This window comes from Malaclemys terrapin, chromosome 1, assembly GCF_027887155.1.
Source record: "Malaclemys terrapin pileata isolate rMalTer1 chromosome 1, rMalTer1.hap1, whole genome shotgun sequence".
Taxonomy (NCBI): domain Eukaryota; kingdom Metazoa; phylum Chordata; order Testudines; family Emydidae; genus Malaclemys; species Malaclemys terrapin.
In genome coordinates this window covers 106,810,130-107,020,991 of record NC_071505.1, presented here as the reverse complement: position 1 = coordinate 107,020,991, position 210,862 = coordinate 106,810,130, and the positions used below count along the sequence as shown (strand labels likewise).

The following is a 210,862-nucleotide window of genomic DNA, read 5'->3' as shown; positions in this document are numbered from 1 at the left end:
CTCACCATTGGACATGAGTATTGTTGTTTAAATGGGAACATAAACACGCCCATAAGTGGTATATCATAAGTCAAGAGAAAAAAAAATTGATGGGAGCCCTCCCCCTTAAGTTTCATTCTTGGATATCTTCCTGATACCTGGAAGTTACCTGTTAACAAGGCAGCCTGGGGCCAACATGCAGCTTTGGTCACTAAAAAAATAATCCTGCATAAATGGAAAAGTCAATCCTCACCAAATACTGATGCCTAGCTCAGTATTATGGCTGACCCAGATGCAGGGGTGGCTCTGTGTCTTTTGCCGCCCCAAGCACGGCAGTCAGGCGGCCTTCAGTGGCATGCCTGCGGGCAGTCTGCGGTCACGCGGATATGGCGGTGTTTCTTCAGGTGATCTGCCAGTCCCGCGGCTTCGGCGTACCCGCCGCCAAATTGCCGCTGAAACTGCGGGACCGGCGGACCTCCCGTAGGCACGCCGCCAAAGGCCGCCTCACTGCTGCCCTCACAGCGACCGGCAGGCCGCCCCCCACGGCTTGCCGCCCCAGGCATGCGCTTGCTGCTCTGGTTCCTGGAGCCGCCCCTGCCCAGATGGGCTCTCCACAGAAAGAGAATGCCTGAAACATTCAAAGCAATCTGAACTGACTTTTGAGAGATCTATAATGAATGTAGACCCTGAAGATAGATGTGTTACTTCCCCTTCCCTCCCTTTGTCCTAACTGTCTTCATTTACTTTGGATATTATGATGAATCTGGTAGTTTGGTTATTGTATCTGGACAAATTAATAAAAATGATGATAAACAAATAAATATATAAAAATATCTGGTGGGGTGACCTGCTGGCGTGTGACAAGGTAAGGCCCACTTCTAATACAGACACAGAGAAATCTTTGAGGAATGGCATCAGAAATAAGTGGTGATGGTGGGAGGGAGGCAGTTTGTGGGGAAAGCAGTCTGCCTGGTGAGGAGGATCTGTTTGGGGATGGAAAGGTGGGGAAGGGGATTGGAATCCTTGGGTATGGGAGAGCTCCTCCATTTGCCTGTTCCTGCTGCCTAAAGGGTTTGCTGTCACAGATTGGTCATTATTTCTTCTCACTTGCCCCAGACTTCTTTGAGCTCCCCCAGACAGGGATCTATCTGTTCTCACCAGGTGGTTGGATTACCCGGGCTCTCAATACCCATATCAGGCAGGTTTCACTTGATCTAAGAATTTCCCAATCCAATGGGTGCTAGCGTGTGGGTACAGGCATGTTCATGCATGCTTATTCTGTCTTCTCTAGGGAAGCCAGCACATCAGCAGAGAGAGGAACAGGCAAGTCCAGGAAGCAGAACATAAATCAGGAGGAACGGAAGCCGATGCTATCTCATGAGCCTGCTTCTCAGAACTGCGGGTGGGGGCTTTGCGGAGTTGTAGCCGGGAGGAAGGAGGCAAGTGTCTTTTTGTCTCTTGGTGCAGTAGTGGAGGGGAGGTTTGGAGAGTAGCGGAGTCTGAAAGTTAGCTGACAGCAAATCAAGGGCAGTTGTGTTTACTAGCTGGAGGATCAAAGGTTTTACCTGGGCAGGGTGTGTGCCGTGGCACTGCAGCTGCAGAAACACTGGGCTAGTGGTGCAGGAAAGGAGAGGGGGCCTGAGAGTTTAAGGCAGGGACTGAGAGACTGGCAGTTGCCCGAGTGCATCAGAAAGTTGGGGGTGGGGAAGGCTCCGACGAGGGGTGTGTAGGGCGGGGGAGGGGGCAAGCGGAGCAGCTAGAGGAGAGCCAGAGGCCGCTGCTGAGAAGTTGCTGGCGGAGAGGGAGGAGCTGCAGAGTTTCCAGAGCGGCGCGGCTGCCTCCCAGGGGGAGGGCGCTGAGCGCAGGCAGGACTCACCTGGCAGGTGCAGGAGGAGTTACAAAGCCAGGGTAGTGCTGGTGCAGAGAGGGCCTGGAGTCAAACGGCAGCGGTAGCTGTAGTGCAGGGAGTGGGCGCGCTTTGCTGGGGAGGGTCCCTGCGCCGCTGGCTTCCTTCCAGCCGGGCCTCCGCAGCGCTCCAGGACAGCGGGCTGCTGAGCCCGCAGCTTGGCGGCTCTCCTCTGCGGCGGGGGAGGCGCTGTGGGCACCGAGCCCAGCGCCAGGGCAGCGGCCCCTCTGCGCTAGCCCGAGCGCGGGCAGGTGCGATGCGATCCCTGCTGTGCCCGGGGCGCTGAGCAGCGAGGGCGCGCGAGCTGTTTCCTCCTAGCCCCGGCAGGATGAGCGAAGCGGAGAGCGCTAACTTCAGGCGGATGGCGATCCGGAGGAAATCCAGCCCGACCCTGCACAGCTCGGCCCTGGTCTTTGCTGTCCCCACTGGAGGGGGCAGGTTCTGCCCACCGCCGGGAGAAGGGGCTCGGAAGGAAGCGGCAGGTAACAATCCGCGCGCGCCTCCCCTTTTCTCCCCCAGCGCTGAGCTTGGCCGGCCCGCCCGCCTGGCTCTCTTCTCCTGCCCGGGTTCTCCCTCCGCACTGACTGGCTGAGGTTTGCAATGTCTCACTGATTGCCAGTTGTACCCTTTTATTCTGCTTGTACAGCGCCTAGCACAATAACTAATAAAAATGGAAAAACACAAGCAAAAGCCTCCTTCAGCAAATGGCAAGACTTCAAAATGGCTCTGACATTACAAGGGCTAATGAATTCCTCCTGATGAAGCTGGAATTTTGGCTGTCAGGTCAATAATAACCTAATACAATAATATCTTCAAATGTTTCTATCATGTCATAACCAACACTGTGGGTGTTGATAACTTTTCACTCTGATTTTAGTGATGTTTTGCTCTGTTTATGCAATAAAAGTAGATTAGGTATTTTCTCTCTGGAGGTCTCATTCATTAGCACAGGGATGTTTGTTGGCTTTTAAAATTCTCTTTGGGGTAAAAAGTCTTAGGTGTGTTTGTTTGTTTGTTTTTTTCCAAAAGTGCTTGTTTCTGCAAGAACTAATTTTTGAGATTCAAAATTGAGTTGTCTGAGCCTTTTAATCCCCAGTGTGAGAGACTTGGCAGGTCCGGGTTAGTGGGTCTGTACAGAAGTGTCTGGTTTGAAACTGAGAAAAGACTATGGAAAAAATAGCCCCATCATACTATGTAGATATGCTCAATGTGTGCATTCAGTGTTGTCTCTGACTTTTTAATGACACATTTTTATTGGATTCTCTGTTGGCTCTGCAGAGCCAACATGGTGATAACAAAATGATTTGGGGATTCTGTTTCATCTCAAGCCTATTCAGGAGGCATATTTATTAGTTTTCCATCAGTCACACCTGTGCAGTTAAGGGATGGGGAGGGAAGTGTTACACAGGGGTCATTTAATTAAGCCCGCAGAACCTTTATTACTGGTGGTGATTTGGGGGGATGAAGGGAGCCAATTTGGCTCTGAGAGCCCAGTCTGAATGTGCTCGGCTTGCAGGTTGGAAAAATACTTGTATATTGAGCACATCTGAAATGGAAACTGTAGAAGCAGTAAACATGGGACTCCATCCTTGGTGATACTTTCACTATGTCTTGTGCCTCAGAGCACTACTCCTTATAAGAAAGGAAGAAACTCACCTGTTGTGGATAAGCAACAAACTCTGTATGTTAATTTGCTGTTTGACACAGATTCAGGCTTGAAATGCCAGCTGCCACCCCCTAAATTTAAAGTACAGTGTTAAAGGGAAACTGTCAACTCAGATTTGCCTGAACATGTGAACCTCATACGAACAAACTTTTTATAAAACTCATGATCAGTGACCGTGGCTGCACTGGAATTTTAAGAAGTTGTTTATGAGCAGGTTGATATGATATGCTAGTGCTCTTGCTACTGCTACCAGAGAAGGAGGTTTTTTTTTTGTTTGTTTGTTTTTTTAAGCCTTTAACCCTCCTCTTTTTGTTTACTTGAAGGATTTTGCATAGGGTTTCTGTAGTGGGAGGGGGATTTTCATATATATATATATATATATATATATATATATATATATATATATATATATATATATATATATATATATATGGTAGTGTGTAGGTCAGGGGTGGCCAACCTGGGCCTGAGAAGGAGCCAGAATTTACCAATGTACATTGCCAAAGAGCCACAGTAATACATCAGCAACCCCCTCATCAGCTTCCCTGCCCCGCTCCCAGCACCTCCCGATCAGCTGTTTCGTGGCTTGCAGGAGGCTGGGGGCGGGGGAAGGAGTGAGGGCATGGCAGGCTCAGGAGAGGGGGCGGGAAGGGGTGGGTGCAGGGCTTGCAGCGGAGACAGGGGTTGAGCAGTGAGCACCCCCCGGCACATTGGAAAGTTGGCACCTGTAGCTCCAGCCCCAGAGTCAGTGCCTATACAAGGAACCGCATATTAACTTCTGAAGAACCGCATGTGACTCCGGAGCCACAGATTGGCCACCCCTGATATAGGACTTGGGTAGTAACTCTTCTGTTCCTCCAAACAAGCAGCTAACTCTCAGTCCCAGTGGCTATAGTTTCCTTTGCACTTTCACTAACCCTCTGCAGTTACCCTCTTTCTGACTACACTCTTGGATTAGATCCCATCCTCCCCACCGGTTGTTCCTTACACAACATACATAGTATGAAGGAAACCCATGAACACAGTAATCATGTTGACTGACTATATACGTGCAAGGCCTTGCTACGCATTCACACACCACCGCTCTGGTGTCTTCTGAAACATTAAGGACCATGAGAGCCACTAGGGGGCTCACAAACTGTTTAAGAAATACTGCTTGATTCCTATACATAAAAACTTAACCATTGAACAGGACAAGAAATTTATGGGGATATTTATGCTTAAAGGTGCTGTATGTTACATCTATAGTGTCCAAAGTGTGGTAGGCACTTTACAGACAAATAGTAAAGTCCCTACCAAAAGGAGCTACTCTCCACATAGACATGGAGAAGTCAAGAGATGGGGGATGGGAATCAAGAAAAATATGACAAGCGTTCCTCTTGTAGTTCTGCGGGTCTTTCGTTTTCACTTAACCCACCTCTCCTCGCTGAAATGTTGTAATAAGAGGCCTTGTGTTAGAAGCAAGTTTTTACTGGGAGAAATTTGAAGTAGAAGAGGATAGAGATCAGGTGAATGAGGTCAGAAAGGGAATTGCAGGTGTAGGGAACCATACACCTGCTACTCTAACCTACTGCCTCAATCTGCCCTTAAGAGTGATGCTGTTAAGCTGAATTTATTATAACTTTTCCATGGTGACACCGTTGCAGTCATAGGACATTGTTCACTGCAGCACTGAGTAAATGGAGAAACTAAATAGTGAGCAGGGGCTAACTTTTTTACTTGAGCAAGAACAATATCAAAAGTTTAAGGAGAGAATAATAATGCAACAAATATATAGGACTTCCTAGACATATTACTTCCTAAATGCAGTCCACACAACATCCTTATAGTAAGTACATCTTCATTTACAGGTAGGGAAATGGAGACAGACAGGTTACATTGACATCCCCAAGGCAACAAAGGGTGTTAGGCCCTATCTTGCAGTTAGCCACCTAGGCAACCACACCAATGTAAGCTCCTAGATGAAGTCTGTTCTCCCTGTGCCTGTATCACAAGACCACACCAACTAAATGAGCAGCCAGTTTGATTTCTTTTCATTATCACTTGGGAAATTTTCTTCTTTAGTTTTGCCCAGGGAAAAGTGTGATTCAGACTTGTTCCTATTCTGCAAACATAGACTTTAGCCTTCAGGCACAACGTAATGCATTGTAAAGCTGGGTGTTGGCATGATAGGAAGGGTGCCAGATCTTGTGCAGTCTATATTTTGTAAAATGCTAGCTGGACCTTGAGGAAGCCTCCCTACCTAACTGCACCCTGTCAGGTATTGTGTGCATTGAATCACAGAAATATTGAAATATTTGTCTCATGCCAGGCATTTGAAAAATGCCAGCTACTTAAGTTACTGTAAGGGGCCGGGAGAATTCTCATAACATTCATAGCATCAGAAGTACTGTGTCTGGGTGTCAGACAAATAGAAAAACTACCTGTGTGCCATGGGCTTGTATGGAAGACTATGAAGAGATTAGAGCACATTTTAGACTTTTTTGTATACAGCTGGTATTTAAAAGCTCTTCATAAACTAGTAAGTTTTGTGTATGGCTAGTGAGCAAACTCAGGACCTGGAGTAACCACTGAGCACTCAATGGTTTTTGCACCGACCTGGGCATCAGAATCTGTTCATGTAGGGAACATTGTAGGTTATATCTAGTCTTTGGGAGATATACCATAGACTCTAATGTATATCGACAGGCGGTAAGTATTCCAGTTCATTGTTGTGAATGGAAAAATAGCACATCCTAATAGTCAAGCTCTTCCCCCGCACCCACCCCCGCCCACTTAAGGATTGTACTGCACATCAGCCTTTGGTGTAAGGTGAAATCCAAATGTTCTACTAACTGAGCCACACTAACTCATAGTGATGCGTTCAATGCCAATCTGATTATATTAAAACTAAACTGAAACCTGGTTTAAGTGACTACCCAAAGGACCAGTACAAATTATTTGCCTATTAGAAGTTGACATTTAATTAAAAGCTGAACAAAATTGTACTGGAAACTTAGAGATTTAAAAGGGGTGGCTGCAAATTGCAGGGTGTGTGATCTGCAGCAGTGGTTCTCAACCTTTTTGGGCTCAGAACCCATTTGTAAATGTTGATGGCCCATCAGGACCCAGTTAACAGACCCTGAGGGTGGGGAGTCAGGTCCTGCTTCCAGTATGGTGGCAGGCCCTAGTGGGGTTTGCAGAGCCCACTCTGCACTCGCCCTGCAGTGGTAGCTCCTGTGGTTCCAGTCCCACGTAGCTGGCTGGTCTTGGCCCCCTGCTTTGGGTGTTGTAACCTAGTATGTGGGGTTTGCAGCATCACTCACTCAAATTTGACGCAGCTGGCCCTCTAGAGCCAAGCCAAGCCCAGCCAGCCGCACCGGACTGGAGCCGTGAGACCCTTTGACACATTCTGGGGACCTAATTTTGGGTCATGGCCTATGTGTTGAGAAACCCTGGCCTGTAGGAATCTGGTTAATCCTAGATTACGAAGAGCACAGCTAAGGGTTTGTCTTCACTGCAGAGTTAACTTGAGCTAGAACTCTAGTGTTGCCCCTAACTTGAGTCCCGACCACACAACTAAACCCTTAACTTAAGTGTGGTGGTGCTTTTGATTTGAGTTGGCTGGCCTATCAGAGGATATAGGCTATGGCTCAAGTTCGCAGAACCATCCGCTTCTAATCCAGTTGCTCTGTGCAGTCTGAGTGCAATATTGCAGTGTGGCTTCTCTCAATCAAGGTAGGTAGGCTAACTCGAGAGGATTCATTTGAGGGTAGATAATGCGAGACATTGCTCAAAGCACATAGACCAGTGATTGTTTACTGTCATAAATGGTTTTTTTTTCAATTTTTAGAGAAGAGTTCATATTTATGTATGACAGGAATGTGTGGGGTTTTGTTTTTTTAAAAAGTCTGGTGGAGAGGGCCAATTATGCGTAGCATGTGCTTATCTTGGTTCTCTTCCTCTGAGTAAAAAATTACTGGATCACCTCTGCCCCACATACCTCCCCATTGTATAGGATTGCCTGCCAGGCTCTTACATGTTAGCAGTGTTAGTTACTGCAGTGTCATGTTATATCCCTGTCTTGCTTTCAGAGAACTGAGGTGACCTGCATTCCGTACAGTATTGCTGCAGCAAGGTATTTGCAAAGTCTAGCAGAAAAGATTGTGATTTTCCTCTACTGCTGCTGTACCTCAGCTCGTCAAATGGATATGATCTCATGGGATTATTCAAATAATACTTTATGGGCTTTTTAAAAAATTTGCTGCTTATTGCTGGGGATGAAATAAAGGAGACTTCAGTAACGTGCTGTGCTGTGCTTTAAGGGATGTCTGTGTTAAAACAGTGAATCTAATAGAGGCTGAGAGCTCTGAACAAAATAAACAGTGCCCTGATTCTCTTTCCTGCCTCTGGAAATGAATAATTACCTTTGGGCATCCGCTCTCCTTGCTCCTGGGTGTGAGTCACCCACCACATTACGGTTGATTGGATTGTAGTGATTGAATATCTGATTGCTATATGATGTGTTCAGGGAAAACCAAAATGAGCATTAGTTAATGCAGACAGCAATTACAGTACCGTATCTAGACACAATGGAGGCCATTGTGACCTAAAGCTTGTCATATATTGGATTTCCCTGGTATACACAAGATTTTTCTTTTTTGATACTGTACTAGGTGAATTGTCCAACAAATTCTGACCGGTGTAATATCTGAAAACAAGCAGGGGAGAACAGCGTGAAGGTCTCTTCAAAATATTTTCTATCTCCAAAAAATTTGAGGAATGTACTAGCAATTATTTTATGGGAAACCATTTTGGAAATTTGTGTTGGCTATACAATTTCCCAGTCTGCAGTTATTTTGCAGATTATTACCACCATGGACTAAATTCTGCTTGCAGGTATACATGCACATACCTTCCATTGAAGCAACTCAGAGTTGTGTGAAAATAACAAAAATGCAGAATTTGGTATCCTGAGTCTTAACGGTCCTGTCAGTACTACAGGCATCCAACTTTACGTAAAACATTGACGCTATTGGAATCACACCCTGACTGAATTTGATACGTAGTCTGTCATTGGTCTATTTGGTACAGATGGCTTTTCTCAAACATTAAGTGTGCATATTTATTTCCTGTTCATTTTTTGTTTTTCAGCATTTAGGACTAAAATGACCAGAAGCTAACCGCAAAACACCCTTTGGTTGATTTTTTTTGTTTGTTTTTTAAAAGGCCAGAAGCGTCCATTATGATCATCTAATCTGACCTACCATTTAACGCAGACTGTAGAATTTCCCCTATCAAACCCATAACACTAACTTCTAGGAGAAAAAGGATTTAGCCCTTAATTAAGTCATCGTCAATAAATCAATGACTGGTTAGTAAGAGAGGGAGGTTTGTGTCCAAACATGTCAAAATAATAAAAATATGCCCATTTAGCCACTTCCTTCAGAATGTTTGGTAGAAGGTGGGAAGTGAAGAGGCAATGGTAGTGGTAGTAGTAGTTCCTGGACTAGCTGCATGCCTACAGTGTTGAAACTGGTTCATGCATGTAAAACACTGTTCCTCTTAACTAATTCAATGTGCAGGCAACATGAGACGTTTGGATATTGCCAAAAATAAGTGTATGGTTTGGAAAAATAAAAAGAACCTGCTCAGGAAGCATGTTGCATTTGTGCTGTTACTACAGCACAAGTTTCCTTTTGCATCAACAGTTTGCCTTTTCCAAATGACCTGGGGAATGACTAATTTGCTCTCTGGTCAGTGTTGTCCTTTTTCACGTGTCTGTCAATGTGGTTTTCAAAACTGGTGGTGTCAAACTTATTCATATTGTGGAACTCTTCTTAATAGTGCCTTGTGGAATGCCTATCTCTCATTCCTGATGATGGACCACCTCCCCTCCTAGCTTCTCAATCAAAATTCCATTTATGATTATCCAACGTTTGTATGACAAATAGGTGCAGGTAAACTTTGGCTGTATCTGTTCCTCTTAATTAACAAGTGTCAGTGTAATCATTAATCACTGGTTGACCATTTTACTCACTGGACTTGCCGTATAACCTAAAACATGCACACAGCTAATGGAGGGATTTGGAGGAGGGAGGGGAAAACACAATTCAGCCAAACTTAAAAACCAAAATCAATGGCTCATTTTCCTTGTTTCAATTTATCTAGAGTTCTAGATACCTTTCAACATTTAAGAATGCTAGAAAATCTGAACAATTGATAGTATAATACTTGCATCAAATTATCAATTAGAAATTTTGCAATTAAGACTTTTCCGTGAAGGACATTAGACTCCCTATTTCACCCACTAGAGGTATGGCCATACTCCCCATGGTGGAAGTCTATGGTCTGTTCTGCAGTATATCTGACTAGATGATCATAAATGGTCCCTTCTGCCCTTTAAAATATATGAATGATTCTTTGTCTCCAAAGGGCACGTGACAGGGATTCTTCTTGATCATATTTGTAGCTGTTCACATCAGTCTAAATTCAAGCACTTATGTGCAAACTGGCATACCTGAAGACAGCAATACTGTTCAGAGTAGGCATTTGTAAAATTACACTTTATCAGTAGTTCTAGGGAAATAGAGATAACAGGTGAGTAAGCAGAAGAAATTCAAAGACACTGTTAAATGTCCTCTTGAACTAGCTGTAGGCAAATGGTGTCTGTCTGAGGGCCTCTCTGTATGGAGAGTTAGTGTTTGGCAATCTGGGGGTGTAAATCCACAGTGCTGTAGCATGCTGCATATTAACTGGCCATGTGGACCCTGCTACTATGCAGAAAATAGTATGTCAAAGCATGCTATGGAACTTTTAGTGCGTGGTAGCAAGGACTACACAGCCAGCTAGTGTACAGCAGGCTAAAGTGCTATCAATTTACACGTCAGCTTGCCACTCACTAACTCTCTGTGCAGACATGCCCTATCTGAGGAAGTGGCATATTAAACAGTAGGTGGCTTTGGCAGCATAAATTGCTGTTCTGTTACTGTACAATACCTAGCGCAACAGGGTCTTCATGCTAGGACACCTGATCAAGGATCAGGACCCCATTGTGTATATTGTACAACCAAGCAGCAAATAAGACTGTTTCTTATTTGCTGGCTGGCTGAATGTGTACAGTCTAGGAGTTCGGATGCAACTGACGGACAAAATTGACAAAGGGAGCAGGAGTGGGGGTGGGGCTGAGGTAATAAAACAAACCAGTGTAGCTTAGAGGCAGGAGATCTCTATTGTTCTGGGGAGAGACAAAAGCTCAGGGGCTCATTGGAGGGAAGTTGGAGTTGAGCAGACACAAGCAAATGAAGGACAGTTGAGAGAAACTGACAATGGAACAATAGCTCTCAAAACCAGGCATCTAAAGACAGGACTTCAAATGAGCTTCAAAGCAGTTTGTCTTGGTTCTGATTGCACTGGAGGAAGTAAAATGGATTAAAATTGGAGGCAAGAGCTGTAGAGTGGGGGCAGGGCAATAAAGTGGTGGTGTACTAAGAATTACTGCGAAGTGTGTCACGGATGTTCATGTTCGTGCTTCGAGTTCGAAGATGATCATGACATCACTGATTGGTTTCTGTGAACACATGAGTGGCGGCTGAGGCAAATTTGAGCTTTGAACTTTCTGTGATACACTGAACAAGAGATGTCGCTATGGGTTACTTGGTTAACAGCAGACATGCTGCTGTTGTGACATTTACGCTGCTGGCGCTTCTGCTCTGCCTCAGTAGTTCTCCTCTATTCATAGACTATAGCTCCAGTATGGGTGAGTTTTCACCAGGCAGAATGAGCAAGATCTTCTCAAAACTCTGGGACAATGTTGAAATGCCTCAAGGATAACGGAGGAGGAGGAAGAGTGGAATGGATCTAAAACATAATCAGGTCTCAGAGTTGTGGTGGATTAAAGACAAAGGGTGAAAGCCCTGGCCCACTGAATTAAATTCTAGGGTTCAACTTCCAAGTCTCTTGCATGAAAATGCACCAAATTCACAGGTCTAGCCTTTCCTCAATATGTACTTGGGCACCTCCTGTTGATATCAATGGAAATTACACATAAATATTGGCAAGAATAATATAAAATAACTTTGTGTCTGTGACATGAATAGAGGTTGGATTTCCCCTTAGTCTCTTTAATTTTGTTCCCCTATAGTTGCATCCTTTGTGCATTGCCGAGGCTTTATTGGGTTTTGTTTGTTGTAGCCCTGACAGATCCCCTTTGTGGATGGTCCTCAGGCTGTTATAATTGGACCCAATCCTTGGATCCGACTTGCTTGCAAGCCAAATGGGTCTAAGCAATGTCCAGATGCTATCTCTAGATTTAGCCTCTAGGCACACTCCCGGGTGTAGAGTTTGTCTGGCACCTCCTCCTAGGAGGGTGGGACCCTGCAGTCCAACTGCCCTAAGCCTCAAGATCAGTGCTGAAGCCCTCCTCCAACAGTTTATGCACAGCCCCCGCCCCCCAGCGTCAACCTTGTGTGCACTTCAGTGCACAATTTTTTACTCCTTGGGGACCATGTGACCATTAAACTGAGGAAGATAGCTTTTGTAAAGGCTTAAACACATACTTTATGCTTAGGGTATGTCTAGCCTTTGAGCTAGAGGTGTGCGTTCGAGGAGATATAGCTGCGCTAGCTCTGATTGAGCTAGTGTGCTAAAAGTAATGTGTTGCCTCTGTGGTACAGCCCCACCTACCAACCACTAGTTCATTCAGAGCTAGCACTGGTGTCTCTCCTCAAGCTGGAATTTACATCTCTAGCTCAAAGTCTAGACATACACAGATTTAGGCAAAGCAACAGAAACCTGAATTTAAACCCCTCTCTCCACTATCCTCACCCCTCTAGTCTTTTGGGTTTTGGTCAGTGTGTGTATGTGTGTGTGGGGGGAGGGAGGGCAGGTCCCTCTGACCCTCACTCCAGAACCAAAAGACTGAGCAAGAGGTTTGCCCCCCCTCTTGCTGGGTAGGGTCTGACACCTCTTCTTTCTTTCCTCCTCCACTAGGGATTTCCCATTCTCCAACCCCTACGGAAGGACTGCTGACAGTTAATAGTTCTGATAGTAGCACCTCAGTGTTCCACTAGGGCCAGGCTATTCACTTGTTGATGGCCCTATTTCAGGTACTCTGACCTGGTCTGCCTTCTGCTATAAAATGGGTGTTTTAAGGCCACCCAAAAGTTACAGTCAAAAATAGAGTTCATAAAACCAAATGGAATTAATACATTTTTATATACACAGATTGCCCAAGAGTCAGTTTGTTAAAACAAAAACTACTTGGAAGCAAGTTTTAGCTTAAAAACAAAGTCTGGCTTCATGTTGCATGACAAGAGCACATTATGATGTTTCTGTGATTGAATAATCTTCTAATCTTTTGTCTGTGCTTAAAATGCCACAGTTTTCTGTAGAGTATGTGACACTTCAGCAGGACTCGAGTAAATGACTATGAAGCCCAAAATAGTCCATCAAAGATTGGTTTAATGTGAGTAGGAAATGGGTAAATGTGGCTAATGACATTAGCGTAACTGGCATTTGTGGGCCAGTAAGCCACTGTTATAGACTTAAACAAAAGTTCTCTTGAGGTTTAGGGGTAAGTTGTCTCCCCTCCCTTCCCCCCCCTTGACATTTTTCAGTTGGGTCCATCTATACCACTTTTATTTTCAAATGGATGCGCTTTACATTTCTTTTAGTGTTTCATAGTACAGCTCACCACAGGGGTATTTCAGTTCCATCTAGAAGTGCAGAATCCTTTTCAGCTCTAACCTGTCTGCCACAGGGCCAGTGGTATTGCTGCCTTCAAACATCATGAGTGGGACACCAAAATACCATGAGACTCCATTAAAAAGTTAAGTGTGGGATTCTTTGTATTTGCCTCATCCCGTCTGAGCTTCTAGGATTCACATTTTCCAGACCTTCTCTGCAGCCATGAGGGCTAGAAGTGATCACTTTTTTAAAATAAATAACTGAGATTTTCATGTAATAACCATGATTCCATGAGCTGGAGCTTTAAAAGAAACACCAAAGAGCATGAGACTGGCAATAAAACCATGAGTTGACACCAGTGGGTGAGATCATTCCAAGTTTGAATTTTAGTTATGATGCCTATTAATTTAAATATGCAACTACGTTAACGTTATTAAAAATTCATTTTGACTTTCTGACTTAATTGCAGCCTTACCTACTTGTATAACACTAATCAGTGTTGTTATAAGGTGAAAATAAGTCTCCACTTAGCAGGTGATAACTAGCAGCCATTAATACAAGAATATTTTAATAAAAAAAAGAGTTTACAAAATCTTACCAGTGGTTTGAATCAACTGTTAGCCTTGTAATTATTCTTGCTCCCACCTACTCCAGACTTGTAAGGGATAATGCAATAACCATTGTTCCCTAGAATTTGATTCCATTCAGAGTACTGCCTATGTACTCAGGCTCCAGTCCTGCAAACACATGCATATTTAATTTTGAAGTTAATGGAACTGCACACAAGAGTAAAGTTAAACACATGTAGATGTTTGCAGGATCAGGACTGGTGTATGGAAAAAGTGTATAAGGAAAGAGTCCAGTGCTAATGTGGCAGCCTGTGTACACTGGTGCTTTGTACAAATAAATAGTGTCCACTGATATTTGCCACTATTAGGGGCTGAATTGTTACTATTTCTGCAAGAATAGCTCTAATTCTAAATTTTCTAAAAGATGAACCCTGTCTCATACCAAACATGGGTGGTATCTTTAGACTAAAACTGCAGGAACACTTTTTTTTAAATCTGCCTCTCGGCGTATTTTGTTGGCTCTTTTGGCACAAATAAGAGCTGAAGGGCCCAATTTTTCCCTTAATTTGCATCTGTGTAACTAAAGATAGTCACTTGTGTATGACTGGATCGGAAAGTGGCCCTAAACTTAAAGCTTCTCAATGGCAATGTAATGAAAGTACTTCCCTGGGCTTTTCTCAAGGCTGACATTGTAACCTGATGTATGGGAAATGTTGAAAGGTAGCCTATTGTTCATGGAGCTGAGAAAAATTGTGTGTGTATCTGAGAGAGAGAGAGAGAAGGAAAGAATCTGGAAATAACTTCCAAACCAAACGAGCTCTTTTGAAGGTTCTCTAGTTAGCTGCCCATTTCTGAGGATTTTTTTTTCTCTGCTAAAATTATCTATTGTAACTTGTCTTGCTCAGATTTCTGCTCCCCTTCCCCTAAATAGTTATGGAGATCTACATTGTTCCTGGTTTAACAGCTGGGGCAAATCTATCAGCAGGTGATTTTGACAGTAATAACTAAATTGTTGCCGCTTTTCTTAATTACCCTCTATTGTGTAACTAATTAGTCCATTGTGGGTTTTTCCTTATCTCTTGTATGATTTGTAGCCAGAAATCCTAGCATAAACCTAGCAATTATTTCAAGTCTGAGCCTCGGCTAAAGGCTGAGCTGCTACGTTTGGCAGCTACACATAGCAAATGAATCATATAGTCATGAATATTTTACTTCTTCAGTATTTCCTGTTTGCCATTAAACAATCTCACTGAAGCTGGGTTCTGATTAGTTTCAACCACTTTTTAAAATAAGTCTGGAACTACAAAATACAGAAGATTTAAATGATACAGCAAGGTTTTCAGGTCTTGAATATCACTGACTTTAAAACTTATTTTCCAAAAGAAGTAAATCTAGAAAACACCAAGTGAAAGAAGCTGTAAAGGGAAACCTCCTTAGACAACATCCTCTTCTAAGAGAGTGTCTCAAATGTTCCAAAAGCAATTCTACTTTCTCTTTATTAAGCCAACTCTGTTAAACAGCCTTTTGCCGATCCCTCTCCTCATTGCTCTAATATAGGTCTCGCCAGATCAGGTTTTTAACAATACAGATAAAACACTTGGTCTTCAGCATACATATAGAGCAACATGCAGTACATGACAACGGAGAGAAGGAGCATTGATCCTCTTTTTAAAGATGGTGTTTTTTTTTTTTTTTTTTTTTTTTTTTTTAAATGCCTCATACAATCTTTCAGAATTTCTTTGGCAAAATAATCCAGGAGCATGTTCAGTTATGTATGAATATCGAAATAGACCTATTTCTATTTGAGGTACTTGTATGGCCACCATTGTTGTAATATTTGAGCACCTTGGAATTTTTAGTGTATTTATCTTCACAGCACATCTGTGAGGTAGAAGTGCTATTATCCCCATTTTATAGATGAGGAACTGAGGCACAGAGAGGTCACAAGATTGCCCATGGTCACACAGGAAGTCTTCAGTAAGCAGGACTTGAACCCAGGGCTTCCCAGTCCTAGCCCAACTGTTGGAACATTCTTCCAATAAAGCAGAATGAAAAGTGTCTTTTTAAAACTGATTCTCGGAGTATCCCAAGTCACGGGCTTCAGTAGTTTGACATCTGCCATTGCAAGGGCCAGAATATTCATTTATTTTCCCCCCCCATAGTTTACCATCATTTCTTTCAAATGCAATTCAGATTGGAAACAGTGAGAAGGGTTAATCCATTTGACATGGTGCATTTGACAAAATAGGCAAATTATCTTTGAAACATGCTATATTCTAGGATCCTCAAATCCTTCTCAAGGCACAATAGGGTGTGTGAATAGGTACAGTGAAAGCACAATTTGAAAACCGACTGTAAAGAGACAGACATAACAAGTGCCACTGTAAATTCAGATTATGCTGGTCAGTTATGCTGATTAATTGAGTTTTCTCCTCAGGTCTATCGTGCATGCTATAAGCTTTTTCATCACACTTCTTGACTGTTGTCCTTTGTCAGTCTGGACACGTTTAGGTGATACACTACAGATCAGCAGAAGTCAGAGGTGCTCAATTGCAATAGCATTTTACAAAGAATTGGCTGCGGAAGAAAATTCAGTTTTCAACTGTTGTCCTTCAGTGTATGAAATGTAATTGTTTTTGTTGGACCAGCACCAGCAAAACACTTCCCTTGGTGTCCCATCTCTTTCCTTACCTACTCACTAAGGAAGGAGAGCAGAAAACTGGGCAGAAATAATGGCTGCTCTACTTTTTTGCTTGAGTGGGGATAGGCTACCCAATGCATACGTGCATACTTTTGGTAATCCACTATGCTATATACAATGCAATTTGTTCAACTCTGCTTGCTAGTTTAAAAATGCATTTGTGACAGAAGAAAACTAAGGTAGGGGTGTGTGTGTGTGTGTGTGTGTGTGTGTGTGTGTGTGTGTGTAAAATGCTCAAGGGATTCTTCCCCTTCCATTCTCCCCTCCTCCCCTTCCATATACAGCACTTGTCTAGCTTCTTTAGGTAGGGGTGGGAATGAAGGGAACCACAATGTGACTGTGTGTAAATTCCCTTTAAAGACCCAGCTGTTAAAATACATTTAAAAATGATTTAGCTAAAGACTTGGTGTCTGTTTTTAGTTAGATCTGGTGGATTATTAATGCATATATTCAAAGCCCAACTTTGCCACCTTCACTCAGGCTGAACTGAAGTGTCTTACTCTGCCGTGTTTAAATCAGTTGTGCTACTCGTGAAGTAAGGTACCACTCAGTATGAGTAAGTGTAGCAAAACTGGGCCTTGAACAAACAAATCTGTTAAATGTGGAAAAACCTGGAAAATGTATTTGAATAGTTATTGGACCAGCTCTAGTATCAGTACTAGTGTGTGTTGGGGAAGTGAGGGGGAGTGGAGGGGAGTGTTGGTACTGTAGTTTGAACAGACTTCTTTTTGGAAGTGCAGGAGGGCGGTGTGTGTTGAGCCAAAGAAGTTTGAGTTGCGCTATTGTTTGCAATGGCTTGTGTGTGCCTGCCTCTGTAGAGCTAGGATCAGATTTCTGATAAGTGTTCTTGCCAGATAAGGTGAACAGGTGGTGGTTAGAAAAGCAGAAGCAGGTTAATGATTTGAAGTGAGCAGAGGACTGCATTCCGGTTGCTTGATGCCAGAAGAGCTCCTCAACTGGAGGGAGTTTTTCCTAGATACCTCACACAGAAAGGTCTCTCTCTGAGGGGAGGCTGGTGACATCTGAAAGCTGGTAAGTACAGCAGACTCATAAATGTATGTTTTGGAGCTGGTTCATGGCAGATGGTAACAAACTGGCAGTGGTGTGTAGGATACGTGTAGCTACATGCCTGCATGAGAACCAGACTGTGTCCACACTGTAGTGTATAGCTACATATGTCAGTGAAAGGCTCTGGCAAGGGGAGGTAGCAGGGAAAGGCTCTGGTAGCAGGGAGCTGCTGAAGCCTTTCCCCGCTGCCTTCCCTTTTCCAGAGCCTTTCCTTGTTATCAGAGTCTTCCCCTATGGTGGGGAGAGACACCGGGCAGCTCCCTGCAACAGGGAAAGGCTTCAGCACTGGGACACTACACAGCTAAAAATCACAGTATAGACTGGGGATACACAGCTTAGGTGTGTCTTGGGTAGGTTCAGGTGTGTCTTTACTTGCCTAAGCAGTGCCTCACCATCTCTGTTGTTGTTGTTCATACCCATGCTAGGCAGCATGCAAGGTATGTACTTTACATGCTGCTGGAAGTAGTGTGAGTGTAGACTAACTCTAAAACAATAGTGGCTAGGTAGCGCTTATTCTGAGGAACCTCTGTTGCTTTTTATGATCCTGAGCACTATATGCATGTGGTTTTAGTACATGTTGACAAACCATATGTGTGTATCTGACTAGGTGTAGTCCCAACATATATATTAACTTGTATATTTCTTGACTGCACTTTTTTATATGGGGTTTCCTGAGGGCCATCATTAAACAGTAATTCATAGGCTAAGGCAGTGGTTCTCCACTAGGAATGCAGGGCCCTCTAGGGGGCTGCAAGCAGGTTTCAGAAGGTCCACCAAGCAGGGCTGGCATCAGACTTCCTGGAGCTCAGGACAAAAATCCAAAGACCCACTGCATAGGGCTGAAGCCTGGGACTCTGAACCTCACCCCTGGGGATAAAACCGAAGCCTGAGCAATTTAGATTTGCAGGACCCAGACAGTTGCCCTGCTAGCTACCCCCTAATGCTGGTCTCGGCTTTTATATGCAGAAAAACAGTTGTTGTGGCACATGTAGGTCCTGAGGTTTTTATAGTATGTTGGGGGAAGGCCTCAGAAAGAGAGAGGTTGAGAACCCCTGGGCTAAGGTATTTCAGGAGTAATACACTTAACTGAATGAACACAATTATTTTGCTTTGCGAGCTGATAACAAGAGTGTTCTTTGTCATGTAAAGTACCGGTAATACCTGAAGCAAGATTCCTAAAAGAACAGGGGGATTTTGTTTGTTTGCAAATAAGTAATAAAGCTGCTGTGCAACAGTTATCTTAGCAGGAATATACCCCTATAGGTTAAAACAAAAGATTTGTGATTTGGATTCTTAGAAGTGAGTATGAAAAACCTTTGTGTTTTAATTACAATGTTTTGCTACAGTGAATGAGATTTGACCACATATTAGTTTCTTCTAACTATTATGTATATACATTTCTTTGTACACCTCATAAAAGGTTTGGTGCTTTTTCTCCCCACCCTAGAGATTATAGGAGGCTTGCTGAAACTACAATAGAAAATCTCTGTATTTGACAGAAATGAGTCCGTCTCTTTCTCCAGCAGTTGAATTCGAGCACAAAGGAAGTGTACGTTGTACACAGGCTCTCTTCACATGACTGTAACAAGAGATTCACACAGGTTTTGTCTACTGAATGTTCCTGAAAAATAAAGAATCCCTCACCCCTCTTAACAAAAAGTGTGACTAGAGAGTAGATGAATTAGCTATAAATTTGCTGGGTAAACACTTCTATATTAAGATATCAGGCAGCTTCCAGTTTCTCACCACAAAGGCTGCTTAAATGAGTTGCTGTGCTGCAGTTGTGGCAGCAGATGGGAATGACTTCTCAGTGTATTGGCTCTCAGCGGAGGCAATTCAGTTAAGCAGCTTTAGTGGTAATCTAAAAAATTCTTCATGTGTAAAACAACAATGGGTCAAACTAATTGCTTGTGTAACTCCACAGACTGACCCTGACCCAATGTGTTTAGCATTTCAATATGGTTAATACCTTCAGTTGTATAAAATACGATTTATAGACCTTAATCATGGGCTATTGTTCTTCATGTCAACAAATAAAGGTCAAGCACAATGTCTCTTTACCATTACTAACTGGTTTTAAACCTAGATCATTCATGGGTTTTTCAAATAAATATAAAATATTTGTTTTGCAGTGTTGTTATACCTGTATTGGTCCCAGGATATATGAGAGACAAAGTTGATGAGGTAATATCTTTAAACGGACCTAAATAAAGTGTTGTGGTGTTTTGTTTTATTGGACCAACTTCTGTTGATGAGAGACAAGCTTTTGAGCTATGCAGAGCTCTTCTTCGGGGCTGGGAAAGATGCTCAGGGCTTGTCTACAGTACAGGTTGTATTAGTATAACTTATGGTGTGTGAATAAGCCACCACCATGACACCAACCTAAGCACCGGTGTGGACAGCGCTACGTAGTTGGGAAAGCTTCTCCTGCTGACATAGTATCCTCTCTTGGGGAAGGTGGTTTTATTATGCCACCGGGAGAGCTCTCTCCTGTCGGCAGAGAGCATATTCACCAGACACACTACAGTGGTGCTGTGCTGTAGTGCTTCTAGTGTAGACTAGCCCTAAGAGTGTCACAGCTAAATACAAGGTGGAAGAGATCGTTTAGCATAAGTAGTTAACACATAATTGCCCTGTTGTTGATTCCCTCTGAAACATGTGGCAGCAGCCACTGTTGGAAGACAGGAAACTGGGCTAGATGGACCATTGGTCTGACCCAGTATGGCCATTCACGGTGAACTAGCCCATTAACACCTCTGCACCTGTTCTGGCAGGGTCTGGTACCACTTTGAGTTGGTGGGTCCTGGTCTGTGCAGAGTTTGCTTCTGATGATGAGTTTGGTTTGGGTTACCATATGTCCGGTTTTTCCCGGCCATGTCCGGTTTTTCCGAATTGCCAAAAAGCCAGACGTGTCCGGGAAAAGTACCGGCCAGGCACTTCCCCTCCCGGGCTCCAGCTGCTCTGCTCCTCCCCTGACTCTTCGACTCTGTTTAAGAGCCAAGCTACCCGAGCCAGTGCTACCGGCTTCGGGCAGCCCCCGTGCCTCCAGACCCCGAGCCGCTGGCCGGGCACTTCCCCTCCCGGGCTCCAGCTGCTCTGCTCCGGGGGCGCAGGGTCCGGAGGCAAGGGAGCTGCCTGAAGCCCGAGCGCTCGGGCAGCTTGGCTCTTAAACAGAGCCGAAGAGTCAGGGGAGGAGCACAGCAGCCAGAGCCTGGGAGGAGAAGTGCTCGGTCGGGGGCGCAGGGTCCAGAGGCATGGGGGCTGCCCAAAGCCGGAGCGCTACCGGCTTCACGGTTTGCCAGGCAGCCTCCAGACCCTGCGCCCCCGGCTGGGTGCTTCCCCTCCCGGGCTCCAGTTGCACTGGGGAAGCACCAGCTGGGGGCGCAGGGTCTGGAGGCTGCCCGACAAACTGAAGCCGGTAGCGCTTGGGCAGCCCTTTTCGCGTGGCTGGGAGGGAGGAGGGGGAGTTAGGGCGGGGACTTTGGGGAAGGGGGAGAGTTAGGGCAGGAAAGGGGCGGAGTTGGGGCAGGGCTGGGGGTGGGAAAGGGGTGGGGCCAGGGCCCATGGAGTGTCCTTTTTTTTTTTTTTTTTTTTTTTTTTTTTTTTAATATGGTAACCCTAAGTTTGGTGAGGTTGGGAGTTGTTTGAAGGCCAGAAGAGGTCGTTTGGGAAAGATTTCTTTCAGGATGGGGGGAGTCCCATCGAGTATATGTTGTAGTTTAATGATCCCTCATATGGGTTCTTGTGTGTGATGATAGGTGACACCTTAGGGGTGTACAGTCTGAAGGTTTTTCGGTATTGCCAACCCCAAACGTTTAAAAATCATGAGATTGGCTTGAAAATAGTAGATTTGGTGTTCTTTTTATTTGCTTTCTGCTTTTTGATCCTTTGGGGTACACTGGGGTCACATTTTGAAGCTTTCTCCACAGCCAAGAGGGCTAGAAACTTACTTTTTTTTTTTTTTTTTTTTTAAGAATGAAGGCTGAAATCATCAGATATCCACTTGACTCCAGGAGCTGGGGCTTTAAGGAAAACAATAATTATCATGAGACTCATGACAAAATCATGAGAGGTTGCAACACTGTTCTCTCCCCCCCGCCACCTCCCCCCCCCCCGGCATATTGAGGCATGTTCTCTCAGGGGATTTGGGTGGCCCATTCCATGATGAGATCTAGTTCTCTGGTGAAGTGTCCTTGTTTGAGATCGGTTTTAAGTGTGTTTAAGGTGTGTATCCCAGACTTGGTCTCCTGAGCATATTCTGTGGAGCTGAGCGACTGGCTGCAGATCACAGTTCCAGTAACCACCCCAAACACACCAACAAATCTGTTAAAGTAAATCTGGTCATCCATGGTTTTGTTGTATATAGTTGTCTGTAGGTTTCCATTGTTGAAGCTGATCATGGTGTCCAGGAAGTTGATGCTCGTGCAGAAGTGTTCTAGAGAGTTATTTATTTTATTACAACAATCTATAATCCACTAACCTCCCCTTGTTTTGTCCTATCCTGCAGAAGTGTTAACTGGTGGCCACTTCACCTTGAATCGTCTACTTATGCTAAAGAACCTGTTCCACCTTGTTTTTAGCTGGGGCATGCTTGTTACCTTTTCCAGACCTGAGGAAGAGCTCTGGGTAGCTCAAAAGTTGTCTTTCACCAACAGAAGTTGATACAATAAAATAAAATCACACCTTATTTAGGATTATCTACTTCTTGATGTGCCCAAGTAGTAACATAGTCTTTTAATTTTTTTTTCTCCCCTCCCTCCCTCCCCCTTCAGCATTGGCAGTACCACTATGCCTGTGGCAGTGTGAATTGGATTCTGTTCTACTCGCTCATCAATTAATTTATTAGTAAAGTAATGACTTCAGAACTTTTATTGGTGTTGGTATAAAAGGCAGAAAAGTGTCTCGTTCAGATCTCAAAGTGAGTTTTCATTGCTCAGTGTCAACTTTATCATATCAATCTAAACTGAGCAACTTTTGATATGGAAGCTAATGAGAATATAGAGAGAGAGAGAGAGAGATGTTGTTGTTTTTACAGGCAATTTTCTGACTACAACCATTCTCTAATACTCACGGACTAATACACATTTGAAGGAAAATTTCAAAATAAAAACCCTTCTAGTATAACTTAATAGACAGAATGGTATATGGTGTTTGACCTGTATTTTAGCTTTGTTCCTAATTTTTCAGAAAAGTCAGGGAGAGTTTCTTGAGTCTTTTTAAAGTTGAATGATTGAAGAAAAAAATGAAAAATAGAGTAACCAGAACATGCTTAAAAAACAGCACTTTCCTGTAGCGAACAAATGACATGAATAATGATGGTATTTGCCATACCTTATAACTTTGGGCTCCTGCATATATGACTTTTCAGTAGTGAATTCCTTGATCTTGAGCAGCTACCTAGTATAGTGTGAGCAATATAGAAATATTTATATACGAAATAGGTATGTATGGAAGGTTTTCCCATACAATATATCAACAGAAAGATAACTTGCCCTGGATTGGCAATGAGCTCTTAAACTTGCTTTATTTCCTCAATCCATGATTTGATGACTTTTTATAACTGTTTGTCAGATGTCACCCTTCTCTTGTGATGGATTTAGTGAAGAGGAAAACTGGCTTCATACTAATTTTAAAGTAATTTGTTTTTCTGTCTTGATATAGCCATGTCTTTCTTAGGTTTACCTGTGTGAAAGTGGCACTTTGCGATATATAGGCATCATGATGACTGGCTGAGAAGATGCATAATTCTTCTCTAGGTGTAATTCCAAACAAATGGATTGTGTAGGCCTACTAGTATGCAATTCCAGGCTGACTCAATTAATAAACTCTCTAGGAGCTCAAAAGTTGCAGGGAACATTTCTTACTCTCCCTCCCTTCCAGCATAGCCACTCAGCTTTTTAAAACTAGAGTGGTGAAGATCATCACCTAGTTTATTTTTATTTTGGAAATACTTTTCTAGTATTAATCATATTCCTAGAAAACAAGTTAGTGTGCAAAGTGAATCGGAGAAAGTTTAATAAAGTTGGAGAAACTATGCTGATGAACCCCCCTCCCCGCAAATAAAACCCCAACACAACTTTTTTCACCTTGTAAGCACTACAGTGGTGAGAGTTATGATTTCTAGACACTGACTTGTGCTATGCCATTTTCATCAGGTGGACGGAGGGGAGGAATGTCTGTGAAGGCAATACTGAATATTTCCACTAGGCCTAACTACAGTGTTTCTAGCTTGTCATAAAAGTTGATTTATTTTATATTTGTCACTGATTTTTTTTTCTGTGTTCTTTGAGTTCCTGATGTGCAAAAGGCATTTTAGAATGTACTGATTTAGCCATTATTAGGGGAATAAAATTTGTTGGATAAGAAGTTGTTTTAAATAATTATTGAGAGGACTGTTGGCTTTACATATCACAATGAAAAAGGACAGCATTATGATACGTGTGACCATATGAAACAGTACTTGTAACTATGGATGTGTGTATACTTGTTACCTGATCCAAATTTACCTGACCAATATGGTTGCTCCATGTTTTGTACATTCTTAGGAATTTCCTTTATTTCCTCTTCTATTCCCATCTCCTTTTTCAGTGTAGTTTTAATGTATCAAAACAAAAATTGAACACAAAATCACCAGCCACATCTGAGGCTGAAGTTCATATGTTCAAGAACATATACAAATAATTGGTTCCAGAATAATGTTGTTCATAAAATGTAGTTGCACTAAACCTCAGTGTTGATAAATGGTAAATCATTTACAAATCTGTGCCAGACACTGGTGGTTGAAAAGAAATGATACAATTATGTACATGGGCCATGTGATACGGAAGATGATCTAGTTTTGTGCATATCTAAGCATTCCTGTCCTTTCTTTTGTTTCAACTGAACAAAATATGATTGGGGCAGAAAATTGGAGTCTCGTTATAACTGACCTTTCTTTCTCACCCTCAATAAAATTTCTTATGGATAGGAGGTTGATTTAGATTTTATAAGTAAGTTTACAGTTGTCATAAAATAGCTACAGTCGACAGTTATGGTACAAGTTGCTGTCCAGATTTCAAAGCCCTGTCTAGCATTGGCCCCATCTACCTAAGAGTGTCCATCTCTCCCCATGGCCATGTCTGACTGGAATAGGGTTACCATTCGTCCGGATTCCCCCGGACATGTCCGGCTTTTTAAGCTAAAAATAGCGTCCGGGGGGAATTCGTAAATGTCCAGATCCTCCCCGCCTCTCTTCCCCCCCCCCCCCCCCCCCACATGCAGAGCACGTGTGGCTAACAGTGCAGCTGGCCGGATGGTGCCACTTACATGGGGCTCCGACACTCAGCCAGAGAGAGCACGTCCTCCTCCTCCCCCCCTGCAGCAGAAATCACTCCTCCCTCCCTGCATCGCAGATTGGCTCTGGCAATCTGGAGCTCCTCCCCCACTGCTACCCAGCGTCCGACGAGCGGCTCATGCAGTTCCTGAGCAAGTTCACCGAGACATTAGGCGAAGAAAGGCCAACAACAAGGGAGCCAGGGGGTCGGAGAAGGGGCAGGGATGTTTTGGAGGGGGCAGTCAAGAGATGGGGGGGTCGGGAGTTTGGGGGGGCTTTCTGGGGGTGTGTGTGGATAAGGTTTTGGGCAGTCAGGGTACAGGTAGGGGGTAGGGTCCTGGGGGGCAGTTGGGGGGGGTCTTAGGAGGGGGCAGTTAGGGGACAAGGAACAGGGAGGCTTAGGTAGGGGGTGGGGTCCTGGGGGGCAGTTGGGGGGGGGTCTTAGGAGGGGGCAGTTAGGGGACAAGGAACAGGGAGGCTTAGGTAGGGGGTGGGGTCCTGGGGGGCAGTTAGGAGCAGGGGTCCCAGGAGGGGGCAGTCAGGGGACAAGGAGCGGGGGGGTGTTTGGGAGTTTGGGGGGGGCTGTCAGGTGGCAGGGGTGGGGAGAGGGATCGGAGCAGTCAGGGGATAGGGAGCAGAGGGGTTTAGATGGGTCGGGAGTTGGGCTGTCAGGGGGTGGAGAGTGGTTGGATGGGGCGTGGGAGTCCCAGGGGGCTGTCAGGGGGTGGGGGTGTGGATAAGGGTGGGGTAGTCAGGGTACAGGTAGGGGGTAGAGTCCTAGGGGGCCAGTTAGGATGGGGGGAGGGTCTCAGGAGGGGGCAGTCAGGGGACAAGAGGCAGGAAGGGTTGGGGGTTCTGAGGGGGGGAGTGGGAGGGGCAGGGGCACGGCTAGGGCAGGATGGGGCGGGGCTAGGACAGGACAGGGGCGGGGGCTCCTCCTGTCCTCTTTTTTGCTTGCTGGATTATGGTAACCCTAGACTGGAACGATGAAGGTAGGGCAACACTCAAGACTGTGCATGGCAGAACTTTGACCAAGACACTGAAACTTTCTGGTAGAAGAAATAAGAGGTTGACCTCTAACCTCACTGCATTCAGAACTAATGCAAAACTCCTCTCTTCAACCTAGCTTTCCCACAGTAGCCTTCTACACATCCCTGCCCCCCGACCCCCACCAAAATGGGGAAAAACTCCTATATTGTAAGCCAGCAAGATGGGAGATGATGATGTCTCCTTTCTTACTCTTGGCAGTGATAGTCACATAATATGGTGATGGGTACCTATACAGGAATCTAGAGAGAACATGAAATTATTTTGTTTTTAGCTTGAGTCATTAATATCTTTGTCAAAACAGACATTCTTTGACCTAGTCTTCAATATCTTAAGCAGAGGTTACTGAACTCTATGGACCACTGGTGGCTTGCAGAGAATAAACTGATTACGTGGTGTTGGTTCCTCCTCTTCATTTCTGGCTGCTACAGTGCATTCAAAGGAATTATAGTCACTCCTCACTTAACATTGTAGTTATGTTCCTGAAAAATGCGACTTTAAGTAAAACTATGTTAAGCGAATCCAATTTCCCTATAAGAATTAATGTAAATGAGGGGGTTAGGTTCCAGAGCAGCACATGGCAGTGGGGGGAGGGACAGCTGCTGCAGAGGGAACTTAGTCGACCGGGGAGCTGATAGGGGGGTTGCCGGTCCACCCTGGTTCCAAGCCCCCACCAGCTAGCTGCAACGGGCTTCTCTTCCTGCAAGCAGTGGACAAAACAGGTGGCTGCCAAACGACATTAGAAGGGAGCATTACACAACTTTTAAACGAAAATGTTCCCTAATTGATCAGCAATGTAACAAGGAAACCACATTAACCGGGACGACTTTAAGTGAGGAGTTCCTGTACGTATATGTCGCACTTATTTTCTCCATGCTGTAGTTGTAACAGGGATATTTAATTGATCCTGAGTAGAGGGAGAAGTGGTCCAGGGGACATTTCTCTCTATTAAAACATGGGCCATACCATGGGAAATGTTTGAGAACCTCTGGTTCTGAGTTGGGGGGACTGTTACTCAGGGAATAGTAATGGCACTTTTCATGTCATTCTGAGAAGAATGCAGTGGGCAGGGAATGTTTAGGCCCTTAACAACAGGGATCTGAAAGAGCTTTACTCTTCTCTTTACCCTGTTAACTACTGGGTGATACAGCTAGGGTTACCATAATCCAGCAAGCAAAAAAGAGGACGGGAGGAGCCCTAGCCCTGCCCCTGCCCCTCCCACCTCACCCCCCAGAACCCCCAACCCTCCCCCCACTCCTTGTCCCCTGACTGCCCCCTCCTGGGACCTCTTCCCCTAACTGCCCCCCAGGACTCCACCCCCTACCTAAGCCTCCCTGCCTCTTGTCCCCTGACTGCCCCCTCCTGAGACCCTCCCCCCATCCTAACTTGCCCCCTAGGACTCTACCCCCTACCTGTACCCTGATTGCCCCAACCCTTATCCACACTCCCACCCCCAGACAGACCCCTGGGACTCCCACACCCCATCCAACCACTCCCCACCCCTTGACAGCCCCCCCCAGAACTCCCAACCCATCTAAACCCCTCTGCTCCCTATCCCCTGACTGCTCCGATCCCTCTCCCCACTCCTGCCCCCTGACAGCCCCCCCCAGAACTCACACCCCCCCCTTGTCCCCTGACTGCCCCCTCCTGGGACCCCTGTTCCTAACTGCCCTCCAGAACCCCACCCCCTACCTAAGCCGCCCTGCTCCTTGTCCCCTAACTGCCCTCACCTAAGACCCCCCCCAACTGCCCCCCAGGACCCTACCCCCTACCTGTACCCTGATTGCCCAAAACCTTATCCGCCCCCCTGAACTCCTGACCCCCTCCCCGTCTCTTGACTGCCCCCTCCAAAACCTCCCTGCCCCTTCTCTGACCCCCTGGCTCCCTTGTTGTTGGCCTTTCTTCACCTAATGTCTGGTGAACTTGCTCAGGAACTGCCTGAGCTGCTGGGCAGCAGCGGGGGAGGAGCTCCAAGCTGCCGGAGCCGATCTGCGATGCAGGGAGGGAGGGAGGGAGGAGGAGGTGCCCTCTCTGGCTGAGTGTCGGAGCCCCATGTAAGTGACACCGTCCGGCCGGCAGCACTGTTAGCCGCGTGTGCTCTGCATGGGGGGGAAGTCCGGACATTTACAAATTCCCCCCGGACGCTATTTTTAGCATAAAAAGCCGGACATGTCCGAGGGAATCCGGATGAATGGTAACCCTAGATACAGCAGTTTGGTAGATCAGCACTGTGCAGTGTAGACATAGCCTAAGTGGGTTGGATGGAAAATGAAAGTTTTAGTTTAAGTACATGACAAACTAGTGAAGATGAACTTGTCAACCTTGTGAAACAATTGGATGAAACCTCTGCAAAATATGGTATGGAAATCAGTGCGGAGAAAACCAAGGTGATGACAAACAAATATGACGGGATCAGCTCACATCTCACTGTCAGTGGACAAGAGCTGGAGACCGTGAAACAGTTCAATCTTCACTGATGAAGAATCAAAGGCAGAAATTCTAGCAAGAACTGCACAAACAGCAACAGTGGCAAAGCTAAAGCCAGTTTGGAGGAACAAGAACATCTCCCTGGATTCCAAACTGAAACTGCAGCTCGCACAGGTCATCTCCATATTTTTTTTTCTTTTTTTTTTTATACGTGCAGAAGACATGGATCCTTACGGCAGAACTTGAACAGAAAATACAGGTAGTAGAGAGACCCAGAATTTTACGGAAGTATCTCCTACTTCAACCACGTCATTAATGAAGACATCCACAACATTATCACCCAATGCGGTGGGTCATATGAAGACCTCCTGACAATCGTGAAGAAGTGCAAGCTGAAGTGGTACAGCCATGTAACAAGATCATCTGGCTTATCCAAGTTCATCCTTCAAGGGACAGTACAGGGGAAGAGAAGACGAGGTAGACAGAAGAAGAGATGGATTGGTATAATAAGTGTGTACTGGAATGGACTTTGCGGAGACTCAAGCACTGATATACAATTGTCAGGGGTGGAGACGATAGGTTGATTGCTTATCAATGATGGTTCCCCAACGACCAGTGCAGTGATGGGAGTGGTGGTGGTGATGACCTGACAAACTAATCAAAACATGGATTATAGAGCACTTTGAATTTTGAGTCTATATTTAGCTACTTTAGTGAAGCATCACATTATCATTTAAGTACAGTTCCTCTGTTAATTACACTGGTCTACAATTTTTGAGAAGTCGTCCGCTTCAGAGATAAAATGTGCTATTTATTATGTATTTTGATGTGCTGAATTCAAATATGACAATTAAAACAACTGGCTACTGTTTCTAAGATATTTACACAATATACATAGACATAAAATGTAAAAACTTACAGTTTTAATCATAAATTGTAAACCTAGGTCTTTTTTCATGTGTTTATGGTTGCTTTACATGATGATATTTCACCTGTCCTGTTTATGTAACACTTTTTAAAAATCAGCAAAAGGGTTATATAAATAAAATTTATTATGAAACAAAAGGCAAAAAACTATTATAGTCCTATTCAGTGTCTACTCGGCGCTTCTTGGCTTGTCTCTTGTATTCATTAAATGGAGCATCTCTTGTCACTGTCCAGCAATAGTCTGCAAGCATTGATGGGCTCCATTTGCCCTGATATCATTTCTCCATTGTTGCAATGTCCTGATGAAATTGCTCGTCGCTCACTGCTCCGCAGTTTGGTGGAAACAAATCTAGATGAGAGTGCAAAAAATGTATCTTTAGTGACATGTTGCAACCAAGGCTTTTGTATGCCTTGCGGAGGTTTTTCACCAACAACCTGTAGTTGTCTGCCTTGTTGTTTCCGAGAAAATTTATTGCCACTAACTGGAAGGCTTTCCATGCTGTCTTTTCCTTGCCATGCAGTGCATGGTCAAATGCATCATCTCGAAGTTCACGAATCTGAGGACCAACAAAGACACCTTCCTTTATCTTAGCTTCACTTAACCTTGGAAATTTTCCACGGAGGTACTTGAAAGCTGCTTGTGTTTTGTCAATGGCCTTGACAAAGTTCTTCATCAGACCCAGCTTGATGTGTAAAGGTGGTAACAAAATCTCCCTTGATTCAACACGAGGTGGATGCTGAACACTTTTCCTCCCAGGCTCCAATGACTGTCAGAGTGGCCAATCTTTCTTGATGTAGTGGGAATCTCTTGCACGACTATCCCATTCGCAGAGAAAACAGCAGTACTTTGTGTATCCAGTCTGCAGACCAAGCAAGAGAGCAACAACCTTCAAATCGCCACAAAGCTGCCACTGATGTTGGTCATAGTTTATGCACCTCAAAAGTTGTTTCATGTTGTCATAGGTTTCCTTCATATGGACTGCATGACCAACTGGAATTGATGGCAAAACATTGCCATTATGCAGTAAAACAGCTTTAAGACTCGTCTTCGATGAATCAATGAAGAGTCTCCACTCATCTGGATCGTGAACGATGTTGAGGGCTGCCATCACACCATGGATGTTGTTACAGGCTACAAGATCACCTTCCATGAAGAAGAATGGGACAAGATCCTTTTGACAGTCACAGAACATGGAAACCCTAGCATCACCTGCCAGGAGATTCCACTGCTGTAGTCTGCAGCCCAACAGCTCTGTCTTACTCTTGGGTAGTTCCAAATCCCTGTCCAGGTCATTCAGTTCACCTTGTCTTATGAGGTGTGGTTCAGAGGAGGAGGATGGGAGAAAATGTGGGTCCTGTGACATTGATGGTTCAGGACCAGAAGTTTCATCCTCTTCCTCTTCCTTGTATGACTCAAGTGAGAGTGATTCTGGTGCATCAGGAACGGCAGTCCTTCTCCGTAGGGTACTGGGCGTATAGCTGATGGAATGTTTGGATAATGCACAGTCCACTTTTTCTTCTTTGACACACCTTTCCCAACTGGAGGCACCATGCAGAAATAACAATCGCTGGTATGATCTGTTGGCTCTCATCAAATCATTGGCACTGCAAAAGGCATAGATTTCCTTTTCCTGTTCAACCACTGGCGAAGATTTGTTGCACAAGTGTTGCAGCACATATGTGGGGCCCACCTCTTGTCCTGATCTCCAATTTTCCAGCCAAAATAAAGGTGATCGGCTTTCTTAACGATAGTGGTTATACTGCGCTTTTGTGATGCACAAGTCACTTCACCACAAACATAGCAGAAGTTATCTGCACTGTTCACACAAGTACGAGGCATCTCTGCTCATTTTGGCTAAACAGAAATGTGTCCCTTTGCAAAATCAAACACTGACAAATAAGAGAGCACGACACTGTATGATTTCTAGAGCTGATATAGGGCAATTTGTTCAGCAGAGTGATGTAAGCTTCGTTATGATTGCATCATCCATGACTTCTAGGAATAACATGATGCAATTCATATCATGTATGATGCAATACCAGCTTCAGATTGCATCATTCATTGTTTTGCCTAAAAAGCAAGTACTGTCCAAACCAGTCATAGATTTATTCCTAGATCCAGTCAAAGATGTATTTTAGTCATTTCTGGTTTAAATTGAGATCCCTTCCCTTTATAACTCATCCTCTGCCATTCCCAAGTCAAGGGTCGTATATACTGACCCAATAGCATATCTTGAAAACTAGAGCCTATCAACAATTTTAAGCATCATTTTCTTTTTCGGTGACCCAGAATTAGTAAAGTTTGACTACATTTATTTCAGAAGCATTTTGGCTGTAGAGCAGTGTTACCTATAGCTTTGAATTTAGTTAATATTAAGGCTATGTCTAAGCTGAAATTTTAAAACTTTTGTCGCTCAGGATGTGAAAAAAAATCCCCCGAACAACAAAAGTTTTAACGACAAAAAGCACTGGTGTGGAAAGCGCTTTGTCGGTGGGAGAGCTACTGCCCCTCGTTGGGGATGGTTTTATTTTGTTAGGAGAGCTCTCTCCTGCCGACAAAGAGTGGCTACGCTGCATGCTTTACAACGGCAAGGCTTTAGTGGCACAGCTGTGCCACTCTAAGATGTGCAGTGTAGACAAAGCCTAAAGCTTCAGTAAGGAATACTTAAATGATTTCCCTGTCCCAAGTTTGTTCTTTTGCCCAATTTCCTACTCAAATCACTTAGTGGATGGTTGATCCTTCCCAAATCAAACTAAGTAAAAGTTTTGGCTATGGTTGTGTGAACTGGCCAGCAATAAACTCTCTCTCAGTAGTATGGCTCTCATCCCGAAGAGGACTTGGAACTGTTTGTAATGTGCTATGTGATTATAATATTTTTCATGATTTTGAAGAAGGTTCTGGGTTGACAGCTTTTGTAGACTGAAATTCTTTAATCATCGACAGCCGGAGACCGTTGGTGCTTCCTATTCTGGTGATTATAATTAAGACCGGAGATAGTGCAACAGATGGCTTCTCAGATGGACAGATGCTATATGGACTAATAGCAATGTAGTTAGTACAGCAAAGGGCAGACTTCAGTTTCACATATACTGGGAATGTTTCACATACACAGCTATATGAAAGTATCAAATATATGTAAACATGAGTTCATAGGTATGGAATAAGAGTTTGTAACATATAAATATGCACAAAAGTTGTCTCCTATTTTAATAGTATACACTTTCCATGTGCTGCTCTGAAAGCTTGCCACTGAATATGAAAACAAATTACAAAAACCAAAGGGCAGATATTTAATCTTCCTGTACTGGGCTATCTTGATTATCACTTCGGAAGTTTTTTCTCTTACTTAATTGGCTCTCAGAATTGGTAAGACAACTCCCACCTGTTCATGCTCTCTGTATGTGTGTGTATACATATCTCCTCAATATATGTTCCATTCTGTATGCATCCGAAGAAGTGGGCTGTAACCCACAAAAGCTTATGCTCTAATAAATTTGTTAGTCTCTAAGGTGCCACAAGTACTCCTGGTTTTTTTGCAGATACAGACTAACACGGCTGCTACTCTGAAACCTGAAAGGTTAATAGACACCCTTTATTTGTGTCTGACAGTCTTATGGACATGATACATTTGAAGTAGAAAGGATTATTATATTTCCCTATGCAAAGACCAAAATACATACTTTAGATTAAGGAAAACAAAAAACAAACATCTGTTAGTGTGTGTCTGTCTCTCCCGTGCTTTTTTGAATCGCCTTGCAACCCTGCCCTCTAGCAGAGAGTAAGGCACTTGCATTTAAAGACGCAGTACAGTGAAAAGAGAATCAAAGCTATAGATACTATATTAAGTGAAGAGGCTCCCACCCTCTTTTTTGTCTTTACTCAAATGTGTATATTCAAAGGGTTTTATTAGTGTGGTGACTTCTTATGGCAAGACAGTTTCAGTCTTGGTCTTGGAAGCCACAAAGGAAATGAGACTGTAGCCCTGTCAGTATATAGTTGTATGTATGTCCTGCTTTGGGTGTCTCAATATTCATGGTGTGAACAGGAAGTGAGCTTAGCTAAGTTAAAAAAAGAACCATATTTGAGGTTAAACAGCATAAATGAATCCATCTGTTTCTTAGCAAATGTTCTGACTGTCTTCACTGGTAAGTTAATGTTTTGGTTAGATGAAGGTGTTTCAGAATTATAAGAGAACTATTGATCATTTTTCTGAAGGAGTATTTGTCATACTATGGTTCTGCAGATGTTTAATGTAGAAAGTTATAATTTTTTAAGACCATATAAAATAAATGCTATGTGTATTAACCGAAGACTAATACTGAGAGTAATTTACTATAAAGTGATGATTGGAGTGACTGCTTTCAGAGTGCTGTGGCCAGTATTTTCAATTTGAATAGCAAATCAATATTTAGGCCCATAATTAAGTGGCCTGATTTTCAGAGTAGCTGAGTGCTCTGAGCCCTTCCAAAAATCTCTCAGTTCCTCTGATAATCAGGCTATTTAATTATGTGCCTAAATACAGATTTGGGTGTCTAACTTTAGTTCAGACATAGACTATGCTGCGTAGTCTTCATTTGTTAGATGGCTGGCAGTGATCAGATCTTTTAGTCTTATGGTTGCAGATGTATTTGGCCTGTGCTCTAGTTTTCTTCTTCCATCCTGTTTGGAGCATTACTTTTGTATTAAGAAGGGCAAAATCCACTTCAAGGCAGTAACATCTGAAGGCTGAGTTTTATTTTCCAGTGAAATTGGGAGGTAGAGAGGGCTATACTAGAGCAGACATTCAATACCTGTAGGAAAAACCAGTGCTTGTGATCTGTCTTTAAAATGAAAACAAAACAAGACTGCAATTACTGTGATCCCTTTTATTATTGACTCATGACAGCAGCTGCTGTCCAGTTACATAGCTCATCCACCAAGTCACTGGCACACTTGTTATAGGAGTAAATCATTTGTTTTCCAAAAGCACTGGAAATAATCCAAAATAATTGGAAGCCTTCCGTTGCCATAGGGAGTCTTTCATAATACAAGTGCGGCACCCATGTAATTGGAATACAGATCCTGCTTGAAATCAATATCTACATGAGAGATTTTTAACCATATTTAAATAAACTGCATTTAAAAAATTGTGCTGTGTTTATAGGACATGACTACTTTTATATATATATATATATATATATATATATATATATATATATATATATATATATATATATATATAAAAGTGCAGGGGGGACACCCTTAAAATGTTCCTTTTTGAGTCCTCTATTAAATTGAAATCGGGCTTTATACCTGAAGAGAATCTGAGGGAGGAGAGATCTTGATCCCAGTTTGTGCTAGAAAACGAGTATATGCAGAGTGGTTCTTTTAAGGTGTTTCTAAATATTGTTTAAAGCAAGGGCTGTGTAATGCTATTGAGGCCTTTGTGGATGTCATTCCACACATGCATGTTTCTTTAATTGTGGCATTGTTTAAGAATGAGAGAGAATGGTTTGCAAGATATTTAAAAAAAAAAAAAAAAAAAAAAAAGGCTGCTGCTCTGTTTCAGTTCAGAGCATGATTTGGTGAAATGAAAGGACCATGAAAGGAGGAACACCTAAAGCGTATTTGCTATAGCACGTTAAATACATTCTCTCCAAAGCAGGTATATTTTTGTATTGCCGTGAATCAGAAAAACTGGTTCAAAAGGCACTCCTGCCTGCTTAGCACCCTTCCTACATTTATTAGCATAATTGATCTTATCCTCGGATTGTTTTCATGACTCTTAATCATAAGGATACTGTTGGCTCCCTACCTCTGAGTAAGCTGGTCATATTATTGTATTTCCAGAGCAGTTTACTCCTGGGGGAATTCTGTGCCAAAAGAAATTAAAAATTCAGCACATATTTTAAAATTCTGCAAATTTTATTTGTGAAAATAACGTAGTCACTCCAGTTTCAATTATTTTGGTAATTTATTTCAAAATATCTGTCAGCAAGTATGTAACAATGCAGACAACAAAAAAAGATTCCCCCAAGAGTAGAGAGTTAAAGAAATCCCCACAAACCCTTGTTTCTCTGTTTATGCTTTTGTTGGGCATCTCTGTCTGTGTGTGTCACATGTGCCAGCTGGGCACATCTTGGGAGAAAACTCTGCCCCTCCGGTCTTTTATTCTGTTCTAATTTTTTTTGCCCTGCCCCTTTAGGGTTACCGCATAGAAGTTTTCAAATAGCAGAGGAGGAGCTGGAGGTGTGTGTGTGTGTGTGTGTGTGTGTGTGTGTGTGTGTGTGTGTGTCCAGTTGGGGGGTGTAGGGAGGGGGCTGCATGGGGGTACCCCTGCCCAGACAACTGCACCCTCCTCCTGAGCTCAGCCACGGTGCCAGATACCCGCACCCCCACCCCACCCCCAAGCCCAGGGATATAGAGGGAGAAACAGCCTGGTGCTGGTCAGACCAGACTTGTATGGAGTTTCCTGTGGTGATTTCAGTGTTGGGCTGTGCAGGGCTGACACTGCCCAGGGCCTTCATCCCTGCTTGGCGGGGTGCACTGCTCACTGTGAGGCTGCAGCCCACACATCACCTCATTACTTCAGGAAGTACCAGGAACTACAGTTACCCGGAATCCTCTGGCTCTCCCTCTCCCTGCACCTGGCAGTGTCCTCTATTTGTGAGGAAGTTGGGTACTGCTGGGTCCAGCAGCCCCCAGAGGCAGCCAGCAGCCCATTTCTGCAGGGGGAAAATGAAATTCTGCACGGAACATTAATTCTGTGCAAATTCTGCATTGTGCAGTAGCGTAGAATTATCCCAGGAGTAGCAATTGCACTTTTAAAAGAAAAAGATTCAACATCTGCTGGATCCTGGGCCTTTTCATTTGAACCATTACTGACTGTCTCAGCATTTGCGAGCCTAAATTTGTGTTTATTGCTCCAGTTGTCTCTCTTAGAAAAGGCTTTATTTATTTATTGAAACTAAAATCTTACAAGTCAGCACTGTGGACCATTGCCACTACAAATCTTTATATTTTGTTGGAAATGACTTCTGCCATGGCTATGCTGTTTTAGCAGTTGTGAGGTAGGCAGGGCCGGCTCTAACTTTTTTGGTGCCCCAAGCAGCAAAAAAAGCGCCGCTCCCCGCTGAGTGCCCCGCCCAGCACCGCCCCGCCGAGCGCCCCCCCTCCCCGCGGAATGCCACGCCACGCTCCCCCCGCCGCCCCTTACCAGGTGCCGCCCCAAGCATGTGCCTGGAGCCGGCCCTGGAGGTCACCTAGGGTGACCAGATTACCAGTATAAAATATCAGGACGGGGGCAGAGCCAAAAAAGGGGGCGGTGCAAAAAAGGGGGTGGAGCAAAAAGGGGGGCGGAGCAAAAAGAGTTTTAAGGTGCCTGGGGCATTAGCAGGCCCCGCGGGCTGCCCCCTCCCTGCGGAGCCTCCCGCCCCCTGGCCTGCCACGGGCATATGCGGGGCGCAGTGGGTGTGGGCGGGGGCAGCGCGGAGCAGGCAGGAGCCAGGGGGGGTGGCAGGAGCCGAATCCCCGCTGCTGCCAAGGAGCCCCACGCCTCTCCCGCCCGCTCACGGCTGTGGCTCCTTCCCGGCGGGACGCGCCTCCCGCTGCCCTGGGCACATGTGGCTCGTGTCCCCCACGCCTAGTCTCCCTCCCGCCGGGAAGGAGCAGCTGGACGCGCGCTGCATGTGTGCGGGGCAGGCCGGGGGGCGCGTCCCGCCTGGAAGGAGCCTTAGCCACGAGCGGGAGGGAGAGGCGCGGGGCTCCCCAGAAGCAGCGGGGATTCGGCCCACACCCCCGCTCCGCCCACCCAGCCCCTGCCCACTCCGCGCTGCCCCCAACTGGACCCACTGCGCTGCCCCGCGGGCTGCAGGGCTGGAGCAGCCTCCAGGCTGCGCTCCCGGCCACGGGCAGAAGCCCTCTGGCGCGGCGGGGCGGTTCACAGCTGAGCCCCCCTGTCTCCCACCCTTGCCCGCCCCCCTTTGCCCTCCCGGTGCTCGGGTGCTGGAGCTGACTCGCCAGCTCCAGGATCCAGGCACTGCCGCCACGCCCTGCCACCAGGCTTGCACCGCCATGCTGCAAGCCTGGGAGGGAGGAGGAATGCTGGGGAAGAGGCGGGACCAGGGCGGGGATTTGGGGAGGGAGCCAATGGGGGAAGGAGAGGGTGGAGCCGGGGCAGTGGGGGGCCCGAGCGCCAGAGCAAAAGGCAAAATTACTTTTGTCCAGTGTCCCGACCAAACATTGGTCGGGACGTGGGACAAAGAAGCAAATATTGGGACTTTGGTCACCCTAAGGTCACCAAACCTTTTTCAGTGAGTCTTTGGTAGTACCATGGAGATCGTTAGTCTAACCCTGCTAGTCCTTGCCGCTGTGAATACGCTTACCCTTGGGACTCTTCATGTTAAACTCAGCAGTGCTGCTTGTCAGAGCATTTTCAAGATTCAACCCAACAAGAAATAAAAGTATTCTGGGAAATGTAAGAAAAAGAGGAACTACAGAAAAAAAAACCTTCGGGGTTATGCAATTGTCTAATCGCTCATCCCCACCCACTCAGTAGAACAGAATTTCCTGCCAGTATAGGCACCATTCCATTGATTTCTATGCCACCAGAGTAGGAGACATGAAAAAGATGAGATGGGAAGTAATTTGGACTTTCTATCTCTAGGAAGCAATAATAAATTTGTGTTATTTATTATTAGTAGAGAGGAGTCCAATTCTAATCTTGCATCCAAACAGCACTGAACTTTGAGAGAGACTGAATCCCAACCAGAATTGAATTTTGTAGCTCAGAAATAAGGCTCAGACTGTGAAGGTTTAGTGTGAGAACACCAGTTTTGCATGGCTAAAGAATGAGCCAAATAGGATCTGTGTGCTTGTATAATATCTGGCAGATAAAAAGCCTTGTTAAATTTAGATGCTTTCCCTGTGCCCATACAAGTCAGCAGAAGCATTAAAATCTTCTCTTTAGAAATGACTAAATAGGGGTGAAGAAAGGGAAATGACCTTTAAACAAGACACTACACTAAGGCCCTGTCTACATGGGCAAGTTTCTGTGCAGTACAGCAGCTTTCTGCGCTGTAACTCCCGAGGTGTACACACTGCCAAGCCACTTAGTGCACAGTTGCAGTGTGCAGTTGCAGTGCTGTAAAAAAACCACCCCAACAAGAAGCATACAGCTACTGGCTAATTACAGTGCTGCGATTGGCCTCCGGAAGGTGTCCCACAATGCCAGTTCTCCTCTCTGTGATCATCGGTTTCAACTCTACTGCCCTGCCCTCAAGTGACCATCCCCACCCCGTAAATTCCTTTGGAAATTGGAAATTCCCCTTCCTGTTTGCTCGGTGACGCATGCAGTGTTCTCAGCGCATCTTTCTAGGTGGCCATGCCTGCTCCATGCACCAGGCAATCCCCCCGCTTTGAGCAATGCTGTGCTGCTGGACCTCATCAGCATTTGGGAAGAGGAGGCTGTCCAGTCCCAGCTGCACTCCAGCCGTAGGAATCATGATACCTATGGACAGATTTCATGATGCATGACAGAAAGGGGCCATGACCGGGACACGTTGCAGTGCAGGGTCAAAGTGAAGGAGCTGTGGAACGCCTACCACAAGACGCGGGAGGCAAACCGCCACTCTGTTGTGCCCACAAGCTGCTGACCCTACAAAGAGCTGGACGCGATACTCGGCAGCAACCCCACCTGCACTGTGAAGACCACTGTGGATACTTTGGTGGCTCACGTGCCCATCGAGAGTGAACCAAGCCAGGAGGAGGAAATCTTGCACGAGGATGGGGAGGGGAAGGGGTATCCAGGGGCAGAGGATGACTCAGAGGCCAGAGATGCATGCAGCCAGGAGCTCTTTTCTACCCCATAGGAGGCTAGCCACAGCTGTCGGAGATTGGCGAAGCACAAACAGCAGACGAGGCCCCTGGTAAGTGGATCTGATGGGAGCAGGAGGGTTGCAGAAAGCAGGCTTGTCTTCCACCACATGTCTAGTCTGAGAAGCGGAACAGGCTGTTGGTTGACCCCTCACTTCATGGGAATCTCCCTCAGATCTCCAGGAAACACTTGTTGAGATACTTGGTGATCTGCTGCTGCAGATTCTTTCAGAGCTGCTTTGTTTCTTGCCCCATTAACAATAACTTTCCTGCGCCACTGTGCCATCACCGGGGGGGTGGGGACCATTGCTGCACACCGGTGAGCCGCATAGGGGCCAGGGCGGAAGCCACAGGCTTGGAGAAGACCCTCCCTTGATTCCCTGCTCACCCTCTGCAGCGAGATTCCACAGAATGTGATCATTATGGAAGGTAAGTGTGGGAACAGGAATGATTATCAAGCCCACCCTACAGTGCTGGCTCTCTCGAAGAGCCACGTGCCTAGTGTACAGAAGCGTCCAGGAAGAGTAGTGTAGCCTGCCCATGTGACTACTCACCATTTTCGGGGTCTTGTGGCTCATATGTGCTTGCCTGGGGTCAGCCAGTTAGTGACAGATGTGTGAGTACTAGCTGTGTTTTAAGGCACTGAATCAGTGTTGTCTGTGTTGCAAACAGTACTGCTTCTGTAAAATGTTGCGTTTAAACTTCACCGAGATGACCTTGGGATCCTAGCCTCCCTCTTTGTTGTTGGTGGCTGAACGGCTGCGTAGAATTAGAAAGCGGCCAAGAAGAACTAAGGAGGACTTTCTGTGTGATGTTATGATGCTCTCCACGGCCGAGAAACAGGAATTAAAGGAGTGGCAGGACAGCAAGAAGAGGGACTAAAAGGAGAATGCAGCACAACAGAATGAAGCCACAGCGAGGCTCTTAAAGGTTATGGAACACCAAGCAGACACGCTCCAGGTGATACTAGCTCTTCAAACCAAGCAGCTCTGCACCTGCCCTCCCCTGCAGCCGCTGTCGCAAAACTCTTTCCCATACACCACCAACACAATCTTATCAGCCTCCTGGCTCTAGTTTATACCTGCGGCATTCACTCCTCTCACCTCACAGTTCAGCACTGGGGACTCCGACTACCCACTGCAATCAACACCCGTCCCTTTGCAGTTTGGCCCTGCTGAAGTACAGTACCTGCTGCATTGTACTCCAAAGGAGAAGGTTGGATATGATCCCTGGACATACATAAATTTGTAGCCGTCCTGGAACCCCACCTCCTCCTGGGACCTTATCTTCCCCCATCCCCAGCCCTATTGATGGTCTTTACTTTTTGTTTGACTCTCTCCTCTGGTTGTTGTCTTTTAATAAAATAATTGTGTTGGTTTGAAAACCATCTTCATTCTATTAACTGAAAGCAAAAAGAGCCCTGCAAAGCAACATACAATTATGTTAAACCCCCTTATTGCATCATGTGCACCAATCACCTCCTAGCATTACAAGCACTGCAGTCCCAAGCATAGCAACAAATATTAGAGACTTTTGGCTTCAAATTGCTGCCTTAAGGTATCCCTGATCCTTATGGCCCCACATTGCCCATCTAATAGCCCTGGTCTCTGGCTGTTCAAACTCAGCCTCCAGGCACTGAGCCTCTGCAGTCCAGCCCTGAGTGAAACTTTCACCCTTCCCTTCACACACATTATGGACCGTATAGCATGCTGTAAGCATAGGAATATCGTTGCCAGCCAGGTCCAGCTTCCTACAGAGGCAGCACCAGCAGGCCTTGAAATGGCCAAAAGCACACTCAAAAGCCATTCTGCACTTGTTCAGCCTGTTGTTGAACTGCTCCTTGCTGCTGTCAAGGTGCCCTCTGTATGGTTTCATAAGCCACAGCATTAAGGGATAGGTAGGGTCTTACAGGATCACAGTGGGCATTTCGACTTCCCCATGCTGATCTTCTGGTCCAGGAAGAAAGTCCCTGCTTGCATCTTCCTGAACAGGCCAGAGTTCCAAAAAATGCATATGTTATGCACCTTTGTGGACCAGCCTGCGTTAATGTCTGTGAAATGCCCACGGTGATCCACAAGCGACAGGAGAACCATTGAGAAATACCCCTTCCAATTAATGTACTCGGTGCCTAGGTGGTCTGGTGCCAGAATTGAAATATGCATGCCATCTATCGCCCCTCCACAGTTAAGAAAGCCCATTTGTCAAAGCCGTCCACAATGTCACACATGTTGCCCAGAGTCACAGTCCTTTGGAGCAGGATGCTCCCTGCACACTTCCATCAACACAAATCCAATGGTTGACTTTCCCACTCCGAACTGGTTGGTGACCGATCGGTAGCTCTCTGGAGTAGCCAGCTTCCAGTAGTATGGGCTGGATGAATGAACTGTAAGGTGGATAGAAAGCTGACTAGATCATCGGGCTCAACGGGTAGTGATCAATGGCTCCATGTCTAGTTGGCAGCCGGTATCAAGTGGAGTCCCCCAAGGGTAGGTCCAATATCTTTAATGATCTGGAAGATGGTGTGGATTGCACCCTCAGCAAGTTTGCGGATGACCCTAAACTCAGAGGAGTGGTAGATACATTGGAGGGTAGGGATAGGATACAGAGGGACCTAGACAAATTAGAGGATTGGGCCAAAAGAACTTTGAGGTTCAACAAGGACAAGTGCAGAGTCCTACGCTTAGGACAGCAGAATCCCATGCACTGCTACAGACTAGGGACCGAGTGGCTAGGCAGCAGTTCTGCAGAAAAGGACCTAGGGGTTACAGTGGACGAGAAGCTGGATATAAGTCAACGGTGTGCTCTTGTTGCTAAGAAGGCTAACGGCATTTTGAGCTCTGTAAGTAGGGGCATTGCCAGCAGATCGAGGGACGTGATCATTCCCCTGTATTCGGCATTGGTGAGGCCTCATCTGGAGTACTGTGTCCAGTTTTGGGCCCCACGCTACAAGAAGGATGTGGAAAAATTGGAAAGAGTCTAGCGGAGAGCAACAAAAATGATTAGGGGACTGGAGCACATGACTTATGAGGAGAGGCTGAGGGTGTGACGGGTTGGATCACAGAAACCCCCTTGGGAGCTGCCACCCGATGTGCAAAGACTACCCCTGCTTCTGTTTTCCCTGCCAGCTCAGGACTCCAGCACCCTGTCTTGCTGAGCCAGACACTCCCGTCTGGCTCCAGACACAGACCCAGGGTCTGAATCACTTGTCCCAAAGCTGCAAGTTTACCTGAAAACAGCTCGCAGTAGCGTGCTTGTCTTTAGCACTCAGATGCCCAACTCCCAATGGGGTCTAAACCCATATAAATCTGTTTTACCCTGCATAAAGCTTATGCAGGGCAAACTCATAAATTGTTCGCCCTCTATAACACTGATAGAGAGATATGCACAGTTGTTTGCTCCCCCAGGTATTAATACATACTCTGAGTAAATTACTAAATAAAAAGTGATTTTATTAAATACAGACAGTAGGATTTAAGTGGTTCAAAGTAGTAACAGACAGAACAAAGTAAGTCACAAGCAAAACAAAATAAAATGCGCAAATCTATGCCTAATCAAACTAAATACAGATAATTTCCTCACCAGTTCCAGAGTGCTCCCTTTTACAGGCTAAGCTCCTTTTAGCCTGGGTCCAGCAATCACTCACCCCCCCTGTAGTTACTGTCCTTTGTTTCAGTCTCCTTCAAGTGTCCTGGGGGGGGGTGGGGGTGGAGAGGCTCCTTCTTTAGCCAGCTGAAGACAAAATGGAGGGGTCTCCCACAGGTTTAAGTAGACTCTCTCTTGTGGGTGGAGACCTCCCTCCTATGCAAAGCCCAGCTCCAAGATGGAGTTTTGGAGTCACCTGGGCAAGTCACATGCCCCTGCGTGACTCAGACTTTGCAGGCCAATGCCATTGTCCACATGGCATCTTGCATGTCTCCAGGAAGACTTCTCATGTGGATTGGAGCATTCCAAGATGCATTGTTCCCTAAGTGTCTCCTGATCAGGTACTTAACCTGGCAAATTCCTTCCCAAAGAAGCTGACCAAATGCCTCACAAAGCTTACTTAGAAATCAGGCAAGCATACAGCCCATATTCTTAACCTCGAGTAGAAAATGATATATATGTACAAATAGGATGAATAGATATAGTAGACCATAACCCTTACGGAGATATGTTACATGGCACAGGCAGCACAAAACATATTCCAGTTATGTCATACGTACATTTATAAGCACCCCCTCCCCATAAAGCCTTATGGGGTACACTGTCACACCCTCCCCCTGAACTTACTGCCAGAGACTTGGACACTGTCCATGGCGGAGGCAGTACCTGTAAAATTTCTGTTTGTTTCTGGTCACACTTCCTTTCAGTACCTTGAAACCATACGATGTCACTCCTGGGGGTTCTAGCCCGTTTTGGGGTCCCTGGTCCCCAGATGCTTGCAAACAGGGATGTAGTATTGCTAACAGAATGCAGGCAGCAATACTCATTAACGTGGAGGTATCTTGGCATTTAGCCACCAATGCCATGAGGCGGTGTGCCTCAGTTTCCCCTTCTACACAGCAGCATAGGCCTGTTATGCTTTTGCTGCTTTTTACAGGTATGGGCTGTAAAGTAACATGCTGGTGGGGCTGTCCTGTCACCATCCCCAGCATGTATAACCGCTTATTCCACAAATCAAATATGTTCCACCTCTTTAAAGGGTTTACCACTAGTGTGAATTCTTTTGTTTTAACCCATAGGTGAATTAGCAAAAGACACAAGGTTAACAGCAAATCTACAGTGGACAGGCTTCGTTCACTCAATTTGACTTGTTTAGCATCTATTGCATTTTCCCAGTTCTCTGTGCCCTCTGGTAGACCTTCTGATGCAGATGGGGTACACTGTCACAGAGGGAACTGGGATTGTTCATTCTGCAGAAGAGAAGAATGAGGGGGGACATTATAGCTGCTTTCAACTACCTGAAAGTGGGTTCCAAAGAGGATGGATCTAGACTATTCTCAGTGGTACCAGATGATAGAACAAGGAGTAATGGTCTGAAGTTGCAGTGGGGGAGGTTCAGGTTGGATATTAGGAAAAACTTTTTCACTAGGAGGGTGGTGAAGCACTGGAATGGGCTACATAGGGAGGTGGTAGAATCTCCTTTCTTAGAGGTTTTTAAGGTCAGGCTTCACAAAGTTCCTGGCTGGGATGATTTAGTTGGGAATTGGTCCTGCTTTGATCAGGGGTTGGACTAGATGACCTCTTGAGGTCCCTCTAACCCTGATATTCTGATTCTCCAATGACAGGGCAGCTGTCATTCTCATGTCCTTGTGTCGCAGGGCTGAGGCGAGCTCATCACAGTCCCATGGATGTGTCTTGTCTCATGCGAAAGTTCTGCAGCCATTGCTTGTCATCCCAGACATGCATGACTATGTGATCCCACCACTCAGTGCTTGTTTCCCGAGCCCAAAAGCAGCGTTCCACTGTGGTCAGCACCTCTGTGAATGCCACAAGCAATTTCGTTTCATAGATGATCTCGCCACGCGTAGTAATGTCGCACTCCTCTTGCCTTTTTTCAGAGTAACAGCCGTGTTAGTCTGTATCCGCAAAAAGGAGTACTTGTGGCACCTTAGAGACTAACAAATTTATTAGAGCATAAGCTTTCGTGGACTACAGCCCACGTAGTTTAAGGAATAACTCCACTGCCACTCATGACGTGTTAGTCAGAGCAAGCAGCATACTGGTCAACAGTTTGGGATCCATTCCTGCAGCCTGAAGAGGCAGGGCGAGCAGTACACAAACTATTAAAAGATGGCACTAAATGCAGATGGAAGCACAGTGATTTCTGGGATATGAAGCAATGCATCACAGGGCATTGGGACAGGACCCAGGATGCCCCGTGACCACCTCCACTTTCCTACAACTGTTAACAGCAGTCAGGAAGAGATGCTCTGTGGGATAGCTGTCCAGAGTGCACCGCTCCGAATACCGCTGCAAGTGCCGCAAGTATGAACACGCTATTGCGCAGGCAGGTGACAGTGTGAACACACAACAGCGGTTTCCCTTCAGCGCTCTCTGAGCGGTGCTGTAACTTTGCCAGCAAAGCGCAAGATGAGTCAATTCTGAACAGGAAATATCCGTGTGTGGAGGGGGGGTGGGGGCAGGGTTGTTTTGTTTACTGTCTACCCTCCCCCGGAAAAACAATTGCTTAGCAAGAATATACAATGTTTTTGTTCTGCGTACTCCAGTTTCTGCAAACTACGAAGGACAGAGTCAGGCTAAATTTTGTTTCACTTGTGTAAGTACAGAGTTACAGAGAAAAAACTTTAGCTGATTGCAGAGGACATGTTTAATCATTGACTCTACAGAAAATGTTGGCTTATGACACTTATAATGCTTCCCCTCTCCCTCAGCTTCTACTTACATGTCAAATATTAAATGGTTTGGTGCAGTCTGGCTACACAGACATGTTGAAATACCCACACCACTTCTATGCCACATTGATTTACATATCTTTAAAAGTCAGTAGTTAGTTCCTAGTGAAAAGGGCAGCTATTATTTGGGGATTTTGAGGACAGTAGGTGGAAAGAGAAAAATAATCAGAAATACTCAGCTTTTGAATTATTCAGTTGTGACCCAGAAGACACTAATAATCTGGGGTCAAATTGTAAATTAACTGTAGTTCGCAGCATAATGGGTTATTAAAGGGGAATAAAAGGAGAAAGCAGAGTTCTCTGCTAAACGTAGACTGTGAAGGTCCCTGCATCTATAAGAGCCCAGTGGTGCATTCACCACAGTACCATTCAGGGACTGCAATTGGGTGCCTGGTAGGGAAGGGGGAGTGAAAATGAGCGATCTCATGTGCCACTCCCTCTCTCATGAGGAAATGAAAAGGGTAGAATGGGGAAACTCAGATCACTCCACAGGAACCAAGAGAAGAATCTGCTGAGCAAAGACCTTTAAAGGATGCTCTAAGCTTCCTCTCCCCATACTGAAACTTCTTGTAAACCCAGTGGAGCAGAGGTATGGACAAGGGCAGAGAGGTAGGTGTGGGGGAGCAGAATGTGAATTGATGTGTGTACAGGAGATCCAGAGAGTTTGAGGGGAAAGGAGTGTGTGTTTTTTTTTTTGTTTGTTTGTTTTTGTTTTTTTTAAACCAGTCAAATAACACAAGTTTTAAAATGTATGGTTCTGTTGAGAGGGGAGGGCACAATTTGTGCCCTGAAATTCACTTGGGATAGCAAAATGTCTGTCTTGCTTCAACTGGAGTCAATGGAAAGATCCATTTGTAGAGAACTTCCAGGCCCTGACTAGCTCCCATATAGAGTTTGAGTCTAAGTTTCTAGATGCTCTCAGCATAATAAACTGAATAGTAAAAAACCTGAGTAATCTCATGAGTTTTTCCTCTCTAGCTTTCATTTAACAGCACAAAGCCTGCCAGTCTCCAAATTTGGGTAAATTTTTTTTCTTAAACTAGACCTTAATATGATATGTTTTTGCAGCCTATTCCTATTATTCCTCCATACAACACAACCTTCTGTGTGGGGATGAAATCGGAGTTCTTTTGAATTAAGGCGATATTGTCAAGGAGTTAGGGCTAAACATTCACCAGTTTAAATTTAATCTAATTGCATGAAAAATAACACCCTTTTTTATGTGGACCCTGTGACTTAATACAGTTTTTGTGTTCTGTTTTATTTAGCATGTATATTTTTAAATCATCCTGAATTATTTTTAAAGGATTTTTTGTTTTGTTTCCATATGACCCAGCTCCAGCCTAGCTGTGCTCAGTGCTGGACCTGGTCAGGATGAAAGCCACTCTTTTTCACTCCATTGATACTGGGTTTGGTGGGGCCGATACTAGCTCCTAGCATAACTTAGCGCACTCCTCAAATGGCTTTGTGTGCTGGCCCCTCAGGGCTACTCTGCTAGATTGCTTCTCTCTAACTATGCTCCTCAACACACTCCCTACCGACCCAGTAGTGTTCCTATATTTCTCTCCACCCACCCTCCATCACTCCATGCCACAAAGATTCCTTTCAGTCAGGGTAACCACCAGCTGCTATGTTAGGGAGCACTCCATCCTATATTAGCCCTGATCCATCCCCCACAGTCTGCTTCCTCCGTTGCCCCTCTCCAGTCACCCCAAGTAGTCATCAGAGGAGAGAATTTAGTCATTAGCTTTCTTTCTTTTTCTTTGGTGTCTCATTGCACACCAAAAAATAATAAAAAAATGTGCTATGTTGTATCTTCTCTCCCTATTGCTGTCAAATTAAAAGGAGTCTATTGAAGGGATGTGCTATTAAGATTTTTAAAATGTACTAGTTTCTTTAGTATATTTCAAATGTCTTAGGCCAAAATCATCATCTTTTATTAAGCTTGAAAATGCGCAGCAAGCATTTACACTTGCAAGAGAGACCTTCAAACTTGATCTCCTTTTTTTTTTTTTTTGGTTTCTATCAGCCTTGACACATCCCTCTACTTCATAGCTTGTGCATTTGTGCATATGTTGATGTCTTTTATATTTTCGGTAAGTACATATGTGTATAGTAAAGGAAAGAAATGCCTTGTCAACACTTTAAAACAAAAAACAAAACAAAACCCTATACTTACTTTGCACTGTGTGGATGTCAGAGGCTTTGCTAACCACCTCCTAATTTAGTCTGACCACCTAACAGTGCAGAAAATAGTAATTACAAACCTCATTTATTTCTATTTGAGCTCTTCAGAATAGCTTCTTTCATGGCTGCCCCTAGACTTATGCTGTCTCCAAATCATAATTCTTGGGGCTCAAATGAGTTGCATATTCTGCTGTGCTAGGAGTTCAGGTAGATGAAAAAGCAAACCACTAGCAGCTCATTAATTTCAAGAAAGGTTATCTTGGTATCTTTTTCAGAAGAAAGTGTACACAGCCTGTAGGTTTTTGTCTGACCACCAATGAATAGTATCAGCCAGCCTGATTTCTAGAATAGAGTTACGATGAAGTTCTTATGTTTTGATCGTGTCTACTATATTTCTTAATGGCTGAGAGAGGTGCTGTAAAATAATTGTAATAACCATTAACAGCAAAGATCTAGGACCTTGTAGAGGCAGAGTCAAATGGGGATTTAAGTATTTATTTTTTTCAATCACTGATAAAACTTGTTATATAGACCTTAGGATTTCATAGCAACATTTGATGCTAGTGGTCTTGAATTCCTAACGGGGCAAGTGGTGTCATTCAGTGAGATATTTAATAAAAAAATTTTCTGCCGCTTGCTTGCTTGCACGCACACGTGCTAGTGGAAGAGAGAGTTTCCATTCTATCAGGACTACGGAAACTTTCAGAACTATTAACCTATAGAACAGGGATAGGCAACCTATGGAATGTGCGCCAAAGGCAGCACACGAGCTGATTTTCAGTGGGACTCCCACTGCCCGGGTCCTGGCCACCGGTCCGGGGGGCTCTGCATTTTAATTTAATTTTAAATGAACCGTCTTAAACATTTTAAAAACCTTATTTACTTTACATACAACAATAGTTTAGTTATATATTATAGACTTACAGAAAGAGACCTTCTAAAAATGTGAAATGTATTACTGGCAAGCGAAACCTTACATCAGAGTGAATAAATGAAGACTCGGCACACCACTTCTGAAAGTTTGCTGACCCCTGCTATAGACTGTTCAGTTGCTTTTAGTTAAGAGTATAACCAACTGGAATCCTGCTAAAAGTTCATAGACTGTACTAAGTATTTCGTAAACACATTTTAAGGGTTTAAAATAAAGGACAATGTAGCCATTAGTTTCAAGGGTATGACTAGAGGAAATGTTGCCCACTGTATGTGTGGATCTGATGTTCTTCCTTGGTTTCATTATATACTCTTCACCCATAAGATGTTCAAGGCAATCCATTTGAAATTAATTATTGCAGGAATCAGGTGTCAGTCATTTGGTCTTTGATTTTAACGCCTTTAGGTGACTCCTTCTTTCTACACTTTCTGGATGCATATGTCAAGTACTCAGAAATAGTTACTTTTTTGTCTCTCTTTTTTAAAAGCAGCCATATGACTCATAGGCAGAATTTCTGCAATAAATTCCTAAAAGGCAACTTGTGTGTGTGTGTAATCTGCTAATAAACAAATAACTATATTTTATAGGAAATAACTCATTTGCTCTTGCAATTTAGTCTCAAATATAGATTTGACTTGCTGTAGTCCTAAAATGGTACCAGAGCCACCACCTATTGCCAACTCTTCTTTCTTATTATTCACAGTGGGCTGTCCTGTTCTGATTTATGTCTGTGGGGAGCTTGGCTGTTTACTTCAACAGGTGTACTATTAGGCCTTACAAGAGTTGCGGTATGTCTACGCTTAAAATGCTACAGTGGGACAGCTGTATCACTGCAGCACTTGTGTGTAGACATTACCTACGCCACCGGGAAGGATTCTCCTGTCAGTGTAGGGAATCCACCTCCCTGAGAGGCAGTAGGTAAGTTGACAGAAGAATTCTTCTATCAACCTAGCACTGTCTGCACCAGGGTTTAGATTGGTATACCAATATCTGTCAGAGGGGTGGATATTTCACACCCCTGAGCAGGGCCGGCGCAACCCATTAGGCGACATAGGCGGTCGCCTAGGGCACTACAATTTGGGGGGCGGCAACTGCAGCGGTATTTCCGTGGTGGGACCTTCTGCCGCCTCTGTGGGGGGCGGCATTTCGGGGCAGAAAAGCTGGCGGCGCTCCTGCCCCTGGGCGATGTAGGGAAGCCAACTTAATTTTCTGGTGTAGACCAGGCATAGGCCTGTGCTAGACTCCTTTGTTAAAATTTTCCACATTTGCCATCACCAGTGCAGCTCCAATGGTGATATCAATGGAGAGCACTCCAGTTGATAGGTGCTGGCAGATGCTAGTTTGTGAGGAGTTAGATGACACCGTAGTTTAAACATCAGCCACCAGTGTACATTAGAACTATCACCAGCAAACTGTTGCTAACCACTTAAAACTTTTGAACTATTTATAGGGATATGTCTGGGGTTTGGGTATAAGAACTGCAGTAATGTAAAGATTTTTTTCCCCCCCCCCACTCAACTTTTTTTTAGCAGCAAAGACATTGAGTCATATCCTGCTTGCTTTACTTGCTTAAATAGTTCCAATGACTTCTGTTGATTTCAATTGGAATAGGACTGTGAGCCCCTTATGTGTTGCTGTCTGATGCAAAAGCTTTTCAAAGTATGCACAATAAATAACTGTAAATAGTCTGTGACTCATAATAACATAAGAAAGGCCGTACCGGGTCAAACCAAAGGTCCATCTAGCCCAGTATCCCATCTACCGACAGTGGCCAATGCCAGATGCCCCAGAGGGAGTGAACCTAACAGGCAATGATCAAGTGATCTCTCTCCTGCTGTCCATCTCCACCCTCTGACAGACAGAGGCTAGGGACACCATTCCTTACTTGTCCTGGCTAATAGCCATTAATGGACTTAACCACCATGAATTTATCCAGTTCTCTTTTAAACGCTGTTATAGTCCTAGCCTTCACAACCTCCTCAAGTAAGGAGTTCCACAAGTTGACTATGTGCTGCGTGAAGAACTTCCTTGTATTTTTTTTAAACCTGCTGCCTATTAATTTCATTTGATGACCCCTGGTTCTTGTATTATGGGAATAAGTAAATAACTTTTCCTTATTTAGTTTCTCCACATCACTCATGATTTTATATACCTCTATCATATCCCCCCTTAGTCTCCTCTTTTCCAAGCTGAAGAGTCCTAGCCTCTTTAATCTCTCCTCATATGGGACCCGTTCCAAACCCTTAATCATTTTAGTTGCCCTTTTCTGAACCTTTTCTAGTGCCAGTATATCTTTTTTGAGATGAGGAGACCACATCTGTACGCAGTATTCGAGATGAGGGCGTACCATCGATTTATATAAGGGCAATAATCTATTCTCAGTCTTATTCTCTATCCCCTTTTTAATGATTCCTAACATCCTGTTTGCTTTTTTGACCGCCTCTGCACACTGCGCGGACATCTTCAGAGAACTATCCACGATGACTCCAAGATCTTTTTCCTGACTTGTTGTAACTAAATTAGCCCCCATCATATTGTATGTATAAGTTGGGGTTATTTTTTCCAATGTGCATTACTTTACATTTATCCACATTAAATTTCATTTGCCATTTTGTTGCCCAATCACTTAGTTTTGAGAGATCTTTTTGAAGTTCTTCACAGTCTGCTTTGGACTTAACTATCTTTAGCAGTTTAGTATCCTCGGCAAACTTTGCCACCTCACTGTTTACCTCTTTCTCCAGATCATTTATGAATAAGTTGAATAGGATCGGTCCGAGGACTGACCCTTGGGGAACACCACTAGTTACCCCTCTCCATTCTGAGAATTTACCATTAATTCCTACCCTTTGTTCCCTGTCTTTTAACCAGTTCTCAATCCATGAAAGGACCTTCCCTTTTATCCCATGACAGCTTAATTTACATAAGAGCCTTTGGTGAGGGACCTTGTCAAAGGCTTTCAGGAAATCTAAGTACACTATGTCCACTGGATCCCCCTTGTCCACATGTTTGTTGACCCCTTCAAAGAATTACTAATAGATTAGTAGGACATGATTTCCCTTTACAAAAACCATGTTGACTATTGCTCAACATTTTATGTTTTTCTATGTGTCGGACTACTTTATTCTTAACTATTGTTTCGACTAATTTGCCCGGTACAGACGTTGGACTTACTGGTCTGTAATTGCCGGGATCACCTCTTGAGCCCTTTTTAAATATTGGCGTTACATTAGCTAACTTCCAGTCATTGGGTACAGACTCGTGTTTTCAGTTTGTGGTAGGACTTTCAAGATACTGCAGGAGTGAAATTGGATGCATGAGCTGATGTTTAGAGAGTCCATGGTATATGTATTGTTGGAGCCTTCAGATTCATGTTTATGAAACACTCTGCTTTTTTTTGTTAATCTCTGAAAAGTAACTATTGAACTAGAAGAGGAATATTTCAAAGGTCCAGTAGGCCAGTGCAAGTATTTTTGCGCATTATGAAAACATCAAGCTTTTTATGTTCAAGACCGATAATGTATAAAGTACTTAGAAACAATATTGGTCTTCCTACCATGCTAATTGCCTGCCCAGAGAGTAGTAAATCAACTGTTACTGTTGTTTTTGCAATAAATTAATCTGATTTTAATAGGGAAATTTAAAAAGTGCCATCTTTATGGCAGTTTTCAACTTTGCTCAATAGGAATGGGTAGTTTGGGGATGTAGTGGTACAAACTGAAAGGTATCAGTTGATACCATCTCTGTTTTATTATAGTGTGTTTTTATTTATTTTATTTATTTATTTATTTATATATAAAAATAAAGTTAAACACTGAGAGCTAAACCTGGCAAACTTTGGGATGACTTTCAACCAGATGCCTTGTCCTTAATGAAGAGGGAATTCAACCCCCGTCCTTTCTTTACAAGCTCACTTCTGAAACTCCCCTGTCACTTTTCCAGTGTAGTTTTAGAATAGCTGACCCTTTAAATTTGGTGGGGACAAGCAGCTGCAAGCTTAAAGTGGTAATTTGGCAACTGGCAGCTGCTTTCTGCATCTTCCCTCTTCCACCTGCTACTGGTGAGTTATCCTATTATGTTTTCATCTTCTCTTATTATTTAGGAGATGACACGCACACTCTCTTCCTCAGTCAAGAGGAAATAAGCTTCCTCAATCTTTTTATGTATTCTATCCCACAGTAGGATATAAATTTTGTAACTATGTTGATTTTTTTTTTGAGGGGGGGCAGCATATTACTATATTCTGATATGGCTAGTGTTCTAAATACCACCTAGAACATGTGTGTTCTTCTCTTTCTTTATACCTATATGGTTCTCATCACTGCAGCATCTGAGTAACTCACAATTATTAAGGAACCTGTCCTTGCAACACCTCTGTGTGACAGGGAATCATTATCCCCATTTTACAGATTTGGAAATGGGACACACAAAACTAAGTGACTACCCCGAGACCATATAGGAAGTCTGTGGTACAGCCAGGAATTGAACACAGGCCTCCTGAATAGCAGTCTAATAGCTTAACTGCAAGACCACCACCATTATCTTTCATGCAATTAACCTAGGTTAAATCTTCATCCTAGGAAATAACAGCCCTTCAATAGCTCACTTAGTAGTTTGTCATTTCTATTGTGCAATATCTTTGCTCTCTTGGGAAGAGTTTTCTACTCTTTTATACAAGGAAGAGGTTTCAGTCCTTCCAATTCTTGTTCTCCTCCCAATTTAGAAGCATCTGCTAGTCCAGTTTTTGCGAACCATTTATTCTGTTACATTAACAGAAGAACAGGACTTTTTTTTCTTTGAAAGGATTGTTGCATTCTGCACTCCACTAAATTTTTTAACTCCTCTTTAGTGAGGTCCATTAATGGAGTAGCAATTTCAGAGAAATTGGGGATGAACCACCTGAAATACCAAGCTAATCCTATAAAAAAGCCTTCTCTTTGTGGTAGGGACTTGATCTTCTATGATTTCTTTTGTTTAGGTTTCATCTTTCCCATGCCCAAAAAGAATAGAATACGCTCTACCCAAAAGAACATGTATATGGGTTAATAGTTAGACCTGAGGTTAGGAATTTTTGGCTTAGGTGCCCCAGTTTTCCTAACTCTTGATAGAGATCACCATGTCAAGGCATGCAGCACAGTATCTTATGAGATCTTGCAGCAGATAGCCGATCACTTTTGGAAATTTCCAAACTGGTGTCACAAATGCAGTCTTAAATTGCAGTGGTGGATCCCAGAGGATTTGCCAGGAACCTTTGCTTAGGTCAAGGGTTGAGATGCGTTTCGCCCCTGAAACTGGTCCCGCATCTTATCTATTCTTCCATGCTAGCAAATTTAGAGAGAGCATTAGCCACAGCAATCTAACTTCCTTCTTTTTCAGGGTTACCAGTATAGTGTGATGCGGGGAAGCGGTAGACATGTGGTATGTCTTGTTTTTTAGTAAAGCTTTTGACACAGTCCCCATGACATTCTCATAAGCAAACTAGGGAAATGTGATCTAGATGAAAGTATGATAAGATGGGTGCACCGCTGGTTAACATACTGTACTCAGTAGTTATCAATGGTTTGCTATTGAACTGGGAGGCCATATCTATTGGGGTCCCACAGAGTGAGTACTAGATCCAATACTACTCAATGTTTTCATTAATGACTTGGAGAGTGTGCTTATAAAATTTGCAGATGACACCAAGCTGGGAGGACAGCATTAGAATTTAAAACAACGTTAATAAATTGGAGAATTGGTCTGAATTTAACAAGATGAAGTTCAATAAAGATAAGTGTGAAGTCCTTCAAGTAGGAAGGAAACATCAATGCATAGCTACAAAATGGGGAATAACTGGCTAGGTGGTAGTACTGCTGAAAAGAATGTGGGGGTTATAGTGGATCACAAGTAGAATGAGAGTCAACAATGTGATGGATATGTGAAGAAGGCTGCTATTCTGGGGTGTATTAACAGGAATGTCATATGTAAGACATGGGAGATGATTGTGCCGCTCCACTCGGCACTGATGAGGCTTAGAGTATTGTGTCCAATTCTGAGTGCCATGCTTTAGAAAAGATGTGGATAAATTGGAGAGAGTCCAGAGGAGAACAACAAAAATGATAAAAGGTTTGGAAAACGTGGCCTATAAGGAAAGGTTTAAAAAAAAAAAAAAAAAAAAAAAAAAAGGCATATTTAGTCTTCGGAAAGGAAGACTGCAGGGAGACCTAAGAACAGTCTTCATATGTTATAAAGAAGATGGTGCCTAATTGTTCTGTGTCCGCTGAAGGTAGGATAAGAAGTAATTGGCTTAATCTGCAGCAAGGGAGATTTAGGTTAGGTATTAGGAACAAAGTTTCTAACTATAAGAGTAGTTAAGCACTGGAACAGGCTTCCAAGGGAGGTTGTGGAATTCCCGTCATTGGAGGTTTTTAAGAACAGATGGGACAAATACCTGTCAAGAATGGTCTAGGTTTACAGAGGGGGCTGGACGTGATGACCTCTTGATGTCCCTTCCAGCTCTACACGTCTATTAGTTTTTGTTGTCTTTTAACAAAAAACAAACAAAAAATCCTATGCAGAATCTAATTCAGTGTGTGATAATGAATCACTAATTACTGTGGAACACCAGGGACATATGGTGTGTCAATAAGTTATCTTGAATATGTTTTATATTTTTCTCTACTAGAAGTTCCAAACTTTCAGCTGTATACAAAGGCCTCTGCTTCTGTGAGTTCATGACCCTTGTACTGTAGCAGGCCACAAAATTCCTGAATTCTCCTGCACATTAGTAAAACTATTAAACTTTGATACTCTACCTTCTTTTATGTCACCTTTTGAGGAAAATTTTGTAATATTCACTCTCTCGATCTACCTGCTTTCTTCCCTCTTATTCTCCTCAACAAATAAGAAAAAAAAAATAATGCTCTTCCCCCACTGCCAAAAAATCAGGAACTAAGGAAGTTAACACACATTTACAAATAGTCTGGTCTTGACCCTCTGAGAACAATTCTTCCTCTTTTTGCACTTTTTCCCTCAATTCTCCCAGAGACTGTCATACTATTTGTCTACCTTAGATTGTTAGATCATTAGGGCAGGGATGGCATCTTCTGATTTTACTTGTATTTTTGTAAAAGACTTATTAGTATAGAGCAGGGATCGGCAACCTTTGGCACGCGGTCAGTCAGCGAAATCCGCTGGCGGGCCGGGCCAATTTGTTTACCTGCAGCATCCGCAGGTTCAGCCGATCGCAGCTCCCACTGTCTGCGATTCGCCGTTCCAGACCAACTGGGGCTGTGGGAAGCGGCGTGGGCCGAGAGATTTGCTGGCCGCCGCTTCCCACAGCCCCCATTGGCTTGGAATGGCAAAACGTGGCCAGTGGGAGCTCTGATCGGCCGAATCTGCAGACACTGCAGGTAAACAAACCGTCCCGTCCCACCAGCAGATTTCCCTGACAGGCCGCGTGCCAAAGGTTGCTGATCCCTGGTATAGAACAATGATACAGGAAGGATTTGTAATATAGTAGATTCCAAACTGAGATCAAGCTCCCATTGAGACCGTGTCCATCCCAAATTGCTTACAAGTAAAATAGGCCAAACAGATGAAGTAGTAGTATCTCCATTTTACAGATGGGGAATTTGGGCAACTAAAGTCACTCTCTGCCTCAAGTCATGTACGAAGTGTGTCGAAGAGGTGGGAACTGAACTCAAAGCCCAAGTCCCAGTCCTGTCCCTTAACCAGAAGAACTGTCCCTTTCTTCTCTAGGAATGGTGTTCTCTCACAAGTTACTTGACTTGGGAAACAAAGAGATTTCTCTAATTCTATTTCAAGCCCGCATTTCCCAGTCTCCACTTTGGTGTCCGTGCCTCTCAAGCTGGTAACCATAGACGTAATTTTTTCATTCTTGGATAAAGGTTTTTTCTTTTTTTTGTATAATTAAGTATTCAGGTGCCAAATGAAATGCAACATAGTAAAATACTGAAATGCATGTACTGAGGCCAAAATTTACAAAAGCAGGTATCTTTCAATGGAAGCTGCAGGTTCTCACTTCTGGAAATTGAGCCACCGAGGTGCCTAAATAGGGATTTAGTTGCCTAATTTTGGCAACAGAGTGTTACTGCACAGACCATTTTTATTTCTTACAGTTGTGGAAAAGGTTTGATTTTTAAAAAACAAAACAAAACAAAAAAAAAGTCATGCTAGTTGGTGCAAAAAAAAGAAAAGTCCCTCCATCCCCCACTTCAACAATTAAATCTCACTGACAAGTGGTAGACAGATTTAGGAGGCAGCAACACATAAAACAGGTGTTTGAATTCCAAAGAGAATAGAATAAAAAAATTTGGAAATAGGCAAGACTTTTATTTCTGTGACATTTGTAGTTGGTATTTTTTGATGTAGAGTACAAAAGCTTAGTAGTAAACATCGGAGATCTTTTAGATAGGAATAGATTTTTTTAATATTTATTCTCCACATGCAACTTACTTCAAATGAAAGAGTAAGATGCAGTTGTAAACCATAAAATATGTAAAGAGCTGCCAAAAAGGAGAGGAAAAAGTAATGTTTGTACTATAAAATCATGAATCAGAGTCATGAGTGTATGTAGCTGTGAGCATGGCAACAACAGGGCTAGCTGTTCCAGGACTTGCTGTAATGGAAAAAACAGATGACCAAATGGCAGAATTATAATTTCTCTTGCATTGTCCATCCATACCACTCATCAAGGTATAGGATCAGAGTCTAGGTCTGGCTCTACACCCATTGCCATAGTAAGGATTGATTAGAAGCATCAGCCTTTCAGCTAGCAAACTGATACTTTCTGAAATTTTTATATATTGTAACTTAGAAAACAAAATCCTAGTAAAATTTAATGAGTAAAATTTTCAAAAGCACCTGTTATTTAGGTAGGCTCTTCTGAATTTTTTGACGTGTATGTGTTTAGCTAAATAGAAATTTAAATAGGGAACAGGACCTTTGGCCTGGATTGACATTGAACTTGGTTAGTGAAGTGTTATTGTGCATTTTTGGCTCCGTAAGCTATTTTCTTGCTTACAGGGCTGTCAAGACCTTATTAAAAAGTTCTTGGTGTTATATTATTGTTGATTGACTTACTCATTTTTAATGCACTTCCTTGACATTCTTCTTACTGTACAGTAGTGACTATTGGTGTATGTTTTCTAGGTTTCCAGAATTTCCCCTTCGGCAACTATCTCCCCACAACTAGCAGATGATAAATCAAACATTTATTTTTTTAAACTAAGAAGTACAAGTGCTTCAGTTTTTCTGAGCCATCTGTGGTACACTTGTTCTATTAGGGTATCTACACCGCTGCTAGAATGCCACCAGGGCGTGACTGCATGTGGTTGGTAATACAAATGGAAGGGCTTTCTTTAAAATCTCAACTTTAAAACCAAAGTAAGCTTCCTATAGTTAGGTTCTTATCATTGCTCCAGCTTCGACACGTGGATTCATCTTCTTGCTGCTTTGGTCCAGCTTTATCAAAGCTCCACTTTCTTTCTGAACGCTTGCTGTTGTTGCCAGCACAATGGCCCGAGGACAGCAATAGCGGGGTTCGTTGCCCGGTGTGCTTCGCGTCAATAAACATACCGGGGTGGAGAAACAATCAAAGTTTATTTGAGATCTCAAAGTGATGCAAAGAGACAGGCAAGTCTCAAATCAAGCACACCAGCAAAAACAGTTTCTCTCTTCTTATACATTTTACAACTAAGCCCCCCTCTCTCCCCTCTATACCACCCCCCCTCTACTCCCCCTCCCCTCTCTACCGAAAGCATGTTTATACATTTAAGCAATTAAATCATTCTAGGGCTATAAATCTAGCTTGTTAGTAACTTCTCTCTAAACTGTTACCTGGTCTTGTTTACCCTTGGTTTATTACCCCTTCTCCAGCTAGAAACATGCAAACCTCATCATTATTGCTTGGTACCTGGTATGAGCAAGATCGTAATTGCTAACTGCCTGTTTACACATTCTAATTTCTGTCCTTGGCTTTTGAGGTCGATTAGAGTTAAACATGGAAGGACAGAGTTTAAACATGGAAGAACTCTGGCTCAGGCAGGCCTAGTGACCCCAACAGTTCCCTCCTTTGAAAATACTCAACAAGCTTTTGGCTGAGTTTTCTCATATTCTGGAGACAAGATACCCTTGAGTGTCATGGAGCTGGGGTTCTCAATGAGAGAGTATGCTGGGATTTCTGGGGAACGGGGAGCACAAAGCTTACGGAGGAGCATTTTAAAACAAGCAATCAGGAGGAGGGTGACCAGGCACAGTACCACACCTGTGAGGAGGAGATGCACAAGGCTATTTCCCAGTCCTCCCAGGTTGGGCAACCAACTCCAAAGGGAATCAAAAACTGTGGGTTCCCTTTCCTGAGCCTTCCACTGTTCAAAAGCCTGTTCGGCTGACAGGACGTGCTTGTTAATGTCCTGTGAGTTTTCTGGGACATAAGTACAGCATTCACTCCCAATAAGGACACACATCCCGACCTGGGAGGCTAAAACATAATCTAAGGCCTGTCTATTTTGCAGGGACAGCAACCAGAGCTGGTAAAGCTCTGAGTTAAGGCTTTTCTCTATGGCCAAGGTCTCATTGGCATACTTGGTGAGAAACACAGAGAGCCTATGATAAAATTGAGCCAGTCGTCCCACCCCATAGGATGGGAGAAAGATCATACCCAATCTGTCTCCTTCTGTAATGGGCTCTGGGGTGGCGTACAAAGATCTATGCTGCCTGGCACGGCCAGGGGGCAGTTTAGGGAGGACATGAAGGGGAGGGGCAAGATATCCTAGATAGCAGCTTCCATACCACCGATGCAGTAGCCACTTATAGGCAGAGGTACCGCAAATATAAAAGGGGTAGCCATTCCCTACCAAGCCATTATAACCGCTACTCCACCTATTTACTTGTCTGTCATTAAACGATCCAAACCGGGCGGTAGAGTCGGATTTACCGTTAACATAGACAGGGATGGAAGCATCACTGTCGGGGGATAAATAATACTGACAGGTGCTATTCCCAGCAAACCAGATGTGATTGCTGGACTTGAACTGTCGATAGCACACCAACCCAGGGGCTACTGGCCGCAACCTAATAGGGGAAGGGATATACCTTGAGTTGGCCTGCATCAACTGGGTTGGCCTGGGTCGTCCCTTAACGCATACTGGGGACTCAATGGTACAGTTTTGCGACAAGGGGGTACCCGAGGCATTTTTTCCCCCTACTGAACCATCCCCAACAGATATCTGACCAATTCTGGGGAACTACCCTCCAGGGTAACCCTGCAGCATGGTGAGGGATTTGGGAGCATACCCAGAAGTTGGAGAGGTTAAACTCTTGGGCAAAGCAAACCTTCAGGGACTCATATGTGTTTGTCTCTAAGTTAGTAGGGATTCCTTTCCATCCCGCATGTACCTGGGGGGAAACGGGAGTTAACAAGAGGAGTGTCCCTATGGCAAAGAGCACCACTGCGGCAGACCCTGGATCTGAACTCATATTGGGCAGGTGACCCTAGGGCCTAACAATCACAATTCCTCAAATACCCACAAAATAACAGTTACCAATAGCAAGCAGATTAAAAACAAAAGGGACCAGGCCACCAGGTTAGGCCAGTCCTGTGAAAATAAACACAACCAACGCTCAGAGGTCTCTTGGGGAGTGCGCTGTGACTGTCCAAAGAGATCACAGGGCATTCCCAGCAGACACTATTGTCGTCTGAATAACAGCGTAAGTCCCAGATCGTCGCTGGCAGTCTTCTCCGCAGGCTGGACGGTCCACCGTTCAGGAGTAGGCACTGCTTTCAGACGAGAGTGATGAATCCAGTTTTTGTGTCCCTTAGCCTTTGCTGCTGTATGGGAGACTAACAGGACGGTGTGGGGTCCCTTCCACTTCTCTTGGAGAGGCTCGTCCTTCCAAGTCCGAATGAGTATGGAATCGCCTGGCTGCAAGGAGTGGATCAGGGCATCCAGCAGGAGAGGCTGCAAATCTTTGGTATACCTGTGGAGAGAACAGAGAACAGCAGACAGAGAGCACGTGTACTGAGATAAGAAGCCACACCCCATTTCCCACTCCCCTGCCAGAACCGGTGTACCATTCATAGGCCATGCCCTTCCAAACATAATCTCGAAGGGACTGAGCCCTAACCTGCCCTTAGGGAGAGCGCGAATGCGGAGCAGAACAAGGGGCAAAGCATCAGGCCACTTAAGGGAAGCCTCTTGGCAAAGCTTTGAGAGGTGCCGCTTAAGTGTCTGATTTGTACGCTCCACTACCCCACTGGCCTGCGGTCGCCATGGCGTGTGAAGCTTCCAGAGGATCTGTAGGGCATCCGATATCTTTTGAATGACTTGGGATGTGAAGTGTGTTCCATTGTCAGATTCCATCCACTGGGGGAGCAATCTGAGCCTTACTCTGTGCTACTCGATATCCTCGGAGTCCAACAAAGTTCAGGAGGCTCACAGTGGCTTTAAGGCAAGAGGTTAGACCCACTGCAGCAATTAACAAGTCATCCACATATTGCAGGAGGAGGACTTTGTCCTCGTTGTCCCACTCCTCCAAGTCTCTGGCCATGGCCTGGCTGAAAAGGGTGGGGGAATTTTTAAATTCCTGAGCCAGCACTGTCCAGCAAAGCTGCTTTCTAACCCTCCTTTTGTCCTTCCACTCGAAGGAGAAAATCTCCTGAGACTGGGGGTCAACTGGAATCGTGAAGAAAGCATCCTTTAAATCCAGGACTGAAAAATGAGTGTACTGCCCCCCTATAGAGGCCAACTATGTATACGGATTTGGAACAAGGGGGTGTAGAGTCTTAACCCGCTCATTAACCGCTCTCAGGTCCTGGACCAGCCGGTATGTGCCATTGGGCTTTCGTACAGGCAAGATAGGAGTGTTCCAAGCTGACTGGCATTCTCGAAGTACCCCGCACTTTAGGAACTGGTCTATAGTCTCCTGCAGTCCCTCTCTGGCTTCCCTTTTGATCGGATACTGCTTGATTCGCACTGGACCTTTTCCTGGCAAGAGCTGAACAGTAATAAGAGTATAATGGGCTGCCTTTCCTGGGATCCCTGATGCCCATACCAGAGGAAAAACCCGCTTCTCCCACTGACTCCACTCTGGGGCTTGTATGGCTGAGGGCTCAATTGCAAGGGTCATTATCCAGGCCTTCTCTGGAGGTAAGGTGAGGCTTATTTCATCTTGGGTGAAATGCAGGGTGGCCCCTAAGCGACAAAGCAGGTCCAGTCCTAATAGAGGCGTTGGACAATCGGGGAGGTAAACCAGTTTGTGAGAGAGAGTTCTGTTTCCCAAAGCACATTCCACTGGGGCATATACTGGGCACTTAGTTCCTTTCCCTGTGGCTCCCACCACAGTGAGGGAATCTGCCACAGGCAGCTGAAGGGGTTGGTTTACAGCAGTTCGTGCAGCTCCAGAGTCTATTAAAAAGTCTGTCTGAATCTCCCACCCGCATGTTTACTCGGGATTCCGGGGGCAGGATAATCAGTCTCCCCTGACACCCCTATTCTTGATCCTCCACTGCCATCATAGGGGTACCTTCTCTTTCGGAGCACTAATTTTTCCAATATCCCTCCTTTCGGCATATGGCACACTGGTTGCCACCAGACGCCTTTCCTGTGAGCCAGAGCGCCCACGCCCTCTCATTCCCCGGCCCCTTCCACCTTCCTGAAATCTTCCCCTGCCACCAGCCTGTACTGCTACAACCATCATTTTCACTTGCCTCTTTTCCTTTTCTCCCTCCCTAAGGCTGTAAGCCCTGTTTGCAGTTTCCAGAATCTGTGCCATTGTCATGCCCATCAAATCCTCTTTTTCTTCTGCAGTTTCCTTTTAATATCAGGGGCGGCACGGCTGGTAAAGATACCCTTCATAATTGCCTCAGTAGCCTGATCATCAGGGTTTGCATTAGTAGTTTGCCTGAGGGTATCCCGAATATGCTGCAGAAAGGCAACCGGACTCTCTTTTGGCTCCTGTACTAGCTCATACGACTTAGCCCAATTGTTATGTCAGACAGCTGAGTGTCGGAGACCATGTAATAGGAGCTCCTTGTATACAGTGAGACAGGTGAGATCTGCCGGCACGTTGGGATTCCACCGGGGGTCTGCTGTAGGGACCTGAACTGCAGCAACAGGAACGTTTGCTGCGTTTGCCTCATGTCTAAGCTGTGCCTCCTCCCGTGCCTTAGACACAACCTGATTACGCTCCACCTCAGACAGCAGGGGCCGCATAAGGACATTAGTCATCACAATCAGGCTTATGGCTAGCCAGACACCCTTCAAAGACCGAGATAAACATGCCTGGATTCGTAGAGAATTCCCCTGCCTGTGCCTTAAAAACTGCTAAGTCCACTGGGTTAAAAGGCACATGGGTATAAACCTGCATTGTAGTGGCTGGGTGATTTTCTGTTCAAGTATGGGCTATCCGAGTCTCAGTAATCAATGGATAGAATCCCACCGAGGGGGCAATCTCTGGGACCTGAGGCACCCTATCTTTATATGGTGGGGGTGTTGGAGCCGAAGGGGACACCGACTCTGCCATTACAACCGGGGGAGGGTTCTGAGGACTAACAATAGTTACTACCGAACCTGTCGGAGTCAAATTACACCTTTGCAAAAGATCTGATCTCTCTCTTAACAACATAAACAACTGTACATACATATGTTCATTCCATTTACCTGTACACTGACAAAACAAAAGCAATTGAAGGATCGTATTATAATTAAGTGATCCCTCTGGTGGCCACCTTTCCTGGTCCTCTAGCTGATATTGAGGCCAGTCTACTGTACAGAATCTTTTTAATTTACTTTTAATCAACGGATCCGATCCAAACACTTTCCAGTTCACCAGAATGCATTCTAAGGGCGTACACCTTGCCCTGCCTGCAGTACTCTGTCCCTGCCCCATACTCTAGGGAGACACTGGGCATCCCCAGGTCAAAACAGGTAAAGTCCCCACTGGACTGTTCCTACCTTATCCAAGGGTCCGGTTCTGCACTGTCGCCCGCAGCTGCTTCTCCACTAATCGAGCGCGTTGCACTGTTGTACCCTCCAGGGTCGACCAAATCACGTCTCCGCCGAGGCCCCCGATGAAGTCACTGGTGCGCGCTGGGAGTCGATCATCGCCGCAATCCGTCGACCTCTGAGAGGGGTCCGGGCAAGGCTAAATTTCAGCCTCGAGCCCACCCAGGGACGCCAAGACTGTTGCCGACACAGAGGCCCGAGGACAGCAACAGTGGGGTTCATTGCCCGGTGTGCTTCGCGTCAATATCGGGGTGGAGAAACAATCAAAGTTTATTTGAGATCTCAAAGTGGTTCAAGGAGACAGGCAAGTCTCAAATCAAGCACACCAGCAAAAACAGTTTCTCTCTTCTTCTACATTTTACAACTAAGCCCCCTCTCTACTCTCCCTTCCCTCTCTACCGAAGGCATGTTTATACATTTAGGCAATTAAATCATTCTAGAGCTATAAATCTAGCTTGTTAGTAACTTCTCTCTAAACTGTTACCTGGTTTTGTTTACCCTTTGTTTATTACCCCTTCTCCAGCTAGAAACATGCAAACCTCATCATTATTGCTTGGTACCTGGTATGAGCAAGGTCATAATTGCTAACTGGCTGTTTACACATTCCAATTTCTTATCCTTGGCTTTTGAGGTCTATTAGAGTTAAACATGGAAGGACAGAGTTTAAGCATGGAAGAACTCTGGCTCAGGCAGGCCTAGTGACCCCAACACTGTTGCTTTCCTTCCTCTTCACTTGGCTTTTTCACTTCTAGTTGCCCTGTTACAAAGTAGACAATAGGAGTTAAATTTCTGAGCCACTTGTGGTGGATTGGATGCATTTATATTATTTGAAATCTTTTGTGTGTAATCCACTAATACTGTATTCTTACAAGTTCACGTTTCTTTTACCTATGGTGGCTCAAGTTGGATGATGGGGCAGTGGCATGTAACTAAAATTATATATATAAAAGAATGCTGTTTCCTAAAATACACTGAACTCTGGTTCTTAGCATGTACAGTGTAAATAGCAGAAACAATTTGACTCTTTTGGAGAAAAAGCACTTCTACTGTGAAAATGTACAGAAGTCAAATCTCAGAAGTTTACAGGATGGTTTGCAAAGTGGTTTATAAGATAAACCTAAATGTGTGGGTTTTTTCTTCCTTCAAGAGAGAAACTGGAGCATGAGAACCTCTGTCAGTTCCCATTTTTTAATTTCCTTCAACCTTATACTATAGACATTGGTAAATTCTGGCAAAATATGGTCATTTAACATTGTGGAGTGTTTAGTTTTATTAAATATTGCCTTTATTGAAGAGGGAGAAAAGGCAATTGTGTTCATCTCTAGATGTATTGTATCATATGGAAGATTCCCTTCTTCTGCTTCCCCCTCCCCCACCGAAAAAAAACAAACAAACCCAACCAACCAACCACTTAATCTGTCACCTTCTCTAGCCAATGTGCATGAGAGGCTGCTGAAGGAGATAGCAAGGCATTCTGAGTTGTGGTGTCATTGTCTAGGTGATATGCAGCAGCGTTTCATTTTTCATCAGATTGCGTTCATGTTGCCTGACCAAGCCTGGGGTGTCGATGAGAACAAATGGGTTAAAGTTTCCTCCAGAAAAGATTGAGATGATGTGGACTGGAGGAGAGATGCTGATTAAATAGTAGAGGTGGTTCCAGCTGTCAGTATTGAGGAGGTTTCTTCACATTTCATACATTGGGGATGTTTTGAGATCGCAGATGTTTCGAGAAACTGACTGTTCCTGGAAACTCAAGTGGAATCAGTAGCCAGAAATTGTGGCTTACTATTTGTTCTCATGTGCAAATCAAGATGGGGTCTTAGATTTATAAAGGCCTGAATAGCTTGGGACCTGGATACCTGAGGGGCCAGCTCTGTCCTCATGTTCCACTGTGGCAGCTGAGATCGGTTTAGTTGCTTCAACAAAATGATATAGATGTAAATGTCTGTGGGCTGGTGGTGTGGTGTTTGCAGTGCAGTGAAAGCCCAATGGCCCTGTGCCAGCAAGGGAAGCAATTTTCAATCAGTCTTGTATTTAGGGTCTAGTGTTGGGCCTGTCTCTTATCAGACTTTAATTGGAAGGGATGTGGGGAGGTTTTAGGATGGGATTGATTTTTGTTTTGAGCAGGCCTGTTACATTTTTCTTAATTATTAAGTCATATAAAATTCAAAAGGAAATTGTTTATATATGTACCTTACTATTTGTATTGCATTAGCACCTCTGAGTCCCGGTCATGAATCAGAGCCCCATTATGCAAGGTACCCATCTGTTTGTATTAGGTATATTTTATATATGTTCTGGAGAAATACTGGCAAATGGAAACTCTTAGGATGTATTCTAACACTGGTGTGAGTTGAGTTCCCCTGCCCTTTACTGGATGGCATATTGTTTTATAGATTTCTATTCTGGTTCACTTGTTGGACCAAACACATTTGTTAAAAATTTATTTAAAGCGCCAGTCAGGTGCTTTAAATGCTAAAATGTGATCGATTTTTTTTTTTAGTCTTGTCTTTCAGTGCTAGAGATGTCTAGGCACACTGTTGTAGTAATGTTCGTATCCACTTACATGCAAGGCTAAAATCTCAATTCTTGACCTATGTATTGGACCTGTAATACTATGTAAATAATTGCATTTAAAAGTAAAACTTATGTAAATGTTGAATAACCTAGGGTTACCATATTTCAGCGAGCAAAAAAGAGGACGGGAGGAGCCCCGCCCCTGCCCCTCCCACTTCCCGCCCCCCCTGACCTCCCAACCCTCCCCCCGTTCCTTGTCCCCTGACTACCCCCTCCTGGGACCCCTGCCCATAACTGCCCCCCAGGACTATCTAAGCCTCCCTGCCTCTTGTCCCCTGACTGCCCCAACCTTTATCCACACCCCCACCCCCAGACAGACCCCTGGGACTCCCACGCCCCATCCAACCACTCCCCACCCCCTGACAGCCCCCCCCAGAACTCCCAACCCATCTAAACCCCTCTGCTCCCTGTCCCCTGACTGCTCCGATCCCTCTCCGCACTCCTGCCCCCTGACAGCCCCCCCCAGAACTCCCAACCCATCTAAACCCCTCTGCTCCCTGTCCCCTGACTGCTCCAATCCCTCTCCCCACCCCTGCCCCCTGACAGCTCCCCCCCAGAACTCCCAGCCCCCTACCCCCCCCCGCTCCTTGTCCCCTGACTGCCCCCTCCTGGGACCCCTGCTCCTAACTGCCCTCCAGAACCCCACCCCCTACCTAAGACTCCCTGTTCCTTGTCCCCTAACTGCCCCCTCCTAAGACCCCCCCCCAACTGCCCACCAGGACCCTACCCCCTACCTGTACCCTGACTGCCCAAAACTTTCTCCACTCCCCCCAAAAAGCCCCCCCCCCGTTTCTTGACTGCCACCTCCAGAACCTCCCTGCCCCTTCTCCTGCCCCCCCTTACCCTGCTGCTCAGAACAGGGTGTTGGGCTCTGTGCGAGCCGGACACGTGGCTGCGCTCCCCAGCGCAACAAAACCCGGTCCCTGGCCCTGCACAGCAAAACCCGGTCCCTGATCCGGACCGGGTTGCAGGGGAGAGCTGCCCTTGTATCAGCACAAAGTGCTCTCGCTCCCGTTTTGCTACGCTGCATGGCAGAAACCGCTCCCAGTTGCAAAAGGGGAGGGCTGCACTTTGTGATGAGACACTTGCTCAGAATGCAGGGCGGATCCGGCTCCTCTCCAGCTGCTCCGGAGTCCAGCCCGGGACTTTCCTGCAGCCCTCCCAGCCGCTCGCTCTGCTGTGCCGGGGGAGGAGGAAATCCCGGACATTGTGAGTGCTTTACAAATTCCCCCCGGACGCTATTTTTAGCACAAAAAGGAGGACATGTCCGGGTAAATCCGGACGAATGGTAACCCTAGAATAACCTAAAGCAAAAGACTGTCTTGCTTCACAATATGTATTTTGAACTCTGCTATGTTTGAGGTTAAATTTTTGCTTATGTTTTGATGAACATTTTGCATGATGGTGGGGGTCCCTGTTGGTGTCATGAAAGACACTGTATTAAATTCAGCCTGGAAAATGGAGGCCAGAACATTCAAACTTGGGTGCCTTAACTTACTCAACTAAATTAGTCTTACATTTTAAAGATGCTCAACCCTCTCCGTAGGGCTGTGGTGGAGACATACATCCTTGTGGGGAGCTGAGGAGGGGGATTAGTGGCTGTATTGAATCATGTGTGACTGAGGTGTTTTTTAACAGATGGAGGGACGACATGGTAAAAAAGTAACCAAAATTTTATACAGTTCAGTAATGGAAGTGACACAATAAAGGGGAGTGGGCAGGAGGAAATTTGAAAGTGGGAGGGGAGTACATTCCAGATAATGAACACTGAACACTTCATAAAAAATAGGAGAGCAGCAGGATATACTTGCTCCATCTTTCTCTAACTGGTCCCTGGTGTGCAGTCAAGGTATGACCATGAGAATCAGATGAAAATAAAGAGGAAATTAAATAAAAGAAGTTGACCTGGAAGGACAGCAGAAAGTGCTCTTGAACAGTTACAGCCCAGCATTCGATTTAAATCACAGGTGTTGTAGCAGGCAAGTTCTGTTGAACACCCAGCACATGCTGTCTCAGTGCCTCATTTACAAAACAACTGGGACAAAGGACAGGACTGTGGTAACCAGCTTTAATAGGAGGCTAAGGTTGTTAGTCATCACTATGAAAATCTAACTAAAATGAAGCTTCATTGACAATCTTTAAGTATCAAACCTTGAAATACTTCTGCAATGGGTAGCCAACCCTTTCAGTCCCTCCCCGGCCCCCCAAAACCAGTTTTTTGTTTCTTTTTTTGTTTTGTTTTTTTTTTAAGACAAAGTGAAAAGGACTTTTTCCAATTGATTAAGCAATCCTTGTAAAAGGAGATTCCAGATGCAAGAACTTCTTCAACAGAGAAGTGGAAAACACATCTGGGTTAAATAAAAGAAATTATTTCATACCAAATGAAAAGAGGACTCTTCAAAAGTAAGTTGAAGGGGAGTTGGAAGAAGACGAATAAGAGCTGTGGGAATATATAACTGACATAAGAATTGACATATCACCACAGAGAACCTGAAATAGGAAAACAAAGACATTTCTGGTAATCAGTGTGTGAAATGCTTGTCTATATAAATGTTAAAGCTACCGTGGCAGACTAGTTTGTAGAAAAACTGTCTTGATCAAAGTCAATTGTGGACTGGTGGAAGGGATGTCTTTGGTTAAGGTACTGGACTGGGAACCTGGGTCAGTTAACGGCTGTTTCAGGATTCTGTGTGATCTCAGGCAAGTTATTTAATCTCTGCCTCAGTCTTCTCATCTTTAAAATAGAGACAATACTTTTATCTCTTTTGCTTACTTAGATTGTAAGATTTTTAGGACAAGGGACTGCTAGTATAGAAGTGTACAGCACCTAGTACAATTAGGCCCCCATCTTGGCTAGGGCCTACAGTTGCTACCAATACACAGCCCCACTGAAGAATAGATCTCAAATTCTGTTCTACCTAGGTTATATCATGTCAGTCATTGTAGTATGTGAACATCTTAAGACCCAATTAATGTAAATTGGTGCAATGAAAATGGATTAGGGAGGGGGAGCCAAAAATGGATATTGTCTAACAGTACAACCTTAGTTATTTGAATGTCATGGGTGACCTAAAGGAAGCTTGAATATAAAGTGTGCAGTTTGTATAGTAGATGTTGAAGCATTATTTTGTTTCAGATAATTGTGGTATAGCACTGATATGCTCTGTATGCATTCAGATGGAATAACTCCTCCCTGTTTTTGATGTGAGCAATAACAGGGATGAAACCAAATTTAACTCAGACAAAAAGGTGTAACAAAAGTGGGAGGGTTTTAGTGATGTTTTATTATTTATTGTGCCAGACACACTATTGCTCCTTTCATAACATAAAATTACCAGGGTGGGATAAAGAAGAATTTATTGTCCATGCTTTAAAAGGCAAAGGGAAGTTATAGAACTAAAATGTTGCTTTAAAAAGGCATTGTGTACTGTTGCTTTAAATATGTGGCATGATGCCTAGAGAAAAGGGACTGAAGGAGTGTTCTGGATCAAGATTCTACCGTGAAGGGATGAGAGAGAGCAGTTTTGGGGATAATAGTGTTTTGCTTATTCTGACAAATTCCTTGTTGAGTGTTAGAAGTGATTCATTCTTTTATTCTGTACCATTTTCACATGAGATGCTAGCTAGTAGGCGTTGCAGAAAAAAACAGGAATGCTAATAAATGTCATGCAATAGGCATTTTGAGCAAGCAGATTTCTTGGCGAAAACACAGAGAAAAATAATTAGATTGTGAATCCATCGTTGACTGACTGGGTTCTTTAGATATAGTACATATGCTTGTTTCGGCATGATGTGTACATATACAGTAGCATGGTCCAGCTATGCTTTCAGGGACAACTCTTGTTGATCATGGAGTGAGTTCTTGGATTTCAGGAAAGCCTCATGTTTCATAGACCAGTAGCCCAACAGGATTCTGCTTAGTGTTCCCAGATTCTCTCGGCTGTCTTGGTTCCTGGTACTTCCTGTTTCCATTCCTTGAGATGGAGGTAACTATTGGGCATCACCAGATGGAACCACTGCAGGTGGTCTTCCTAGTTCTGTTTATCTGAATGTATAAGCAGTAAGTTCTTGGAGAACTGCTTATCAGCTAGTGTGCAGTTCTTAAAGACACAGTGTTTCATAAAATCTGTTCACTACTTTAATCTCTTGGTCTATCTCAGTATTGCCAATCCAACAAAATAATGTTCGGTCCTAAAAATATAATCTCGAAATTGTTTAAAAATCATGACACTTAAAATCTATTGTGGCTCTATTTTTATTTACTTTTTGATTTTCTGAGGTTTTAGCGGGGTCATGTTCTCAAGTTTTTCTCCAAAACTGAAAAAAATGCATTTTAAATGGAAGCTGAAATTTTCACATAATCACATGGCTCCTGGTATATTATGATCAGTGGAATTGGAGTCAGAGGGTCAGTGTTCCCTGGAATGACTTATTGATGGGATACCAGTGGAATAGATAATGCAGGGAATTAGGCAGGAAGCAACTTAAACATGTGGACAGACTAGTCCAGGGGGTTTTAATAAAGTTTCACTTGTTCAACTTTAAGCTCCATTCAGCTTCGCACTTCGTGAATGAAAAAACAGAAACTGAGGCTTTGAGAAGAATGGCAAACATTATGAGAGTTGGCAACTTTCTGTCTGTTCAACTAGTGCCTTACCTATGGCTGTTACCTGTGTAGGTTGTACTCATGAAAGCAAATGTTAATGTCAATGCTTTACAGTCAGGCTTCAAGGAAAGAGGAGGACTGTGTATGAAAGAAGTAGTATGTTACACTGAGTGTTCACTACAGTATGTTAAGTACAATATACAGCTTGCACATGTAGAAATCTGTTGAAATGGACTTCACTTTCCTTATGTAACATGCCTGAACAAATTCTATAAATTATAGATTTTTAGAGACGTTCTATAGAAAGGATAGTCGTTTAGAAAAATTTCCTTAGAAACCTGTTGGTTTCATCTCCGCATAAGTCTATAGGATTATTCTATAAGGGTTTGCTACTTTGGTGTGTGGGAAGCCTGTGACCTTGAGGGAATGTTGAGTTGAAAGCATGGCTTGCTGTAGGAGCACTTTAGGCCAGCAGATCATAAATCTTTTAAAAACACTGTTGCAATAACAGTACAGCTTTAGTAGAACACTTGGCATTCAAAAGAGGAAAAGAATTGGGAAGTCACATCAGTGACTGATTTGTTTCTGTGTTAGCTTTTTGCAGGAATGAAATACACAATAGAGGATCAAATACTTAATACTATTGATTTAGTACACATTACATAAAAATAAGATGAAACAATTGAAAATATAGGGCTGTCCTATTTACTGGTCTCAGCTAGTTGCTGAAGGGTAATAATTTAGCTTGAGTAGACACTGCACCTCTTCCTTGGATATAAATTCAATATTTAAAATATAATTTAGAGGAAAAACTTTAATGCGAGCCTGCAAATGGAAGTAACCAGAGAATAAGCTAATATCCTAACTCAAGTCATTCAAAGAGCCCAAATTGCTTTATAAACTGAAATACACCTCTACCTCGATATAACACTGTCCTCGGGAGCCAAAAAAATCTTACCGCGTTATAGGTGAAACAGCGTTATGTCGAACTTGCTTTGATCCGTCAGAGTGCGCAGCCCTGCCCTCCCCCCCGCCCACCCGAGCACTGCTTTACTGCGTTATGTCAGAATTCGTGTTATATCAGGTTGCGTTGTATCGGGGTAGAGGTGTACCACTTCTTGTGTATTATATAGTCATTCTTCACAAACAACACTGCATACCAGGTTTTTAAGAAAGGGAAGTATAATCTGCATAGCTGTAATTGGACAGAACTTTTAAGTCAAACAGAATATAGTTACCAAGATAAATTTGCCCAGGAGACAGAGTTGAACTGGTATGAGATCTGTGACCATTAAGTGTTCTTTTGTTTTGTTTTTGTTTTTTTACAAATCCTTAAAGTATAATGATTTTTATATATATATAATAAAATTCTGCTCCAGTTCCCACCCCCCCAGCTGCTCTTACTGTGTTTTGAAATTTGTATTATTGCATATTTCCTGAGTCACATCAGTGTTAGTAACTATTATGAAATTCAGAACTTCCTATTTTTTTTTAAAATGCGTTGTTTGTAAACCTTTTTCTGTTCCCAGTTTATGGACTAAATCTAAGATGTGTAGACTCGTTAACAGGTAAATATTTGCGATTAAGGAGAAGTCCAGTTCACATCGTTGGTTGTTTTTTGATGAAAGGCATGGGAGGCTGTAAGTAAACCATTTTTAATCGAATGTATCTTAAATATAGTATAGTTCCTTTGTTATATTTCGCTAGCTAAATTTATACCATCTGTCGCCATAGTATCTGAGCATCCCCCAAGAATTTGAAATGAGAAATATTTCCTCCTTTCCAACCTTTAGGAAAGGCTTGATTAAGTTATACATCTGATTTTGTGTGAGTGAGGGAATTAAAAAATAATTTGAGGGAAACTTAAGTCAAATAGATATGTTCTATATTTGTTGCTGGACATAAGACCTATGTGGTCATTTTTGCCTTTGCAGAAGTCAGTTTCATATTCTAGGTCCCTCTCCTGTGAGACTTCTGTCTCCCATGCTCACATGTAGCTGTTGAGGAGGGAGAGTTCATCTCTCAGATAAATAAAGCCGCTCCCCCCTCCCTCGTTGAGGGCTTTGAACATCAGGTCAGACACACTGAATTGGACTCTGTGCTCACTGGAGAGTTAGTGGAGTAAGCAGAATGTTGGTGTGTTGTGCAGGTGTGTCTCTTCGTAGAAATGGCAAAATGTTGTTGTTGATCTGCTTTGTGCTCAAGCCTTGTATTAAACTGGTTTCTGCCACCAACATTTGAATTTTCTCTTTCTGCTTCTTCTGTTGCCGATCTGTGTGGATCACAGGATGGGAAATGGTACTCGGTGTTACCGCCTATATCTGTAGTTAGGAGATGGTTGTAGTGCCTCATTAAGTCTTCTGTTTGGTTCCTTAATAGTGAAACCTTGTCTGCACTTAAAAGCGCTGCCATTATAACTATAACGGCAAACCCTCCTACTGCAGATACAGCTAATACTGGCAAAAAAATGCTTTTGCTAATATATCTTATAACTGTTCCCCAAACAAAACAAGCTATATCTGCATAAGCCCCTTTTATGCCAGTATAACTACAGTTGCATTTGGGCTTTTGCTGGTATAGCTAAACTTAAAAATAAAAAAATCACATCCTTAATGGAATAGCTAGGCTGGCAAAACTTTGTATCCCTACCTGGCTTGAGAATATGTGACATAGCAGGTTGTCAGGTGATGGTGGAACTTAAACTTACACTATAGTAACTAAAGCATTTGACAATGTAGCAGATTATACAGCTGCATCCATACAAGATGGGTAAAAATACTTTCAGTATTCCTTTGACTGGGATAGTGCTTCAGTACTGATGTCAAGAGACTATTGACAATGCTGAAAATGTCTGTCTGAAAAATTGTTTCTTACTAGCAAAACAATATTTCTTCAGTTTATGATGCACTTCATTTTGTTCTGTGCAATCACTGGAAATGGAAGTAATGATACTCTTTTATGAATATTTTTTCATGGTCCCCCCCCGCCCCCTGCCATCCGTACATGAAAACTACTACAGGATACTTAATAGGTTAATGGACAAATTATGAAAAATGTAAATTCCCATTTGCCAATTCTGCAAATGCCACCATGCCAATATCTGATTCTTACATGTTTGATGGAAAGAAAGGTATTGATGACCCTCTAGTTCACACTCTATTGTTGCTGAAATACATATTCATAATATTGTAAAGCTCCATGTAAACAACATTTTTGATGTATTCAAATCAGCAGCGAGGGAAACATTCTTTTAAACACACAAAAGTAAATAGAGAGATTATTTTTAATGACCTTGTATCTTTGATGCTATAGTTTCATAAAGCTATTTATAATATCATGGCAGCATCCAGAGACCCCACTCAAGATCAAGAACCCATTGTGTAACCATAACACCTACCGCACATAGAGACAGGCGCTACTAAAATGTCTTGTTGCAATCGGGGAACTGCGTATGGTTCCTTTTTCTATAGTGAGATTGCACAGGGGAATATGGAGCCACCATAGTAACTAAAACTTTGAAATGAGGGAGAAGGTTTTGATTGCCTCTCTAGTAACACACACTCTTTGTTATCACTTTAATACTGTTTGTGCACTCTATTTTACATGGGGGCTCTGAAAGCTAACACTGTAGTGCTGGCAGACCACGTGCTATTTTATGCCAGGGCCCCAGGCCTCAGTGAGCACTGACTAATGCATAGCTGGTCTGGCCAGTCTGGTTTATCTGTGGGTTAGTATAGTTAAAACAGATATAAGAATGTGTCCAGTGTTTAGACTTTATGGAATTGCTTGTAGGATGCTGCATGTATTGAGCCTACCTTATAATATCCGTAGTATAAAGTTATATTCAGTGTTTGCATTGTAAACCTCTGCAATTGTGTAATTGACCAAACAGAAGAAGCATTAATTAAAGTGAAGTGCTCGTCCAGCAAACAAGATAGGGTGATCAGACAGCAAATGTGGAAAAATTGGGACGGGGTGGGGGTTAATAGGAGCCTATATAAGAAAAAGGCCCAAAAATTGGGACTGTCCCTATAAAATCAGGACATCTGGTCACCCTAACACAAGATGACCCATTGAAGGCAAATGAGGCGTTATGTAGCATGAAAGGGGAGGAAACCTTGTTGACTGTATTTCTCACTCCCTCCAGAAGGGGAGGCCTGGGGATGAACTCATCCCATCAGCTTGGATTCTAGGGTGAAGGGGATAAAAATCCCTGAAAAGGAAACAGAGTCTCTTTATGGTGTCTGGACTCTGAAGGGCAAAGATTTGTAAACGTAAGCAAGAGATCCCCTGCGGCTTGGTATGGCTCAGCTCTAAAGGACACATACAGCTGCTTATTATAGACGCTTATATTGACTTTTTTAAATCTACGACTGTAACTCATTGGTGTGTGGATGTTTCCTGTTTTAACTTTGTAAAACTCTCATTTCTTTTGTTCGTTAATAAATCTTTAGTTAGTTTATTACAGGATTGGCTACAGGCATGGTCATTGTTTTGAGATCTGAGTACAGCTGACCTGTAGGAAGTGACTGGTGTTTTGGGACTGGTAGTAACCTGAATATTGTTGTGATTTTTGGGGTGAAGTGACCATCTATCACGTAGTCCAGCCACCCTGTGTAGCAAGATAAACTGGAATGCCCAAGGGGACTTGTCTGTGACTCCTCCATTGTAAGACTGTTGGAGAGCTTTAGGAGCCCACACTTGTTCCTGGTTTGATGAAATCTTTTTATAGAACATACTGTGACGTTGTGCAGGCTATATGGTTTTATAAAAACATGCTAATAAGTGAATATAATGTGACTGGGATATGTTTCATGCAGAAGGTCTCTTGTAGGGTATCATTACAAATAATCTACTTATAATCTACTGAGTGTGATCATCCTATTTGTATAAATGTACCACTCTTGTATCTAAAACTAGAAATATGAAATGTAACTCTGAGGGCCTATTGTAATTATGCAAAGTGTGAGCCATTAATGGTGGTTTGGAATCTTGATGACTCCCATTAACGAGGACCATTGTCTGCAGATGGCTGTGTTTACCTGTGAGTCTTCCTGTATATGTGTGTGCTGGCAAGTGGGTAATGAAGTCTGGCAGTGACATATGATCATGTCACCTGAACTGGAATCCATCTTTAATCTGGTGCTTTTCCAGTGGGGGCGGGGGTGGAAACCCAGAGGGACAAAGGGTTCCCGCCTTATGCAAAAGATATATAAAGGGGTGGAACAGAACAAAGGGAGGAGAGAAGCCATCATGAGGAATCCCCTAGCTACCACCTAAGCTAGAACAAGAGCTGTACCAGGGGAAAGAATTGTGCCCAGGCCTGGAAGGTGTCCAGTCTGAGGAAAAAACTTACTGAAGCATCTCTAAGGGTGAGATTATCTGTATATAGTTTGACTAGACATAGATTTGCGCATTTTATTTTATTTTGCTTGGTGACTTACTTTTTTTATGTCTGTTACTGCTTGGAACCACTTAAATCCTACTTTCTGTATTTAATAAAATCTTTTTCCTTATTAACTCAGAGTATGTATTAGTACCTGGGGGAGCAAACAACTGTGCATATCTCTCTATCAGTGTTATAGAGGGCGAACAATTTGAGTTTACCCTGTACAAGCTTTATACAGGGTAAAATGAATTTATTTGGGTTTAGACCCCATTGGGAGTTGAGCATCTGAGTGCTAAAGACAAGCACACTTCTGTGAGCTGTTTTCAGGTAAACCTGCAGCTTTGGGGCAAGTAATTCAGACCCTGGGTCTGTGTTGGAGCAGACGGGAGTGTCTGGCTCAGCAAGACAGGGTGCTGGAGTCTTGAGTTGGCAGGGAAAACAGGAATAGAAGTAGTCTTGGCACATCGGTTGGCAGCTTCCAAGGGGGTTTCTATGATCCAACCCGTCACACATACAATTAGTTTGGTGTGTCTGCCCTGCTTTTTGACAATCTGTCCTGAGGTTGGCACTCATGGTCGTGAGCCACTCCAGACAGCATGACCAACACAAGTTGTGGCAATTCACACACACACACACACACACACACACACACACACACACACACACACACACACACACACACACACACACACACACACACACACACACACACACAGTATTTTGAGCATTCATTTTGCACAGCTTCTGCTGCTGTTAGCAAAACTTAAGATGTTGCTGTTCTTTGCCACCCCCTGCTCGCTTGGCATTAGAGTCGATAGCTGTGGTCATAGATAGGGCAGACTCTGTAGTCGAATGATTAAATATCAGGACCTGATTTCCTGGATAATGGTAGTGCTAACTAAGCTAGCACCCACTGAAGGAGCTTCAGGCTAGAGAGCAGCAAGCTGACTTGCAAAATAGTCGTGCCAATTTGTCAGAAAATTGCTGTGCAAGACTTTCATACTCTGCAGCAGCGCAAAAAGACTTTGTGCGTGAACATCTAAGAAAGGCAGTTCTAAGGCCTATCAGCTGGTGGCAAAGAATTGCCAGTAGTGCTTTCTGCATCACTTTCCTCCTATGGCAGTTGGAATTTAAGGTGCATCAAACTGTTCTCTTGATACATCAACTAAACAGATGGCAAATACTGTTATAGGGTCTCTTTGACTAATGCATTAGCCGCCTGTACAGGGGTAAAGAGAGGATGCTGACTAATATTACATATAACTCTAATAGCCTGCACCTCAGGCTAAGGGGAGTATATCTCTCTGTTGAAATACAGGCCAGAGCTCTGTCTCTTCAGGACTTAAAAGATATTATACAGGGTTAGGCCATTGTATGGCAGTCTTTCAGGTTTAATGAACAAGGATTTAATATATATATATAAACATACACAACCAGCACTGGAAATACTTATAAATAACTTTGTTATTATGGGATGGTAACTATATTGGGGTTTTCCACATAGGATTCACCATTCTGTTGTAGTTAAATAATGTTTTTATTGTGGGATTTACCTTAGTACAGTGATTTTTCAAGCTCTTTTTCTGTGGAGCCAGTTGAAAATTGTTGATGCCCGTGACTCAACGGAGCTGGGGATGAGGGATTTGGGATGTGGAAGGAGGTCAGGGCTGGGGCAGAGGGTTGGGGTCAGGGCTCTGGGGTGGGGTTGGGGATGAGAGGTTTGGGGTACAGAAAAGGGTTCTGTAGCTCAGGGCTGGGGAAGAAGATTGGGGCACAGAGTTGGGGTTCGGACTTACCTCCAGTGGCTCCCAGTCAGCGGTGCAGCTGGGGTGCAGAGGCTGGCTTCCCACCTGTCCTGCACCGTGGACTGCACTGCGCTCCAGTGTAAGCCAGTGCTCAGGGTGGGGGCAGCGCACAGAGCCCCATTGTCCCCCTGCCTAGAAGCCAGACCCACTGCTGGCCACTTCTGGGGTGTAGCGTGGTGTTGGAGCAGGTAGGCACTAGCCTGGCTTAGCTGGGCAGCACCACCAATAGGACTTTTAACGTCCTGGTCAGCGGTGCTGACCGGAGCCACCCAGTGCCTGACATGCCGCAACCCAGCACTGGGTCACAACAAAAACTTTGAAAAATGCTGCCTTAGTACATACACCTATACATTCCCTCTGTTCTGTTAAGGTGATGACTTCACAGTCTCTCTACAGCAGGGTCACCAACCGGTACATCATGATCAACTGGTTGATCCTAGGGCCTCTGATAGTCCATCATGATCTTCGGCCACTAACAGTCTAGTGGCGCAACAGGGTTAAGGCAGGCTCCCTGCCTGCCCTGGCCCCATGCCGCTCCCGGACATGGAAGTGGCCGGCATATCCTTGTGGTGGCACAGCCCCAGGGGACAGGGGCAGCAGTGGGTCTCTGCACTGCTCCTGTCTGCAAGCAGGGCCGGCTCCGGGGTTTTTGCCGCCCCAAGCGGTGGGGGGGGGGGGGGGAAGCCGCAATCGGCGGCAGCTCCCCCACACCGCTTTCTTCTTCGGCAGCAGATCCTTCCCTCCGAGAGGGACCGATGGACCCGCCGCTGAAGAGCCCGACATGCCGCCTCTTCCCCTTGGCTGCCCCAAGCACTTGCTTGCTGAGCTGGTGCCTGGAGCCGGCCCTGTCTGCAAGCACCGCCCCCGCAGCTCCCATTGGCCAGGAATGGGGAATTGAGGCCAAAGGGAGCTGCAGGGGTGGTGCCTGCAGAGAGGGGCAGCATGTGGAGCAACATGCCCCCACCCCCAAGGGGCCGCAGGGACATGCCAGCCGCTTCCGGGAGCAGCGCAGTGCCGGGGCAGGCAGGGAGCTTGCCTTAGCCCCGCTGCGCTGCTGACCGGGAGCCACCCAAGGTAAGCACCGCCCAGCGGGAGCCCGCACCCCAACCCTCTGCCCCAGCCCTGAGCCCCCTCCCGGAGCTAGTGCCCCATGCTCTCTCCTGCACCCTGGCCCCAGCCCTGAGCCCCCTCCTGCACCCCAGCACTCTGCCCCAGCCTGGAGCCCCCTCCCAGAGCTTGCATCCCATGCCCCCTCCTACACCTCACTCCCTGCCCCACGCTCTGTCTGGAGCCCCCTCCCATATCCAAAACCCCTCAGCCCCAGCCCAGATCCCGCTCCCGAACCCCATCCCCCTGTCCCAGCCTGGTGAAAGCGAGTGAGGGTGGGGGGAGAGCAAGTGACGGAGGGAGGGAGGATGGCATGAGCAGGTTGGGGTAAATCCTGGGTTGCATTTAAATTCAAAAAGTGATCTTGTGTGTAAAAAGTTTGGAGACCACAGCATGGCTCTGCAGCGTGGCATAAAAGTGTGTGTGTGTGAGATTTGAACTCCCTTAGAGCCAGAGAAGAATGGCAGCCCCACAGTTCCCATCCACATTTCACTCTCCTCAGCAAAACACTCCAAAAATCCTCAAGGACAGCAGCAATTCCTATGCGTTTAATCAGCTCTTACCAATCTCCTCAGCTTTCAGTGAGTTAGGGGATCTTTAGCCATTATCCGAGGTGGCACCTGCACTGGGAGTTGGAGTGGAAGGATGGTCTAGTGATTAGGGCACTAGGCTAAGACTTGGGAGATCCGAGTGCAGTTACCTGCTCTGTCATAGACTTCTGTGGGAACTTGGACAAATCACTTAGCCTCTCAGTGCCTCAGTTCCCCATCTGTAAAAGGGCGATGATAGTACCCTACCTCACAGGGGTGTTGTGAGGATAAATACATTAAAGATTGAGGTGTTCAAATAATACAAACCTATATTAGTCTGCCATATCTTCTTCTTCGCCTTTGCTTTGCCCCATTAGTTGGGATCAGCAGTCCTTGTTCATCTCCAAACATTCCTGTCGAGTGAGTCTTCCAAGCTGATGCTGACCTTCTTTGTGTTGTCCTTCAGTGTCTCAAATCACCTTTTTCTGGGTCTTCCTTGTAGTCTTTTTCCTGGGACTACTAGATCTTGTACTCTGACCAACATATCCCACGTCTCAACATCTCATGTTACCCAGCCATTTCAGTCAGTGTTCCCTCACCTTTCTGTGATGGGGGCTGTGAGGGGTTTGGGCCCTTTGGGGTGTCCCCTGATGTGCTGGGGTTTAACTGATCCTCCGCCTACTCAATCAACCTATTCTGCCAGCCTGGGTCCCCTTTACCTGGTCTTGCTGGGTTAGGCTCACAAGCCTCTTCCAGCCAAGCACATAGGCAGGGCCACACCCCGCTGCAGAGATCCATTGAAGTCAGCTCTGTGTGAGAGGGCTCCCCCAGCACTCACATGCCGTATCCCTTTAAGGAGTACAAACACAAAGGTTTTATGAACTTCACCCCCTCCCTCAGTGTGGAGGGAGATATGCACAACTTCTCCCCCTCCCAAGTTAGAAGTTACATAAACTGGGTTATATTATAAACAAGCAATAAGTTTATTAACAACAAAAGGTTAGTTTAAGTGAATATAAGAGATAACACAGAACAAAGCAGATTATTGAACAAATAAAACAAAGTACGCGAGCTAAGCTCCGGGGCCAGCTTTAGGAAGTACGGGGCCCGATTCGAACAGTTTCGACGGGGCCCCGACAGGGATGACTTAAAAAAAAAAAAAAAAAACCACGTGAAAAAACCACATGGGGCTTGTACTCACCAGGTCGCGCTCCTAGTCTTTGGCGGCGGGTCCTTCACTCACTCCGGGTCTTCGGCGGCACTGAAGGACCCACCGCCAAAGTGCCCCCAAAGATCCGGAGCGAGTGAAGGACCTGCTGCCAAAGACCTGGAGCGCCGCTGGGTGAGTAAAAATTAAAAAGGTGCTTCTAGCCAGAGAAGGGATTCTCTGCCACTTGCCCCCCACTCTGGGCAGCCCTGCCACTGGGCGCGGGGCCCTCTTAAGCGCGGGGCCCGATTCGGGGGAATTGGTGGAATTGGCCTAAAGCCGGCCCTGCTAAGCTCAATATACTAAAGAAACAAGTTACAAAATGTAATTTCTTACCCTAAATGTTGTTTTTAGGCAGATTGCAAAGTTTCTGTGCTTCAGAGTTCCAGTTATATTTCTTTTCAGATTGGACCCCCTGTCTCAGTCAGGACCCCCCCACCCCCTTCCCTCCAGGTGGCTTTAGCAGTCTGTCTTCTTGGGCAGACAGGCCATGGAGAGGAATCGTCCAATTTGCCTTCCTCCCCACCCTTAAATAGGATTTACATAAGGCGGGAAATCCTTTGTTTCCCAAACTTGACACCTTCCCCCTCCCCCCCCTTCCCTTCCAGTGGAAAGTTACAAGAAGTCCCAGGTAATGTTTAGTATCAGGCGACAAGACCACCTGACTCCATAGTATCACAGCGTTCATGAGTCAGTGGCAGTATGGCGTGTCCGCAGGAAGGCCAAGCCTTTCACAGTCCATTTTCCTCGCTGATGGGCCATCCGCCCTGTCTGGCTTTTCCATTGTTGTACCTGAAGGGTTGGCAGTGGGTGTCACCCAAAGTAGCATAGTTGAAATACAGATACACAGGAATATTGACTATCTTCAGATACAGAAATGATACAGGCATACAAATTGGATAATTACATTCAATAAATTATAACCTTTCCAATGATATCTTACAAGACCCATCTTGCCTAACGTATATCCGTTATGTCACATGCATATCATCAGCGCCGTATTATTGCCTAGGCCGAGAAATTTTCAGAGGCGGAAGCTCCCCTCCGCGACCCGCCCCCCTGCTCCAGCTCACCTCCGCCTTCTCTGCAAGCGTGCCGCGGTGTCCTGTTTCTCTCCCCTCCCAGCGCTTGCGCCGCGAAACCAGCTGTTTTGCGGGGCAGGGAGGGAGGGAGGAGGGGGAAGGCCACGCGCTGGGGGAAGAAGCGGGGCCGAGGGTGGGGATTTGGGGAAGGGATCCAATAGGGGAAGGGAGGGGGCGGAGTTGGGGCAGGGACTTTGGGGAGAGGGGTTGGAATGGGGACAGGGAAAGGGCAGGGCCAGGGCGGCAATTATTTCCTGGCCTTGGGGCGGCAAAATTATTAATCCGCCACTGCATATCATAAGTATATTTTCATAAAGAATACAGAGTGAAACATCGCAGGGGCTACTTGCATCACAGCTTGTACCATTTCATTGCGTTGCCTGTCAATTCTCCTGTTACCCAGTTCCACCTGAGTGTTCTCATTTTGCGTGTCATGGTTTTGGAATGGGAATGGATAGGAATTTGCAGAGAGAATTGTCTGGGGTCTACACTGACATGAGGGGAAATAGCAGATCTAGTTTTGGGCTTCTGAACCCCAATGTCACTTGTAAAGCATTTCAGACATCAGTTAACATTGCGAGGCAGTGTGGTCTAATGGACAGGATACTGCCTGCATTCTCATCCCAGCTCTGCCACTGATTTACTGTGACACCATGGGTAAGTCACTTAGCCTGCATGTGCCTCTTTCTCCTCCTACCCTTTGTCTATTTTGTCTATTTAGACTGTAATCTCTTTGGGGCAGGGACTCTCTTATTTCATGTTTGTACAGTGGCTACAACAATGGGGCTCCAATCTCTCCAGCAGTCTCTAGGTCAGGGGTTGGCAACGTTTGGCACGCGGCTCGCCAGGGTAAGCACCCTAGCGGGCTGGGCCAATTTATTTACCTGCTGACGTGGCAGGTTCAGCCGATCGCAGCCCCCACTGGCCACGGTTAGCCGTCCCGGGCCAATAGGGGTGGCGGGAAGTGGCGCGGGCGAGGGATGTGCTGGCCACAGCTTCTCACCGCCTCCATTGGCCCGGGACAGTGAACCATGGCCAGTGGGGGCCGCGATTGCCCGAACCTGCTGCGTCAGCAGGTAAATAAACTGGCCCGGCCCGCTAGGGTGCTTACCCTGGCGACCTGCGTGCCAAATGTTGCTGAACCCTGCTCTAGGTGCTACCCTAAAACAAATTATTAGCAATAGTTAGGTTTATTTTAATTTATAACTATAGTTTTTTTTTGTTCTCTTTTATACCAGCTTTGTTCTTTTATATCAACTTATATAGCTCAGTGGTGCAATGAGGATGAAAGGAATTGAGGATCCAGGAATGAAGGGCAGCACTGAGTGGTCTCACGGTGTGCAGCATCATCTGCAGGGAAATCATAAGATTTATCACAGTGGGTTCCAATAGAGGGCTTCTCATTCTCCGTTAGGAATTGCTAATGGGGCTGCAGGATCAGGGCTAGCTAGCAGAATATAAGAGCAGTATTGTTGGGGAAGGAGGGGGAAAGGGTTTTTTTTCTTTTTCTTTCTTTTTTCCATATAGTAAGTCTGTTGATTTGGAAACACCCCATGCTTAGGATGGATCCCAGATACTGGGTGGTTTGGCATCAGTTTAAAAAGTCCTCTTCCATTTTCCAAAGCACTGTAAAGTATGAATGACAGAGTTTTGGAGGGCGAGGCAGTGAAAGGCTGAACTTGTAAACAGATCCCACCCACAAAATATTGGTAAACTGACAGGCATGTTCTATTACTAAATAGGGCTCTTATTATTTTGAATGAGGATGGCATGCAATTAAAGTCTTAATGTATGCCTTCAAGGCTCTGTCTTCTCTGCAGGCAAGACTGCTATCAATTGTTCTTGAAAAAACACTTCCCTGTTCTTTCTGTCCTCTCAAGATAATGTCACTGAGGATTTTGCTAAGACTGCTCCATTGCTACATGTGTCAATGTAGGCGTCTTACTAGATGGGTATGGTCAGGTGAGATGGGTAGCTTCAGTTACTGCACAGTCCAAAGAGCGTTTTTTCCAGACACTCCTCTGCGCTTCATATTCAGATTTCCTGTGGAGAACAGAAAAAAGAACAGGAGTACTTGTGGAACCTTAGAGACTAACAAATTTATTAGAGCATAAGCTTTCGTGGACTACAGCCCACTTCTTTGGAGAACAGGTAGCTTTTGGCTGCTGAATCAGCATTAGTCTCGCTGTATGCAGAGACAGAGAACCCAGCAGAGGCTCTAACAACAAAAGCAAGGAACTGCAATATTCTTGTTGAATAAAACCCTAAATTAGGAGATTAGAACATTTTTAGGTAACGCAAAGCGTAGTAGCTCCAGAAAATGCAGCAAGTGTTCCAACAAAGTAGGTATGAAACCCTTTCCAGTGGAAATAAACCATCCTTTGGAAAATTGTTCTGACAATTATTATTTTTTCCATACTAGCATTGACTTAGTTTACCTAACACTCCTACATTCTTGTATTATTCATAAAACAAGATTTAAATTTTTAACAGCTGTTTTGTTTGCTTGTGAGATAATGTAAATCTCAATCTATCCAGTATGATTTGGAAATTAGTTCATTAGGGAAAGAAAAAACTGAATGAGTGCACTTAACCCTTCTGGAAATTACTAAGGTGAAGAATAAATCTAGAAGATAATTATGTGTGTCCATAACTGTTTGTTGAGAGCTATTTTTAATAGACTTCAAGTTGAACTTTGTGTGATCTTATTCTTCAGCATTAAACCTGCCCAAAATATTAGGCATAGACACCATCAAGGTTAAATCCAGATGAAAGCTTTTTTTGTGGTGCAGTGCCTTGTTTAAATGGCAAAACACCTGCCTAGGCATGCCCAGTGAGTGCTAGAAGCTTATATGTCCCTTCATTAAGGATTTGCAAGGCTGAAGCACAAAGAGTGATTGTTACCCAATAAGTGGTAGTCACACACTCTACCAATAGCCTTAGGAGAGTTGGTTGCCATGGAATCCACCATCTGTTCAGTCCCCGCTGGAATGTGATTATCCTTACTGTGTTGGGGACTGGCAAAAGCAGGGGAGCGTGTGCTGTCTGCAATTATCTGCAATGGAGTGTGTTAATGGAAGCTTTGAATTAGCAAGCTGGAAGAGCACATAAAGGGATTTTACCAAAACTATTAATGATTTCTAGCCAAGAGGAGTAAATGCAGCTTTTATAAGGTTAGTACTAAATGCACCCTATATATACATTTTTGTAATATTGATGCAATATATGGTTTCGTGATCTAGAGATGAATAACTATTAGTCGTTGAGTCTAGCAATTTTTATCAGTAAAGACTGGAAATATTAATGTTCTAAAGATTCTTGTGTCTCATTTTAAGCAGTTGAGTTTTGGATCTCTGAAACAGGAAATGAGAATAATGACTAGCCGAATTGGGGCAATTCATACCTCTTTTCTATGTGAAATACTGTTCCTTGCCCCCATTACACATTGAACTAATTAACTGACTGACTGATTTACACACCTTTTTATGTTAATTTCTTTTTCTTTGAGTAGCTTGTGGTGAGCTTCACGTTTGTTTTGTTTTGGAAGGGGGGATTGGGACCGGGGCGGGGGCATTCAAATAGAGGTACCGGTACAATAGATACATGGTTGGTTTAGATAGTTCATGTAAGTGACTTAGAACATGAAATGGTAGTCGAACGCGAGATCAATTCCCCTTCCCCCCCCTTCACCGCTACCCCGAACTCACTGACAGATCAAACGTTTAGAATCTTTATTTTGTAACAATATACAGTTCAATTGTGCAGTGACTTTGCACGAGTTCTCAGGGTGCTGGTGCTGTGCGTGTGGAAACAACGTGACAGTGCTTTCATGTCAGGGTTTCAGTAAAAGCAAGTGTAAAATTAGGGAGACGCATTTTCATTTGTAAGGCTCCTTTCTTCTGTAGCCATGGAGTCCTTTTAAAACATTTTTGTTGTGCTGTAGGAGGTAGTAGGTATAACAAATGCTTGAGTTAACATTTTTTGTGTACAATTACTGTTGCCTTTATACAAGGGACTTAAAGCACTATTGTGCTAAAAATCATCATTAAGATAGTGTCCCTTCTGCAAGGATTTCTGGCCATGTTTTGGGATTTTCTTTTGAAATAAAGCGCTTATGCTGCATGCATCTTACCAAGACTGCCATTTTTATTTTGTATGGGGGAGGGCAGCACTAATGCCTTTTAATTATACCATGTCAGTCCTCCTCAATCCACTGATCTGCTGTCTGTCTGTGCGCTTAAAATGTCAGTAGGTCAGAGTCTGAGAGGAAAGTTGGAAAATGACATAGTTAATAAGTCAACAGCGTGTGAAATAACAGTTGAAAATGGTAAATTTTTAATCTGGCAGTGTTGTGCATGTTTTTTTAAAAGTCTTGTAGTACTGAACTTTTAGTTCTTATCCCTGGAGCAGTTATGGTGGCAGCACTACAGTATATGGGTTTGTTATGTAGAACGCACAGTAGCATGACTGCATATGCTCTGGAGGTAGGTAGATAGGCTTAAAGTGCTTTTAAATGTGTAAAGGAACAATGCCATGTTTATACATGGTGGAAGTGGGGTAGTAGTTTTGGTAGGGGCTGTACCACCTTTTGTAATAATTAAATGGTTTTGCTTTTGGACAGATCCCTTCCTCCTTCACAATTAAGTGTTCTAAGATTGAACAGTGTCATTTATCTAGAGCTTGTTTTATATTAGACTTAAAGTTGTGGCACACTTGTTCGTGTGTACTACTTGTGTTTGTACTTTTATATTTGGGTACTATTTAAAAGAATTTCAAGGAGCAGACTGGCTCATGGTTGGAAAGAGATTAGACTTTCACCATTAGAACATTACTTTTGACCCAGCTCAAGTCCATAATGATCAAAAGTTATGTCAAGGTTATTTTGTGGCTTATGTGAAATGAGTTGTTGGTCCCAGTTCATTTCCTACTGGACTGGTGTCAGTCACAGAATTCACCATCACAGTTGATACCATTAGGATCTCATTGGCAAGTGTAGGCAGAGAGGCCAACAATGGAATGGACTTAAGTGGCTTCTTGTGTGATTTTTTTTTTTTTTTTTTTTTTTTTTTTTTTGGCTATACAATTGGCGTGGAATTTGTACTGCCACTGCCTGTGTTCTGTTTCCAGAGTAAATGGGGGACTTCACAACTGACATTCTCAGATATATCTCTGAGTTTTAAATGACCGTGATGAACATGGTGTAAATGTCTAAAATAGGCTTTCAACAAAATATTTTTTTTAAATTGGAATTTATATAAGAGGGTGCAAAATCTGAAAAAAAAAATTAACTTTGGTCACTGGATCAGTCTTGATCTGCAGACAGAGGGATTTAAAGGCCAGTCAGTATTTAATCCATTAAAGCATCTGGCCAGTTATAAGTGGGTGGTGTTTGGGGTTTTTTTAATCTTCTGGATGCTACGAATCATGTTAAAATATGTGAACATTGATTCTTATGGAATCAGTTACTTTAATGCATTGTGGACAACAAATGTAAAATGTCCCTGACCTTCGTACCTGATTCAGTGACAAATGAGGGCTACCGCAATGCCTTTGTCCTATGCACTGTTATGAGGGAGACCTATCCTGGAACGCTGCCTGTCTCGGTCAGCAGAGTCAATAGGTTGCGCTGAGCCCCTCTGAGGAGGAGTACCATAAAGAAGGACTCTGTCGCTCCTTGGAATTCCTCCCTAAAAACTATCCCAGAGCAGCACTGCTACCTTTATAAGAGATCTACATGAGGGAAAGATCACCTTCAGTGCATCTTGCCACAACCTCCTTCCCCGCTCCATCCAAAAACAACAAAAACTACTCCAGGATGCATTTAATTAATGAACAAAAAAGACATAACCAACATACTATGGCCAGAAATGTATGTATAGTGTAGGTACTTAATTGAGACATTTCTTAAGTCTCATTTGCAATAGCTCTGTATATTAAACTATAAAGGAAGCCTGGCATTGAATAATGGGTTTGATTCAATGTAAAGGAGTCTAAAGGGCTTGTCAGCAAACTGACCCAATTGTTTCCCACTAACAGACAAGTCTTTCTGCGTTTTCTTTGACACATTATTCTGGAATGCTGTCTGACATGACTTGGATTTATGCATTGCATCCAGGCTGTTAGCTTGCAGGGTTTGTAAACAAGTTTAGTTTTGATACATTTTTCTTCTGCTTACTGATATGTTTTGAATTAAAAAAACAAAATAAGCTTGTGGTTTGCCTCCTTGAGGATGCTCTTTAGTTTCAAGGTTAAAGCTGGCAATCCTCTCTCAACATTCATTGTTTTGGAAAGTCATAGTGTCTGTTTACAAGCCACTCTCTTTGCAACTTGTGTGAGATAATGGAGGTCTAGGGATGTTGGATGTGGGAGGAAAAACCTGCTGACAAGGTTGTTGCTACTGCTTGTCTATTTGTAAGTCCTCTATATGAAATTACTTGTGCCTTCCAGGCCTTTTTTTAATTTAAAAATATTGCTGATGTCTGCATTTTCTCCCCTCTCAAATTAGAAATGGCTATATAAGGATTTAGGAAATTTGTGAAATAGCTTAATTTGGTTGAAAGCAAATCAGTGCTCTTGGTGTCATGAAATTTTGCCTAACTACAGCTAAATATACAAAACTCGGAGAGTGGCAGTGAAGGATTAAAAATACACTTATACATTTATAATAGAATTTTTAGTGTTTTACAAAGGATTTGTATTCAGTAGGGAAGAATATAATACTTTTTTACCCTCCATTACCAACATCTAACAGAAGATTTGGAGGGTCTCAGAATTGCTTTATAAACAGGAATAAATTCTCACAATTTACCTGTGAGGTAAGTAGCCTTATTCTCATTTTGCATATAGGGAAGTAAGTACAGAAGGTAAGTGGGTTGGTAGAAGAGGCAGAAATAAAAGATTAAAGTGAGATTATAAAAATAATGTTGCTTTTTATCATCCAGTTACTCTGGTATATATAATTAACCAGTAATTTAAATGCAAGATGATACTACTTAGAATGCCATGAACATGGAACAAAATAGTGTGTTTATTATTGTATGTAAGAAATGACTGAGCAAACTGGCTATTTGAGTATTTAAATCAAACAGTCCTAAAACCTGACCTTGCAAATGCTTATGCATGATGGTAATGTGAGTAATCCATCTTGAGTTCCGAAAGGCTATTCATGTGAATAAAGTTACTCACATGCTTAGGATCAGACTGCTATTTAGTAAGATGTTTTTAGATTGATTGAGAAACTCATTCACAAGTCGCATGCACATCAAATACTGTTGTTGTCATAGGCGTTTTCGTGCTGGGTCAACAATTTGCATACGTAATGAAAAATAGTTGCCTGGCTTTTGGTTGGAGCTGGTCAAATTACATTCTCTCAACTGAAAATGCAATTTAATTTTTTTTTTTTTTTTTTTAAGAATAGAGACTGATCTCATTAGAACTCTGTATATTTCAGCCAAATTGTTTTTCAGACTGTGGGTCATTTGTGAATGGCTTATGAATATTTCATTTTGACTCATCCCTATTCATGGCATGTATTTAGCTCATGGTACTTCTACTCCCTGATTGGCCAGCTAAAACCTAGCTGAAGACTGCCATGTACATCATCAATTTGTGAAACTTCAGGGATTCATGACCATTTTTATGAATTCCTGATGGATATCTTAATACTTGTAAGTAATAATATGACTCCACAAGTAGCAGCAAAGCTAAATCAAGCTGTTTATTCACAAATCTGTGGTTCATTATTAGACCAGCTTTACTTTTTACACAACTGTCAGGGGAGCTTAACTTGATTACCCAAGGCAAAAACATGCAAGACGGAAATTTTCATTTCAGATACGATGACTGATGCCATCATATTATAAAGCTGCTTTTTAATGACTAGAACCGTGGAAATAATTGAATTGCAGTAATTGCTGTACTGGCTATTTTTGCTTCGTGCTAGGATCCTACAACGTCGTACCACAGAGATCATCCTTTAAATGAAAATATTTTTTCCACACTTGTTTCTATTAAGAGCCTTCGCTGTAATTTTTAACCTGTTCTCAGCCATCTATTTAGAGATGTTTATATACAGTCACTGATGGGCTTTGGACCATGCTTTTTACTGATATCTGTTGTGTTTAAGAAAACAGCACTACACTCTGTTAATGATTTCTTGTAGCAAGTGGACAATCTGTGTTTAAACCGCATTCTGGATTGCCAAATTCGTTTATACTAGTAAGAGTTATGACCAAAATGTTTAAACTTGGATGCTGATTAGGCATCCAAATCCATATTTAATTGCCTAAATGAAAGGCCTGATTTTTTTTTTTAAAGTGGTGCTGAGTACCCACAATGCTCTCTGACTTAGGTGGAAGTTGTGGGTGCACCACAACTCTGATAATCTGGCTCTTCGGGGTCGTAAGTATGGAAATGAATGCTGAGTTTGAAAATGCTGATTGTTGTACTTCTATACAGAACTTTCCATCCACAGCTGTTATACAAACATCAGTTGCAAAACACCCCCATTTGAAGTAGGTCTGCAATCTTTTCTCTGTTACAGAAGGGAAAATAAGTCAGTTTGATTTGCCCAAGGTCATAAGTCTAACAGTCAGCACTAGACCTCAAACACCTGAATCCCAATCCTGTGCTTGAAGCACTGTATCCTCTTCTGTATATTGAGGTTTTTCATTTTGGTTGACTGGCTTGGCTTTTAGCAACATGAAGTCCATGTACTATCAGCTGGAGAACTGTGGGCCATCTTTACTGTTACCAGGCTCTCCATATATTTGTGGGCAGCAGGGTTATCAAAAGAGTTTCTATTACTCATCTGAAGAAAAAGACTAGTCATCTTCCTACAGACTGTTAATGATCACTTTGTAGTAACCTTATCTTCCAGGGCAGTAATTCCAGATTTGGGGTTTCCCATGCTAATGTCCTGCCCCTTTGCACTCTAATTCTAAATGCGCTTAAATTGTGTGATATTCAAAATACCAATCAGGCTTCTGTGCTGGGGGATCTCTTTTTCAGTGGTACTAAACTACATAAGCAGCCTACGCTTACTCTTACTTTCATATGAAAGTGTAAGTCTCATGGTCCTTAACCTGCATTCCAACAATTGTGTACTAAATCTTTTAATAATAGAATAGTAGGCTAGCAGTAAGTTTCCCAGTAGCTCAGACTGTGAGTGTCTCAAGCGAAATACCTTATACTGGCTTTCCTTTTTAATTATTATAATTACTAAATAATTGTGCCTAGTGACCTAAGCTGGGATGGGACCCCATTGTGTTAGGTACCTATACAAACACATAGTGACGGTCCCTTGCCCTGAAGAATTTACAAAGTAGACAAGAAGGAAAAGGGTTTAAGGGGAAAGTGGGCACAGACAGATGAAGTGACTTGCCCAACGTACTTCAGCATGTTAGTGGCAGAAGGAGATTTAGAACCCAAATCTAATTTCTGTCCTGGGTCGATCAGGGCTTTGGAGCGGAGCCCGGAGCTGGAGCGCAGAGCAGCTCCGGAGCAGTGGAGCTGCAGGTTTTTGCCTGGAGCTGGAGCGGAGCTGGAGCACAGCTCCAAAGCCCTGCGTGTCCTACACATGCGGTCTCTTTTATTGTATCTATTACGGTAGAACTTCAGAGTTACGAACACCTCGGGAATGGAGGTTGTCTGTAACTCTCTGAACATTATGGTTGTTTTTTCAAAAGTTTACAACTGAACGTTGACTTAACACAGCTTTGAAACTTTACTATGCAGAAGAAAAATGCTGATTTTAACCATCTTAATTTAAACAAAACAAGCACAGAAAGCTTACTTACCTTGTCAAATCTTTTTTTAAACTTCCCTTTATTTTTTTAGCAGTTTACATTTACATTTCAGTTCGTAACTCTGGTGTTTGTAACTCTGAAGCTCTACTGTATTCCTTCTTTTAATAAAGAAACTTCCGATGCTCCTGAAGATGAATAATAACTCAACAAATTTATATGTATTTATAAGTAAAAATGCTTGGTGATAGCTTCCTGCCTGGTATTTGATGGGATTATAGTATTGGGATTGCCTTGGTTAGGCCTCATATTGGTGAGCTTTCTGAGAGGGGTGTCTTGACAGGATAGTGTGTTCAGTACTATGAATAATACTGAAGTATAGGGGGTTGCTGAGCTATCAAAGGGCTTCATCTGGATGATCTGATACCACCCTCACTATCTCAAAAGTCCTGTTTTATTACTTCAGACTAAAGTAATTGCTACTTGGCAATTGCATGATTTAGGTTCTTATGTGGGTTTTCTGCACCAGTTCTCTTCAATAGCCACTGTATGTGCCATTGCTTGGGGCCATTTTCTGGTGTTATGATTGGACATTTACTATAATCCATGTGACCCATTTTTGCCCTTTGGTCCTGTTGTGACAATTTTCTGCTCTGTCTATAAATTACTAAATTTTAATCTACTGCAGAGAAGCTTATCTCTATAGCTATGAATGGGTGGTGTATTATAAAATGAGTCTGGATAGAGATCTGAGGTTCTCTTAAGAACAGATGTTTGGTAATAACGTGGTGGTCACGTTTAATTCTCTTTTTTGCTACATAAATCCCAACACATGAAAACTGTGGTGTTCTGTTCAGGATAAAACAGTCACTTTCCATAGTAGATGCAGGGATCATTGTCTGTCAGTGCTTACTAACAAAAGAAGTTTGTATTACTGCAGTGCTCTTTCTGCCAGCATCCTGATTTTGCTAAATGCTCTTTTTCACCTGGTTCAGAATACTGTAACTGGCTTCCACATGCTGCAGTGATTCTTGCTTGAGTTTTGATTTTTGCATTAAGCCTTTTGTATAAGATAGCACCAATACCTCAAACATATCTTCAAAGCAGGGGTGGGCAAACTTTTTGGCCTGAGGGTCACATCTGGGTGGGGAAATTGCATGTAGGGCCATGAATGTAGGACTGGGGCAGGGGGTTGAGGTGCGGGAGGGAGTGTGGGAGGGGGTGCAGTGTGCAGGTTGGGGCAGAGGAGGGGTGCGGGGTGTATGAGGGGCTCAGGGAAGGGGTTGGGGTGCAGGAGGGGGTGCACAGTACAGGAGAGGGCTCAGGGTAGTGGTGCAGGGTGGGGTGTGGGTGCAGCAGGGGGCTCAGGGCAGGGAGTTGGGATGCAGGCTACAGCCTGGTGCCGCTTACCTGGAGCAGCTCCGGGGTGGCAGCAGTGTGCACTGGGGCCAGGGCACGCTCCCTGCCTGCCTGCCCTGTTCACAGCCCCATGCTGCTCCAGGAAGCGGGTGGCACCACATCTCTGCGGCCTCTGGGGGTGGGGAGGCAAAGGGCTCCGCATGCTGCCCTTGCCTGTGGATACCTCTGTTGAAGCTCCCATTGGCCGCGGTTCCCCGTTCCCAGCCAATGGGAGCTTTGGGGGAGGTATCCACAGTTAAGAGCAGGACGCGGAGTCCTCTGTTCCCCTTCCCCCAGGGGCCGCAGGGACGTGGTGCTGGCTGCCTCTGGCAGCGGCACGGGGCCCGCGGCGCAACAGGGGTGGCAGTCCCGCGGGCCGCATCCAAAGCCCTGATGGGCCGGATCCAGCCCACAGGCTGTAGTTTGCCCACCCCTGCTTCAAAGCTTGCTGACTTTTTTGTTTTACTTTTAGCCTTGCTGCTAAGCACCAGGCCATTAACTGAATATTTGACATTTTCACAAGTTGCAGGGATGCTTTTTCTCAGTACTTTGTAGGGCTAAAACTTTAGCTAGTAGGCCACTTAATCTTTATTTCCCCTTTGTTTTCTTTTAATTGTAGAATGCCTTCTGATACTTTGGGTGAGTTCTATTCTATGCAAACTGGAAGATGATGTTGCTGCAATCTGCTAATGCTGACTAATGCACTTGCATCTTGAGTATGGATGTTAGAGTAGAGCAATCTATAACCAGTTATGTAGTGGACTGCGATAAAGACAAAGAGGAGAGAGGCATGCAATTTGTGAAAATCCACTTGTATTTATTGAAAAACCTAATTAGATCAATAGTGTGTTTGTCTGCTGATCATGTTTTGGTTTATTCAGATTCTTCCCATATATTTTAATGCAAATATTGCAAAACCAGTTTATTTAAAAACTACCTAGACCGATGTGGTCCAGCTCGGTTTCAGAGAGAATAAAACTTATCTTTGATTATGGTAAGAAAGCAAAAAAATGAAATTTAAATAACCATGTAGCTTATAGGAAACATACTTTGTTTTTCAAATTCCACAGAGCTTCTCAAGTAGATGACAGCAGAGCAAATGTGAGAAAAGATCATTGATTGCTCTTTTGTTAAAATAAATGATGAAAAGCCATTACTGAATGGCTGATGTAGGCTTAGATGTAGACAGTAGTAATTTAAAAGAAATTTCAGAAATTGCTTCAGCAGTAATTACATTGTAAACTTTTTGTGTTTAACTAGCAGTGTAACTTGATTCTTTCCTGTATAAAACAAAAAGCAGGGTGGTCCTGGAAATGTGGTCTTGTACCTTCACCACCACAAGAACTACAAATATAAATGATGTAACAATATTTAGTAGTTAGTTTCACATAAAAGTGTTACTTCTTTCTTTAGATGGATTTTACCCTTGACTGTGTCTTATCTTCCTCTCAACCTTTTTTAACTAGATATTTAAATTCAACTGGGGTAGATGGGATGACAGTTGTAGCAATTGTGTATGTTAGGATGGTGGATGCTAGGACCATGTGTAGAAATGCTGCTGTTTTTGCTTACTGGCTCTGATGCCAGATTATGTGGGTCCTAATACAGCCAAGCCAGAAGAACAAAACAGTTTGTACATCTGAGACAGAAGGCAATAAGGGCATGGACAGACAATAAGTATCTTTAGCTATAAGCCCCCTTAAGAACAGTTGAGCTCAGGAAAAACTTAAGATGAGGATTTTTTATCAGGGAGGATGGGGATGGGAGGCGTGGAGAGCATTGTGCAGGGTGCTAAGGAAATTGATAGGAAGAGAACATCCCTACCACAAGGAGTTTACAGTTTAATTTAAGACAATATTAAAAGTGGGCATAAAATTAGAGGCATGATGTTTACATGGCTAGGAATAGATGTATACTAGCTATTTGTTTTTGAGTTGTTCATACATTATGTTTTGTTGTTGTTTTTGTTTGTTACGTGTAAGCAAACTCCAGACAACAGCTGTATTTGGATCAGACTTAGTGTGTACACCATGTACTCCTGGGTGAATTCTGCGCTACTGTGCAAGCGCAGACTTGATGTCCTCCACAGATATTTTTCTCTTTCCCTGAAAAATAATTGATTCATGTGCCCCTCTTGGGCAGCAGTCCCAAATGGTTGCGTTTGGTTTTGGGTGCCAGGGGAGACGTAGACCTCGGGGGGGCTGGGCTGGGTATGTATGTGAGACTGTCCCTTTTGTTTGCTATTGCGGCACGCCTGGCGCGGAGGGGCAGGGCCCCGGAGTGTCTTTGGTGCAGGTCCGGCCATTGCAGTATGTCAGGGGCTGGGGCGTCCTTACTGCAGAGTCCCTGTCCCAGGGTGGTTGGGGGCAGCAGGGTGATCACCCATCTCTGCGCAGCCAGTGGCCTGTGCTCCCCATTGCCATGCTGGAACCTCATTTCTATTGCCCTTCTAATCTATTGTCTGCAACAATTTAAATCCTAGACCAGTGACTGAGTAGTGGTGTGCCGAGTACTACTTAGCCATGCCGTTCACTAAGGCCCCAGTCTGGCAAAGCATTAGTTTCAATGGGGATACTCAGGTGCTGAACTTTATGCACATATTTAAGTGCTGTGCCAGATCACGGCCTAACTTCACTCCTAAGGATGTGTTCTCTTCAGGGTATGTCTACCCAGCAAAGAAAAACCCGCAGCTGGCCTATGCCAGCCAACTTGGGCTCGTGGTGCTCAGGCTGTGGGGCTGTTTCATTGCTGTGTAGACTTCTGTGGGGCTGGAGCCCAGGTTCTAGGACTCTGCAGGGTGGGAGGGTCCCAGAGCTCCGCCTCTAGTCCAAGCCTGAAAGTTTGTACAGCAATGAAACAGCCCCACAGCCTGAGCCCCCGCAAACCCGAGTCAGCTGGCACGGGCCAGCCGTGGGGTTTTCTTTGCTGTGTAGACATATCCTTAAAAACATCTGTGCTTGACATACATGGAAATATTAGTATTGACATCTGCTCTGTGGAGCCATGTAGATGTGCTAATAAGCGATGGTCACATAAACACCACCCTATACCGAAAACCTACTGACCGCTATACTTACCTACATGACTCCAGCTTTCATCCAGACCACACCACACGATCCAGTGTCTATAGCCAAGCTCTAAAATACAACCGCATTTGCTCCAACCCTTCAGACAGAGACAAACCCCTACAAGATCTCTATCAATTGTTCTTACAACAACAATACTGACCTGCGGAAGTGAAGAAACAGATTGACAGAGACAGAAGAGTACCCAGAAGTCACCTACTACAGGATAGACCCAACAAAGAAAGTAACAGAACGCCATTAGCCGTCACCTTCAGCCCCCAACTAAAACCTCTCCAGCGCATCATCAAAGATCTACAACCTATCCTGAAAGATGATCCCTCACTCTCACAGATCTTGGGAGACAGGCCAGTCGTCGCTTACAGACAGCCCCCCAACCTGAAGCAAATACTCACTAGCAACCACACAATAAAAACACTAACCCAGGAACCTATCCTTGCAACAAAGCCCATTGCCAGCTCTGCCCATATATCTATTCTGGGGACACTATCATAGGACCTAATCACATCAGCCACACTATCAGAGGCTCGTTCACCTGCACATCTACCAATGTGATATATGCCATCATGTGCCAGCAATGCCCTTCTGCCATGTACATTGGCCAAACCGGACAGTCTCTATGCAAAAGGATTAATGGTCACAAATCTGACATCAGGAATCATAATACTCAAAAACCAGTGGGAGAACACTTTAACCTGTCTGGTAACTCAATTACAGACCTAAAAGTCGCAATTCTTCAACAACAAAAACTTCAAAAACAGACTCCAACGAGAAACTGCAGAACTAGAATTAATTTGCAAACTGGACACCATTAAATTAGGCTTGAATAAAGACTGGGAGTGGATGAGTCATTACACAAACTAAAAACTATTTCCCCATGCTAATTTTCCCCCTACTGTTACTCACACCTTCTTGTCAACTATTTGAAATGGGCCATCCTGATTATCACTACAAAAGCTTTTTTTTCCCTCCTGCTGATAATAGCCCATCTTAATCAATTAGTCTCATTAGAGTTGGTATGGCAACACTCATTTTTTCGGGTGTGTGTGTGTGTGTGTGTGTGTGTGTGTGTGTGTGTGTGTTATAATCTTACTGCATGCATCTATTGAAGTGGGCTTTAGCCCACAAAAGCTTATGCTCAAATAAATTTGTTAGTTTCTAAGGTGCCACAAGTACTCCTCGTTCTTTATGCCTAGTGAGGAATCTATTTTTCAAAAAACATTTCCCAAATCTTTTTTGTTGTCTGTATTGTTACAGACATACTTGCTGACAGGTATTTTGACATAAATTACCAAAATAATTGAAAATGGAATGATTATATTGTGTTGTGTTATTTTGACAAAATATGCAGAATTTTGAAACCCCTGGCCTGCCTCTTCCCCCAGAGCCCACCCTCCGTCCCTGCCCTCTCCCCCTTGCTTGCCCCCTCCTCCCAGGAAACTGGTGTGATTGAGCAAGATAGTGCTGATTCATGAGACTTAGGACAGCATGAGAGGTTTAAAAGAAGTTTGTTCTTTTCTACAACAAAATTCTCCACAGAAAAATCATGTAGACAAAACCTCTAGTCTTAGGGCATTCATTAAATGTCTCACCTGTTCTGTAGGTAGGCTTTCCCTACTCACCTTCCCAGGGAACTTTTTTTTATTATTATTATTTTTAAAAAGAGAAAACATTGCACACTCGAAGCAAATCTAATGAGCAGATTCATTGTGGTATTATACAAATACATGGATGCACATTGGGTAAATGTCAGTATTTGCAATTGTGACCCAATACTTAGGGCTCATCTATATTAGAAAAGTTGTACAGTCTTAACTAAATTAATTTGAAATCTGTGTAGTTAAATAGGTGATACCCCCTAATGTACATGCACTTAAACCCATTTAATCCTTGTTTAGCATATATTAGTAAATTACTAAATTAAACTAAACTGATTTCAGTGAGGATTAAACAGGCATAAGTGAATCTACATTAAGTGAGAAGTACCACCACTACCACTAATATCCAAAAACAAAGTTTAAAAATCTTCCTATAACTTGATTTATATTTAATCAATACACACAAGTGCTACTGAAATAGAATGGACAAGCATTGTAAATAATAGCTACCTTTTTGGCAAATCAGAAATAAAAACACATAAGAATGACCATGCTGGATCTAGTCCAGTATCCTATTTTCCATCAGTGGCAATGCCAGGTGCCCCAGAGAGAATGAACAGAACAGTTAATCATCAAATGATCCATCCCCTGTTGCCCATTCCCAGTTTCTGGCAAACAGAGGCGATGAACATCATCCCTGCCCATCCTGGCTAATAGCTATTAATGGACCTATCCTCCATGAATTTATCTAGTTCTTTTTTGAACCCTGTTATAGCCTTAACCTTCACAACATCCTCTAGCAAAGAGTTCCACAGGTTGACTGTGCGTTGTGTGAAGAAATACTTCCTTTTTGTTTGTTTTTAAACCTGCTGCCTATTAATTTAATTGGTGATCCCTATTCTTGTGTTATGAGAAGGTGTAAATAACACTTCCTTACTTACTTTCTCCACACCAGTCATGATTTTATAGACCTCTATCATGTCCCCCCCTTAGTTGTCTCTTTTCCAAGCTGAAAATTCCCAGTCTTATTAATCTCTCCTCATAGGAAAGCTGTTCCATACCCCTAATCATTTTTGTTGTCCTTTTCTGTATCTTTTCCAATTCCAATATATCTTTTTTTGAGATGGGGCGACAAAATCTGAGTGCAGTATTCAAGATGTGGGCATAGCATGGATTTACATAGAGGCAATATGATATTTTCTGTCTTCTGTATCAAAACAGTTCTCACAATTCTCTGAAATTAGAGTTAGGTTAATGAGGAAGCCTAATAAATGTTGAGCTATTAACTTTACATTAGTGGTTTCTCCTTGTTAATAAAGTCTGCAAGTTAGATAACATTTTAAACCCAAGCTGATAAAGGCGAAGTCTGTCTTTGTTGGAGAAAATTAGCAAATGAACCACAAGTTCCCATTTTTTGTAGAGGATGTGAAAATAGCGGAAAACACTTGTTGTAGTAATAATGAAACATGCATAATAAAGGTTGCAGGAATGCTCACTCTGTTTTTTGTGTAACTAAATAAGGAGCCAGTAGGTGATACACAAGAATATGTAGCACAATTGCTGGCTTTTGTAAAATCAGTAAAACTTGCTTTCTTATTTGTACCATAGTAGCGCCAGGAACTCCTGTCATGGACCAGGACTCCATTGTGATAGGCGCTGTATAAATACAGAACAAAAAGACAGCTCTTTGAGGCAGGGACTTTCAGTCTAGGTAAACTGTTGTTGTACATTGCAAATGGTTTTCTCTCTGCAGCACTTAACGAGCTCCATTTGAAAGAAGTTTGAAAGACGTACAAAGTAGCTCCACTCAAAAAAGATAATATTAGCTCAGTAACTCTGATGTAATGATTGCAGATCCAATTTGTATTGTGATTTATTTTTTGTTTTATGTGATTCCTGTGCACTGAACTGCAGCTGAAAAGGCCCCATGTACTTGAATCCAAATTCTTTTTTCTTCCCTTCCACCCCAAAATATACATGGCGTTTGGGATTTAGAGTTGTAGTTTGGACTCATTTCTAATAAGTAGCATGGTTTTATTATATGTGCTAAGTGCTTAGAAATCTGCTTGAGGGGCCATACATGTTCCCATTTGTATAATTTGGATAGGAATGTAGGAATTGTCAGTGTTAATATAGTTGAAAATTTGTTTCAGTAGTGTCCAGTGGTCCATCTAATCCATTATTCAATGGTGGCCAGTACCAGAGGCTTCTGTAAAAAGTTAAAAGAATCCCTGTAAAGGACAGATGTGGAGCAGTCTGCCCTCGGGGAAATGTCTAACAGGTTGGCGGTTGGTGAAAGGGAACTGAAAGAAAAGGTGATGGATCGTTATCTTTTATTGTTTTTGCATTACAGATCATACCGAGGACTCTGATATCAGGGCCCTATGGTACAAAAACAAAGTAAGACTGCCCATGCCCCAATTAGCTTACAATGTAAATAGACAATAAAGATGAAGGAGAGGAAACGGAGGTTGACCAAGGTTACACAGCAGGTCATTGGCAGAGTTGGGAGGAGAGGCTAGGTCTCCCTACTCACACTCCAGTACCCTATCCACTGGGCCACTGTACCTTTTTCACATGTGAATGCGTACCACCAATCCAAATATATTTTTGCTGTTGACTTATTTTAAAATTGCTCACAGCTTTTATCAATATTATGTTTTCATGGGAGTCTGTGGTCAGAATGATGGCGGGGGGGTTGTTTTTGTTTGGTAATTATTGCAGTAAAGTACATTTGGCAGTTACTGAAATCCATTTGTGTGCTCATGTATGCATGTACATAACATAGCCTGATTAGATTTCTTAGATATACTTCATGGAGCCTCGAGTACTCTGCTGTATACTCTATTAAATGCCAATTGCTATATTACACTGCTAGCATAAAATAGTCTTCCTATATTGGGACCATAATCACTTAAAATAGGAGTACTTGTACCCCTAAAATGCTCAAGAGGTGAATTACAATATTGCCGAATGGAGACGTCCTTAAGTTTCATACTGAATCTCATCACTTTCATGGTTCAGCTAAGCAAGAAAGACATCAGGTTTTCAGTGCTATGGGCCTTCCAGGGAGAATGTTATCTTGCTATTGATTGCAGAGTATCCCAAAATTCAACGAAACAATAGTGGCCCATCAGATAAGTTTTTTAACAGGGGCTCAATCCTTAGTCATGGTGGGATGTGGGAGGATGCAAAACAATGCCCCCTGTCTACCTCTCCATCAGATCCCGGGAAGAGCTGGTAGCCAGTTCAGGCACACACTGTGAGTTAGAGCAGCAGTAGGCTTATACCAGTTCCAGAAGGGCCATTTATATCGGTGAAGATTGCAGAAGCACAGTGTGTTCTGGCCGTGCAATGTTCTGCTCCTAGAATGCTCCCTGGCACGCCCCCTGTGCAGTAGGAGGACTAAGAGGAGGCGGCATGGAGCCAGCCATGCCTGCCTTCACCAGTTGGGGGTTCCTCTGTGCAAGGGGAAGCTCTGGATGTCTCTTTTGGGGTCAGTTTTAATCCCCATTAGACCAGTGGAGCAGTGGAAAGGGGACTTAAGAGAGTGGGGTCTATCCCTGGGAAACCAGCACACTAAGTGCAGAGCACTGGTGTGTCCAACACTCAGAACAGCTCACTCCATCAGAGAGACAAGCTGCTGCATTGGCCATCAGCTTGGAGCTACAGTTTGGGTTCGGACCTCTCAAGATCTGTGAAACAAAAGCACTGTCTCGCAGTGGCTTGATAATATGTTGCAGTATCCTATGCAAAACTGTTCACAGTGACAGGTTTCAAAGGGGTAGCCGTGTTAGTTTGTATCAGCAAAAACAACGAGGAGTCCTTGTGGCACCGTAGAGAATAACAAATTTATTTGGGCATAAGCTTTTGTGGGCTAAAACCCACTTCATCAGATGCATGGAGTGGAAAATACAGTAGGAACGAACACACACACACACACACACACACACACACACACACACACACACACACACACACACACACACACACACACACTACATAAAAAGATGGGAGTTGCCTTACCAAGTGTGTGTGGGGGTCAGTTCTAACGAGACAATTCAATTAAAGTGGGCTATTATCAACAGGAGGAAACCACTACAAAAGTGATTTTATCAGGATGGCCCATTTCAAATTGTAGATAAGAAGGTGTGAGTAACAATAGGGGGAAATTAGCATGGGGAAATTAGTTTTTAGTTATTGTAGTGTCCTATCCAGTCCCGGTCTTTATTCAGGCCTAATTTGATGGTGTCCAGTTTGCAAGTTAATTCCAGTTCTGCAGTTTCTCATTGGAATCTGTTTTTGTTGTTGAAGAATTGCCCCTTTTAAGTCTATTGAGTGTCCAGACAGGTTAAAGTGTTCTCCGACTGGTTTTTGAGTGTTATAATTCTTGACATCTGATTTGTGTCCATTTAGTCTTTTGCGTAGAGACTGTCCGGTTTGGCCAATATACATGGCAGGGGGGCACTGCTGGCACACGATGGCATCTATCACATTGGTACATGTGCAGGTGAACGAGCCCCGGATTGTGTGGCTGCTGTGGTTGGGTCCGATGATGGTGTCCCTTGAATAGATATGTGGATAGAGTTGGCAACAAATTTGTTAGTCTCTAAGGTGCCACAAGTACTCCTTGCTGTTTTTGTTCACAGTGAGTGGACATTATAATGTGCTATGTTACAAAGGAATCTGCAATAATTATTCACACTGTAAATGCATAAAGCCTTAGTTCAAGGCAACTGTCAGTTGAACTAATTTGTAGTCGATGGGATTACCCTGGGTGTGCATCAATACAAACTTCAAGTAGCTATTTTATACTTTGTTGTGAAACTTCCATGTAGATTTTGTAATGAACCTCAAAATCATGTGACATATTAACTGCCAGCTTCATCAAAGAGCACCAGTCTGTCAGATCGTTAATTTGGCTTCCTTTGCAATGATCTTAAATCAGATTAATTTTGAATGTGTCCATAATATTTACTTCCGTGTTACTCCCCTTCCCCCCCCCCCCCCCCCGCCCCGGCCGCGCCACACACACTTTGTAACGTAGCATTAATGTTCACTACCCCTGTCTACACTGGCAGTACTTTAACGTGCAGGGCCATCCCTAGCTATTCTAGAGCCCTACGCAGCCTCCGGGTGGGGGCCCCCACGCCTCTGCGGGAGGGAGCGGGGGGGCTGGCCCCAGGTCTCAGGGGTGGGGGACTAGCTTGGGGGGCTGGGGGAACCACTCACCAGTGGTGCAGCTGGGGCCGGGTTGCTGCACTCCTGCCGCCGGTGACTGCAGCCCTGGCCCTACTGCAGAGCTCAGGGGAGTGGGGGCAGGGCTGGGCAGGGGCAGGGAAGGGGCGGGGGCCCTGGGGAAGAGCCCAGGGGCTGGAGCAGCACGCAGCTGTGCAGGACACCAGGAAATTTGGTACCTCGCGCAGCTGCATACTTTGCATATGGGTAAGGATGGCCTTGCTTGTGTGGTCGTGGTGCAGAGCTGGGAGAGAGCTCTCCCAGCGCTCTAAAAAAACCACCTCAACAAGGGGCATAGCTACCAGCACTGGGGGCATTGTTTACACTGGTGCTTTACAGCACTGCAACTTGCTGTGCTCAGAGGGGTGTTTTTTCACCCCCGAGCGAGAAATTTGCAGCGCTGTTAATTGACAGTGTAGACCAGCCTTAGTGTAAAGAGGTTTAGGCGGCACACTGGGTGATTGCAGCACTACTATTTTTGTGGTGCAATGGCTCTGTCTCACACAATGGATTTTGAAAGCTGGCTATTGAAAGCTTCAGTAGATGCAGAGTGTGGCAGCTCATCTCCTGACCAGGGAATCATCATGAACATTGAACGTCCGTTCCACAATGTTTTGTATCTCAGGCATTAGAAAGCTGAAAGCAGAACATGGTTTAATGGTAGAAGATTTGCATTTTCTTCAGTTCATTTAGAGGGTAGAATATATCAACCAGGTTGGCAAGTTTTGCACACCATGCTACATCAGCGATCAAGTCTGTGTATATGGATTCCTTCAAAGTTAAGAACATTTTACATTCGTCTCTCAGCTTATATAAACATGAGAGAACTTTTCCATGGGAAAACCAGCATATTCCTGTGTGCAAAAGTAAATTCAGGTGTTCTGCTCACATTTCCTCTCACAACAGCGAGAAAAGGCAACATTTTAAGGACCGTGATTTTTATTAAGTTCGCTATCTTTACTGCTCCATCTAACACTAAAGAAAGTTCTTCTGGCAGTGTTTTGGCCACAAGAGCTTCACAGTGTAGGAAATAATGGGTCACCAACACAGCTGGGTTTTGTTTACAATCCCTTTCATTTTTGTCAGTCATGGAGGCCGCCCCGTTTGTGCGAACACTAGGACAATTTTTCCAGTGCAGTTCTCCCTCTTCAGGGAAGGTTCTTGTCACCTTTAATATTGTATCTCAAGTTGTGTGACCTGGCAGTTGTTTGCAAAATAAAAAAATATTTATCTTATTCTATTTACATCAATGTACTTGACGTTAGCCAAGAGTTGAGCATGACCACTGAGATCTGTTGATTTATTAAGTTGCAGTGTAAACCTTCTGCTTGATTTGACTTTTTCTTGGAGCAATCTGAATGTCAGCTGACATATCATCAATATGGTGACTTATTGTATTATTTGAAAGGGGAACTTTTGCGATTTCATTGACTGCATTTGCACCTAACGATACTTTCACATTTTCTTGAATGCTGGTAAAATTAACATCTCTGTGATTGTATGCAGCTTTTTGCCTTCACTACAAGCTCAGCAACCAAGTAGCTTGCGTCCAGCACTTAATCAGAAACCGTTACGGTCTTTGGTCATTTGTACTTGTTTATCATTATGGTCCTTCAAACACTTGGAAAAAAAAATGTGCTTGTTGGCAAGGGACAGATGTTTGCTTGTAAGGTGTTTTAACTTATCTGGCCCCATGGCATGGCTTGAGAGTTTCATCCCTCATATGAAACTTTGTGGAAGAGGGCAAGGTGGTTCATCTGTGAATTAAAAATCCAAATAGCAAATAACTCTCCCAGTAGCATAGGCTCACCACTTTGACTTTGCTGTGTTCAGGTTCTGTTTCATCACTGAAAGTAGATGTAGGGAACATAAGAAAGGCCGTACCGGGTCAGACCAAAGGTCCATCTAGCCCAGTATCCTGTCTACCGACAGTGGCCAATGCCAGGTGCCCCAGAGGGAGTGAACCTAACAGGCTAATGATCAAGTGATCTCTCTCCTGCCATCCATCTCCACCCTCTGACAGACAGAGGCTAGGGACTCCATTCCTTACCCGTCCTGGCTAATAGCCATTAATGGACTTAACCACCATGAATTTATCCAGTTCTCTTTTAAACGCTGTTATAGTCCTAGCCTTCACAACCTCCTCAGGTAAGGAGTTCCACAAGTTGACTGTGCGCTGTGTGAAGAAGAACTTCCTTGTATTTGTTTTAAACCTGCTGCCTATTAATTTCATTTGGTGACCCCTAGTTCTTGTTATTTACTTATTCCCATAATACTTTTCCTTATTTAGTTTCTCCACATCACTCATGATTTTATATACCTCTATCCTATCCCCCCTTAGTCTCCTCTTTTCCAAGCTGAAGAGTCCTAGCCTCTTTAATCTCTCCTCATATGGGACCCGTTCCAAACCCTTAATCATTTTAGTTGCCCTTTTCTGAACCTTTTCTAGTGCCAGTATATCTTTTTTGAGATGAGGAGACCACATCTGTACGCAGTATTCGAGATGAGGGCATACCATCGATTTATATAAGGACAATAATATATTCTCAGTCTTATTCTCTATCCCCTTTTTAATGATTCCTAACATCCTGTTTGCTTTTTTGACAGCCTCTGCACACTGCGTGGATATTTTTCAGAGAACTATCCACGATGACTCCAAGATCTTTTTCCTGACTTGTTGTAGCTAAATTAGCCCCCATCATATTGTATGTATAGTTGGGGTTATTCTTTCCAATGTTCATTACTTTACATTTATCCACATTAAATTTCATTTGCCATTTTGTTGCCCAGTCACTTAGTTTTGAGAGATCTTTTTGAAGTTCTTCACAGTTTGCTTTGGACTTAACTATCTTTAGCAGTTTAGTATCATGTGCAAACTTTGCCACCTCACTGTTTACCCCTTTCTCTAGATTATTTATGAATAAGTTGAATAGGATCGGTCCGAGGACTGACCCTTGGGGAACACCACTAGTTACCCCTCTCCATTCTGAGAATTTACCATTAATTCCTACCCTTAATTTACATAAGAGCCTTTGGTGAGGGACCTTGTCAAAGGCTTTCTGGAAATCTAAGTACACTATGTCCACTGGATCCCCCTTGTTCACATGTTTGTTGACCCCTTCAAAGAATTCTAATAGATTAGTAGGACACGATTTCCCTTTACAGAAACCAGGTTGACTATTGGTCAACAGTTTGTTTTTCTATGTGTCGGACTACTTTATTCTTAACTATTGTTTCGACTAATTTACCCGGTACAGACATTAGACTTACCGGTCTATAATTGTCGGGATCACCTCTCAAGCCCTTTTTAAATATTGGCGTTACATTAGCTAACTTCCAGTCATTCGGTACAGAAGCCGATTTAAAGGACAGGTTACAAACCTTAGTTAACAGTTCCGCAACTTCACATTTGAGTTCTTTCAGAACTCTTGGGTGAATGCCATCTGGTCCCGGTGACTTGTTAATGTTTATCAATTAATTCCAAAACCTCCTCTCGTGACACTTCAATCTGTGACAGTTCCTCAGATTTGTCACCTACAAAAGCCAGCTCAGGTTTGGGAATCTCCCTAACATCCTCAGCCGTGCAGACTGAAGCAAAGAATCCATTTAGTTTCTCCGCAATGACTTTGTCGTCTTTAAGCTCTCCTTTTGTATCTCAATCATCAAGGGGCCCCACTGGTTGTTTCGCAGGCTTCCTGCTTCTGATGTACTTAAAAAACATTTTATTACCTTTTGGAGTTTTTGGCTAGTCGTTCTTCAAACTCCTCTTTGGCTTTTCTTATTACATTCTTGCACTAAATTTGGCAGCGTTTATGCTCCTTTCTATGGCTTACTACATAGATATATGGCTTATCATGTGCAGGAGTTCATTCCCATGGGCCAATACCCTGAGTCATTAGCTCATGTTCACACGGGAAGTCTCCAGTGGAACAGATACTGACCCTGGGACGGATGGACAGGGACACTCTCTCTCTCTCCTCCCCCTCCCCGCCTGCCTGCAGGGAAAGGAGTCAAGAGCCCCCAGAGCCAGGACACTGTGGGTTGGGGTGGGCTTGGGCTACATGGACCATTCAGGGGTGAGCAAGAGGCTCTCCTTTCCTCTGTCTCCACCACACCCACACACAGTGGGGAGGGAAAGTGGGACAGACCCACCTTTGGAAAGGTTTTTTTTTTTTTTTTTTTTCCTTGTTGCATGAGAGTCTCTGAAAACAAGGCTGAATGTTTTCCTGTGGGAGGGGCGGAAGGAGGACAGTCAGGCCAAGCAAGGAGTGTGAAGAAGCTGGACACAGGAGGTCGATGGAGGGGTTTTACCTACGTGAAATCGAAAAGAAATTGTATTATATTTACAGCAAATTGGTTTTGGGTTGTGTGTTTTTCTTGCATCTCTTTTTGTCTGCTTGAGGATAGTCTCTTTAGGAGCAAGGACTGTATTCTATTGTGTGTTTGTAGGGCCTAGCACAATGGGCTCCTGACCCTGGCTAGGGCCTTCAGTCACTATTGAAATCCAGATGAATAATATGAAGAAATGAACACAGGTTTCCCAGGCCAAAACCTAACCTGAATGTGGCGCTAAATTTGCAATACATACGTGGTAGTGTTTGAATTACTGCTGGAAATTAAATTGAAAGGTATTGGTCTGTCTGTTTGAGAGGACTTGGGCTTCTCATTCAGAGCCTCAAGGATGGGGAATCACAACTTCTCCTGTTCGCCATTCTTCTCATTTTTAAATTTACCCAGTGTTCATTCCAAGGGTTCATCAATATATTGATATTCTCTTTAAGATATTTGTAATGAGTTCAAAACCTACTAAACTGCCTGGAATGGGTAGAGCTCTGTTTGATAGCATGTCTTTCTATCCTGCTGTCACTTCCACCCCCAGAAAACACAATTGTTGGGGAGGGGCTAATTTCAAAACAAAGAAACAGTGCAATTTAAAATGATTTTTGAAGGAAACATGGACTCCTATTGTTTGCTGAAATTCAGTTTTCCTGCTTGCTCACCTCGGTGAGAGAGTGAGTGAGATCATCCTTAAACATTTTGGATGAGAAGAAAACTAGGATTTGAATGGTGAAACTTCAAGGTTGTATTCCGGTTTCAGATGTATACGCATTGGACTTGCATTTGAGCATTCAAAGTCAAAATATGTGTCAAAGTTTTTAAAATAACAGAAGCAAAATTGTTATAAATTTTACTGTGTGTTTTGACAAAACTCTGCTGATATGACTCAACATCTGTACCAGAAAGGAAATAATTAGTGGCCCAGTTCCAGAGAACTGACTATTCAATGCAAAAATAGTAAACCAATTATTAATAAACTTAATGATAATAGCTTGTTTTGCATATACATATTTAGCACCAAGCAGGGCTGTGGGGAATAAAAGTTTTTAGGTACTTGCTTCCTGAAAATGTTACTTGTTGGGGATTAGTTACTCTTGGGGTTTTTGGATGTTCAAAATACTGTTTTTTGAAGTAGGTTACGTATCCTTTTGGGATCCAATATTGCATCCGTTATGGAGGCAAAACACCACTTGGACTGGCTTTTAAGTGGTTTCCCTACTAAAATTGCCTATGTGTGTTAATTGGAAATGTTTTTTGTAGTGGACCGTGCCTTTAAATACACCTCTACCCCGATATAACGCTGTCCTCGGGAGGCAAAAAAATCTTACCGCATTACAGGTGAAACCGCGTTATATCGAACTTGCTTTGATCCGCCGGAGTGTGCAGTCCAGCCCCCCCAGAGCGCTGCTTTACCATGTTATATCCGAATTTGTGTTATATCGGGTCGCGTTATATCGGGGTAGAGGTGTACTTTCATTACCAAGTAGTCCTATCAATCAAAACTGGAAGGTGATAGACAGAGTGAATGATATGATACGAACTCAGACAAATTTGGATTCAGATTTGGGAAGCGCAGTTCAACCCCACCACCTGCTTCATAACACATCCCAGATGTGAGGAGAAGATGGGGACTAAAACATATTTCAGAGTGTGGAAAGGGAAACTCACACCAGGATGTACAAGTGAGGATAACTAGTCAGTAACAGAGGCACTTAGCTGTTGTAATGCTTCTTCAGGGTTTAGATGCTGGTAAAATTCTTCAGTATGAACTGGGTATTAGATGAATTATGGTGATGGTGGTTTTTTAAACCTCTAACGCTGTATTTGCCATGGTACAAAACACACACCCAGTGCACTGCATGATCCCAAATGGTTCTGTCTTAAAGTATATTAGGATTTCTACGATAGATGAGTAAGAGATTTTATGCAAGTGGCTTTGACTGGTGAGCTCATGGAAGAAAATAATTTTAAGAAAGAATTTGAATGGAGGTGGTGGTACCTTGCACCTTTAGAATGAAAGAGAGTTCCCAGTTACAGCAAGAAAGCGTTAAAGAAAATATAGAAGAAAGCAGGAAGTCAGGAGTGGGATAAGGATACAAAGGGAGTGGTGAAATAAGGGATTTGGACAGAGAATAATAATAAAAAAAAAATGAGAGCAAAGTTGAACATGATGCAAGTCTAAGATGGTATAATTTCTGTGCTCAGGTACTGAAAGAGGAGCTGAGTTAAAGTATGAACTTTAACTAATTTATCTTACAACAGAGGTGCTGGAACAATTTGTATAGTTGGGGTGTTGAGAGCCTTTGAGCCAAACTGTAAACCCATATATGATGGAAACCACTTCAAGTCAGGGGGTGCAGTAACACCCCAGAACCCCTAGTTCCAGCACCTATGACCTATGCTATCCTGTCAGTTGCTTTTCCTGCTATATATAGCTCTTCTGTTCACTTGGTGTGCAAGTTGCACCAATTTATACTCACTTGCACCATCCTACATATCACTTTCCAATCTTCCTGTAGACAGAGGCAGAGTTGTGGCATGTGCAAAAAGTCAGGTCAAAGCAAAGCAAATATATCATCTGAACAGCTATTGAGGAAGATTACTTCAGCGCTGTGAATGAACATGTGCCATGTTCTGGGTCACATCCAAATTTACCAAGAACAGTCAGTCAGGTTTAACCCATTCTGTTCCTCCTGCCCCAGAATGAAATTCATCCAGGGCTTCCCCCCTCTTCCCTCCCCTCCCCCCAGCTCGGGGAGCATTTGTCCCTGTCACACCATCTATTTGGGTGAGGAGGAAACTGGATAAGTTGCATTCATGTATTTTATTTTGCTGACCACTTTGTTAGTCAGGGATACTGTTTGATACGGTCTAAGCAAAATTACACCTGCAACAGGGTAATTGTCCTACAAGGTCAATAGGGCATGAAGGAAAAGGAGTGGGGTTCTTAGCAAACTAGACTTAGGGCTCTTCAGCAGTTTGTATGTAAATAGTAATATTACTCTTTCCAGTTCATCTATCATGTCTGTACTTTTCTAAGATGATTTGCATTTGCACAATACAAAATTGACTCTGATTTATCTCTTTCCTTATATTTACTTGCAAGCAAAGAGTCAGAAGAGAGACGTGGTTGAGACAGAGGAGAGTGAAGAGGAAGGCACAGTAGGCCTCAAGTGCTACCAGTGTACTGGCTTCATCCTCTGACCCTGTGCCTTCCTTCAGTATTTGTGGCAAGGACTGTTCCTCAAAAATTGAGCTTTTTAGCTACTTGCAGTGCTGCAGCATGTCAGTTTTTTGAGATGCCATCAAAATATGTACCAGGGCACCGCCAAGCACAGGGTGTAAGAGCCTTACTATTTTAAAACTGGATTCATTCCACTGACCCCATTCTATTTCCAGTCTACACCAAAAAGGCCAGCATTTTATGAATATATTGTAGAATCTTTTTCGGTTGTACCTCTGCTCTGGAGTTCTAATCTTCACGTTTACTTTAGTTCAAAGAAGCAGTTTAAACACACTCTGTTTGCACAATGAAAAGGATTTTGGAAACAAAAGTCACTTAGTAACAATGGGACTGTAAGTACCAACCAGAGGAAAGGGCTACTGATTTTATCATTTAACCTTGTTTTTTATACAGTGGTGAAATTAAAACAGTTGTAGAAACTTCCAAAATAGCTGAGGCATTAGATGAAAACCACTTACTGTGTTTCCCTGTGCTTTGCTCCTGCGGTTTGAAGGTTACGTAAGTTGATTCCCTTGTTTTTCTATTTAACAGAATAAAACCTCTTCCAACTGACTCTCTCTCCTCTCTTGTTAGTTTTGCTTGCTCGCTCGCTCTCTCTCTCGCTCTCTCTCCTAAGCAAAGCAGGCATGCCGTCAAAGAGGTGGGGCGTATTACATGCTATGTCTTTGAACTGTAAACTTTCAGTATATACCCAGCATCTGATTAGAACTCCTTCTCAATGGTCTACAAAACTTGTAAATGGGGGTATATGTGAACCTGTCATATGATCATTAACATTGTGAAATCGATTACTGGTGCATACAGCAGCATTAGAGTGAATTTGGTATCTCGCATACATGAAAACCATGTCTTTTGATCTAGGTAAGGCTGGCTTGTTTGGATTTTTGAATTGTTTTTGTTGATTGTTAGTCTCTGAATTTGAGTTCTTACCTGCAGAATATTTAATAGTGTTTTAGTCCAAAGACAAATGAAGAGCAAAGTTTTATATCTGGTGCCTTAGAAGTATAAACATATTATAAATTCAGCTGCTTGATTGTGTAATACATTTGGAACATGTTTGTTCTGACTAATCAGTTTGTAGATTTTTTTTTTTTTCTTGGAGTGTTTGCTAAGTTCATCATGCAAAAATACTGTTTCTTTCTGCTCATCTTGCTATTTTCACCTCAACTCTCAAACAATTGAGTTTGCAGATATTTAAGTGCTTTCTATTTCTGGTTTGCTATTGAGCTGACAGCAACAATTCTGTTTACAGTTGAAAGGTCCCTAGACTATGTTGCTATAAATCAGTATTGTGTCTGAAATATTTATTTTCTCAGTGGTTCATGAATTAAGTACACCTGGTTAATTTGGGAGAGACAAGTTTGCTTTGCCAAGTAATTCTTTATATGTGGTCTTGCAATGGCCACTTTCACTTACTCTATGCTTATTTTTCTAACTTGCTTTGCAGTAACGAATAGTGTTAAAAATATAGTTGCATTGTAATTTCAGCCTTGATAAGTGCTTACTGTGCAGGACACACAATGTAAACATTCTCTGACCCTAAGAGCAAACTATAATATTTTTTGAAAATGGAATCTAATCCAAAATTAGAGATGAAATAGATTTGTGAGGAGATACGTTGTAAAGCCCATCACCCCTGGCTGTTCTGAAAAGCACAGAACCAGTTGGCAGGGGTAGGAGAAGAGAGAACTTCTATGTGCTTGGGTTTGGTCTGGGGTTTTGAGAGCAGTCTGCTGCGGAAGCTTGGGGTGAACTATGCAGCTAACTCTGCAGGTCTGTCCACACTCCCAACTTCAGCTTTTGCTGGTGCCAAACTTCTCACAGGTACAAAGTGTGACATGTCACCCATATCAAGCAACTCCATTGGCTCCCTCATTCATTTCATGTACCAATGCACAGGCCCAGACGTTTTTTAAAACCATTCTGATTTTGTGTCTTAGCTCAAAGAACTGGTCTCTTATTCCTCTCCTAACTCCCTCAATTCGTGTACTATCTTCTGTGCACCTTTGCACAATCTCACCATGATGGATGCAAGAATTTTTTTCTTTACATTTTTTCCCCTTCTCTGCTTTTGTATTGTTTTTATTTCAACTTTGTAACACGAACCTGTTTTGGGGACACGGTGTGTGAAAGAATATGCTTCATAAAGTTGTATTGTAAAACATTACTGCAGAAAGGAAATTGGCAGGATGAGCACAGCTTTGCGTTGGAAGTAAATGATAGTATTGCGTATGGTCCTTGTACATAGTATGCATACATTTTTTGCTTTTTGAGGGGAAAAAATTTCTAGGATGGTTATTGTGGTCAAATTCTGTTCACATGGTATTAAGAGCAAAATTCTTTAAGGTTAGTTGCCATCTGAGTGATGTGCGATAGAACAGGAGTTCTCAAAGTGTGGTCCGCAGATAGTTCCCTCTAAGTTGTGCACCTGGATGGCCACACACGAGAGAATGAAGAGCCACCCACCTAATTAGTGGAGCCACGCCTGCCTGGCTCCACTAATTAAGTGCCTGGACCCTGGAGAAGATGCACATGTAAGGTGAGGTGGTGGCATTGGGGGGGGATAGGTGGGAGGGGGCAGCGGGGTGAGAAGAGGGAGTGGGGGGAATTTGGGATGTGAAGGGCCGCGGCAGCCAGAGAGAGGCGACTTTTCCCAGCTCCAGGGCTGCGGCTGCCGGGGAGAGATGGCCTTCCTCCCCAGCCTCATCTCTGTGGTGGGGGAGAGACCCCCCCCCTCTTTCCCAGCCCCAGCTCAGGGGCTGTCGTGACAGGGGAGAGCGGGAGAGACTTCCCCCCTCCTTCCCAGCCCCAGCTCAGGGGCTGCTGTGGCGGGGGGGGGGGGGGGGGGAGAGAGGGCACATCCATCACATTAGAAAGGTACAACTACTGATATTAAAATATGAGTTGTGTGCTTTTATTTGTAGAAGAAAAAAAGTTCAAGATTTTTTTTATGTAGTGCTTTTATCCAAAGCGCTTTATAATAGTTAGCTAACGGTACAAACAACAATTGGAAAGATCATTAAGTGGTCTGCCGAGACCCTCAGCAATTTTCAAGTGGTCTGTGGGGGGGAAAAAAAAGTTTGAGAACCTCTGCAATAGAACAATTGGTGATGGGCAGCGCTTGCCTTTTAGGTTACAGAAACTGATCAATATTAAATAAGTAAACTAGCTGTACTAGCCTGACATTGCTGAGGAGCATGGATTTCTGTGTTGTAGCAGTGCTGCCCCAGCTGCTGTTTATAATCAATCAATGTGTGTGTGTGTGTGTGTGTGTGTGTTTCAGGAGTTTATTACTTGGCCGTTTCAATTCACATTGGGTTAAAATATGAACATACATGCTAACAATCTGGATGCAAACTGGAGGGATGAAGTTTGAGAGTCTTGATCTTGAAACGCCAAATATTAAATGGACTCGTATATTCCACAACGGAATTTAACATGACCTTGCCTGTGTGTTACTAGGAGGCCTCGGTTAATAGCTGACAGTTTTTTTGGGCTTGTGCTGCATTGCAGCTAGGTTGCTTGCGTTGTTGAGGTAAAGCAGAAGACATGAAAGTAGGACATGGACTTCATGCACAAGGGGAGGCCTTACTGTAAAACGCTGTTAAGAGAGATACTACCATATTGTGAGATTCATGTCTGAGTGAACAGGAGAAGCTAAGAGTAGGCTGTTGTTCTTAGCTTCCCTCAGGAGCTAAGAACAGTATGTATGTGGGGGGGAGGGGGAGGAGGTGTAATTAGGCAATTTCACTCAAGTTGTAACCCCTCCAGAAAAGTTCTTCTACTTGCAGAGGCTTGCATATACTAGTTCAAACTGGGTTCTCCAGCAACCAACAGACGGAAAGGACTTCTGGATAAATAGCTTGAGTTTAAACTGACTCTGGGTCTTCTTTCTGATCCAGCAAACGGACAGGGCCTTCTATTCAAGGGGGGTCCCAATCCTTTCAGGGAGGAGTTGGAAGAACTTAATCTAGTGAGGCTGTATAAGACTGATGGGTGACTTCTAGTAAGCTTTTAGCATGCATATATTTACTATTTTTAATGTTTTCTCTGTAATGCTTTTACCTTAAGAATAAATGTGCTTGCTTATAAAGAGCTGTGTGGTAACTTGTGACTGCTAGCAATTACAGCTGCTCATAACCTTCAAGGAGAAAGCAAAGTGCAGGTGCTGGCCTGTTGGAACAGTGTGGCTTGCTGAGGATATAACTATGTAGGCAGGCAGAATTGTGCAGCCTGGAAAAACCCTGGTCGGGAGGGAGAGATGTGGGTCTCTGCCCAAGAGAGGTGATGGCTGAGAAGCTGGGAGCTTAGAATGAGTGCCTTTGAGGGACCGCAGTTACCATGAAATGATGTTGAAGCTTTCAGAAGAACACCAAATATTGTGAGTTGGCAACAATCTGTTGGTTTTAAGTTGCCTTTTTTTACCTAGCCAAAGGTTTAGAAGCTTTAATTTGATAAATCGAAGGTATTTGCAGAAAGAAGGGCTTGGGAGATTGAGGGCCTTTCCCAGACAGGCCACAATGGATGCTGCATAGGCGCTGCCAAACCCCACACAAAGACGCTTGCCTTCATGAAACACTGGTAAATTTACAAGGAGGCTTATTTCAGCATTTATTTTCAGTAGCATGGGATTTTGTGGAAAGTTCCTATTCTTAATTTTAGGAATACTATAAATGCCAGGACAGGAAAGTGATTTAAATTGTCATATGACGCTTCAGCTGTTTTCAGTATGCAGTGCTTCCGATAAGCAATTATCAAAGTCTTTGCATCAAAAATAACTTCAAAGGATTTCCAGTTTGGGAATTAATCAAGTGATGTGTGCTAATACTAGTTGATGATGTATTGAAATAAATACATTTTTTTTGGGTGGGGGCAGGGAGAGGGACAAAGGGTTTGGACAATGTAAAAACATTAAACTGTTGGGCTTGGACTTTCTGGATTTCTATTATTTCTGTCAACCTGATCATTTAGTAACATTTAAGCAGAGTAAATTAGCATTTAATTACCCAGAGTAGTTGAAAGAATTGATGCAAATCTGTTTAACGTTCAGTCTGAAGTGAGTATTTGAACAGGAAAACAATGTTCTCTGGCAGATGAGATTGTTTTAATTTTTCTTTTGAATCCAAGACAATACTTATGTGAATATGACTTACTTCCTTAATAATGGTCATTATGCTCTGGTGATATATGGAGGTCTAAGTCTTCATAGGCAATGTCCACATCAAAACTGTCACCATTGTGGCAAGTATAGTAGAGAAGAATGACAGGAGACTGCAGGAGGGGTTTCAACTGAATGGTTTCACAGGAAGCCCTAAATTTGCTTAAATCAGCCATTTGAGGCTATTCTTATGGTATTTCCAACCAGGTCAAAAGCAGGAAGTACTGGCATTCTTGTGGGGTTTGCAGCTTGAGTTCTTTATATTTCTGAGTTGGTGCTGCAGACGTTCCCAGGGAGCTGCTGTTTGTTCTGTGTTTTGTAGATGTTGGCTATTAATTACTTGGCAGCAAGCTGGGACTACTTAAGTAGCCTGAAAATGGGCTGTGTGCCCCAACAATTAGAAAAAGCATGCTAAACAGAGCAGCTGTAATGCTGCAGATAGGCAATGCTGGTATTACCTATGTCGTTGGCAGCAAGCACAGGACTCACAGCCTGCTTCAGTCTGCTCTAACAAACGGGATGATTTTCTAAGGTATACTTGCCTTTTTACATGATTGGTTGTCTTTCAGCAGTAAATATTAGTGTCTGGCCCTTGTTATGGAGTTAGCCCCAGGGCATGGCATTCTAGAATTAAGGCATTGCTTTTAAATCTTTTTATATTTGAATCCACAGGTCTTAGAGTCGTGATTTTCTTTTCATGCTTGAGTTAGTGGGGCTATAAGTGGTTATGCCATTCACATGTTATCCATTTCTGCAATTGGAAAGAAGAATTTAGAAATAAAAGAGATGGTTTACACTATTATTAATAGTTTGGTTAAAGTGTTGAAATTTCCTTTGAAATTTTCTTTTATGGCTCTTTTGTGTCTCTTCTATATTTCAGGAAGATTTTATACTGAATCTTTACCTCACAGTTTATTTTATGTGGTATAATCGTTAAGATTTGTAAATTTGTATTTAAATTAATCAAAGGAATAGTCAGTTTTAAAACTTCTTTAATTAGTTTGTTTTTCTCTTCTTGGGGCTCTGAGGTATTTTCTTGCAGCATCCTGTTTCTAAAAATATTACCTAGTAGCAGAGAGCCTTCGATCAGTGAAAGATATCTGCGTTCATCTTTTAAAATGTATGTAGCTATTTTTAAAATAAGCAAGTTGCTTAAGAGATGTCTTAACTGCACAGATCAACAGCCAGTCAGAGTGACGGACCAGAAGGTTACAGAAGACATTATACGTATGCATTAAAATGTATTCTAATGCAGCATTTTCATATGATGAGCAATAAAGGAATGAAGGAATTTGAGTTTATATTTAGCTGTTATTCTTTATTAGGAAGCCTGTTGCCCAATGTTTGAAAATCTAAAAATACCATTATTCTATATTAGCTTAAAAAAGGGAATGTAAATACACTAACATTTTCACTGTATTTTAGAACCTCAACTACCACTGTAACTACAGCTGTTTGTATTTGTGACATTAAGAACTCTATCTTTTCTCTATTATTATTATTTTGAACTAGGGCTTCTCCAATAGTATTTGGAATGTTAGATTTTACTCTGTTACAGAGCATAATTCCCTGATAGCTATCTTGTATATTGCTGGTATCTAGGGTTGCCAACTTTCTAATTGTAGAAAACTGAATACCCTTGCCCTGCCCCCCACCCCGCCCCTTCCCTGAAGCCCAACCCCCCATTCACTCCATTCCCTGTCCCTCTGTCGCTTGGTCTCCCCCGCCCTTGCTCACTTGCTCATTTTCACCGAGCCTGGGGCAGGAGGTTGGGGTGCGGAGGGGGTGAGGGCTGGATGTGCGGGAGCTGGGGATGAGGGGTTTGAGGTGCAGGCTGGGGCCAAAGGGTTCAGAGTGTGGGAGGGGACTCTGGGCTGGGGCAGGGAGTTGGGGTACGGGAGGGGGTAAGGGCTCTGGCTGCGGGTGTGAGCTCTGGGATGGGACTGGGGATGACTGGTTTGGGGTGCAGGAGGGGGCTTTAGGCTGGGGCAGGAGTTTGGGGTGCAGGAGGGGGTTCCAAGCTGAGGTATGGGGTTGGGCATGGGAGGAGGTGCAGGGTGCAGGTTCTGGGAGGGAGTTTGAGTGCTGGAATGGGTTCAGAGCTGGGGCAGGGGGTTGTGATGTTGGACAGGGTTCAGGGTGCAGGCTCCGGGTTGTGCTGACCTCAGGTGGCCCTGCCATTTCCCGGGGATGGCAGAAGTCCACGTGGCTTCCAGGAAGTGGTGGCCTGTCCCTCCGGCTCCTAGGCGGAGCAGCCAGGGGCGCCCCATGCGCCTGCAGGTGCTACCCCTGCAGCCCCATTGGCCATGGTTTCCAGCCAATGGGAGCTGGGGAGCTGGTGCTCAGGGTGGCGTCTGTGTTATGCTTATAAGAAGCACAGGGAATCTTTTTAAAGGGGATAAGGCAATACGCTGCGTTTATTGAGGGTACAATTTAAGCACTGAAATCAGCCTATGCTTGTGCACACGCACACACTTCTGCAGCTGGATCTTATAGTTACCGGTCCTTCTTGTTGCTCGGTCAGTTCCAGTGGCCAGCTGAAACTGCACACGAGGGAGGGGAACTGGGCCTCTGTCAAACATGTTCAACGCTCTGATGTTGATGCAGAACGAACCCAAAGTCCCATGGCACTTCTTTTATAGTAATAAATTCCCATACCTTGCTGTGTCACCCCAGAGTTGTTAATCACGAGGTAGTCAAGGTTGTTCTTAATTAGCATTATTTTGAGTTGTTACCGGAAGGATCCACAGCTGTTTCTTATCTGTCCCTTTGGATCAACTCCTTTATCTTGTCCTTGGGCTGTATGCCTTTGCTTTAGGGTCGTCAATCTGCCATCCGGGTGATTGATAATAAAGTTGGTGCCTCTTGGCTCCCCCACTCCCTTCTTGACCATCCGGCCCAGTTGTCCTTTCTCAGTTAATTACCATACATTCTTCACTCACACCAAATAGTAAATAAGGCAATTACAGGCAACTTCTATCCTTCTAGCAACCAATGTTAACACAATCAGCAAAAAATAAACTCAGAACAATTTCTTCTTACAAATTCAAAGGTGGCAAGATAAGCAAAATGGAGTACAATTTTACTTGAGACAATTTCTTCCCATTAGGCTTTTGGCCTACACCTGTAGGTGGAGGCAGTGTGTGGAGCCCCCGGCTACCCCTTCACCTAGGAGCTGGAGGGATATGCTGCTGCTTCCCAGGAGCTAGGCACGGAGCCTGCTTGCACCGCTGCGGCCAAACGGACTTTTAGCGGCCCAGTCAGCTGTGCTGACCAGAGCTGCCAGGGTCCTTTTGAAAACCGGACGCTTGGTAACCCTACTGGTACCCTGAAGAAAATGAACGAAATGAAAGATATTCTTAGAGCCAGATTTTCCAGCCCATATTCATGCAAGTAATCCCACTGAGTGTAACAGCTCTGCTTGTGAGAGTAAGGATTCCCTATGTTAAGGATTGCAGAATTGGACTCTTTAGAAAATGATAAATCAGAACATTTGAGGCCTGACCCAAAGTATATTGAAGTCAATGGAAAGATTCCCCTTGACTTCACTGGGATCCTGGCTATAAGCATTAAGCAGAATGTTTCCAGTGGGGAAAAGTGATCTAGAAAGAAGACATTTGCAGTGTTGTTCACATTCCAGAGTAATGCCATGAGGATAAAGGGAAAAATCCACTGTGTGTCATTACGGAAATGCTTACGGTTAGTGCCTTTCAGCAGAGGTATATTTTACAATTGAAACTTCCATTGATGTAGGGAGAGATTTACAAAAGCAACTGAAACTTGACTGGTTTCCTCTTTTCCCCAGTCACATGTGCAGGAAGCTTTAAAAGCCAACAGAGAGATAGGGAGGAGGAAGAGGAAGAAGAAAATCAGCGCTCAGACACAATACCTGAGTGACTCGCAACCTTTCTGGACTGCTGTACTCCTTTCGGGAGTCTGATATGTCTTGTGTACCCCACTTAAAAACTACTTGCTTACAAAATCAAACCTAAAAATACAAGTGTCTCAGCGCGCTATTACTGAAAAATTGCTTACTTTCTCATTTTTACCATAATATTATTAAATAAATTAATTGGAATATAAACATTGTACTTAGATTTCAGTGTTTAGTATGTAGAGCACTATAAACCAGTGCTGTAACTAAGAGTGAAAATTTGGGTGGGCCCTGACTTTCAGGCGGACAGGCAAGGACAGACTATGCTTGCTCAGCTTCTCCCCTGATGTTGTCATGCCCTCTTCCTAGCCCCCGTATCCCCAGGCACAGGGCTAGAGTGACTGGTTGTCACCTGATCAAAAAGGGACCCTGGTGGCTATGATCAGCACCGCCAACCGGCCATTAAAAGTCAGATCGGCAGTGCTGAGGAGCTAAGGCAGGCTAATCCCTATCTGTCCTGGCTCCGTGCTGTGCCCGGGAAGTGTCCAGCAGGTCTGGCTCATAGGCGGGGGAGCCACAGGGCTCGGCGCGCTGCCCCCGCCCTGAGCGGCGCGCAGAACCGCCTTCCGTACCTCCGACTAGGAGCTGGGGTGCAGCACAGAGTCAGGACGGGCAGGGAGCCTGCCTTAGCCCTCCTGCTGCGCTGCTGATGGGAGCCGCTGGAGGTAAGCCGGAGCCCCTGCCCTAGCCTGGAGCCCCCTCTTGCACCCCAAACCCCTCATCCCCCCCCCCCAGTTACAGCCCTCACCTGCTCCTTCATCCCAGCCCAGTGAAAGTGAGTGAGGGTGAGGGAGAGCAAGCCACTGGGGAGGGGGAATGTAGTGAGCTGGGGCCAGGGCCTCTGGGAAGGGGTGGGGCTAGGGTGTTCAGTTTTGTGCAATAAGAAAGTTTGCAACCCTAAACAGGGCTTCACCTGCCAAGCTGGGCATGCGCATGGGGCGGCTCAGAAAATGGCAAGGCAGAGCTGCCTGAGTGTCGCTTTTTGAAGGGCAGGTGCATAGCTTCATTCTGGATTTCAGGTGCCTGGGTGATGCTCTAGGTCGCTGTGGCAGCACTACACCCCTGCTCAGATTTGGTGGGCCCACTGTGGCTATGCCCCTGGTAATAACAAATCATTGTTTATATGAAATTCAATTTTGCCCTGACTTCTCTAGTGCCTGTTGTAAAACTAGGCAAATGTCTAGATGAGTTGATATACCCCCTGGAAGACCTCTGCATACCCCCAGGGGTCCGGGTATCCCTGGTTGAGAACCACTGCAATACCCAGTGATATAAGACATGGTTAATCCATGATGTCAGTTTTCAATATAGAGGAAGGGATGACAGTAAGTCGTCATAACAGAACTGTCTGCTTATGGAGACGGGGGGGGGGGGGGGGGGGACACACAAAAATACCCCTAAATGTTGGGCTGAACTACTTACACATATACCTACCTACGTTATTTTATAAAAATCCAATGATAAAAAGTCTCCCAAGATAAAGATCATTACTATGTACTCTCTAAATTTTTTTTAAACGTGTTTTGTTTTGGGTATTTTCCCACAGTCTTCGAACCAAAGTCACAAAAGATTTGAGATAAGTTTCTGTCAGACATGAACTAAGCACATGAAAGAAGAGTTCTTGATGGTTTCATAAATGAAAGAGGCAAATCACATAAAGTTAAGCTGAAGGAACATAGTTAAATATGTGATATGAATAACAATGTCATTAATTTCTAGAAAAAAGAACACGAGTACTTGTGGCACTTTAGAGACTAACAAATTTATTTGAGCATAAGCTTTCGTGGGCTACAGCCCACTTCTTCGGATACATAGAATGAACATATATTGAGGATATATATAAACATACACATACAGAGAGCATGAAAAGGTGGGAGTTGTCTTACCAACTCTGAAAGGCCAATTAAGTAAGAGAAAAAACTTTTGAAGTGATAATCAAGATAGTCCAGTACAGACAGTTTGATAAGAAGTGTGAGAATACTTATATGGGGAGATAAATTCAATGTTTGTAATGGCTCAGCCATTCCCAGTCTCTATTCAAGCCTAAGTTGATTGTATCTAGTTTGTATATCAATTCAAGTTCAGCAGTTTCTCGTGGAGTCTGTTTTTGAAGCTTTTCTGTTGCAAAATTGCCACCCTCAGGTCTGTTATTGAGTGACCAGACAGGTTAAAGTGTTCTCCTACTGGTTTTTGAATGTTATGATTCCTGATGTCAGATTTGTGTCCATTTATCCTTTTGAGTAGAGACTGTCCGGTTTGACCAAAGTACATGGCAGAGGGGCATTGCTGGCATATATCGCACTGGTAGATGTGCAGGTAAACGAGCCCCTGATGGCATGGCTGATGTGATTAGGTCCTATGATGATGTCACTTGAATAGATATGTGGACAGAGTTGGCATCGGGCTTAGTTGCAAGGATGGGTTCCTGGGTCAGTGTTTTTGTTCAGCGGTGTGTGGTTGCTGGTGAGTATTTGCTTCAGGTTGGGGGGTTGTCTGTAAGCGAGGACAGGTCTGTCTCCCAAGATCTGTGAGAGTGAGGGATCATCTTTCAGGATAGGTTGTAGATCTTTGATGATGTGCTGGAGAGGTTTTAGTTGGGGCTGAAGGTGACAGCTAGTGGTGTTCTGTTATTTCCTTGGTTGGGCCTGTCTTGTAGGAGGTGACTTCTGGGTACTCGTCTGGCTCAGTCAATCTGTTTTTTCACTTCAGCAGGTGGGTATTGTAGTTTTAAGAATGCTTGATAGAGATCTTGTAGGTGCTTGTCTGACGGATTGGAGCAAATGCGGTTGTATTTTAGAGCTTGGCTATAGACCAGGGGTCAGCAACCTACGGCCTGCATGCCTAGGGTTACCATTCGTCCGGATTCCCCCGGACATGTCCGGCTTTTTTGGGTTAAAAATAGCGTCCGGGGGAATTTGTCAATGTCCGGACTTCCCCTCCTCCCCCCCATGCAGAGCATGCGCGCGGCTTACAGAGCAGCCGGGGCTCCGACAGCCAGAGCCCTTCCTTCACTTCCCCCCTCCTCTCTCCTGAAACTTGACACCACTCCCCTCCTCTCTCTCCCTTCCCTCCCTCCCTGCATTCACAGATCGCCGGCCGTTCGCCGTCTGGAGCTCCGACCCTGCTCCCCTCCCCCGCTGTCGAGCGCGCTGCTCTGCAGCACAGTAAGGGGGCCGGGGGCCAGAGAAGCGGCAGGCAGGTTCGGGGGGGGGGGTAGTCAAGAGACAGGGAGCAGGGGGGAGGGTTGGATGGGTCAGGGAGTTCAGGGTGGGGCTGTCTGGGGGTTGGGGGTGTAAGGTTTTGGGCAGTCAGGGTACAGGTGGGGGGGGTCTCAGGAGGGGGCAGTTAGGGGACAAGGAACAGGGAGGCTTAGGTAGGGGGTGGGGTTCTGGAGGGCATTTAGGAGCAGGGGTCCCAGGAGGGGGCAGTCAGGGGACAAGGAGCGGGGGGGGGAGGGGGTCGGGAGTTTGGGGCAGGCTTTCTGGGGGAGGGTGGATAAGGTTTTGGGCAGTCAGGGTACAGGTAGGAGGTAGGGTCCTGGGGGGCAGTTGGGGGGGGTCTTAGGAAAGGGCAGTTAGGGGATAAGGAACAGGGAGGCTTAGGTAGGGGGTGGGGTTCTGGAGGGCAGTTAGGAGCAGGGGTCCCAGGAGGGGGCAGTCAGGGGACAGGGAGCAGAGGGGTTTAGATGGGTCAGGAGTTCTGGGGGGGGGCTGTCAGGGGGTGGGGGTGTGGATAAGGGTTGGGGCAGTCAGGGGACAGGTAGGGGGTAGGGTCCTAGGGGGCCAGTTAGGATGTGGGGAGGGTCTCAGGAGGGGGCAGTCAGGGGACAAGAGGCAGGGAGGCTTAGGGAGGGGGTGGAGTCCTGGGGGGCAGTCAGGGGACAAGGAGTGGGGGGGGAGGATTGGGGATTCTGAGGGGGCAGGAAGTGGGAGGGAGTGGAAGGGGCAGGGGCAGGGCTAGGACAGGACGGGGGTGGGGCTAGGACAGGGGCGGGGCTAGGCGGGGCTCCTCCCGTCCTCTTTTTTGATTGTTGAAATATGGTAACCCTATGCATGCCGATTCTGAGTGGCACACTGCTGCCCACTGAGGGGAGGAGGAGGAGGCGGAGGGGCCGGAATGCACCACGCTGTGGGAAGAAATGGGGGAGGGAGAAGCTTGGCTGCCGCAGGACCAAGCTTCTGCCTCCCGCCCCCACAGGAGAGAGCGGTGGGGGGGGGTCCCGGCACCCCCCCACACTCAGCCCCCCCCGCCCCCCCACCGCTCTCCCCTGCGGGGGCAGGAGGCAGAAGCTTGGTCCTGCGGCAGCCAAGCTTCCCCCTCCCCCATTTCTTCGCACAACGTGGTGCATTCCGGCCCCTCCTCCGCCTCCTCCCAGAGGAGCAGAGCCAAGCGCAGCGTGGTGGCTGCTCCGTAGAGGACGCAGAGAGAAGTAGGGATGGGTCTGGGGGAAGGGGGTGGAACAGTCATATCACTCCCAGCCCCTTGCCATGAGCTGCTCAGGGCAGGGGGCTGGGAGCACCCCCACGAGCCGAGCACCCCAGCCCTCTGTCCTGCACCTCCCCACCCCAACACACACCCAGCCCTCTGCCCTGCACCCCCAACACACCCTCCAGCCCTCTGCCCTGACCTTGAGTTGCCCCCACATCCAGCCTTCTGCCCTGCATCTCCACACACACCCCAGCCCTCTGCCTTGAACCCCCCCACACCCAGCCTTCTGCCCTGAACCTCCCACCCAGCGGGCTGAGCAGGCTGGCGGCGTAAGATCAGCATTTTAATTTAATTTTAAATGAAGCTTCTTAAACATTTTGAAAACCTTGTTTACTTGCATATACAACAATAGTTTAGTTATATAATATACACTTAGAGAGAGACCCCTTCTAAAAAAACATTAACATGTATTACCGGCATGCGAAACCTTAAATTAAAGTGAATAAATGAAGACTCTGCTCACCACTTCTGAAAGGTTGCCTACCCCTGCTGTAGACAATGGATCGTGTGGTGTGTTCTAGCTCCATGCTATTTCAAGAGCTTTCTTCCGATTTAAAACTAATATTTGTAAGCATAATCTCATGTTCCAGGTTAACTAGTGTAACCGTACAAATGTTATGAATGAATGGCAACTGTACATCTCAAAGGACGATGGTGTAAGTGCCAAAGCCATTCAGTTACCATGTGTTGTGCTACAGCATGATGAGTATCAAAAATGTCCAATTCTCATGTGATAGTTCTTGCCTCAGATAATGCAGGCATAAAGTGCAGGACCAGAAGATAAAGCCAGTGCGCCGTTAGCCTTTGAGACCTGCTGTGCTTTCATTTTTGGTCTCTTCGCTTTCTTCTCTCTCTCACTTTCCTCATATTTCCATTCGTTAGCTTCAGGTAAATCTGCTAATTCCTTAGTAATAGAACTGCCATCATTTACGCTTTGGTCCTCAATTTCTTCTGCACTGGAACGATCGCTATTGCCTAAAGCCTGGTCTATGTTGTTCTGTTTCAGATATTTTTCCCATCAAATTTGCTCCTTGCTGCAAACTAGATTGCAATTGAGCTTTTCGCTTCCTATACTGAGCTCCTGAAGGCTTCTTCATGAGCATCTTTTATCTTCTACAGGGGAAAACCGACCGTATTAGAAAGTCACCAGACATTATGTGTTAAGCATGGCACAAGAAGCAATAGTATTTCTTTTATATTGTTGCATAGATAGGGGTTTGATAGATATCTCTGGTGTCTCATTAAATATGTCTTTTATTAGTTGCTACTTACACTCTTCAAGTCTTAAAACACAAGTACACTTTCACAATTACACAATAAAACAAGGTTCCCTATAGCGCAGCTGGGCTCTCACTTTGTTTTTATATGTGACTGACTGGTGACGCCCCACTCTTTATATAGCAACAAGGACATGGGTGACAACATTCTAGGAGTTCAAGGAAAATGTAGTTCTCAAAAAGTCTGGGAAGTTCCATGAGATTCTACAAAGGTCCAGAACATTCTAGGAAGTTAATGAAAAATGAATCCACAGACAGAATACCTGTAACTTTTTTTTTACTTCAAACATTCTGTTTTCCATTTTGTCACTAACAACAAAAACTGCACCCTGAGCCCGGAGCCTCCCAAGTCCAGCACCCCAGGCAGTCGCCCGAGTCTCCTGCCCGTAAATCCGCCCTGTTGATAACCACTGTCATCAATAGGTCATTATCCTAGTGCACGCAGAATGTTAGTATAGATTACTTCCTCCAGCACTGAAATGTGCCATATGAGACTTGATGTAAAGGTGGTTGCTCATTGTCTTTTTGGTTCAGGCCTTTAGGTTGGAATGCCCATAAATTTTCAGTGATATTCAAAATGCAGAATCATAAGTGACTCTTGGAGAGCAGAATGTAATTCTAGCACTGTCATCGTACCTACTATCATACTTTAAATATGATTGCTTTGCTTTTTGTTTAATTTTATTAAACTATAATAATTAGCAATAGAAGAGCATATATGGCCTGGACTTGCATTTCATTTCAAACATGAAACTGTCTCTTATTGGAAAGACCTTGTACTGGTTGGTAACAGTCAATTTCACGTGTGCTGCATTTTTGTCAGTCTTTTTTTCTCCCTCCCCCCCCCCCCCATTTCCTTTTATCTGACCCCCAAATATTATTTATTATTTGTATTACCTTAGCACTGAGGAGCCTGTTGTGCAAGGTGCTGTACAAATATAGAACAAAAAGATGCCCCCACATATTAACACTGATGTGGAACTGTACTGTAACAAATTAGTGAGTGCTCCCATAATGGAGAATAATTTTACTTTCTGTGAAGAGCACAGATTTCAGTTTCAAGATTTCAAGGGATTGTTTGAAATCTTGTGGTAATGCTTTTATCTTATTGAAACAATACCATGAGGTTTTTTTAAACTACTGTTTTAACCAGAAGTTCAAAAAAAATGTTGAAAGTAATGTATGTAAACCCTATTCTTTGGATCCCTTCATTTTACTTGGGCTCAGAGTGAGCATATAGGTTTGCCTGTGTGGAGCAGCTTATGGGATCAGGGCCAAGTGAGGAGGATCAATACAACACACAAGACTGGATTGATAAATTGACTCTTGGCAAGCTCCTGGATTTTATAAATTGCCCAGTGTCTGTGTAATACTTCTAGTGAATTAGTATTGAATTTCCCCTTTGGTCACTTAGTTTGCATGATGTACAGTACATCAAGATTCCAGGTTGGGATCCAAAAACCTGTTGCTGTAAATCTTGATCATGTTGCTGATGTTCCACTCTATCCTTAAAGCTTCATCCTACAATTCTCAGGGAGGCAAAACTCTTATTGACCTCTCTGAGAATGTGTCTGTGTCAAGACTGAAGGATTACACATGTGATTTTGATTAAGAAAACCTGTTGGTTAAATAAGGACGTAAGCAATTGATAGATATAGAAAAATACTAGAAAGTCCAACTATTTTAAATTCCTCAGATCAACCTCTTTCGGTTTAGGTGTGTGTTAGTATAAAATGAGTTTACTTGGTTTGGCAGTCTTCTTTGTATATTTGGGATGAGTATTGCAGAAGAAATAATCTTCTGCATATATTCACTCAAATTGTTTTAATCAGTTAAATTCCTCCAGGTTTGTGTGGGGTTCAGGGTGGGTTTTTTTGTGGGGGGGTGGGAGGGGAGGGGTGTTTGTATGGGTGTTTTTGTTTGAAGTCCTAAAACTGATTTAAGGCCTTTTAGGGGGGGTTCCTCATGATAAAGAGGATGGAAAATTTTGCCTTCTCCTACATTTATAGAAAAGTCTATAAGAGATTAGTAAGGGTATTTTGTATTAAACTATTCTATAGAATTTAAGAGAACTTTCAGTATTATATAATTTTGTAGAATACTTCAAAAAATAAATAGGATTGACATTTTCTTACCTTTTAAATAAAATTTTAAGGGTAATTTCTGTGAACTTCTATAGCCTTTTTTATAATGAAGGCTGCAAAATCAAGAAGATATTGAAAATTCAACTTGACTAACTGTTATCACAGAGTTGCCACAGATACCTACTATTTGAAGTATGGGACAAAATAGGGCGACGCCCATATGGGGTAACTGTTGGCAAAACTTTACAGTTTAATAGCAACCACTGTACATAAAATCTCTGCATTTCAGCTGTTATCTTCCAGCATGAGTTCTACAACAGGTTGTGTGTGCATACATGCATGTTGCCCTATCTCTTCTACTCCTTTCTGCGTCAAACTTATAAGCAGAAAGGGTAGTGACGATGACTAATCATAAAACACCCTGCCTGATATCAAGAATTGACCATCCTTGAAAAGGAAAGGTTATTCGTGTCTCATTCACACCCATAAGCCAAAGCAATGCTTTGGAATCTAATTTTAGGTTTACTAGCTTTAAGTATGCTATTAAAATCCTATATTCTTGTTTATTCCATCTATATGTTGCACAACCTCTATTAAAACGGAATACTTAGTACCCTTCTGTTGATGTTGTACCAACTGGTCATGCTTGGGTAATTGGGGAAGTACAACACCAGAAAAACATTTCTAGATTAAGTGGGCTGACTTGTATACCCACTTGTTAAATATTTTGCCTCTCCCAGAAAATATTGGGTAGTAAGTATTCAGCATCCAGCTCAGGCTTTGGCTTGAATATTGTTGGTGTGAAATTGAACCTGAGATGAAAACAAAACAATGTTTTTGGAAATACACTATTAACGTTATCAATAAAGACGCTAAACATTGTTAGTAAGGAGAAAACAGTGTAAATGCCTTCTTGTTTCCTCTAAGATGATATATAACAAATCTGGTGAGGATTGATTTATTCCCTGCAGCAAATGGTATACAGCAAAAGAAGAGGGAATTAATGTAGCCCAGAGAACATTAGCAGGATGTATAACATACACTTAACCATTGAAAATAATGGGGGGAGGAGGAGGAAGGTTTGTGGAAGGTTGGGGGGAGGGGATGTGCTTCTACTGTCTACTGCAATATACAAAATCTCTTTGCTTGTGTCTAGAGAATAGCATAGTAAAAATAACCAATTTTCACATATCAGAACTAATATTTACTTAAATTTGCTCTTTGGCATATGTTTTGCCAATAAATATCTGTTCAATGCCTAAATTCAACTCTTCAAACATAATCCCAGATATTTGCCCAGTGGAAACTTACACAACACTTTTAGCAAACTAGGTTTTTGCAGAGAAGCAAAACTAGTTTCCTCTTGAATATTCCACCCACTAGTCCTCTGGTAGAGGGCCTGGTCTATGCTTAAAAATTAGGTCAACCTAGCTATCTTCCTCAGAGCGTTGAAAAATGTCACACCCTGAGCACTGTTGTTTGGTTGATCTCACACCTGGTGTAGACCCAAGTAAATCGATGGAAGAATTCTTGGTCGACGTAGGCACCTCCTCTCAGAGAGGTGGATTACCTGCATCAACAGAGACCCTCCTTCCATCTATGGAGGAACTGTTTACACTACATTGCTACCCCCCCGATAGCTGTGCTGCTGTAGTGTAGACCTACCCAGAGAGTTGCTTTTCTCTTATTAACAGCATCATTGACTGCCTAAAGCATTTAATCACTGGCTTACCACTGCAAGCACCACCTTAAGTTAACCTCAGAACTCTGTGCAGAACAGAGTGAGCAGACTCTCTCTTTAAAGCATTTACAGTTTGTAGCGGACAATTGCTTCAAAATACAAATGTGTAATCAATTGAGGGCAAGTCAGCAGTTCCCCCTCCCACACACTCCCACCCCAGCTGTTGAATGTGTGTAGATTTCCTGCCTCACACCCTGAGTTTTAGTTAGTTTCAGGTTCAATTAAACCTGAAAAAGCCATGTTTGGTTCTAACAATTACTATTCATGAGCTGGGGCTGGCTCTTTCTAGTTTTGTATCAAAGATGCTTGAAACTTCTGGTTTTCCATGTTTCATTCCAAAACCAGTGGAAATCCTGCAGTTTCCTTGAATTGTGTCCTTTCTTGCATGTACAGTTTAGTGAATGCAGCTGATGGGATTTACATGTCTACCTTATTGTGCTAGTACAGGGGTTGGCAACCTTTCAGAAGTGGTGTGCCGAGTCTTCATTTAGTCATTCTAATTTAAGGTTTCACATGCCAATAATACAATTTAATGTTTTTAGAAGGTCTCTTTCTATAAGTTAATATATAACTAAGCTATTGTTGTATGTAAAGTAAATAAGGTTTTTAAAATGTTTAAGTAGGATTACCATATTTAAAAATTAAAAAAAGAGGACACTCCACTGGGCCCTGGCCCCCGCCCCTGAGCGCCCGGCATTCCCCCTCCTCCCTCCTAGCCCGAGCGCTACCGGCTTGACGGTTTGCCGGGCAGCCCCCAGACCCAGCGCAGCCGGAGCCCGGGAGGGGAAGCGCCCAGATGGGGGCGCTGGGTCTGGGGGCTGCCCGGCAAACCTTCAAGCCGGTAGCGCTCGGGCAGCTCGGCTCTTCAGCTGCACAGAGCTGAGGTGTCTGGGGGGAGCAGCAGCAGCTGCCGCTGCGGGGGAATCCGCCGGCAGCTCGCAGCCTGCCGGAGCCGCTCTAAGGTAAGCAGGGGACTAGTATTTTCCCGGACACGTTCAGCTTTTTGGCAATTCCCCCCCGGATGGGGATTTGAGGACCAAAAAGCCGGACATGTCTGGGGAAAATCCGGATGTATGGTAACCCTATGTTTAAGAAGCTTCATTTAAAATTTAAATTAAAATGCAGAGCCCCCAGGACCGGTGGCCAGGGGACCCGGGCAGTGTGAGTGCCACTGAAAATCAGCTCGCGTGCCGCCTTTGGCACACGTGCCATAGGTTGCTTATCCCTGTGCTAGTAAATCAGCGACTATAGTTAGATGTGTAAATTATATCAAGTAAGCCCATGCTTCTTTTTTATTCACAAAACTGCACTTACCAGATGTGAGTCTGAATTGAGGGATCTTCACAAATCAGCCTCATAAAGTTAATTGTATTAAATAGAATAAAATGTTCATACCACTTTTTCATCCATATTTCTCTTACATCGCTTTACAAAGTTGGGTAAGCAATGTTATGTAACTCCATCTGGCAGATCAGATGTTATGCTGAAATTTTCAAAAGTGCCCACTGATTTTTGGGAACTTTGCTTTTGGAGTGTCCACTGTGATACATACATCACTTTTTTTTTTTTTTTTAAGAGGAGCTGAGCAGGTAGACAGGGGTAGAATCCAGGTGTTCTGAGTCCCACTCCCTTTTGGGTCACGTTTTCTTACTTAAAGTATTCAGAATTACTATACGCTCGCATTATGTGCTGTGGCTTGTTCTGGGTTATTGGACTTTCTTACCACATATCTCACTCTACCAAATGATACCTTTGGGGAAAGACTTGTACCTTTATGGAGCAAATCCTTCACCCTTTACTGCAGGCCCTGGCAATCTTAGAACTGGTGTAGTTTTCTTACATAAAGTTAGGGGCAGGATGCTAATGCCTCCCATGTGCTTAATGAGCTCAGCTCTGTGGAAGCTCAGTACATCTGTGTGGATCAGAAATTAATCCACTGGATTTCCTTTTCCATACTTTCTATTTCCAAAAGCAAATCCAGGGTAGCTGGTTGGAAAGCTTTTGCAATATTATCATCTTTTGATAAGCAACCTGCCTTTTTTATTGCAAATGATAGTCATCAAAACTGCAGGAGATCTAAGAAAGCAAGATAGTGGTGTAATAAGAATATTAAACTTTGACAGTAAGTGCTTTGAAAACAATTTGACGAACATCATTTTATTCTAAAATTGTTGGCCTTTCAGGATATCTGCAGTTCATTCTCTTGTTTTATCTGTCGGACTAGCTTTCTCTCAGGTTTCAACCTTACTGAAACTGCTCTGCAAAGCAGAAAAGAATATTTAATTAAGGACTTGGGTAGTCAGATAATTAAATCGTTTTTCTCATTTTGTGAAGTGTCGAAAAAATATTAGTTAAGACTTCTGTGGAATATATCCTTGAATTAGTTTAGCACCACAACAGTGAGAAACTGTATTTGCTGTGGACAGTGTGCATGGGAATGTACGTGTGAATTCAGTAATCATTAATATGACTTTAAAAAAATCTGTACTCTTAAACTGACTTTGAGACTGTAATAGTTCTGCCTCCTGAAAACACTTGACTTTTTCTTTCATTTATGACAGAATAAGTCTATGTATCCCTGTGGCTTAGACCAGAAGGTCTCAACCTTTTTCTTTCAGAGGTCCCCTTTTTCTTTCGGAGGTCCCTCCAGCATGCTATAAAAATTCCATGGCCCACCTGTACCACAATAACTGGTATTTTGCATATAAAAGCCAGGGCCGACGTTAGGGGGTAACAAGTGGGGAAGTTGCTTGGGGCCCCCGTGAAGCTACATTGCTCAGGCTTCAGCCCCGGGCAGCAGGGCTCAGAACCCTGGGCTTCAGCCCCATGCGATGGGCCTTCGGCTTTCTACCCTGGGCCCCAGCGAGTCTAATGCTGGCCCTGCTTGGCGGCCCCCCTAAAACCTGCTTGAGGCCCCATAGGGCCCTAGACCTCTGATTGAGAACCACTGGCTTAGACTACACCCTAAAACATTGCATGCTGTTGGAGATACCTAGGTGTCTTGAACAGGATTGAAAGTAAAAAATCTGACTAATCATCTTGTTTCATCTTCCTATGGCCTTCACTTTCTACAAATGCAAATCAGCCTTTTTTTTGTCGTCACAGTTGTCACTTCTAACTGTGGCAGATGAAATATGACTAGATGTTCCTAATTAAAATTTTCTGGAAAATTAGATACTGCATCTCCCAGCCTAGAACAGATGGAGGATTCCTTCTAACCTCACTGCAGGTGATAGGCAAAAGTGAATAATAAAATACACATCAAATTTATGGTGCCTAACCCTCCTTCCTGGTAGTGAGATACATAGATTTCAGAGTAGCAGCCGTGTTAGCCTGTATCTGCAAAAAGAACAGGAGTACTTGTGGCATCTTAGAGACTAACAAATTTATTAGAGCATAAGCTTTCGTGGGCTACAGCCCACTTCTTCGGATGCATAGAATGGAACATATATATATATATATATATATATATATATATATATATATATACACACACACACATACAGAGAGCATGAACTCCCACCTGTTCATGCTCTCTGTATGTGTATATATATCTCCTCAATATATGTTCCATTCTATGCATCCGAAGAAGTGGGCTGTAGCCCACGAAAGCTTATGCTCTAATAAATAGATTATAGAGATATAAATAAAGATTGGAAAATCCCACCGGGATATGCAACAATGAGTGTATGTGAAATATATCCCAGTGGGATTTTCCAATCTTTTTCTTTCTTTGCCCTCCCCCGATGTATTTAGTTTTACCATCCCCAAAGTTATTAGTGTATTAAGACCGTACAAGTAACTAGCTAGCATTTTATTGGTACGCAACTGAAATTCCAGGAGTTTCATTCAAGATTTGTAAATATTTGATGCAGAGAACAAATTTGCAGGTGTAAACAAGTGTTTCGTTTTTCTCCAGTTGAAAACAAATGCAATACAAACCTATTGCAGTCCAGTAAAATCTGCAGCCTTTTGCAGTGTGTTTTATTTCTTGCATGCCTAATAGGATTGTAAGTAGCACTTCCAAGTTCCGTTGCCTTCCAGGCTAAATTAAGTTTGTTTTAAGACACTGGTTTGAAGCCAAAGCTGACCGTTCCTGGGAATTATTATACACTAGATGTCCCCAGGGTATGACTACTAAACATTGTATAAGGATATCTTACGGCAAGGTTTCCTTGCACTACTTCAGTTTAAGTTCTGGGTACCCTTCATGAAAACTAAGCATAACCTATTAACCATGCCAGAATAAACTACACTTCATAGTAGGCAGTTCATGTGCTTTTGAAGAAAATAGCACCATAAGTTTGAAATATAACTTAAATTTCTAAATAACTTTTAACTCCAACAAATATTGTGTTGTAAATAGGACAAATGTTTCTTTATTTTGAATAAAAGAGTTCATTTGACAGGAATCTCGAACGTAGTCTAGCCCATTCATAAAACCAGCCCCTTGATGGGATGTTGTGTGTGTGTGTGTGTGTGTGTGTGTGTGTGTGTGTGTGTGTTTTAAATCTTAAATAATTTATTAACCATCAACTTTGCAGTGGAAACAATTCTGAAAACCTTTTATGCTAGACTCTATTTTATTATTTTGCAGCTAGGGTTTAAGAAACCATGATCAAAATTTTCAAACATAAAAGCCTATAATTAAGACTCCTAAAGCTGTATTTAGACCACCTGCCGGCCTTTCAAAAATGCTGCACACCTAACAGCTCCTACTGACCTCACTAAAGGCTCTTACTTTTGAAAAATTTGACTCAGGGTCTTAAATATCTGATGATCTTATTTTTCTATTATTAAATTAGTGGAATTGTAGAAGTAGTTGGTCAAGAAATGCTTCCTGAGAATTAAATATTAATTGAATGTGAGATTGAAAAGCGTGAATAGTACTGCTAGCCCATTTGTAATCTCCAATGTGTTTTTGAAAAATGATCTTAACCTCTGGTGTTGCATCAAGCTGTCTTTAGGCAAAGAAGATAACATACCTTTTCGCTTGTTGGCATAAATCACATCTTGCTGGGAGAATCATATCAGATTTCTTTTCAGATGCTTATAATAGAGTGCTTGGAGAATGAAATAACAAATACAGTTAGATGAGATAAAAGGCAATTTTAAGATTCCTTCTTTATGTACGTAACCCATTATCACCAGCGTGGGTGATCGTATAGGAAAGTTGTTACCTTTAGTCAGTCAAATGTCCACTACGGTAGTCTTTATTGAAGTATCTATTTGCCAATCCAGGTAGCTCAGTGTGCATCTTGGCAAAATCCATATAAGAAAAGCAAAAATAGTTGTTCGGTCACTCTATTTGCGTATCTAAATCTGTTCACAAAATATTGCTAGATATGAAAGGATTTGAGAGGTTGTCTTTATGTGGCAACAAATTTTTTAAAACTAGACAATTTTCTTTAATTTTACCAAGAAAGAACACACAGAGAGAGTGATACTATTTATAGACATTTAAATGGAACGGTAACTGGAAATGTGAAACCCAGTACCCAGGGCTGCCACAAATTCATTCATAACTTTCTCTGTGGAAGTGAAATGATAGAACATACTGTGTAGAACAGTGGTCTCCAAACTTTTTTGATCGCGCACCCCTATCAGTACAAAATTTTTGAGCACGCACCCCCTGCCGCGCCGCAGGTCCTGCTCTACCATTTTTGCTGCCCCAAGCACGCAAAAAAAAAAAAAAAGCCGCCCGAATGGCACTGCTCTGGCGGCGCTCCTCCTGCCGCGCACCCCAATGGATCCTCTTGTGCACCCCACTTTGGAGACCACTGGTGTAGAACATTATATCCCTGCTATACTAAGCATTACTCATGCTTGCTTTTTTCCTTTTTTCCCCTCCCTACAGACAGCAGCATCTGTCCAAAGAGTCTCCTAACTAAGTCTTGCTCAGCAAATAGCACAACCTGGCTAGTCAAGCAGAACGTATGCAATGAAGCGGCTCAGGGAATAAATGGAAACGTGCCAGTTAAACAATCCCCACGTTCAGCTTCAAGTCCAAAGCCACAAGGTAAGTACAGATGCAAATGCTCTGTTTACATAAGTCATTCTGTGGGTAATTGATCCTGTTTCAAGAGGCAGGCAGGCTTCCTGGGGGGTGCAGCCTCCATTCCCTTTTGAGATTAAGTGGTTTACCTTACAAGTAAATGTCCTTTTCATTGACTTTGGTTTCACCTTGCTTAATTTACATTGGAGACACAGTCAAGCCAGCAAAACGATAGGTTTAGGGTTTAGGCACAGTATATTACCAGTTTGCATATGACACTTCACACAACACTATTTAGCTACAGATTATGACAAAGGTGAATTGGGGCAATGAGTGGGTCAGGCCGGATGAGTTATGGTTTGGTGTACCCTCTGCCAATTGGCATTGAGGGGCTCCCTGAGTCTCATGCTAGTTTCCAAAAGGAGTCCTACATCCCTGAGTTGGAAGGATATGATCCTATATTTAAGCTAGATGGTGAGCAAAACAGCCCAGCTGAGTAGGAGCAGCAAAGAGTCCTGTGGCACCTTATAGACTAACAGACGTATAGAAGCATGAGCTTTCCTGGGTGAATACCCACATCTTCGGATGCATATAGTGGAAATTTCCAGGGGCAGGTATAAATATGCAAGCAAGAGTGGGTAAGGCTAGAGATAACGAAGTTAGTTCCATCAGCGGGGATGAGGCCCTCTTCTAGCAGTTGAAGTGTGAACACCAAGGGAGGAGAAACTGCTTTTGTAGTTGACTAGCCATTCACAGTCTTTGTTCAATCCTGAGCTGATGGTGTCAAATTTGCAGATGAACTGAAGCTCAGTAGTTTCTCTTTGAAGTCTGGTCCTGAAGTTTTTTTGCTGCAGGATGGCTACCTTTAAATCTGCTATTGTGTGTCCAGGGAGGTTGAAGTGTTCTCCTACAGGTTTTTGTATATTGCCGTTCCTAATATCTGATTTGTGTCCATTTATCCTTTTACGGCGGGACTGTCCAGTTTGGCCGATGTACATAGCAGAGGGGCATTGCTGGCACACGATGGCGTATATTACATTGGTGGACGTGCAGGTGAATGAAACGGTGATGGTGTGGCTGATCTGATTAGGTCCTGTGATGGTGTCGCTGGTGTAGATATGTGGGCAGAGTTGGCATCGAGGTTTGTTGCATGGATTGATTCCTGAGTTAGAGTTTCTATGGTGCGGTGTGTGGTTACTGATGAGAATATGCTTCAGGTTGGCGGGTTGTCTGTGGGCGAGGACTGGTTTGCCACCCAAGGCCTGTGAAAGTGAGGGATCGTTGCCCAGGATGGGTTGTAGATCACTGATGATACGTTGGAGAGGTTTTAGCTGGGGACTGTATGTGATGGCCAGTGGAGTTCTATTGGTTTCTTTCTTGGGCTTGTCTTGCAGTAGGAGGCTTCTGGGTACACGTCTGGCTCTGTTGATCTGTTTCCTTATTTCCTCATGCGGGTATCGTAGTTTTGAGAATGCTTGGTGAAGATTTTGTAGGTGTTGGTCTCTGTCTGAGGGGTTAGAGCAGATAATGGTTGTATCTCAGTGCTTGGCTGTAGACAATGGATCGTGTGGTGTGTCCAGGATGGAAGCTGGAGGCATAAAGGTAGGCATCGCGGTTGGTGGGTTTTCGGAATGGGGTGGTGTTAATGTGACCATCACTTATTTGCACCGTGGTGTCTAGGAAGTGGACCTCCTATGTAGATTGGTCCAAGCTGAGGTTGATGGTGGGGTGGAAGCTGTTGAAATCGTGGTGAAATTTTTCCAGAGTCTCCTTTCCATGGGTCCAGGTGATGAAGATGTCATCAATGTAGCTGAGTAGGAGGCATTAAGGGGGAATTTCAGGTTCTAGCAGAAATGGGAACCCCTTGGTAGTGAGGTGGGTGGTTGGGTGGGAGAAGAACGCTTTATATTGAACGTATTATTCTTTGCTCTTTATTATGCAAATGTGCACATTGAATGGCGGAAGTATATTTCCCTCACTCCCGCCAATGAATTACGTATTCACTTTGATTTGCCTTCTAAAGATTGTAAAATGTTTTCTTGTTACCCTTTAACTAATACACCTCTACCCCGATATAACACAAATTCAGATCTAACACGGTAAAGCAGCGCTCCAGGGGGGCGGGGCTGCGCGCTCCGGCAAATCAAAGCAAGTTCGATATAACGCGGTTTCACCTATAACGCGGTAAGATTTTTTGGCTCCCGAGGACAGCGTTCTATCGGGGTAGAGGTGTATGTGAGAAGCAAGAGGAAGACCAAGGACAGGGTGGGTCCATTACTTAATGAGGAGGGAAAGACAGTAACAGAAAATGCAGCAACAGCTGAAGTGTTAAATGCCTTTTTTTCTTTCATTTTTAGCAGTGATCAGATGACTAGTATAGTGAACATCAGTGTAAATGGGTTAGGATCTGAGGCTTAAAATAGGAGAACAAGTTAAGAATTACTTAGACAAGTCGGCGAGATACTGAAGCAACTGGCTGTGGAGAGTTCTGAGCCATTATCTTTGAGAACTCATGGATGATGGGAGAGGACTGGAAAAGGGTAAATGTAGTACCTATCTATAAAAAAGAGAATAAAGATAACCCAGAGAATTATAGCCCAGTCATAAAGGCAATGGAGCGAATAATGAATCAGTTTGTAAGCATATAGAAAATATAAAAAAGATAAGTAACAGTCAACATGTATTTATCAAGAACAACTCATGTCAAACCAACCTAATATCCTTCTTTGACAGAGTAACAAGCCTTGTGAAGCAGAGGGTGGGGTGGAGAAGCAGTACATATGATATAATCTTGGCTTTAATAAGGCTTTTCATACTGTCTCACATGACATTCTCATAAGCAAACTAGGGGAATGTAGCCTAAACACACCTACAGTAACTCCTCACTTAAAGTCGTCCCGGTTAACGTTGGTACGTTGCTGATCAATTAGGGAACATGCTTGTTTAAAGTTGTGTAATGCTCCCTTCTAGTGTCATTTGGCAGCCGCCTGCTTTGTCCACTTCTTGCCGGAGAGCGCTTGCAGCAGCTGTGGTCTCAGTAAGCTGATCTAATTAACAAGGCAGTGTACTTAAAGGGGAAATGCGCGTATCTCTCTCTCACACATACCGTGTGTGTGTCTGTCTGTCTGCGATATCTCCATTCCTGCTGCCTTGCAGAGTGAGAGAGTTAACCCTTGAGGGTTCAGCCAATTGCTAGTTCATCATTTAGCAGTAAGGGAAATATCCCACCCTCTGACTCTTCCACCTCAACCAAGCTTCACAATCATCATCACTGTGTACCAGTATTAAATTTTGTTTAAAACTTATACTGTGTGTGTGTGTGTGTGTATGTGTAATAGTCTTTTGTCTGGTGAAAAAAATTTCCCTGGAAACTAACCCACTCATTTACATTAATTCTTATGGGGAAATTGGATTCGCTTAACATAAATGCGACTTTAAGCGAAATGTTCAGGAACATAACTGCAATGTTAAGTGAGGAGTTACTGTACTATAAAATGGTACACAACTGATTGATAGCTGTTCTCTGAGTACAGTTTCCCAATGACTCATAGTCAAGCTGGAAGGGCATATCGACTGGGGTCCCTCAGGAATCTGTCTTGGGTACGGTTCTATTCAATATCTCCAGAAATGATTTGGATAATTGCATAGAGAGTACACTTATGAAGTTTGTGGACATTACCAAGCTGGGAGGGCTTGCAAGCACTTTAGAGGACAGGATTAGAGTTTAAAATGATCTTGACAAACTGGAGAAATAGTCTGAAATAATGAAGATGAAATTTAATAAGGACAAATGTAAAGTACTACAATTAAGCAGGAATAATTAATTGCACAAATACAAAATCAGAGATGACTGCCTAGGAAGAAGTATTGCAGAAAAGGCTCTGGGTGTTATAATGGATCACAAGGTAATACTGTGGCGAAAAGGTGAACATCATTCTGGGATGTATTAGCAGGAGTGTTGTAAGCAAGGTGCAAGAAATAATTTTTGCACTCCACCCAGCACTGATAAGACCTTAGTGGGAATACTGTGTCCACGTCTAGACACCACACTTCGGGAAAGATGTGGACAAATTGGAGAAGGTCCAGAGAAGAGCAATAAGAATCATTAAAGGTCTAGAAAACATGACCTGTGAGAGAAAATTGGAAAAAAAATTGAGTTTGTTTAGTCTGCAGAAGAGAAGATGGGGAACATAAGTCTTCAAGTACAAAAAAGGTTGTTATAAAGAGGAGAGTGATCTCAGTGGTTAAGGAGAACAATGAGACAGGCCAAGAAGCAATGGGCTCAAATTGCAGGAAGGGAAATTTAGGTTAGACATTTGAAAAAACTTCCTGTCAAGATAATTAAACACTGGAACAAATTAGCTAGGGAGGTTGTGGAATCTGTGTTTATTGGAGATTTTTAAGCATAGGTTAGACAAACACCTGTTAGGGATGGTCTAGATAATACTTAGTCTTGCCCCAGTGCAGGGGACTGGACTAGATGACCTATCAAGGTCCCATCCAGTCCTACATTTCTATAATTTCATAGCTACAAGTTGAGTTAGAATATATAAAACACAAACTGTGTTTTTGTGTGCAGTATACATTCCTCTGGTTTACAAAAATGTCAGCACTAAGAATGCTGGTAGTGGGATGTAAAACTTTTCACCTTGAAGGTTGATAGTGACTAAAAGTCATTGCAATCTAAAAATTTTGTCCTCTAAGAAATAAAATGATCTCAGTTTACTTCTGAATGGATGAGTCCATGGGTACCAGTTGTGACATCAATTTCTGTGATGATTAGTAACCTTTATCTCAGTCTCCACAGAGAAATGAAGAAGTATGGAGACTGATCCTCTCTTCCTAAGATAATACCCATCCAGGTTAGGTTGAGGCACATTCCTGATGTGGGGGAATTGCTATTGCCTGGACTGTGGATAAATGGGGAGGTCACTCTTTAGTGGTGCCACTCCATCACCTTTCATAAATATCAAATTCATCTCACATTTAAGGGAGGAAAAAATCAGTGGGTGTTGAGGGCAAGTTTTGGTTCAGGAAACATGAGCAAAATAAAGCTGTGCTTTCTGTACATAAAACCCCGGGTAAAAGAACCTTGTTTATAGTGAAGGGCATATATAAACGTTGCTCAGCTTAATAGCCGGTCTGTATTGCCTTACTGTCCTGTTGTACCTTATTCTTTGAAACCAAGCTAAAAAATGTTTGTTTGTTTTTTTAAGTTATTTTCCCCAAGAACAAAAACACACAAAAAATTAATGGATGAAGAGCAGTAGGAAATCCATAAAAATAGACTTTTTTTTTTTTAAACACCAATTTGTAGTAACCTATTATAGATTACAAAGCCACCTGTCTATTGGATAACTGTGAACATGTCTAATTCAGGTAGTTTTGCAGCTCATACTGCTCCCTCCTAGCCATGAGTCCAATGTGTTTATCTCAAAAGAACCTCCTCCAGATAGGGCCACTTCCAGCAATGTTGTTGCAAGATGAGCAGTACAGATTTGCAGCTAAAAATCAATAACGCTATTGCAAATAGTTTTTGGCCTGGTATGTTCGGGGCCTGCTGTGTGTCTCCCTCACTCTGCTCCTCGGAATGCATTCAGGGTATCAAAATTATCTTAAAGCATTTTGTATTGGGCCTGTCTGTTCATAAAAAGCAAGCAGGCAGAAATGAGGGATGGAATGAGGTGTACCCGCGTGAACCAAAACAATCCCAGTGCCTTAAACTGTTTGGGTTGCTCCGTTAAGAAGCTGAATTTTTAACAGAATTGTAGCTTTAGTTTACAGGTACGGCACACTTTTTTTTTTTTTCCCCCCCTCCAATACTTTTTGGGGAGGTTGCTTTAGTCTTGCCAACCTTAAATGTCTGTGATGAAAGGAAGCAAGATCTCAGACCTGAATTTCAATGCCAGTTTCTTTGCTGATAGATTAATCACTTAAGTGACATTCATCTATCCTACCAAAGGTTAGGAGATAGAAATAACAAAAAGTAAAGATAAAGCCAAGTGTGTGTGTGTTTAATTCATAAGCGCTGTTTTGGAAATAAAGTGTAGAATGTCCTACATATTAACCAAGATTCAGATTTGAAATTAACCTTGGACCCTGAACCTGTCTTTGTTCAGTGTAATTACTTGGTGTCTGTCTGAAAAATAACTTAAATCTTTGGAAATAATCCCTCATTACATACCAGTCCTGATGCAGCCAGAGCAAGTGAATAAATTGCTGAACAGAATCCAATATAAAATTCTTTCCCCTCAATTTTGCTTATATTATTTCCTGGCATTTTAAGCAGAACACAAGTTAGTCTGTCTAAGATATCAAAGGTAAAAGGATAGTTCTTGTTCCCTAAGGACTCCTTTCAGCAACAAATAAGCTCAGCAGTTCGTAGATCACAATTCAGTCTTTAATGTTGTTGGGTTTTGATTTATTAATTGCTTTTAAAAAATAGGAAAAAAGCCCTAAATAGGCTTCTGATATTGACTGGAAGCCAGTGAAGGGACTTAAGCATGGTCCTGATGTGCTCACGGCAGCCTCCACCATAAAGGAAGCAGGCAGGCACATTCTGTACCATCTGGAGCCTGCGCATTGTCTTCAAATTCAGCTTAAAATAGAGTGGATTACAATAACCCTGCCTGGTGGTGACACGTGCATGGACCACTGTGGTCCTCAAGGTCCACAAAGTTCTCTAACAATCCAGAGGTGAAACATGATGCTCCAGGTCACTGGGCAGAGTGCTGTAGGTAGTTCGGCATTTGCTCCCATTACAGATATGTCTGAGCTCTAGCTTGGGCCTGGCTTCACCATAATCACACACAATGTTACAAACAGGACAGATTGCCTGCCTGCCTGCCTGCTAGTGTTCCTCCATTTGCATGATGTATCTCACATAAGTTCTTATTTCATACCTGATGAAATTTAAATCCTGTTATGTGGCAAACAAAAAACAAAACGAAACAAAAAGTTGATTTACTGCATCTCTAGTAAGCTGTCTTACAAAGACATGTCTGTACATCTGTAGCTCTGGAGGATGTTCTAACTACAGTTTTTAGTAGTGGTTTTGGATTCCTCGCTGACACTGAGCTCTCACATAGCATCTGTGAGTAATGCTTTCTACCATCTCCATGTGGTGAGGAGACTCTGTTCCACCTTGGTGGCCAAAGTCGTGGCCTCAGTTATACATGCTCTTAGCTGGACTGCAGTATTCTGCAGCATGAAGACTTCAGTGTTTAGGAAACTCCAACTAGTGCCAAATGCTTCAGTACATCTCCTCAGCTCTGCAGGCTACTGTGAGCACTGTCAAACCTGTTCTCCACTCTATACACTGGTTTCCCATAGAACTTCAAATAAAGTTCCAGGTCTCTGTCCTTATCTTCAAGATGCTGAATGACTTGGACCCAGGGGATCTAAAAGGTCTCCTAAGTCTTCAGGGTGAATACCATGGCACTCCACTAGCAAAACAGAACATTCCCCAGTAAAGCCAAATCTCATCTTTGCAGGAGGCAATGCTCTCTCAGCAGCCCATCCAAGGCTGTGGAATGACTCAGTCACGCAGTTCACTCTGTGAGGTTGGGGTATAGCTGGCCTTTCAACGCCCCTCTGGGACTTAGTAGATGTCATAGGCATTCTTGGGCAAAGTGACCCTGCTGGCCGCATATGGCACATCACGTTTCCCCGCCCATCCCAGGGCTTCTGGGAGATGGTTTCCCTCCCTGTTGGGTGTGAGTCTCCTCTTGGGTTTGATCCCTGTCTTCTGATCCCATTCCATCCCTGTTAGGTTTTCTCTCCAAACTAGGATGACTATCCATATCCTGACCTGCCAGTTTTCCAGCCATCGTAACATCTCTAGGATTACTGTCTGTTAACATAATTTCAGGTTGGCATGGCAGAGTTTATAGGCTCAGTCTATATCCATTAATTTCTAGGCCTCACTGACTGTTTTAGCTCCCTGACCAGTTCCCCATTTCTTTACATAACCCCTCATTTGAATTAAAACCTCAGCATAGATCATGGCCTCTTTTTTCCTGAACTCCCCATAACCTTTTCCTAAATGTTTCAGTGTCGGTTTAAACGTTTGCAGCAAAGCTTGGTTATAATTATCATAATCTTTATAGGCCTCCCTACCCATAAGGGCAAAAATGTCCAAGACCTTTGTCCAAGACAGTAGTGGACCCAGGTTCCTTATCATGTCTTCCTTCCTTCATCTTATTCAATTCATACCCCATTTCAAAAACATTTAGGAACAGATCCATGTCATCCCCTTCCCTAAAGCCAGGAAGTAATTGGGAGTCTAGGCCTCCCACTGGGACAGATACCTGGGGACTGGCTTTACCTATGGACTGTTGTTCTGCTTGGCAGTCTCTGTACCTCAAGCTGATGATGTCTTTTCTGGTCTATCTGGCACCGTCTCTCCATCTTGAGCTGATAGTGCCCCTTCTTGTCCCTTTCCTTCTCCTCGTGCTGACCCTGGCACTCTTTCTCTTCTCTCTCCACTGATGCTGCTGCTCCCGATCTGCTCTCCTGATCTTCAAGCTGCTTAGTTTCCAGATGCACTTTGTCTCTCTCCAGCTGCAGCTTCTCCTGCTCTGGCTATTGGGCTCTCCACAACTCCCGTTGCAGTGATGTACTGGTCTGGACCGAACGCAGTTGCTGCATCTGTCCGCCTCTGCCCTGTTCTTTCCAGGGAGTTGACTCCAAGATTCTCCCATCTGCTGGATCTCTGGAGGTTCTCTGCAAACCTGGACTATTCTGCTGCTGCTGCTCATTAAAATACAGCAAATTTACTAGCTGCAGTTCTGTCTGGTCCTCAGTTCTCAGCTGCCTTTCTCTGCATAGCTCAACCAGCCAGTTTTTCTTCATCTATTCAAAAATTCATTTCCCCCTGTCTCTTTCCTGAAAAGATTGATACTTTTTTCTCTGTACTTTTCCCTTCTAGGTAACTTGCTTTCACACTGTTACGAGATTCACAAGTTCCCTGCCTTCACTGTTATTCCCAGCACAAGATAGGCTGCCTAAGCAAGCTACTCGTGCCTTCTCTTCAGAGACTAATAAGTGTGACTGCCCACAGTTATGAGTTACCAGACAATTGTTCCTGTGCAAGCCTGTTTTATTCTTAAATTGAAGTACTACAGAGAACACATTAACAACAATAAAAGGACCTATACCCATGCTAATAAGCTTACCAGAGTTCACCCCAGCCCTTGCATGGGCTCTGGCTGGATCAGTCCTTCAAAACCCCACACAAGGGGTTTCCTTATGATTTTAGGTTCATCACAGCTAAGGCTACAATTTAGTCACGAGGTTGGTTTTTTTTTTTAGTAAAAGTCATGGACAGGTCCCAGGCAATAACCGAAAAGTTGTGGCCAGTGACCTGTCCATGACTTTTACTAAAAATACCCCTAACTAAATCTTACCTGCTTGGGGGAGAGGGGTGGCGGTGGTGCTCCAGTGGACGCTGCTGCTCCCAGGGTGGAGGTGGCCCAGGGCCCAGCTGCCACTCCAGGCTGGGTGCCGCTGCTGCGCCCGGGGCCAGTTGCCTGGGACCAGTTGCCTGATGCTGCCAAAGCAATAGCCGGTGCGGCTGGCCCCAGGGCCGCCCCAGCTGCTTGGGAGGCCCTGGGGTCAGCCGCTGCAGATGCGGAAGTCACGGAGGTTCCAGGTGGAGGGATATCAAATCTATCAAAAGGATAGATTTAAGTGGATCATTTACATTCTTCTCACACACACCCCCCATTTCCAACAAGATCCACTTTACAAGTGTTGTTTCAAAAGTCCTTTGAAGTTCCTCTTATCTCCCAGAGAGGCATTAACCCCATCTTCCTGCAAGTTCCATGCAATGTTCAATAATACATGAACAAATATTTACATTTTTAATACAATTGACCCCAGAGGTATTAAACTTAATTCAGTAAAGTTCCATTTAATCAGTAAGGCTTGTCCAGGATATTGTCAGTCTGTCACACTAAGGACCATCACAAACCTTGCTGCCTTCTGTTCCAAGCACAAGATGGATCTTTTTTATCTTGTTCTCTCTAACATAAACACGTAGCAACACTTTTTTTTTTTTTAAATATATAGTAACAAAAAAACAAAACAAAGAAAACCTCTACCAAAATAAAACACTTCACTGCACTCTCTTCTCCCCCTGGATAGTGGATGAGAGAAGTGAAACATGACAGATATCAGTCACATTGCTTACTGCACTGCTGGAAGGTACTCTGATACTAAGCTGATTAGCATGATATAAGAACCTATGTAGAAGAGAATAGACTGGTGTAATTTTCCTTTCTTTGCTGGATCCAGACTATTATTCTGCATGGCTTTTTCCTGCAGAGATTCTGTGGCACCTGTCTGTCCAGATTTACTTGAAGGTGATGGAGCATGCAAGGTGATGACCTATGCAAGTCAGCCAGGGGAACTGTAATGTGGATGACACTCCTGAGTGCTGGAACTTCTGTATTCTCACTGAATCAAGATGCCACAAATCTTCTGGCTAATATCAGTAAGCCAGGGAGAAATTTAAAGTTTTATTTATAAAAACCAAACCCACAAACTTTCTCGAGTAACAGCAAGGGGAAAAGGCCAGGCAAGTCAAGAGGCCTCCAGTGAAAGGGAAAAATTCCACTCGTGCCTTGGAGATGATATTCTGTGTTCATTGCAGCTTTTGCACCTACTTTACCTATTCACCACCTGTTCACACACAATTGATTGTACAGCTGTATACTACATATTAAATCCTGATTAACTAGTTTGGTCAGTAGTGTATGGAAGTGGCCACTTGGGCACTGTGATAGGTTTTCTTTGGGCTGGATATGCAGTGTGCATCCCCAGATGTGCTCATAGTTGCACAGTATAGAAGCTGGGAAATTTTTATTGTTGAACAGAGCTTTAAATTATCCAGTGGTGTATTACTGTGGTTCAGTCTTTTCCTCTGTGTTCTTCAAGATCCCCAGTGTGTACACACAGGAGAAATAATCTGTGATTAAACTAAATAGCTACAGAAGGTACATTGAACGAGGAATTAATAGGATTAATTTATTTTCCACAATCCCTATTAAAAGGTTCACCTTATTGTAAGGTTTTTAAACTACCAGTTTTATTTCCTTGTTATCAGTGGCTTTCAAACAGTGATCCTCATGTGGTCCTGTCCCATTCTGATTCACCGACTTCCATGCAGTAATGACATTGCTCGGTTACAAGAAAAATTCATAGAAGTGCAGTATTTAATAAGGAGACAAGATGAAAATAAACTTGCTTTAATGGGACTAATGTGGCTGTCTGGTTTCATTCCCCATGTGTCCTACCACCTACAAATTTTAATACCTTCAGGTTGACCAGATGTTCTAACATATTGTGATTGTCACAGTTAGCTAGGATGGTCCCAGTGTTTGTCAGTTCTAGTGGAACCAGGATTTTGTCTTGATATTATTTCTACCAGCTAGAAGGATGTCTGACCATCTCTGGCTGTGGTCTGTTTAGGAAGGATTTAGAAACTGATTTTGCCTCAAAATGGATGTAGCGTCCAATGGGGGGTGGGGGGATGGAGGAAAGTTTTCTGCTCCAAACATGCACCATTTGTATTTGTTCAACATAAACTCCATCAACACCAGCAATTTTTATGAATTCTCACTCCAGTATTAATTACTTAACAAACTGATTTTCTACAATTGTACAAAGCACATTACAATTACTCTACGAAATGCATCACAGGAAATGTTACTATACGTCATTTTAATCCTGGTCTTAAATCCACCCAAACTCCTCTCGTCCTTCCATCTTTTCCCCCAGGGAAATTGGAATGCCCATGCTCAGTTGTGTCCTGCTTCTTCCCAGCAAGTCTGTCTGTCTTTTTTTTTTTTTTTTTTTTTTTTTTTTTTTTGAGTTCAGCTAGCTATCTAGCTATTCAGCTCTCTGACAATTATCTGATGCTCACTGGCCTAGATCTGCCAGTCCTTCTGAGAACTGCATGAGAGAAGGGAGAACAGTACAGAGAAAACAGTGCTTCACAGCAGCAAGCAGGTGGATGGAACAAACATATTTAATTTCTCTGGAAAGCATCTCGTTGTACAAAATGCTGGTGAGAAAATTGTTTCGCTTGTTCAGTGATTATAATGCAATCATTTAAAAATATGGCATGTTGAGTTACCATTCCAGGGCTGAGCTCCTCTCCACCATTCTTAGTCTAGTCTGTATCCTGGACCATAGACCTATATTAATACATATAAATGTTAAGAGCCAAGAACAGTTGCATACCTAAGAAAAGTCTAATTTCTTACTGTGACCCTCATCCTTCTCCATTGTTCTTTCATACTATTGTTTCATTTATCATCCTTTGATGTTGATATGATTGAAGTTATAAACTCTTTGGGAAAGGGTTTTGGCTATTTAATCTATTCAAAGTAAAATGTACATACCTATTTGTACTGAAGCTGTCACTAAAGCTACTCCTTGGTAGTGAAGTTCTCTATTGGTAGCAGAATTAACTATTTCCTCTCGTACACTAATGCAAGGTAGAGATGGAAAAGCTCTGTTAGGTCAAGTCCATCTTTCTGCCAGTGCATGGTTGTTCCTGACAGTATGGTATATATGCAACTATTACTCCTCAGGGAATTCTGTGCTACTGCGCAGAATTTATATCCTCACAGATGTCTTTGCTTCCCTGCAGAAAAATGAGTTTCTGAGGGAGAAGCAAAGGGAAGTCACAAGATCAGTCATGCAACCCTCCCAAGCAGTATGTTTCAGATGCCTAGGGCAGCTGGCAGAGAGGGGAAATCACTGTGGGGCAGGGGGCAGGACTGGGGGAGACCCGGCTGGTGGCTCCTACTCTGTGCTGGGCTCAGCTGCTAGTCCTGTCTGGGCTGGGGAGGACGGGACTTCCTCTTCCCCTGCACGGCATCCGGGGCTGTGTCAGACCCACCCCCTCTGAGTTCCATTACCATTGCACCCAGAACCCCCCAACAAGCCACTGTGCATCCAGATCCCCCACACAGAACCCTCTCAACCACACCTGGATTGCCCCACACTAAGCCCCTTCACACTTGGATCCTGCCTTGCTGAGCCTGTCTGCCCACACTTGGTGCACCTGCCATAGAGGGTTAGGGCCCTGAGATGTTTCTGGGGTAGGCCCAGTCCTTGTGCTGTGTCAGGGTTGGGTGCAGCCTCACCTCTAAGTCCATGTCCTGGGGGAAGCTGCACAGTGATCTCCCACCTCGGTGCAGCCAGTGGCCTGTGCTCCCCAATGCCATGCTGGAGCCTCCATGTTTATTTGACAAATAAATTTTGCAGAATTTTAAAATATTGTGTGCAGAATGTTTAATTTTTTGGTGCAGAATGCCCTCAGGAATATAACTCTTTTCTTCAAAACAGTCTTTAAATCTTGGGTGATAGGGCTTAAACTGCTTTCCATGAGGAACTGTTCCAGGATCTAGCAGTAGGCTTTTATTGATAAGGGGGAAGGATGGGACACCTGATCTTCTCTCCTGGTTGCCCACCTACATCTCGTAAACTGCCTTAAATGATTGCCCTCTCCTTGATATCACCATCATTTAAATAGCGTGCACGCTGTTTGTCCTCCAGTCTTAGTTGTCTTTCAGTCAAACTATAGTTATTTATGACTTAACTCTTCAATCTTTCCTAAGAATGGAGTCCCTCTCCCTGTTTAATAACTATGTGAATAATTACAATGTGAAAGTCTGGTATTCAAGCATAATACATGCAAAATCAATAGAATCACAGGGAAAGGAGTGTGTCAGTGTTGCTAGGGAATTGTGTGGCTTTTAATCATGTACAGTACCATATATCAGTAGCTTCTAGAACGTTTACTCTTCTTAGTCATGGGTGACACATACCCCGTACTAGTGCCATCTCCTATCCCCTCTTAGTGGGAGTCTTGTTTTATTGGCTGGATACAGGCTTTCAAGAGCTGATGGTCTTTAGTGGAAGTGTGATTCAGGAAGTAACAAAGTGGCCACTCTTTTGACTTCCAATCAGTAACTTCTTTGTTAAAGAAAGTGTGTGTGTGTGTCTAACTTTTTCCTTTTCCACTTCTCATGTTGTTCCCTCTACCCACAACTAATTTTTTGGGGACTGTTGCATGTGATTTCCCCTCCCCCGCCCCTTTGCTTGCCATGCAGAAGCAGGTTTGCTGCTCTGAAATTATCGCAGGAAGCAGTGTCAGGCTACAGTGGAAGCTCTGCCACTCAGATGTGGTGGGTGGTGGTTTCTGATAGGGATAAGATTAGTTTGAAAACTATCAGCAGCTGTGTCGCTGAAGGGCAGTGCTTCTCATGCAGCCTGGCCTGCTGCCTCTTGGCTACGGCTGCATAAAACCAGAGTTGATTACTAACAATTCCAGAAACACTTGGCTATTGTACGGATAAGGGATGAGGGGAAGGGAATGAAAGCTTTCTGGACACAGTAAGCAAATATCACTAACTATTTTGGTGGGAGGAAGGAGGCTAAACTTCATTGTAGAGCTGGGGATGCTGGGATGGAGACTGAAAAGCCCTAGGATTTGAGGCAAATTCTAGAAAGCAAAAGGATCCATGTTGGCTCATTTTAGATTAAGAAACTGTATAACAGTTGCTTTATAACTAGCAAACTATCTGTTCTTACTGTTCTCTTTTATGCCCTACCATACTGCTGCTGTTGGTTAGTGACTTGTAGTTCCATTGCTATAAACAACGGAGGTGGTAGCGAGGAATTTTCCTCTAGTGACCCATGACTTGGGAGCTCACTTACCCGTCTGGGTCTGCCAATGCCTGATTTCCCCCCCCTCTTTTCTGCCCCCCCCCCCAACTTTCTGGATGTGCTGCAAAGCTTATCCCTTTCAGGGTGTTATGGAAAGGGGGTGATCAAAGGGAGGGACTTGCTGGATTTTTATTCATATCCAAGTTATTTCTATTTTGCTTTGTATTGTGTATTTCAGAGGGTAGGTATTTATAAAGGTTTGTATAAATCTAGATTAGTTTATATATAGGACCATATTGTCAGCCACTGCAAAAGGACACAGGTCCAGTGATGTAAATGGAGCTGCACCTGTTCACGCCAATACAAGAGCTCATAGACTTTAGCCTTAGTGCTCAGGGCAATGTCTCTTGGTACCGGACAACCAAAACCCTTTGGGGGTGTGTGTGTGTGTAAGCACCAAAGTTTTGTTCAGAGCTTTTTTTAGTCCCTGCTGGGGAAGGGTGACTGGAACAACTCCTGTGCCCTTCATCACAGTTAGATCTTGGAATTATGCTAGTTCTTATTTTGGGTAAAACCACTGGTTATGAGGATCAAAACTGCTGTCCTTTTGACTGCAGTAGATTCTATAAAGCAACTTTATTAGATTGTTAAAGTAGCACATTGACTGGCTTTTATCCAGTAACTAACTAGATGTCTGACAGCATACAGTAAAGGTTGAAATCTAGTATGAATTGGTAAGAGAACTATTACATTTAGGTGAACTCAAGGAACTTTTCTGGGTGCTCCTGGTATCTGTTTCTGTTGGTAGGTCTATCTGTCTTCATTTTAGCAATGCAAAGTAACAGCTAATGTGTGGTTTTTTTTTTTTTTTCCCCTCCCTTCCTTACAGTGCCTCCAAAGCCAGTGCATCTGCAGAATTCATTTTTATCCATCACACACCAAACCCCTACACGGAAAGCTTTACCTACTGCACAACCAAGAATGGAGGAAGTCACACCTACCTCTGCTTCTTGTGTGTCAAAGGAAAAACCCAGCAAGGTGTCAGATCTCATCAGTCGTTTTGAAGGAGGCAGGTAAGTCACTTGCTTTCTTTTAAAAGTAAGGGGTAAAGGGCAACGTGTCCTAATTCTTTTAACAACACTCTGTGGAGATTAATGAACTATAATGTATTGCGTAAATGAATTGCATATGTTGTGAAAGTATAGACTCTGGTATTGCTCTTACTGAAGTCAATGGCAGTCTTGCTACTGATTTTAAATGGGAACAGAGTAATGCCTATGATAACTATTTGATATCTCCCCAGGATTAGCTGCAACACAGTGCTTCTTGCTCTACAATATATTGTCTAATTGCAATATTTCATTAAAAGAAAAAATGTGTTTAAACAAACCTAACTTGTGGTGGTCTGCCTAATACTTGTAAATGTTGATTTAGAATATTAATTAATAATAGAAACTTAACTTTTTTTAGGCCTTGGAATACACACTTTTTACAAGGTTAGTTTCTCAAGCACAATCTGTAGTGAAGTAAATAATTTGCATGATTAAAACATCCTGGAAAATGTTCATAGTTTGGAATAAATATTTAAAATGCAATTGTTCAGGTAACCTTAATTCCTTTTGTGTTTAATAATAAATATCATGTTATAAAAAGTGGAATCATTTGAAATCTGAATTTTCCTTTTGACTTTTCATGCTGGTTTACCCTTTCTTACATCATTCCGCATAAACAGGAAAACTAAATGGGTCCCTTTCACTTATCTGTTTATGGTGCATTTCACTTTCTGGTTATAGTGAACTAGAACATTGCTGCTGTTCTTCATTTTACAAAAGTGCAGGCAGATATTTAGAACACTGAAAAATATCAGCTGTGATGACATTTACTGTTCACATCATTTTTTAAAATCAAAATATACACGAAGGGACTAAATGCTCAAAAAACACACTTTGAGGCAGTGAGAAGAAACATATTTCTAATACTATAACAAACTTTTTATATCCATGTCCCAAGAGATTTCCATAGTCCTGTATACACATGAAAGGTCAATTCCTCTACTCGAGATATGATGTGTGTGTGAACATAAATTTAAAAGAGGAAAAAAATGGAATAACTACCATCAGAAGAGGAAATAAATTTTAAGTGAACATAATCTCAGGTGTTCTCTTCAGCTTAAAAGGAGACGTATCAAATAAAAACAAACCTCAGGTAGCTCTTTGTTTAAACAATTGGATAAATGGTCATAAATATTATACGGTCACCTTTCAGAAAGCTGTAAAACCTCAGACTGGGCCAATTCTAGGAGCAGTGAGAGTTGTGTAGTGGGTATATATGGCATTGGGCTTCCAGTATCTCAAGGACATCAGCATTCTGAAGGAACATTTCCTACATTCATTTATGATTTATTATGCATCGCCAGTCCACTAATTTAGGGCCAATGTGCACACATGCATCAGAGGGCAGAATTTGGCCTTCAGGGGGTGGAATGCATCCTAAGATAGGAGTAGTCCAGTGCTGCAAGAGGAGACTTTGTTTACTAGAAGACCAAGACTATCACTGGGATGATGAGCTTGATCTGTGAAAGGAAAAGGAGCCTCTAACCTATTCGAGATCTCATCTCCCTGCTACACTGCCATGACAGCTGTGAATAGGGAAAGGGGAAATGTAGGGTTGGAGGATTTACAGGAACTCTTTTAGTTTAGGGCCCGCCCCCAGTTTCTGTTTTGTTTTCCTTTTTATAATTCTCCTGAAGTATCAGTCTCAGAATTCTTTTAACAGTCTGGTATCCTTAGGAAAGTTACTCTTACTCTTCCATCTGCTTTAAGAGTTATCCAGTCTGGCAGTGACCTACTATGAGGCCTGTTTAACAAAAGACTGGAAATGTCATGATGGAGCTGCATGATACAAGATGGGTTAACTGACTCTCATTATGCCACATGATGAATTTTCACCCATCCTTCAAACTCAACTGCTTCATTTTTGGTTAAGAAGGGAAATAAAAGAAATCCAAACATAGCCATAGGACTTCCACCCCTCCCAGCTTTTTCCAAGGTTTTATCTTCTTGAGAGAGATCTGAGATGATCTCATGCATCTCCTTGATGATGGGGAAAAAAAGCCAGGGAACCTTCTAATTACCCTCTAATATCAGGGTCTCCTGACTGGGAATTACACAGGTAGCATGCTTTGATATGTCATCCTCAGGAGGAGGTATGTTGGTTCCATCTTTTGGGGATGTCTGAATGGTTTTGAGACGTCTGTACTATTTGGAGATCAAAGGGAACTATATTATGCTAAAGCCCTATTATTCCCTATTTACAGTGTTTGTTCATTTTTACTTATAAACATGGGAATTGCCTTACATGAAGAGATAATTGATCCATCCATCTAGTGTTTAATCCCACACACTAGCCTGTAGCTGATTTCTAGAGCAAGGCTAATCCTTCTTTGAGAAAAAGCCTCCATAACACACCTGCCCAGTTTTGTGGTGGTGTTGTGGGCTGTGGAAAGAGAATTTTTTTCATATCCTCAGTTGGCAGTGTGCTGCTGCTTTAAAGCAGGAAGACTGACAGCCTCTGCCAATCTTTTGTCTTTGTATACCCAAACGGTGCAGTAGTAAGACTGCATCATTTATCACTTTATACAAAATAGTTTTGTTACCAAAGTTCTTAATTTTTTATTTATTTATTTATTTATTTTTGGTAAATATGAATTTCAACTAAAACAGCAACATGCAAGTATTCCTTTTCATCCCAGTGATTTTACACTAATGCAATAAAACTTTATTTTATAGAGTATCTTTAATGTTAACAATAGCCCAGAGTAGCAACCTTGAAAGAATACCGCAGAAAGCTAAAATTTGGGGTACATGCCAGGGACAGATGCATGTTTGGGACTGACTTGAACTGATGAGACCCAAAGAGAAAGGCTTTCCTCTTGATAGTGACAAGGATCTGAAAGAGTGGCACTAAATAAGTTGACTGACCTGGGACTGGACTATAAATTTAAGCATGTAGAGCTAGATAAAGAATATAAAGTTTTTACTATATTCTGATAAAGAAAGGAATAGGGAAAAATTAAAAGAATGTTTCTTGCACACTTAAGTGTAGCCATGGGAACAGAGTGGTCTATGAACAGAGCGTTGGACTGGGATTTAGGAGATCTGGATTCTATTTCCAGCTCTGCTGCTGGCCTGCTGAGTGACCTTGGACAAGTCAGTTCACCTATGTGCCTCCGTTTCCCCGTCTGTACAATGGGGATACTAATACTGTCCACTTCGTAATGTTTTTTGAATTCTACTAGTGAGGAGTGTCATATACGTTGTTTATTAACAGGCAGATAGTGGACACCATTTTAATTTCTAGAAAGATGTGTACTGTTGCCATGTGACTTGTTGAATTAAAGATGGCATTACACCGTGGAAGGCCTATATTAGACATGTTCTGCATAACTGAACATTTCTAATATTAGCAAATAAAAAAATAGCTTTGAAGAAATTTAAAGTTGAGCAATATAAATGCCCTCCAAAAATAAAACACTTTTTAAATGATGCCCTTAACTCTTTTTTTCTTTTTCTTTTTTAACCTTTTAGTCCCTCGAGTCCTAGTGATTTGAAGAAAGAATCCTCTGTTGTAAAGGTTGCTAAATCTCAAGGAAGATGTGGGTCAGCATCACCTCAGCCAAAAGTCCTCTCCCAACACCCACTACAAAAGCAGGGAAATAATACAGATCAAACTCAGGTTGTACAGAAACACACGGCGAATGGAGTAGTAGCACAAAGCCAGATGGAATGCAATGACAATAAATTTCCGGAACATAGCACCAATACATCCACTCCAGCTTCAGATGTTGCAGTTAACAGTAACTTAGTAAATGGGGAACAAGAAAGCACTACTACAGACTCACTGCAAGCTACAATGGTCTGCACAGGACAAACTCTTGACTGCTGCAGGACTCCAAGCAGGGACTTGCTGTTCCCATCTGAAAATGAAACTGTAGAAACTAATACTAATGTAGAGGAAAAACAGAACGAGGAACTCAATAAGGAAGATGAGCATGTTGAAGCAAAGGTAAAATTACATTCTGTATTTTTTCCTTGCGTATAACTGTTCCTATGTTTCTCCGTGTGTTTCGTATAAAAAAAAAATAGTTGTATAGAGCTATTCAAAAAGGAAGATATTTTTGATTTCCCCCCCCCAATTTATTTTTTTAAACTTTGAAAAAATTTGACCAGCTCTGCAAATAAATAAAATCAAATAAAACCAAAAACCTGTCAACAATAGATTAGCCTTTTAATGAGGCACTTTTGAAAATGCTGAATACTTTTAACCTGTGGAAATAGACCCAGGATATGTGCTGTGCAGTGACATTATTATGTCCCAGTGCACCAAAACTGGGACTCCTCAAAGATCTTGACTATGCAAAATTTGGCAACCCTTCCAAATTGTCTGGTGAAGGAGGTAAGAAAGGGTGTTTTTGGAAAAGACTATAACTGACCTGAATTTGCATGTCTAGTCATGTTGTTTGTGCTATGAGAGAAGATGGAGGAACAAATGGTTGGAGTGGCAAAAAACACACACTAACACAGCAGCATCAAGACATGTGGAGACAACTGGCTTGGGAGAGCTTAGCTCGAGTATAATCCTCTGAACGGACCTAGCAAGACAATGGGAAGCCACTGGGATGTCCCTGTTAGACACAAGGGATGAAGAGATACATTTATCCCTTGTTGAAATCCCATTGAAGTCAGTGGAATTACACTGGGGATGAATCTGAGATTTCCTAGTAGAGACTTTTTGTTGTCGTTAAGAGGAAATGAGTGGGTGAAAGTGAATTGGTGTTGGAAAATGTAACTGCAAAAAAATTCACATCCTGGTTCAAAATGCAGATGACTTTGTAGTCCATGAGTCACTGTATTGTAACAAAACCCTGGCCAGCTAGATTTGTGTGATTGCCACTTTGCTGCACACCAGGGTCACTTGGAACTTCGAAGGAAGAGAGGAATAGAAGCAAGTTCTTGGTCTTGAAAGCACAGCCCACTAATACTTGAGGTAAAAGACAATCTGTTGCAATGTAGGGCCTGTCAGACAGAATTAGCAACGCTCAAGTGTGTATGACACACACACACACACACACACACACACACACACACACACCATGTGTCTCTCTCCCTACCTGTCCGTTTGCTATAGGATTATGTATTTTAGCAGTTTGTGGGTGGAGGCTTTCATGATTTTGTACTGCTTTTTTTTTCCTGATGTGTATTTTGTTCCCACAAATTTTGTCTTGCGTATTTTCTTTTGGGTTTTCACTTTATGGAAGAAACAACATCTATCACTGGGCATTTAATTTTGCATAGGTGGTGATCCTGTGTGTGTGCAGGATAAACAGTGCATAGGAAACTTTCACATGTGCAGTGTTGAATATCTTAGCCAGTGAATGGGAGGTTATACTTATTGCTGGTGAAGAGTGTTAGGATCCCATCTGTACAAAGGTCTGATTGGAATCCAAGGTACCTTTGCCCTGCCACACCTTCTATTATATTTCTTTGCTTCCTGTTCTGTGGTGACGCCTGTTTCTTTTTATGTGCATGTCTAGGCCAGTACAATACACTGGACACTCCTCAGGCAATACAGAATGGGAATCCAAATTATGCAACAGGTGTTAGCAGTATGTACAGGAAAAGGCAGAAATATGAGGCTGCTGGAACATAAAATACAGGAAGGAACTGGGCAAATGCCTGGAGAAAATGCTAACGAGAGCATCTGTGCCTGCTCTTGGCCTCGTGGATAACCAACAGATGTTATCTGGCCTAACTGACCAAAAAGAATAGATATAATATTTGAACCAGTTATGGCTAGATGCATTATCCTTTGATGCTAGAAGAATAAAGAAGCAGACACAAAGTCAGAATGGTTAAAATCTAGAACAGTAATACCAGCCCTGGAACATTCAACACCCAGTATATTACATTAGCGATGACAGCTGTTTCTGAACTATATATTCGTTTGCAATATGAACAAGACCTTCATTCAGACCTGGGTGCAGACTTTCATTACCATCTTCAAGAAATGCAGAAGCAGATGATGATGTTGTGAATGAGAATGGAAAAGAAATGCATGTGCAATTTTATTTTTGCCTAACATCCTAACTTGACAGCAAAAAAAATAACAGGACAGTGTAAGTGCAATCTAACAATTAGCAATAGCAGTAGATATAAATTAACATAATACAGTGGTTCCCAAACTGTGTACTGTGGTTCCCCTGGGGAGCCATGAAGAGCTCATGCGCGAGCCACAAGTGTTTGGGAACAAATTTTAATATGTATGCCTGTTTTTTTTCCCTAATTAGGACACAATTAAATTGGACTCTCAATTAAATTGGACCTCTATCTATGGGTCTGTGTCTTATGCTGCTGTTGGGACTGGGGTAGCCTCTGTGTCCTCCACTCCTAGGGCGGGCTCTCAGCGGAAAGACTTCCTGCTGTGGGAAGCAGTCAGTAGGAAGTCTCTCAGCTGAGAGCCCCCTGCTGGAGTATAGGGCACAGAAGGTATGTCTATAGTGCCCATGGACTCTCCATCGAAGCAAGCATCTGTCTCTTCCCCCCACGGCTAGAGACTTGGACTAGTGGGCCTTACGTTAGCACTCTAAAAATAGCTGTCTAGACAGTGCTTTGAAGTTGTGGCTTGGGCTGGAGCTCCAAGCCCTGAAGCCCATCCTCCTCTCTGCTCTTCAAAGCCCGAATCACTGTCCATGGCAGTGAACCTCCCAGCCTGAGCCACAATGTTTACACAGCTGTTTTTAGCACAGTAGCGTCAGCCGTGCTTGCCAACCCTCCAGGACTATCCTGGAGTCTCCACGAATTAAAGATTAATCTTCAATTAAAGATTATATCATGTGATGAAACCTCCAGAAATACGTCCAACCAAAATTGGCAACTCTATCACCAGCCAAGTCTGTCTATTCGGACTGTGGGGCTGCTGCACGAAGTGTAAACATCTCAAGAGACACTCCCAGTACTGGCAGCAGCACCAGTGCCAGCAGATAAGGCAAGGAGACTGAGGTAGAGACAGGTGTGTCTTATCTTGATAATGGAATGATTTTTGCCAAGTGCTAAGCCTACATGTAGCATATCTTTGACCAAAGAAGGTGATTTTAATAATGTTAAGCAGAAGAGGAAGAAAAGTAGGTAACACGATGATATTCCATTATATCTGGATATTCATGTCGCAGTATTACTGCAGAACATCCGCAGCTACAACGTGTCATTTATTTTCAATGTTAGTAACTGAAAGTATGACGCCAAGAGCATTTAGAAACCAACACCTAGAATTCGTGAACAACAGCCATGATTTTTCCTTCAGAAACTAGAAGAATTAAAGCATCTCGCCCCCGCTTTTCCCCCCACCCCCCAAAAAGTCATGTCTAAAGAGGCAACTCCTCAGAGGCATCTTGTGTGGCCATGCAGATTACAAAAAGCAAACAAGCGCACACCATTTGCAGGACCCGTTTCCTTTTAGAAGTAATAGACATGTAGAATTCTGATTTGGGAAACAAGCAGCCATGACACTGAAAAACCATTCCTTTATCAAATAACACCTTCCATCAATGCATTGATGACCTTGCAGAAAACATCCAGGACCAGTTGATAGAACAAATTTAAGAGTCAATATTTGCACTGTAGCTTGATCAACCACAGACCTAGTTTCTTTGCAAAATAAGAAGTCCTTCAACTATTGTACTTGCTTTTATAAATCTCAGATAACACAGAAGTTGAGCCATGGTAGCTACCATGGCTCAACTTCTGTGTTATCTGAGATTTATAAAAGCAAGTACAATAGTTGAACTTTTTATTTTGCAAAGAAACCTAGACCTGAACAACCAGTGAGGAAATACTCATGATCCTCAGTAAATTCATAGTGGTTGAAGGTCTTAACAGGGCTATGTGTGAGGGGGCTGTGCACGGATGGGATAGCCGCTATAACTGGAGAGACTATTGGGGTTTCAGCCATGAGTAAAGAAAGTGGCAACAGCAGCAATGTGGAAATTGGATGATTCATTGCCAAGCTTTGGCATCAAAGAAGTTGCACCCTGAAATACATGAAGCCCTCAACATTGTTGTTAAAGTAATATAATAAAATCCTGGGCAGTGAACACGTTGTTTTAGTATAATGTGCTGAGATGGGTTCTGACTACATTCCTTTCACAGTAAAGTCAGGTGGTTGTCATGTGGGAAAGTGTTACAACACATCTTTAAATTGCTTGATAAAATGAGAATTTTCCTCTTGGGAAAACAGACCTTGCAGATTACGTTTGTAAGGGGGACTTCTTGACTGCATTTGACTGATTTACCTGATGGACATATTTGGCAAATTGAATGCACAGAACCTAACACTTCAAGCTCGGAATACAGATATACTAGATATGAAAAAGAAAATCAGGGGATTTATAAAAAAAGCTTTCTTTGGAGATGCCGCATAGGAAAGAGAGTTACTGAGATGTTTCCAGACTTAGAGATGTTATCAGACTTTTAATTTTTTTTTAAAAAGAGGAAAAGTGATCAAAATTCTATTGAGACCAAATATTAACTCATTTTTTCTGGATTGTATTTCCATTTTGATGAATACTTTCCTGGAGTTGGACATGAATCTCCAAGTGGAGTCGAAAACTGATATTGGTAACAGTTTACTTCATTACAACCTTAGGTGTTTCATCTCATTAGAATTGTCAAGTAATCACACTCTGAAGACCAAGTTTTCAAATCCAACAAACCAGGAATTCTGGATTTCTGTTAAAGGGAGAGTACAAAGAAGTCGGTGATAAAGCTATGAAAATACTGTTTCCATTTGCTCCCAGTTATCACTCTAAGGCTGAGTTTTAAGTAGGGTTACCATATTTCAGCAAGCAAAAAAGAGGATGGGAGGAGCCCCGCCCTAGCCCCGCCCCCATCCTGGCCCCGCCCCCGTCCTGCCCTAGCCCCGCCCCCACCCTGCCCCTCCCACTTCCCGCCCCCCCAGAACCCCCAACCCTCCCCCCGTTCCTTGTCCCCTGACTGCCCCCTCCTGGGACCCCTGTCCCTAACTGCCCCCCAGGACTCCACTCCCTATCTAAGCCTCCCTGCCTCTTGTCCCCTGACTGCCCCAACCCTTATCCACACCCCCACCCCCAGACAGACCCCTGGGACTCCCAAGCCCCATCCAACCACTCTCCACCCCCTGACAGCCCCCCCCAGAACTCCCAACCCATCTAAACCCCTCTGCTCCCTGTCCCCTGACTGCTCTGATCCCTCTCCCCACTCCTGCCCCCTGACAGCCCCCCCCAGAACTCCCAACCCATCTAAACCCCTCTGCTCCCTGTCCCCTGACTGCTCCGATCCCTCTCCCCACCCCTGCCCCCTGACAGCCCCCCCAGAACTCCCAACCCATCTAAACCCCTCTGCTCCCTGTCCCCTGACTGCTCTGATCCCTCTCCCCACTCCTGCCCCCTGACAGCCCCCCCAGAACTCCCAACCCATCTAAACCCCTCTGCTCCCTGTCCCCTGACTGCTCTGATCCCTCTCCCCACTCCTGCCCCCTGACAGCTCCCCCCCAGAACTCCCAGCCCCCCACTCCGCTCCTTGTCCCCTGACTGCCCCCTCCTGGGACCCCCTGCTCCTAACTGCCCTCCAGAACCCCACCCCCTACCTAAGACTCCTTGTTCCTTGTCCCCTAACTGCCCCCTCCTAAGACCCCCCCCAACTGCCCCCCAGGACTGTATCCTGACTGCCCAAAACTTTCTCCACTCCCCCCCCAAAAAGCCCCCCCCCGTTTCTTGACTGCCCCCTCCAGAACCTCCCTGCCCCTTCGCCTGCCCCCCCTTACCCTGCTGCTCAGAACAGGGTGTTGGGCTCTGTGCGAGCGGAGCCGGACACCAAAACCCGGTCCCTGGCCCTGCACAGTGCTGCCGGACCGGGTTGCAGGGGAGAGCTGCCCCTGGCTCAGAATGCAGGGCGGATCCGGCTCCTCTACAGCTGCTCCTGAGTCCAGCCCGGGACTTCCCTGCAGCCCTCCCAGCCGCTCGCTCTGCCGGGGGAGGGGGGAAATCCCGAACATTGTGAGTGCTTTACAAATTCCCCCCGGACGCTATTTTTAGCACGAAAAGGAGGACATGTCCGGGTAAATCCGGACGAATGGTAACCCTAGTTTTAAGCAGTGATTTCTGTGAAAACTAACCATAGAAATTGTTTAAACTTGGAAACTAGCAGATATTCAACCAAATATTGCACAACTATGCAGTTTGTAATGGGCCCACTCTTCTCACTAAAATCTTAGTGTCTGAACATGCCAAAAATCCGTATAATCAAATTATAGTTTTAAAAACCCAGATTAGATCAGTGTATATAATTAAACTGTAGACATTTAAAGTCACAGAACTGTTCACACTCTTGTGTCCTCCTTGAATCTAGTGTCAAAGAAAAAAAAAAATTGGGTGTGGCAAATCACCAAGTTTTAAGATGGGGCAATGGAGCTGCAGTACCAAAAGCTAGAAAACCACTATGTAAACTACTAGCTATATTCCTTGTCCACCAATTTAATGCTTTGAAACATTGTCCTAAAGTTCAAGAAAAGGGAAGGAGGAGAGGGAAATATCCTTGCTTTCTGAATTTATGTATCTTAAGAAGATAAGTAGATTTGATCCATTGCTTCAAGGATGGGGGTGAGTTTGAAGCTGGGGAATAATGTGAAGCCAGAGCTCATAATTGAGAGCTAATTCTGAATGCTCTTCCCTGTTCCTTTTCTCAATTCTATAGCAGGTAGGTCTGACTAAGGCATTATGGAATTAGAGGTTGTAAAGGCGTCCAGACAAAATGGTGTCTAGACTTGGCAAAGGGTTGTTCTGTTATTGCTGCAAAAATAATCCTGTATGGAACTTGCTGAGTTTTAAACACTTTACGGGATGTAAGGAAAAATCAAGAACTGCAAATAACACATGGCAAAAGACCTTTAAAGAGAAGATCTTAAGAAAATTGCCAGTCTTGCTACAGCAATACCTTCTGTAATAGGCTGTGTTTTTCTAACCTGAAGGCTGAATAGTACAAGAATGCCACAGCTGTATGAGAGAACACTCCAGGAGAAGTGTTCCATTAGAACTAACTGAAGACACCCCCCCAAAAAAAGTCTGACTACACGTTTTGAATGTAGTGGAAAATCCGAATATAAACTATTGTGTTCTAGAGAGATTAAAATCAATTGTGTATTTTAAGTAAACACAGCATTTGTTTGACATGTACTTTTAGTGGCAGTGCTGCAGGCTGCAATATTGTAGACACACTTAAGTATCCCAGAGTTCATGCATGTTGCAGATGTGATGTGGTGCTTTTGGTCTGTGAAAAGGGAGGGAGAGTTTCTTGTAAGATGAACTTTCTGCCCAAAAAGGACACGCCTTTTGCCACACTTGTGAGAGAGAGAAAACAGCTCTCCTTTATCTCTATGCCCCAGGTTCTGTAGTTTTATCTTTCCTGAAGGGACAGAAGTCATAGTGTGAACATTGCTGTATTTCCCTAGGGAAGAGTATTCAAAATTTCATCCCTTTAGCATTGTGTATAGGGGTGACAGCAGTGTCTTAACTAGTGCTGTCATATCTTCAGGGGTAATGAAATCTGTATACCCTTTCTTGAAGGTGGGTAGATATACAATAAATTTATATTTGAAATATTTGGCAGCTTGAAGGGAAGCTGAAGAGAGATATGTACTTAGTAAATAAGATGATCTGATAATGTTATCAGCTCTCATGATTTTATCGCAAGACTCATAATGTTTGGTGTTTGCCTTAAAGCCCCAGCTGCTGGAACCAAGAGATTGCATGAGAACATCAGTCTTCATTTAAATTAAATTTCTAGCCCACTTGGTTGCAGAGCAAAGCTTGAAAATGTAGAGGCCGTGTGACTTAAATGCTCAAACAGAAGTCAAATAAAAAGGAACTTCAAATGAATTATATTTTTAAATCTCTTTGCTTGAAGGCTACTTGTTATTTTTGGGGTCCAACTAACGATTTTTGAACACGAGTTTGGCCATAGTGATAATATATAAAAAATTATACATACTTGGTATTTTTCTCCCCACCCTTCATATGTCACTTGTTGTATTAGATTGTAAATTCTCTGAAGCAAGGACTCAGTCTGGAAAAGAAAGAATCATATTCTATATTCCCATACCCTCTTCATGTTTGCTGGCAGAATTGGAAAAGCTTTGCTGGCAAGGGATTGATATTAGTTTACTTCGATCTGCAAATTTCAGTAGAAACGCTCTCAAATAAATTGGGATGTAGTTCATAGAAAAAGTTTGATGTAAATTCACAGGATGTGTAAATCTATTGCAGGATTATGAAAAATGTCTACATACTGCTAATATTTTAAGTATGGAAGTGTAATATGTTTTTTAATCTCTGCAGACTTTTTTCACATCATGGCTTAATGTCTGAGTTCAGGCAATAACTTAAACGCAAACTATTTTTTTTGTTTTGTATCACTGTAAAATGATTCTAAGGGGGAGTAACACTAATAACTTTGTAGTACGAAGTGTGTACCCAGACCACATAGAATGCATAATTTTAGGCTTCATCTGTAAATTGATTTGTTATTTGCAGTACTGTGTGATACATGGATTTTGCCAGTTGAGTTGGGTGAAACAGGAAAGGTGTTCTGGTCTGGGTGGTTAAATATTTTGAAAAAAATAGCTGTTAAGATTGAACACAAAAGTTATCTATTCCAAATTACTGGTTGGAATAGGTAACTCATAGCAGCATAGGGTTGCCAGGCGTCTGTTTTTTTTATTGGAACTCCCGGTCGAAAAGGGACCCTGGCAGCTCTGGTTGGCACCGCCAACCAGGCCGTTAAAGTCCAGTTGATGGTGCAGCAGGGGCACAGGGCTAAGGCAGGCTCCCTGCCTGCCCTAGTTCCGTGTGGCTCCCAGAAGCAGCTGCCAGGTCCCTGCGGCCCCTAGACGCATGGGCGGCCAGGGAGGCTCCGTGTGCTGCCCCCGCCCCGAGGGCCGGCTCTGCAACTTCATATTGGCCAGGAACAGCAACCAATGGGAGCTGCGGGGGCGGCGCCTGTGGGCGCGAGGGCAGCACGTGGAGCCTCCCTGGCCGCCCTTGCATCTAGGGGCTGCAGGGACCTGGTGGTCACTTCCCAGTAGCTGTGGTAAGCACCGCCACGACCCTGCACCCCAAACCCTCTCCTGCACCCCAACCCCCTGCCCCAGCCCAGAGTCCCCTCCTGCACCCAAACTTCTTCCCAGAGCCCGCACCTCCTTCCCCCAACACCGTGTTAATCAACTTTTTGGAATCTTACAGTTTTTCATTTAATATTAATATTTTGTGTATAATAGAGAATACTTCTTTTTCTTATGTTCCTTTGTGATATTTCATGTAATAGATTATTTCCTGGAGCTATATCAAGCCATCAGTTTTTTTTTTAAGCAGACCTCTTTCCTGAGGTCAGTAGAAAGTTCTGGTTAATCAAGAAGGCATGCTGTGGCTCAGTACATTATATATCTTACTATTCTTATTTGTATGTTCCATTTTTGTTATATAAAATTGTAAGTTGTTTGTATACAACTAAAAGAAATCTAATTATAAATCTTTAGAGGTTTGGCACAATACTGATCATAGTCAGAAAAATGTGGGGGGGTTTTGTTTTGTTTTGTTTTGTTTTTTTACAAAATATGCCTAGTTTAGAGTTTTGTGGTTGGGGGACTAGTCAGGACACCATGAGGAGAAGGAAAATCTGGGGAGCAGAGGAGAGTGAGGACGTGCATCGGGATGGCAGTGGCAGCAGAAGGCTGAGAATAGCTGAAATGGGGTATAGAGTGTGAGACTAGGAGAAGGCATGGTTGGAGTTTGAGGGCTTGTCTACGTGAGCAAATTTACCAACATAATTCTGGTAAATTATACTGCTATAGTTACACCAGTATAACTCCCCACATGGACACTCCCATTCTGGAATAAGAACGCCTTTGTCTAGTTTACCGTATACCATTTCCAAAGTGACATAAAAGCAAATGATATAATTAGGATGGTAAATTTCCCGGTGTAGACCAGCCCTGACAGGGGCACAGAGAAGAAAGGTGCAGCAGGAGACCGCGGAGGCGTAGGATTCAGGAGCATATTTAGTGGAGAGGTGGCAATGTGGGAGCAGGAGAAGATGAGGGGAGGGGAAAATTGGGTGTCCATTTACCACAGGGTCCAGAGAAGAGACTGGAGAGGAGAATGTGGGGTGCAAGGGGGAGGCTGAGGTGGTTCAGAGGAACATAAGAGGCAGAAGAAGACTCAATGAGATGGGAAAATGAAAAGGTTCAGGAAGAGACTAATAAGGCTGCAGAGGAAGAGAAGGTAACGGTGGGGAAAATATAAAGGGGGGAAAAGGAGGGAAGTCAGTGGGATAGTGAAGGAAATGGGACAGAGGGAGAGACCAGGGTGATGATCCAGCAGAGGACCAGAGAGGATAGAATGGCAGCTTCTTCACCCCAGGGGTTAGGAGATGGCCCAGAATGGAAATTCATACACGTTTGTGCGGTGACAGGTTTCAGAGTAGTAGCCATGTTAGTCTGTATCAGCAAAAACAACGAGTCCTTGTCAACTGTTGAGAATAGACCACTTCCACCTTAGCACTGACCCCCCCACTTGGTAAGGCAACGCCCATCTTTTCATGTGCTGTAATATACATTTTGCTTATTGTATTTTTCACTCCATGCGTCTGATGAAGTGGGTTTTAGCCCACGAAAGCTTATGCCCAAATAAATTTGTTAGTCTCTAAGGTGCCACAAGGACTCCATGTTGTTTGTGTTTGTGTGTGTTTCAGGTTAAATTTTGGACCTGAAATGCTCTCACCCTTTGCTTGTGGGAAGCTTCCCCTTAAAAGGGCAAAAAGCAGATGGCAAACTTTTTTTAAAAAATGTATTTGGCTTAAAAATGGTAGGATTTTTTTTAATCTCCCACATTTGAGGACCCTAACTCATGACGCTTTTAATGCTGCTTGGCAGTATCGCAGTTACATTATTTTAACAAGTCTGTTCCTTTAGCTGCTTAGTTTTTCCTTTAATTAGGTTCTGTAATACATACAAATATGCAAATAATGTGGACTAAAATAGTCCCCTGAAAATATGTAGTGAAATGGTTCTTCACACACACTTGGGGAAACTGCTGGGAATTTTTATTTATTTATTTATTTATTTATTTATTTTGGCCAAATAATTTTTTCAGAAAAACCATGAAGCTTTATAGCCTGTAAAGTCCAAATGTAAGTCTTTATCTGTAAATTATCATACTAACCTACACCATCCTGTAGTCGTTTAAGCTTTTCTGGTCTCTGCAGTGCTTCTGAGTGCATGTAGACGGTAGGAGTGCTATTTTATAAGCTCCAGTAATACAGTGGCTATTATATGGGTAAGGAGATTCAATGGAGACTATCTTGTCAAAGCAGCTACTTAAGTCTGAAGGGAGAAGTTTTGGCATGCAGCAATATGATTGGTGGCAGCCCTGAAGCTTAAGACCGAAGTGTGTTTCAGTTGCTTGCAGATACTAACATTTACAAGGATGGTAATAGCATTAAAGCTTGGGTGAATGCTACAAAAAATGAGCCGGTAATGGACTATCGAATAAAAACTATGTGCTTCGATGTTCTGCAATGTTTGCAAAGATGTCTGCATCATGTGTGTGTCTTAGTCATGAAAATGTGTTTGCTGGAAGATTCACACCACAAATTACTTATTCAAACCCTCCTCTTAATAAAAGATTTACTCTTACAGCCAGGGAATGGAAACAATACCTTGGATGAAATCCTCGCCCCAGGGAAGCCAATAGCAAAACTCCCATTGACTTCAATGGGCCAGGCTTTCACTCCATGTGAATAAGGTGAACAGCCACACAAGTGAATAGTAGAGCTGTTCCAGAATTTTCCTACGGAACGTTTTTCCGTTGGAGAATGCTGTTTCATCAAAATGTTGTGTGGAAATGTTGATTTCATTTCTTTCCCCCTGAGGTTTAAATTTTCTGTTTCAAGCTTTTTGTAATGGAGCATTTCAATTTTTCTGTTTCAGAATGACTCCATTGCAATTCTTTTCTGGGTTTTAATAGATCATATTTTTAAAAAATAGAAACATTTTGTTCCGATTTCGATTGATCTGGAATAATAATTTTTGGAATTTCAGTATTGGGGGCGGGGGTTCAGAATTGTGGAATTTCCCACGGAACAGAAAATGCATTTCCTGCACAGCTCTAGTGAATATTCTTACTGCAGCTAACCTTTCTTCTGGATTCTTTAAGCTGATTGTCTACATAAAATGTTTGTGCAATAATTTTGATTAACAAAGTCGTGCAAAGAACAGTCAGTTTAAACTATATTGGAAACCAAAAAAAAGGGCTGAATTCATCTGGCAAAAAATAGGAGTTAATTCATCCAGTTCTGAAACGTTAATGGTAATTATCAGGACACTAGTTGTTCAACTGTGTAGGAACCTGGGGGTGGGGAGTATGGAAGGGTTTGGCAAATACCTAGTAATAATACAAAGCCATCTGCACAAACAGGAAAACTGTTATATGTTTGTTCTGCACTGCTCCTGATTTTTACTTCCTGGTAAATCCTTTGGGAACTTTGTCATTTTGAATTAGTTTGTGTTTGCAAAAAAAAAAAAAAAAAAGTTACTAATTAAACGTAGAACTTGAATTGAATTACCCTGAACTATTCAGAGAAAGAATCTTACGTTTTTTTTCAGGAGACAGATGAGCAGAAACGTCACAAAATTGCTGATGAACTTTTGCATACAGAAAGAGCCTATGTCAGCCGACTTGACCTCTTAGACAAGGTGAATTTTGCTTGAAGTGCTTCATTCTTTTACTTACATATACTGCAGTTCATATGAGCTTTATCTGTTTGCAAAAACCACATTAAAGAATTGTGGGTTTTTTGCCTTCTGCTAATCCTCTCAACTAAGCAGTCATTTGCAACCACTACTTCATATATTTTTTTTGTTTTTAAATAATTTTAATGTTTGCAAAACATACCTGTCCCTGATGGACATAGAAACTGAATCCTTGTGTTTACGTAGACAACAGTGTGAACAATAGAAGTGTGAGCAATAGAAGTGCAAGCTTCCATACCAGTGGGAGAGCCTACAAGGAGGAGAGGCTAATTTCACCTCTCTGCTCATTCATTTCTTGGCCTTTGCTGAAACTGCCAACAAGGAAGCCAATGTATAGTGGTATGTGTTTGATGTAATCACCTGCGCACTAAGCCACTGAACAATGTCTCTGGTAGAACTTTGGTGTCTGCTGATGTTAGCCAGCTTTCAAACAGTGACCTAGAAGAGAAGCATCCCATCTTAAACCTTCTCTGCTCTATTCTTCCATCACGTGGTCTGCCTAATTCCTATTAAAGTGAATGGAAGTTACTCATATTCTGTGATTGGAAAAATTGAGTGCTTGCACTTTTCACAGCTTCAAACTATATTTGTCATTTCTTAAATGTCAATCTGCAGTTCTCTACATCTTTTTTTGAGCCTGCCTACTTTCTCATATATACCCACTATACCTAGATATCTCTGATCATGCATTGCTTTGTCAACTAACCTTGTTCTTCATCTTCATTTCATGTTGATGTTTCCCTGGTCTAGCGCATGGGCTTGTAAATCAAGATCAGGTCTGAAAAGTCCTAATTGCTATATTAAACAGCTAGTAGTTGTCAGACTGCTTAGGCATATAAGTTTTGGTTCTCCTGAATATGAGGGAAATTATTTACATAGTTGTCTTACATGAAAGACAGCTATGTAAATAGACCTTTATTGCAAATAAGAGCATTGTTTTAGAGACACAAGAAATCACAGTAAGATATTCAGATTTACTCTTAGTCTCTTCTGACTGGCATTGTAGAAGTATTTTCACTATCCCAATTTTAGATGCATTTCTGCATTCAAGTTTTTCCAAAATATCAGGCAAAATTCTGAGAAAAGTTTACAGGTAGCACCTAAAACTACCAGCATAATGAAAAGAAAGGAGAATGGTGGAGGCTGAGCTTATTTCCCTAAATTTGGTTAAAATAATACTTATGTCATGTTTATAATCCCTTCCATGCCTATGTTTCTATGATTCTGTAGGTGGTGGGTTTTTTTAATTCTACTGCTGTAGTACCAAAAGGCACAGATTCAGAATCAGAGCCCTGTTCTGCTAGATGTCTTAAAACACTTAAAACTCCTCAGTCCTCCAGCAGCACACTTTTTCACTCCTTGCATGCCCTCCACTAACTGATGGGAGGTCCTTTTTAAACCCGGTGTCCTGATTAGTCTGCCAGCCATAATTGATTCTAGTATGTTGAAGGCACAGCCCCTGTCTCCAAAGTGCTCATATCCTAAAAGGACAAGGGGATCCAATGTACAAGCAAAGTGCTCAGGGTGATGGTTGCAAAACAGTCATGCTGCGCTCAGTGTGGGACAACAAGGGAGCATCATGGGGATGAATTAATAAGAGTATGGAAGTAGGAAGGGAAAGGGGATGTTGAGGGAGAGGCAAGGAAAAAAGATAAGATGGAGGACTGGAAAGGAGGCCAGAGAGAAAGGCCAGTCAGGAGACAGAATGCCTGTAGTCCCAACTGAAAGAAAGCAAAGTATGATGACATCACTTGCACCCAGTGTATTCTGGAAGTGTCTTACTCGCCAGGGTTTCACTGCTGCTTTGGCTCCTGGAGGGCACACTGGGGCGGGGAGTTCCACTGATATCTGAAGGAGGTGAGGGGAAGGGGGATGACGATACTTCAGTAATTTTGGATGCTCCCACAATTTAGCTATAAAAGTAAACCTCTTGAAATATGTGGGGGAGGGAGGGGTGTTTGTCTGCTGTGTACCACTTAAAGATGACAGAAATGCACACTGGCCTGTTAACTTTTAAGTCCTTCTCCTCTATTGCAGGTATTCTATGGCAGACTATTGGAGGAAGCTTACAGGGGTTCATTTCCAGCTGAGGTGGTCAATAAAATATTTTCTAATATTTCATCGATCAATGCCTTCCACAGTAAATTCTTGCTTCCGGAGCTTGAGAAAAGAATGCAAGAATGGTAAGAATTGTTTTGAAAGATATTAAGCCTTTTAATAATGGGTCTGAGCTAGCATAGAAATTGTTACATGACTGAGACAGAGGGCACTTTACCATTAAAATGCTCCAAGGAAGTTCTGCTGCTGGGAAAAAGTGTCTGCTGCTTTACTATTCATCAGGGTTTCGTTTAATAGAGGAATTAAGCATGTCCTTAGCTTAAGCACATGGGTTGTTTCAGTGAAGTCAATGGGATTACTCACATGTGAAAACTTTAGCTGAATGGGAGCGGTAGCCCTTTAAGATTACATGCTACCTGGTGAGTCTATTGCCTGAAATACAGGAATTGGTGCAAATGAATGTTTATACAGTTATTGTGCAATAACCTGATGATGCATTAATTTTTATCATTGCTTTCTATTCTATAATAAAGTAGAATTCCTTTTATTACATGTTTTAACTTTATCATTTAGTAATTAACACCTGGTTCTGGAGTATTTTTAGGATGGTGTTGTCATGGCATTTTTTCAAGGGAAAGTTGTGTGTAATGAGCATTTTGTACCGTGGATAAGCTTTTTATTTTCCATTTTTAGTGCAAATAACTAGAAGTGTGCCTGTGCTGTGAGAACACTACACATAGCAGTTGTCAGCACAAACTCAATTTATTTAATCCAATCTAATTCTTCAAAAAAGGTAACATTTCTCTCTGCCTTGAGAAAAGGTGACAACTCGTTAGCAAAAAGAAAGAATTAAAGTTTTCACCAGCAGTACCCTGATCTGATCCTATGTCATCTCAGTAAGCTGAGCTCCCACTCTGTTTCACCTGCCATGCAAACTGGGGTTTAATTTGGCAGCTCCCTAGGTTCTATTGCTTCTTGTCACATCCAGACACGCATTTACAAAGTACTCCAAATGCCTTTTTAGAAGAGTTAAGGAATTCTTGATTCCTGCGACATCCAAGAAAATCCTAAAATACCTGCTTGTCTCAGTCCAGGTAACAGTTGGAGGAAGAATAGGTGGGAACTGGGATAGAAGAGCCCTAAGGGTTGTGACAGGGTGCACAGGCCTCATCCCTGGATGGCAGATGAAATATTAATCCTCCTACCAAGGAAGGGTCATAACTGCCTGCAGGCAATGCAGACATGCTTGCAGCGTAGGGCATGCATGCATGCGTGTTTTGTGTGTGTTACGTGCAAGGCAGGAAATAAGAAGCAGGGCCTGTTGCCCAAGGGGAGATGAGGGGCTGTGGAACCCCTGGTCGGGGGGGGAGGAGGGGTCTGCACAGCAGATTACAAAAGAGCTGTTGTCTGGGAAAGAACCACAGTGGGAATGACATCACTCACTGCCCAGTGGGAGCTGGGCAGAGCCCCAGAGTAAAGTTAGCGGGAAACACTGATAACAATGGCTACCTGGGAACCCTGATCTGGGGGCAAGTGGTTGAACAGACTTGGTTTATTAACAAACCTGAGAAGATTCTAGTTTCAAACACCAGTTGTATGGCATGAATTCCTCCAGGGGCACATGAGGAGGTAAATTGAGGCACAGAGCACCAGGTGTCCAGGCAGCGTAAGCTCCCACAGGGTTCAAAATAAAATGGTGGTTACCATGCACCAACACAGAGAGAACTAAACATTTTCTATAAAGCAAGGCAATATCATAATTAGATAACACCTAAACAGCATAAAATAAAGTAATGCTTAACAATGCTTAATTTAATTTAATTTAAAATTGTATTTAAAACATTAAGCTTGCATTCCTTACTCCATTATAATAAAGTATTTAATATTGTATATGAGAAATTCATCTTTTTGTATTCATGAAATAAAAAAAAATGTGAACCCAAATATTAAATTGCTCAATTTGGGGGGAGAGGGAAGTATGATTTACTTCAGTAATGCTTTAAAATCTATTGTATACATAAACTACATTCTGCCTTAGAGAAAGTACAGTCTATCTCCTATACTTTGTGCTGTGCGTCAAATTAGTAAAATACTGTGACAGGATCCTGGAGCACAACCTGGAACTGTGGGACCACTGTTCCCCCTTAATTCTCCAACCTGGGCTGTCTCTCACAAGGCTATGCCAGTGACAAACAGCAAACCCCTTCAGGCGCTGGGATCACTTAGCCATCAGTATATGGAGCCCCACACCCAGCAAAATTGCACAAATGCTCCCAGAGCCACTCATGAATAAGGCTATGATTTAGTCACGGGTATTTTTAGTTAGTCACGTACAGGTCAGGAGCAATAAACAAAAAGTCACAGCCAGTGACCTGTCCATGACTTGTACTAAAAATAACCCTAACTAAATATTAGGTGCTGAGGAATGGGGGGGGCGCGCCAGCTGCTGCTGCTGGGGGGAAGGTGCTCTGGTGGTCGCCGCTCCTCTGGGCGGGGGAGCGGCCTGAGTGCCCCCTGCTACTGTTGCTGCTTCTCCGGGGGGGTGGGAGGGGCAGCCTGGGGCCTCCCTGCTGCCGCTGCTGCTCCGGGCGGGGGTGGGGACGGCCTGGGGCCCTGCTGCTGCTCCAAGGCAGTGCCCGGGACCCATTGCCTGGGGACGCCAGAGCAGCGGCTGGTGAAGCTAGCCCCGGGACCGCCCCAGCGGCTGCAGCTGCGGAAGTCACGGAGGTCCCGAAAAGTCATGGAATCCGTGACTTCTGTGATCTCCATGAAAGACTCTCAGCCTTACCCATGAATAATACAGAGAGACACCAGTCAATTACCCCAGCCTTGCATGCCATAAATATACCATCTTACATGTTCAAGACTCCCTTTGACAGTGCAAGCTCATTAATTAGTTCACCACTCTGTCAAAGGAAAGTGAACCTGCACTAGACTTTGTAATCTGAGCTGAGATTCCCGAGCACTTCAACCAAAAACACGCTGTTTTAGGTAAAATATAAAACGGATTTATTCACTACAGAAAGACAGATTTTTTTTTTTGAGGTGATTACAAGTAGCCGGCATACAGATCAAAATTGGTTACATAAGAAATGAAAATAAAATTTAGACTGCGTTTCTATCTTTAAGAGACTAAGCAACATTTAAATCAGTCTCTCACCCTACAGGCAGCTCACAGTTCTGAATACACAGGCTGGATTCCCTTCCCAGCCTGGGACCAATCTCCCCAGTTCAAAGTCTTTGTCTTCCAGACAGTCTTCCAGGTGTTGAGACGGGGGAGGAGAGAGGCCAGGTGGTGATATCACTGTCCCTCTATTATACCTTCTTCCAGCTGTTAGAAAGATCCTTGCTGTGACGTGGGGGTTAGGCCGCCACCATTGTGTATGTGCTCTCTAAGGATTCTCTGAGAGAATGGATTCTTCTTGATGGGCCATCAACGCCAGTCTGACCAGTGATAGTTGCTCCATTGTTGCCACTGACCAGCTAGCTGTGAGCGTTCCCCACTCACCACATATTTCAGTACCAAAAAATACAGCAATACTTCATAACTTCACATGCAGTGATAGTACATACAATCCAACAGGATAGCAATGTTCAGCAGATCAAGACTTTTTAAATGATACATCACAAGGCATAATTGGTACAAAACATATAATCATATCACAGTGGTGAATATATGGGTTCCAGGGTGCTATTTTGAGGTATAGAATGTCACAAATACTAAATTGCATTTTCTGGAGTATGTAAAAGCAGCATACATTAGCAATGTAAATGCTCAGATTCTTTTTTTAAGTAAAAAGTGCCTCTCTAAATCAACTTTTAATATTAGTGTTAAACTCATAAATTGCATTTTAAGAACAACACACCATCCTGTATTATCTGGATGCAATCTTCATCTGTGATTGGTGTATCTTGGATACCTTGGAAATTGCTTAACTACCTTTCATAGGTCATATTGTGCACATATTTGAAGGAAGGAGGTTGCCTAGGAGAAATGTTTGATATTTCTGAAAGAGAAATCTGATAGATTTTTGTTTTCCACCAGTCTCTGGGATCTGCTCTCTTTCATCATGTTCTCTAACATTTAAAAAAAATGTTACCATTCATTTTCCGTAGCATTTCCATTATCACCTGGTAACTCCATATATGATTGTGGTATTGTCTTTGGCTTTCTATACAAATTTCTGGATAATGTCTTCTGACTGTCACTCCACAGTTGTTGTTTTTTTTTCCCCCCCAGCAGTTAGGATTATAAAAGTCCAGATCTTAAATCTGTGAGTCCAGAACATAAGCAATACTCCTAACTTTGCTGTGTTTTGGTATGGCAGAAGTGATCTAAAGTGGAACTTTCACATCCGACACCTTGATGTGTTATGCCACTCTTAGATAAGCTGTCAATTATCAGACCACAGAACCATCATATAAAGTTTTGCTTGATCTGAGCTGATCTCATGGGTGAGCACTCCAAGGGTATATCTTCACTGCAGTTAGCCCAGGCTGTAGTTTCTGTATACATAGGCAAATCTGTAACCTTGGCTTGAGGATATTTTAAATCCAGGCTAGCAGGCACAGCTGAGGATATAGCTTGAGGTCGAGTTTCATTGCAGCCTGCTCTGGCAACCTGCCTGCTTTGCAGTGAGAATGCAGGCTAATCAAGCCCAGGTTCTGTTAGGCCTCCAGTGCTAACCCACAATTCTATCTAGGCTCTGATGTCTTGTCTACCTCCTTCTGCACTGAAGTCACCTACACTGGCTCAGTACTTTAACCCCACATTTTCTCACTCCATTTTTGCTGTGCTTCCAAAGAATTTGAGCAGAGATCCAGCCCATGAACGTGTGGTAAGAATCACTTTGTGGCTTGCAGACTAAATTCCTTAATGTACAGAATAGTCCGCATTAATAATGAGGAGCTCCTCTTGGAAGTTACTTAGATAAGGTGTTCTTATGTCACTGACACAGACAGCAGCTCCATGCTAAGCGAGAGAGAGCACTCTGGAAATGAATTCATGGAACAGCCCAGGTTAATTCATCCTAAGAACCATGGGATATCCCACCAGAAATCCCATCCCAGTACATTGGCTAGTGCAGCACCACAGGGGATACTGTTGCACAAGTAGGACTTTGCAATAGGGATGCACCAGCCTAGGTTAGTCTGGGCTAACTCTGCAGTGAAGACATGTACCCTAAATGGCACCAGACTAGAATTATAAGATCTACAAGACTTTGCTGAGTTGCGTTTGGTGGATTAATTTAGATTGTTTTGAACAAAAGGCAGTGAGAACCTGTTTATATTACAGCAGGCATTTAATCATGAGTAAATGGTGTTCCAGCTGGTCATGACGTCTTGAGACTAGGGCTGTTGATTAATCACAGTTAACTCACACGATTAACTCAAAAAAATTAATTGCAATTAATCGCACTTATAACAATAGAATGCCAATTGAAATTTAATGAATCTTTTTGGATGTTTTTCTACATTTTCAAATATATTGATTTATATTACAACACAGAATACAAAGTGTACAGTGCTCACTTTATATTACTTTTATTACAGATGTTTGCACTGTAAAAATGATAAAAGAAATGGTATTTTTCAATTCACCTCATATTATCACTGTAGTGCAATCTCTTTATTGTGAAAGTGTAATTTACAAATGTAGATTTTTTTTGTTACATTACTGCACTCAAAAACAAAACAATGTAAAACACTAGAGCCTACAAGTCCACTCAGTCCTACTTCTTCAGCCAATCGCTAAGACAAACAAGTTTGTTTACATTTATGAGAGATAATGCGGCCTGCTTCTTATTTACAATGTCACCTGAAAGTGAGAACAAGCAGTCGCATGGCACTTTTATAGTTGGCATTGCAAGGTATTTACGTGCCAGATATGCTAAACATTTGTATGCCCCTTCATGCTTTGGCCACCATTCCGGTGGATATGTTTCCATGCTGATGATGCACGTTTAAAAAAAAAAAAAAAATGCGTTAATTAAATTTGTGACCGAACTCCTTGGGGGGAGAATAGTATGTCTCCTGTTCTGTTTTACCCACATTCTGCCATATATTTCATGTTATAGCAATCTCGGATAATGACCTAGCACATGTTTGTTTTAAGAACACTTTCACAGCAGATTTGACAAAACGCAAAGAAGGTACCAATGTGAGATTTCTAAAAATAGTTACAGTATTCGACCAAAGGTTTAAGCATCTGAAGTGCCATCCAAAATCTGAGCAGGACGAGATGTGGAGCATGCTTTCAGAAGTCTTAAAAGAGCAACACTCAGATGCAGAAACTACAGAACCTGAACTACCAAAAAAGAAAATCAACCTTCTGCTTGTGGCATCTGACTCAAATGATGAAAGTGAACATACGATGGTCCACTCTGCTTTGGATCATTGTTGAGCAGAATCTGTCATCAGCATGGATGCATGTCCTCTGGAATGGTGGTTGAAGATGAAAGGGACACATGAATCTTTGGTGCATCTGGCACATAAATATCTTGCGACGCCGGCTACAACAGTGCCATGCGAACGCCTGTGCTCACTTTCAGGTGACATTGTAAACAAGAAGCGGGCAGCATTATCGTCCTGCAAATTGTAACCAAACTTGTTTGTCTAAATGATTGGCTGAAGTAGGACTGAGTGGACTTGTAGGCTGTAAAGTTTTACATTGTTTTATTTTTGGATGCAGGGGTTTTTTTGTACATAATTCTACATTTGCCTCTGCGCTGCATATTCTTCCAGAGTGCTTTGGGCTGTGCCTTATGGATAAACTCTTGCATTTTCCGTTTTAAACTGATTTTTACCACACACACATATCCTGGGTTTTACAAAAAGTATTATTCATTTTTTCCAATTTTCACACCTACTTTTGTATATTCAAGTATACAAAAAAAAAACTTGTTTTATTAGGAAAATACAATACATTGCTTGAGATATACATTACAATAATACATTAGTCTGTTTATATGCCAAGCTGCCTGTTGAAGTAAGGCTATGTATTAGTCTAGAAGATGCACATAATAAACAAACGGGCATGCACGCAAGCTCTGTAGTGCGTGCACATCTGAACATACTGATGAATCTCACGCCCACCATGTACACATTTCAGGCTATTAGCAGATAATGGTTTAAAGATTTGATACACTAAAATGGGAAGAAAATGAAAATCTGTATCAGAATACATTTCAGAACACACGGGAAGTATTCACAAATTTTTAAAAAATAAAAACAGGAGAAAAAGATGAAGTTGAGTGTATGTGCTGCTAATGGTGTGGTCCAATTATTAAATTTAAATATAGGCTAATAGTTCTAAGTCTACAATAGTAAACTTTATTCAAATGAAAAGTTTTATTTGGGGGTTAGAGATGTATTGTTTTCTTAAACTCAGAGGTGGCATTGTGTTTTGAGTTCTGTTTTAGTTCTGCAGCAAACCACATTGAATTCTATTCATCAAAGCATTAATCTGCTGAATACTTCCCCCTGTTCTTCCATCCACCAACACCCCCTCCCCCCCCAATATTTACCCAGAAAAATTAATAGTTTTTTCCACCGATTTTCACCTCTTTTGTGGCTGTAATAAACACCAATAAATTCCTGCGAAACATTAAACAAAATAAAAACTGAAAACGAAGGGCCCTACTTATGGAGGGGTTCTGAAGTCATAGTAGACTTTTATTCTTGCCAAGACTCAATGTGCTAGACTTTTTTGGACATATCTGATATGGCCTAGTGCCCAAGCTTGTAAAATTTGGACACCTTCAGGTCTGGCATTAGAGACAACCTTCAAAATTTAGTTTCTCTGGAGGGAAAGTGAAATCAGACTACCTTAGGGTACGTCTTCACTTACCGGAGGGTCCGGCGGCAGGCAATCGATGTTCTGGGATCGATCCCGGAAGTGCTCGCCGTCGACGCCGGTACTCCAGCTCGCTGAGAGGAGTACGCGGCATCGACGGGGGAGCCTTCCTGCTGCGTCTGGACCCGCGGTAAGTTTGGACTAAGGTACTTCGAATTCAGCTACGTTATTAACGTAGCTGAATTTGCGTACCTTAGTCCGAAGTGGGGGCTTAGTGGGGACCAGGCCTTAGATGAGCTAACAGCTATAGATAAGTAGCCCATTTCATTTGTAGGCTATTTCTTGTTTGGCTGGCTCATAAAACTACTGGAACCTTGTTGCAAACTCTGTATGTCTGTGAAAAGGTCAGCGCGAAGTGATTTTTCAAATTTTGAAAAGCAGCTAAAGCTATTTGTTTATTGTGGACATAAAGCAACACTATAGTCTTTACCACTTTAAGCTTCTAAGTGACTTAATATTTTTTCAAAGTATGGAATTTATCATAATAGAACTTAAAACTGTCTGATTTTTTAAAAATAATTTCTAGCAATTCTGGAATCTTCTCAGTTTTGCATTAATTGGCCTCCTGAGTTTTCAGCTCCAGCTGAGAAGTGCAGTGTTACATCACTTATAATAGCAGCCCAGAGAAATGCCATTCACTAAATGGAAATAATGAAAGAAGAATTAACATTTTATGTAGTGCTTTATTCCTTACTTGTAGCCTTTATACATGATCAAGATAGGGCACAAAGATTGTTTTCACTTTTGCGGGTCTCCTTTGATGGTCAGACTGGGATCCTTTGTGTAGAGGTATTGAACTGGAGGATTCATTAATTTAGATTTTTAAAAAATATTTTCCCCTCATTTTGTCTACTAGTTAATACCTTGTCAGCTTTTACTTATTTGCTGTGAAGTTGAGACTCAATCCTCTTGCTCTACAGGGCTGCAACCCCCAGAATTGGAGATATTCTGCAGAAGTTAGCTCCTTTCCTCAAGATGTATGGAGAGTATGTGAAAAACTTTGATAATGCAATGGAACTGGTGAAAATGTGGACGGAGCGGTCTCCTCTATTCAAATCCATCATTCAGGACATTCAGGTAATGGAGGAGACTATTTATTGAAAAGCTACAAAATAGTGTGTATGTATCATTTTCTATATTTCTGAAAGACATTGTTAAATAATTAAATATCCAGTCCCTTTGAAAGACAAGGTAGGTAGGGTAATATCTTTTATTGGTCCAACTTCTGTTGGTGGAAGGAACAAACTTTCAAGCTACAGAGCTGTTCCTCAGGTCTGGAGAAGATAACCAGTGTCTGAGCTAAATACAAGATGGGACAAGTCTAAGGGGTTCACACACACTGTAGGAGACAACTTCCCACTTCTTTTTAAGTAAAGGGTGAGCAGGCAGCAGGGTGTGTTACAAATTGTTGTAATGAGCCATAAAACCAATCTCTGTGTTAAGTCCATGATTTTTAGTGTCCAACAGAGTTATGAATTTAAGTTCCCAGGCTTGTCTTTTGAAGGAGTTGTGTAGGTTTCCTATGGATATGTCTATACTACCCGACAGATCGGTGGGCAGCGATCGATCCAGTGGGGGTCGATTTATCTCATCTAGTCTAGATGTGATAAATTAACCCCCGAGCGCTCTCCCGTCGACTCCTGTACTCCACTGGTGTGAGAGGCGCAGGCTGAGTCGATGGGGGAAGCGGCAGTAGTTGACTCACCGAGAAGACACTGCGGTGAGTAGATCTAAATACGTCAAATTTAGCTACGTTATTCACGTAGCTGAAGTTGCGTAACTTAGATCAATCCACCCCCCTAGTGTTGACTAGGCCTCAGAGGATGAGCACTGAGAAGTCAGATATGGAGTGATTGCTTTGTGAAAAATATACACCTATGAGTGATGAGTTGTTTTTTGTCTTTTATCATTTTTCTATGTGAGTTCGTTCGAGAGTGTAGTGATTGTCTGGTTTCACCCTTGTTGTTGGGGTCTTTGTTGCACTGGATGAAGCATACCACATGTTGCAATGGGTATGTGTAGGACTCATGGATCTTGAAAGGTGTGTTGTGGGAGGTATTGATCATTGTAGCAGTGGAGTTATGTCTGCAGGTTTTGCATCTGTTGTTCTGACAGTGTCTGGTGCTGCTCTGAATTGATGTTTCCTGGTCTGTGGGAAGCTTGCTTCTGATGATGTGCTTGGATAGGCTGGGGGATTGTTTGAAGCCCAGAAGAGGGGGTTGGGAAAGAATTCTTTCAGGATGTGGTTCCCATCAAGTATGCACTGTAATTGTTTGATACCCCTTATGGGTTCCAGTGTGGGGTGTTAGGTGACAAATAGGGCTATGCAGTCAGTGGGGTTTTTCCTAATGAAGCAGATTCTCATGTGGTATTTGGGTGGCCCGTTCCATAACACAATCTATTTTTCTGGTCCCTTAAAAGTAAGTCAGGGTTCCATTTTGTCCATTTAATTTTTGTCCTATTTTTTCTTTTCCTTTTCCCCCCCCCCCCCACATCCTTCCTCTCCAGTGAAACACATCATCAATCAAAGCATAAATGTTAAAACACATGAGGACCAACGAATTTGCTTTATGTCGGTCATAGATACTAAAAAGTAAATAACACTTTTTTTACAATTACATATTTGTCCATCTCTAAATTCCTAACCTGTCGTGCATGACCTGCAGTTTTCCAAAACACCTGAGTTAGGAAGTATGTTTACAATCCTAAATGTTGAGTAACTGAAGGTTGAAGGAGCAGTCAGTCATGTGAATGTATCTCTTTGGAAAAGTCTGTAACTTCACCTCTCCAGGGCCTCTTCTTGATTTTTCTGTTAATTAGTATGGATATCATTTCCAACCTACAGACCTACCAACTAGAAGTTTAGGAAAGGAATAAGACATTGCTGCAATGTGATGCAATTTAAACAGAATGTGTGGTCCTCAGTAAGGGATTTCTTTTGTGTGCTTTAGTCTAATCTACAGCTTACTTCTTTCTAAGGAAATGGAAGTAAACAGACATCATTTTTCTCAAAATAGCTACCCTTGTTTTTACATCATGGATAACGATGTATTGAAAGAAGGCATTTGTCATACATGTGTGCCATATTAGAGTCCAGAATAAAATGCCTTGCTCTTATGACTTGTCATGGTAAATTATGTTTGTCCCTTATTAAATGAATTAGATGTTTAAGATCAGTTATTACAGATATTATTTGAAAAATTAAGTTCAAATGCAATGTCATTTGTGGTCCTATTTATGAAATTCTTTCTGCTGGATACAAAGAAAATAAATACAGTGATTCTCCCTGCTTTACAGTAATTAACTTTACTTGCTTTTAAAGTCATTGGAAAGGATTTTAATTATTTGATTAATTAGATTAAATTAATTAGATGAAAAAACTAACTCACTTTCCTGCAATCAGGAGTCCTTATGTTAAAATCCCATGTTTTTGTAGTCCTTTTTTATGAAGATACAGTAGTCTTGGATTTAGGTCAGTCACAGCTTTATATTGTGTTATGACATACTAAGTTATGGAAAAATATTGTCTGAACTGTGGTATCTAAATATATTTACATTTTCCTAGACACAAAAAGTCTGTGGGAGTTTGACATTGCAACATCATATGCTAGAACCAGTACAACGCATTCCACGCTATGAGATGCTACTAAAGGACTACCTAAGGAAACTGCCTCAAGATTCCCCAGACTGGAAGGATGCTGAAAGTAAATATTTCATGGATTGTGTGATAACTTAATATAGCAATAAGAAAACAGTAATAAAAGGACTCTATAAATTAAAGCTATCCCAGTAAAAATGAGGTAAAGAAACGCAGTTGCAGGGAAAATGTTAGTGTAGAGTTGTAAGATTCTCTGAAAAATGATCCATTGTTTATTTTGATTTCTAGGCTAGCACTAGAGCAGTGAAACTTACAATTTGTCCGTCCTGACATGGAGCACAAAAATTCTACTTTTGTTTCACATGATTTTGCACCCTTTTCTGAAACTACGCCACATGCACGATTCTTAGGAGAAGGGTAGTCTGGCATTTAAGCACACTTTTGTGTGGCTTTTTATATAGAAATGGTCTTTTGCTGGAAAAAAACCTTGAAAATGGGATCCATATTTTGTTTATTTAAAATACACGTTTCAGCAATTTGTTTGTGAAAATAGATTCCATTTTCAAGTTTTATCATTTTTCATGTATCAATTATGCAAGAACAGATCATATTTTTTCTTATTATTCAGAATTATTTATCAAATTGCTCCAGGCCAAGAATTATTTGCAGAAGCTGTTTCTTAAAAATATTTGAAATTGGAACTGTTTTAGTTGGATCTGTTGGTCACACTTTGTTTCTGCTCTCTGATTGGAGGAGCCATGATTCTTAGAATCATATTTTGGGTACAAGTACTCAAGTTCGTGAATTTTGAAATTCACTCCACAAACACCCTACAATAATTAAAACTGGCAAGGATTCCTGCTAAGCTTTTCCAGCATCTAATCTGTTAGCTCTAACTTTGATTGTATTTTACATTCAATTAAGGCAAAAGTGCCCGGCTGGACTAAACACTTGTAGCTTACCTTATTGACAATTTTGGGGCTTGAGAAGGCTGACGTTCATATGAAATTTACAAGTATGCCATTAGACCTAGTAGTCTGTGTACTGTAGTAAATAACAATGTATTTAAATTTGTTTTTCATTTTCGGTGCCATCTAGAATCCCTGGAAATTATATCCACAGCAGCCAGTCACTCCAATAGTGCTATACGTAAAATGGTAAGTGGTTTTTGTGGGGTTTTCCCTTTCTTAATCCTCTATTCTTAGTCTTGTGTTTTAAGTAGCATGTACAGCTAGGAAACTCTCTGAATTTTACCAGATACTTGAAATGCAGATTTTTCAAACAGTTGAACTTGCAAACTTTGGTTTCTTTGCTCCAAAATGCTGCTATTTATATTGTCCTTTTTACTATCTGAAATGCTTGATAAAATATGATATTGTAACTAAAACTCGGGAGTGGGAATTGGGATTCTTCTTCGAGTGATTGTTCACGTCCATTACACATTAGGTGTACGCGCGCCGCGTGCACGGACGTCGGAAACTTTTTCCCTTAGCGGCTCCCATCGGGCCGGCAGGGCCCCCTCCTTCCCGCCAGAGCGGCGCCCCACTCCAGGGTATATATATCCCTGCCGACCCGACCCCTCCAGTTCCTTCTTACCGTCCGTGGCGGCGTTGGAACAACTCTGTCTCTCGTCTGAGAGTGTCCCTTAGCAATAGTCATTAGTGTTATCTAGCAGTTATCAGTTAGTTTGTAGTAGTGTTGAGCAGTAGTTAACAGCTCATTAGGGTACTTAAAGTTCCTGCCGTGGTTGTTTGTTCAGCCCCGGCACCGGCCCTGGGCGGCGGGGTATGCCACACGCCCAAGGCTTCAAGGCTTGTGCCATGTGCCGCAGGCCTATGCCATTGAGCGACCCCCACGCCTCGTGTCTCCGTTGCCTGGGGGAGGCTCACCAGAAAGAGCGCTGCAAGATCTGCAAGGCCTTTAAGCCCAGAACTAAAAAAGAGAGGGACTTTCGCCTTAAGCAGCTGCTCATGGAGACGGCGTTACAGCCATCCACTTCAACGGCACCGTCTGCCTCCGTGCGGAGTGCCCCGGCATCGGTGCGGGAACCGGCGCCGGCGGGTCACCCGAAGCCCGCGGCACCGACCCAGCGGGGAAATACACGACGCCGATCGTCTTCGCCGGCGAAAGCGAAGGGCCAACCTAAGGCCCGAGGACGCTCCCCGCACAAGAGGGCGGCACCGGTAAAGACCTCGAGTGCCCCTAAGGCCGATACGGTCCCAACACGGGCCCCGGTAGTGGCTCCGGCGCCGAAAGGCCCGTCGAGCCCCGGGATGGGCGTGTCAAGTGAGGATGAAGGGCTGGAGGAGCTCGTGGAACAGCCCTCCACTCCGGACACATTTGAGGCAGCTAAGGACCTCATTGCTTTGTCCGTCGAGGCCCCGGCATGCGCTGAGGGCGCTCCGCCGATGCTGCCGCGCAGAGGCAAGCCGGCGATGGTGCGCCCATCACGGTCGCCGTCTCGGCACCGTTCCAGGAACCGGTCCCGGTCGAGCTCCGCCTCGGTGGACTCCCGGTTGCCCTCGGCGCAGGAAGCACCGCAGCAGTCGGGCTTCAACAAGCGGTCGGCACCGACTCAGCAACCGAGCACGAGTCGGCACCGCGAAGCGTCGGCGGTTCGTTACCCGATGCCGACCAGCCGTAGCCATTCCCGGTCCCGCGATCACCGGTACCGTTCCAGGTCCAGGTCGGCGAGGCGCTATTCCAGGTCCTGGTCGCGGAGGCGCTACTCCCCAAAACCGGACCGGCACCATCCTACGGCTCCACCGTGGCCTTCCAGGTCACCGTCTGTGGTCTCAGGGACTGACTCAGACCGGTACGGCGGGTATGCCCATAGGTCACAGGCCAGCAGGGACTACGGTCAGTCCCAATGGGGCCAACCGAGCCAATGGCCATTCTGGACACCCTGGGCCTACCACCAGCAAGGGCCCCCATCGAGGGCCTCGAGATCCGGGCCATCCGGGTACCGATCCCGCTCCCTGCGGCACCGCCCGCCATCGTATAGGGAGGCAACAGTCTCTAGACCACCGGAGCGGGAAGGAGTGGACTCGGCACCGAGTACGGTGCCGTCCCAATCCCACGGTGCAGGTCAGGCCGCAGAGGAACAACTGGCTGATGCCGGATTGCAGGATAATGAGGATGGGCAGAAGGCCCCGACCTCTTCCTCCTCGCCAGACGAGGCGGTAGCGGGCACACTGGTGTCCGGCCCTCCCCCGATTGACCATCGGGCACACCAAGACCTGCTTCGCCGGGTAGCCCTCAATCTGGGCTTGCAAGCGGAGGAGACTGTAGAGCAGGACGACCCTATGGTCGATATCCTGAGCCCAGAGGGCCCTTCCAGAGTCGCTCTCCCAATTATACGGACAGTACAGTCCAACTATAAGACGGTGTGGCAAACACCGGCCTCCAGTGCGCCAACTGCAAAAGGCGTGGAGAGGAAATACTTCGCCCCATCTAGAGGGTTTGACTTCCTCTTTCTACACCCGTCCCCCTGTTCGCTGGTGGTCTCGGCGGTAAACGAGAAAGAGCGGCATGGCCAGCAAGCCCCTGCCCCCAAGGGCAAGGAAGCTAAGAGATTGGACTTATTCGGGAGGAAAGTCTATTCATCTGGGGGCCTTCAACTGAGGATCGCCAATCAGCAGGCGATTCTAAACAGGCACAATTTTAACTCTTGGGCCTCAGTTGCCAAGTTTAAGGACTCCCTCCCACCTGACGCGCATCAGGAGTTCACGGCCCTGGTGGATGAGGGAATGGCAGTGGCCAAGACCTCATTGCAGGCCGCCCTAGACTCAGCCGACGCTGCGGCTAGAACAATTGCGTCGGGAGTCGTGATGAGGCGTTCGGCGTGGTTGCAGGCTTCAGGTCTCCCGCCAGAGGTGCAGACCACGCTGCAGGACCTCCCGTTTGAAGGTTCGGGCTTGTTTTCCGACCAGACGGACGCCAGGCTACATAGCCTTAAGGACTCGCGAGCGACCCTTAAGTCGTTGGGTATGCACACTCTGGTAACGCAGCGTAAGCCCTTTAAACCCCAGCCACCGCAAAGGCAATACCACCCTCGCCCCCGACACGAGCCGTACCGCCGTCGAGGCAGGGATAACAGGCGGAGACGTAACAATACGCCTAACCAGGGCCAGAGTCACGGCCAGGGCAAGCCACAGCCAGGGAATAAACCAGGCTTTTGAAGCTACGCTCGAGGACAGCGTACCATATTCCATACCGGATCCTCCTCTGTTTTTCAAAGACCGCCTGTCCCATTTCTACCAGACATGGTCGCGCATAACATCGGACCGATGGGTCCTGCGCACAGTGAAGGCGGGCTATACCCTCCAGTTTTCCTCGCCCCCTCCCTGCCATCCCCCTTCCCCGTCCCTCTTCAGGGACCCTTCTCACGAGCAACTTCTCACGCAGGAGGTTCAGACCCTTCTCGCTGCTGGAGCAGTAGAAGAGGTCCCTCTGGACCTAAGGGGAAAAGGATTCTACTCCAGATACTTCCTGATCCCCAAGGCAAAAGGAGGCCTCCGTCCTATTTTGGACCTGCGCGATCTAAACAAGTTTCTGATCAAAGCTCGCTTCTGTATGGTCTCCCTGGGAACTATTATCCCATCCCTGGATCCGGGGGATTGGTATGCTGCCCTCGATATGAAAGATGCCTATTTTCACATTGCAATCAATCCGGCTCACAGGCGATTCCTGCGCTTCGTTGTCGACCAGCGCCATTTCCAATTTACGGTCCTGCCCTTCGGCCTGGCGTCAGCACCACGAGTGTTTACGAAATGCATGTCCGTGGTAGCAGCCTTCCTTCGAAAGAGAAGGATGCGTGTGTTCCCGTACCTGGACGATTGGCTACTCGCGGGCAGATCGGAGGCCGAGGTCCGATCTCACGTGACGCTGGCCTTGCAGACGTTCGACAAGCTAGGCCTCTGGGTCAATGTGCCCAAGTCCACGTTAGTCCCCACACAGAGGCTGGACTTCATAGGTGCAACCCTGGACTCGGTAACCGCGCAAGCGAGCCTACCAGAGGCACGGTTCATGTCAATTCGCAGAGCCGTAAGCTCAGTCCAAAAGTTCCCCACGACAACGGCAAGGTGTTGCATGCAGCTTCTGGGGCATATGGCAGCTTGCACACACGTGGTCAGACATGCCCGCCTGAGGCTCCGGCCTTTACAGTTGTGGTTCGCCCACACGCATCGCCCCAACAGAGACCCATTGGATCAAGTAGTCACGATCCCAAACCAGGTGCTCAGCTCGCTACGCTGGTGGCTCGATCGCCAACAGGTATGCAAAGGGATCCCCTTCGCTGCCCCACAGCCCACTCCGACGTTGGTAACAGATGCATCGGACCTGGGTTGGGGGGTGCACCTGGGGGAACTGCGGACCCAAGGGCTGTGGTCCAGAGAAGACAAGCTGCTTCACATCAATCTGAAGGAGCTAAGAGCGGTTCGCCTCGCCTGTCAGACCTTCCGCGCCACCATAAAAGGTCACAGCGTGCCAGTCCTGACGGACAACACTACCGCCATGTTCTATATAAACAAGCAGGGCTGGTCCCGGTCTTCTCCCCTCTGTCACGAGGCACTCCAATTATGGAACTTCTGTATAGCCCATGCGATACACCTCATCACCACGTATCTTCCGGGGATTCAAAACGGCTTAGCAGACCGCCTCAGCCGATCCTACCGAATGCACGAATGGACGTTGAGGCGAGACGTCCTGCATTCGATCTTCCGGAAGTGGGGCTTTCCCCGGGTGGATCTATTCGCCACCAGGGACAACAGCCAATGCCTTCAGTTCTGCTCGTTCCAGAACCTCAGCCGGGGATCATTAGCAGATGCTTTCATGATCCCATGGGGAGGGAGCCTGAGATATGCCTTCCCTCCGTTCCCGCTCATACACAAGGTTCTCCACAAGACCCGCAGGGACAGGGCGACGATCATACTTATCGCCCCGGCCTGGCCACGCCAGCATTGTTTCACGTCCCTGCTGGAACTGTCCATAGCCGATCCAATCACCCTCCCCCTCCATCGCGACCTAGTCACGCAAGACAAAGGTCGCCTACTCCACCCGAACCTGTGTTCGCTACATCTCACGGCGTGGTATCTCTCTGGCTGAATGATGCAGAACACAGGTGCTCTCACCAAGTTCAGCAAATCCTCCTTAATAGTAGGAAGCCCTCTACAAGAGCGACCTACCTGGCAAAATGGAAAAGGTTCTCCCACTGGTGTGAGCCTCAACACATACAGCCTTTACAAGCCTCAGTTCCGTCGATCTTGGACTACCTACTGCACCTCAAGAATCAAGGGCTTGCGCCCGCCTCAATTAGAGTTCACTTAGCCGCTATTTCGGCTTTCCATCCGGGAGAGTTGGGAGTGTCAGTGTTCTCCAACCCCACAGTGGCCCGATTCCTCAAGGGGCTGGAAAGGGTGTTTCCCTACTCACGCCCGCCTGTCCCGGCGTGGAGTCTGAACCTAGTCCTAACCAGACTCATGAGTCCTCCCTTTGAGCCCCTAGCCACTTGCTCCCTTACGCACCTCTCGTGGAAGGTGGCGTTTCTCGTGGCCATCACGTCGGCCAGAAGGGTATCGGAATTGAGGGCCCTCTCTTCGGAACCACCGAATACAGTGTTCCATAAGGATAAGGTGCAACTGAGGCAGCACCCTAAATTCCTCCCAAAGGTGGTATCACAGTTTCACATGGGGCAGGACATTTGCTTACCGGTGTTTTTTCCTAAACCCCATACGGACCCTCACCACCGCAGCCTACATGCCCTGGATGTCCGAAGGGCGTTGGCATTTTACCTGGAACGGACCAGGTCGTTCCGCAGAACACCCCAGCTGTTCATTGCTATTGCGGAACGTATGAAAGGCTTGCCTATCTCGACACAGCGCTTGTCGGCATGGATTGTGCATTGTATACGCACTTGTTATGAGCTCGCCAATGTTCTGACCCCGGAGATCCGGGCCCACTCGACTAGAGCCCAAGCGTCCTCAACGGCCTTCTTGGCGCAGGTCCCTATCCAGGAGATCTGTAAGGCGGCCACCTGGTCGTCCGTACATACGTTCACAGCCCACTACGCGATCCATCATCAGACCAGAGAGGACGCAATGGTCGGTCGGGCTGTGCTACAGTCAGTTGTACCTTGACTCCTACCCACCTCCAATGGTAAGCTTGGGAATCACCTAATGTGTAATGGACGTGAACAATCACTCGAAGAAGAAAGAACGGTTACTTACCTTCTGTAACTGTTGTTCTTCGAGATGTGTTGTTCACGTCCATTACACTTCCCACCCTCCTTCCCCTCTGTCGGAGTCTCCGGCAAGAAGGAACCGGAGGGGTCGGGTCGGCAGGGATATATATACCCTGGAGCAGGGCGCCGCTCTGGCGGGAAGGAGGGGGCCCTGCCGGCCCGACGGGAGCCACTAAGGGAAAAAGTTTCCGACGTCCGTGCACGCAGCGCGCGTACACCTAATGTGTAATGGACGTGAACAACACATCTCGAAGAACAACAGTTACAGAAGGTAAGTAACCGTTCTTTTCTGTGTATTATTCCTGGCTGCCAGTAAGAGGTTATACTGCTCACTCAACTTTTCTGTGCTTGTTTCTGCACCTGTAAAATGGAGAGAATATTTATCTCCCTCACAGGGATGTTGTGGTACATGAACTGTTAAATATTTGTAAAATCTTTTGGACATGAAATAGCACTATATAAGTACACTTAAAAATACTGGTTAGATAAATTAGATTTCTAGAAACAGCTTATGCCCAAATATAAGCTGGTTCTGGCAACCTATATGAACGGCTCATATATATTCTTTTAAACTAGCATTTTTCAGACTCTTACATAAGCGTCAGGTAAACCGTTTTACACTGGCAAAATCACTTATTCACAAATGTAATTTTATTTTAATTGAAAAGGAGAATCTAAAGAAGTTGCTGGAGGTGTATGAGATGTTGGGAGAAGAGGAAGATATTGTCAACCCCTCAAATGAGCTGATTAAAGAAGGACAGATCCTTAAACTTGCTGCTCGTAATACATCAGCCCAAGAACGATATCTTTTCTTAGTAAGTATCAAAACTTGTGTTTGTCTGAGTGATGTTAGGCTCCTTTCAAATTCCAAGAAGCTGCCTGAAAGCAAGGGTGAAGTCTTCTCTCCATTTAAGTCAATGGGGAAATTTTGCCATTAACTTCACCTGGAGCCAAGATTTTACCCACAATGCTTTCTGGAAAATGACAAAAATCATTTAGAAAATAGTGTGTTTCAAACAGAATTAAACCAAGGTCCAGTAACATATCTCAGAGTAAATGCACTATTAGTCTTTCTTAGTTGCTACAGCTATCATGGAGGCTATTCATTTATATTGATAGAATCTACTACTGTATTTGGGGTGCGTACATTTTTTAAATAAAAATATTTAAGATTCTATTCTAATTAGATATTATTAGACTATATTAGAATAGTATTTTATAGCAGTAGATTATTTAGCTAATCAAGTAGTCGGATTGAACATGCATGTGTGTTACTGGTATAATAATTATTAGATGTCCTTCAAAATCCTTGAGTGTGATGTGACCAAATGAGTCACATGGCCTTGTAGGAACCTAGTACCCCTGGAAAGTTCATACCCTCTTTTCAAATGCTCTCATTGCTTTACCTCATCACATTTCCTTGGTTCACAGACTCAGTTCTGTCTTTATTTTAGCACTGCTGGACTCCATCAATGATTCTTCTTTAATTCCCTTGTGGAATGTTTGATATAACTCACTGCTTCCAATATATTAAAATGGCAAATTCAAGCCCTGATTTGTGCCATTTGCTATATGGGCCACTGGCTGCTTCATGCTCTCTGGATAGTATAAAGTGTATTTTCTGAGGGGCAGATTTCTGCTCTCCCATGTTTCTAGCAGAGGAATAAATTATTAGTAAAAGTCTCTGAACGCGGCTAGACATGATATTAAAATGAGGGACATAAAAAGTTCAGATGTGCCATATCTGTGATACAGACTTCAGCTGACGTGAATGTGGCTTAGACCATCAAAGGAATCATATAGAATCCTTCACCAGCCGTTGTAGGTAATCCAGAATGATTCTTTTCTTGAGAGTGGTTTTCAAGTGTGCTCCAGAGATAAGCAAGCCCCTAGTCAACAGGACTTCCGAAGCTCTAAGAAATATTAAAAGCCGTAAATCATCTTAATGGGGTAGACTATGCTTCTATGAAATATAATTTAAAAATGTGAGTTTCTGGTTTTAATAATTCATAAGAAAAAACTGTTAACCATTATAGATCTGATTTAAATCTTCAAAAACACAAACTCATAGTAGTGGATGCCTCCCTGGGCTGAAATTCTAGGCTGTTAAAAATGATTATTTAAAAGCTACAAATAATAAATGATACTAATAATACCTAGCTCTTGTACAGTGCTTTTCTTCAGTAGAAATCAAAGCATTTTACAAAAAAGATCAGTGTCATCAGTATGTCCACCTTAGCCTCATATAATTTTTCCCTTCCTTTTTTGGGTTTACGTAGTCTCACCATAACTTTGATTGCGGGGGGGGAAGTACTGTGAAGAAAAGACAGAAATCTACCATTATATGAGTTGACCTAATAGACGGGAAATTCCTTCAGAGTCAATTTGCTGCTCTTCTAGTATAAAGATTTTAAGAAAAATCTATTTACCCAGTTGTTCATTTACCCAGTTGTATTGAAATCAGCATGGAAAATTCTCAACAAAAGGCTTACAGTGTTGCTAAACATCACATCCACTCAGTGTATTTGATTATAAACATTATGAAAATTACTGCACATATACAGTAGCTTGCTTTTAAATGTATCAATAGTTGGCTTTTAATTTTATTTCTAAATCCTATCCATATTATCAGTTCTTTCCATTTTGATTTTGTCTGACATTAACAAGCCTAACCACAGTCTCCCTCAAGTTGTTTTTGTAAGGTGATAGTGCGATTCATCTCTTAATATATTGTACTTGACTTTCTTTGTTATCGATGTGTCCTTTTTCTTTTCTTTTTTTTTAATAGTTCAACAACATGTTGCTGTATTGTGTACCCAAATTCAGTTTGGTGGGATCAAAGTACTCAGTGCGAACAAGAGTTGGTATTGATGGTATGAAGATTATAGAAACACACAATGAAGAATATCCATGCACCTTCCAGGTGTCTGGAAAAGAGCGAACATTGGAGTTGCAGGCCAGGTAAGAGACGTGTGGCTTACTTTTGAAACATTAAAAATATACCAGAATAGAGGAGAATTGTGGGACTGGTTGATTTGGAGAACTGGTAAGGTGATATGGAGCCTTTTATTTCTAAATCATTAGTTTAAAAATGGCTCCAGCTTGGTGGACTTCGAAATTGTCCTCACTGTTGTTTGGCCTTTTTGAATGAATTGGTGCCCTAGTTCTGTTTTAGTGGATAAGTTTCCTCTTTTCAGAAATCACTGCCCCATTTAGCCCTTATTGACAGCCTCTGCAGAAAGACCAAGGATTAAACAGGCATGCAGAAGTGACCTTTCATCCTGAACAGCGATGTTTGCAGTTCATGATAGAAGCATACTGTCAAGCACTGTAGAAAAGTTCTTGTGGTCTTTTTTGTGCACGTTGTATATGTTCTGTGAATAAACAAAGGCTTCATTGTAATCTGCATACTTAGCTTTATGGAAAAATCCTCTATAATTTAATCAGAATTATAATAATGCTCTCTCTAAAATGTAACAGATCTATATAAATTACCTTTAAAAGCTTTAAAATGTAATTGAAAATTATAATCTTGATACAGATTTTTAACTATCCAATATAATTTGATCGCAGGGATACAATTGTCAATTATATAGGATGATTCAAAACCCATAGAAAAGTTATTTGTATTAAATTGTATTAGGACTCTTCCATAAAGGTAAATTTGTCTTTAATGTTTTGATTCAATAATAGATTATTTTTTATTACATATCATACTGGTCAGAAATTGTTGTGTGGTGGCAGAAGTAACACCATACAACATGTCCACTGTATTCCACCTGGAGACAGATGCATTTCACATGTGAAAAGCATTTTGTATCTGTGAACAAAATGCAGTTATAAACTATTTTTATTTTGTTCAACTTCCAGGATTATTAGTACTTTCATTAGCACTAAAGTTATTTAGTTTAGGGGGAAAGCTTGTCTAGTTTTTGAGAACATTTTAGGATGTATTTCATAAAGATCATTCAAAATTGTGAAGTAACATGTACAAAAATGCCATTCTAAAAGTAGATCAGTGAGACTAAAATAATCTTAGTTGATGCATACTTTATTCTTAATGTATCTTATGCATAAATCTCATCCTATAAATTTGTCGTAGCTCTGATGAAATGTTTGCCCCAGGAATTCCCTTTTCCAGATAATTTTATATATTTATTTTCAGATTACTGCTTGAGTGCATTTTAGTGTTTCAGTCACTTTTTTTAAATAGATAGTAGATCACTTCCTACATGGAGTGATTGCTTGTCTGATATGGGGATTACATACTACTTTTAAAAGTTGTTGGATTAGGGAGAATTATTTTGTTTAGTTAGAAGATTCATTTTTCCAATATTTACAAATGGTAAAGGATGAGGAACAGGACTCTGTCCTTCTATTTTAGGATTCTAGTTTTATTGCTAATTGCAGTAATATTACAAAATATATAAGTCTCACTGGAGGCATTCCCACCAGAAATGGGTATGTGATCTCACCTGCACATCCCATCCAGCAGTAGGAAAAATCAAAATGGTGGGGGGGGAGGGGCGTGAGAGAGAGAGAATTCTTTGTTTGCACCTTACTTCACCAAAGTGAGTGGAGGAAGTATTAAATGAGTAGCAGAACAAAAAATACCGTGGTGCTATTGTAATACAAACAGACCCCAGTGGTCGGCGGGCAGGATCGAACTTGGGACCTCTGGAATTTAGTGCATGAGGCTCTACCACATAAGCTAAAATCCAACTGGCTGTTAGCTAAGGCTGTAGAGCAGACTCATTTTATCTCTCTCTTTAAGTGGTCTTGGTGCCATTGGATGGGACAGAACACCACACCCAGAAGGTGTGTGGGTTACACTCTTTCAAGTCTTCTTTTTTTCCTGATTCAAAATTCATGGGAAATTGGGTTTGTATTAACTCCATCACTAGATTACAGTAGTGCTTTTCTTGGGGTACAAGGCATATTTTCATAGGATTTGAATTTAGAAGCCTTACTGAGATGCTTTGAAAACAATTAATGTGCAAGACGCTGGGTGGAAAATGCTTAGCTCTTCATCCTCTATAGACCTTCCACCCCAGTGAATTAAAGAAAACATACGAATGCTTGGTTTATAATGTTAAAACAAAATTTTCCTTTGTTTCTGTTAGATAATATTACCCTATTATGTCAACTCTTTTTATTTCTGCTTTCATTTACTTTAACTTTAATTTGAGGAAGAGTGCCGCAGGGAAAAGTTGATATACTGATGCAATTTCTCCCATTTTGGTTCATTTACAGCTATCTTAAATTTACACTGAAATTTGTGTGCTGTTTCTTTTCTACATTGTGCTTTAAGAAAGCTTAATGCTGGAAATGCCATTATTATATATGTTTAAAGAGTGCATTTAAGATGATCTTTCGAGTAGAACTTAATTCTAGTCTATTAAACTTACCAAGCTTCAAACCATGATTCTGATTCATTTTTAACTAGACAGTTTCAGGAGCACTACTGTTTTTATAAATGTTGGAATCATTTCGAAGTCTCTGCTTCTTTTGTAAGTTACAGCTTCATTCACCAACTACCATGAGCTAGTGTTTCCTAAGCTAGTTTTATACTAATATGTCAATGTTTGTTTTAGTTCTGAACAAGATAAGGAAGAATGGATAAAGGTAAACACATCTACATTTTGACTTACTTAAAAAAAAATTATTTTTGGGCTGTGCCTGTGGTATTTAAGTTGAAATATTAACTTCTGATGTAATCAAATGCTGATCATAATTAATTCACATTTCTGGTAGTTTTGTTGTTGGTCATTAAATAGTTTAAATTCAAAGAGTCTATTAAATATTGTATGTTTGCGACCTTTATCCATTGTATTTATAACAGGCTCTTCAGAATACCATAGAAGCTTTTCAGCAGAGGAATGAAACCTTCAGAAATGCCATTGCAAAAGAATATGAGGACATGCCCATTGAAGTTTCTGTAAGTTGGGTTACTGTAGCTTTGTACAACTGGTGCCCTTTTTGTCCTTTTCCAGTTACAAATGTCATATTGCTGAAGGGTGTCAGAAGCTGCATATTCAGGCTTAGGATTCTTGTAGAAATGGAATTACAAAGTAATCATTTTGCTGGTCAACCATTTCCCTTTATGAGCCAGACCATGCCTTATAAATAATCCTGTTCTTTCTAAAATGAATGATGGAGTGTCCTTTCAGCAATGTGTTACAATCTTTGACTGGATTCTTTGTTAGCTATCTCTCGCATAGATTTCAAAACATAGCTTGAGCTGTGCTTTGCCATTTCCTTTCCAGAGGAAGAGAATAATTATTTTCTCTACTAAAAATATTGCACAATTGTCCTTCTTTTCCCTCTTCAGAAGGCTGAGCTTGGGAAGAGAGCACCAAGATGGATCCGAGACAATGAAGTAACAATGTGCATGAAATGTAAGGAGCCCTTCAATGCACTGACAAGGAGAAGGCATCATTGCCGAGCATGTGGACATGTAAGTGGAAAGCCACATCTGCTAGCTGGGTGACCAGACGCTAGAACAGATCTAAACAGTTGTTCAGAGTCCCCATCTGGTGGCTGGTTGTTGTTCATGTTACTGCAGCAGAGACTTCAGCTGTGACCTTTGTGGTTTGTAAGAAGCAGCTCGATTAGGTGAGCTAAAAAAGGAGCAAAAGATGGGCAAAATGTATTGTAAATTGTTCTTAGCAGAGCTAGGTATCTAAATGTGTAAGATATGCAAAATGCCAGAAATATCAGTCCAGACTATATCAACTATGATCTATTCACTCACCTTGGGATGCACTATAAATAGAGCAAAACTACTGTGCTTCTTCTCTCATCTCCCAGTAAGTTATTTCTTTCTCCAGTAAGTGATGGTGCCAACCCGTTTTTAATCTTCGTCTCAGAGGTCATCCTGCGTGATTTTGCTTGATGTACATTTACATGCCTTTACTGCATTCATAGCTTTGCTTTTGTGCTTTGCACTATGCTTCAGGCATTGTCATTAGCTCTTTCTGATTAGCATTAACTCTTTTAGTAGTTTTTGGATTGCTTCCTCCAGCTTAGAGGTGCCCAGTTAAATGTGATAATTTCTTTTCCTTCTGCATGGTTGGCGATTCAGGAAATTCTTAATTGACTTCTTTTTGTATTATCTCTAATGCATGTCCTTCCATTTTATTTTAAAATGTTGTTTCATGGAGATATAAATATATTTTTAAAGGCTAATTTGGGTTGATGCCAGAAGTCTTTTCTAGAAATGATAGTTAATACTTCTCACTTAATTTTCATTAGAGGTTTTGGTTGAAGACCACCTGATCTAGATTGGGTTGGGCTCAACAAAAAACATTTGTTTTGGTGGTGTATCAGAGTGCAGAGTACATAATACCGCGTATATACTATTCCAGTTAGCTACTACCACAGCCATCTAAAAAAGTTATTTTGACTCTCTTCCTTTTCACTCTCTTCCATTTTTCATGCTGGGCTTCTTTTTCTCCTCAGAGGAAGGAGTATTTGCTGCTGAAAAATATTTACAATAAAAGACCTTCCTCCTACACCTTTTAGGAGTCTAGCTTTCTTGTTTTAGTCTATTTAAAAGAAAAAAGTTCACTGTCGGGATACAACATGGAACTGTTTCAGTTGTTCCTCCCTTGGTGTGTGTTTGCCGTTGTTGTTTTATAACAAACTATGAAGCTGTACACTTAGATTTCGTAACAAAGTTAAAAGATGTTTTTCTGACAAAAGCAACAATTTCTTTTACAAAAAAACACAGTATCATTTTGTATGTATTGGAGTCTATAGAGCAGTGGTTCTCAACCCGCAGCCAAATCAGCACACAGCTGCGGCCCATGCATGTGACATCCTCAGGGCAATGCAGGTAGTGTATATATTGTGTGGATGTGGCCCATGCAACAGAGAGAGCTGCATATGCAACCCACACTGGTAAATGGGTTGAGAACCACTGGTATAGAGAATGAAATAGTAAGCATACCTCTTGAGTGTTTCTTGCGGAAAAAGGACCACGAGAATAAACTGAGAATTTATATCTTCACGTCAATATTAAGGACAACTTGAATGTAAGATAAATTTGAAAGCTCTGTTTGACCTCAGTGAGATTTGAACATGTGCTTAAGGTTAAGCTTATTGTGTAAGCAACTATCCCGAATGTGGGGGATTTCCTGAATCAGGACCTAAATCGTAGAACAGTTGAAAGAATCCTAGTACTCATTTTATTCAGTCCAGCAATTTGAAAGGTAAAAAACACTCACTTATTCAAGAAATAGTGAAATATAGTTAAAAATTAAGTTTCTTTTATATTACAATTGGTATGATGGATAGCACTGCCAGTGTCAGAACACAGCATTTACACCTCACTTGATCTACATTTTAGTAGTTTTTAAATTGATCACTTGATTTTGATGGTAATTTTGCTTGCTTAATCTTTTATTTCTTTTTCCTAAGGTGGTTTGCTGGAAATGTTCTGATTATAAAGCTCATCTTGAATATGATGGCAATAAATTGAACAAAGTTTGTAAGGACTGCTATCACATTATAATGGGTTGCACAGACAGTGAAGAAAAGAAAAAGAAAGGCATCTTGGAGGTATGATGTTTAAAGAATGAAATACTTGAATCTGTAAAATTCCTGCATGGGCATGTATTGCTACATACAATAAGAATCTCTTGGCTCATCACTGGCTGAAAAGTCCTGTGAGCCAGTGAAAATTCTGTTTTTTTTACCACTTCAGAAATAAACAATATTGAAGTTTGTAGCAAGGCCACCCAATCAGATTGCATATGCCAATTAGGTAAATCATTATAGCTGGCTGCAGTGGAACTCCGTGAAAGTTACTCTTTATCTCTGAGCCAATCAGATTGAATATGCATTCTCAAAGTTGATTTTTTTTTTTTTTTTTTTTTACTGGACTTCACCATATATCTCTTCAGTATGCTAGTTCAAAAAAAACCCCAAAATATGCTATATCTTTGACATTTGTGGCCAGAATGGAGAGAATTGCAGATATTTCTGATGATGATCAAAATGCCCAAAACAAGATTTTGTTTTGATCAATATATGTAGCAGCACTCTGATTTACTCAGTAAACCTCTCAATATTAGCAAAAACATATCATTTTGAAAGAGATTTCTATTGGGGTGAACATCAAGAGAAATTGACTTAAGACTGATTGACTGAAAAATTGATGGGGAAGAAGAAATATATATAACACATGCATTGTAACATACAAGTACACGTGGTAACTGTGAGAAGTTGCCCAGCATAACTGCAGTCTGTTCACTAATCCAATATTAAAACACTGCAAATCAAGTAGCTTCAAAATGTTTCTTTCCTTCCTCCTCCTAAAATGTGAACATCTCCTCAAAATTCTGTGTCTGAGGTGCAGGATAAGGTCAATATCTCATCAACCATCAGGTCTAGAAATGTGTGTTTGCTGAAGGCAGGGTATAAAGAGGATAGGCACCAATTTATATACATTATTGTCCAAGTCAGTTTTTATTAAATTCTTGCCATTTCTGAGAAATGCACTTATCCCAAATTCATGCCAATAAAATCTTAACACTACACAATCCTGTATGTTCTCTCTACAGATTCCCAAGATGACTGAGTCCAAGTAATAGGTCACTCTATCAATATTCTTCCATTAATGTATTTAATTATTTCTCTTGGGTTTACCTAGGGTTAATGGTTGCATTCCAATATGATCCTTGAAAATACATTTCTGTTGGATGCTTTTATAAAATGTTGAATGCCAAAAGACGAGTGTAATTGTGATGGGTTGCTGGTAACATTTGGACGCCTTCATGGTAGACATGCTAGAAATCAGAGAGATTGTTTCAGATATTAAAGTATCTGGCAACTATCCATTGGTAGAGGTAGATGAAGAGTTAAGGGTGATTCTGCCACCTGCACTTTAAAAATTCTGGAGGAGCAAGGCAGATTGGGCATATTTAAGGTGAGGGAGGTTGAATATATATCTAGATACATTTTTATTTTTCATATACCCAATCCTGAGGCCCTTATTCAGTTTTTAATCAGGCGAACTCCCATGATCTTCAGCAGAAGTTCGCCAAGATTTGGCTCTCATTAGCACTTTAGAACATCTCTGAGAAACTTCCACAAATTGTGATAAATGGTGTCGTATTTAATTGTTCTGTTTTATGCATTCTTGTCAACATCATGAAAACTTGAGTTTTTCTTAAGGAAAATATTTTCCTTCTGACACTTTGTACTGTCTCCCCACAGATTGAATCAGCTGAAGTCTCTGGAAACAGTGTCATATGTAGTTTTCTTCAATATATGGAAAAATCAAAGCCTTGGCAGAAAGCTTGGTGTGTTATTCCTAAACACGAAGCACTCGTGCTGTACATGTATGGTGCTCCACAGGTATGTAGCGAGGAAAGAGTGAAAACAAATAGGAAATCCCTCCTGCCCCTCTCACTCCTGTGCCCCATTGTGGCATCTGTGGGGAAAGACATGTAACGTGAGAATTAGGGGAAATCTGTGTAGGCAGTGGTGTTGTAACAGTGTCAGCCCCAGGATATATATAGAGAAGGTGGGTGAGGTATCTCTTATTGGACCAGCTTCTGTCGGTGAGCGAGACAAACTTTTGAGCTTACACAGAGCTCTTCTTCAGGTCTGGGAATAGTCAAGGAGTTGTTTTCAGCCTGTATTGTGAACCAAAGCAGGTTTTTATCAGGATTTATTTCTTTTTCCTAGGATGTTAAAGCTTTGGCTACAATTCCACTACTGGGCTATGCAGTAGATGACACTCCAAGAAGTGCTGACCTCCCGCATAGCTTTAAACTGACCCAGTCCAAATCTGTACACAGCTTTGCAGCAGACAGTGAGGAACTGAAACAGAAATGGTTGAAAGTCATCCATTTAGCTGTCAAAGGTGAGACACCGGAATGTCAAAATGAATTGCAGATGAGTTTAGAGGAGCAGCCTGAATCTTCTAAAAAATCCGAGTGCTGAAGCTCAAGACCATGTTCTGTTTTAAAATAATCCAGTCAGATTCTTGGTTGATTTTTCATTGTTCAAGCAAAAGAAGCAAATTCTCCTAACTACTACATGCATCTCTTAGCACTTTATGTTGAAAAGATACTGATCTATTTAAAGATCATTTTCTTATATTTATGTTCTGTCAATAAAGTTAATGTACAGACCCATTCCACAGAATTTTTAAAAAAAAAAATCATAAATGCCATTAAAAGCACAAAACCTATTAACTTTAGTGTACTTCTTGTTTGTCTCAAAGTAAATTGCATTGTATGATTCACTTGCTATTGGGTTAAAGTTTGCTACTTTAATAAAGAATGTGGATATTTGATGCATCCTTTACATGTTAGGACTTTATCAGTATAAAAGATATACCTCCACGTTGCCAAAATAGATCTGTAGTGAAATATACAGGGACAGTTTGGTTTATTGTATCTAGTTTATAGAATTACTTACACAATGCTGTACATATGTTATATTCACTTTTTTAATGCAAATTGCTTTTATAATAATATTGGCTTTTGTCAGTTTATCAGGAAAAGAATCTAATTGTTTCAGTTTAGAAATTCATTGCTAAAATACAAAAAAAAGTACAATATATGTACAGTGTTAGAAAAAATTGTACTTGATTTTGCTTCATGACAATACGTAGGTTCTTATTAGTCTATAATTTATTTAAAATAAAGCATGTTTTCTCTTGCAAATTAAGAAGAGGGTTCTAAATTGAAAAAAATCACTCTTTAGTGATTTGTTTAACTAGCTTACACCTACTGATCTTGATATTTTTATACATTAAGAATTTTTTTTAAATAGCACTAATTTAAGTGGCGTGTAATGGATTTGTGAGTTCCAGCTGTGTTTTTAAAAAAGAGTAGTCTTGTTTTGGTTTGGTTTGGTTTGGTTCTGTGCCTGTTATCTCTTCAAGGTGCCGGTGCTACCTTTCTAAAATACAGTATGTGCTTTAGCAATTAACATCCTGATCTTAAATGATCTTCTGGGATCATATATTTTTTGCCTTTATGGTCATTGGAACACTTGGACGTGTTTAAAGTGTTTTAACTTTCACAAATACACATATTGCATCAGCTAGTGATAACTAAAAACTATCTGCAAGGATTATACATCATACTGTATGTTAGAGCCTTCTTGTATGAACTCAGATATAAAGTCTGATCCTTCAATTCTTGACTTGCATGAGTAGTCCTTACTCCTATTCAGTTCAGTAGGACTGCTCTTGGGAGTAAAGACTTATGTGTGTGAGTCAGGCTTTGAGTATTGGGTCCATGATGAATCTTCATTTCTAGTAGTCTTTTATGTAGGGGCAAATGACTCTGCTATAAGAGGATTCCACTGTAACATTTTAGATGGCCTATAGGTCTTTATAGTGCATATGCAATGACTGTCTCTCTAATAGAGCAAATTAATCAACTTCTGACTTAAAAAACCTAAATGAAGTCTTTTTATTTTCTAAAATACAGCAATTAGTTAAGATGGTCCCAAGTCACAAAGTTCAGATTTAGATTCAGGGGGATGGATCCAGAGTTTTGATTGGACCTATCTTTACAATTAGATAAAAATTAGTAACTTGAGTCAATATTTACTTTACCCCAAAATTTCTTTTTGTCACTCTAAGACAGACCTTACCCTTTTTTTTTTTTTATCATTATTGAGGGTGAAAGATTACCCTTCAGTCAACTGTTGTACTTAGGTATAGTCATTCACCTAATATCATTTACTTCTGAGCATCCCAAATCTTTCTGTATTGCCCAATACTTAGGGAGACCAGGGTGAGTAAAAGGTAGTCACAGCAAATTCTGTGCTAACTCTTTTATGCAACCTCACTGAAGTCAGTGGGCCAGATTCTCATCTCGGTTGTACTAGTGTAAATCTGGTGTAACCCTCTGACTTCAGTTTTTTACCCATGCGAGATCAGAATCTGGCTTCATAAAGTTGCCCAGGATGTATGTCATTGCACAGTTTGTCCCTTGGTCTTCACTTGCTTTAGGCTGCTCTGCATGTAATCCTGTTCATTACTTTATTTTAATGCAGTATATAATGTACAACTTAATTTATTTAAAAAAAATCCTTTGGAAGTGTAAAGAAATTCAAACTACTTCTATAATTCATACTATTTCCCTTAAAGTTGGGCCCACTCATACCCTTAGATTCATGCTGGTGCACAGGGGCAAACTAACGCGTGGATCTGCTCATCTTGCACAGAAAGTGCGGGGTGACTTGGCCTCCTCCATAGTAGCATTGCCTTCTTTCCCCAAATGGTACGGTGTCCTGGGAACATCCAGGCTTAGGGCATGGAAACACATAGGCTGAGCTCTGGCCAGAAAGAACTACTTGGGGGTCAGTATTCTATCTTTCCATGGCCATTCTCCTCAGTGGATATCTGCCTTCAAAAGGAGTTCCCAAGGCAACTGCTGGTTCTGGGAGCCTTGTCAGTGCATCTTGAGTGCCAATACCCTGGAAATCATGTAGTCCTGGTCTACACTGGGGAGGGGGATCAATCTAAGTTACGCAACTTCAGCTACGTGAATAACATAGGTGAAGTCGACTTACTTAGATTGACTTACCGTGGTGTCTTCACTGCAGTGAGTCGACTGCTGCCGCTCCCCCATCGACTCTGCTTGCACCTCTCGCAACGCTGGAGTGCAGGAGTTGATGGGAGAGGGTTTGGGGTCGATTTATCGCATCTAGACTAGATGTGATAAATTGATTCCCACTGGATCGATTGCCTGCCGATCCAGCAGGTAGTGTAGACATATCCGTAGATTCCACCTGATCTGTGAGGTTTCAGGGCCTATCCCATGAATGGACAACTCCCTCACCCACCCAATAGAAAGGAATCATGTAAGGAAAACCTCAGATTTATTTTCCTTTGCCACCTCCCACAGGAAGGGATGATCTGGATCGAAAGTAATATATAGCACTAATAAAGTGCTTCATATTTTCAAAGCACTTCCCAAACATTAACTCAGTCTTCTTTGTGAGGCATAAAAGTAGGCAGTATTTTCCCCATTTTCCTAGATAGGGAAAACTGAGAAGCAAAGAGATTAGGGTCTGACTCTTTTGAGAGATGCTAAGAACCTGCAACCTCTTCAGTTGGAGTTGTGGACAGTAGTCAGCACCTCTGAAAGACTAAGCCCTAAATGACTTCTTCCAAAATCAGACTATGAATTCGGGATTAAACCAGAATCAGAATGTAGGTGTTCCAGTACCTGGTCCCTTTCTCATTCCTGGTCTATATTATCTCATTTTGAGCCATTAAAGTTTGTGTAAATCTGTAATTAGGTTTTGACCCAATATTTATTTCACTTTATTATACAGTAATAAAACAGTCTGCTTAAAGCCTATTCCCTTCTCAGTCAGCACATAATGGGAGACTCTGAAAAACAAGAATGATTTGATTGTGTGTGCATTCTACAAGTATAAACACGTGCCAACCATTCTGGAAAAAAAGAATACAGACAGTGAAGGAGAGAGGTTGCTTTCCTGGACCCAGTGACAACTCCTCCAAATATTTTACCCAGTACCTCACAGGCTAATCCACATAACCGCATGCGAAAGCTTCTGTTTAATTTTAAGGTTTATGTTCTGACTGCAAAGACACAAACTGAAAGTGGTAACTGCTATGCTTTAATTCCCATAACATTAGAACATCTGAATTATGGAGAAAAAAATTCTTTCCAACCCGACAGTTTAGATTGTGTCCAAATTTCAGCCCTGAGTGAGGTTTTTTAAACCAAGTTCCCTAAAAAAAAAAACACTGACAAATGTTAATTTTAGTAGCATGAAGAGATGCTACATATGTAGCAAGTGACAAATGGGCATTCATTTATAATGTATGTGAATGCCTTAGCTACAGTATTTAAGCTCTGTGACCCCTATGTTCGAGAAGTGCTCATTTTAAAATGTTTTATGTGATGAAGGATATTTTTGTGCAATTTAGAGCTTATCAAATATTTGACTACTTACTGATTTTGTCAGATTTAATTTTTTTTCTGTATTCTACCAGAACTATGGCTAATCAAAAAGCGTTAGTCACATTTATTTGACAAATAATGGTAAGATTTACAACAATATTTTTTCAACGTATTTTTCCTGATGTCTACAAGCACAGAATCTCGATTGGTAACCCTTTGCATTATTTTTAATATGTCTTGAACATTTCTGCACTCCTGTTCCTATCTATTTTATTATGGCTTCATGTAATTACACTTGAATGATTAAAAGCTGTTAAAGCCTGGAGCAGCTTGCAGCTTCAACTCTATTGACTTTGACAGGCGTATTTTTTGTATTTAAATACCCCAGTTCAACAGGAAAATGTTTTTTGCAAAAAGCAAGCACTGAAAAAGGAAAACGTTCTCTTCCCATTGGAGTGGAATTTTTAAAAATATTTAAAGTATGTGTGTGCATCATATAATTGCAGCCTTTTACAAAGAGGATCTCAAAGCTCTTTACTAACCTTTAAGTCTCATAATACCCTTGTGCGGTTAGAGGTGTATTATTCCTTCCATTTTAATATATGGGATAAATTGAGGCAGGGAGACTAAATACAAAACACATACCCCAAGCCTGTATAGGTTTTGGAAGAGGTTACAGACAAGGATTCAAATTGTTTCTAAGTAGAGTGGTCAAAACTTTGAAACTTGAAAAGATGGGGAAAACTTCAAATACTTTTAATAAATCTTTTCCCCATTTTTACTATGTCTGTAGTTGGCCAAACTTTTAATTTCAAAAGGAAAACATGGAATTTCAAAAAAAGAAGTTGCCCTTTTTTCCCATTTTTTTAACAAGTTCTCATTCTAAGAACACCTGTTTTTCTTACAGGAAGTTTTAAAAAACATTAACTATGGAAATAATTCTAAATAATAAATTGAGACCCATCCATGAAAGTATATAGGGACAGATCCTGAGCTGGTGTAAATTGGCATAGCTCCAATGGAGCCTAAACAGCTATGATGTTTTACACTAGCTCTACATCTGGCCTATATTCTCTGAAGGCATGCTCATGAAAATCAGGATCACTCCATCTTTAGGCGTGCTGCGGTTACTGCCATTCACCTGGACTCATAGGACCAGATCCAACTCAAAATTGAACTGGATCAAGTTCATAATCCTCTATCACACTGTTGCAATTTCCAAAACATCTTAACAATGGCGTAGGTGAGAATAAGCAGGTGGAAGTACTTGAGAACAAATAATTTGCTTCCAGGCAGATAATTCAAATAATAAGGAATGGGGTGGGCCATACCAACAATTGTATGAGCAGAATCTTACAATATAATTAATGGAGATATCCCATCTCCTAGAACTGGAAGGGACCTTGAAAGGTCATAGAGTCCAGCCCCCTGCCTTCACTAGCAGGACCAAGTACTGATTTTGCCCCAGATCCCCAAGTGGCCCCCTCAAGGATTGAACTCTCAACCCTGGGTTTAGCAGGCCAATGCTCAAACCACTGAGCTATCCCTCCCTCCATGCTTTTTAAAAAAAAAAAAAAAAAAAAAAAAAAAAATGGAGAGGTCTGTATGGGTTTTACTCTGTAGTGTACTGTTTGTGATGAGCTTAAAATAAACTATAAAAAGGAGAACTTGTTTTATCCCAGCTGTTATCTACTTCATGGCCATATTGGTAAGAGGTCGTTAACTTACCAATATGGTTCTGACCCATTGGACTGTACTGAAATATATTCTTTGGATGAAAATTTACATATGCCAATCAGATTGCTTCTTTAATCCTCTCTCCTTTTTATAAAACAATAGGGAGGCTTATTTAACATATATTTTTAAGACAATTATAATAGACTGATCTGATTCAGACAGCATTTTACAATCAAAAGTACACTGTGAATTAAAAAATATAAGTAGTCTTTTGACAAAATTGTATATACCTTAAGGGGATAAAAATCAATACATAAGTGGATCTACTTTACTTGCCTGTTTACTGGTTCCAACTGATTTATAAGCTGAAATTCAGCCTAAATATTCAGCTAAATATTCAATGTGCTTTTTGTACTGCCTCTTCATTAAATTATTCTCACATTTATTCATGGCTTTGTCATCCCCATCCCTCCAAATAACTGTAGATTTTATTTCTCGACTGAATGTTAAAGCAGATAATTTTCATGAATAAAACATGTTGTTTCTGTCAATGTGTGATACTAACCTACTTCAATTTATAGTTTATCCTTGTGGATTCATAAACTATTTATGGTGGCAATGTTCAAGAAAGGGGAGGGAACTGTGTCAAAGCCTCTTTTACACAGAGGTGCCATAATGTTTAGAGGAAGGAGGGCAAGTTTGTTATATATGGGGAACCATTTGCAATAGAAGTAAGGGATCTCCTGCTACCACTGAAGCTAATGGGAGTTTGATTGTTTACTTCAGTGGGAGTTAGATCAGCCCTACAGTGTAATGTCAGATATACATGCAGTGCATTAGAATCTCTCTTAATTATGAAAACACTGTTGCAGTTTAATTTGGAAGAAACTGATTTTTTTGTTGTTGTTTAACAAACAAAAAAACAAAACAAAAACCTAACGTTTCGAAGAGGTGTAAATTTTGCTCTGATTTTACACTGAATTGCAAAATATCAAAAAAGAGGCAAAATTGAAGTTGTGCAAATATAAGTGGTAATTTTTCTGGTCAAGAAATAGATGAATGTAAAATATTTGCAGATATTGTGTATATATTTTGTGTAACATATGTATATTTGGTCATAAAGATGGGAGCTGGCGTATTGTAAAATTAAGCACTTTAATTCCTGTTGAATACTTAGTTTGTATGCCGTAAAATAAAAGCATCATTAAGTACTGTTGACTATCTGTCCATGATTTATTGCTGTCCTGATAAATGATTTAAAATACAGTGCTGAGCATATAGATGACTGTGGAGAATAAGGGTTTGTCTATATAAGAAAGTTGTAATGGCTTAACTTAATGTGTGATCTTAAACCAATGGAAAATGTCATGTGGATGCTTATTTTAATTTAAACTAGGTTTATTTCGATTTGGGAAGCTGTCTGTACAAACATAAATTTTGGTTGATGATATGAAGCTATTTTGAATATTACTTCAATGGGGTAAACAGTGAGATGGCAAAATTTGCAGATGATGATGATACAAAATAGCTCGATAGGTAAGTCCCAGGCAGACTGCGAAGAGCTACAAAAGGGTCTCTCAAAACTGTGTGACTGGGCAACAAAATGGCAGATGAAATTCAATGTTGAGAAAATGCAAAGTAATGCACACTGGAAAACATAATCCCAACTATACATATTCAATGATCGGGTCTAAATTGGCTGTTACTACTTAAAGATCTTGGAGTCATTGTGGATAGGTCTCTGAAAACACCCACTCAATGTGCAGCGGCAGTCAAAAAAGCCCACATCTTGAATACTGAGTGCAGATGTGGTTGCCCCATCTCAAAAAAGATATATTGGAATTGGAAAAGGTTCAGAAAATGACGACAAAAATTATTAGGGATATGCAATGGCTGCCATATGAGGCGAGATTAATAAAACTGGGACTTTTCAGCTTGGAAAAGAGACAACTAAGGGGGGATATGCTAGAGGTCTATAAAATGATGACTAGTGTGGAGAAAGTAAACAAGGAAGTGTTAATTACTCCTCATAACACAAAAACTAGGGGTCACCAAATGAAATTAATAGGCAGCAGGTTTAAAATAAACAAAAGGAAGTATTTTTTTTCACACAACTCACAGTCAACCTGTGGAACTCATTGCCATAGGATGTCGTGAAAGCCAAGACTATAACAGGGTTCAAAAAAGAACTAGATAAATTCATGGAGGATAGGTTCATCAACGTCTATTAGCCAGGATGGGCAGGGATGATGTCCCTAGCCATTGTTTGACAAAAGCTGGGAATGGGCGACAGGGGATGGACCACTTGATGATTACCTTTTGTGTTCATTCCCTCTGGGGCACCTGGTTTGGCCACTGTCCGAAAACAGGATCCTGGGCTAGAAGGACCTTTGGTCTGACCCAGTATGGCCATTATTATGTTATGTCATTACTACAAAAACTGTTATATCATGAATGCCATTCCAAAGTGTGGTGGCAAAATAATAAAAGCGGGTCATCGACTTAATATTTTCAAGCATTGAAATGTAATTTCTCTAGACAATATCACATACCTAAGCATGGGTTTGTCAGGTCAAAGGTCGCCTTGGCAATGAAGTCACATAGTAGAAAGGTTCAGGTCCTTTAATGGAATTGGAATATTTTGGGTATTTTTACTGTAAAAAAAACAAAAAATTGGAATTCTGCAGACAAACTGGAATTTGTGATGAAAGGTTACTAAAACCAAAAATCACCTCACATTAGATTTCTCCCAACCCTAAAGGGTTGGTCACTTACTGCAGGTCAATGGATTCTCTGGATCTCACACCAAAGACAAAGCTGACAGCCAATTTCTCTAGTAAACTAACTAAAGGTTTATTGTGCAAGAAAAAGAAATGAGTTATTGAGAGGTGAAAACAGGTAAAATACATTAACCCGTGAGTCAAAGTTTGGAAGTCCAAAATGATAGCAGAGATATAGGGTTGTCATCTTTCTAATCGCACAAAACTGAACATCCTTGCTCCAACCCCTGCCCCACCCCTTCCCCGAGGCCCTCCCCTACCCCTTCTCTGAGGCTCTGCACTCCGGTTCACTCCATTTCCCGCCCCCTTTCCATCGCTTGTTCACCACTACCCTCGCTTTCACTGGGCTGGGACGGGAATGTGGTGCGGGAGGGGAAGAGGGCTCTGGCTGGGGAGTGTGGGCTCTGGGAGGGGGCTTGGGATGTGGGCTGTGGGAGAGGGCTCTGGATTGGGGCTGAGGGGTTCATAGTGCGAGGGGGGGCTCAGGGCTGGGGCAGGGGGTTGGGATGTGGGAGGGGTGAGGGGTGCAGGCTTTGGAAGGGAGTTTGGGTGTGGGAGGGGGCTCAGCACTGGGGTAGGGGATTAGGATGGGGGAGAGAGAGGGGGAGGGGTGCGGGCTTTGGGAGGCAGGAGTGGCGCCAGGGTTTTTGCCACCCTAGGCGGCAGCACTCCTCCTCTGAGCATTCGGGGGCGGGGGTCCTTCCACTCCACATACAGAGAGCATGAAAAGGGGGGAGTTGTCTTACCAACTCTGAGAGTGTTAGTATTCTCACTCTTCTTATCAAACTGTCTGTACTGGGCTATCTTGATTATCACTTCAAAAGTTTGTTTTTCTCTTACTTAATTGGCCTCCCAGAGTTCTCTGTATGTGTATATATATCTCCTCAATATATGTTTCATTCTATGCATCCGAAGAAGTGGGCTGTAGCCCACGAAAGCTTATGCTCAAATAAATGTGTTAGTCTCTAAAGTGCCACAAGTATTCCTGCTCTTTTTGTAGATAGGTCAATTCAGACTTCTGCTCAGTGTACAGTCAAAAACGAAAAAGATGTTAGGATGCATAAGGAATGGGATGGAGAAGAAATATAATGGTAAGATCATATTTTCCATATTAGACTTTTAGTGCTGCAGCCCCCAGAATGCTGTGTGTAGGACAGGTGTCACTGTCACAGAAAGGGGATTGCATAATTAAAGGAGTTCAAAAAAGGGTGACACGAATGCTCAAGGTCATGAAAAATCCATATGGAAGAGAGATTGAAAAGACTGTTTTCTTTAGAAAGGAAATGAATCAGAGGGGGATACAAAAAAAGTATATAAAATAATGAATGGTCTAGAAAAGATAAATTGGAAACTTATGTTCTCTCTGACTCCTAACATGAGAACAAAGGAACATTTAATGAAATTAAAAGGTGGCAAATTCAAAACCGATGAAAGGAAATACTTTTTCACACAACGTGCAATTAGACACTGGAACACATTGTTACAGGAAGTCATTAAGGACCAGAACTTGGCAACATTAAAACAAAGATTGGACATTTATATGGAAAACAAGAATATCCAGTTATCATAATTAATTATGATAAAATGTTGGAAGGGATGTTAAACCTCCGACTCCTGGGAGCAGCAGGGTGTCCCAGCCCCTCATAGGGCCATCTGTGCCTGGCAATCAAAGATCAAGCAGGCCAGCTGGCACCGCAGATGTATAGCCAGGCGATGGACCTGGCTAAGGCCCCGGCATCTAAAGGCAAGCAAGTTATGGGACAGTCCTCTAAAGCAGCGACCGTCCCTGGACCGCAGACATCGATCCCCATCACCGTGGCCTAGGACCTCAGCACCGCAGCCTCAGTCCCCGATTAGAAGACCCCAGTCCCTGACACCATGGTCCCCACCTACAAGGCACGGGACACCTGAGTCACGATGCCGATCCCTGTACCCACTGCACTGTGGGATCTCCTACCAGAGATCACCACGGTGCAGATCACTATCACTAAGCGGTCTCCCAGGCGTCGATCCCTCCCGGTGCAGGATCGTTCCCAGTCACGGCACCGGTTTCTGGCTCCCCAGTACCACTCTTCAGGAAGGCACTGATCCTCGCCCAGTCCTTACCTATCGCTCAAGTATTCCTGTCAGGCAGGAACACTGATGTCATGGAGGGTCCTGTGGCACCTTTAAGACTAACAGAAGTATTGGGAGCATAAGCTTTCGTGGGTAAGAACCTCACTTCTTCAGATGCAAGTAATGGAAATTTCCAGAGGCAGGTATAAATCAGTATGGAGATAACGAGGTTAGTTCAATCAGGGAGGGTGAGGTGCTCTGCTAGCAGTTGAGGTGTGAACACCAAGGGAGGAGAAACTGCTTCTGTAGTTGGATAGCCATTCACAGTCTTTGTTTAATCCTGATCTGATGGTGTCAAATTTGCAAATGAACTGGAGCTCAGCAATTTCTCTTTGGAGTCTGGTCCTGAAGTTTTTTTTGCTGTAAGATGGCTACCTTTACATCTGCTATAGTGTGGCCAGGGAGGTTGAAGTGTTCTCCTACAGGTTTTTGTATATTGCCATTCCTGATATCTGACTTGTGTCCATTTATCCTCTTGCTGGCACATAATGGCATATATAACATTGGTGGACATGCAGGTGAATGAGCCGGTGATGTTGTAGCTGATCTACAATCCATCCTGGACAATGATCCCTCACTTTCACAGACCCTGGGAGGCAGGCCAGTCCTCGCCCACAGACAACCCGCCAACCTTAGGCATATTCTCATCAGCAACCATGCACTGCACCATAACAACTCTAACTCAGGAACCAACCCATGCAACAAACCTCAATGCCAACTCTGCCCACATATCTACACCAGCAACACCATCACAGCACCTAACCAGATCAGCTACAACATCACCGGCTCATTCAC

The 210,862-nt window shown here is 43.0% G+C and overlaps 1 protein-coding gene and 1 long non-coding RNA gene across 3 annotated transcripts; one reads left to right on the top strand and one right to left on the bottom strand.

Moving 5' to 3' along the window:
- The first annotated feature begins 1,883 nt into the window (after nucleotides 1-1,883).
- Nucleotides 1,884-206,384, top strand: FGD4 (FYVE, RhoGEF and PH domain containing 4). Of its 2 annotated transcripts, none has more exons than XM_054034414.1 (17): nucleotides 1,884-2,367; nucleotides 135,124-135,285; nucleotides 150,833-151,016; nucleotides 154,530-155,007; nucleotides 167,689-167,778; nucleotides 169,873-170,018; nucleotides 178,669-178,825; nucleotides 181,314-181,452; nucleotides 182,445-182,503; nucleotides 189,255-189,401; nucleotides 191,375-191,547; nucleotides 194,181-194,211; nucleotides 194,429-194,524; nucleotides 194,918-195,043; nucleotides 197,008-197,148; nucleotides 198,808-198,948; nucleotides 199,282-206,384. In XM_054034414.1, exons 1-17 carry the CDS (start codon nucleotides 2,214-2,216, stop codon nucleotides 199,537-199,539), a joined length of 2,682 nt encoding a protein of 893 aa, XP_053890389.1. In that variant the 5' UTR covers nucleotides 1,884-2,213; the 3' UTR covers nucleotides 199,540-206,384. The 2 variants fall into 2 exon arrangements, with proteins under 2 accessions (XP_053890389.1, XP_053890399.1); XM_054034424.1 differs by lacking the exon at nucleotides 1,884-2,367 and adding an exon at nucleotides 111,318-111,445.
- On the bottom strand, nucleotides 81,382-111,123 carry LOC128840440 (uncharacterized). Its single transcript, XR_008445650.1, has 3 exons — nucleotides 111,043-111,123; nucleotides 83,888-83,985; nucleotides 81,382-81,652 (listed from the first exon to the last, which is right to left on the bottom strand). It is a non-coding gene; the product is annotated as an uncharacterized LOC128840440 (long non-coding RNA).
- Nucleotides 206,385-210,862: the final 4,478 nt, after the last annotated feature.

What these genes read in the sequence shown, in the direction of transcription:
- FGD4 (XM_054034414.1), top strand. Translation starts at nt 2,214, where the DNA reads ATGAGCGAAGCGGAGAGCGCTAACTTCAGGCGGATGGCGATCCGGAGG. An exon ending in AGACTGGAAGGATGCTGAAA is followed by an intron (nt 181,453 to 182,444) that starts GTAAATATTTCA and finishes GGTGCCATCTAG; the next exon opens with AATCCCTGGAAATTATATCC. An exon ending in ATTGCCGAGCATGTGGACAT is followed by an intron (nt 195,044 to 197,007) that starts GTAAGTGGAAAG and finishes CTTTTTCCTAAG; the next exon opens with GTGGTTTGCTGGAAATGTTC.